At 43.9% G+C, this 288358-nt stretch overlaps 2 protein-coding genes across 6 annotated transcripts; both read right to left on the bottom strand.

Moving 5' to 3' along the window:
* Positions 1-33205: 33205 nt before the first annotated feature.
* On the bottom strand, positions 33206-36298 carry EIF1B (eukaryotic translation initiation factor 1B). 2 transcript variants are annotated; one of them, XM_006042579.3, is made up of 5 exons: positions 36178-36298; positions 35373-35474; positions 34296-34459; positions 33980-34081; positions 33206-33612 (listed from the first exon to the last, which is right to left on the bottom strand). In XM_006042579.3, exons 2-5 carry the CDS (start codon positions 35401-35403, stop codon positions 33568-33570), a joined length of 342 nt encoding a protein of 113 aa, XP_006042641.1. In that variant the 5' UTR covers positions 35404-35474; positions 36178-36298; the 3' UTR covers positions 33206-33567. The 2 variants fall into 2 exon arrangements, with proteins under 2 accessions (XP_006042641.1, XP_045019899.1); XM_045163964.1 differs by lacking the exon at positions 36178-36298 and having other exon boundaries at positions 35373-35681.
* Positions 36299-55770: 19472 nt separating this feature from the next.
* On the bottom strand, positions 55771-288082 carry LOC102400588 (myosin VIIA and Rab interacting protein). Of its 4 annotated transcripts, none has more exons than XM_025272761.3 (17): positions 287646-288081; positions 257510-257654; positions 183097-183318; positions 145293-145429; positions 138919-138999; positions 134035-134132; positions 133767-133847; positions 132577-132720; positions 125853-126000; positions 123319-123947; positions 108094-108333; positions 76521-76715; positions 67825-67986; positions 62985-63089; positions 62812-62872; positions 61067-61185; positions 55771-57927 (listed from the first exon to the last, which is right to left on the bottom strand). In XM_025272761.3, exons 2-17 carry the CDS (start codon positions 257617-257619, stop codon positions 57895-57897), a joined length of 2565 nt encoding a protein of 854 aa, XP_025128546.3. In that variant the 5' UTR covers positions 257620-257654; positions 287646-288081; the 3' UTR covers positions 55771-57894. The 4 variants fall into 4 exon arrangements, with proteins under 4 accessions (XP_025128546.3, XP_025128547.3, XP_044789444.2 ...); XM_025272762.3 differs by lacking the exon at positions 287646-288081 and adding an exon at positions 287307-287617; XM_044933509.2 differs by lacking the exon at positions 76521-76715 and having other exon boundaries at positions 287646-288082.
* Positions 288083-288358: the final 276 nt, after the last annotated feature.

Below are 288358 nucleotides of genomic sequence, written 5' to 3'. Positions count from 1 at the left end.
CCCTAGGATATAGAGAAGTCCAAGAAAAGATGGCCAGTAGTGATCATATTTCTCCTCTGGGCTTTGACATGGACTTTACTTGGAGGTCAAAAAGGAGTGTTTGGGACATTTTGTAGAAAGAGCCTTATCTGGAGGAGCCATCTGAAAAGGTTCAGGCTGGTTCATTTATTTTCTTATGGCCAGAGCATTTTACGGCTTCATCCCAGGAGATTATAGCTGGGTGTTTTGAGATTCTCCTAGAAACAGTCCGGATTCTAGGAGACTGGCTTAGATGACTTATTTGGTGCCTGGTGGTGACTGAAGATCTCTGCTCTGGGCTGAATGGTGAATCTTAAGTATGAACCAATAGCCAAGACAAAACAAAGCTGCCAACATGCACGATAGAGGGAGAGAAAACAAAACAACAGCAATAACAAAAACAGGTCAGAAAAAGGAACTCAGAGAACAAATAAGACAGTGGACCTGGAGTAGCAAAAGAAAAGATAAACAGCAAACCCCAGAATCATTAAACTTCTGAGAGACTTGAAGATACTGTATCTATAAGAAGAAAGGAAACACAATGAAACAGGAACATTTAGAGTGCATGGAATGTTCTGTTGGGCATTTAAAATATGACAGAAGATGAAGGGAAGAGTCCAGTTGACTGTTTGGAAAATAAACATGGGGAAATATATTAGGATTAATATATACATGTATTATAAAAAGATAAAATGGGAGAGAAAATATAAGAAAAAGAGGATCAATTCTGGAAGTACAGCATTCAATACAAGTTCCAAAAGTAGAGCAGAGAAAATGGAGGGGGAGAGATTATTAAAGAAGCAATACAAGAGAACCCTCAGAATTGGAGATGCTAAATGCTAAATTAAGTGCACAATGGATGAAAAAACAGGCAAAGAAGTCATGTTATTTTCAAAACACTGATGATGGCAAGAAGATTGGAGAGAGAGAAAGGGAGAAAGAGAACAGTTCACTTACACAGGAATGAAAATCAGATAGATATATTAGGCTTTTTAATAATAACACTCAGTACTAAAATATGGTGAAATTATGCTTTAAGATTCCCTTCTATGATCAAACAAAATGGTGATGATGATAAAAATCATTTCCAATATACAAACAATAGCTAATTTCTATTGACTCTTTACAAAGTGTCAGGAAGTAAGTTAAATTCTTCACATTGACCTTCATGTTTAGTGCTCCCAACAAAGTTATATTTTATTATTATTCCCATTTTACATATGAAGAAGCTGAAGCGCAACATGGTTAACTAACTTGTTAAAGGTCAAGCAGAGAGTAAACTTTGGAGGCAAAATGAGTTTCCAAAAAATTATGAAAATACTTGGATCAGGCAGTAAGATGTTAATGTTATATCTGTCACACAGGGTAAGAGAATAAAGAGAAGAAAAGAATAAAAAGAATTTGATGAAGATTCCTCCATTTTAGGTGCAAAAGAATTATCAATCAAGAAGGAAAAGGGGAAAAAGTTTTGTAGCACCAAGTAACTGTTTTACCCCTGTGCTAATGAGTCGTGTTGCAAAGTTTTTGCTGCTGGGGAATGTGTGATCCTTTGCATCCGCTGTGATACTGGGCACCAAAAGAAATACTCAACTACTGATGAAGCCAGCTTATATCCACATGCAATCTACTGTGAATGAAGCATATTGGCACCTTGAGCCCCACTTACCTTGTGAAGCAGGAGAGGTAGTTCAAGGTGAAAGCATTCAGGCAGGGTGTTTTGGCAGTCCCTGGAGAGGCAGGGTGTGTCCCTTGGGAAACAAAATTTAATTTACCTTTCTCCAAGTAGGACTGTTTTGGTAACAGAGTCTTGGTGAAAAGTCAGTGTGAGCAAAGAAGGCTTTCAGGAAGAGAATGAATCACCTTGGTTACTGTAGCTGATAACCATCTTTGATAATCTTCAAGATAGGCAGAATAAAAAACATTTTAGGGGAAATCTGATGCATTTGGGCATTTGGGAAAATTATTGTTAGACTTGTGATCTTTTAGATCACTTGAAAAAAATACCATAGAAAATGAAACAAACAAAAACTGGGGGAAAATAAAAAACTGTAAAGAGAAGGAAGCAAATCATAAAGCCACGTGGCTCACCAGTGAATAATACTTACATTGGCTATTTGTTCCACCAAAAAAGTTGTGATTTAACCATATTGCAAAGATGAAGAAGAGGAAGCAGGTGGTCATGACATATAACAGCATGAAACTCTCAAATACCATAACTCGAAATGAACTGACATGCTCTAAAACATATAGACCTAGAAGGCGCAACAAGAACATCCTTCTTAGAAATGTGAGACCAAATATGAGAAGAAGCAGCTGAAAGAGTGGAAAAGTAGACACTTCTGAAGAAGGACAGAGCGAGGGTGGGGGTGGAGATCAGTGGGGCAGAGAACTTTCTTTTAACACTATTTATTTTTAAATTATGTGCCTGTATTATTCTTTTTTTTGTTGTTTTGTTTATTTTATTTTTAAACTTTTGCCAAACATCGAAATGAATCCGCCACAGGTATACCCGTGCTCCCCATCCTGAACCCTCCTCCCTCCTCCCTCCCCATACCCTCCCTCTGCGTCGTCCCAGTGCACCAGCCCCAAGCATCCAGTATCGTGCATCGAACCTGGACTGGTGACTCGTTTCATACATGATATTATACATGTTTCAATGCCATTCTCCCAAATCTCCCCACCCTCTCCCTCTCCCACAGAGTCCATAAGACTGATCTATACATCAGTGTCTCTTTTGCTGTCTCGTACACAGGGTTATTGTTACCATCTTTCTAAATTCCATATATATGCGTTAGTATACTGTATTGGTGTTTTTCTTTCTGGCTTACTTCACTCTGTATAATAGGTTCCAGTTTCATCCACCTCATAAGAACTGATTCAAATGTATTCTTTTTAATGGCTGAGTAGTACTCCATTGTGTATATGTACCACAGCTTTCTTATCCATTCATCTGCTGATGGACATCTAGGTTGCTTCCCTGTCCTGGCTATTATAAACAGTGCTGCAATGAACATTGGGGTACACGTGTCTCTTTCCCTTCTGGTTTCCTCAGTGTGTATGCCCAGCAGTGGGATTGCTGGATCATAAGGCAGTTCTATTTCCAGTTTTTTAAGGAATCTCCACACTGTTCTCCATAGTGGCTGTACTAGTTTGCATTCCCACCAACAGTGTAAGAGGGTTCCCTTTTCTCCACACCCTCTCCAGCATTTATTGCTTGTAGACTTTTGGATAGCAGCCATTCTGACTGGCGTGAAATGGTACTTCATAGTGGTTTTGATTTGCATTTCTCTGATAATGAGTGATGTTGAGCATCTTTTCATGTGTTTGTTAGCCATCTGTATGTCTTCTTTGGAGAAATGTCTATTTAGTTCTTTGGCCCATTTTTTGATTGGGTCATTTATTTTTCTGGAGTTGAGCTGTAGGAGTTGCTTGTATATTTTTGAGATTAGTTGTTTGTCAGTTGCTTCATTTGCTATTATCTTCTCCCATTCTGAAGGCTGCCTTTTCACCTTGCTAAGAGTTTCCTTTGTTGTGCAGAAGCTTTTAAGTTTAATTAGGTCCCATTTGTTTATTTTTGCTTTTATTTCCAATATTCTGGGAGGTGGGCCATAGAGGATCCTGCTGTGATGTATGTCGGAGAGTGTTTTGCCTATGTTCTCCTCTAGGAGTTTTATAGTTTCTGGTCTTACGTTGAGATCTTTAATCCATTTTGAGTTTATTTTTGTGTATGGTGTTAGAAAGTGTTCTAGTTTCATTCTTTTACAATAGAAAGTGTTTTCACATGTTTCAAAATTCAAATGGTACGGTAAAAAGTCTGCCTTTTCTCTCACTCTTTCCTACCTGGCTTCCCTCTGCAAAAGCATCCAATATTTTTCCCGTGTGTATTGTTCCAAAAATAATTTAATTGTATTTAATATTCATTTTATTAAAGTGAATATTAGTTTAAAAGGAACTAAGGCAAAAAGAAAATCTACTGAGGTATGTAGTTGACATGGTCCAATAAAATAAATTTTAGTGCAGTGAAGTGACTTTTGCAGAAAATTAATAGAATGTCCTAATTCCTTGACATCATCAATAGTAATTCATACCATCGCTTTAATAACATTTTTTAAAGAAATAATTCTGCCATTACATTAAAAATCAACAAATATGCAGCAATGACAGCTTCTCTTTCCTTCTTAGAGGCATGGGCCTCAGATTTTAAGTGTCTTATATTTGCTGCCACTTTTAGAAGGGAAAGATGCTCACTTCAAGCCAAATGTTCTGTATTTTACACTTGATAATAGATCCCTCTCCCAGAGCTAATGGTAAGTTTAGCTGCAGGTTTACCTAAAAGTCAATTACAAATATTGGTAAAGACAAGATGCAATTTGCGGGTAGCCTAACTTGTTATTAAGTACAAGGTGTTTTATCCAATCTTGTTAAACACTTTCCACAGGGCTCTAAGGATTCATTCCCAGGCATGATGTCTAGCAGGTAGAGGAGGCTGAGGTGGAGACGGGGTGGGAAAACATCTCAAAGGCTGCCCTGTTTAACTGTAGAGGAGGTGAGAGAAGCCCAGTCCTTATAACTTTGTGACCATCGCATCATTTACCACATCCACAACAAAGGAAGCTCCAGATAGTCTGTTAAAATCCTGTGTGTTCTTTTATTCATTCATTCAAACATCACCTTGTATTGATTGCCTCAGTTCAGTTCAGTTCAGTCCCTCAGTTGTGTCTGACTCTTTGCGACCCCATGAACCACAGCACGCCAGGCCTCCCTGTCCATCACCAGCTGCTGGAGTTTACCCAAACCCATGTCCATTGAGTAGGTGATGCTGTCCAACCGTCTCATCCTCTGTCGTCCCCTTCTCCTCCTGCCTGAATCTTCCCCAGCATCAGGGTCTTTTCAAATGAGTCAGCTCTTTGCATCAGGTGGTCAAAGTATTGGAGTTTCAGCTTCAACATCAGTCCTTCCAATGAACACCCAGGACTGATCTGCTTTAGGATGAACTGGGTTCGATCTCCATGCAGTCCAAGGGACTCTCAAGAGTCTTCACCAATACCACAGTTCAAAAACATCAATTCCTCGGTGCTCAGCTTTCTTTATAGTCCAACTCTCACATCCATACATGACTACTGGAAAAACCTTAGCCTTGACTAGACAGACCTTTGTTGACAAAGTAATGTCTCTGCTTTTTAATATGCTGTCTAGGTTGGGCATAAGTTTCCTTCCAAGGAGTAAGCGTCTTTTAATTTCACGGCTGCAATCACCATCTGCAGTGATTTTGGAGCCCAAGAAAATAAAGTCAGCCACTGTTTCTCCATCTGTTTCCCAGAAGGGATGGGACCGGATGCCATGATCTTCGTTTTCTGAATGTTGAGCTTTAAGCCAACTTTTTCAGTCTCCACTTTCACTTTCATCAAGAAGCTTTTTAGTTCTTCTTCACTTTCGGCCATGAGGGTGGTGTCATCTGCATATCTGAGGTTATTGATATTTCTCCCAGCAATCTTGATTCCAGCTTGTGCTTCCTCCAGCCCAGCATTTCTCATGATGTACTATGCATATAAGTTAAATAAGCAGGGTGACAATATACAGCCTTGATGTACTCCTTTTTCTATTTAGAACCAGTCTGTTGTTCCATGTCCAGTTCTAACTCTTGCTTCCTGACCTGCATATAGGTTTCTCAAGAGGCAGGTCAGGTGGTCTGGCATTCCCATCTCCTTCAGAATTTTCCAGTTTATTTTGATCCACACAGTCAAAGGCTTTGGCATAGTCAATAAAGCAGAAATAGATGTTTTTCTGAAATTCTCTTGCTTTTTCGATGATCCAGCAGATGTTGGCAATTTGATCTCTGGTTCCTCTGCCTTTTCTAAAACCAGCTTGAACATCTGGAAGTTTGCAGTTCATGTATTGCTGAAGTCTGGCTTGGAGAATTTTGAGCATTACTTTACTAGCGTGTGAGATGAGTGCAATTGTGTGGTAGTTTGAGCATTCTTTGGCATTGCCTTTCTTTGGGATTGGCTTGAAAACTGACCTTTTCCAGTCCCATGGCCACTGCTGAGTTTTCCAAATTTGCTGGCATATTGAGTGCAGCACTTTCACAGCATCATCTTTTAGGATTTGAAATAGCTCAACTGGAATTCCATCACCTCCACTAGCTTTGTTCGTAGTGATGCTTCCTAAGGCCCACTTGACTTCACATTCCAGGATGTCTGGCTCTAGGTGAGTGATCATAACATCATGATTATCTTGCTCATGAATATCTTTTTTTCTACAGTTCTGTGTATTCTTGCCACCTCTTCTTAATATCTTCTGCTTCTGTTAGGTCCATACCATTTCTGTCCTTAATCGAGCCCATCTTTGCATGAAATGCTCCCTTGGTATCTCTGATTTTCTTGAAGAGATCTCTAGTCTTTCCCATTCTGTTGTTTTCCTCTATTTCTTTGCATTGATCACTGAGGAAGGCTTTCTTATCTCTCCTTGCTATTCTTTGGAACTCTGCATTCAGATGTTCCTTTTCTCCTTTGCTTTTTGCTTCTTTTCTTTTCACAGCTGTTTGTAAGGCCTCCCCAGACAGCCATTTTGCTTTTTTGCATTTCTTTTCCATTGGGATGGTCTTGATCCCTTTCTCCTGTACAGTGTCACGAACCTCTGTCCATAGTTCATCAGGCACCGTATCTATCAGATCTAGTCCCTTAAATCTATTTCTCACTTCCACTGTATAATCATAAGGGATTTGATTTAGGTCATACCTGAATGGTCTAGTGGTTTTCCCTACTTTCTTCAATTTAAGTCTGAATTTGGCAATGAGGAGTTCATGATCTGAACCACAGTCAGCTCCCGGTCTTGTTTTGCTGACTGTATAGAGCTTCTCCATCTTTGGCTGCAAAGGATATAATCAATCTGATTTTGGTGTTGACCATCTGGTGATGTCCATGTGTAGAGTCTTCTCTTGTGTTGTTGGAAGAGGGTGTTTGCTATAACCAGTGCATTTTTTTGGCAGAACTCTTATTAGCCTTTGCCCTGCTTCATTCCGTATTCCAAGGCCAAATGTGCCCATTACTCCAGGTATTTCTTGACTTCCTACTTTAGCATTCCAGTCTCTATAATGAAAAGGACATCTTTTGGGAGTTTTAGGTCTAGAAGGTCTTGTAGGTCTTCATAGAACCGTTCAACTTCAGCTTCTTCAGCATTACTGGTTGGGGCATAGACTTGGATTACTGTGATATTGAATGGTTTGCCTTGGAAATGAACAGAAATCATTCTGTCATTTTTGAGATTGCATCCAAGTACTGCATTTTGGACTCTTGTTGACTATGATGGCTACTCCATTTCTTCTAAGGGATTCCTCCCCACAGTAATAGATATAATGGTCATCTGAGTTAAATTCACCCATTCCAGTCCATCGTAGTTTGCTGATTCCTAGAATGTCGATGTTCACTCTTGCCATCTCCTGTTTGACCACTTCCAATTTGCCTTGATTTGCGGACCTAACATTCCAGGTTCCTATGCAATATTGCTCTTTACAGCATCAGGCCTTGCTTCTATCACCAGTCCCATCCACAAGTGGGTGTGCTTTTTTTGCTTTGGCTCCATCCCTTCATTCTTTCTGGAGTTATTTCTCTACTGATCTCCAGTAGCATATTGGGCACCTACCGACCTGGGGAGTTCCTACCTTGTGCCAATGCTGAGTTATATTTAGGAACTAGACAGAGGAGGAGTGAGGCAGACAAGGGCTGGTTGGCAAGATATTCTTTATTTTTTGTGATGCCAGCTAACCAAAGGACTTGATGAAATCATAAATTCTGGAGCAGGAAGCTTCTTCAGACATTATCTTTCCAGCTGGGGCCCAGTGAAATTAAACAACTGGCCCAGATCCTCACTGGTATTTGCTGAACTGAGATGAAAACCACCTTCCAACCTGGTTGGCTCCATTTGATAGATTATCAAAGGTGCGAAAGATCTGTAGACAATGACATTCTATAACTCTCTTTATAGTAAGGTTCTGGAAACATGACTGAATGGGCTTCTTGACTTTTTCAGACTGAACAACTCACTGAACATCTATGTCAAGGGGAAGGGAATTACCCTCAGGGATTAGGAACCTCCCTGACCCTCTAGGCCAGCTGCATAGCCATGGCAGTAAGAGCCCCAGAAAGTGATAGCTGGACAACAGAAACTGTGAAGGGAAAATCTGGAAGTGCAAAAACCAGAGATAAAAAGCCTCTAGTAACATCCATGGAATGTGGAGGAAGGAAGGAAAAGCATGTGGAAAGAAGGGATGGGAGCCCTTAAGTTTGTCACGCACTAAGGAGGAACTCTATTGGAACTGCTGTGTTCACAGGTTCCTATGAGAAAGGAAAGCATTGTCCCCAAAGGAAAAGCACGTCATTTTATATACTACAGATGAGGGAAGCTTTCTCCTACCTCCTCAAGAGCTTCTGATCCACAGGGAATAAAGGGAGCATGCACCCTTCAGAAGTAAATGGTAGACAAATTACATTTTTGAAAGAGAGAGAAAGTACATCTCACTCAATTTTCAGAAGTAAGGATTAGGAACCTGAAGCTCTAGCACGTGCAGTTGACTAGAACAGAGTCATTTGTTTAGCGCTATTGCTGGTTCAGTTGCTGGAATGAACAAGGGTGGGAGCAGTGTGAGGGGGGTCAAAAGGAAGAGAAGCAAATCTGAAGGGAGAAGGATAGGGTTAAGACATAAATAAATGGGAAGAACAAGGGTGGCGGATAGAGACCCAAAGAGAAAGAGGACAGAAAGGAACACACTCTCAAGAGAGACAAGTGAGATTTCAAAGGAAGAGCATGAAGATTCCTCATCTGCTGCTAAACCTCCCTGCCCCATCTCCAATAGCTGGCGAGTCCAAGATTTCTGGTTCTGCCATTTCCCACTCAGGTGAATCAAGCTCTCCAACCTAGCATCCACCCCCCCACCACCTCCACCCCCATGAAATCATTAAAGTCTCTATTTTCTTTAGTGTCCACATTACCAGACTTCTACTGAAGCTTTCTTTTAGCTCTTGTGCCTAAAGAATATTGTAAAACTGTCTACCCTTCACACATTTCTAAGTTAACACCTGTTCTTTTTCATCTTAAGATTAAATATCTGCAAAGGATAAAGTCTCCCAATGTACATGTGTGAGCCTTAAATATATTTTTATCAAAACGTTGTTGTTGCAGACTTATTTAAAAAAAAAAAGATTTATGTATTTATTTTGGTTGCACTGGGTCTTTGCTGTTGCATACATGCTTTCTCTAGTTACAGTGAGTGGGAGCTACTCTCTAGCAGTGGTATGTGGGCTTCTCGTTGCAGTGGTTTCTCTTGTTGTGGAGCATGGGCTCTAGGCATGTGGGCTTCAGTAGTAGGAATGTCTTTGTTCAGGGTGGAGGCCGGCCACACCCAACAGTCCTAGGGTAGGGCTGGCCACGCCAGAAAGACCTTATGGGTCTTGCATCATCAGTTGACCTGGGGACTAAGTTCAGCCATACAGGCAATGACACAATCAAGCATGCCTATGTAAACTTACAAGAGCTTTGAACAGTGGGCGTCCCTAGTTGATGGTACTCGAAGTGTATTGTCACACAGCGATGTTCAGAGGGGGCGTGCCCTAACTCCATGCAGGACAGGATGTTGGAAGTTCATGTCTGTAGCCCTCCTGGGCTCCGCCCTATGCTTCTCTTCCTTTGGCTCATCTTAATCTGCATCCTTTCACTGCAGTAAACTGTAACCATGAGTATAATGACTTTCAATGAATTCTGTGAGTTTTTCTAGTGAATTGTCACAATCCCTGGTGGTTTGGGAAACCTCTGAACTTGCAGTTGGTGTCAGAAGTGAGGGTGGTCTTTGTGGAGACTATATCCTCTAAGCTTGTAGTTGGCCCTAAACTCCTCACAAATATAAGACTCTGTAAGTAGAATTTCTGGGTCAGAAATATGTGCATTTGCAAATTTGGCCAAGATGAATAAGATGGCCCCATAGAGATTGTCCCAAATTATATTCCCACCAGGAACAGAGCAGAGTTTTTTGGTAAGAGGGTGGGGAGAAAAAAATAACCCTACCATGGATTGTGAGAGAATAAAAAGTCATGGCAGGGAGCACCCTGGTAGACACCAGGGGGTTAAAGGCAAGGAAGTGGGGAGAGTATTCTCAGAGGTGTTTGAGGCAAGAGATGAGCAGGGGTTGAAGAAGTGGAGACAAACGGTGGCCGCATCAAGAGTGAAGTGGAACAGGGTATGACAGAGTCATGGGGCAGTAGAGTGCCGCCTTCAGAACCGGGCACTCATGCTCCTGGGCGGAACCCAGGGATTCCTGAGAGAAGAAAGGATTCGGGATCCTCCACTTCTTTATGTGTTGCTTTCTGATGTAAATTTGTTTGAAGAGGAAGCTTGGGATCTTCCATTTCTCCTTCTCCTAACTTACCATGAAAAGTCTCACCTCTCCCACATCCCAAACCCTCCAGAAGCTGAAGGCAAAAGCCACACCATCTCTTTGGACAGAGGCAAATTTTTTAGTACACAGTCCTACATACACATTCACACATGTACAAAATGGCACACATACAAAGCCGATTAACCACAGCATGTTTGTCATAGCAAAGGTTTGGAACAACCTAACTGTTTCTCAGCAGAGTGCTAGTTGAACAAATTTAAGATATATTTACCCAAGGTAAGAATTTTTAGTCAGAAAAAAAGAATGAAGAAGCATTTTATGTATTGATATGAAGCCATCTATATACTGCTAAAGAGAGCTGGTGTTTTCTGTCAATGTATAAAAAGTACTTACACTTTTTTTTTTTTTTTTTTGCAAATGCACAGAAAGATATCTCTGGGAAGATAACCAAGAATGTAATAATAAAGCAGGTAAATGGGTGACTAGAGAATGGGCTGGGAGAGAGGTTTTGACTGTATACGCTTTAATGTCTTTTGAATTTTAAGCATGAGACATTATCTACTAATAAATACTTAAAATTTAAAAATAAAAACTAAAAATCCTTCTTCTTTGCATTCAGCTGTGACTGACTCCTCCTCCCTTTTTTGCTGGCTGCAAATTTCTGGAAGATATTCATCATCAAGTTACGGAAGTTTCCTTTAATATCTGTTTTGCTAGGAGATGCTTTTTAAAAAATTAGTGTAAGAATAGTATTGAATTTTATGAGCATATAGTGAGATAATGACATTTTCCCCCTTTAATCTCTGTACTGAATTGCAGTAATAGATATCTTAATGTTCAATCATCTATTTCTAGAATAAACCCACAATATATTATTCTTTCAATCCACTGCTGAGTTTAATTTGCTAATATTTTATTAGGATACTTTTTCATCCATATTCCTAAGTAAAATCAACAGATCTCCTTCTTCTAATTCACTGATTTTGGTATCAGATTTATGCAAGGTTCATAAATGGGGAGATGTCCATCTTTTTCTGTGCTGTAGAATAATTTATGTAATATGAAAATTCGCTGGTTCTATTTAATTATTTAGCCCCAGTTGCCTTGTTTAGGGTAGATCTTTGACTGCTTTTTCTTTTTGGGTTGTTTTATTTTTTCTTAAATCACTTTTATCATCTATGCTGTTGTTGTTTAGTCATTAAGTCATGTCCAACACTTTTGCGACCCTGTGGGCTGTAGCCCTCCAGTCTTCTCTGTCCATGGGATTTTTCCAGGCAAGAATACTGGAGTGAGTTGCCATTTCCTTCTCCAGGGATCGAACCCTGGTCTCCTGTGCTTTGACAGGCAGGTTCTTTTCTACTGAACCACCAGCGTGGAGAGGAGCCTTTTTATCACCCATAATGCTGCTGCTGCTAAGTCACTTCAGTCGTGTCCAACTCTGTGCAACCCCGTAGACGGCAGCCCACTAGGCTCCTCTGTCCCTGGGATTCTCCAGGCAAGAATACTGGAGTGGGTTGCCATTTCCTTCTCCAATGCATGAAAGTGAAAAGTGAAAGTGAAGTCACTCAGTCGTGCCTGACTCTTAGCGACCCCAAGGACTGCAGCCTACCAGGCTCCTCCGTCCATGGGATTTTCCAGGCAAGAGTACTGGAGTGGGGTGCCATTGCCTTCTCCATTTATCACCCATACTCCCCTATAAATTATTCATTTGCTCTAGTTTTCCTTATTTGTTCATATAAAGTTTCACATCATTGATGCATCCTTTAGAAAACTCTTCAAAAGGGTTTCCTTGGTGGCTCGGTGATAAAGAATCTGCCTGCCTATACAGGAGACACAGGTTCAATCTCTGATTTGGGAAGATCTCATATGCCATGGAGCAACTAAGCTGAGAGCCATAGCTATTGAGCCTGTGCTCCAGAGCCTGGAAACTGCAGCTACTGAGTCCATGTGCCACAACTAGGGAACCCACCTGCCCAGAGCCCTTGCTCTGCAAGGAGGGAAGCCACCCAGACGAAAGGCCCACTCTCCACAACTAGGAAAAAGCCCTCGCAGAAACACAGACCCGGGATAGACAATAAATAAATAAATAAAATTATAAGGAAGAATACATTAAAAAGAAAACTCTTCCATATTTATAATTGTTTCTCTGTTGCTAATCCTAATGTGTGTGTGTGCTTTTATTTCTAATATAATAATTTATAGTTTCCTTTTTTTTGGTACTTAGAGTAGGAATTATTTAGAAAAATGGACTTTAATCCCTATATGGTTCTGTTTATTTAAAAACTCCAAATAGGCAAAACTGATCTATGATGTTAGACATTAGTATATTGGCTAACTTTTGGAAGGAAGAGGATTGGGAGGGGAGATAATGAAGGCTTCTGGATCCTTGCTTGCACGCGTGCTAAGTTGCTTCAGTTGTGTCCGACTGTTTGTGAGTCTATGGATGGTAGCCCACCAGGTTCCTCTGTCCATGGGATTCTGCAGGCAAGTATACTGGAGTAGGTTGCCATGCCCTCCTGCAGGGGATCTTCCCAACCAAAGGATCAAACCCACATCTCTTATGTCTCCTACATTGGTGGGTCACCACTAGCGACTCCTGGGAAGCCCCTCTGGGTGCTTATTAGTTATCTATTTTATGTCTAGTAGTGTGTATATGTCAGTCCCAATCTCCCAATTTATTCCTTCCCCCCATACTCCCTGGTAACCATAAGTTTGTTTTCTACATCTGTGACTCAATTTCTGTTTTGTAAATAATTTCATTGGTACCATTTTTTTAAGATTCCACATACAAGTAATAGCATGTATTTGTCTTTCTCTGTCTGACTTACTTCGCTTAGTATGATAACCTCTAGGTCCATCCATGTTGCTGCAATTGGCATTCCATTCTTTTTTATGGCTGAGTAATATTTCACTGTATATGTGTACCACATCTTTATTCATTCCTCCTGTTGACGGACATTTAGGTTGCTTCCCCATCTTGACTATTGTAAACAGTGCTTCAGTGACCACTGGGGTGCATGTATCCTTTCAGATTATGGTTTTCTCTGGATACATGTCCAGGGCTTTCCTGGTAGCTCAATTGATAAAGAATCCACCTACAATGTGGGAAACCTAGGTTCAATCCCTGGGTTCGGAAGATCCCCTGGAGAAGGGAACGGCTACCCACTCCAGTATTCTGGCCTAGAGAATTCCGTGGACTGTATAGTCCATGGAGTCACCAAGAGTCAGACACGACTGAGCAACTGGCACTCACTCCTTCTGGACAGATGCCCAGGTCTTCCCCTTCTTATAAGGATGCCAGTCCTATAGGATTAGGGCCCCACTCTTATAACTTCATTTAACCTTTGTCATCTCATAGGTCCTGTGTCCAAATACAGTCACACTGGAAATTAGGGCTTCAGGATATGAATTTTCTGTGAGGAGAATACAATTTGGTCCATAGCAGAGCCGTCTGTTTTATGATTCATACATTTCTCTTAACATATGTTATACTTTAATTTTAAAAATGTATTCATTAAAGTAAAATGAATGAGAACATGATGAGGATCAGAAGTCCCATGCTCACAGCTGCTCTTGGAGACATAGGGACCACATAAGCATCTTACACAGAGATGGACCGGCGCTCATGAGCCATTGTGAAAAGCCCAGTCCAGTCTCCAGGTGTGGGCTCTTTGCCTGACTCCCCGCTGCAGGACACATCACATCTTAGATTGTATCAAAGTACTCATTGTCTCTGTGCAGAACCTATGCATCACCTCCTCAGCAATTTTCTCGATCATTGAGCCGATGAGTTCATGAACAGGCTATGGTCTGTGTTAGGGTGTGAGTGGCTGTTGGTAGAACAAAACACAGAGTGTCCTTGGGGAGTCACAAATTTTTAGGAGGTCACAAGGCAGCTAAGGTAGGGAGAGAGAAAGGAAGAAGAAAAGAAAGACATCAAAAGTATTTTAAAATATCCAAGTGGAAAGATTTTTAAAGCACTATTTAGTTATTAACTTATGATTATTTTGTACTTTGGTCATTATAATTTCCACTTTTTGAAATTTGTCAACATTCCCTGTGTGACCTAATGGTCAAAATTTGGGAATGTTTCATCCTAGCATGAAAAAAGTGCATATTCATTCAACAAATATTTAGTGAGAGCCTAAGTGGCCACCCACTGTTTCAGATTCTTAGGATGTTATCAGTGAACAAAGTAAAGATCCTTACCCTTGTGGAGTTTTCATTTAAGTGAAAAGACACAAGTGATAAGCAATACTCACATAGAATAAACAAGTTATAAAGTAATATTACGTGTGCTATGGAAAGTGACAAATGTTTTCCAAAATAGTAAAGTAGGATGGGGAATGCAGGGTGGTGGCACAGATCACAGTTTAATGTAGGGTGGTCAGGGAAGGCCTACTTGAAACGTGAGGGAGAGGAGGTGTGCCTGTATGTGTGTGCCTGCAGGTGTGCACACTTCCTGAAAGGCTTTGCAGGGCTTGGACCCTTAGTGAAGTGGGTTTGGATAGAAAGATGCCACAATCCCAGTTTTTCAGAAGTAACAATGATTACTTTATGTAGATTTGACTGTAGGGGAACAAGAGTGGCGGCCAGGAGGTGGTTAGGAGGTTATTGTCACTGTTCAGGTGGGAGATGATGGTGGCTTGGATCAGGCTGACAGCAGTGGAGATGAAGAGAACTAGTTGGATTGAGGATATGTTTTGAAAGTAAAGTCAGTGGGGTTTCCTGACAGTTTGGTGATGGATAATTGTAGAGAGAAGGCCAGGACTGTGCCAGGGTTTTGGCTTGAGTGGCTTTCTAGAGCTGCCATTCACTGAGATGCAAAAGACTGTAGATGGATCAGGTTGGGAGCTGGAGATCTGGAACTCAATTTCTGAAATGCTAAATTTGAGATGTTTTGAGTAGCTAATTGGATCTGTGAATATGGGATTTGGGAGAGAGGGCTGGGAATGAGATATAAATTTAGGAAATGTCAATGAAGTGAAAGTGTTAGTCGCTCAGTTGTGTCTGACCCTTCACGACCCCCTGGAGTGTAGCCCACCAGGCTCCTCTGTCCATGGAATTCTCTAGGCAAGAATACTGGAGTGGGTTGCCATTTCCTTCTTCAGGGGAGCTTCCCTACTCAGGGAGTGAACCCAGGTCTCCCGCATTGCAGGAAGACTCTTTAGGGTCTGAGCCACCAGGAAAGCCCTCGGAACTGTCAGTAGGTGGTTGGTATTTACAGCCAAGAGACTAGATGAGGGCACTTAGGGAATGAGTGTGGTTGGAGGGAAGAAGAGCCCAAGGACTAAACCATGTAACACAAACATGGTAAATCTGGGAGAGTGGGGGGACGGGCAAAAGACTGAGAAAGAGGCACCAGTGATGTGTGAGGAAACAGAGGGAGGGCCCATGGAGGCCAAGTGTAGAAAGTGAATCAAGGGGAGGTATTATTTGTTTTGAGGTTATAATATTTACTGTATTTTGTTCATTGTTATTCAAATATTCTATATTCTTCATTTGTATCTACTCTGTCAGTTTCTGATATTTTAAATTTTGTCATAGAGATTGTGGATTTGTCCATTTGCCCATGTATATCTACCATTTTTGTTTTATATATTTCAAAGCTTTAATGCTAGATGCATAATGACTCACTTCTATAATTTTTCTACCTATTACTATTTTTTGGTTTAAAATTTACAAAATTTGTGTATAGGTTTGATCTTCATTTAAAAAGATTTATTGGCGTATAGAGTTGATTTACAATGTGCCAGTTTCAGGTGTGCAACATAGTGATTCAGTTACACAGACGCATATGTCATCCCTTTTGAATTGTTTTCCCATATAGATTATCACAGAATATTGAGTAGAGTTCCCTGTGCTATACAGTAGGGCCTTGCTGATTATCTCTTTCTGTGCTGTCTGATAGTGTGTGTATGTTAATCCCAGACTCCTAATTTATACCTCTCTCCATGTTTTCCCTTTGGTAATCATCAGTTTGTTTTCAAAATCTGTGAGTCTGTTTCTGTTTGGTAAATAAGTTCACTTATATAATTTTTGAAAAATTAAATTCCACACATGAGTGCTATCATATGATATTTGTCTTTCTCTGTCCTCTACTTTTAAAATTTATTTATCTCCATGTTGTTTTCTTTGAGGGCACTTAGAGTAAAATAGAAAACACCACAATATTAAGGGCAGGGAAAGAAATGAGAGTAAGAGACGGAAGATGAGAGATAAGCAAAGAATAGATTTATGTCTGAGAAAAGCTATAGCGATTAAAAGCCATCAAATGCAAGCTCCCCAAATATCTCCAGCACAGCCAATTGCTAAGACAGTGCTAAACTGATTGCTCGCTGTGGAAGGGAGAACACCAGCACCACTGCACGGGACTTTAGCTCTGACTCCAAGGGGCGAAGGCAAAGCTGGATCTCAATGAAAACCGAAAGTTTGATCAAAGCGGGTCTTCAAGTGTGATGCTTGATCAGGATTGGGTAAAAATCATGACTAATGGTTTATTTTTTTTTAATTTATTTATTTTAATTGGAGGCTAATTACTTTACAGTATTGTAAAGTTTTGTCACATAAATATTGACATGAATCAGCCATGGGTGTACATGTGTTCCCCATCCTGAACTCCCACCTCCCTCCCTATCTCATCCCTCAGGGTCATCCCAGTGCACCAGCCCTGAGCACCCTGTCTCATGCATCAAACCTGGACTGGAGATCTGTTTCACACATGACTAATGGCTTAGAATTGGTGGCAACAGCAAGGTGAGGACTTTGAGGTGAGAGATTCAAAGAATCTTAGGGAGTAAGTGGTCTGTTGATGGTTCTTACAGAGGCATTGCTGTGTCTTTTGAGAGGTTTACGTAATGAATGAACTTTCACATTCCTTTCCTGAGAAGTCTCCTGGCACAGCAGTTATACTAATGCATACGATGGAATACTAAAGTCGTATTGGAGAAGACAAGTAAGCTCTGTGTGCATAGGGGACATGGGCGTGTGTTTGTTTCAGCTCCTCGACACAAAAACCGAGCTGGGTCATCTCTCACTGTGGTGCAGACCTCCAGCCCTCTGCCCTGACCACAATAGCACTGCTCACTCTGGGCTCCAAGGCTTTGAGTTGTCTTTCTAAGCAAGCAGTTAATGGTTCAACATCTCCTTAATGCTTGTAAAGTTTTTGCATCAGTGGGACTGTGATTCCTAATGAGCAAAGTCAATTGAAATTGAATAAGATTTGGACCAGTAGTGCTGGTTGTTTATCTGCAATGGATGTCCCAAAGGACATAATCTTTTGTCCATTAATGACAAATTAGATTTGGAATTTTCAACTCCCATTTTGTTCTCTTATGAGCTTTCAGTTACACGTGATTAATGGCTGTAATGGTCCAGACATTCCATCTTTAGGAAGCAAAGATTTCCTGGTAAATGTGTTACTCTTCAGCTACCAAGCACAATTTACAGTATTCAACCTCATTCCCTTAGACTGCCTCACTACCCTGAGCATTGCTGAGAAAGACTCAGCTTAACAATGTGGATTTAATTTTCTTTTTATTTTCTCCAAAAGAATCACCAAGGTCCTACAAAAGGCTTAAAGATGGTTTTAATTCATCTCCCCATATTATATTAATCTTGATATTATTTTGCTCTTTGGTCTTATCATTTAACTAATTGAATAATTAAATACTAATTGAATAAAATGTACTGTCCAACACATAGATAAGCATTACACTTTTCATAATGAAAAATGTTGTCAGCATCATCCTCTCTGTAGTGGACATTGTCCGTGTCACACCCAGATGCCTCCACCTAGCCACTGGACACAACCCCAGAAGCTGGGAGTGTTGAAGATTAATTGTTCACACCTGCTCCCTTCAGAGAGTCGCTCCGGCAGACAGGCAGCCTGTACTATTATACCCGCAGCCTGCCCAGGGCAGCCCACAGCCGATGAGTGATTGACATGGGTATAAAAGGCCAGCCCTCTTGCCTCAAGCTGGGAGTAACTGCAATACAATTCATGCTTCATCTGGGCAGAAAAAGCCTCTGGTCTGTAGTGTGATCAGCCTTGACAGCCCCTGGGACCCTTTGTTCTGAGCAAAGCTGCTGGGCCCCAGGTTCCCACCACCAGCAGTTCCCATCTACTCCTGGACTTGAGCAACTCCCAAGATGACATCCAGTAATTTGTTTCTGAACCCCAGAATTATAGACTTAAAAACGTGCCCAACAGAGGTTGGGGATGTCTGTCTGAGGAGAGGAAATGTGAAGTTGCCAGAGGATGGTGACTAAGAATAACTCACTGGAGCTTTCACGTATTCTCATATACAACTGGTGGGAGTGTAAATGGACTCAGTCATTGCTTACTGGCAAAATGATCATACCTTTTGACCTGGTTATTGCACGTCTCTAAATTTATTTTTAAGATACTAGATAATTAATTAGGCAAAAAATCAGCTATATGGAGACCCATTTCAGTGTTATTTATAACAACAACAACAACAAAAAACTGGAGACAGTCAAGAGCCCAAAAAAGGGGAATTATTGTGTATTCATGCGACACAACACTATTTAGTTATCTAACCATATCCTTAATAATCACTCATGGTTTTTTGTGGACAGAGTGGAGATGGCTTATCTCTGCTCCATGTCCATTTCTGGGCCCTCAGCTGAATAATTAAAGGCTGGAATGACATGAAGGTTTGTTTGCTCTCATATTGGCGGATGCTGATAATCAGCCAGAGCCCAGTTTTGTGTGGCTTTTCCATGAAGCTTAGACTTCCTCACAATGTGGAGTCTTGGTTCCAAGGTTGAAAAGAAAGAAGGAGAGCCAGGCAGAAGCCATATTGTCTTTTATGACCTGCTGTGCAAATCACACAGTGTCATCTATGACACATCCTATTTGCCGCAGCAGTTACAAAAGCCTGGTGGGGTTGAGAAGAAGGAAACACAGACCCCACCTCTTGATAGATCCTGTCAGTGTCACACTGTAGAAAGAGCACGTGGGATGGGATATATAATATGCTGATGCTGGCATCTATGGAAAATACAGTGTGACTGTAACCAATCACATCTTAATGTCTAATGGCATAGGGAAATGTTCACGATATGCTGTGAAGTTAAAAAGATCAGATTCCAAGACAGTATGCACAGTATAATCCCACTGTGAAGGAAATCTGTATAAATGCAAGGTATTAACAATGGCTTCCACCAGAGATGAGATGAATTTAAATGGGTAATTGTATAAGCTGTTTGTTTAAGTGTGTGTGTGTGTGTGTGTGTGTGTGTGTGTGTGTATGTTGGGGTAGGGCTGTTTACTGAAAGCATCTGTCTTTTTTGCCCATAGGCAGCTCCAGGGGCTTCCTTTGGAAGAGTTCTCTTTGGCCCCTTGAGTAGATCATTGGATTTAATAGTCAGGAAAAGCTATTTTTACTCAGTGATGCCTCTGGGTGTTCTTCCAGGAGGCCCTGGCCTGAGTCCAGTTTACTTGGCACTGATTCCCAGCAGCATGTGGCCCCAAGGACAAGGCATGAGTGAATTAAAGTTTAATTAAAGGTAAAACTCCAGTGTAGATGGGGCCGCCTGTTTCCTCTTGGGTCGTTAGTGCAGGTGGGTAATAACGAACCTCCCTCCTGGGCTTGTGTGTAATCAGTTTCCCCTGCACTTCTGTGGGACACCTTTCTTTTTCTCTTGCAAAGGGGATGAAAAGATGTTGAAAAGTATGGTAATGAAAACACAGAGAACCAGTGTGAACAGAGTCTGGGGTAGCAAATGCAGAATAGGTCTCAGTTTTATAATCAAATGTGTCCCCATGCCTTTCAGACTCCCTGTCCTGGGCCCCTCAAACAGCCATCTTTGAAAGACCAGATGGAAGGGGTTTCTTGGGGCCAGACCTGCCTCTCATGGGTATAAGGAGCACTTAGCCGGATAACACCCCTGCTGTGGGTGTGGGCATGGAGTGGAGGGGGTGCACCCAGTTCGGTGGCTTTGGGTTTCCGTGCAGAGCAGAGACAGGGTGGACTGGTCCAGGTCTCACAAACCGCCTAAAGCTGACTAAGAGGACCAACAGGAGGGGCTACATAGTTGGGAAACAAAATCAAGAAAGAAGGAAAGGTGTTTTGATATGTACATGGAACCCAGTATGGAAGGCGCCACAGAGATGCTATTCCAACGGCTGGGTGGTTGTTAGGTCCACTGCCAAGCTGAACTAACTGCTCAGAGAGGTCACTAGACCATCAGAAAGGCACCTTTTAGGTCAAGGGTTGTTCTGGTCACACGCTGGCTCTGGAACTCTCCGTGAGGCTCAGCAGCTCCTGGAGCCACAGTCTCCTCACCTGTGAAATGGGGCTGAGCTCACCTGCCTTACCTTGTTGGAGGTGCCAGTGAGATGATGCCTGCCAGAGTTAGTCCTTGTCCTCGGAAAGATGGGAGTTTATTGTGAGAATACAATAGAGCAATGAAGGAGACAGACTTTGATGGAAATTAGAAAAAGAAACCTTAATTGTACCAGGACTTAGAAATGACTAAAACTGGACCCATGGAAGCTTCAGGGACCCCCAACAAGTGGAGTTAGCAGATCTTCACCATGACATTGTAATGATGCAAATAATTCATAATTACACTGATAATAAAAATAATAAAGTTTAACAACCATTGACTCTGCAGAGCACATGCTCAGACCTTTATGGAATCATCTCATTTACTCTTTTACTCCCCATCACAACCCCGGGAGACACTTTCACCTTCACTGTAGCCCCTCCCCTGCCTAATGAGGCTCATCATTTCTGTGTAGACAAAGCTTTGCTTGCCCGTTGCTCCTGCCCCTCTCAGGACTTCTAACATGACTCCTTTCAGAAAGCCACAGTGCCTGATACTCACTGCTTGATCATTTCCCAGTTTCCCAACTCAAATTTCTTAAAGCAGGAACATCCCCAGTCTGCAGGGACCTGATGCTTGTACAGCTTTAGAGACATTCTTTAAGAAAGGAAAAATACTCCATTGTGTATATGTACCATAGCTTTCTTATCCAAATATAAAGCACACACATGCAGATCCGGGCTCAGGGACCTAGAGAAGGCCTGGGCAGGTGAGGGCCCCGAGGCTTCAGTGCGTGTGTTTCAGGGGGACTCAGCCTCTGCTCTAGCCTAGTCATGTTTTTTTGGTGGTTGGGTGGAGGGTGACATTCAATGGTACCGAACATGGCTGTTAAAAGGTGATGCCTTTGAGCACAGCCTCTCTCCCCAGCGGTTTCATCTCAATCAGAGAAAACTGGTCTCAGGGGGCACCTGGCCATCTCTTCGTCTCATGTGCCCCTCTGTTCTTCATTCAGAAGTTGGACCTGAGAGAGGGAAATGGGGGCTAGGAACTAAGAGCCAGGCTCCCTGGAGACCTGTGAGGGGAGGTGCAGGCCTGGGGTGCAGTGACCCAGCAATTCCATGTGCCTTGGGCCTTAGGTACATGGCTCTCTCAGGGATCTCACGGGGATAAGGAATGGCTAGATCCACAAATCTGGGGGCACTTACGGGGCTCATGGGCCCATTGCCATATCACCTTTTTAAAAAACTATCAAAACCTTTCCATTGTTTCTAACACTTCCCTCTGGTGATTTCCTTTAAAAAAGTGCCTGAAGGTGGAAGATCTGAACAATTTAAAGCCCTCAACATGTAATTTTGTTAAAATGAAATTCATTCAAGTTTCATTCCAGAAAGTTATAGTGATTTACACTTGCTCCAAAGAGGATACATCTCCCTCGGAAATCATGACTCCCATGTTCAATTTCATTCTGGTGGAAAATTATTCCCAACTAAAGCCCCTTTTTTAATCCTTGAAAGTGAGTTCCAGGAGGCCTGCTCATCTGCAGTCCAAAACAAGCCAGCCAGGTGACTGTGCCAAGGGAGGCATCTCCAGGGAATGGCGAGCAGGTCACTTAGACATCACGACAAAGGGGAATGAGTCCCAGGAGGGACATTTCTCTGTACTTTTTAAACCAAAGTTTTTTTTTTCCCCCTTGAGTGCCTGGAGCATTTGAGAGTTTAGCCAGTTTTGTATAACCTCTCCATTTCTTCTGACTTTCAGGTCTTTTCTCTAAAACAAACCCAAAGACAAGCAAAGGGATTCCCTTGTGTCAGACGGTGAAGAATCCACCTGCAATGCAGGAAACCCAGGTTCCATACCTAGGTCAGGAAGATCCCCTGGAGAAGGGAATGGCAACCCACTCCAGGATTCTTGCCTGGGAAATCCCACGGACCAGGGAGCCTGGTGGGCTACAGTCCATGGGGTTACAAAGAGTCAGACACGACTGAGCGGCTAACACTACCACTGATGTGTTCTATGTATGCTAAGACGTTTCAGTCGTGTCCCACTCTTTGCGACCCCATGGACTGTAGCCCACCAGGCTCCCCTGTCCATGAGGTTCTCTAGGCAAGAATCCTGGAGTGGGTGGCCATGCCCTTCTTCAGGGGCTGCAAGGGCTGGATTTAAATAGGTCAATAGCATCATCTATTGGCCATATGCAGGTACTGCAGCTACTATTCTTTTCCAACTTTACAAAAGGTATCCCTGCCACACTATAACAGAGAATTAGTGAAAAAGCAGCGCTGTCTTCAGAGAATCACATTAATGCCTGATTATCTCCAAATACACTAGTTGAGGAGAGGGACACATGCAGTGACAGCGATGTAGCTTGAGGAGGATGCCATCGTGTATATATTCATCACATCTTCTTTACCCATTCTGGAGAAGGAAATGGCAACCTGCTCCAGTATTCTTGCTTGGGAAATCCCACGGACAGAGGAGCCTGGCAGGCTACAGTCCATGAGGTTGCAAAGAGTTGGACACAACTTAGCGACTAAAAAGCAGCAGCTTTGTTCGTTCATCTATTGATGAACACTTAGGGTGCTTCCATATCTTGGCTGTTGTAAACTCAGCTGCAGCAAACATAAGTGCGTATATCTTTTCAAATTCCTATTTTCATTTTCTTTGGATAAATATCCAGGAATGAAATTGCTAGATTCAATGGTAGCTCTATTTTTAATTTTTTGAGGAAACTGCATACTGTTTTCCATAGTGGCTGTACAAATTTACATTCCCACTAACAGTGTATGAGGGTTCCCTTTTCTCTATACCCGCTCCAACATTGTTATTTCTTGTCTTTATGATAATAGCCATTCTAACAGGTATGATGTTATATCCCATTGTGATTTTGATTTGCATTTCCCTGATAATTAGTGGTTCTAAACATCTTTGCACGTGTCTGTTGACCATTTCTATGTCTTTGGGAAAATATCTAGATCCTCTGCCCATTTCCCTGGGTTGGGAAGATCTCCTGGAGAAGGAAATGGCGACCCGCTCCAGTATTCTTGCTTGGGAAATCCCACGGACAGAGGAGCCTGGTAGGCTACAGTCCATGGGGTCACAAAGAGTCGGACACGACTGAGTGACTTCACTTCACTTCTGCCCATTTCACAAATTACATTGTTTTTGCTATTAAGTTGTTTAAATTCTTAATATATTTTGGATATTAACTCCTTATTTGATATATGATTTGCAAATATCTTCTCTCACTCAGTAGGTTGCCTTTTCGAAAATTTTGTAGATGGCTTTCTTTTCTGCACAGAAGCTTTTTAATTTGGTGTAGTCCCACTTGTTTATATTCACTTTTGTTGCCTTTGCTTTTGGGGACAGATCCAAAAATTCTGTGAGTCTGTTTCATAAATAGATTTATTTGCATTGTATTTTAGATTCCGTATATAAGTGATATAAAATGGTTTTTTTCTCTCTCTGACTTCGCTTAGTATGATCATCTCCATCCATGTTGCTGCAAATGGCATTATTTCACTCCTTTTATAACCAGCTAATATTCCACTGTGTGTGTTAACCATCACATCTTCTTTATCCACTAATCTGCTGATGGATATGTGGGTTGTCTCCATGTCTTGGCTGTTGTAAATAGTGCTGCTATGAACTTAGGGGTTCATGTATCTTTTTGAATTAGTTTTGTCTGGATATTTGCCCAGGAATGGGATTGCTGGATCATATGGCAACCTTAGTTTTAGCTTTTTGAGGAACCTCCATACTGTTTTTCATAGTGGCTGCAGGGTGATGCTCTCTTTATTACAATATTCACTTTATTGCAGTGGGTTGGAACAGAACCACAATATCTCTGGAGGTATGCCTGCATTTGAAAGGTGGGAAATATTAGGGGATATTTGTATCTGATGAAAAGGATACAGTTGGGTGGTACGTATTTACAATGGAATATTACTCACGCATAAAAGGGGACACATTTGAGTCAGTTCTAATGAGGTGGATGACCCTAGAGCCTATTATACAGAAGGAAGTAAGTCAGAAAGAGGAAAACAAACATCACGTATTAATGCATCTCTATGGAATCTAGAAACATGGCCCTGATGAACCTATTTGCAGGGCAGCAGTGGAGACGCAGACAGAGAACAGACTTGTGAGCACAGTGGGGGAAGGAGAGGGTGGCGTAAATTGAGAGAGCAGCATGGAAATTTAATTGCCATATATAAAATAGCCAGTGGGAATTTGCTGTATGATGTAGGGAGCTCAAACTAGCACTCTGTGACAACATAGAGGAGTGGGACGGGGTGGGAGGTGGCAGGGAGGTTCAGAGAGAGGGGGCATACATATGCCTGTGGCTGATTCATGTTGCTGTGTGGCAGAAACCAACACAATGTTTTAAAGCAATTATCCTCCAATTGAAAATAAATATTTTGTTTTAAAAGCAAAAAAAAAAAAAAAAAAAAAAAAGAGGATCAAGTAGGGAGGGAGAAATTGATGATTCAGAAAAAGGAGGGTAATGACAGTGATAATTCATTGAGAAGAGGATGCAAATTGAGGGTTTAGTTTTAAAGGGAGCAAGTACCCTTCATCCATTATAAACAGAAAAGAAGACACAGAGTATACACCATTGCCTTAGATGAGAAGATTTGAAGATGGAAAAATGCAGGAGCTTCAGATACCTCAGTGAAGGATGAGGCAAAGCCTTCGCCTGTGTAAAATGGAGGATGGGGATGAAGGGAAAGGGCGCGGAACCGTTGTTCCCTCAGCCGCCGCCAGCTGTCCTGTGCAGGTACGGAGCCGGGAGGTGAGTTTAACAAGGGCAGCGTTTTGACAGATGAGTGCAAAGGAAGGAGACAAGATCAAAGGAGACGAGGGTATTTGCGGGGAGATAATTATAATGGTAAGCCAGGGAAGCTATGCCGCGTCATGAAGTCTGTGAGAATTACATGAGCAGATGTACAAAAGGTACTCAGAACTCTAGGCTACAAGTGTTGAAAAGAGGTTAGCCATTTTTTACTTTTGTTGCAAGGGAAGTGAGAGGATGAGGGACAATGCTTGGTTAAAATGTGGAAGTGTCAAAGGATCTACTGTTAGAGATAGTACATTTTCTCAAGTTAAACCTCCCAACACCTCTCTGGGGAGATTCTCTGGTCAGATGCCCTCTTGTGATGCCGTCCTCAACTCACATAGAATCAAATCCCTGAACAATTTCCAGGCTACCACTGAGCTCCCATTAGGCTTCCCTCACTTGTGAAGGTGAGATCTGCCAGAGGCTCTCCAATGGAGCATATTACTAATGGTTAATCTGCCAAGTGAGTCGTGTTCTGGGTTCTTTAGACCTAAGGCAGTGGCATCGCTGAAGATGTCAGGGCTTTAAGGGAGCCCAGTCACTACTTTTCCCAGACAAAGGTTGCTAGTGTTCAAGTGACCCTCTAAGTGGGTGTGACTCCAGTGGCCAGAAAGTCACACTCACCTGTGTACTGGTCCAAGATAGGGGTTTAAACTGAGGGCACTATGTACTTATGGTGTGTGTGTTTGTGTAAAGTAGATGTAATGGTCATCTGAGTGAAATTCACCCATTCCAGTCCATTTTAGTTCACTGATTCCTAAAATGTCGATGTTCACTCTTGCCATCTCCTGTTTGACCACTTCCAATTTGCCTTGACTCATGGAACTAACCCTGGAGAAGGAAATGGCAACCCACTCCAGTACTCTTGCCTGGAAAATTCCATGGACGTAGCAGCCTGGTAGGCTACAGTCCATGGGATCGCAAAGAGTCGGACACGACTGAGCAACTTCACTTCACTTCACAGGGACCTACCATTCCAGGTTCCTATGCAATATTGGTCTTTACAGCATCGGACTTTACTTCCATCACCAGTCACACCCATAACTGGGTGTTGCTTCTGCTTTGGCTCTGTCTCTTCATTCTTTCTAGAGTTATTTCTCCACTGATCTCCAGTAGCATATTGGGCATCTACCGACCTGGGGAGTTAATCTTTCAGTCTTATCTTTTTGCCTTTTCATACTGTTCATGGGGTTCTCGAGACAAGAATACTGAAGTGGTTTGCCATTCCCTTCTCCAGTTTTGTCAGAACTCTCCACCATGACCTGTCCGTCTTGGGTGGCCCTGCATTGCATGGCATGGCTCATAGTTTCACTGAGTTAGACAAGGCTGTGGTCCATGTGATCAGTTTGGTTAGTTTTCTGTGACTGTGGTTTTCATTCTGTCTTCCCTCTGATAGAGAAGGATAAGAGGCTTATGGAAGCTTCCTGATGGGAGAGACTGACTGAGGGGGAAACTGGGTCTTGCTCTGATGGTTGGGGCCATGCTCAGTAAATCTTTAATCTGATTTTCTGTTGATGGGCAAGACTGTGTTCCCTCCCTGTTGTTTGACCTGAGGCCAAACTATGGTGGAGGTAATGAAGATAATGGCGACCTCCTTCAAAGCGTCCCACGCATGCACCGCACTCAGTGCCCCCAACCCTGCAGCAGGCCACTGCTGACCCTTGCCTCCACCGGAGACTCCTGGACACTCACGAGCAAGTCTGGGTCACTCTCTTGTGTGTGTAAAACTCCAGATTGTTTCTCAATGGGTGACAATTTAGCAGAAGCCTTGGTTGTTTTCTAGCTTAATCATCCATTCTCTGGAGGCTATAAACAGATGTCTCTGTTTACACTTGAATTAAATTCCTTCTATTAACACTGGGATAGATAATAGGTAAGGTGGCTTTATACATCCCCAGGGCAAGACTATGAAGGCATTTTCTTCTCTCTCCCAGGTAAAAGCAAACCGAAATATATTTCTATGGATTGCAATGATAAAAGATTGTTGGCTAGATCATTTTCTGCATAACATTTGAGGGATGACAAATTAAATCTGTCAGCTGATGCTTTAGTGATGTCTGCAACAACTTAAAGCTTCTGTAATTTACAAACCGTCAAGAGCGAACACAAGTGGCCACAAGGGGGTGGTAAAGGACTGCATACTTGCTCTTACCATCTTCCTCTTTGAGTTCAGTTCAGAAGGCAATGGCACCCCACTCCAATAATCTTGCCTGGAAAATCCCATGGACGGAGGAGCCTGGTAGGCTGCAGTCCATGGGGTTGCTAGGAGTCAGACACGACTGAGCAAATTCACTTTCACTTTTCACTTTCATGCACTGGAGAAGGAAATGGCAGCCCACTCCAGTGTTCTTGCCTGGAGAATCCCAGGGACGGGGGAGCCTGGTGGGCTGCCGTCTATGGGGTCGCACAGAGTCGGACACGACTGAAGCGACTTAGCAGCAGCAGCAGCCGTTCAGTCACTCAGTCGTGTCCAACTCTTTGTGACCCTATGGACAGCAGCACGCCAGGCCTCCCTGTCCATCACCAACTCCTGGAGTTTACCGAAACTTATGTCCATCAGTGATGCCATCCAACTATCTCATCCTCTGTTGTCCCCTTCTCCTCCCACCTTCAATCTTTCCCAGCATCAGGGTCTTTCCCAGTTCTTTGCCTCAGATGGCCAAAGTATTGGAGTTTCAGCTTCAGCATCAGTCCTTCCAATGAATATTCAGGACTCATTTCCTTTAGGATGGACTAGTTTGATCTCCTTGCAGTCCAAGGGACTCTCAAGTCTTCTCCAACACCACAGTTCAAAAGCATCAATTCGTCAGCACTCAGCTTTGTTTATAATCCAACTCTCACATCCATACATGACTACTGGAAAAACCAAAGCTTTGACTAGACAGACCTTTGTTGGCAAAGTAATGTCTTTGCTTTTTAACATGCTGTCTAAGTTGGTCATAGCTTTTCTTCCAAGGAGCAAGTAATTTCATGGCTGCAATCACCATCTGCAGTGATTTTGGAGGTCCCCCAAAATAAAGTCTGACACTGTTTCCACTGTTTCCCCATCTATTTCCCATGAAGTGATGGAACCGGATGCCATGATCTTCGTTTTCTGAATGTTGAGCTTTAAGCCAACTTTTTCACTCTCTTCTTTCACTTTCATCAAGAGGCTCTTTAGTTCCTCTTCACTTTCTGCCATAAGGGTGGCGTCATCTGCATATCTGAGGTTATTGATATTTCTCCTGTCAATCTTGATTCCAGCTTGTGCTTCCTCCAGCCCAGCGTTTCTCGTGATGTCCTCTGCATAGAAGTCAAATAAGCAGGGGGACAGCACACAGCCTGCCGGACTCCTTTCCCGATTTGGAACCAGTTGTGTTGCTCCATGTCCTTACTTACGTAAAATCATTCCCTTGGTACCCTATGGTGTTTCATTTCAACAATCTTAATCCATTGAGTAGGTTGCTGGTGGTTCTCATAGTTCTGAGTATCAGGTTAATGTTTCCTGTATTTTTAACAAGTTAATAGCAATTAGGCACCTAGAGTAGACATTAGTGACCAAGGAGTAGATGGGCCTTTTCCCTACTTCAAGGGGTTATGTGTGTGCTCAGTCGCATTCAACTTGACTCTCTGCAACCCCATGGACTGTAACCTGCCAGGCTCCTTGGTCCATGGGATTTCCCAGGCAAGACTACTGGAGTGGGTTGCCATTTCCTACTCTGGGGGAATCGACCCAGAATCCCTCAAGAGATTATACCATTCTCTAAATCCTTGGTGATGTTTTCCCCATGGAATCTGTCATGGGTGATGTGGATTAAAGTACTTTCTGATGTATCTCCACTCTCCAGACGGTATGTGGGTCCTTGCCCAGTAACTGAGGAGGTGGGCCTGGGGTCCTGATGATGGATGAAAGACGCATGGAGACAAACTTAGTGGTTAGCTAGCTTCCTTCTGGATCATCCTGTAGGCCCAGAGACCCTCCAGGCTAGAGCAGAGGACTGCAGCAGAAGCCCAGCTTGGAGGATCAAGATTACTTAGATTTCTAGTAGAGGAATTTAGCTTTGAGCTTTAGTCCACTTTGTGCACTGAATGAATGGTGTTTATCTCTATGTAATTGTTTTTTGCATGAAAAGAAGTCTGCAGGTTGTTCACTGGTTTGAGATGAAAGCACCATGATTCAGATCCTGCCCTCAGTTCACTGACAGATCTACTGCTCCCCCTGCTAGATTCAAAATCAGGCTGAGGAGCTAACAGGCCACCTCACACTGGCATCCTCACCGCCAATGCCCAGTATAAATTCCCCTTTAAGTTCTCCATAAAGACCAGAGAGGGCTTCCCTGGTGGCTCAGTGGTAAAGAACCTGCCTGCCGATGCAGGAGATGCAGGAGACGTGGGTTTGATCCCTAGATCAGGAAGAGCCCCTGGAGAAGGAAATGACAATCCACTCCAGTATTTTTGCCTGGGAAATCCCATGGGCAGAGGAGCCTGGCAGGCTACAGACCATGGGGTCACAAAAGAGTTGGATACGACTTAAGTGGCTAAACAACAGACCAGAGAACCCCACAGGCCACCTGTCATCTGACACAACAGGCCTGGATTAGCAACATCCAGGGACAGCGTGAGTTCCCTCCTCTGCTGGCACTCGTGCCCCCATGAATGGTTTTCCAGAAGTGAAGAAATACAGCCATTCCTCCAGCTTAGGGCTTTTCTTTTTCCAAGCTTCCACTATCCAGATGAAAAGGGAGTTAAATGCCCACATAGCCATGTGAAAGGAGCCATCAGTACTGAAGGCACCCTTACATGGACTTACTCCTGCTTGATTCACCAGCCGATTCACTCGGCCCCCGTGATCCCAGACAAGCACAACGTTGCGTGTCAAGCAAGGGCAGCTGGTCACTGTCCGCTGCGAGTGAGACTTTTCTTTGGTTTTAGATACAGCAGGGCCTTGCCTGCTTCCTTTCCTTCCCACGCCCAATTCTGGCTTGATGTGGGGAAACCTCACAGGCTCACTGAACAAGTCTGTGTAGGCAATCTAATGAGCTTGATTCTGCCTAAGCCCTGACTGCCCATTCCTTTCGCTGGAGCCCAGCTGGTGACAGAAGGCACACAGACGGCTGTTACCATTCTGTACGTCTCAAGTTATTTTGGTTAAGTGTATCTGATTGGGACTAGGACTGTTCCTTCCCTAAGATGAGAGCCACCCTCTCTCTAGGGTGGTTCAGAGAATAGCTCTTGAGTTCCTAAACAGGAAGGGGGCACCCCCAACCTCCAGGTTTTCCTCTGCCTCCTGTGGGGCCAAGATCCAAGGGCAGAGGGCATTGTTGCTATAGCAGCAGTCTACTCAGGCCGTGCCTCAATCAACCAAAGGTCAATTTCCCATTGGCTTCACCAAAACCTCTACGGAGCATAGAGGTTCAGGGACAAATCTACTAGTCCTCTACTCGATAGTTCAAAGTACAGATCACTAAAAATCTGCAGATCACAACCTTCCCACAGAGGCACAAGGAGATACCACTTGGCTCGCATTTTAGCTGCGTAGCTGCGTCTGTAGGACGTACTCTCCCACCTGTTCCACAATACCACCTCGTCACTTTTGCAGACAAGTGCTGCAGCTCTTGAAGCAGACAAGAACACTGAGCTTTGCTCTTAGCTATTTCTAAGGCTCCCTGTCAGACAGCTTTCCCACTTGAGGGGACATTGACTTTGACTGGTTTCAGTAAAATTGTAGAAACATGTAGCTATTTCTATTGTATTGCTCAAAGACAAGAAAGGTACACGATACTGTTCTTGCTCTAAGGATGAGGACTGCCCTATAGGTGACAAGTCCAAGCATGTATCTGGGGGCTCACAGGCCGAAGGATCAGGCCAAGAGCTTATCTCTGGGAAACAGTTTAACAAGCTTTCCCTTATCCGCCTATGTCCCTGTTCAATCAATCTCAACAGACAATTCTTTTCCCTGCACTGCCTCGGATCTCCCCAGATGAAGCAACACTTCAGTGTGTTAATGTGTCTGCTGTATTGTTTTTTCTGTTTCCCCAGCACCTCTCAATGAGAGATGGGATGGTTACAAAATGTTACAGGTAGAAAAGTAAAGATTTCTCAAATTAGAAGATTTCTCCCATGTCTCTTGGCCTTCCTGGTCAAACTGCTGTTTTTCAGGAATGAGCTTACCAAATTTGGCACCGTTTCCTGGTGTACTCACTTCTCAATATTCCCAGTCTCTCTCACTTAGAGGTAGAATGGGGTGAGAAAGTCACAAAACCTATCAAGTATCCTCCAGAGGTAAACTGTGGGGGCTGATTTTATTTTCCAAAAGCAGTACCATCAAAACAGAAGCAAGAATTCAGCGGGAACAGAATGTAGTGACATTTTCCACATCATTATCCCACTGCATTTAGCTTAAAAGCATGTGTCCATCCAACAGTTCCCTCCTTATCTGAGATTTCACTTTCTGCAGTTTGTTACCTGTGGTCCAAAACAAAATTAAATGGAAAATTCTAGGGATAAACAATTCATAGGTTTAATACTGGGTACCATGAGATGGAATCTCAATCTGCTCCATCTGGGCAAGACCTGATTCATCCCTTTCTCAAGCATATCTACACAGTATATGCTATTTCCCGGGTTTGATACTATCTGCCGTTTCAGATGTCCACTCAGGGTCTTGGAATAGATACTCCTTGGATACAGGGGTGACTACTGTAGATGCCTTTTTCTGTCTTGGCTAACTGGTTTTAAGGACAGTTTGTGAAAGTGTTAGTTGCTTAGTCCTTTGAACTCTTTGCGACTCTCTGGACTGCCTGCCAGGCTGTCTGCGCAATTCTCCAGGCAAGAATACTGGAGTAGGTATCCATTCCCTTCTCCAGGGCATCTTCCCAACCCAGGGAGTGAACCCAGGTCTCCTGCCTTGCAGGCGGATTCTTTACCATCTGAGCCACAAGGGAAGCCTTGTATAACTAAGCAAATAACGATGGCTCAATAAAAAAGCATAAGTCTGGAAATCAAAAAGAGGATAAGCAGCAGCAATCTCCTAAGAACCGTTAATTCTCTTATTTCTCACACTACTCCCAGTCCCCGTGCACTATTACCTGTGGTTCTTACTTCTTCTGGTGAAACAAATACAAACCAGGATTTAGTGAAAGAGTGTGACTTCTCTGGTTGGAAGCCCTTGGCTGGCACCCCAACTGTCACTTTCTAGCACTCTAGGGAAGTTAAGCCCAACCCCAAGCAATGTCTTTCTTCCATCTGTAGAACAGTAGTACCAGCCACCCACCCACCCACACTTGCAAGGCAGCACCTCTGACTAAATTTATGTCAGGAACCTACTTTATTGTCTGGCACTTAGAGACAGACTTATGTTGGCATACCAGTAATATAACCAATAAAAGAACCAAAAGAATTCTATGTGCTAATACTTAAGTTTAAACTATGTCATTTTCTTCTCAACAATTTAACAGTACTTTCTGATAAATTCTTGGTTTTGACTGAGTTTATATTTTTTCTACTCTTATTTTTAAGTCAGCGAGTAAAGAACAAAAATTACATATAACAAAGGTTCTCCTCTAGCTTTAACAGCATCTGAAATTAATCAGAAAGAATAAACAAAATGAGAACGCCAGTTATGAAAGACAAACTATAGGTGTACATTACTTGCTTAGATTTGGGAGCCTAACTGATCACAAAAGCACTCATAGTTTTTTTTTTTTTTATTGTTAAGCTGCAACATACATGGTTTAATACAACAAAAAAAATCTAATCAAGTGAAAAGTAATAAACGGAACAATAAACAAATAAACACTCAAAACAAAATCTTTTCCATTGGAAACATGTTAAGATGAATACGGGGTTTCATTACCATCTTACTGCAATTTTCTTATGTGTTACTAGCCTACATACCCCATGTTTTCTGTAATCATGCAGGTGTGAATGGAAGTTTGAATGATTAAATAAATGAAAAGTCCATTTACTGCAGAGAATCATTTCACAAGGCAGCCAAACTGGGTCAGAGAACAAAATTATTCAAGAAATCCTCCACGTATTTAGGTTCATTTTAGAATCCATGAACCTTAAGCTGTTCCTCCTTGACAATGCCAACCTACAAAATAAAATTTAGCAGAATCACTACATATAAAATCATTCCTAAGAAAACAGAGCAGTCATTAAAAAGTATCATTGTTAACAGGTCACTGCAACACTATTATTTGTGGCATGAACTGTTAATAAAAATTCAACACACATTTGAATATCATGACATGCCGCAAAACATCCTCAGTGGACCCAGGAATGATCAGGTCATTCTAATGACAAAATAAACTGGTACTCCTGTCTTCAAAATAAGTACAATTAATGTGCTTCATCCACATGATTTCTTACTAAAGAGGATAAAGTTATAATTCTTGTCACCCTTAAGTACAATGTCAGAAGCAATCTCAAGGCTGTACAAAAAGCACCCAATCACTCACCTCCAAGAGAAACTGGCAAATGTTTTTCCTTTGGTCACCTTGAAGCTGAATAACCTCTCCGTATTCCGGATGTTCAATCACAGTACCATTACAGGCAAATTTCTGAAGAAGTAGATTCAACATAACTGAATCAAATAACAATGATATTTTATTTTCACCCTCAGATTACCTAGATGTTATTAAGAGTATGAACATAGTTTCCTTGGGTCAAATCATCTTCACCCACACTGACAGTCGAGTAAGGTGTGGACCATAATCCTACTTAGAGGTGTGCTTCAATAACTACATTTTAATCTCTTCTTCCTAACACCTTTACCTTTTTGAAAGCTTTCACAAGTTTCTTTTTGTCATAATCATCCGCAATGCCCTGAACAGTAGTCAGTGTCTTCCTGCCGTTCCGTTGCTGGATTCTTATATGAATGTAATCCTCAGTCCCTGCCGGGAGTAAGTCGTCACCCTTAGTTGCATCAGCAAAGGGGTCTGCAAAGGGAATACAAAAAAATCCAAAGCAGGAAAATATCTTTTAGTTAGTAATTTCCAGATATATGGTTCGCTACAATCTAGACACTCAGCAAAGAAGGTTCTAGTGCCTCTGCTTTTTTTCTGCAGGTGGGGATGGGGGGGGGGGGGCAGTCATAAGCTTAGGTTGTTGATGAAACCGCTTAGGTACTCTCATAAAATGAGACTTTAAACAGGTATGCCCACCAATACCGGAAGAGAAAAACACTTACAGGTAGATATTATTATCGTTGAACATAATCCTGAGATTTTAAGACCTTAATTTTATAGCCACTATAAAAAATGTGCGTCATCTCGATTACATTCTGATGACAACAGAAAGATTCACAGATACCTCCTAATCATTTAACAGTAACTGCCTGGGAAAAAGATGCACATATCTCAATACAGAGTACTACACGTAGAGAACTGGACCACTACCCTATAACAGATTAGAGGCCTGATCCGCCGCATCTTCTACTAAATGCCTCCGACAGCCGCTCACAGAACAGCCCCGACCGCTAATGGACGCCGATACCCCGGCCCGGGCCGGCGTCCCCCTGGCCAGCAGCAGGGCAGGTCTGGGGGCGGCACAGGGCGGCAGGAGGCAGAAGCGAGGCGCAGGCCGGTCCGGGAGCGGGCAGGGGGCGGCACAGGGTCCGCGGCCGGGGCTCCGGGGGCCGTCTTCAGGGAGGGGGTCGCCAGGGGCCCAGTCGCCATCTTCTGGGCGCCGAGACAAAGCCCCACTCGGGGTGCGGGGAGGGCGACCGGGGGCCCTGCGAAGCAGGGGGTGGAGGAGCGGCCCCGTCGGGGGCGGGCAGCGGCGGCTAGACAGCCGGGAGGCGCGCGGAGGACGCGGCGGGCGGGAGGAGGCGGCGGGGCGACCCGCTCTTACCGAAAGATTGGAGGTTCTGGATAGTGGACATGCGATACTAGTGTGAGGCCGGTGTGGGGATAAAATTCCTGCGGGGCCCGCCCGGATCACCGTGTCAGGAGGCTGTAGTGGCGAAAAAACGGAAACAAATACGGAGACGCTTGGCCCCGGGGCTGGAATGCGGCTTGAGCGGCGGCGGCGGCGGCGGCGGCGGAAGCCGGGAGGAGGCAGGAAGAGGCGAAGGAGGAGGCGGAGGAAGAGGCGGCGGCAACGGATGCGAAGACGCGAAAGAAGAGGCGGCGCTGCGGCTTCTCCCACAAAATGGCCGACGGAGACTATTTAGCCGCGCCCGCCGCCCCTCCCACGTGACCCGCCCTCGCCGAGCACTCTGGGACTTGTAGTTTTCTCGAGGCAAGACAGTCCGGAAAGCCTGGAAAGGGTGGGCTTCCGGGACCTCAATTCCCAGCAGAGTGTGCGCCCCCCAGGGTGGCTTGGGCAGGGAAGGGTTTAGCGGGCTACCGATCTGTTTGGCTAGAACCCTCGTTGTCTAGCACTGTCCTCCTCGGTCTCTAGCACACTCTCCCTTGACTCGTCTTTTCTCGCCGTAGGGTGGCAGCCCGGAGGGGTCGGTGCTGGAGGGGTCAGGGGAGGGGAGGCGGATAATCTCCGTCAGTCACCCTCGAGGCCCTGGGTAATGTAAGTAAAATCGGGGTACAGGAGCAGAACAAGGCCCCAAGTCCCGGCTTTCGACTCGATGGACGCCCCTCATCACCTCCCTTCCCCATCTCTCGCCTCGTCCGGTTGCAGGAGCCCTGTTAGTTCCTACCAAGGGTCGAGGTGGGGGCCTCCTACGCAGGATTGTGCTGTCCTCCGAGTGTGTCTATCACGGTGGTTCTCAAACTAGCGTACACCTCCCCGAGGGCTTAAAATACAGACTGATAGACACCCCGGAGCTTCAGTTTTAGGACGTCTGGGGTGTGACCCAAGAATTTGCATATCTAACAAGCTAACAGGAGACGCTAATTCTACTGATCTGGAACCTCGCTTCGAAACCACTGCCCAGCTTCACCAAAGGCCTGGCATCCAGTGGGAGTCACATATATTCCCCAAGTCGACCGAATGCACCAGAAAATCAACCTGTCAGCTTAACACAGAACCTTGAACACGAAGGTTAATTGACAGAGTCAGACACCAGAACAGTAATATCTTCCTATCAAGCTATAAACAGAAAAACAAACCTTAGACTATGGGAATGGGCTCACCCAGTCAGGTGCTCAATTGTAAAACTTGGTTGGCCTTCTGGAAGCAAAGAGATAGGCTGAAAGTCAGGGATTCTTAACCTTGTTTTGTGCCATGGCAGTTTTGTGAAACCTATGGACCCATTCTCAGAATAATCCTTTTAAGTGCCTGAAATAAATGTTGGATTACAAAGGAAACAATGTTGAAATTAAAACCAATACATTGATAACATAGTATTGCTTCTTTACTAATGCCTTAATTGAGAAGATCTAGCAGCACATCTCACAAAGGCTGGAATTTCGAAAAGGTGACAAATATTTTGAGATGTCTGTAAGCATCAGAAATGTAATATGAAAATATCAGTGACTTCTACTGGTGCAAAGTTACAGATCCTTCAGATACTACTTTGATGTTGCCAGCATTCATAATAAAACAAAGGCTAACTTTTGTTTAGAGATTAGTGAAAATGTAGGTGGAGTCTTATTTTCCATCCGGTTTTAGGAATCCACTCTCCTCCCCACCCACTCACAGTTTTAGCTGTGGATCCACAATCTGAAGACCCCAGTTTAGAAACCTGGATTTAATAATCTTTTGTGATTAACTATGATAATAGTAAGTGGATAATTTACTATTATAAATAATTTACTATTATAAAAAATAATAGTAAATGGATAATTTATTGAGTACATACTATTTGCCTGTTGTAAGCTTTATACACAGTATATTAATCTTCATAGCCATTCTGTAACATAGTTATTCCTCTGTTTATACTTATGTAGAAGTGGAGGCTTTCATGGGTTAAATTATTTGCCTGAAGAATCAAATTGGCAACTCTCAGAAATCTGAACTACATTTTGGGGCTTTTAGTCCTGACTTAAATGAATGACACTTTTATTATCCAAACTAAAGTGTAAAGTGTTAGAACTGGTTCAAAAACAAGGAGAAGCAAACATTTTTTGTTGTTCATTTGTTGATTATTCCTACAGTGGCTTTCTAGTTTTGAACCTTTATCAGTGTGCTTTAAAGTAATTTTTAATACTTATTTGGATGAAATTTAAGAATAAACAAAATGCATAACCATTTCTGTTTTCTTTGTTACCAGACATCTCAAACTATTTTATATTATGTTTTTTCTTAGAAGGAGCCAAAAATGGTCCAGTCAAGGAAAAAAAAAAACAAACATAGAGAAGTTAAAAAAGATTCAGAAATCCTGGGGTATTCATGGTCATTACCTGTGTCAGGAGAGCACATACTTTGTTGGACCTACTGTTTACATCAGAGATCCCCAGGAACTCAGAAATCAAAGCCAACTATGAGTACAGGTTAAATACAATTGTGGTGATAGTCTGGAAAACTCTTCTGACTCTAGGCATCATTCTGACTTTGTGTTTAGACCTGACCTGTCCACTACAGGAGCCACTAACCACGTGTGGCTATTGAAGCCTTGCAGTGTAGCTACTGCAAATTGTGACGTGCTCTCACCCTAAAGTACACATTTGGAAGACTTAAATTGTCTCAATTTCACCTGTCTCTTTCTAGAATGTGGCTACTAGAAAATGTAATACTGCATATGGCTCACATACTATTTCTATTGGACAGCACTGGTTTAGAGTGAAAGGATCTGATCTATATGTAAAGTTATAAAAGGGACAAATTAAAGCACTTAAAATCTATTATTTTTATAATATCTCTAAACAATATCAGCCTAGTTTAAGGTGATTATTTTCTGCCTTATTTCCAAAGGGAGTTTAGATCATTTGCAGAAAACAGTAGTAGTGACTAAAGGAATCAGGGAAGATTTAAAAAAACAATGTTAGACTAGTTGAGAAATAAAAGCCCCCGAAGCTAGAGAGAAACCTCAAATCTGGCTTTTAACTTCCTAATGGTTAAGACAAAGAGAAAATCAGCTAGAAAATCCGTAGGCCTACAGGATGAAAACATACCAGTTGTGCAGGAGGAATGACTTTGCCTGGCTCTGAGCCACAGGCCGTGTTTTTCTTGGGCTCTCATAAAGGGGACACTGTGAGGTAGTGGACAGTGTCCCCGGTAGTCTGCCTACCGTGGAGACAATGGTGGGCTTTATGCAGCTGCTTCTCATATCAGCCAGTCATGAAGAGATGCTAACAGGTGAGGACCTCGGGTCCTTGTCCATCCAGAGGTTACTGATTGCAGCGGCCTCGTGAGGATGTGGCGCTCAGGTTTTCGGCTTCAGTGAGTGTAGCTCACCATCTGTCTCAGCTGCTGTGCTCTGAATTCAGCATCACTGAGGTCACCCCTCCCACCAGCTGTTCCTGGTGACTCAACAAGAATCCTAATCCAGGCTGGTTCTTGAGAGATGTGGGACTCCTTATGTAGGAGGACCTAGACCTAGTGTCTAGGTCAGAAAAAGTCACTTTACAACCTCAGCTATTATTGTGAACACTTGATTGTTATATTAGCAATGTGTGATACAAAGGAAATGCTTGAAAACATTATCAGTTAAGACATTTAATTCTTTTTTTGTCATTGAAGATAGTAGAATTGTGTTAGAGCAGAACTCACTATTATGAGCATTTGCATAGGCCAAAAGTAAAATCACATTTCCAGAAACCTACTTAACCTGCAGTGGGAACTTGAATGATAGATTATTGAAATTAATAGTAATGATCAAGGGTTATGCTATCATTAAAGAGAAGGGAATAGTAATTTGCTCAAAATGGCTAGCTTGTTATCTTCACTATCAAAAGATCCCTAATAATGTCAGAAAATACATGTTTTGGGGAAGAATAAATTTAGCACTGAACAATATGGGTATGTCATCAACAGATTAGACATTTCTTTCCTCCTAAAGGAAAGAAAAACAAATCAGTTAATGGAGGAAATGCTGAAACACTGGCTTCACTGGATTATTAAAGATTACAAAACATCTTTAAAATTCTGATATTATGGGCCTGAATCCTATATTTTGGCAAAATAATATGCAAGAAGAAGACAGGCATTTTTCAAAATCTTTAAAAAGTCAGAAAGTTTACTCCCATGGACAGTATTGATGACATACTCCAGAAAAAACTCAAAGAAGAGAAAGATGTAAATAAAAGAGCACAGGTACATAGAGAGATCAGTAAAGATTATGGTTATGTCTAAATCACATTGGTATGTAATGAGGGTGAAATATTTTATGGGTGACTTTTAGAAGAATAGAAATTTCATGCTTTTTTCAATCCAACAAAAGGTAAGAAAATGTAGAAAAGAGCAGCAAAGAAATCATATAGTACATTTAAAACACTAAATCATAATAAAGATGCTAAAAGTACATAATTACCAGCAATCACAAGCATGAATGTTGTATTTTTCTGTTAACTAAAAATGGCTGCAAAACTTTACCTAGTTGCTATTTATGATACATTTAAGGTCAAATGACAGAGACTGAAAAAGTTATTGCAAGCAACTCCTAGTTGAAAAGCAGTGTATAACAATATTACTATTGGGAAAAATGAATTCAAGAATTACATTAAGCAGGACAAAGAAGAATGGTTTATCTGGATCATAGTTATAATGGACCAAGAATAAGAGTCACAAACTTTTATATTCCTTACAACTTGGCAAAATGCCTATGAGGCAAAAAAAAGAAAAATATTGAGAAATTGATGAATTTGCAGTCATAATGGAATACAGTAACATTTGTTTCAGAAACATATGTATGGTAAACAAAAATTAAGATATAGATACATTTAATAATATAGATATTATAATATTATATTATTATAATTATAATATTGGCACAATAGATAACATGTAAAACTTTGTACCCAGTGTAAAGCATACCAATTGTGTTAAAACACCCAGGACACCCAAATGTCCATCAACTGATGAATGAATAAGCAACATTTGGTATATCCATAGATGGAATATATTCATCCAAAAAAGGAAGGATACATGCTACAGTGTGGATGAACTTTGAAAACATGAGGCCAAATGAAAGAAGCCAGTCACAGAATACCACATACTGTGTGACCCCTCTTAGGTGAATTGTCTAAAATTGGCCAAGCTATAGAGACAGAAAGTAGATTAGTTGTTGCCTAGGACTGGGGATGTGTTTGAGGGGAAATGGGTAGTTGCAGCTACTGAATATGTAGTTTCTTTTTTGAGTTAATGAGAATGTTCTAAAATTGATTATTGTTGTTTAGTTGCTGAGTCGTGTCTGACTCTGCAACCCATGGACTGCAGCACACCCTGTTTCCTTGTCTTTCACCATCTCCCGGAGTTTGCTCAAACTCCTGTCCATTGAGTCAGTGATGCTATCCAACCATCTCATCCTCTGCTGCCTGCCTTCTCCTCCTGCCCTTAATCTTTCCCAGAATTAGTGTTTTACAATGAATCGGCTCTTTGAATCAGGTGGCCAAAGTATTGGAGCTTAAGCATCAGTCCTTCCAATGAATATTCAGGGTTGATTTCCTTTAGAATTGACTGGTTTGATCTCCTTGTTGTCTAAGGGACTCTCAAGAGTCTTCTCCAGCACCACAGATGGAAAGAATCCATTCTTCAGCACCCAGTTGATTATGATGATGGGTAGATTGTATGGGATGTGAAATTATATCTCAATAAAATAGTGGTAAAAAAAATAGGATACAAAAAAGTAAAAAAAAAAAGTTTCTCTGATTCATTTTCAACGTAGTAAATAAAATATTAGCAAATCAAGTCAGCACTATACCCAAAAGAATAGTATTAACCCAGATATACCAAGATGACCAATCATAAGTAAGTATATTTTAATAATATACTTCAGAATTTAATATACAAAACTTTAAATAGAGAGTTTTGCCATCCTGTAGGAGCACAGAGAAATGTTCATCAGCCAGGAGCTGAGGAATTCTCCATACCTCAAGTCATTAACAAATCAAAATGACAGACTTACAAAACAGACTCAACCAAGACCATTCCCAAGAGTTGCATTTTAGTCAGTAGGGTCGGAGGGGGCTTGGGACATGGAGAAGGGGATTGGAGATCTGGTGATACTCAAATAGAAGTGATAGAGACTTCCTGTCTTTCGGAGGAGATGAAACCCCTTAACAGCATGGGAAAGAAAAATGGACACCATAGTGGTAAGTCAGCTAGCTTCAAAAAAGCCTCTTTGGAAAGGTGCACGATATCATTTCACTGAGCTTTAACTTGTAGGTACAGGCCCGATCTGAACTACCACACTGTGAAGAGACTGATCTCTCCCTTTCTCAATACACTGACCAATGAAAGGACATGAGCTCAATGGTCGTGTGAAGATGAAAAAAAAGATTTTAGTTGATTACCTGGCTCCATTCTCCAAAGACACTGCCCCCTTCTGCCACTCAATGAGGGGAAAGCCAGGACCACAGCATGGGAGTTAAGGCTGCATGTTATATGAGCTCATTCAATTTCTGGAAGTGGCATGACACAGGTTGTTGCTTCTTTCAAGGATAGACCAGTGACCTTTCCAAGTCTCAAATTTATGCTGATGCTTTCATTGTAATAATAGCTTGCATGAATTCTTTTCTTAGTTCACTTTAATATGAGGGCGACTTAATCGATTGTATTACTCTTTTAACTGAGCCATCGGTTATTTTTTTAATATTCAATATTCCCATATCACAATCTGCCCATCATGCTATGTAATCCTAGAACAACCATGTCCTTATGTCATGGATCTGCCTAAAGCTCTGGTAACAGCTACACTGAGATATCAACCTATGGTGCCATGTCCTTATAAAATCTTATTTAAATGATACCATGCTGTTCATATTTTGTCAGTTTCTCGGGTCTAAGGTTTCAAAACTTTTGAGTTTAATCACCTTTATTGGAAACATTTTCTTTATTTAGTGAACTTACAAAGGCTGGTAAAACAATCTCAGCCAAGATTCAGTTTCTTTCTTTATTCCTTTTTCTTTTTCTTTTTAATAGGATTGTATCTCATCTAAGCAAAGAAAACAGAAATATTCATGTGGCAATATAGTACTAGCTTGCACCTACTAAGTGTGCATATGTACCAGGTTCGGGCTAAGTGCTTTCCACACAATACTTGCATTTTCCTTAGCCTCATTTTAAATTCTGGACCACAAATCCCAAATGGGTATTCAGCGTCACAGTTCTTACGGCACTTACTCAGATGTTTTCCTCTTTCTCACTCTCTCCAATGATGATTTCATACATGGGTCTTCTCAAACCCAAATCCTTCCCCCGTGTTCCTTCTCAGCTGATGACCTTGGTTGTATTTTACTGAGACTATAGAAGCAATCAGATGGAAACAAACGCCAGCCACCAAATCTCCAAATCTCACTGCATTTGTCCCTGTGCTCTTTGCCTTGCCAGCTTGTTACCCTGGTTGAGCATCCCTGTTTTCCTCTTTTGCACTTTCAAGGATGTTGCTCCTGTAAGTTTCCACCTCTCCCTCTTGCATCTATAATGTCTCTTTCTCTATAGACTTATTCCCACCAGGATGCAAATATGCTCTAGAATCGTACGTCTTAATAGACGAAAACAAAAATTCCTTTGACACATGTTCTTTTCTTGCCAGGACCCATTTCTCTCCTCTAAGTGTCTAAGGTCACTCTCTCTGCTTGTTCATGATTCATCTCTCCTTAACTCCTCCGTACAGGCTTCCATCTCTGCTGCTATGCTGAGATCATCCATGCCCAAGTGTGCTGGACCCTATATTGCCAACCCAATGCTATCTCACTGTTTCTGACTTGGTTCTCTTTGCAGCATTTGACAGCATGAACTACTTTTTTCTTCTCTTGGCTGCTGCGACTTCATTGTCTCTTGCTTTTCTTCCATCTCATTGGTCATGCTATTTTCAACTGCTTTGCTGACTCCTTCTTTGCTCAAACTGTGTCAATGTGTTTATTAAGATAAGAGGAAAAATCAGGAGATGGTATGTTGAAAGTCAAGGAAAGGAAGTGTGCATCCCAAAGGCTGGGTTATGACTGGTTGTCACGAGCTGAGGACAGCTGAGCCCGGTAGACTGGCAACCTTCTAGCTGCATTCAGTGACATCATGGTGTCAGGGTGAGGGGACAGAGCTGAAGTAGACGAGCTGACTATTTCCAAACATTCATGGACCAGGGAGGATCTCAGATCCCCTCCACTTAGGTTACACTGGTTATCATAAGCAACCGGCAAGGAGGGAATGCATTAGAACTTCCCCTTGAGCTCACGAAAAACAAACACGGAGAGGAAGTTATTCTGCATCAAAAGCATTTGTAAAGAAGGGAAACAAACATGGAGAGTTATGTAAACAAAGCCATTCAGCTTTGAGAAATGGATAGGACATGGAGAGAGGGTGAGGAAACAGACTAAATGAAAGAAAATCTACTCTTGAGTTCAGCTCACCTCAATTCACCTTGAATATTAGGCATTTTTAATAATGATTCTTTTTTACAGAAACTTGAGAATTTGCAGAGCTGTCAGTGAAGCAATGAGTTGGGAGGGCAGTGTCATTGTTTCTTGGAGTATAATTCCAAAATAAATAAAGGACCCCAAGCAGTGTAACAGACAGCATCCTCAATAGCATTTTTTTCCTGGTAATTGACAAAAGGGGTTCCATGTGGCTTTTGCTTACAGATGAAAAAGAGTAAAGACCTTCACCCTCTTAGAAACAGCTGTGCATCTGTCAGAGCTACCCAGTCACAAACACTGAGTCTGGCTTTCCAAAGTAAACATGTTATTTTGTATGTAATTGCTATAATTAGCTGTGGGGACATCACTGACCCATTAGCAGGAAAAACAGATGGGATGAGATTTGTCTTCATGCATGGGCTGGGATGTTGTGAAAATATTAGAAATTGTTAGCCATGAACTCAGTCACCATGTCGCAGAGCTAGAATGCTTAGTTAAAAACAGTGGAGGAAGTGGGACAAGCAGTCCATGAAGGACCTCTTTCAGTTACTCAGGATGACCATTTTAGACGTCTTTCATGGTGGCGGATTACAAAATGTGGAGACTGCAAAATCAGTTCATGTGAAAATGTGTGCAAACTCCCCAAATCTACTTCCACATTCTCAGCTACTGAAACTGCCACTGACCCAGCAGCCTTGGCGGGAAGCCTGGGGACCCTGCTGCTTCTTCCCTTCTCTCCACTCTGTCTGCTTGGTCTCTGAGTCGGCCTCCAACGCAGGAACACCTACTTTGAGCATCATCTAGAATTTTGATTAGGGACTAGAATTTTGTGAAATGTTTAGATTTTGTAGGGGGAGTGGGGATTGGCATATGTATTCTTTACTTTTTAAAAGTGAAGTATAGTTGATTTACAATGTTGTGTTGGATTCAAGTGTACAACAAATAATTCAGTGATTCAGAGTGGTTCACGCACACATATATGTGTGTGTACAATATATATTCTTTCTCAGATTCTTTTCCCTTATACATTATTATAAGAAATTGAGTATAGTTCCCTGTGCTATACAGTAGGTCCTTGTTGGTTAACTAGTTTATGTATACTAGTGTTGTCTATGCTCGTATAGTCCCACTTACACCCTGAGTTTTCAGTGGGGCCAAGGCATCAGAGAGGCCCTAGGAGTTGGCCAAGCAATTTTCTAGTCAAAGACAGGAAGTCAGGGCACAGTAGGAGACTGGTGCCACGTGGAGAGACTGCTATTGGTTGGAAAAAAGGCTTTTGAGGAACAGGAGTGTCTAAATTAGATTGTCACGTATGAAGCGATATACTGGGTGCCCCTGCCCCCTGACTTCTCCCCCATCCCCCATCCTTATCCTTCAGTGAGGTCTGCTACAGGGCTGGTTGATCTCTTTGTTGTTGCTGTTGTTTTAAGTGCAAATGGTTGGAGGGGTTACATTTCCCTTCTGGATTGATACAGTATAAAACAGAGGCTTCTTTTCTCTTTCTGACTTACTTCACTCTGTACCATATGCTTTGGGTTCATCCTCCTCATTAGAACCGTCTCAAATGTGTTCCTTTTCATTGCTGAGTAATATTCCATTGTATATATGTACCACAATTTCTTTATCCATTCATCTGTTGATGGAAATGTGAGGGAGGTTCAAGAGAGAGGGGACATATGTATACCTATGGCTGATTCATAGTGATGTATAGCAGAAGCCAATACAGTATTGTAAAGCAATTATCCTCTAATTAAAAATAAATCAATTAAGGAAAAAACAGAGGCTGCAACAGGGATGCAAAACCATTGATCTCCATAAGCCCAAATTCACAGGCTTTTGGGAAAAGCTTTGGGCTTTAAAGGAAATAGAATTGGGGGTTTGAAGCAGTATAGACTGGAACGTAAATTTTTCCTGGCATGGAGCTTACTCTTATCTCCAAACATCTGGGCTACACTAGGCTTCTCCTGGGCTGGGGAGGGTCAGGAACCATCAGAGAGGACTTTTGAACCGAGCCTTCTCAAAGGATAGGAAAGGGTTTTCAAAGTCAGAGGATGGCATTTCAGAGGATTGAATGTAATGTGAGAAGATGCAGAGTTGAGAAGGGTCCTAGCTTGAGTGGTTTGTGAGCCACAAAGGGTAAATAGGGCCCTACCAGGAGCCGTGGTCCAGAGTTATACACTATTACAGTCCAGCTCTGACAATGCCTGGAACAGACTTTCTAACCACACTTAGATCTGTCTTTTAACATTAGCCAACACAACCATTTTCCCCTGCAATCAAAGACAAAGTGGAGGCCAGGGGAGCAGAATCGTAACTGCCTCAAATCAAGAAGTGGTAACTTATTCCTTTGTCATCAGGCAGTTTAACAATCAATGGGCACCAAGCTGACATCTAGCCAAGTGGCATCAGCAGAGCTGTTGTACCACAGACAGTCAGCGTTTCAACAGACCAGGGTCACTAAGAAGAATTGCTACTGGGCACAGATAAAACAATAACAGTGTCATTTAAAGACAAAGAAGAACCTCAGTTCTGCCAGACCGATGACAGGAACTCATTCATTGCCAGGATGGTTCTACAAAGACCCAAATTACAAACAGGGTGGAAGCGCTGATTCACAGTCTGTTTTCAGCGGCAGAGCATTCATGACACATGGTCTGCATTTATCAGGACAAAGAATACTTGTCCAGATTTTCCCTTTTAAAGATAAAAAATCTTTTTTTTTTTCTGACTTCCCAGTGGGTATGTTACGAAATGAATGAAACAATAGGGAAGAATAAATCAGAAAGGACAGGCTTGAAAATGCAAATTATTGTCATTACCAGGAAGCAGGAAAGGGCACGTTGAAGGTAGAAGTGCCATAGGAAACACTGACCACCACCGCTGCCTGCAGATCGCCCCTGCATCTTCCGTTAGGTGATTACCACATTGCTCAGTGAATGAGGACAGCAGTTGCATACCGTTTCATCCTGTCACCTTGGCACCCAGCACCTCATGGTTGGGGCACATTCTGTCTCTGGGCCAGCGTTGCTTCTTGTCTTTTTTATACACAGCGCATGGAGGAGAAGGTCCCCAGGCACCCAGCCCCGTCTCTCCCTGAGCAAGTACAAAGCTGAGAACTTGCAGACTTGGTGGTGCTGTGTAGGAGTTGCCAAAGGCATACTCCCCAGATTGCTCCGATGACAACAGAGGACAGAGTCTCCTGGACTCATGGAAGATCTTGAGAGTGGGCGGGTGGGCAGAGGATGTTTCATGCACAAGCAGACTTCCTGGAGGCGCTCAGGTTGCTGGACTTGTAAACTCTGCGGCCCCTGCCTGCCTGGCTGGCTCTGGGCTCTATGCTATGAAGCAAGGCAGGGCTGAGTAGAGGAGGGGGCTGTTACCTGGTCCACCTGGCTCCATCCCAGCTCACCCGGGTCTCCAAGCAGAGATTTAACTTTGCCCACTTCAGAGAGCCCCAGGGATATGTGACTGGAATCCCCCTTCCTCAAGGCTGCCCATTGGGTTGTTTTGAGGCAACAGTAATCCAAAGTCTCCAGGAAGTTCAGTTAAGATGGCTGGATAGTGAATTGACATTTTTTCCCTGGGCTGGGGAGAGCAAAGGAAACAGATGAGACAGACAGAAAGCTTTTCCCTAGAGGGATGGAACAGCACTCATCCCAGGGCTCAACCCATAGACTGGGGCTCTCTGTATCACCCCCTCCCCTCTGCCCTTCTTTCAGCTGCTCTTTAAGCACTGGCTTACATTTTGAGCGTAGCACTGTCCTTGACAGGGATGGTGATGGGGACTGGTTGAGTTATCAGAAGTTTACGAGGGGGCCTTCCCTGGCAGTCCAGTGGTTAAGACCCTGTGCTCCCAATGTAGGGGGCACAGGTTCGATCCCTGGTCGGGGAACTAAGACCCCGCAAACTGCACAATGCACCAAAAAAAGAAAAGCTTACAAGGTTTTCTAACTAGTGGGTGGTCTCCAAACGTTTTGGGCCACACATCCCATCAGTAAAAACTGTTTGACAGTGCATCCCTGAAATATGTACATTCATTTATAAATTATTACATGCGCTTGCATCTATCCACATATTTAATATTGGTAAAGCTTCAGTTCAGTTCAGTTCAGTTCAGTCACTCAGTCGTGTCCGACTCTTTGTGACCCCATGAATCGCAGCACACCAGGCCTCCCTGTCCATCACCAACTCCCGGAGTTCACTCAGACTCACGTCCATCGAGTCAGTGATGCCATCCAGCCATCTCATCCTCTGTTGTCCCCTTCTCCTTCTGCTCCCAATCCCTCCCAGCATCAGAGTCTTTTCCAATGAGTCAACTCTTCTCATGAGGTGGCCAAAGTACTGGAGTTTCAGCTTCAGCATCATTCCTTCCAAAGAAATCCCAGGGCTGATCTCCTTCAGAATGGACTGGTTGGATCTCCTTGCAGTCCAAGGGACTCTCAAGAGTCTTCTCCAACACCACAGCTCAAAAGCATCAATTCTTCGGCACTCAGCCTTCTTCACAGTCCAACTCTCACATCCATACATGACGACTGGAAAAACCATAGCCTTACTTCCACATAAAAAATGATTCAAGGATGAATATATTCTTTCACCTGACCCCAGTGGACCATCTTCTGTACCCCTTGTGCAGTCTGTACCCCACTTTGGAAACTGCTTTCTAACTTTAGAGTTCTCCCCAAGTTCTGTTTTTTTTATGGGCAAAGGATGAAGGAGAGAAATCCACTCAGAGAAAAGATGGTTCATGGCTGGGAACACGGGTTTTGTTCAAAAGTCAGTGAAAAAAATAACTTTTCAATGTTTTCCCTGCCTCATCATGGATGGCAGGAAGGAGTGATGGCACCCAAGAACTCTGTGGTAGCTCCTGACCAGCTTAGAGACAGTGCTTTAAGAGGCCCACTCTAAGTTACTGGTGTCTCACTGGAGCCTACAGATTGTGAGCATCTGTGGATACAGGAGCTTGTGCTTTGGGATTCTGCACAGCCTGGACCATTTCACTGCCCCCTGAAGTTGCTCCACAGTCTTTAGAAAAGGGAGGGAGTGAAGTAGAGGTTAGGGGGAGCTCTTGCTTCTCCACCTTGGTGTTGAGATCCCTTCTATACACTTCAGTATCGGAAGGATGCTCACCCCCAGCCTTGGATGGGCCTGAAGGTGCCTGTGGGGCACCATCTTCAGTTGTCGATTGGGTAACCACAGGCTGGAGGTAGGACCGCCATGGCCACAATAGGTGAACCAGATTTGTTTCAAGCACCTGCTCTGTGCCAAGCTCTGTGTGATTATGAATGGAACCCACTTCTTCAAGGGGCTTTCAGGTCAGTGCAGGAGAAAGATTATCACATATGTACATGCAGTGCAGGGAATGTCTTAGTTTGAGCTTTCCTCAAAGGAGATTCTGCATTAAGTGGTTAATTTGGGAAGTGACCCCCAGGGTATATGCTGAGGGAGGGAGAACGTGAGAGAGTGAAGGGAGAAAAAGTCACAAGAAAGCATCAATGAACAGGTTACCACTCTGGGTACCTGGACCTCAGCCCTGCAGGGGACTCTCTGAGGGACTCTATTGAGCACTGCTACTCAAAGTGGGCCACAGGACTGAAAAAGGTCAATTTTCATTCCAGTCTCAAAGAAGGGCAATGCCAAAGAATGTGAACTGAGAACTTCCACATGTACAAACTGGGTTTAGAAAAGTCAGAAGAACCAGGGATCAAATTGCCAACTTTTGCTGGATCATGGGAAAAACAAGGGGATTCCAGAAAAACATTTACTTCTGCTTCATTGACTACCCAAAATAAAGCCTTTGACTGTGTGGATCATAACCAAATATGGAAAATTCTTAAAGAGATGGGAATACCAGACCACCTTACCTGTCTCCTGAGAAACCTATATGAAGGTCAAGAAGCTGAATGAAGGTCATAGAATTGAATATGAAACAACTGACTGGCTCAAAATTGGGGAAGGAGTCCATCAAGGCTGTATATTGTCACCCTGCTTATTTAACTTACATGCAGAATACATCATGTGAAATGCCAGGCTAGATGAATCACAAGCTAGAATCAAGATTTCTGGGAGAAATATCAACAACCTCAGATATGCGGATAATACCACTCTAATGGCAGAAAGTGAAGAGGAACTAAAGAGTCTCTTGAGGAGGGTGAAAGAGGAGAGTGAAAAAGCTGCCTTGAAACTCAACATTCAAAAAACTAGGATCATGGCATCCACTCCCATCACTTCGTGGCAAATATATGGAGAAAAAGTGGAATCAGTGACAGGTTTTCTTTTCTTGGAGTCCAGAATCACTGTGGACAGTGACTGCAGTCATGGAATTTTTAAAAGACGCTTGCTCCTTGGAAGAAAAGCTATGACAAACCTAGACAGCATATCAAAAAGCAGACATATCACTTTGCCGACAAAGGTCTGTATAGTCAAAACTACGGTTTTTCCAGTAGTCACTTATGGATGTGAGAGCTGGTCTATAAAGAAGGCTGAGTGCTGAAGAATTGATGCTTTTGAATTGTGGTGCTGGAGAAGATTCTTGAGAGTCCTTTGGACTGCAAGGAGATCAAACCAATCAATCTTAAAGGAAATCAACCCTGAATATTCATTGGAAGGACTGGTGCTGAAGCTGAAGTTCCAGTACCTTGGCCACCTGATGCAAAGAGCTGACTCACTGGAAAAGACCCTGATGCTTGGGAAGATAGAAGGCAAAAGGAGAAGGGGGTGACAAAGGAAGAGATAGTTAGATAGCATCACCAACTCAGTGGATATAAATTTGAGGAAACTCTGGGAGATAGTAGAGGACAGAAAAGTGTGGCATACTGCGGTCCATGGGGTCACAAAGAGCTGGACATGACTTAGGGACTGAAAAACAACTCAAAGTATAACCAGCAGCAGCAGCAGCACGCGGGAGCTTGTTAGAAATGTAGCATCATGGGTCCCACCAGGCCTGCTGAATCAGAATTTGCACATTAAAGTCTGAGAAGCACTGCCTTTAATCTTTCATCTTTATCGAACATGATAACTTTGATATAAAACATATTTTTCTGTATTTGAGGACTTGATTCTACCAAACCTGATCCTTCTGAATAACTTCTTTGGGATTTCCAATGTTTGAAGTGCATATTAAAGTTTTTCTGGTCCCTTGAAAGCTCTTTAAAATGCAACACCATTTACCTGCACTTTATCATAATTACAGCTCAATTGCAGTGACAGAAGGCTCACAAAACCTACTGTTCTGTAAAATGCAAATTTTGTATGGGAAATACTTCCCCTGGGAGAAAATAAAGTGGCTGTCATTTGAAAAGTTATTTTTAAAGGAATGTACCTAGTGCCTCCTGTACTTTAAAGTTTTGTCAAAAATTTCAAGGAATAGAGGACCCTTTGTGAAAGATCAACATGTACACAGAAAGATACTTCAAAAATGTAACAGAAGTTCCATATTTAACAAAGACAAGTAGTTCAATAGTTGCTTATATACCTTTTATATTGGCATGTGATTTTACTTTTGGTATCCACTCATCTTCATTTCATCACTAACACAAGGATTAATCTAAGGTTATAAAACTAATTTTTCACATAGTGTATCAGTTAGCTATTACTCCATAATAAACAACTCCCAAGCTCAGTACTTTGAAGGAGTAATGATTTATTCTTGTTCATATGTCTACATGTTGGCTGGCGTGGCTTTGATGACCTCCTGGGCTCAATAGACTTGGCTAAAGGTTGGATCTGAATCTGTTCCTCAGGTCAGTGGGCTGCCTGTGGCATGTTCTCATTCAGTTCAGTTCAGTTCAGTCGCTCAGTCGTGTCCAACTCTTTGTGACCCCATGGACAGCAGCACGCCAGGCCTCCCTGTCTATCACCAACTCCCGGAGTTTACCCAAACTCATGTCCATCGAGTCAATGATACCATCCAGCCATCTCATCCTCTGTCGTCCCCTACTCCTTCTTCCCCCAATCCCTCCCAGCAGCAGTCTTTTCCAATGAGTCAACTCTTTGCATGAGGTGGCCAAAGTATTGGAGTTTCAGCTTCAGTGTCAGTCTTTCCAATGAACATCCAGGACTGATCTCCTTTAGGATGGACTGGTTGGATCTCCTTGCAGTCCAAGGGACTCACAAGAGTCTTCTCCAACACCACAGTTCAAAAGCATCAATTCTTCGGCACTCAGCTTTCTTCATAGCCCAACTCTCACATCCATACATGACCACTGGAAAAACCATAGCCTTGACTAGACGGACCTTTGTTGGCAAAGTAATGTCTCTGATTTTCAATATGCTATCTAGGTTGGTCATAGCTTTTCCTCCAGGGAGTAAGTGTCTTTTAATTTCATGGCTGCAGTCACCATCTGCAGTGATTTTGGAGCCCCCAAAAATAAAGTCTAACGCTGTTTCCACTGAGCTTTAAGCCAACTTTTTCACTCTCCTCTTTCACTTTCATCAAGAGGCTTTTTAGTTCCTCTTCACTTTCTGCCATAAGGGTGGTGTCATCTGCATATCTGAGGTTGTTGATATTTCTCCTGGAAATCTTGATTCCAGCTTGTGCTTCCTCCAGCCCAGCATTTCTCCTGATGTACTCTGCATATAAGTTAAATAAGCAGGGTGACAATATACAGCCTTGACGTACTCCTTTTGCCATTTGGAACCAATCTGTTGTTCCATGTCATGTTCTCATAGTGAATGGCAAATATAAATGGGCCAACCCAACTCCATAAACATAGTTCAAGTCCCTTATGTAGCTCTTCTTCTATTAATAACATGTCATGAGCCAAAGCAAGTTACATGGCCAAGTCCAAACCAAGGGTTCAGTAATGCTATTGTCTGGATGTTTGTGTCCTCTCAAAATTCATGTGTTGAAACCTGAGCCCTGAGGTGGTAATATGAGGAGGTAAGGCCTCTGGGAGGTAAGTAGGTCGGAAAGGCTCCACTCTCTTGGTTGGGATGAGTGCCCTTTTAAAGGAGGCTCCAGTGAACCCTCTCCATGTGAGGACACGTGAGAAGTCTGCAGCAGCCTTTCCCCACAACCAACTATGCTGGCACTCTGATCTTGGACTCTTGGCCTCCAGAGCTGTGGGAAATACATTTCTGTTGTTTATAAACTTCCCAGTCTTTGGTATTTTTGTTATAGTAGCCAGAGACAGAGAAGTGTGCTCCACCAACCATAAGGCAAGTGACGTGACCAAGCCCAGCTCCAGTGGGGTGAGGCAGTGCCCTCCTCCCAGAGTTAGGGGGATAAGGGAGTGGATATTTGCAGAAAAATAATCTCTTCTACCATGAGTAGAAAAATTGAGGCACAGCATTTTGCAAAATAAATCATTGGTGCTGATAGGCAAATACTTTTCATATTCCAAGAGAAAAAGGAAGACATTGAGGACCTATAGTTACCATTCTGCTGAGAATTTCCTTGTGTGTTACTTCATTGAACCTTTATCTTTCAAAAACTATTTATTTATTTATTTGTCTTGGTGGGTCTCTGTTGCTACACACCAGCTTTCTCTAGGTTCAGTGAGCGGGGGCTACACTTTGCTGCAGAGCATGGGCTTCTCATTGCGCTGGTTTTGCTTGTTGCGGAGCACGGGCTGTAGGCGTGGGCTCAGTGGTTGTGGCGCATAGGCGGCTTAGTTGCTCCACGGCATGCGGGATCTTCCTGGAGCAGGGATCAAACCAATGTTGCAAGGTGAATTCTTAACCACTGGACCACCAGGGAAGCCCTTCACTGAACCTTTTAACAACACCACAAGGAAGCTATTTTAACTCCATTTTACAGATGAGGTGCTAGGTCACCAAGCTGGCATGTGGGATGTCAAAGAGTAGAGCTCAGTGTTTTCTGGCAGCCTTCAAATGCTATGAATACTGGGTCACTTTATTATTTTTTTTGGCATGGCAAATCAAGCTCTTATTTCTTAGGGGAAAATACTATCTTTACTCTGTTCCTATTTATCCTGGATACAAGAAGAGCTGTAAATTTTCTATAAGTTTAGTTGCCTATCGCTCTCGACACTCAAATTGTTGATTCAAACTGGTTCTCTTGGACACTTGGAGTGTCAGCACACACTGGCTGCTCAATAGAAGTTTTCTGGGCTTCTGGGTTAGGGTAGCCAAATGCTTGGGTAACTGGAGTGTGTCTGAACCCTCTTAGCTGTTTCCATGTCTTCCTGTCCTATGGGAATGTGGTTGGGGATGGGAGGCAGTGTAGAGAAGTCAGGAATTCTGGTCTGGAAATGCTGCCCAGAGAATATCTCAGAGGGTCTCCTGGTGTTGTTCTCCCCGCTGGCCCCATCTGAAATGCCCCACCAACCTAAGTGTTGTGAATGTTTAGCAAATATTGTGTCACGCACATCAATGGGAGCATTGTTGTTATTGTTCACTCACCTAGTCGTGTCCACTCTTTGTGACCCCATGGACTACAGCACGCCAGCCCTCCCTCTCTCTCACCTTTTCCTGAAGTTTGCCCACGTCCATGTCCATTGCATCAGTGATGCCATCCAGCCATCCCATCCTCTGATGCCTTCCTCTCCCTCTGCCCCCAATCCTTCCCAGCATCAGGGACTTTTCCAATGAGTCATCTGTTCACATCAGATGACTGGAGTTTCAGCTTCAGCATCAGTCCTTCCAACGAGTATTCAGTGTTGATTTCCTTTAGGATTGACTGGTTTGATATCCTTGCTGTCCATGGGATCATAGAGGAAGGTAAACTGAGGATGGGAGGTGACTGGATTTATTCCCTGAATCTGTGTTTTTGCAAGGGATTGTGATGCCCACTCAAGCTTGAGTACTATTGTGTCAGCCTCTCAGGCAGAGAAGGCTCTCAGCTGCTGCTTTTTGCTTAAGCCATAGTTGATTTGCAATATTGTGTTAGTTTCAGGTGTGCAGCTTCAGATTCTTTTCCATTATAGATTATTACAAGATATTGAATATAGTTCCCTGTGCTATACAATAAATCCTTGTTGTTTATTTTATATAGAGTGATTTGCATCTGTTAATCCCAAACTCCTAATTTATCCCTCCCCACCTTCCCCTTCGGTAACCATAAATTTGGCTTCTATGTATGTTTCGTTACTTAGTTGATTTGCATCATTTTCTTTTGATTCCACGTATAAGTGACATCATATGATATTTGTCTTTCTTTGTCTGATTTACTTCACTCAGAATGACCATCTCTCGGTCCATCTGCTCTTTGCTGCTGTTTTATTCCCTCATTCATTGCAGTTTTGTTGTGGGTTCCTACTCCCATCCGGGGATGGAAGGGGCCAGTGTGTGAGCAGGCCAGCCTCAGAGGACCAACAACTGCCTCTGAGCCTGTGAAAAGCTCTGAGAGAGTCACTGCCCTACTTCCCGCTCAGCCACACAGTCCCCTCGGAGGTGGGAGCGGCTTTTCCACAGGTGTCCAGGCTTCCCTCCAGGGTCTAACCCAGGGTTCTCACACTCGGCACCACTGACATCTCCGGTTGGGTAATTCTTTGTTTTGGGAGGTACTGTCCTGTGCCCTGGAGGGTGTTTAACAGCATCCCTGGCCGCTGTTTGTGTGTGTCCTGCCCCCAGCAAGTTGTGACAACGTCCCTTGAGGCACAGAAATCACACTGCCCCTCCTCCTGCTTTGAGAACTGCTAGTCTTACCTGAGTGACCCCTCAGTAGAGGTGGTCCTGGGTGATTCTGTTCTCAGGAAGATAAGCAGTGGAGAGGTGAGTGGTATAACCAGAAGGAACATGGGGTATGGGGCAACCATGGCTTTGCATCTTGGCCCTGCCAATGACTAGCCGTTGACTTCCCTACCCCTTCTTCATTCCCAGTCTTCTGTAACCAATAAAACCAAAACCAAAAAACAAAAATCACACACCCGCAAACATTATTTTCATAAATGACTTTTACTTCTTGATCATTTTTCTTGACAGTAATTCTTGGCAATGTGCATATAACATGAAGGCAAGCATACTTTCAGAAGTCATCAAAGATATGGTCCTATTGGCCTCATTTTCTTAAACCATTAAAATATTTTCATTTATAAAAATTAATCTAAATATAAATATTGACACTGAAGATCAAAATCACTTGATGACAAAATAATTCTTCTGGAACTATAACATATGCTTATGGATTTTAATAGTAAATTAAATCTTTGCACTTATTTGGCACAAGGAAACCTTTATAAAAATTCAGATGCCATAGAGCAGGCTTCTTCTTTTTTTTTTGCAAGGCTTACACAGTACACATTTTTGTCAAGGAAAACTGAATATTTTAACACTGTAACACAACAGTAGTTGCTTTTCATGCCTCTTAAAGAAAACGCTCTATTTGGAACTCAGATCTTTTTTGTTGTGTTTTAAAATTGTGTATTTGTTTGCTTTTAACCACGCCAACAGAACGAAAAGCCAAAGATTTACTTTATTTCAAAGGACTCATTTCTGTTGGATAACACATATACAGCATCAGCAAGGAATATTACTGGAAGATAGGTAGACCCCCATTAGGAATGGATCGTAACACACATTTCAGCAGCAAGTCAGGTCTGGAAATGTGCACAGCAGCAAAAGAACAGAGAAGTTGAAAACAACACAGAATGAGGCTTTGTCAGGCGTTCAAATTACACTTAGCTTAAAGGTCTGATTTTGGCAAATTAATCACTCTGGCCCTCAGTCTCCTCATCTGAAAAATGGGGATACCTACTGAATAGGGTTGCTATAAGGATTAGAATGATAAGTCCATCGCCTCCTTCAGAGCGGTCCCTTAATAAACATCAGTCATGCTATTCCTTTCCTTCCCATCTTGTACCTTCTTCCTTGGATTCAAAATATACAAGGGGAAAATTTTAAAAAAGGTTGCTAGTACTCAATTAATTGAGTGAAATTCCAACTCCACTTGCTTTTCTAAACACACTCTGAACAGTCATGCATTTGAGACCACACAAGGGGAGTTAGCGTCAACTCTTGCGTCTGTTGAGTTCATAGTCTGTCCTTGCTTTATTCAGACATGCAAGTTTTCTCAGGCTGGTCCTTAACCATTTTTATCTTTAGGGTCTTCTTACTACTTCAGCTGAATATTTATTGGGAGGTAAATTTTGGAGTACAGCATTTCTTGTGTGGTTGTATTCCGCAATCATCCAGTTACCTAAAACCTCATTTAGACGCGGTCATTGCTAAACCACATCTTACTGATTCTGGACAATGCACTAAAGTTAAGCCAATGGTGGGCTTTCTCAGGCCCCTCTCCCCTTCAGAGCGGGCAGACTCTCAGCAAGTCCAAGGAAGAGCCCTGAATTCTTGATGAGACATTGTTTCAGACAGACTCTGGCATGGCACGGGTGAGTGAGAGCTTTCTGTCCTGTGGTTTCTGACTGTAAAGTGATGGGAGGAACTGGAGGTGTGGTGGGCGAGAAGCCAGCAGGAACGAGGTGGCTGGAGGGAGACTTTGATATTTGAGGGCTCCCAAGTTAGACAGTCCCTAGTGCTCACTACAGGGGCATTTCACTTTTCTCCTAGGCATTTGTAGGACAGACGTGCCTGTGAGAGATTAGTAAGAACTGATGACTTAAATGTTAATACCCTTCCCTCCACTATCCCCTGACCCCAGCACTATATTTTGGGTTACAAATTGTTGACATGTAATTCTAGTTGAATCAAAAGGGTAAAAAAAAAATAAAATAAAGTCTTAAAGACAACACACAGTAGCAAAGTGTACAGGGAAAGGATGCATCTTTTGAACATGGAGCTCTGCTGTCAGAAGCCAGCGTCTTGGGTTTCTGTCTTGGATTCCCCTGGGAGCCTAAGGCAGAGAGTAGGCAAGACCTTGATGCTGAAGTCTGGGTCTGCTTTCTGGTTGAGGTATCAGGCCAGCCCTGTGCAGGGGTGCGCTGTGGCCTCCCCAGGCCCTCTCCTCAGGTGGGAATCCGCACAGTAACTCGATGGCTGTTGGGGCAAGGCACTGTCGTGTACGGCCGGAGGCAGTGGGTCACTGGCAGTGGGGTTCCACGGGGCTAATACATCACAGCAGACTCCAGGGCAGGCTCCTGAGGGGCGAAAACGAGCAGATGCAATCAGCCACTTGGAGAAAGCAAGGCGAGGCCATTAACGTCTGCCGCTTTTTTATGTCATAAAAGGTATTCATGCCCATTGCCCAGTGAAACAGTTCACAGCACTCAAAAAGTGATGCATTTCTTACATGTACTTCTTAATCCATCTGAAGTTCATTCTGGTATATGGAGTAAGACAAACTGATTCCCTTCCGACTACATCCCATTGGCTAATTTGCCAAGCACAGTTGTTTTTTGTTTTTTTTTAATTATCTGTACCTTCTCTACTGGTTCCTAAGGCTTAAAAAATTCATAAAACAGACTTTCATATGTGCCTGTATCTATTTCTGAGCTTTCTATTCTATTTCATTAATCATCAATTTCTTTACAGTTTTTAATTTATTTAAAAATCTGGCAGGAAAACCATTTTAACTTTGCAAATTGCCCTTGTCTATTCGTTCATATTTATTCCTATATGAACTTTAGTTCTAAGAAAATCTCACTAAGAATTTTATGAGAATTAGATTAAACTATAACTTAATTTGGAAAGAATGAATTTTTTGTGGGATTTATTAATCATTATCTCAGTATTAAAGGTCTCATTGCATTCCTGTAAGATTTATCTGGTAATTTATTATTTAAAGTACCCTTGCATTTAATTTGCTAATATTTTATTTTGTATGCCTCACCTTTCTGAAGAAGCACTGCTGGTGTGTGATTTGTGTGTGTCTGTGTGTGTAAGTGAGCATGGAGATGTGTACACACTTACCAGCGCCATCAGGCTTTGGTTGTTGGGGTTTTAACAGTTTCAGAACATGTGAGATTATTTTGAGGATTGGGGTCACAGAGGGTAGTTTTATACTTTCTACCTGTGGGAATTTATTGAGGCTTTGTAGTTGGTATAAAATCAGTTTTTATAAATGGCCCATTGATGTTTGGAAAGAAAGTGAACTCTCTGTTAAGTATAAACTTAGGTATGTTTTTTAGATATATTTCTTAATTAAAGCTTAATAATTACACTATTCCAAATTATGTAATTTATATGTATTTCTGTGTACTGGGCTTCCAAGGGCAAATAAGAGAATTTTAAAGTCATTAACCATGGCACATTAAATTGCGTTGTTTGCCAGTTCAAGAAAGGCTCATGATTTCCTTTATTTTATCAATATCTAAAACATCTTCCCTCCCGGTTTCTTCTGCGTGCTTCCTGCCTTGGATTCTACTTTGTTTGAAAGTAGCATTCCTGCCCTTTCTTTTTTGTTTCCATTTTTTTAGCAAACATTGTCTATCCTTTCATTTTTAACCTTTGTGTTATTTAAAGTTAATTTATTAAAAAAATAATTTACTGAGGTGAAATTCACAAACATAAAATTAACCATTTAAAAATGAACAATTCAGCGGCATTTAGTACATTCTCAATGTTACATAGCCACCAGCTCAGTCAAGTTTCCAAACATACCCTCACTCTACAGTAAAACCTCTTATCCTTAAGCATTTCTTTCTATGCTCCCTCCTCAGAGCCCCTGGCCACCACTTATCTATGTTCTATCTCTATGGAAGGTAATTTATTTATTATTTTATTTTATTTTTTTAAATGTTAAGAGAGGGGGGACCTAGAGCTTTATTCTCTTTAATTTTTTTTAATAATATTGAAAAGTGAACTCCGGGAGTTGGTGATGGACAGGGAGGCCTGGCATGCTGCGATTCATGGGGTCGCAAAGAGTCGGACACGACTGAGCGACTGATCTGATCTGATCTCTGATAGTTGATTTACAATGTTGTATTAGTTTCAGACGTATAGCAAAGTGATTCAGGTATATATGCGAGCTTCGTGCTCAGTCGCTTCAGTCGTGTCTGACTCTGTGCGACCCTATGGATTGTAGCTCGCCAAGCTCTTCTGTCCATGGGATTCTCCAGGCAAGAATACTGGAGTGGATTGCCATGCCCTCCTCCAGTGGATCTTCCTGACCCAGGGATTGAACCCAAGTCATGTCTCTTGCATTGGCAGGTGGGTTCTTTACCCACCTTGGCAGCCACCTTGGCAGCCCAGGTGTATGTATGTATATATATTTCAGATTCTTTTCCCTTATAGGTTGAGTACGGCTCCCTGTGCTATACAGTAGGTCCTTCTTGGTTGTCTATTTTTATATATACTAGTGTGTATATGTTAATCTCAAACTCCTAATTTATCCCTCTTCCCCACCCTCCCACTTTCCCCTAAGGTAATTTATTTTTAACTGTCTTATTTATAACAGATTCCTTCCCCGGCCCTAGTGGTCTGCCCTTTTAGAGTAATAATGCATCTTTTTAGGTCTTTGCAATAATGGCCAGGAGCCAGGTGGTTGGACTTTGGAAGGTCGGGGTACTGGCTCACCAGTGAAGCAAAGGCAGTGGGCCGCACAGTTGCCATACGGCGCCTAAGAGATGCAGGAACTTGTTATTCAAAAGAGCGTGTCCTCCATTGTGCCATTTCCTGGTGTCTGGGTGCTCAGGACACAGGGACAGTGTCGGGGTCGGGGTGGGGGGGAACGGAAGGGAGCAACAGGTGATGCATAAAAGGTTTGCCTGTGCTTCAGTCTTGTCACCAGCCATCTTCTGCCCCCTCAGCATTATCAGTATCCCCGGGGCAGTTCAGCTGGATCTTTACCTCCCACGTAAGCAGCATCGAGCATTTGCAAAATTCTGAAGCATGTGTTGGTGTAATCCCTTAGCCCTCTTACGTGATCTCCAGGCTTATGCAAATTATCCATTATCCCTTCCTTTGCCACATTTATGGGCAGCTGCTGACTTTTTTGTAGGAACACAAGTAATTAATGGCTAACAAGAAATTTAAGGAAGAGTGAATATGAACCAAAAGAAGAATAAAAATTTGTGCACCTCAATCAGACCTTACATTTTGTCTACATGTTTTTATTTCTCTTATATTAAACCTGGTTCCTAAAAGGAGCTGGAGATATAGCTGAGAGAATGTATTCACATACCCAGGAGTTTAGCAATATAAGGAACCCTGTCATTTAAACAACAGACCATGAGATCATGCAGGAAGTTCTGACTGGGGATCTACAGAAAGAATGGCTGCAGAATGGAGGTGCCATCAATAGTGAAAGTAACTGGCATTAAGACAGAGATGACTTACTATCAAATCCTTGGGGGTGCTATTCCTTTCTTTAGTCCCGTTTGTCGAGGAGTCTTGGAGAATGAAGTTGCGGTTAAATGTTTTAATGGTGGCTGTTGAAGACGCCTCAATTTTTTCAGCTAAAAGGAAACACAGGAATAAGTATCATCTGGAAGCTGGACTGATGGTTAAAGAAGAAGGAGCAGCTGTCCAGTCTACCCAGATTTTTGTTCTAGACTTGGCATCTCATTCTGGGTCCATAGGTCTGACTGTGGGAACGTTTTGTTCTGTTTATTTATTTTGACTAGTGACTAGTGAAGTCACTCAGTAGTGTCCGACTCTTTGCGACCCCATGGACTGTAGCCTACCAGGCTCCTCTGTCCATGGGATTTTCCAGGCAAGAGTACTGGAGTGGGCTGCCATTTCCTTCTCCAGGGGATCTTCCCAACACAGGGACTGAACCTGGGTCTCCCGCATCGTAAGCAGACGCTTTTACCCTCTGAGCCACCAGGGAAGTCCTTATTTATTTTGGGGTAGATCAAATAAACCAAGGCATCATTCATTGGTGGCTTTCTGGCAAAAAGGTAGCTTGGAGATAATCCAATACAGTCTACTAACTCTTATTTGCAATTCTGAAATATAAAAGGCTCAAAAAAAAAAAAAAAGGCAAATCTTTATGACTTTGGAGTCAAAACTGCCTAATGGCAAAACCTGACGTAAGCTGACAAGTGGCCGTTTCAGGTCCTTGTCCCGCCCACAGAGCATGAGCATTCTCATACTTGGCTGCAGGGTACTAATGTGTTTATCAGACGCCACGCCAGACACCACGGGGAGGGGGCTGTCAGGAAGCACACAGCACACAGACCGCATTGCCTTTCTAATGTCCAAATGATTCTGAATCACATACAGACCCACGGCTTTCAAAATAAGAGCTCATGGATCTGCAGTACATTTTCATTGTTTAGGGCTCCGTGGAATATAAAGTAGGCATTCAGTAAATGTTTGTTGAACAATGAAGGGTAGACCCAGGACTCAAACATGTATCCACTGACTTTCTACTCTTTTACTTTGTAGGTCTAAATTTTTAGCTTGGCATCCTCACTCTGTGGCTTCTGAATCCAGGGAGATGGTTGAAAATGACCAGTAGATAAGGGCGATGGGACTGGCATTACTGGAATCCCTCTAAGTCGGGCCCTGAGTTAGATGCTTTCGGCGTGTGCTCACATCTCCCTGACGGTCACCATCCCAGCCCACTCTGACAGCATCCTGCTGCAGGCGCCACCACTCTCTCTTAGCCCATGAGTGATGGGGTGGGTCAGAAGTACCAGGGAGTTAATATCCCTGCCCAAAATAACCTTGAAGCAAAGACGAGAGTTGAAAAACCTCATCTTCCTAATTCTTTGAGCAGGAAAGTATGAGATACGATTAATACTGTCTCTCAGAAGTCCCCATCAGGGTTTAGCATCATTTGCACAAAGAAGCAAACTATTAATGCTAATCAAAGTACACTGTATTGGCTTAATTTCCTTCCTTGAATCATTTCTCTCTTCCCATATCCGTGTTTCTTGGAGTTACCTCCCACATCACATCCTTGTCCCAGGATCTGCCTCTTGGAGAAATCCAAATCAAGACAGACTCTCCACAAGGGTAATTCTGGATGAGAACACCTCATTAGATCTGGTCCTCAAACTCAGATCTCTGAGTTACTCTAAGTGAATGAGTCAGGCTTGATTCTTGGGTGGCTCTGTGGTCTGATGTAAGTGTACCTTTCACTGGTGGAGCAGGCAGTTTCCTCCTCTGCTGCCTCGATGTGTCTATGGTTTGTACCTACAAACAGAACACAGGCATCAGCACGCCTTTGTGAAGCCACAGGTGTTTTATCTTCTGCGTTTTCCAGGTCATGCGGTATTCCAGCAGATGGAGCGAGGGACAAACTCACCTGGTTCCTTTGCTTCTGGTTTCGTTTTCTGGTGAGGCGCCCACAGGGTGCTATGTTCAACCCTGCATTGGTCAGGGCTGAAATCCGGCTCTCAATATCAGAAATCTTAATGCAACAGAAAGACAGAATCAGTAGGCACAAAGTCAGGAGGAGAGAATCTTTATTAAAAGTGTTATGAACCTATAGAAAACAAATCTGCTTTGATATATGCTCATTCATTCATTCATTCAACTTCCACCAGGCATGTCTCTACCTGGTACTGTAGTGAAGAAAATAAACCACGGATCCCTCTTTGTAAATTCAACTTTCCAGTTGTTAGCTCTAGAGCATGTCACCCCTGTCAGAGGTCCCTGAGGGATAAATGGAAGCCTGAGGCATGATGGGAACCCTGGCCCAGGGCCACTGGGCTTAGCATAGGGGTGGGGTCCAGGAAGGCTTCCCTGGGAGGCAACATGCTGTGAGTTTTGAAAGGCAAGTAGGAGCTGGAGATCCACCTTCCTTCTTCCATGACTCCGAGAGTCCAAAATCACAGCGCCAGGTCTTAGGTGGGAGGCCCAGAAGCACCTGATTCAAGTCCGTTTCTTCTATGAAGAGGCCAAGTGGCTTTGAGAAACTCCCTCCAGCCTCTGGGCATCAGTTTCCTTCACTATAACATCGGAAGGTGGGAAGGAGCTCAGATTTCTTCTCCAACAATGTCTTAAGGTAGATACGGAGAACGACAGTCCACTCAGTGCTAGGAAAGAATCCCCGTCCGTCCATGTCCCCAGGGGTGAGAAAGACATGGTCCCTGCTCTTAGAAAAGGGCATCACTATGTGCCATCACCATGCTGAGTGCTTTAAAAACGTGAACTCTCTCATGCTTCGGTCATAATCCTGTGACGCAGGCACCGTCCTCTCGGTTTTACAGACGAGGAAACTGTGGCTCAGAGGGATGAGTGATGCACCCAACATCTCACAGCAGAGCTCAGAATTAATGCCAGTGCCCTCACCATGCTGCCCCATCCTCAGAGGCCTCTTGCCAAGACCTGGCATGGGGGACACTGGAGGAGGCAGGAGGAGGCAGGCAGAGCTGAGGGAGGGAGCTATGACGCAGTCTGGGTGTGCTGGGGCATCAGACCGGAGACCTGAAAGCAGGCCCAGCCCAACGTGTGTGCCCTCCACCCCGACGTCTTCACTGCCTTCCCTGTGTCAGCTGCTCAGTCGTGTCCAACTCTCTGTGACCCCATGGGCTGTACCTGGCCAGGCTCCTCTGTCCATAGAATTCTCCAGGCAAGAGTACTGGAGTGATAGCTAGGACATGGAAGCAGCCTAGAGGTCCATCGGCAGACGAATGGATAAGGAAGCCGTGGTACCTATACACAATGGAATATTACTCAGCCATAAAAAAGAATGCATTTGAGTCAGTTCTAATGAGGTGGATGAAACTGGAGCCTATTATACAGAGTGAAGTAAGTCAGAAAGAAAAACACCAATGCAGTATATTAATGCATATACATGGAATTTAGAAAGACGGTAATGATGATCCTGTATGCAAGGCAGCAAAAGAGACACAGATGTAAAGAACAGACTTTTGGACTCTGGGAGAAGGCGAGGGTGGGATGATTTGAGAGAACAGCATTGAAACATGTATATTACCATATGTGAAATAGATGACCAGTGCAAGTTCAATGCATGAAGCAGGGCACTCAAAGCCAGTGCTCTGGGACAACCCTGAGGGAGGGGGTGAGGAGGAAGGTGAGAGGGGGGTTCAGGATGGGGGACACATGTGCACCATGGGTGATTCATGTCGATGTATGGCAAAACCCACCACAATATTGTAAAGTAATGGTCCTCCAATTAAAATAAATAAATAAAGAAAAAAAAGAATACTGGAGTGGGTTGCCATTTCTTTCTCCAGGGGATCTTCCTAACCCAGGGATTGAACCTGGGTCTCTTTCATTGTAAGCAGATTCTACCTTCTGAGCCACTTGGAAAGCCCATTGCCTCCCCTGTCCCTAAGCTATTTCATGCTGCGCAAGACAAATTCTAATTCCGCTGTCATTTACTGAGGGCTTCTTTGGATGAAGCCCATGGGGAGAGCTGCTCTAGGAGATGCAGAGAGAAGGTCTGAAAGGGCAGCAGATATGGGAGATGCTTCCCCTATCCCGCAGTCTTACTCAGAGAAGGAGGAGGAGGCAGGTAAAGGCCAGGACTGTGGCAGCTGGTCAAAGAACACTAGTGAAGCTGCCCAGCAGCCAGTGCCCAGCAGGGGCCACTGTGCAGCCCTTGTCCCTCCCTGCCCCCCAGATGCCTGCCTATTCTGATTCCTCAAATTTCACACTGAGGAGGGCATTCCCTTGGTTTAGAGACAAACAGATTGCTGATAAACTATTGTCAGGCATTAGCAACTGGTGTGAGTGAGACGCCCACACTCTCTCCTGGAAGCAGTTTTGATGGAGGGATTTGCTCAGAGGGCTCTGCTCAGAGGGTTCCTCCCCCTGAAGACAGCAAGTTGCAGATCTGATTTGCTGACTTCCAGGCTCTGGAATAAGAAGGGTCAATTTTTCCTGCTTTAGTCCACGGGCAAAGGATGAAGAAAGAGGAAAGGAGATTGCTGAGGGTTGGTTTTGCCTGCATTTTATCTATCTGTCTATCTGCCTATCTATCTATCATTTTCTGTCTAATTGTGTTCCATTAATTCCTAAGACCAAATATCCAGGGACCCTTACCCTCACTCTTAATAGAAGGGGATGACCAGTTCAGTTCTGAGTTTTCTGGGAGCCAAAGCAAAAAGATCAGTGTGGGACTCTGTGTTCACAGATAAAGACCAAGTATTTAGGAACAGCTTTTCCTGATATTAAGAGTTAAGAGAGACATTTCCCAGGAATGCTCACAGAGGTGACCCTGCAGGACACAGTGGCCAGCTGTTCTTAGCACGCTGCCCCGTGGATGGTCCTGCAGTCTCCTTGAGCATCGGGCAAGCCTGTCCCAAAGGTAAACTCCAAGGTGAGGGCGTCCCCGGAATCTGACCTAAGCTAAGAACATAATTCAGCACATCTACCTTCCAGGTGGGCTTCCCTGGTGGCTCAGAGGTTAAAGTGTCTGTCTGTAATGTGGGAGTCCTGGTTCGATCCCTGGGTTGGGAAGATCCCTTGGAGAAGGAAATGGCAACCCACTCCAGTATTCTTGCCTGGAAAGCCCCATGGACAGAGGAGCCTGGTGGGCTACAGTCCACGGGGTCGCAAAGAGTTGGACACAACTGAGCTACTAATAGCAACCCACTCCAGTGTTCTTGCCTGGAAAATCCCATGGACGGAGGAGCCTGGTGGGCTGCAGTCCATGGGGTTGCTAAGAGTCGGACACGACTGAGCGACTTCACTTTTCACTTTCATGCATTGGAGAAGGAAATAGCAACCCACTCCAGTGTTCTTGCCTGGAGAATCCCGGGGACAGGGGAGCCTCATGGGCTGCCATCTATGGGGTTGCACAGAGTTGGGCACAGTTGAAGCAACTTAGCAGCAGCAGCAGCAGAGCTACTAAACAACAACAACAAGGCACATTCAAACACATGGAAAATAGATGTTTTGGATGCCAGGATTTTCTGCCATAAAACATGGCTGCAGTAATTTAAGCCTAGAAAAATTTGGAAGCACAAATAACTAATTGTCCAATAAAACCCTCCCAGTCATCCATAAACAATATTACTTCCTGCCAAGGCATTTGAGAAATATTTGCTGCAAAATACACCCCCAGAAAACAAATGATTTGATTCTATTTTATGTCACACTGACTATAAATTGATTAATGTTGAGGGGCATTTGTGGGAAATGATTTTTATTTGAGAAGAGTTGCTCTTCAGCCATTCTTGCTAGTAATAAACAGTCAACAGGGTCATATGTGATGAGCCCATTCCCAGGCCATTCCTAGCACAGAACTGGTGCCCTCCCATTCTCAAGAGTGCTTAATGGTATCAGCAGTTGTTGTGATTTTTGACTCTTTAAAATAGAAATATTTATTTAAAAATAATTATCACCCAAGACTGTCATCTTCTCTGTCCAGAGATGGTTTCTACTGATGCCCATTCTCCAAATGAGGCAAGTTTTGAGATGCAGGGTCTATAGAAATATCAGTGAACCGGGGATCTACACTGAGCTTATGCTGCAGAGACCAGCATTTTTCGTGCGTCCCTGAATATGCATATGTCCACAGACCCCAGTCTGAGAATCAGTTACTTAGTCCACACTCAATTCTGATCCGGAATCAGAGGCTAAGAGGCTATCCATTAAAACTGAAAACAAGCATCTTCATAAAGTTATAGAAAATATAGTAGTTAGTTCTAAAACAGCCACATTGAAAATCATGCAAAATACTGGTCTAAGAATTCTACACTTCATTTTTCATTCATTTATTCCTCTCAATGTTATTGGGCCCCAAACCCATGTCTGGTGTTACATTAGGCACTGGACTTATGGTGTTAAGCTAGACAGCTAGAGTCCTGTTCTCAAGAAACTTTCAGTCTATCATGGGGAACACTGGCATTAAATAGGTAATCAACAGCGTGCTAAAGGTTAGGGAGGCTGGTCTTGGCGTGGGATGGGAGCCTCTATAGCAAGGGTCAGAGAATTTGTCAAAGAGGAAGATGGCATAGGTTTGGAAGACATATATTATCAAGGCTATAATTCGGGGAGAGGAGGGCTGCACTTTGAAAAGGAGGATTTGGTGACATCCTGGGAGGACCATGTCCACGAAGTCTGCTGGAGATGGCAGGAACGGACAGGTACAAAGGCTTAGAGACGACTCTCGTGGGAGATGAGGTACCCCCTCTTTTTGCCTCCACCTGGGCATAGGGGAGAGCTCTTACCTGGATCTCGGCATGGTGGACCTGGGCTGCTGCCGTGGCCACTTGGTCCTCCAGATCTGCCAGCTCGGTCTCATCTGTGCCGCTGTGGATGCACCGGGCAGCATCCTCTAGCTCGCTCAGCTGGCCCTCAAGTCCGTACACAGTGCCTGCAGCCAGGTATACCTGCAGAGGAGGCATGGCCTTTGAGCTCAGGCCTGTGGGCCCGGGGCTGGTGGGGCCCTTTCAGGGGATGCTACAATTCAGGGGAGTGAGAAAGAGTTAGACTCAACATTGGGAAAAAGAGACAGGGAATCCCCCATTTATAAACATTCTTTACACGTAAGTGGTAACATAAGGTCTTCCCACCCCCTCACTGTCAGACACACCTCCTTTTCCCCAGCCTTTCCTGGAAGAAAAAATAGTTTGCAAATTCTAAAAATATGATAAAATAGTATAAAAATACATGAGATAAGCTACATAAATGGTGAATTTGTCCAGCAACTATAACAACCATAGTATCAAGACAGAAGAAACAAGGAGGAAAACTCATGATGCAGTTTTTCCAATAAAAATTTTGGTTGGCATTTAGTAACTGGGAAAAATTCAGAGAACATGAAAGAGGTGAAATTAATTTAAAACAATTACAAATTTTGAGTGAATTATCTCTGAACAGGTACTATTAGCTTGCTTGAATCAGATTAAGGGAATGAAAAGGAACCTGAAATTTGTAATACTTTATTTCTGAGAAAATAGAATGATGTTGAGAAGCATGTAAAATCTGTTTAATGTAAGACAGCTGGTAAAGAATCTGCCTGCAATGCCAGAGACCTGGGTTTGATCTCTGGGTTGGAAGATCCCCTGGAGAAGGGAAAGGCTGCCCACTCCAGTATTCTGGCCTGGAGAATTCCATGGATTATATAGAGGTCACAAAGAGTCGAACATGACTGAGTGATTTCCACTTTCACTTTGACTGAAAACTAAAGAGAAAATAAGATAGAAGTAATTTGAGGGAAAATTAAAGGAAAAATTACTTTGGCTTATGAGTTTATAATGTGATTCTCATAAAAGTGGGCAAACAAGGAGATTCCTGGTGGTCCAGTGCTTAGGACTCCAAGCTTCCGCTGCAGGGGGCACGGGATTGATTCCAGGCCCAGGGATCTAAGATCCTTAATCCTGCATACCATGTGGCAAGGCCAAAAAACAAAAACGTGGGCAAACAGAAAGTAAATAGTTGAAATAATTCAGGCCGAGGGATGCTGGACAGGGTGAATGGAACAAATGCCCCTTCAGCCTAATTAACAATGTGATGAAACAAGGGACAACACAGGAACCAGATGTATCTAGAGAAGTAATTAATTAAAGAGAGATTCATGAGGTTTAATCAATGTATATAAAGCTCTACACATGTAATCGCAATCATTTTGAGTTGATCTGAATGATGCACACCGCCCCTTCTTTAACGGTTCTTTTAACTTGAGGTAAAAATATAACAGAGTTAGGCAGTCCAAGAGCCGTGCACATAGATCACTTGTGCCGAGTGATGCTGAGTGTGGATGAGGAGGGCGAAGACCCCTGAGATACTCCAACTCGGTCAGTTCCTTGGCATGATTCATACATCTGTGTGAAAACTGGCAATTTGACAAAGCTTTTCAGTGTGGAACAAAAGCAGGCGCAGGTGTGATGAAAGCAAATTTGACCGTGCATTACCAGACAGGACTAGCTGGGCTGTGGGAGCTTCCAGCGGCGACTGCCACGTCTGGCATCATGCCGGGTGATTCATCACTCACGCCGGGGTCATACATGGCATGTCTGCTGGCCATCGCCCTATTGCAGTTTGCCCTTAGTGTTATATTTCCTTATCACAGGCGAGTATTAGAGAACTTCTGTTTCTAAAAGATCTTCACAGTTTAATACAGCCATATGTTCTTCATCTTCAAAATAAGAAAAACTTTATTTTTGTCCGATGAAGAAAATGATGACTATTTCAAAGCTATTTGAGGGGAGAAAAAGCTGTGAGGTTGAAAAATTTATCTTCAGAAAGGGAGAAAAATTGCAGACAGAGAAAGAGGAAAGAAGAAGTAGGAGAAGAGGAAGAGGAAGAGGAGGAGGAGGGAGGGGGAGAGAGGAGAAAAGATCAGAGAGATGGCCATGACAGTTTGAGTTTGGATATTATATTTTTGGTAGCCACACCCAAAATGGTGAATTTATTTTGATATGATCATTTAAAACATAAACTGAGAGCTTTTCACAATGAACCAAAATTTGTAATTATGATTTAAATAAAATGAATAATTTAAGTTTGTCAGTGGTTAAACATGACATAAGGTCTCATAACCTTGATATTTCCAGAAATATGGAAAACTAAATGTTGTCATACCCTATGGCCATATCAACTCAATAGCATCTTGTTCTCTCGCCAGCATAGTCATCCACCAACATTCCCTATTTTCTCTGCCAAGACAAAGCAGTATGAAATCGCTCCAAGTCCTCAGCAAGGCCAGAATGTTCATCTTTTACTCTGTGTTCCCTGAAAGCATGCTTTCCCGGCACTAGCAGGGCGGGGAGGTTCAGAGGTTTGGCACTGACACCCATTCCACAGGAACTTACAAGCACCTAAAGGATTAGAGGAGGGTGACGATGGTCATGACCATGATGATGATCATGACAGGTATATATTGAGGCAGAGGGCTGGTGCCTTTCATGCCTTTATCCACCCTGCCCTATGATGGTGTGCTCAGTCGTGTCCAGCTCTTTGGGACCCCATGAACTGGAACCCACCAGGCTCCTCTGTCCTTGGGATTTCCCAGGCAAGGATACTGGAGTGGGTTGCCATTTCCTTCTCTAGGGGATCTTCCCAACCCAGGGATCGATCCCCCGTTTCCCACATCTCCTGCATTGCAGGTGGATTCTTTACTACTGTACCACAGGGAAGCCCAATCTATGGTTACCATGACACTTAATCTCAATTGGAAAGTTATGACGATTTATAGTTCAAACTTCGGCATAAAGGTACTAGAGTCACTGTGGTTACAGACAGACATGATACTGGCTCTGTGGCCAGGCTCAACTAACAAAAATTAACATGCTATATAATGAAAATGTTATTCTAGTCTTAAAAATAACCCATTTGAAAACTGTCAACTTGGTATTGCTTGCTTAATTACGGTGCACTTTTGGCAAGAAATATGGTTACCACATCTGAGCAATCTACGTCCCCTCCAAACTCTAGTTACTGATGCCTGTGACCCCACTGCTTGGCTCCTGGTTCAACAAGCCTTTCTTAAACTGTTCAATGGATGAGAATAAGTGTTTCATTAAGGAAGGACATTATGGTCAAAGCCCCTAGGATACAGAATATTAAACAGATTTCTTATTGTAGAACTTCTCAGAGTCTTTAATGTGCTAACATGTATCTCAATTTTCCTAGAAAGAGTTTATGGGTTTCTCAAGCCTGTTTGATCTTAGAGCATCTTGTTGGACTTGGCTTCCATGAAATACACATCAAGGGACTAAGGTTAGACAGCAGCAAATAGGATTTCTTTTCTTGTTCTCACTTCCAGAAGTTCTACCTCACTTGTGCTGTGGGGGCTGTTCAAGGGCTTTGAGAAGGAAGGTCAACCTCCTCTGCCTGGTCTTAGATTGTGGGGCAGAGGTGGGTGCCCCCGTGGCTGTCCCACTGTGCCTGCTACCACTAACTGCATACTACACAGTACTTGGCATCGCCGAAAGTTTTAGGGCAGAAGTGAAAAACTAAGGTCATGGCACCCAGTCCCATCACTTCATGGCAAATAGATGGGGAAACAATGGAAACAATGACAGACTATTTTCTTGGGCTCCAAAATCACTGCAGATGGTGACTGCAGCCATGAAATTAAAAGATGGGTGCTCCTTGGAAGAAAAGCTATGGCCAACCTAGACAGCATATTAAAAAGCAGAGACATTACTTTGTCAACAAAGGTCCATCTAGTCAAGGCTATGGTTTTTCCAGTAGTCATGTATAGATGTGAGAGTTGGACTATAAAGAAAGCTGAGCACCAAAGAATTGATGCGTTTGAACTGTGGTGTTGGAGAAGACTCTTGAGAGTCCTTCGGACAGCCAGGAGATCAAGCCAGTCAATTCTAAAGGAAATCAACCCTGAACCTGAATAATCACTAGAAGGACTGAGGCTGAAGCTGAAGCTCTAATACTTTGGCCATCTGATGCCAAGAACTGACTTCATTGGGAAAGACCCTGATTCTGGGAAAGATTGAAGGCAGGAGGAGAAGGGGACAACAGAAGATGAGATGGTTGGATGGCATCATCGACTCAATGGACATGAGTTTGAGCAGCTCCGGGAGTTGCTGATGGACAAGGAAGTCTGGCATGCTGCAGTCCATGGGGTCACAAAGAGTCCGACATGACTGAGTGACTGAACTGAACTGAAAAGGACGTTGAGACTGTCCCTGCACTGGCTCTGTGGCTGGGGGTTATGGGGTACCCCAGGTGGTCTCTTTCAGAAGACCTTTAGATAGGGGTGTAATGGCGAGGGAGCCCAGAAGACCTTTAGATGGGGGTGTAATGGTGAGGGGGCCCACTCATGCTGCCCCCTCACAACCCCGCATAATCCCACAAGGTGGCCATGGTGGGTTCCCCCATTCACACCACAGGTTTTAGAATGGTTAAGCTGGTTATTCTCTGTTGATCCCTAGATCCATTTTCCATTCTTCTCTGCTCTGTTCTGTTCTCTGCGAGGCTGACCGATACAAACTTTACCATCAAGGATCCCTTGCTGGCAGGGATGGGTTTCGCCAATGAGAAGATCAAAGGCAGGAGGAGAAAGAAGTTGGAGCCTCCCCCCATCCCCTTTCCTTCCTGGATTACGTGGCAACAGCTCCCACTAGGGGATGCTCTTCCAGGCTTCAGCTCTCCCTGGACTATAATGGCCTGGGGGTGGTGGCTACTTCCTCCTACTGCTACTCTCTGGGCACTGCAGCATCCCTTAACCTTGCCCAGACCTGAGCCAATACTCTTTTCCCGAAACTCTCCTCTCCCAGCCAGACCTCTACAGGTACAGTAGGACCCTGTGCTTCAGAGGTCCCTAGGCATTCAGTCCGAGAAACTGAGTCTCCATTGTGTGTGTGCAGGGAAGGCTGAGGTTCCTCCCACCTTTAGGTGAGACAGAGCTGACTTTACAACCAGGCAGCAGGTCAGAAGTGTCAAAGTTAAGAGACAAAGGAGATTCTCATATCCTGTTTGTTGTTGTTCAGTCGTGTCCAGCTCTTTGCAACTTCACAGACAGAAGCACGCCAGGCTCCCCTGTCTTTCACCACCTCCTGGAGTTTGCTCAGATTCATGTCCATTGAGTTGGCGATGCCAGCTAACCATCTCATCCTTTGCCACCCCCGTCTCCTTTTGCTTTCAATCTTTCCCAGCATCAGGGTCTTTTCCAATGAACCCGTGCCCCCCTTTCCCCAATTAAGTGGATTAACAAGGCAGATCATGAAACAGATTTGACATGTGGATGTGACATATTTCATTTTATGTAGCTCTGAGATCTTCCTAAGTCTACATAAAGGTGGACATTCTCTTGCAAATTTTCTCTTTTATCTCAGAGTCTTGGTCTGCAGAAGCCAGTGTTCAGAAAGCAGACTAAGTGTTGCCATTTCTATTTCTGCTGGTCCCTGGGCTCCTTGGCACAAAGGAGAAAGGCAGCAGAGGAATGAGGGCAGGAGCGCTCTTTAGAACACAGACAGAAGCCCTGGTTTAATTAAATCAGCTGCACCCAGAGGCCAGTTTAAGAATCAGCTCTGCCCTTCTCCTGCTGCTCAACTGAATTCCATCCTAGAAACAGCAGAGCAAGCGACCTGCCCACGGCTCTGTGATCTGGGGAACTGAAGAGATAAAGAAAAAAATCATCCCTTCCATGACTCAAAGACCCACCGAATTCAAAGGAACACAGATGTAATAATCTCTTTAGAGGTGAAATCTGAAAAGCTGGATGGGGTAGGGAAGGAGGTAGAAGTAGGCAGTTAACTCTTTGTGAATAAGAGAGGCATCTTAGAGGGTCCGTACAGGGAGCAGGGAGCTGTAACCCCCAGCCTTCCACTGTTGCCTTTCTGACATCCTGAATCAGTGGCTAAGAGGATGAGTTTCGGACTCAAAGTGTTAATGCACCCACCAAAAGAAACATGATGTACAATAAAAGGATCTTTCATATGAAAACTCTGCCAAGGCCATTGTATTTTTCAATACACTCCTTAGAGGAAAAGAAAAAGGCATTCTGTCTTTGCTTTCAATGTGCCATGGGGGCTGGCTGTTGTCGTTTAAATCTGGATTATTTCATGCATTGTAAGTTTTTTGACACCATACTTTGTAAAAATAAAATTCATCCCTTCCTGGTTAATCACATCTTTAATCTTTTCAACTCTGTGTGTGCAGGATTAGGGCTACTTGAGAACTAACAGCACCTGAAAGTTACAGGCATGTTTAAAGAACAGAGACCTGCACGTTAGGAGTAAAACAGTGCTTTTAAAAATGTACCATATTCATCTGATGTAATCATGTATTGGGCTTCCCAGGTGCTGGTGGTAAAGAGACCATGGGAGAGGCCCATGCAGGAAACACAAGAGCCTCAGGTTTGATTCCTGGGTTGGGAAGATCCCCTGGAGAAGGGCTTGGCAACCCACTCCAGTATTCTTGCCTGGAGAACCCCATGGATAGAGGAGCCTGGCAGGCTACAGTCCATAGTGTTGCCAAGAGTTGGACGTGATTGAAGTGACTGAGCGCACACGCACGCATGCAACCATGCATCAGATAAGCATTTCTTGGGCACCTCCTCTGTGTCAGGCTCAGGATCAAGGGCAAGGGCTATCGATAGGAAAGGCAGCAGGTCCAGTTCTGTGAGAATTTATATATCTGGTTTCCAACTTGGGCATGACCGTGCCATAGTCTCCTCTCATGCCCCCACTAAGATTTGACAATGTCTGGAGACATTTTCGACTGTCAAATCTGGGAGGGTGCAGCTTCCAGCATTGAATGCGCAGAGACCATTGGATGCCGCCAAACATCCTGTCCTACAAAGTACAGGAGAGCCCCCACAACAAAGAATTATCTGACGAAGAGTGTCATTGGTGCTGATCTAATGGGAGATATATGAGTGAACCGAATGCGACATGAAGTGAGGCAGACACATGCGTAGGTTTTATGGGAATCCAAAGGGAGAGAGTCTTCCACTTTTCAAGCAAAACTAATCTGTTGTTTTTTTTTTTTTAAACTTTGAGTCATTTAGATTTGTTGTTTCAGCTTCCGGCAAAAAAAAAAAAAAAATCTTTCTAATAACTTTTCCTGGTTTCTGAGAATGCCATTCATTAGAGCATCTCCAAATTAGGGTTGACTCTGCTGGAGGAAAGATAGAATCACCTGACTGGCTTTGATGTTGGGACTCTGGCAATTGTGATGGTGATGATGGCCTGAGTGGTCATGTCCAAATTTCTTTGTGTCATCCCTGGTTGCAATGCGTTGTTGGAAAATTCTCACTGAATCTTCAGTGAGGTCTTAAAAGTGACTGTACATATCTGTATGTAAGAATCTATTTCTTTCTTTCCTCACTAGTTGGAAGGACAGAAAAATCCATTATAAGCAGACCTATCTGTGAAGCACAGCAGACCAGTTGCAGTAACCTACCACTCCAGTACTCTTGACTGGAAAGTCCCATGGACGGAGGAGCCTGGTAGGCTGCAGTCCATGGGGTCGCGAAGAGTTGGACATGACTGAGCGACTTCACTTTCACTTTTCACTTTCATGCATTGGAGAAGGCAATGGCAACCCACTCCAGTGTTCTTGCCTGGAGAATCCCAGGGACGGAGGAGCCTGGTGGCTGCTGTCTATGGGGTCGCACAGAGTCGGACGCGACTGAAGCGACTTAGCAGCAGCAGCAGCAGCAAGTTCTGTTGGCAACCACTCTTACTCTCTGTAGTGGCACTGGCAACATTCCACATGGATCCCCACGGATCCCTTATATAATTTCTGCTCACTGCCCTCCCACTCCCAAGCTGGGGTGTGCTTTTGGTTCTAATAACTCAAACCTCTGCAGAAGACTACCTTTGAGCTATTGTAGACACTTTGAAAGTGAAAGTGTTTGTCACTCAGTCGTGTCCTACTCTTTGGGACCCTTTGGACCGTAGCCTGCCAGGCTCCGCTGTCCATGGGATTCTCCAGACAAGAATACTTGAGTGGGTTGCCATGCCCTCCTCCAGGGGATCTTCCTGACCCAGGAATTGAACCTGGGTCTCCTGCATTGCAGGAAGATTCTTTACTGTCCGAGTCACCAGGGAAGCAGACACTTTGCCTGCATGCAGAGAGACTGAGGTACCTGCTGGCTGTAGGAAGGGCCAGTTTCTTTGCCTTAGGTCAGGACAACTCTGAGATACAACTCACACTCCCGGGAGTTGCCTGCAGCTTTGGGCTTACTCTCTAAGGTCATAGCCTTGCTTGACTTCTTCCCTCTCCCTAATCCCTTATAAATAAGTCTTCCCTGGGAGCACTTCCCTAATAAATCAGTTGCATAGGGATCCTCATCTTGGAGTCTGCTTCCGGGGAACCCAGTCTAAGACCCTTCTGAGAATATACATGCTACGGCAGTGGTGTGTTTGTGTCCTCGGCCTCTGCGATGAGTTACATCATCAGCTTCTCCTTCGTACATGTGTGCCCTAAGCAGAGCACATCCACATTGTCTTACATTTTCCTCCAGGGAAGTCAGCTGCTCATCCAGTCTCGCTTGGTCTGTCCCAAGAGGAAATGTCCCCTTCTCTCTGTCAGGAGGGACAGGTGGGAACTCCCAGGGCCCTGCAGACTCAGCGATCAACTCCTCCGTGGCATTGATGACTTTCAGGACTTCTGTGGAGATGTTGCAGAGAGAAACAGCAGAATACTTCTGTTTGGTCCAATAACAGAAGGGGACAGAAGACAAGAACAACATTAACAATGACATGGAAATTCTACATCATCATGGTGCTCATCATGAGACTGATTCTGTCATAACACACACAAACATCAATGTGCTGAAGGAATGAGAATCTCTAAAATATCTATCCAGTCTGAGGGGACTGAGAGGAGGCCTGATGTGACTTGGCTGAGCTTCTGTGGCTCACAGTGAATTATTTCAGATTCTTAGGGAGAGAGGAAGGGGAGCCCAGGTGGAAGTTACTAGGTCCTTTGCCCACTGCTGATAGTTTCATATTCATCACCTCATTTTCTGGATAATATTCTCTTTCCTCAGCAGACCTGCAGTCACAGACTCTGTCAAAACTACATTCATGATGTAGTCCAATGGGTCGCTTTCTGGACGGGGAGTGAGGAGGCCTGGGCTCTAGATCTGGCTGTAATTTCATCCAGACATGGGACCTTGGTCAGGCTACTTCCCATTTCTGGAACTCAGTTCTGTCATCTGTTCGTTGAGAGGATCGGAAAGAGTTTCTCTGCAGCCACTAGGTAGCCACTGTGTTGTTAGCTCACTCACATCCATTCTCAAGCCCATTCCTCCTTGCTTTCCTTCACCATTGAGGCTGAACAAGAAATACACTCCATTTCCTAGCCTCCCCTGCGGCCAGGGGCAGTCATGTGACATGGTTCTGCCCAGTGAGCCTGCAGGGAAAGCCCACTGGGGTTTCTAGCAAAGCTTTTGTTTTCCTAATCAGGTGAACAGATGCAGATGCTCTCCTGCCCCTGCCTTGATCATAGGTGTGCAGTTAGGAAGTCAACATGAGTGAGGATGATATGAAAATGCTGAGTCAGGTGGATCAAAAAGACTGAAAGAGCCTGGCCCACATAGACCCTGGATCAGCTGTACTGCTGTGACTCTCCCTGCCTCTGAAAATGCATGAGAAAAATAATTCCCTGCCTGTTGGAACCCTTGTGGGCCAGATTTTCCATTATTTATGTTGAACACATTTCTGACCGACACAATTCACTTCTAGTTTTTGTATTCATGACTCAAAGTTATAATCAGTCCAGATCTGGGCCAAGGTCTTTGATGGAGTGGAGGTGCTTCAGCCACAAAGAATCATCTGTATCTTTGAGTTCATCTGAATATATAGCACCAAGAAATAAGAAGGAGATCAATGTTGCTTGGCAGTAATGGTGTCCATCTATAATCAATTTTACTTAGCCCATCACAGGGTTTGCAAACTGGAAATTCAAACACTGCCTATTTTCAGGAAAGCCTGGAATTTTAATGCCTTTGGTACCTCTCAAGGTATCTATCTGATTCATATCAGATCAGATCAGATCAGATCAGTCGCTCAGTTGTGCCCGACTCTTTGTGACCCCATGAATCTCAGCACGCCAGGCCTCCCTGTCCATCACCAACTCCCGGAGTTCACTGAGACTCATGTCCATCGAGTCAGTGATGCCATCCAGCCATCTCATCCTCTGTCGTCCCCTTGTCCTCCTGCCCCCAATCCAGCATCAGAGTCTTTTCCAGTGAGTCAACTCTTCGCATGAGGTGGCCAAAGTACTGGAGTTTCAGCTTTAGCATCATTCCTTCCAAAGAAATCCCAGGGCTGATCTTCAGAATGGACTGGTTGGATCTCCTTGCAGTCCAAGGGACTCTCAAGAGTCTTATTCAAGACCACAGTTCAAAAGCATCAATTCTTCGGCGCTCAGCCTTCTTCACAGTCCAACTCTCACATCCATACATGACCACTGGAAAAACCATAGCCTTGACTAGACGAACCTTTGTTGGCAAAGTAATGTCTCTGCTTTTGAATATGCTATCTAGGTTGGTCATAACTTTCCTTCCAAGGAGTAAGCGTCTTTTAATTTCATGGCTGCAGTCACCATCTGTAGTGATTTTGGAGCCCAGAAAAATAAAGTCTGACACTGTTTCCACTGTTTCCCCATCTATTTCCCATGAAGTGGTGGGACCGGATGCCATGATCTTCGTTTTCTGAATGTTGAGCTTTAAGCCCACTTTTTCACTCTCCACTTTCACTTTCATCAAGAGGCTTTTGAGTTCCTCTTCACTTTCTGCCATAAGGGTGGTGTCATCTGCATATCTGAGGTGATTGATATTTCTCCTGGATCTTAATTCCAGCTTGTGTTTCTTCCAGTCCAGCGTTTCTCATGATGTACTCTGCATATAAGTTAAATAAACAGGGTGACAATATACAGCCTTGACGAACTCCTTTTCCTATTTGGAACCAATCTGTTGTTCCATGTCCAGTTCTAACTGTTGCTTCCTGACCTGCATACAAATTTCTCAAGAGTTTTGCCAAGAAAATGCACTGGTCATAACAAACACCCTCTTCCAACAACACAAGAGAAGACTCTATACATGGACATCACCAGATGGTCAACACCGAAATCAGATTGATTATATTCTTTGCAGCCAAAGATGGAGAAGCTCTATACAGTCAGCAAAAACAAGACCAGGAGCTGACTGTGGCTCAGACCATGAACTCTTTATTGCCAAATTCAGACTTAAAGTGAAGAAAGTAGGGAAAACCACTAGACCATTCAGGTATGACCTAAATCAAATCCCTTATGATTATACAGTGGAAATGAGAAATAGATTTAAGGGCCTAGATCTGATAGATAGAGTGCCTGATGAACTATGGAATGAGGTTCATGACATCGTACAGGAGATAGGAATCAAGACCATCCCCATGGAAAACAAATGCAAAAAAGCAAAATGGCTGTCTGGGGAGGCCTTACAAATAGCTGTGAAAAGAAGAGAAGCGAAAAGCAAAGGAGAAAAGGAAAGATATAAACATCTGAATGCAGAGTTCCAAAGAATAGCAAGAAGAGATAAGAAAGCCTTCTTCAGCGATCAATGCAAAGAAATAGAGGAAAACAACAGAATGGGAAAGACTAGGAATCTCTTCAAGAAAATCAGAGATACCAAAGGAACATTTCACGCAAAGATGAGCTCGATAAAGGACAGAAATGGTATGGACCTAACAGAAGCAGAAGATATTAAGAAGAGGTGGCAAGAATGCACAGAAGAACTGTACAAAAAAGATCTTCACAACCCAGATAATCACGATGGTGTGATCACTGATCTAGAGCCAGACATCCTGGAATGTGAAGTCAAGTGGGCCTTAGAAAGCATCACTACGAACAAAGCGAGTGGAGGTGATGGAATTCCAGTTGAGCTATTCCAAATCCTGAAAGATGATGCTGTGAAAGTGCTGCACTCAATATGCCAGCAAATTTGGAAAACTCAGCAGTGGCCACAGGACTGGCAAAGGTCAGTTTTCATCACAATCCCACAGAAAAGCAATGCCAAAGAATGTTCTAACTATTGCACAATTGCACTCATCTCACACGCTAGCAAAGTAATGCTCAAAATTCTCCAAGCCAGGCTTCAGCAATATGTGAACCGTGAACTTCCTGATGTTCAAGCTGGTTTTAGAAAGGCAGAGGAACCAGAGATCAAATTGCCAACATCCGCTGGATCATGGAAAAAGCAAAAGAGTTCCAGAAAAACATCTATTTCTGCTTTATTGACTATGCCAAAGCCTTTGACTGTGTGGATCACAATAAACTGTGGACAATTCTGAAAGAGATGGGAATACCAGACCATCTGATCTGCCTCTTGAGAAATCTGATTCATATAATCTGGACCAAATATTCATGATAGCTCTGGCTTCATCTTGCAAAGCTTGTTTCTCCAAGTAAATTCTACTACAGGTTTTATCTCACTAAAGGAGGTTTTCAGTGGCCCTGCAACTTCACTAGGTAATCAAAGTGTCTAAGTGACAAGTCTGGCTGAGTTCACAGTCTAGAAGCTGGCTCTGGGCTCTGGCATGTGGTCTCATACTAGAGTCTCACCCTGGCGTCTGTCAGTCATCCTAGGGTTAAGGCACATGTGCTCAGAGGGCAGCTCTCCAGTCAGTCTGTTGTATAATGGCTGCTTGACTCATCCAAGAGTTATGCTTCTTTTGGTTCAAGGGACTTCATTACATACCAAAAAACCAGTCTGAGTTATCAGGAAAATGAGAGGGAGGGAAGGCAATGCAGATCTGCCAGACGAAGGGTAGTGGAGAACCAAGCCAACCTTTCACCTTAGGAAAAACATGCAGAGGCTGTACTCCGTTATCCAGAATCCTGTAACTCAATGTTTTAGAGATGACCTGGACTCAAAATGTTTTGGCATGAAGTAACCACCATTGTTTGCTGAAGTCCATTTTAGAAAAGGCAACACTGTACATATGAAAACAGACTTGTTACCCTTCTCTTAATAGATAAGGCTTGTATTCACAAAGTTTGCCCTTTATTTGGTAGAAGAGGTGCCTCTGTACATCTTTTGAGAAGAAAGATGGTAACTAAGGGATTCAGAAAAAAAGGTTAGATGGTAGCATGACGGAAGGGCAAGTATGAACATTAACACACACCTCCCATTGGTCCAGGGTCATTAAAGGGCCAAGGACCTAAATGGGAAGGACATAAGAGGTGCTTAAACAGAAAGAGTTATCTGCATCTTGACGCCCACAGAATACACAATATCAAAGTGATGAGCTGGACATCAGTGTTGCTTGGTAGGCATTTTTCCTTTCCATCCACAAATAGCCTTGTTTATTCAATCATAGGAGTTGCCAGCTGGAAGCCAGATAGTGCCTAGAGGCATGTGGGTTTTTTTTTTTTTTTTCCCCTGACAAGAATGCTTTCTGTGAGATAAGCACCTCCCGGTTCTCTGCAGTCCCTGCCACTAATTCGTCTACATCTTTTATTGGGGGTTGGTGATGTGCTGACTCTACCCCAGTTGCTGGGAAGAAGCAGTGAACAGAGGGTAAAGTCCCTGCTCTCATGGCGTGCCTTCAGCTCCACCCAGGTGACTTGACATGGTGACATACTTTCCTGACCCCCTGAAAGTATTTGCATTTGTCATTAATTGAGAGTGAGCAGTCACTGGCAGCTGGTCTGTGGAGAGCACCAGAGTTTCGCTCACCAGGTCTGTGGTCCCATTCAGAAGGCAACCAGTCTCCATCTGGGGAAGGGGCTGAAAGAAAAAAACTACATGGAAACTGGACAAGATCACTCTGGTTGGTTGGTGTCCCAGTTCAGCTCTCTACTGGGAAACACAAACTGGAACCCATGGGCACTTGGAGGGAATTTATCCCATCTCTAGGAAATCGGATGTTTGCCTGTTCTACAGGAGTGTTCCTGACTTGCTTGGACGTGAGCACAGGAGTCGACAGGGCAACTACTGGGAGTGAAGATAAGTGGGATTTAATTAGCTGTGTGATAGGAGCAGGGCGCCCAACCTCCCATTCCTTAGTTAACTCACTAGCCTAAGAGATTAGATTTGTCACAAGGCTCACACTGTCTTGTTATGTAAATGTCCTGTTCCCTGCCCAGTCTAGATTTAAAAGTCGAAAAGCACCGTCTACAATTGTGTGAAATAAAGCTATATTTAGTGCTGGACAGGGTTTTGTTCAGATGAAAAAGCTGGTGAGGATTCAGAGGTGCTGGCAGGGAGCCCTGTATGGGGGAGAAATGAAAATCTAAAGCAGCCTTCCTGCTTTATTGCTTACAGCCCCAGAGACACGAGCTGAATGGCACAAACAAAGCATGATCCCAGAGCCAGAGAGGGCTTTCTACGATGGCAGCTGACATTACTCCGCACTTTCATTGTAAGATGGATCAAATGTGACAGGTCCATGGTATCAGATAAGGGAGAGGTGAAAGTGTGGAGAAAATCAGCTGACAGAACAGGGGCCACTGCAGAACAGGAAGGCTGGACGCAAAGACACTCACGGCCAAGGGCCCCACAGATGACAGAATGAAAACGGCCAGTGCGCGGAAGTAGTAACCAAATTCAACCTTCTAGCGATCAAAGAAACACAAACAACAAACTTACTAAGTGCCAGGTAGATGCACGATTCCTTTTCAAAATGCTCAGGGTAGCCGATACTGCTTTTCCAGGGTGGAACAGGGGCTTTCAGGTGTTGACCTGGCAGATATGTATTTCTTGTGATGCACCGACATGCCCCAGTCTCTTGACCACATGTGGTCACCACTGAGAGCCTGGCGGTCCACCTCTAGCGTCTGGTTTGTGTCACAGCCCTTTGTGGGACACTGAATCCATAATATCAACTTCACAATCACCAGACTAACAAATAGACCATGCTTGGGGTACAGAAGGTGATGAGAAACCTCCCCTGTTTCCTCCATCACTCACCAGTGAGGCAATGAAACAAGTGTCCATCTCAACAAAGACGCAGCTTCCTGCTTGACCATAACCAACAACAGGACCAGTTCAGACCTTTAAGGAGGTGATGTACCACTCTGAGGCGGGAGCCTGACCCAATGGCCATGTCAATGGACTGGAGGAAGAAGACCATGTCAGGACCCAGTCATAAATCCCCCCTGGATCTTTTCTCTTCTCTCTGAGGACCACAGTGCACAGCAGACTCTGCCTTTACTTTTTGTCTCACTACCCACAAACTTATTTTTGCCTTTTCATACTGTTCATGGGGTCCTCAAGGCAAGAATATGGAAGTAGTTTGCCATTCCCCTTCTCCAGTGGACTATCTTTTGTCAGAGAAGACTCTTGGAGTGTGAGGGGAGCAAACCACTCAATCCTAAAGGAAATCAACCCTGAATATTCACTGGAAGGACTGATGCTGAAGCTCATGCCCTTTTTCTTCCTATAAAAACATGTTTTTAGGAACAAATTCTCCCTCCTTTTACTCTTCCTTATAAACTGTTTTCCAAAGACTCGCAGTATGTAAAGTGTCACCAGGCTGAGATTCTGAGTCTTTAGAATTCAAAAGAAGAAAATATCTCCATCCTAAACACTAGATATCCCTGCTTATTTGCAACCCTTGCAAATTCTCCTAAGAATGTTCCAGTGTCATCATTCATCTCAAAGCTTTGTGTTGGACAAAGAACTACAAACTCATTCCAAGTTGGAATAAGCATGCATGCTCCTTGCCAGAGTGGCTCAAGCTTGTGAACGTGTGGGCAGGCTCCTTAGGTGCCTGGCTTAATAGGAAGAGAATAGGGTGGAATGTCGGAGGGCTGATCCCAGGTCCAGCTCCACCCTTGGGTGTGTGCGTGCACATGTGTCTGCCAGTCTCAGCTGCGCCAAATCAGATCCAGTCTCTGGCTGTGTGGTGAACTGGGATTGTGACAAAGACCCGGGGCATCTATTCATGTGACCTGATGTAAGCCTTGATATAACAGCTTAATACAATGTGGGGAAAAAAAGCTTTGAGGATTAAATGATATGTTCAGATTTCTGGGGCAGAAGAGGGAATTTCCTAGTTCCACCTCAGGGGTGGTTCCGACACCTATAATAAGCCCTAAACACATAGAAGTTGAAGGGGCATTGATATTAGGGTTTTTGTGAGATTTCAGTTCAGTTCAGTTCATTTCAGTCGCTCAGTTGTGTCCGACTCTTTGCAACCCCATGAATTGCAGCACACCAGGCCTCCCTGTCCATCACCAACTCCCGGAGTTCACTCAAACTCACGTCCATCGAGTCGGTGATGTCATCCAGCCATCTCATCCTCTGTCGTCCAATTTTCCTCCTGCCCCCAATCCCTCCAAGCATCAGAGTCTTTTCCAATGAGTCAACTCTTCGCATGAGGTGGCCAAAGTACTGGAGTTTCAGCTTTAGCATCATTCCTTCCAAAGAAATCCCAGGGCTGATCTTCAGAATGGACTGGTTGGATCTCCTTGCAGTCCAAGGGACTCTCAAGAGTCTTATTCAACACCACAGTTCAAAAGCATCAATTCTTCGGCGCTCAGCCTTCTTCACAGTCCAACTCTCACATCCATACATGACCACAGGAAAAACCATAGCCTTGACTAGATGAACCTTTGTTGGCAAAGTAATGTCTCTGCTTTTGAATATGCTATCTAGGTTGGTCATAACTTTCCTTCCAAGGAGTAAGCGTCTTTTAATTTCATGGCTGCAGTCACCATCTACAATGATTTTGGAGCCCAGAAAAATGAAGTCTGACACTGTTTCCACTGTTTCCCCATCTATTTCCCATGAAGTGATGGGACCGGATGCCATGATCTTCGTTTTCTGAATGTTGAGCTTTAAGCCCACTTTTTCACTCTCCACTTTCACTTTCATCAAGAGGCTTTTGAGTTCCTCTTCACTTTCTGCCATAAGGGTGGTGTCATCTGCATATCTGAGGTTATTGATATTTCTACCAGCAATCTTGATTCCAGCTTGTATTTCTTCCAGTCCAGCGTTTCTCATGATGTACTCTGCATATAAGTCAAATAAGCACAGCGACAATATACAGCCTTGATGTACTCCTTTTCCTATTTGGAACCAGTCTGTTGTTCCATGTCCAGTTCTAACTGTTGCTTCCTGACCTGCACATAGGTTTCTCAAGAGGTAGGGATTTAGAAGTGGGCAAAATGCTTTGATGTCCATGGATCCATGACATGTCGACAAGGTCTTGCAATGGGCCTCCTTTACCCATTGGGCTCAGCAGGTATGGCACCTAGGGCCCATCATTCTTTTAGGGGGCCCATGAAAATGTCTTAACTTCTTTGAAAATCGGAAGGAAAAATGAATTCTTAGGTCTTGGCACGTGTCTTAAATACATTTTGTTGTTGTTCAGTTGCTCAGTCATGTCTGATTCTTTGCGACCTCATGGTGACTGCAGCACACCAGGCTTCCCTGCCCTTCACATCTCCTGGACTTTGCTCAAACTCATATCCATTGAGTCGGTGATGCCATCCAACCATCTCATCCTCTGTAGTCCCCTTCTCCTCCTGCCTTCAATCTTGCCCAGCATCAGGGTCTTTTCCAGTGAAGTCAGTTCTTTGCATCAGGTGGCCAAAGTATTGGAGCTTCAGCTTCAGCATCAGTCCTTCCAATGAATATTCAGGGTTGATTTCTTTTAGGATTGACTGGTTTGATGTCCTTGCTGCCCAAGCAACTCTCAAGAGTTTTCTCCAACACCACAGTTCGAAGGCATCAACTCTTCAATGCTAAGTGTTTTTTATTGTCCAGCTCTCACATCTGTATGTGACTACTGGAAAAACCATAGCTTTGACTAGATGGACCTTTGTCGGCAAAGCAATGTTTCTGCTTTTTAATATACTATCTAGGTTTGTCATAGCTTTTCTTCCGAGGAGCAAGCGTCTTTTAATTTCATGGCTGCAATGACCATCTGCAGTGATTTTGGAGCCCCAGAAAATAAAGTCTGTCACTGTTTCCATTGTTTCCCCATCTATTTTCCATGAAGTGATGGAACTGGATGCCATGATCTTCATTTTTTGAATGTTGAGTTTTAAGTCAGCTTTTTCACTCTCTTCTTTCACCTTCAACAAGAGGCTCTTTAATTCCTCTTCACTTTCTGCCATAAGGGTGGTGTCATTTACATATCTGAGGTCATTAATATTTCTCCTGGCAATACTGATTCCAGCTTGTGATTCATCCAGGCCAGCATACATAATACATAGTATTGATCTTTATACCAACATAGTTGTAAAATATGGTTTTCAATGTTTTTTTGTGGAGGAAAGTGTTCACAAAGGCAGAAGTGCTCAGGCCCATAGAAGTCATCAGCTGGCCCTGGTCCTGCTGATCTGGAGCCTCTGTGGAGGTGTCTAGCAGGGCCGGTTCCCGGGGTGGATGTGGGCAGCAACAGCCTGGTGAAGGCCCTGAGCAGGTGGGCCCCTAGAGGAGGATCATGAACACGTGGGAGACCCTCGCCCTAGATTCCCCCACATAATGGAGAGAGATAGTGGGAATGAGTGGGTGCGCTGGTCTTGTGGTTTCCTAGTGGAGATGGATCCTAAGGTGACCTCCTCACTGTGTACACACTAGGCCATGAGGCTTAGGAAATTCAGGTTACACTGTATGACTTTGGGGATATAATCTCGCTGAGGCTCAGCTGTGAAATGGAGATAACACCATTCAGCTCAAGGGGTTTTTGAGAAGATGGAATCAGTCAGAACACAGAGCTGTCCACGTCTACTCAAACCTCTCCCACCTGCCCTGCTGGCTCAAGGTGGGCACGTTACCAGTAAAGGCTAGTGGCTTAGACACCGTTTATCATCTACTGTGTTCTTGAAACAACTTTCCTTGATTACTTGTTTTCTTTTTTTTCAGTACTTTTCAATATGATTTATTTGTTTGTTTTAGCTGTGCTGGGTCTTTGCTGGTGCGCGGGCTTTCTCTAGTTGCGGCGAGTGGGGGCTACTCTCTAGTTGTAGTGTGTTGGCTTCCCATTGCGCTGGCGTCTCTTGCTGTGGCTCCCAGGCTCGAGAGCACAGGCTCAGCGCTTGTGGCACACGGGCTTAGTTGCCCCGCAGCACGTGGGATCTTCCCAACCAGGCATCAAACCGGTGCCTCCTGCATTAGCAGGCAGATGCTTAACCACTGGACCACCACGGAAACCTTTACTTGGTGTTTCGGAAAGATGCTTTTTAAAACTGTTTTTTAACCAAAAAAAGTTACACTTTGCTGCTGTTTCCCAATTTTTTTCTCTTGCTAAGTAAGAATATTTCTTTCAAAAGCTACCATGAAGCGACTTAGCAGCAGCAGCAGCAGCATGCTGTACTATTGTCTGCCCTCATCATAATTTCATAAAGAAGAGATACCTTAACACCCCAAAGTGGAAGACGTAATATCAGAATACAGAACAGTCTGTCCTAAGAAGCAACAGGAGGCAACCTGCCACTGACACACACACGTGCATAGGACCCTCTGTTTCCTGGTAGTGAGCACACTGAACCATGTATGCTGACAGGCAAGAAAAAATAGGCACGTCATTGCCTAGCTGGGCAACTGAACAAGCCAGGCACTCAAACATCATCTGCTGTTTCCTATCATCACTAATTTAATTCCGGCCTTCAGGAGGCATCTGCTGTCTGCCAGGCACTGCCCTGGGCCCTGCAGGGGATGCAGAGTGAGTAAGCATGGCCCCTGTCCTCAGAGGAAGACCCCAGCAGATAGCAGGAGATAAGTCCTACTCTACCCTGGGAGCCACAGGCTGAGACCTGTAGAGAGACAAGCAGGTTCCGTTAGCATGTGACTTTGGAGTGTGTCTGGAAGCACGAGAAGGATGAGCAGGATACTTCCGGCTGAAGGGAGTAAAGACATCGGCCTTGGAGATGAGGCGGCATGACGTGCGCAGGGAATGGCACTGCAGTCCGGGGTGTGCAGAGGATGACAGATGGGAAAAGAGAGGGAGGCCTGGGTCCCACAGCACCCTGAAGGCCAGGCTCAGGGGTTTGCATCTTGAACAGCTGGTGATTTGCATCTTGAACAGCCATCTCAGGTTTCCACTGCTGTTATCCAGAGCTGGCATTTTTTGTTGTTTAGTTGCTCAGTCGTGTCCGACTCGGTGACCCCATGGACTGCAGCACGCCAGGCTTCCCTGTCCTTCACCATCTCCTGGAGTTTACTCAAACTCATCTGTTGAGTCTGTGATGCCATCCAACCATCTTGTCCTCTGTCATCCCCTTCTCCTCCTGCCTTCTATCTTTCCCAGCATCAGGGCCTTTTCCAATGAGTCAGCTCTTTGCATCAGAACTGAAGAACAAAGAGCTGTCATTTACTGAGTGCTTACTGCGTGCCAGGATCTGAGAGCCTCATTTAATCTAGGAACCTCCCTATAATGTAGGAACTATGACTACTCTATCTTACAGGTGAGGAACTGTGCTTAGAGAGGTGACGTGGTTTGCCCTGAAGGAGCCAAGACCCACACCCAGGTCTGCCCCATTTCAAAGCCTAGGTTCTTAACATGCCAGCTTGAGAGGCTGAGGCTTTAGGAAGGAAATTCTTACTGCTAAAGGAAGGACAGACTTAGGGCCTGGGAGAATCAGAGGCAGAGATGAGTGTAGGACATGACTGGTGCAGCTTGACTCCCAGGTCGCAAGGGCTGAGGTGGGGCAGCTAGAGTGGGGACAAATGGATGAAAGGTACACTGTTCTGGCAGGAGAAGGGAAAGAATGCTGTGGCCATGAAGCAAACAGGGAGAGGGCAAGATGCTGCTGTGCGTTCCAGCTGAGGGGTCTGGAAGAAACTCATGCCATTCAAGGAGATTTAAACATCGAGGGAGAGAAAATCTCATTAGATTTTTGAAATAAGGAAAAAAACATAAGATTTCAAAGCTCCTTTCTCACAGCCCAGGAGACAGAGTGATTGCCAAATGTCAAACTGGAATAACCCCCAAATCACTGATTCAGTCTATATTTTGAATCTAGCTATTTTTCTCTCTGCCTGTAGGGCATGCGGGATCCTGGTTCCCTGGCCAGGGATCAGACCCACAGCCCCGACATTGGAAGTGTAGAGTCTTAACCACTGGACCACCAGGGAAGCCCCTGAATCCAGTAATTCTGATGTCAAGGCTTCTGTGCAGGTTTTGGGGGTAGGGGAACAATCTTCGTAGTTAGCTTCATAGCTTTAGTGAAAACAAGAACAGGGTACACAGGTGGGGCTCTCCAGTTTTCCTTTCAGCCCTGTGACAAATGGATGTTCTTTAAGGGGCGAGCAGGGGACTGTGGACATCCCAAGTAACAGAAAAAACGTTAACAGAACCTGCTAAAGACATGTGGGCTGCCATGAAGGAATTACAGGCAGAGGAGAAAAGTCTTCAGTGTTCAAGTTGCGTAAAATGCATACAGGACCTCACCTTCTTTCCTGGGATATCTTGCTCCTGAGAAAGCCCTTTGAGGGGAAGCGAAAAGGAAGGAAGGATTTCTTCCTTCCTTCCTTCCAGCTCAGCATTAATGTATGTCCCCCCTGTGCAGGGTCTGACCCCAGATTGTTCAAGGTTTCATGTAACCCTCACAACAACCTTACGTGGAGGCTGTTTTCATCCCATCTCGAGAGAGGAAGAAACCGTGGCTCAGGGAAGAAGACCACGGCTGGGACTGGAGCCCAGAGACTCTGATCTCTGAAGCCCACGCTCCTTCCCACCAGCCACACCACCTCCTCCACCAGCACAATTCCCGGGACGTAACATACTGCAGAAAGTGATGGAAGAACAGAATCTAACTGAATAATCAAATCCATGAACAACAGAGAGAAGAGCCTGCAGCCTCCACCAAGTGACACCAATCAGAATGAGCTTGTCGATTTGTATGTGCTGTGTGCTAAGTTGCTTCAGTCTTGTCCAACTCTTTGCGACCCTATTGTAGCCCACCAGGCTCCTCTATCCATGGGATTCTCCAGGCAACAATACTGGAGTGGGTTGTCATGCCTTCCTCCAGGGGATCTTCCTGACCCAGGGATCGAACCTGAGTCTCTTACGTCTCCTGCATTGGCAGACAGGTTCTTTGCCACTAGCACCATCAGGAAAAAAGTGAAAGTGAAAGTCGCTCAGTGGTGTCTGACTCTTTGCCACCCCATGGACTATACAGTCCATGGAATTTCTCCAGGCCAGAATACTGAAATGGGTAGCCTTTCCCTTCTCCAGGGATCTTCCCAATCCAGGGATCAGACCCAGGTCTCCCACACTGCAGGCAGATTCTTTACCAGCTGAGCCACAAGGGAAGCCCATGTTGACTTGTACACCAATGAGCAAGCCACACACCAAAACCTGAGATCTCCTGAGGGACCAGCTCCTGTTCTGAGCCTTGCTGAGCCTACCTGAGATGGAGCCACCAGGGCAACCAGAGTGAATGAGAATGTGGTGTCTGAGAAAACCTGCTCCAAATGTGATCCAGACTTCCCAGCCTGCTCATTACTGTTCTGTCCCACATCACAGGTGCTGCCTTGGCTGTATGAAATGCTCCTATCAAACCACCAGAGCAAGCAAGGAAATTTGTCCAAATGCCCTGATTTCATGTATTTTTTTCTTCCTCAAAGGTAAGAAAAGAAACTCCATATGTCATCCTAAATAGATGACAGAAATCTGTTAGAAAAATTCAGTGCAAATATGTTTCAGTTCTCATGAAACATAAGGCTCTCCGGCGATGCCTCTACCACCCGTCAAAATACATTCTCCATGAACAGACTCACGTCCCCAGAGAGTGACTTGATGAAAGAAGGTGGCACAGAATTGTGGAAAGAAATTGGAGCATGGACCTAATAAATTAGCATGTGTAATAAACTGCGACATGAAATGTAACAGAGATTAGAGAATGGACCTCTGGGGATGTTTGGGTTCTGAAATCATCTAGATTTTGATGATCAAAGTTATACATGAAAAAAATAAGATTATTTTTGATGGTGATGATTGAAATGAATTTTAAAAGTCTGCTATTTGCACATTTAGTTTAGTTACGGAGTTAAACTGGTATGTATGTATGTATGTATGTCATACAGACATACACTGGTCTGTATGTCTCTCTGAGGCCATTTTCTCTCCCTTCCTGGGTGGGGTCCCCATAGTCTGATGTAGGCACCTGAGCATGGCTGCTCCAGGACCTGGTGATGATGAGAGAGGAAGGGAACGCTGGGGCCACTGCCTGTGACCACTGCCTGTGACCAAACCTGCCCGGGCAAGTCTTCAGCAGGCAGGACTCCCTCCCTGACCATGGTACTCATGATCGTCGATCTCTTTTGCTTTTTGCACTCTGGCTGTTCTTCAGAAAATCAGTTCCTGATACTCACTGGAAACACTTCCCCATGGCTGTCGGTAAGCAGGGTTCTGCGAGGGCACGTGCTTGGCTCTGAAGTAGCCTGGTGACACAGGAAACCACCGTCCACGTTCACTTGGAAAGGAGGTGGCACCTGGCAACCAAGGCGATCTTCATAAATATAGGATCCTCCTGCTGAAATCTTTCCAGGTTCTTCCTGTCTCACACAGAACAGAAGCCGATGTTCTCTGCATGGCCCACATGGCTGGCTTGCTCTGGCCCCTACCTTCTCCTCATCTCTCTCTCCTTGGCTATGTTGCCCCAGCTACTCTACATCTTTAGGTGGTTCCTTAAACTTGTCAAGGTCATTTCCACCTTAAGGCCTTGCATGTATGTGCCTGGAAAGCCCTTCCCTTAGATCTTTGCCTGATGTTTTTCTTTTTGCCCTTTGGGTTTCAGTGGAAAGCACAGTCGGTCAGAAAAGTCAGGACCATCCAGGACACGTCCTCCTCCCAGCTGCATCCATGACTGTCCTGCTGAACCTTCTCTTGGGCATGGTAAGTGTGCACACCTTCCACTGCGTGTGTTTACACACTTCTCAGCTGTCACCCCTCAACAGCAGGGAAATCCCACCAGAGCAGAGCAGGGACCTTTCCTCGCCAGTCCCTACTGTATTATTCTAGCTCTCAGAATAGTTCAACAATTATTTGTTGAACAAATGGTAAATGAATAGGGATTCAAACTCTAGAATTTGTGCTACCACTTCTCACAGGAAGTTGGCATCTTTTCTGTTAGTGTCTCCTGTACATAATGCTGGGCCTGCCAACCAGGGATGGCCATTAATTCCTTCGTTTGGGTGAACACTAAGGACCTTCCTCTCGGGCCACATCACTCCCTCCCAAAGAACAAGTACACATATGTCTCAACACATTTCTTAAAAATTGATCTCTGCCTGACCAGGGGTAAGAGGTGGGTGGGTGGTAAGTATGAGATAAATCATGAGTTAAATTAAGAATATTCTAGACCATACTTCTGAACTATTTCATTGCATCCTTTACTAATATCTCATAAGTTTAATTACTCTGTCTTTAAAACAATGTACTATCTTAATAGGTCCTCTTTATTTTTCTAAAAATTTCTAGATTATTCTTTATTTTATCAGATGATTTTTTGAATCCTTTTGAAAAGTTAAAAAACTTCTGGTTCAGATTTTTGTTTGAATTACACTAAATGTCTATCCTCATTTTGGAAGAATTCTTCTTTGCATGGTCTTTCCTACCAGCAAACTGGTAGGTTTCTTAGAGATTTGCAGTTTTCTTGTTAAGTTTTAACTTCACATTTTTTTTTCCTATTATGGATGGATTGTTGTTTAGTTGCTAAGTCGTGTCCAACTCTTTTGTGACCCCATAGGCTATAGCCCCCCAGGCTCCTCTGTCCAGGAGAATTTCCAAGCAAGAATACTGGAGTAGGTTGCCATTTCCTTCTCCAGGGGATCTTCCCGACCCAGGGATCAAATCCATGTCTCCTGCATTGGCGGGCGGATTCTTTACCATTGAGCCACCAGGGAATTTCTGTTTTATCTCCCCACCGCTCCAATCTGGTTTGAGATTCATATCTGTAAATCTTAGTTATGAAATGGGGAGTTCTCATGGAAACCCCAGAACCCCTTGAGCTGTACTGTGTATTGTGCTGAATGATCTGGATTTGTGAATAGACCTGCTCCTACTAGACCTTTTCTTTGAATAGGATGAATTTTTATTTTGCATTCATTTGCATCAAATTTGCTATATTCTATTTTTTTTTAATTGAAGTTGATTTACAATGTTGTGTGAGTTTCAGGTATACAGCACAGTGCTTCAGTTATACATATCTATCCTTTCTCGGGTTCTCTTTCATTATAGGTTATTACAAGATATTGAATATAGTTCCTTGTGCTATACTGTAGGTCTGAATTGTTTATCTGTTTTATATTTAGGGTACAGAGTTGCTGTTTTCTTTTACAGGTTCTTTGTAACTCCGGTAAATGTTTTTGATCTCTGATTTTACCCTGGGGATCCTTTATATTTCTCCACACATTTTTCTCCCATTCTATGCAATAGCTATTTCAAACCCTCTCCACAATCCTGACAATCCAATTTCACCATCCCCTCACTTTCAGAAGGCAAACTTGCCTTCTAGTTTGGGGGGCTAGAGATGTAACCAAGCAGGACCCTATGGGGAATTCCCAGGACAGACTCTCCCATGTCCTCAGCCTGCCTCTTGTTTATAGAAAGACTTTACCTTCCTAAGCCAAATCTGAGTTCTAAAGAGTAAATTTAATACATTTAGAAGTGAGAAAATGCAGAAACAAAGGAAAACAGTCAAGCAAGACAAAATAATAGTTTAGCCATTAAACAAAGTCAAAGACCTTTAGTTCATCTCAAGGGCTATAGATAATTTTCTGAGCCATGTCCTTGGAGCTGTTTGCAGACACCGAAACCCCCGTCAGGTGGACCATGTTTACTGCATGCTGACCACCGTCATGAAGGCCCCAGACAGGACGGAATCAGAGGGTCGATGATGTTGATTCCCGATTACCTCACCACCAACCAATCAGAAGAATGTATACAAGCCGATCACGCACCCTGCAACCCTCTCCCTCACCCTGTCTTTAAAAACCTTTCCCTGAAAGCCATCGGGGAGTTCCCACCTTTTGAGCATTAGCCATCCCCACTCTTGCTTAGCGCCCTGCAATAAACTTTCCTTCACAACCCAGTGTCAGTGGGTTGGCTTTACTGTGCACTTTGCTTCAGTAAGTGGGGCAAGGGGTTCGGGGAGGCTTAGAATACAAAACAAATTTTGTTCATCTTCCTAAACATCAAATTTACTCACTTACTTATATCTGGACCCTTCTGTCTTTGCTGTTCCAATGTTGACACCCCACCTGTTTTCTGGACCTCATCCCCTCCATTTGCCCAAAACTCCCTATTGTTGGACACAGGTTATTTCAAAGTTTTCCTAATATAAAAGTATAACACTAAATGAACTGCATTGTGATATACCCTTGGCTGCTTGTCTAGTTATTCCTTAGGATAAATGATTGAAAGTATATTTGCTGGATCAAAGGGTATGCACACTTTGATTGCTTTGAGTCACCAAGTCACCCGTGCTAATATGTGCTACTTTGTGTGTGTTAGACTGCCTGGTCCTCTGAACTCTTACCAACATAAATTATTGTCCTTTTTAACCATTAATTTGTTAGGCAAGTAGCATTTCATTATTTCAATTTGCATTTTTTTGCTTGTCTGAACAAATGCTAAACTTTGCCCTGTTCATGGCTGTCTTCCCATTGCCTCAGTGTGCTTCTGCTGAATGGAAAAAAATGAATGAATGTACAAAACATATGCCAAGTTCTGGGCTGGGTGTTGCATTGAATACAGTTGAGATACAATGAAAATTGAATATTTTTTCATATGCTTATTGGTTATTTACCTTATTCTTTTTTGTTTTTGTTCAACTGTCTGCTTATGTAGCCTGCCCTTTTATCTATTAGCATTATGAGAATATTAATTCTCAAGGGCTTAGCTCATCTTTTGCCTAGAGAGGAAGATGTTCTGCTGAAGTCCTAATGATCCAGGAGAGAACCCAGAACTCTCTTCCCAACCTCAAAGGCCCCTCCCCCAAACACGGAGGACAAGAGTGTGGGGATGAGGGATGCCAGTGACAACATGGTGAGATGAAACCTCACCTGTTCAAGCGCTGTGGATAAGAGCTGTAGCTCTAAGTGGTAAAGCTTCTATTTTCCCCTACAGCCAGTTGTTTAATAGAATCTTAGAAAAGAGGTGTTGATTCCTCAACAGGTATAAGGCCTACTGAGATCAGTACAGCTTGTAAGATACAAGTTAGGATTGAACCTTGCATTCAAATTAGCACCAACTGAAGATGGAGACAGGCTTCTCAAATAATGCTACCTAGAGTGAGAGATACTGAATCCTCATGCGGATGGTGAGCCGTTTTACAAGGGCGAGACACGTGTGGACAGTACTTGACTTTATGTGATAGCAACACGTGTTTCACAATGCGTTAAACTGCAAAGACCTACAGCTCTGGGCTTTCTCGGACAACGGTCAATCTGTCTGCTTGACCACTGACCAGGACTGTGTTTCTATGCGACTTGATACTAATTAATGAGGAGTGGCTGTGAGAAGATGTACAGATTTGTCTCTTATTTGCAGAGAAAGGCACTTACTACTTTTTGCTCAGTACTTTGATGAGAACTATTTCATGAAACTGTGGATAGGGGAGATACCTGCTGGTCTGTGACTCCCTTGTGAAAATTAAACACAATGATTCAATTACCTGTGATAATTAATAAACAAAGACATTTAAATAATGCCTTTAAGACATTGCGTGTACAGATTTGACTATAAGGCAAGAATTCACTAATCTGGGTCTTCAACAAACACTCATTTTCCAAAAGATTGACACACAGGACATATTCTGTCATAAATAGTGTCATAAATGATGCTTATTTCAGGAAACAAAAATGTATTTAATTCATGACATGTCTAGAGCCATGAGACTTTGGAGCCAAAAGGGACCTTGGGGGTCTCTGCTGTAAGCCTGGGAGATAAGGGGTTTGTGGGAGATCCAGCCCCTGCAGGTAGCCTCCAAACTCCGGCCAGGAGTTCCTGGCCCTTCTTTGCATCCTGCCCACAGGAATGCAGTACCTACATATCTAGAGGCAGATGACTCTAGGAAGCATTTTAGCCAGCCCTTTCTCCCGTAACCATTGGCACGGTTACCTGCCTAGTGGTGGAGGAGAAGCAAAGGCTCATTCCTGGGCTTGAAGGATCCCAAGGTATGGAAAGTTGACCACTGAGGTTCAATGGAACCAATTTGGCTTCATTTAAAAATATAACCCTCGGAGGAGGAGCCAAGATGGCGGAGGAGTAGGACGGGGAGAACACTTTCTCCCCTACAAATTCATCAAAAGAGCATTTACACGTCGAGTAAATTCCACAAAACAACTTCTGAATGCCGGCAGAGGACATCAGGCACCCAGAAAAGCAGCCCAACTCTTCGAAAGGAGATAACCGAGTGGCGGGGAGGCGATAAGTCGCAGCATTGGCGCCCGCCAAACACCTCATCACCTGAGCTGCTCGACCTGGGAAGACCACAAAACGCAGGCCCAACCGAGTCTGCGCCTCTGAGGACTACCCGAGTGCCTGAACCTGAGCGGCTTGGACCTGGGAGCTCAGTCCAGGGCCGGCCTCTGATTGTTCCCGGCGGAACAACCTAGAGCCCAAGCAGTGTGGGCAGGGAGGTTACACGCGCCGTGAGCGGGGGCAGACCCAGTGTGGCCGAGGCACTTCGAGCGCACGCCAGTGTTATCTGTTTGCAGCATCCCTCCCTCCCTCCCCACAGCGCGGCTGAACAAGTGAGCCTAAATTAAAAAAAAAAAAAAAAAAAATAGGGTCCTCCACCGTCCCCTTTGTGTCAGGGCGGGAACCAGACACTGAAGAGACCAGCAAACAGAAGAAGCTATAACAGAGGGAAACGCCTTGGAAGCTACAGGCCATAGATTAAAACCCTGTGGTTACTACGGATTACATAGGAAGGGGCCTATAGATCTTGAGAAATATAAGTCGGACTAAGGAACTGCCAAAAATGAACTGAACCCACAATACTCACAACAAAACCAGAGAAAGACCTAGATATATTTTTACTATTTTTACGATCAATCTTTCTTTCTTTCTTTTTTTTTTTTTAATTAAAAAAAATTTTTCTTAAGTCCTCTATTGTCCTTTAATTTTCACTTTTATAACTATTACTTTGCAAAAAAAAAAAAAAAAAGACCCTATTTTTTTTTTCTTCTTCTTCAGCAAACTTCATATATATATTTTATAATTTTTTGACCGTGGTTTTTTTTTTTTTTTTTTCCTTCTTTTTCTTCTTTTCTTTAACATTGCATTTTTGAAATTCCAAACTCTACTCTAGATTTTTAATTTTAGCCTTTTGATATATGTTATCAATTTTGTACCTATAGTTTTTTTCATAATTGCTGTGACTTTTTTTTTTCCTCTGTTTCTTTCTCTTCTTCTTTTATATAACATCGTATATCTGCAATTCCAAACTCTACTCAAGATTTTTAATTTATGCTTTTTGGTATTTGATATCAATTTTGTACCTGTATTTTCTTTATAATTTTTGCGACATTGTTTTTGTTGGTTTGTTTGTTTTCTCTCTTTATTTTTCTTCTTCTTCTTCTTTTTTTTTTTTTTTTAACGTTGTATTTTTGAAATTCCAAACTCTACTCTAGATTTTTAATTTTTGCTGTTTGGTATTAGTTATCAATTTTGTACCTGTAGTTTCTTTATTACTTTCACGACCTTGTTTGTTTTTCTTTGTTCGTTTTTTCTCTCTTTCTTTTCCTTCTCCTTTTCATTAACATCGCATTTTTGAAATTCCAAACTCTACTCTAGATTTCTAATTTTTGTTTTTATGTATTTGTTACCAATTTTGTACCTTTAAGAACCCAATCTTCAGGACCCATTTTTCACTAGTGTACGAGATTACTGGCTTGACTGCTCTCTCTCCCTTTGGACTCTCCATTTTCTCCACCAGGTCACCTGTATCTCCTCCCTAACCCCTCTCTACTCTACCCAACTCTGTGAATTTCTGTGTGTTCCAGACGGTGGAGAACACTTAAGGAACTGATTACTGGCTGGATCTGTCTCCCGCCTTTTCATTTCCCCCTTTTATCCTTCTGGCCACCTCTGTCTCCTGCCTCCTTCTTCTCTTCCCTGTATAACTCCGTGAACATCTCTGAGTGGTCCAGTTGTGGAGTGCACATAAGGAAGTGACTACTGGCTAGCCCACTCTCTCCACTATTGATTCCACCTCATCTCATTTGGGTCACCTCTAACTCCCTCCTCCCTCTTCTCTTCTCCATGTAACGCTGTGAACCTCTCTGAGTGACCCTCACAGTAGAGAAACTTTTCATCTTTAACGTAGATGTTTTATCAGTGGTGCTGTATAGAAGGAGAAGTTTTGAAACTACTGTAAAATTAAGACCGATAACTGGAAGTAGGAGGCTTAAGTCCAATCCCTGACTCCAGGGAACTCCTGACTCCAAGGAACATTAATTGACAGGAGCTCATCAAACGCCTCCATACCGACACTGAAACCAAGCACCACACAAGGGCCAACAAGTTCCAGGGAAAGACATACCAAGCAAATTCTCCAGCAACAAAGGAACACAGCCCTGAGCTTCAAGATACAGGCTGCCCAAAGTCACCCCCAAACCATAGACATCTCATAACTCATTACTGGACATTTCATTACACTCCAGAGAGAAGAAATACAGCTCCATCAACCAGAACATCAACACAAGCTTCCCTAACCAGGAAACCTTGACAAGCCACCTGTACAAACCCACACACAGCGAGGAAACGCCACAATAAAGAGAACTCCACAAACTGCCAGAATACAGAAAGGACACCCCAAACTCAGCAATTTAAACAAGATGAAGAGACAGAGGAATAGCCAGCAGATAAAGGAACAGGATAAATGCCCACCAAACCAAACAAAAGAGGAAGAGATAGGGAATCTACCTGATAAAGAATTCCGAATAATGATAGTGAAATTGATCCAAAATCTTGAAATTAAAATGGAATCACAGATAAATAGCCTGGAGGCAAGGATTGAGAAGATGCAAGAAAGGTTTAACAAGGACTTAGAAGAAATAAAAAAGAGTCAATATATAATGAATAATGCAATAAGTGAAATTAAAAACACTCTGGAGGCAACAAATAGTAGAATAACAGAGGCAGAAGATAGGATTAGTGAATTAGAAGATAGAATGGTAGAAATAAATGAATCAGAGAGGATAAAAGAAAAACGAATTAAAAGAAATGAGGACAATCTCAGAGACCTCCAGGACAATATTAAACGCTACAACATTCGAATCATAGGGGTCCCAGAAGAAGAAGACAAAAAGAAAGACCATGAGAAAATACTTGAGGAGATAATAGTTGAAAACTTCCCTAAAATGGGGAAGGAAATAATCACCCAAGTCCAAGAAACCCAGAGAGTCCCAAACAGGATAAACCCAAGGCGAAACACCCCAAGACACATAGTAATCAAATTAACAAAGATCAAACACAAAGAACAAATATTAAAAGCAGCAAGGGAAAAACAACAAATAACACACAAGGGAATTCCCATAAGGATAACAGCTGATCTTTCAATAGAAACTCTTCAAGCCAGGAGGGAATGGCAAGACATACTTAAAATGATGAAAGAAAATAACCTACAGCCCAGATTATTGTACCCAGCAAGGATCTCATTCAAGTATGAAGGAGAAATCAAAAGCTTTTCAGACAAGCAAAAGCTGAGAGAATTCTGCACCACCAAACCAGCTCTCCAACAAATACTAAAGGATATTCTCTAGACAGGAAACACAAAAATGGTGTATAAATTCGAACCCAAAACAATAAAGTAAATGGCAACGGGGTCATACTTATCAGTAATTACCTTAAACGTAAATGGGTTGAATGCCCCAACCAAAAGACAAAGACTGGCTGAATGGATACAAAAACAAGACCCCTGCATATGTTGTCTACAAGAGACCCACCTCAAAACAGGGGACACATACAGACTGAAAGTGAAGGGCTGGAAAAAGATTTTCCATGCGAATAGGGACCAAAAGAAAGCAGGAGTAGCAATACTCATATCAGATAAAATAGACTTTAAAACAAAGACTGTGAAAAGAGACAAAGATGGTCACTACATAATGATCAAAGGATCAATCCAAGAAGAAGATATAACAATTATAAATATATATGCACCCAACACGGGAGCACCGCAGTATGTAAGACAAATGCTAACAAGTATGAAAGGAGAAATTAACAATAACACAATAATAGTGGGAGACTTTAATACCCCACTCACACCTATGGATAGATCAACTAAACAGAAAATTAACAAGGAAACACAAACTTTAAACGATACAATAGACCAGTTAGACCTAATTGATATCTATAGGACATTTCATCCCAAAACAATGAATTTCACCTTCTTCTCAAGCGCACATGGAACCTTCTCCAGGATAGATCACATCCTGGGCCATAAAGCTAGCCTTGGTAAATTCAAAAAAATAGAAATCATTCCAAGCATCTTTTCTGACCACAATGCAGTAAGATTAGATCTCAATTACAGGAGAAAAACTATTAAAAAATCCAACATATGGAGGCTGAACAACACGCTGCTGAATAACCAACAAATCACAGAAGAAATCAAAAAAGAAATCAAAATTTGCATAGAAACGAATGAAAATGAAAACACAACAACCCAAAACCTGTGGGACACGGTAAAAGCAGTCCTAAGGGGAAAGTTCATAGCAATACAGGCACACCTCAAGAAACAAGAAAAAAGTCAAATAAATAACCTAACTCTACACCTAAAGCAACTAGAAAAGGAAGAAATGAAGAACCCCAGGGTTAGTAGAAGGAAAGAAATCTTAAAAATTAGAGCAGAAATAAATGCAAAAGAAACAAAAGAGACCATAGCAAAAATCAACAAAACCAAAAGCTGGTTCTTTGAAAGGATAAATAAAATTGACAAACCATTAGCCAGACTCATCAAGAAACAAAGGGAGAAAAATCAAATCAATAAAATTAGAAATGAAAATGGAGAGATCACAACAGACAACACAGAAATACAAAGGATCATAAGAGACTACTATCAACAATTATATGCCAATAAAATGGACAACGAGGAAGAAATGGACAAATTCTTAGAAAAGTACAACTTTCCAAAACTCGATCAGGAAGAAATAGAAAATCTTAACAGACCCATCACAAGCACGGAAATTGAAACTGTAATAAAAAATCTTCCAGCAAACAAAAGCCCAGGTCCAGACGGCTTCACAGCTGAATTCTACCAAAAATTTAGAGAAGAGCTAACACCTATCCTGCTCAAACTCTTCCAGAAAATTGCAGAGGATGGTAAACTTCCAAACTCATTCTACGAGGCCACCATCACCCTAATACCAAAACCTGACAAAGATCCCACAAAAAAAGAAAACTACAGGCCAATATCACTGATGAACATAGATGCAAAAATCCTTAACAAAATTCTAGCAAACAGAATCCAACAACACATTAAAAAGATCATACACCATGACCAAGTGGGCTTTATCCCAGGGATGCAAGGATTCTTCAATATCCGCAAATCAATCAATGTAATACACCACATTAACAAATTGAAAAATAAAAACCATATGATTATCTCAATAGATGCAGAGAAAGCCTTTGACAAAATTCAACATCCATTTATGATCAAAACTCTCCAGAAAGCAGGAATAGAAGGAACATACCTCAACATAATCAAAGCTATATATGACAAACCCACAGCAAACATTATCCTCAATGGTGAAAAATTGAAAGCATTTCCTCTAAAGTCAGGAACAAGACAAGGGTGCCCACTTTCACCATTACTATTCAACATAGTTTTGGAAGTTTTGGCCACAGCAATCAGAGCAGAAAAAGAAATAAAAGGAATCCAAATTGGAAAAGAAGAAGTAAAGCTCTCACTGTTTGCAGATGACATGATCCTCTACATAGAAAACCCTAAAGACTCCACCAGAAAATTACTAGAAATAATCAATGACTATAGTAAAGTTGCAGGATATAAAATCAACACACAGAAATCCCTTGCATTCCTATACACTAATAATGAGAAAACAGAAAGAGAAATTAAGGAAACAATTCCATTCACCATTGCAACGGAAAGAATAAAATACTTAGGAATATATCTACCTAAAGAAACTAAAGACCTATATATAGAAAACTATAAAACACTGGTGAAAGAAATCAAAGAGGACACTAACAGATGGAGAAATATACCATGTTCATGGATTGGAAGAATCAATGTAGTGAAAATGAGTATACTACCCAAAGCAATCTATAGATTCAATGCAATCCCTATCAAGCTACCAACAGCATTCTTCACAGAGCTAGAACAAATAATTTCACAATTTGTATGGAAAAACAAAAAACCTCGAATAGCCAAAGCGATCTTGAGAAAGAAGAATGGAACGGGAGGAATCAACCTACCTGACTTCAGGCTCTACTACAAAGCCACAGTTATCAAGACAGTATGGTACTGGCACAAAGACAGAAATATAGATCAATGGAACAAAATAGAATGCCCAGAGATAAATCCACGCACATATGGACACCTTATCTTCGACAAAGGAGGCAAGAATATACAATGGATTAAAGACAATCTCTTTAACAAGTGGTGCTGGGAACTCTGGTCAACCACTTGTAAAAGAATGAAACTAGAACACTTTCTAACACCATACACAAAAATAAACTCAAAATGGATTAAAGATCTAAACGTAAGACCAGAAACTATAAAACTCCTAGAGGAGAACATAGGCAAAACACTCTCTGACATACATCACAGCAGGATCCTCTATGACCCACCTCCCAGAATATTGGAAATAAAAGCAAAAATAAACAAATGGGACCTAATTAACCTTAAAAGCTTCTGCACATCAAAGGAAACTATTAGCAAGGTGAAAAGACAACCTTCAGAATGGGAGAAGATAATAGCAAATGAAGCAACTGACAAACAACTAATCTCAAGAATATACAAGCAACTCCTACAGCTCAACTCCAGAAAAATAAATGACCCAATCAAAAAATGGGCCAAAGAACTAAATAGACATTTCTCCAAAGAAGACATACAGATGGCTAACAAACACATGAAAAGATGCTCAGCATCACTCATTACCAGAGAAATGCAAATCAAAACCACTATGAGGTACCATTTCACGCCAGTCAGAATGGCTGCAATCCAAAAGTCTACAAGTAATAAATGCTGGAGAGGGTGTGGAGAAAAGGGAACCCTCTTACACTGTTGGTGGGAATGCAAACTAGTACAGCCACTATGGAGAACAGTGTGGAGATTCCTTAAAAAACTGGAAATAGACATGCCTTATGATCCAGCAATCCCACTGCTGGGCATACACACTGAGAAAACCAGAAGGGAAAGAGACACGAGTACCCCAATGTTCATCGCAGCACTGTTTATAATAGCCAGGACATGGAAGCAACCTAGATGCCCATCAGCAGATGAATGGATAAGAAAGCTGTGGTACATATACACAATGGAGTATTATTCAGCCATTAAAAAGAATACATTTGAAGCAGTTCTAATGAGGTGGATGAAACTGGAGCCTATTATACAGAGTGAAGTAAGCCAGAAAGAAAAACACCAATACAGTATACTAACGCATATATATGGAATTTAGAAAGATGGTAACAATAACCCTGTGTACGAGACAGCAAAAGAGACACTGATGTATAGAACAGTCGTATGGACTCTGTGGGAGAGGGAGAGGGTGGGAAGATTTGGGAGAATGGCATTGAAACATGTAAAATATCATGTATGAAACGAGTTGCCAGTCCAGGTTCGATGCACGATACTGGATGCTTGGGGCTGGTGCACTGGGACGACCCAGAGGGATGGAATGGGGAGGGAGGAGGGAGGAGGGTTCAGGATGGGGAACACATGTAAACCTGTGGCGGATTCATTTTGATATTTGGCAAATCTAATACAGTTATGTAAAGTTTAAAAATAAAATAAAATTAAAAAAAAAAAAATATAACCCTCTAGGATTCCAGGTTTCTGGACTAGCCCCAAGCTTTACAAGCTGGTTCTTCAGGTAGTTAAAACTCAGATGGCAGTGATCATCCTTAACTCATCCTCAGGTGTGGAACACCCAGCCAAAGTGAATCAACTGTAGGGACCAGTTCTGTCTACAGCCAAGGGCTGACTCCCGTCCAGGAAAAGCCTATTTCTAAAATGGTTCTTCTGCTGCTGGACAAGACTGTGAAGTCCTAATTTCTACATGGGTTGTCATACTAAGGACACTGACCTGCCGCTGATGTCCCTGTGTTGATGGGAATATGCACATTATTCTGCTATGGACCCCAGATTGCAGAATCCACGGTAGAGGCAGGAGGGATGTGAAGTTTGGATGAGGCTCTGTCTGTATGAGGGATCCTCCAGGTCAGGCAGAGGCTGCTAACAGTCAGCTAGGCTTTTAGATTTCCCCACTGCTCAGTCACAAACACTGCAGTGAGTGTTTGTGATCTGGGGCTCCATGTGTTCTCTGGTTTGGTTACTGTCTCAGTCTGGTTTCCCCAAAAGCAGACCCCAAAATATGGCTTCGAGTGCTTGGAGTTTATTTGAGAAGTGGTCCCAGGAACCAGTGGAGGAGTGGAGAAGAGAGGCAGGGAAGGGAAGACAGCCTGCTTAAGCTGGTCCTCACTGCAGGTGCCCAGAGCAAGATCTACTGGGCATCAGTGGGCAGCATACATCCCAGGGTCATTGCCCCAGTGGAGGCAAAGGAGCTGGAGGATTTATACTCTATCAGTCACTGGATAGGGCTCTTTTCGGGGAGGGGAGCACTGCCTAGACTGTGCTTCTAGACCAGTGTCTAGAGTCTAGACACTCCCAGCCTACCCACTGCACAGGAAGGGGCACTCCTGCTGTGTCAGGGACCCCCAGGCAGGTGGACCTTGGGCCAATGTGCAGCAGCACAGTAAAGAGATGAGGCGAGCACTAACAGTTTCTGGAACAGTCTCTTTAGCCCAGATTCACTCCCCAACCAAGGTGTGTGTGTGTCTGTGTGTGTGCACTGCACAGACTAGTTGTGGTCATATTACAAGGGAAGTCATATTTACTCTGGTCCTGAAGGTGGGGACCTGGGAGGTTCTGATGCAGTATTTTCCCCATCCCATTCTTCAGAGCGTGACAAAGCACCGCATGTGGTTAGAGACCTCTGGCTTGACACTGCATGCATGGATGGGAAATAGGTACTAAGCTCTTCCTTCAGTGCCAGCACAGGGGTGTCATTTCACAACAGCGAAGTTTCTTCTCCTTGAGGTTGTTAAAGGGGCTCTGAGGTTATTACTATTTGCTGGGCTCCAGCTTTGTGTTACGCCTATGCTGTAAAATTCAGTTGTCTCAACTCTATAAAGGGGCATGGTTATACCCATTGTACAGATGAGGCCAACGTGCATTTGTCCAATCAACCGTGAAGACCCAGACAGGGTCCTAGGGATAGATATAAAAACAAGGTGCACATGGGCTTGTTGACATGCTGGGAGCAAGTTCAAGGGCCACAGGGCAGCTCCAGCCGCTGAGTGGACAAAGGACTGGAGGGGCCACAGAGGGCAGCCAGGAGGTAGGTGTAGTGAACAGACAAGAAAAGGCCTGGACTTAGAACCAAAGTCCAGAGTTTGCAAACTGCATGGCTGTGTTTCACACTCTGTCTAACCCTGAAGCCTCTCTCTACACCCTTCTGATTGTAAACAACCTTCCATAGATGAACCTCTATTTCTGTTTTCCTTTAATCAGAGTAACCCATTCTTGATGGAGAAAGATATATTAATTTTCTCTTTTGGTTTGCTATCTGCGTTTTTATATACACTGATTCATGGTTGGTGGTGGGAAAGACGTTAACTTTGGGAAGCTGGCACATTTGGGAGTTTGGATAAAAGCAATGCCCCTGATTTCCTACTCAGCGAGGGCACAGGGCAGGGTGGAGGCAGGAAGGGTCAAAGTGCCTGGGACTTTCCTCCGTTTCCTGTTCACATTCCGCCCAGGAGAGCCCAGTACAGATGGGTGGCTGTGCCTCCAGAAAGTGAGGCTTGCAGGTGAATGGGGGTTGAATGTGCCGGACTCATCCCAGCCCGGCACCCCACTGGTACAGCGTGAGTTGGGACCACGAGGCAGCAAAGTCAGTAGGATGTAGAGTCATCGTAAGAAACAACACACTATGCTTCAGTTGCCCTCTGGCTCTCAGCCCTAGCAGACAAAATGTGACTGCAATGGGGCATTGGTTCAAGCAACAGAGAGGATCAAAGCTCATAACTGGAGAGGAGGCAAGGGGTTGGAGCCTACATCCCAGGGAAGGGCTGCCTGTGAAGGCCAGAATCTGCTCTCCGCCCACCAACATGCCAGGGGAAAGAGGGATACGCCATCCCCAGGCACAGGAACTGGCTGGTTTATGAGGGAGGATTCAATGGTTATGGAGGATGGGCTGGGAATGAGTGAAAGGCAGAGTGTGAGGTGTTGGAAGGTTCAGGGGCTCAGCCACGAAGGACGGTGCAGACTCCTCAATGGTGGTCCCTCCTGGGCTGGCCAGCCCCCTGCTGAGCACCCCAGCAGACTGCTCTATGGTGGTCCCTCCTGGGCTAGCCAGCCCCCTGCTGAGCACCCCAGCAGACTGCTCTATGGTGGTCCCTCCTGGGCTGGCCAGCCCCCTGCTGAGCACCCCAGCAGACTGCTCTATGGTGGTCCCTCCTGGGCTGGCCAGCCCCCTGCTGAGCATCCCAGCAGACTGCTCTATGGTGGTCCCTCCTGGGCTGGCCAGCCCCCTGCTTAGCACCCCAGCAGACTGCTCTATGGTGGTCCCTCCTGGGCTGGCCAGCCCTCTGCTTAGCACCCCAGCAGACTGCTCTATGGTGGTCCCTCCTGGGCTGGCCAGCCCTCTGCTTAGCACCCCAGCAGACTGCTCTATGGTGGTCCCTCCTGGGCTGGCCAGCCCCCTGCTGAGCACCCCAGCTTGGCTGCTCAGCAGATGAAGGGGGCTCACGGACTATATATATGGGTTACCAGCAGTCATTAGCTGAGAGAGCCTACTCTCAGAATAGGGAAAAAATGGATCCTAAGTACAAAGAATTCGAGATATTACCAGACAAGATATAATCTGAGTTTCAGAAGCAGCAGCTTATAGAGGAAGGAGCCTGTGACTTGAGGCCAAGAGGTTTGTGATGCAGCCTCCGAAACTTACTAGCTGTGGGCCTTGAGTGAGGACCTTCACGACTAGTCTCAGTTTCTTCCTCTGCACATGGGGCTGTGTCTGCCTCAGAGGTTTTACATTAAATGAACTGACACATGCAAAGCACCAGACACATAGGAGACGCTGAACAAATGCTGGCTTCTCCCCTGCCACCGGAGGCAGCGGGGTCAAGTCTAGGGTGGACGTACTTAAGGAGGAGCTGTAGGGGGAACCCAGGCATGTCATGGAGGATGGTGGGAGAGAGGCTGGGATCCCTTCTGCCAGAGGTAGGGTCTGTTTTCTGTGGTTTTCACACAGCGTCCCTTGGAACTCGGTGGCCTACTTGGGCCTGGAAGGAAGAGAGGATGGTGGGACTGAAGATCAAGTGATTGGGGTTTGGGGGACCCCTCGGACCAGCAGTGTTTGCATCTGATTAGAACCCTGGGATTCCATATAAGGTTTGTTTGGGAAAGGTTCTAAGTAAGTCAAGCCCAAATCTGAAAACTGCAGAGATAGTGACCTAGAAGGCAACTTTCAGTGCGAAGACTTTATACTATGAGATGAAGCTTTAGCGCTGGCTAAAAGAGGGCTGGCTAGATGCCCTCAATCCACAGGAAACATTCCTTGGGGGGAGGGTGGTGTGAAATAACACAGCTCTTACCAGTAAGAGAGACTGTGGGTACTACATTACAGACTCGAAAGGCAAGGGCTGTCTTGATGAAAGATGGGATATGAGAGGTCTTGGGAGATATCCAAGGACACGCGGGGCTGTTTTCCTGATTGAATAACTCTGCATTAATCAAGTCAAGTTTTCCTGGGCTCTCCCAAGTGCACAGGGATGGGCATCTTAGAGAGTGCTCTTTGGGGTCTCAGCACATCTCAGCACAAATACAGAGCTTCGCCCCAGCAGCAAGAGACCAGGCAGAGATTGGGCCGTCTGCTGTGACTTTACAGCCCTTACCTTCTTCAGCTCTTCCTGGACACTCTGGCTGTTGTCTTCAGAGGACAGACTTTCCTTCTGGTTCTCGGACTCAGTCTTGGGCTCGGATTCCTGATCTTCCCCAGAAGAAGTCTCCTTCTCACTCATTTTCCTTGCTAGCTCGTACAGCCTGTTCCTCCGTTTCTCTCCTGTGGTGTCTGTGCCGGCCCGGGGGTGCCGAGCCTCACTGCTGGTGTCAGTCTCTGATAAACCACCTGGCACCTGAAGGAAAGCCAGAATCACAAGCTAAAGACCCTCTGCTACAGCCATGTTGTTCCCGATAACCACCAGGTAAAGGTCAGTCCTTTACAGCAGGCTTCCCTGATGGCTCAGCGGATAAAGAATCTGCCTGCAAGGCAGGAGACATAGGAAACGTGGGTTCAGTCCCTGAGTCGGGAAGATCCCCAGGAGAAAGAAATGACAACCCACTCCAGTATTCTTGCCTGGGAAATCCCATGAACAGAGGAGACTTGTGGGCTCCAGTCTACGGGGTTGCAAAAGTCAGACATGATTTAGCAATTAAACCACCAAAGGTCAATGAAAATGAAGGTAAACTAACCAGAAAATGAGGTTCTTGCTTGATCTGCTTTCCCTATGGATGAGCTCTTACTTTTTATTCTTACTTTCTCAAACATATGCATCTTAACACTTTGTTAGAACTTTAGGCGGAACCAATGCAATACTGTAAAGCAATTATCCTTCAATTGAAAAAAACAAAACTTTAGGCAGGTGAGCATCTGTAGTCAGAAAAGTGAATTCAGTGTTTTTCATTTGCAGAATACTTATCCAGTGGCTACTAGGGGCAACCATGTGCTGGTACTGAGGATGCAGGTCTGAGCAAACCTCCACTAGCTCCCAGTGGAGGAGACACTAAAACCCTGCTAAGTGCAGAGAAGCAGGGGTGGGGATGGAGGCTCTGACAGCCCTGCTAAGGGGCGCCTGATGGGAGGGCTGGGAGTTAGGGAAAGCTGGCTTGTGGAAGTGGTGTTTGAGTTGAGATTCAAAGTGCAGCAGTTACCCAGCTAAAAGGGAGAGAGGAAAGAACCGTATTCTGGGCAGATCACAAAGATTTTGAGATGGTGTGAGGTTCTTGTGCACACGTAAGGAATATTATGCCACCTTCCCTTGATAGTCACACAATTACATCTCTGGCTCCTACCATCTCCCTAGAGCTCCCTCTATGAGTAGAGCCCTGATCGGGCCTGGGAAACTCCAGGAAGACATGGAAATCATTAAGTCTCACTCTATTCTTCACCTCATGTTGGACAGATGTGTATGGAATTTTAACAAGATAACCCCCAGCGTACCATCAGGGTCCACTGCACACAATATTAGCTTTTGAATTTCCTCTCTGAGTTGTTCTATCTGTTTAAAAGCCTTGGTCTTTCATGACTTTTATTCTTTATTGAAGAACTCCCGAAGAACAAAGAGAAAATGTACTAATTCTGTAAATAAAACTCCTTCCATCTTGCAATTATTATCTGGGTTCATTGGACCCTTTTATAAATCTAAGACACATGACGAGATTTTCATGATCTCATTTTCCTTATCTTTGGAAATATTTTGCTGTTTTATTATCCTGGGAATTATCTTTCATTACTCATCAAATACTTCCAATTATGCTAAAAAAGAGACTAGAATAACAAAAGAGAAAAATGGAATTACTTAGAAGGATGATTCAACATGGAAATAAATCATCGTCATTTTGAGTCTGCTTTTAGCTCACTGTATACAATTGGGAATTCAAAATTTTTCATAATGGCAAAGGAAAAAAACTGAGAGAACAACATTTCACAATTATTAGATGACTCAGAAGATGAAGTTGGAGAGCAGCTCCACAGACTTGAACGATGATGGACGAAATTGGTTGCCTAAGTAAAATCTCAGACCAAGAGTCTTCAGATAACAGTGGCCTAAGTGAATTTTCTCAAACCCAAGAATCAATAAGTAAACAAAGAATTGATGAGTGAACAAAGAATCAATGAGTAAACAATCTATCTATCAGGATAAGAGAAAAGATGGTGTTTTCATTCAGTTTGTCATTCGACAGGAATGGCTTCATCACACAGCATTTCGCAACAAGAATCTAGACCATCCTGTTCTGCTAAAAAGGTGTGGCAGATTCTTTATGAAGTTCATGTATCAAATTTGCTTGATTCAGTTTATAATTGGACAGATGCTTAAGGGAGCTGTTTATATAAAGGCAATTAAAAGGAGACAGATGATAGAAGTGAAAACAAAAATCACCAGACTGATAAACAGGGTCCCTCGGATGATGATTTTTTTTTTTCTGGCCCTGAGTAAGAATCAATGGTGAGGACCTCATGAAAGGTGGCTGATGCCCCCAGGATACTTGAGAAGGAGGCCTGTGGTCTTAGGACTTGGGGGGAGCTCCACGGGAAGAATGGTCTCTGAGCAGGTTCTTGAGAGATGAGGAGCATTTTAATATGTTGACATGGGATAGGCATTGTTGGTGAGGAAGCAGCAGGATGGTTAAGACCCAGGGTGCATGAAGCTGCTCCGCACAGTTAGAGGAATAAGGCTCAGAGGTGGAGAGCATGGGGAGCTTCGGGGTGTGGAGAAAACAGGCCTGGGTCAGACTGCAGAGGAGTAAGCGTCTGCCAGGTGGAGCTAGTGGTAAAGAACCCACCTGCCAATGTAGGAGACCTAAGAGATGAGGGTTTGATCCCTGGGTTGGGAAGATCCCCTGGAGGAGGGCATGGCAACCCACTCCAGTATTCTTGCCTGGAGAATCCCATGGACAGAGGAGCCTGGCAGGCTACACTCCGTGGGCTCGCAGAGTCGGACACAAATGAAGCGACCTAGCACAGCACAGCAGGCGTCTGTCTAAGGAGTGAGCTTTACCTGTCAAGTATCTCTGGGCTCTTGGGTCTCCCCAGGCTGCTGGTGGCACCAAGGGCACTCAGAAGCTGGCTCATGGAAGATCTTGGGTGTTCCTGGAAGGTGAGCACCCAGGAGCTCCCTAGAGTAGAAATGAGGTAGCTGACCAGGAGCTGCACGACAGGGTTGGAAGTGGATGAAAATGAGACCTGAGGTGGGGCCTGAGGGAGAGATCCAGGGTTCTAACTGAGCACACAGGGGCGGAGCCTTAGACACTGGCGGGATGCCCAGGCTGGGGGCCAGTGCAGAGGATGACTTGATGAACAGGGGCCCCATCACTAAGAGATCTGCAGGGACCAGGAACTGCTCAGCTCTCAGAGGACGCCAGAAGGCCCCTCACAACCCAAGATGGTGAAGCTGGAGAAAGTGGAGGGGTTGGATGACTGGTTATTTACTTTAAAAATACAGTTTTAAACAGAAAGTTGCAAGCGGCTAAGTAAGCGTCTGTTGGATTGGCTGGTTTTACATTCCTGGCTCTTCAGAGTGGGGAGACTGATGAGGAAATTTAAGGGAAAAAAGTTGCCTTTTCTTTGCATATTTCTATTTAGTGTGTGGAGTGTGTGCGTACATGCTCAGTTGTGTCTGACTCTTTGTGACCTCATGCTCTGTAGCCCACCAGGCTCCTCTGTCCATGGGATTCTCCAGGCAAGAATACTGGAGTGGGTAGCCATTCTCTTCTCCAGGAGATCTTCCCGACCCGGGATCAAACCCGAGAATCCTGCATTGGCAGGTGGATTCTTTACCACTAAACCACCTGAGAAGCCCCTAATGTGGCTGCTGCTGCTGCTAAGTTGCTTCAGTTGTGTCCGACTCTTCACGACCCCATAGACTGCAGCCTACCAGGCTCCGCCATCCATGGGATTTTCCAGGCAAGAGTACTGGAGTGGGGTGCCATTGCCTTCTCTGCCTAATGTGGAGATTCTGGCTAAATAAGGATGATGTTATTGTTGTTCAGTTGCCAAGTTGTGTCTGACTCTTTTCGACCTCATGGACTGTAGCCAGGTTCCTCTGTCCTCCACTATCTTCCAGAGTTGGCTTAAATTTATGTCCATTGAGTTGGTGATGTTAGCTAATCCTCTGCCACCCCCTTCTCCTTTTGCTGTCAGTCTTCCCCTGCATCAGGGTCTTTTCCAGTGAGTTGGCTCTTCATATTAAGTGGCCAAAGTACTAGAGCTTCAGCTTCAGCATCAGTCCTTCCAATAAATATATGGGGCTGATTTCCTTTAATATTTGATCACTGGTTTGATCTCCTTGCAGTCCAAGGGAGTCTCAAGAGTCTTGTTCAGCACCACAATTCAAAAGCATCAATTCTTCAGCGCTCAGCCCTCTTTATGGTCCAACTCTCACCTTTGTACATGACTACTGGGAAAACCATAGCTTTGGCTATATGGAACTTTGTTGGCAAAGTTGATGTCTCTGCTTTTTAATATTCTGTCTAGGTTGGTCATAGCTTTTCTTCCAAGGAGCAAGCGTCTTTTAATTCGTGGCTGCAGATTTTGGAGCCCAAGAAAACAAAATCTGTCACTGCTTCCATTTTTTCCCCTTCTATTTGCCATGAACTGATGGGACCAGATGTCATGATCTTAGTGTTTTGAATGTTGAGTTTCAAGCCATCTTTTCACTCTCCTTTTTCACCCTCATTAAGAGGCTCTTTAGTTCCCCTTCACTTTCTGCCATTAGATGGTATCATCTTCATATCTGAGATTATTGATATTTCTCCTGGAAATCTTGATTCCAGCTTGTGATTCATCCAGCCCAGCATTTCTCATGATGTTCTCTGCATACAAATTAAATAAGCAGGGTGACAATATACAGCCTTGTTGTACTCCTTTCCCAATTTTGAATGAGTCAGCTGTTCTATGTCTGGTTCTAACTCTTGCTTCTTGACCTGCAAACTGGTTTCTCAGGAGACAGGTAAGGTGGTCTGGTACTCTCATCTCTTTAAGAATTCTCCACAGTTTGTTGTGATCCACACAGTCAGAGTGTAGTCAGTGATGCAGAAGTAGATGTTTCTCTGGAACTCCCTTGCTTTCTCTATTATCCAATGAATGTTTGCAATTTGATCTCTGGTTCCTCGGCCTCTTCCAAACCCAGCTTGTTCATCTAGAAGTTCTCGGTTCATGTACTAAGCCTAGCTTGAAAGATTTTGAGCATTACTTTGCTAGCATGTGAAATGAGTACAATTGTATAGTAAAAGTTTAAATACCTGATGACAGAATACTCATTCAGATAAACTAACATATCTTCTTTTCCAAGAGATTCTTTGTGGTCTGCAAGTTCTTTATCAGTTCAGTTCAGTTCAGTTGCTCAGTCGTGTCCGACTCTTTGTGACCCCATGAATCACAGCACACCAGGCCTCCCTGTCCATCACCAGCTCCCGGAGTTCACTCAGACTCACATCCATTGAGTCCGTGATGCCATCCAGCCATCTCATCCTCTGTCATCCCCTTCTCCTCCTGCCCTCAATCCCTCCCAGCATCAGAGTCTTTTCCAATGAGTCAACTCTTCGCATGAGGTGGCCAAAGTACTGGAGTTTCAGCTTCAGCATCATTCCTTCCAAAGAAATCCCCGGGCTGATCTCCTTCAGAAAGGACTGGTTGGATCTCCTTGCAGTCCAAGGGACTCTCAAGAGTCTTCTCCAACACCACAGTTCAAAAGCATCAATTCTTCCAAGTCCTTTATACTAATCTTTAATTTTTCGTTTTTGTTTCATTGATACCCTAAAAAAAGCACATTGTGGGTTACAGGGCAACCACCTTGCCACTGAGTGCTGCCAGGGGATTGCCATTCCTTTGTTTGATTTATGCTTCTGGTGGTGCTAACAGGTCTCTTACATTGACAGTATTTAAGTTTTAATGAAGCCATTCTCAAACCGGATACTGTCTGAAAATTCTTGGGTAATCCATGAATTCCCAAGATTGAGAAATACAAAAGTGGGCATAAATGGAGGCGATGGGGACGTGAGGGGTGGAGGAAGAAACTGGAGGGTTCCTGTGGCTGAGCACGGCCATGTGGTGTGGGTGAACACTGCTCCGGGTGCTGCACACACAGAATCTCATTCAAGAGGCCCAGTCGTTCCCTCTGTATCCCTGAGGACACTAACATGAGTAGGCTGTCCAAGGTCATGTGGCTAGAGCGTGGCTGAGCTGAAGATGGCCTGACCCTAAAGGCCAAGCTCTTTGCATTCTTCCAAGATAAAGCTAGAAGCTCCACACTAAACCACACTCCTTGGAGGGAGACCAGATTGCAGAACCGCAGAGCAGGGGAAAAACCCGAGATGCAAAGGATTTAACCTCTTGTTTCACAAGGGGAAATTATAAAGGGGTGAGGAGATCCTTTTTCTAGCGGCACTCTGGCGATGGGTACTCAGATTTTCTCAGTCCCCCTGTCCTTCAGTCAGCCTGGTGGTCTGTCTTTATAGACCTTGGAATCCTGCCTGCTTTAGTTCAGAGCAGCTTTTCTCCACCTCAGCCTCATCACCACCATCATCCAGATTCTCCGCACGTTTTAAGGGAGGAAAGTCAACGTCTTCCAGGCTGGACAACCCCAGTCCTCGCTTCACTTTCCCAGAGCTCACCTTTCAACCGTCAGGTCACTCAGGTGGGGTGGTGGGAGCCTCTGGTCTCCTCCATCCTCTCCAAAGGAGGCCCGCTAAAGGATTACTCTCAGAGGTCACACGTCAGACCTCTGAATATACCCGGGTGTGCTGGTGGCCCTCGTCAGCCCTGGTGATGAAAGATTCTGAACCTGACCTAAAAATCAGAATTTCGGCAGCTTGCTTTTAGGTATTATTTCAGTCAACTACAGAGGAAAGCCCCAACTGGCTAACTAACCCTAGACACTTTTTACACAGCAAATGGCTGTGGTTCTACGTACAAATCCCTTGGCATACACAGTGATCCCGAATTCGAGAAGAGCAGAAAGAACCTGGGGCTAGCCGACTTCACCTGTGCCCCGTTTCTTCTGCGGGCCTGGGAAAGCTCTGTCTCTGGTGCCTTAAGGTGGAGGTTTATCCTTTCCCAATGTATTGATGTTAACCCCAAACTAGATGTATTCACATGCTGTACTCTGGTGAATAAGGCATTTTTAAAAATAACTGGTGTGATAAGAACAGTCATACCTACAAAAATATACGTCAAATCCTTGGTCAGCTTAACAGGGTGGAAATGGGAAGGTGGAACCTGGAATTTTATCAGACAATGCTGAAACACATCTGCCTGCCTCGAGGAGCACTCCTCCCCGCGCGGGGGTCTGAGTTGGGCCAGTGGAGGTGCACAGGGGGGCCCGGGCCTTGGGGACCAGCCTGGTGAAGGGGGTTATGGGAGCTCAGCACCTGGATGTCAGCTGGAAGGCTCAATTTTAACTTTTATAGTTACAGGTCGGTTGTCCTGGTGTGATTCCCAAGCTGTTCTCTGAGTCCTTCGTATTATAAAATTGACTTAAAAATAAACAAGATAAGTGAAAGTTTTAGTTATCCAGTCTTGTCTGTCTCTTTGTGACCCCATGGACTGGAGCCCACCAGGCTCCTCTCTCCATGGGATTCTCCAGGCAAGAATACTGGAGTGGGTCATCATTTCCTCCTCCAGGAGATTTTTCAGATGCAGGGACTGAACCCGGATCTCCTGCATTACAGGCGGATTCTTTACCACTGAGCCGCCTGGAAAGCAGTCCCCGCTCTAGAGAGAGCTCAACATTTCCCTCATGGGGTGAGCATGCCTTACAGGAAGTAAAGGCTTTAACTGACAGGTAGCCCCGCTATTTAATATCCACCCAAAGTAGGGCCACAATTTAACTACAGCAAAACAAAAGTCATCATTTTTGGCCCATCCATCCTAAGTCCCTTCAGTTGTGTCCAAGTCTTTGTGACCGTATGGACTGTAGCCAACCAGGCTCCTCTGTCCATGGGATTCTACAGGCAAGAATACTGGAGTGGGTTGTCATTTCCTTAATATCCAACAGAGTCCTGGTTAAAAATGTAAAGCTCTGAGCACTTGTGTTCATGCACATTTCTCTTCCCCACTGGGGAGAAAACTTAATAATTCATCAGGGCCTATGACACAAGAATGTTAAAAAAAACTGTTATATACAGTAAATATCTCATTGCTTTCTAGACTTGTTCTCTGCAACCAGCTAGTCATGGAGGCACCCAGAAATTCTCACTAACAAGGGGAATCACTTGACAGGTCGTTGTCTAAGATTTTTCTTCTGTGCAGGGGGTATTTGATCATACGTGCTCTCAACTGTTTCCAAGTTACGATCTGTACTTGTGGAGGCTGCTGTGGAGGTGGGAGTGAGAGGCATGAAGAACCGGCCACTTTGTCTCAGAGCAGCTATTTAAGTTTTCATGTAAAGGAAGGTTCCACGCTAACAAGCTATGAAAATCAACGGTGAGGAATTGGGGTGGAGAAGTGGGGACTCTCACCCTTTAGTCTGTGCCTTGGAGGGAATTCAGATACAGTTTGAATTAGACTGAAGGGCTTGCTTGGGAGTGTTCTCTTAACACACCTCAGCGGTAGGTGGATCTGACAGGCAGCTCACTGTTCAGGTGAGGGGTGTTGTCACTCCACAACCACCTTGCATGGTCTTGCAAGAGTCTCAGAGTGCCTGTCTTTGAATTCAGAGCTGTACAGCACTCATGAACCAGGGCCTGGGGGAGGCAGCCATTCACTCCTTTACAGATCCCACAACCCGATCCAGGAGCAGCTCGGACCCGTAGAGGTCAGGTTATTTTGGCCCCTCATAGGCCCAAGCTGATTGAGCTGTCCCTAGAGTCATGTACTGGCCCACACTGACTGACACTGTGAGAAGCAGCCTCCAAAGTGTGTGTCATTTGAAGCAGTTTATGGAGGGGGCTGTATTTATTCTGTGTTCTCTCCATAAGGACCCGTGGGATAAATTTCTCTGGGATCTCAGCTCCAGGAGCAGCATCTTTTAAGGAATGGATTTATGATTCTAATATGGCTTCCGTGACTCAGAAAACTGCTCATAGTTTCCTGCAGATATAAGTTTAATTATCCAATAATGATTTGATGACAACAACGTTAGATCTTACCTCATGCTGTGTGCGTGCTGTGCTTAGTTGCTAAGTCGTGTCTGACTCTTTTGCGACCCTTTGGACTGTAGCCTGCCAGGCTCCTCTGGGGTTTTTCAGGCAAAAACACCGGAGTGGGTTGACATGTTGTGACATTCCAACATGACACTTCCATGTTGGAATCTTCCCAACTCAGGGATCAAATCTGCATTTCTTGAGTCTCCTGCATTGCAGGCAGACTCTTTACCACTGAGCCACCAGAGAAGCACTTCTTACCTCCCATTATCCCCAAAAGTAAAGTACAGATGGACTAAAGAGCTAAATGTAAAATTCAAAACTATAAAGTATTAGAAAAAAACAGGAAAACATTCTTAAAACCTTGGCGATTTAAAACTTTCTCAAACAAGACACAAAATTTAAAGGAAATGAAAATAACTGATAAGTTATTAGTAAAAAAAGCAAAATGGCTGTCTGAGGAGGCCTTACAAATAGCTGTGAAAAGAAGAGAAGCGAAAAGCAAAGGAGAAAAGGAAAGATATAAACATCTGAATGCAGAGTTCCAAAGAATAGCAAGAAGAGATAAGAAAGCCTTCTTCAGCAATCAATGCAAAGAAATAGAGGAAAACAACAGAATGGGAAAGACTAGGGATCTCTTCAAGAAAATTAGAGATACCAAAGGAACATTTCATGCAAAGATGAGCTCGATAAAGGACAGAAATGGTATGGACCTAACAGAAGCAGAAGATATTAAGAAAAGATGGCAAGAATACACAGAAGAACTGTACAAAAAAGATCTTCACAACCCAGATAATCACGATGGTGTGATCACTGACCTAGAGCCAGACATCCTGGAATGTGAAGTCAAGTGGGCCTTAGAAAGCATCACTATGAACAAACCGAGTGGAGGTGATGGAATTCCAGTTGAGCTATTCCAAATCCTGAAAGATGATGCTGTGAAAGTGCTGCACTCAATATGCCAGCAAATCTGGAAAACTCAGCAGTGGCCACAGGACTGGCAAAGGTCAGTTTTCATTCCAATCCCAAAGAAAGGCAATGCCAAAGAATGCTCAAACTACCGCACAATTGCACTCATCTCACACGCTAGTAAAGTAATGCTCAAAATTCTCCAAGCCAGGCTTCAGCAATATGTGAACCATGAACTTCCTGATGTTCAAGCTGGTTTTAGAAAAGGCAGAGGAACCAGAGATCAAATTGCCAACATCCGCTGGATCGTGGAAAAAGCAAGAGTTCCAGAAAAACATCTATTTCTGCTTTATTGACTATGCCAAAGCCTTTGACTGTGTGGATCACAATAAACTGTGGACAATTCTGAAAGAGATGGGAATACCAGACCACCTGATCTGCCTCTTGAGAAATTTGTATGCAGGTCAGGAAGCAACAGTTAGAACTGGACATGGAACAACAGACTGGTTCCAAATAGGAAAAGGAGTTCGTCAAGGCTGTATATTGTCACCCTGTTTATTTAACTTATATGCAGAGTACATCATGAGAAACGCTGGACTGGAAGAAACACAAGCTGGAATCAAGATTGCCGGGAGAAATATCAATAACCTCAGATATGCAGATGACACCACCCTTATGGCAGAAAGTGAAGAGGAACTCAAAAGCCTCTTGATGAAAGTGAAAGTGGAGAGTGAAAAAGTTGGCTTAAAGCTCAACATTCAGAAAACGAAGATCATGGCATCCGGTCCCATCACTTCATGGGAAATAGATGGGGAAACAGTGGAAACAGTGTCAGACTTTATTTTTCTGGGCTCCAAAATCACTGCAGATGGTGACTGCAGCCATGAAATTAAAAGACGCTTGCTCCTTGGAAGAAAAGCTATGACCAACCTAGACAGAATATTAAAAAGCAGAGACATCAACTTTGCCAACAAAGTTCCATATAGTCAAAGCTGTGGTTTTCCCAGTAGTCATGTACGAAGGTGAGAGTTGGACCATAAAGAGGGCTGAGCACCGAAGAATTGATGCTTTTGAACTGTGGTGTTGGAGAAGACTCTTGAGAGTCCCTTGGACTGCAAGGAGATCCAACCAGTCCATTCTGAAGGAGATCAGCCCAGGGATTTCTTTGGAAGGAATGATGCTAAAGCTGAAACTCCAGTACTTTGGCCACCTCATGCGAAGAGTTGACTCATTGGAATAGACTCTGATGCTGGGAGGGATTGGGGGCAGGAGGCGAAGGGGACGACAGAGGATGAGATGGCTGGATGGCATCACTGAGTCGATGGACGTGAGTCTGGGTGAACTCCGGGAGTTGGTGATGGACAGGGAGGCCTGGTGTGCTGGGATTCATGGAGTCGCAAAGAATCGGACATGACTGAGCGACTGCTCTGATCTGATCTGATCTGATTAGTAACAAAATGTTTCGCATATAAAATATACTTAAAGTTAAGGTGAAAGTGATAGACAAGGGGAGAGTATTTTCAGTGTGTAACCATCAAAGACCTAAGATCTACAGTGTAATTAGAAAATAAAACTAATTTCTAAAAATCAAGAAGAAAAAGTCTGACAAAATAATAGTAGGAACATATAAATGTGTCTTTCACAGAAGAAAAAAATGCAAATAGCTGTAAATATAGGGAAAAATATTCAATTTCAGTAGTAACTATGTCAACTAAAAAGAAATATATTTTTTTCCTCACATAAAGTTGGCAACAGTGTAACAGACTGACAACACCAAGCATTGTTGACAGTATGAGAAAATGTGCTTCACAGTGTGTGGCTATGCAGGCTGCTGGGAAGTTTGGAGAGTTTAATTTGGGGAGTACTCATTAAAATTAAAGATCCATTTATGCCTCAAGTCAGCAAGTCTACTCCTGTACTTGTAGAAAGAGGTTTGCACACTGGTACTTTCTGTGGTATTGTTTAAAACACCAAACACTGAAAAAGTCTTGAATATCCATCATTACAGGAACTATTGAATGTGGATCCCTCCCCTCCTTGGAACACTGGGGAACTGAGGGGGTTGGATGTTTGGAGCAACACTGGTAAAGTTCTTTTATCATCAGCATGACTTAGGATTGTCCTTGCCTGGTGCAAGGTGATAATAAAAAGACTGACTTGGATTTGATTTATTATTGTTTTAAAATTCTCATCAGGCAATGCCTGCATATTGCTTGCATCCTGGGCAAATTTCTCCCACTCCCACACTCCCCCCTGGGGACCACTGGGATGCTGAGATCTGTGTGCTCTGACCTCTGCATCACTTACTGTTAGGAAGAAGGGGTGGAAGAATAGAGGGAGTAGGATGCCCATTTTGTTGAAACACAGGTGCATTTACAGAATACTATTTCTCAATGTGCTATACATATATGATGCACAAATACAGCTGTAGTCATTTGCTGGGAGAGAGCAGGGATGTAGGGGTGTGGTCAAGGCAGACTATATCTTTGGTGGTTTAGTCACTAAGTTGTGTCCGACTCTTGGAATCCCATGTACTATTGCCCGCCAGACTTCTCTGTCCATGGGATTTTCTAGGCGAGAATACTGGAGTGGTTTGCCATTTCCTTCTCCAGGGAATCCTCCCAACCCAGGGATTGAACCCGGGTCTCCTGCACTGCAGGCAGATTCTTTACTGACTGAGCTACCAGGGAAGCCCGACTATATCTGTATGTTTTAATAACGTCTATGTTATTTATATATTTGCATATATACATATAAGTATGCGTGCGTGCATACTAAGTCACTTCAGTAGTGTCTGACTCTTTGCGACCCCGTGGACTGTAGCCCGCCAGGCTCCTCTGTCCATGGGGATTCTCCAGGCAAGAATACTGGAGTGGGTTGCCACGCCCTCCTCCAGGGGACCTCCCCAACTCAGGGATCGAACCTGCGTCTCGTGTGTCTCCTGCATCAGCAGGAGGGTTCTTTATCACTATGCCATCAGGGAAGCCCTTATAAGTACACAAATAGTTAAAAATATACATTTATATACCTTTTCTTTTTTGAGGGGAGAACTGCCCTAGTAAATTAAACAGAGGGAGGACGAAGAGGAGGGCCAAGGTTTTGAGGTCCCCAGAAGTTCAATGCCATCGCCACCTAGTGGGGAGGAGAGGACACTGCCAGGGAGGCAGATAGCCTCGGTCCTGGGTCCTTTCTGCTGGCCCTCGCCTTCTCCCTGTTGATGCCTCCTAAGGCTCATCAGCAGAAGACAACTTACAAGTCACCTTAGAATAAATAGGGAACTTCAGGCACCTAGTGATGATGGATAGGTGGCATTTTATACTTGCATTTCAATCATGCAGACAACCCCCAAGAATATCGCTTGAGGCAAGTCACCCAGAGTCCCTGGAAAACTGTCTCCACTTGAGCTAGATGATACTGAATCACAGTTGAACAGAATTTTATAAATTTTTCATTTACGATCACGACAAACTCACATGGCAGATTTGTAATGATCTTATTTTACAGAGGAGAAAGTGAGAGCCTGGACCAAATTTCTAAGTAATATATTAGCAGATCAGGCAGCATTGATGCTAAATCCTGTGATCTGAAGACCTCTGAGGTCATGACTACCTTAAAGGGGGCCCCAGGATCAGAGACCTGGCTGACACATTCATAGAAGCTGATACATTTACTGTAGCAGATGCTGGTGATGTCCCAGGCTATATCCCCCTTGACCTACATGAGTTGCCCACAGCCATGGGGGACAGTTTCTGACCTGCTGATGGTTTTCCACCTCAGATCTAGTCTCTCTCCATCTGAGGGATTTCTCAGGCACCATTCATGCAAACCTGTGTATAAAGTTTAGACCCACCCTGGGTGGGGCCTCTCTCTACCAGTGGGAGATAGGAGACTGGGTAACTGCTGCCCATCTTCTAGGGGCAGAATTCTGAGCTGTGACCCACTTGGCTTCTCAGCAGGTCCCTGGTGGGATGGAGCCCCAGCGGCCTATGTTGTATCTTCACCGGCCTTTCTCATTTCTTGGTTTCACTCTTGGGTTTCCTGGGATTGCTTCTCTCAAAATCTACAACCAAATTTCTAATTCTAGACCTGCTTTTTGTGGAACCCCAACTGAGAATGCAGGGCACGGTAGCTGGGTACTATGGGAGACGCAGTGATGTTCAGAGAGTGGGTGTGGTTTCCCTAGGGGCATAAAACGTCACGATAGTAATGTGACCTGTGATCTGTGACCTGTGTAATGTGAGTGGCAGTGATGATGTGCCTACAGAAGACAGAGGCAACCTGACTAGCTCTTCCACAGGCTCGCAGTTTCAAACGGTTCAAAAGGGCATTTGAACTTTCCAGGCTTTGCTGGCGTCACTTTAGAAAACATTGCTGTGGGAAGGCCCCCGTTGGCATCACAGAGTTTAATACTCAGTCCACGGTGATCACTGTGGAAGAGACCACCATGGATGGCCAGGGAGAGGTGAGGGCAAGGTCACAGCATGTTCATAGACCCGGAGCTGGGGATGAGCGGGGTGTTTCCAGAGAATAGCAAGTTAATCTGGATGTGGGTCCACAAACTACCTGACACTGTAAGTAAAAAGAGAGAGAGAGTGCATAGAGGAGCGTTTTTCTAGGGAGAGATTCTGTAGCTTTAATCAGATTCTCTAAGGGGGTTCATGAGCTAAACCATGAGGGAGGAGGCACTGAGGACTCTCGAGATGGCTTGTGATGGGAGCCAAGAATCACAGATGTTAGTAAACTGTGCCCTCAGTTATGAGAGCGAAACAACAGTGCCTGTGCCGTTGTTTGTGTTCTAGGAGAGAGCTCAGCTCTTTACAAAGTTATCTTATCCACTCATCACAACCATCCTCTGAAGTGGGTTCTAATATTATCCCCATTTGACAGATGAGGAAACTGAGACCTAAGAAGATGCCTTGTCCAAAGTCACACGGCTGGATTTGAACACAGGCAGGCTGATTCTAGACCCCATCCCCTAACTCCATGCCAGGGGCCCTCAGACTTTAACGCACAGCAGAATCACCAAGACAGCTTGGGCTCCATCCCCAGAATGTTGGATTCAGCAGCTCTGGGGCAGGGCCCAAGGATCTACATTTCTAATAAGTTCCTAGGTGCTATGCTTGCTGCTGGTCTGGGGGCCACACTTTGCAAGCCCACTTTGAACTCTAAGCTCTCATCTCCAGAGAGGAGGGTACACCTCTGAGAGTTGTGACCTGTGTCAGCAGCAAAACCAAGTTAAGAACCTGTGTCTGTGGATTCAGAATCCAGGACTCTCCATGCCACTCTTGCTTGGAGAGGGGCACAGCCTACTTAAAAATGAGTGGGTGCTTATGTGCACCCTGCTTTATTACCTGATGTGTGTCCAGCTCCGGGGGATGGCCGCTGGGGGAAGGCAATTCCTTGCTTAGCTCCTCGGAGGCCCCCCGGGCCCTCCTCCACCTTCTGGCCCTCCGATCTGTGGCATGGGGGGCCTCCTCAGGCTCACTGCTGTCTGAGGTCTCCCTGCCAGCTGCCTGAAGGTTGAAGTTCACATCCAGTTCTCCCTGTAGGTGCATCTTCTCGGCTGCGGGGTTCCGGGGGGCCTTCCTCTGCAACCAGGACAGCCTGGCCCGGTGCCCAGCTTCTTGGGATGAGCCCACCGAGGAGGTCTCCGAGTCGGACCACATGGCCTCGGGGTTGGGTGAGGGCCCAGAGGAGGCAGAAGGGCCTTGGTCTGAGCCCGGAGCCTGTGTGGGCTGAGTCTGGGGTTCCCCGGGCAGAGCCCGGGGCTGCAGGCACAGCGTGCTCAAGGCCTCCCTCCAGTCAAAGTCCTCCTCGCTGTCGGAGCCCAGCTCATCGTAGGCGGACGCCACGCTGGAGGCCGCCTCCAGGGCCTGAAACGCGCCGCTCTTAGGCTTGGCCAGCAGGTGGGTTGGGGGCAGAGCCCCATCCTTCAGGGCCATCCAGTTCCCATCGGGGCTCTGCAGAACTGGGGCCACCACTGCGGGCAGGAGGGAGAGAAGCCAGAGAGGGACTGTCAGCACCTCAGAGCGAGGGGCCCCTCAGACAGCCCTCCTCCTCTGTCCCCCTCTTCCTAGAGCTCTTTCTGGCCTCCCCGCCCAGAGTGGGCTCCTCCTTCCCTGAGTTGCTGTGATAGCCTTTCTGGTTTACTCCAGTATCCATCCTGGTTTCTGGCTGACCATGCAGAGGGCTGGGCCCTCCTCCCTGGTGAGAGGGGCCCTGCGGCAGGGGCTGGATCTCAGTCATCCTGCACTGTCCTGAAGACAGCTCGTGTGGAGGAAAGAGCAGAGGCTGGGAAGTCAACTGTAGGGATGCTGTGGGCTGAGTAAACCCATCTCCAGCTCACACTGAGAAACTCAAGAGCAGGGACTGTCCTCAGACCGTTATTTCCCCGCACTGAGCACACGTGGTATAAACGGCAGATGCTCAGTCAAGGTCTGGGAAGTCAGAAAGTGTCTGGGGGGATACGAATTTGTCAAAGACACTGTCAAGACTGAAGGTGGGTTTACTCAGAATCCCTACAGTTGACCTCAGCCGTGGACCAACAGGCTCCAGAGCTGGCCCTTTCCCTGAGGCATAAACAGAACCTCTGAAACTAGTCCATGGACATTAACCTTCTGGGATGACCTCTGTACCTCCTCTGTTCTACATTTCTGCTCTGCTGAGATGGAGCAGTGCCCCCAAGGAGTAACCTGCTTCCTGCGAAACAGATCAGACATCTTTCAAGACTTCTGGAGTTAGTCTGGACAGCTTAGCATGTCAAGGGCCGAGTGGTCCTCAGAAAAACCAGCTGTTTTCTACGCAAGTGCTTTCTGTTCTTTAAGTCTTCATCCTGAAGGGTGCATGGAGTTTTGAGCTGCGTATGAAATCTTTTTTTGTATGTGGTGTTGTCGAGCTAAGTTTTTGTTTCTATGCAATGACAAAATTACATGTAGGTGCCTTAGTTTAGAGAAATTTATGCACAAAACATGTTTTGAAAACCAAGATCCTTCACAAATTTATTTGGAATGCTCATAACCCAGCAGGAACTGTTTTGTGAAATGGACTGTCTGCTAGAAGTGCTTATAAAACCTCCTAAGTTTGTCCATTTCTTAGTCTAAATTTTGAAATGCTCTTGCTTTGTTATTTGCTTACTGTGGATACACTTGTTAACATGAGTAGCTGAAGAGTCCTGACACTTGGGTCTGGGGGCCACATTAGCTGTGGTATCTTGGACGCTGAAATGAATGCCCTGCTAGGTTGGATTGGTGTTCCTGTGAAAGTGAAAGTGTCTCAGTCATGTCCGACTCATTGTGACTCCATGGACTATACAGTCCATAGAATTCTCCAGGCCAGAATACTGGAGTGGGTAGCCTTTCCCTTCTCCAGGGGATCTTCCCAACCCAGGGATCAAACCCAGGTTTCCTGCATTGCAGGTGGATTCTTTTCCAGCTGAGCCGCTGGGGAAATCCAAGAATACTGGAGTGGGTAGCCTATCCCAACTCAAGGGGATCTTCCCGACCCAGGAATTGAACTGGGGTCTCTTGCATTGCAGGTGGATTCTTTACCAACTGAGCTCTCTGGGAAGCCCTGGTGTTCCTGGCCTACATATAATAAGACACCGGCTCCTAGTCCACACAGAACAGGCAGCTCAAGTGGGGCTGTGCAGCCAAGTGATCTGAACCCACCTGCCCACTGTCTCACAGGTCTCAGCAAGCAAACTGCCCACATGGGGAGCATGCCCACCTTATATACAGTGTGCTGTGCGAGAGACCCCGTGACTTGGTGGCCAGGCTGTCCCAGATGGGCACACCCCCCACTCAGACTGATGGTGGGAGGGGCTGAGCAACCTCAGGACAGCCAAGCAGCCTCCCAGCAGCATTTCTGAACCCTGCAGAACAGTTACTTGTCTGGTCCAGCCTGTCCACGCTCTTCCAGCTGGGCAACACCTCCTCCTCCCTCGGGTGCTGCTCCCTTGGCTCCCTTGATGCAGCCTCCAGCGAAGGGGTCCTCAGGGCATCTTCTCTGCTGAGTGAGAATGCAGACTGCGACCGCTGTGCAAAGAAAAGAGGGGAAGGGGTGACCTCATCAGGCACAGTTCCCAGGGGGACTGCCTTCCGATCCGCAGGCACCCCACCGCATGGAGATGACACAGCTGATGGTAATGGCTTTTGTCGAGATTCAGAAGCTTCAAATCAGTACATCCTGCTGTGAAAGTATTAGCTGCTCAGCTGTGTCTGTCTACAATCCCATGGACTGTAGCCCGCCAGGCTTCTCTGTACATGGAACTCTCCAGGCAAGAATACTGGAGTGGGTAGCCAGGTCCTTCTCAAGGGGATCTTTCTGACCCAGGGGTTGAACCCAGGTCTCCTGCGTTGTAGGCAGATTCTTTACCATCTCAGCTACCAGGGATGCTACCTCATGCCATATAATGGCACAAATGGTTCCCTATTTATCCCACTGCAAGTGGCCAGGCCTCCCAGAAAGCATCAGAGATGCAGCAGAATCCAACAGAGCTGGTTCTTACAAGGCTCCTCCTTACCCAGTCGTTCTTCCAGCTGAGATTTCTCAGGGCCAATTGTGTGTGATGAAAATAAGAGCATATTCCCTTCAGAGACCTCTAAACCTTAGCGTTGCAGCAGTGTAAGAAGAAAATTGTAGTACAGTGTAAGTGCTGTGATAGGTAAGTGAACCAAGATGGTCAGCCCACAGTCCCAGAGACTTTGCAGCACATTCCCATCTAGTTAAAATAAACTCTAACCTAAGGACAAGTGGTAGAAATGACTGACAAGAAACATGTTAGAACTGTATCACTTCTGTATGTTACAAATGTAATTTCTAGAATTTGTAGCTCAGATGTTCTATACAGGGAATTTCATCAAACAGAAAGAGACCAATTTTTTCCATTGTCATTTAATGAGAGAATTCTCTTCTCTTGGGGATTTACTTTGCTCTTTTTATATGGGTGAAATGGAGGAAGGAAAGGGCCAAGCTACAGAAAGCATCTCTGACTGTGATACGAAGCACAGTATTATCTCTGACTCCGGCCTTAGGCAGTTTGGCGACACCTGCTGGCCAACATCAACACTAACAAGCCTACTGCCTTCTGTCCTCGGGAGAAACGAATGGGCTTTCCTCCCCTCCCACCACAGATGCTGAGAGTAGGAGACAAACGGGGAGCATGTTTGGAGAGTTGTGGGCAGGGCCCCCAGGCAGCTGAGGCTGGACTGGGGACTCATCTGTACCTGGGATCCAAGATTACTTCTGGTGCAACACCTTGACTGAGTGACTTAATTTCCTGAGAAGCAGAAACCTAATCTTGTTCTAGCTTCCCAGACGGCGCAGTGGTAAAGAATCCACCTGCCACTGTAGGAGACGCAGATTTGATCTTTGGGTTGGGAGGATCCCCTGGATAAGGGAATGGCAACCCACTCCAGTATTCTTGCCTGGGAAATTCCATGGACAGAGGAGCCTGGTGGGCTGCAGTCCATGGGATTGCAAAGAGTTGAACACAACTAAGTGAGCAACTAAGTGCACACGCACACGCACACACACACAATTTTGCTCTGCGCACAGTAAACGTATACTAAGTGGGAGCTTTAAAAACCCGTTTGAGAATAACAGAGGAGAATAGCAAACACCAGCTGTGGGATATCCGGGTGAAAAAACAGCATCATGACTAGGGTTTGGGGAGAGGACAGTGCACTCTATAGCCTCACCCAGAAGGATGGCTAACAGTCTGAGAAAAGAGGGTTGAGGACTGGGGCCCAGTATCTCCATAATCACAGGCCAGCCCGGGGCCCACGGCCCTCACATACTGCGCATCTGCACACTCTCCTGGAGAGGGCGGTACAGCCAGTTCTGGCCCAGAAAGAGTCATAGGAAGCCTCTTCTACTTCCCCTCTCAAGACCTTGAGGCTGATTGAGGAGGAAGATGCATTTGCAGAACAAATACAGAGCCGTTTAAGCTGTGTGCCAAGGGTCACGACCTGACTCCTCTCTGATTACAGGAGAGAGTACACCGGGCCTCCAGGTCTGCCGTTCGATGCAGCAGTCACAGGTTAATGCAGCCCAGGCGTGGAGGAGCTCTCCCCCTCTTATTGATCAGGTAAGATTCTGTGTGCATTCAGTTCAAATAGGCTGTGGCCTGTGGTTTGAAACCCCGTTCCTCAAGCTGGGCTGAGAGTCCTGCTGCTTTAATACTGTGTTATATGACACTCTATTGCAACATCTGTTTTTCTGCTGGGGTCCCCACTAGACTGCAAGCAACTGAGGGCAGTTAAAGGACAGTTAACGGTGACAGCTCCTGGCACAGTAACTGGTATAGAACTGGGAATCAGTGAATGTTTACTGTGGAGCGAATAACTCGAGGCAGGCTACAGGGTAGGTTTTAGAAGTGCCTGTTGACGGTGATGATCTTACTAACTTCTTGGATGACACTGGGGAGCAAGAGAAACAAAGAAGAAGCCCCCTGTCATCCTCACTTATATCATGGATGGGAAGGTCTTACTTGGAGGACAGCCAGCCTAACACACTCGTCAAGTGGTTTTTGGCCCAGTGTCAGTTCCGTCATTGCCAGGGCATGGCAAGCACTGATTCTGTCTCTGGTGCCCTGAACAGCTCTGATACTTGACGACAACAAAGGTTTTCTTGGGGCTGGGTATTCCGGGAGCCATCTTTAATTTTGGGAAATCCTTGACAAATGATGAGTGGCGATCATAGAGGAGAGATCAAGGCTGACAGTCTGTTGGCAGGTGAAGTTATTAAAAATGAAGCAAAAAAATCCTTCCATGTCAAACTGCCATCTATTCAGGGGGATACACCCTTCTTTTTAAAATCTGGCTGTGCCATGTCTTAGTTGGGGCATGTAGGATCTAAATCCCTGGCCAGGGATCGAACCCTGTACCCTGCGCTGGGAGTGTGGAATCTTTGCCACTGGACTACCAGGGAAGTCCCAGAGGGACATACCCTTGACATGCCTCCCACCTTGGACTGGCAAGACCTCCCCCCCTTCCGTGTAATCACACAGATCTTCCTGTCTCTGCTCCAGTCATATTCCAATTTGTCATCTCTTCCACGGACTGTGAGCTCCTTGAACACGGTCTTCTGGATGTGACCCTCAGTCCCACGTTTGTGCCTGATTTTGTAGGATTATAACACGGCCTGACTCTAAGGTGCTGATGGCCTGTTGCCAGGCGCCGTATTCCTGTAGCCTCCCCTGAGCTGTTTTCTATACCCTGGCCTTTATTTTTCTATCTTCAAACTTCACACTATAAATCACAAAATACATGTTTAAAAGAGAGAGGAAATGATAGTGTTTCATTTTGCAGTGGCTCAAACAATATTTTATTTCTGTATGTGTGTGTCAGTAAGAGGTGGCTGGGTTCCACTTCTATAGGACAAAAATGCTCCCTTACTTATAAAAGCCAAGATGAAAACAGGAGAAGTCCTTCTCTGGTCCCAACAGGGAAGATGAGATCTATGTTTTTCATGAGTTAAGGATGCCAGGCTTTCATAATCTATTTCAGGCAAGCCATTGTTTCACACTAGGGAAAAAACTACACCCTGACAATCACGAAAATCCCTAGAGAGCTGCCTCCAGCGCATCTCAGACTGTTGGTCTGCTGTCTCCAGCCAGGGTGGAAAAGCCCTAGTTCTGAGACCTAGACCCAGTTTTGCCACAAGTTCATTGCAATAAACATATGGCCCAGAAGATGGAGCCACCATGACACTTTTACTTGCCCGTTGGTTCAACCTCCTTGCTCTTAGAGGAAAGTGATGGGATCACTCGGTTAATTTATTTGCTTTATTATCCTGGCTGGGCACTCTGTGCCCATCCTTTCACTCCCACCCACGGCGTCTGTTTTCCTTCCTCTTACCCACCCTAGGGTCCATGGAAGAAACAAGGCTGGTGATGTTAGTAAGGGCCGGCCTGAGTTACAGTGTCTGCACATCTATGCTGGGAGGCTGGGCGTGGTGGGTGGAATCCACGGGTCCAGGAGTGTTATCATAACAGCAAGGCTTTGCAAAGATGGACTGAGAATTTCAAATCAGCCCTACCTCTTAACTCTTGGGGCATGAAAGTGTAGTATGTTGGGTAAGGGGTCCATGCCAGCTCCTCCTCCTGGGCTTCCCTGGTGGCTCAGAAGGTAAATAATTTGCCTGCAGTGCTGGAGACTCGGATTTGATCCCTGGATCTGGAAGATCCCCTGGAGGAGGAAATGGCAATCCACTCCAGTATTCTTACCTGGAGAATTCCGAGGACAGAGGAGCCTGGTGGGCTACAGTCCATGGGGTCACACAGAGTTGGACACGACTGAGCGACTAACACTTTCACTTTCATTCTAAGCCTCAGGGATCAGTGCCATGCCAAGCACACAGAGTGCACTCAAGTAAGCATCCGTCAAAATAACAGCATTTATTACGCTCTGCCACTGAGCCAGGGCCACACCTCCATCCCCTCACTCTGTCTGACTGGGGACACATGAGTGACCTGTGGCAGCTTGGACCACTTGCCCACGCACGTGGTTGGTGAGGGGCAGAGGCAGGGCTTGACCTTGGGCCTGTCTGGCTCCAAGGTGATGCTCTGCTGTGCCCTCTTGGTGCTGCGCCTGACACCCTTTCCTGAAAGCCCGGGGACAACGCACTCCTGGCTAACAAGCCTCAACCCAGCAGGACGTGCCATCCAATCCAGCTGGTTCTGAAGCTTTAGACAAAACTCGCAGGGTGATCATCAGTTACTTTTGTTAAAGCTTCCTCTGCAGTCACTGGTCCCCTGAGTGGGCAGCAGCATCCTGCCCTCCCTATATCTCTTGCGATGGTATACGGTTGCTATGACCGCAATGATTATCATCATCACCAGCAGGGCAGACTCCCTGGGGCTTCAAAATAGTCTCTGCTCTCAAGGAGCCCACATCAGGGGTGAACAGAGTGAAAGTTTTTAGTATCAAGGGTTTGTGGGCAAAGGGGTCAACGATATTCGAATGAATAACTGCTGAGACATAGCTTTGCTTTGTATTTCTGGGGTCAGGCACAGCCATTAAATTCAATCCAATAATTATAACAGTCATGAAAAATACTTCAGGTCTGTCCTATAGTCATTAAAGGAGAGAGCAAAATGTGAGGGAGGAAAATGACAAAAACACAAAGAGAAATGGCTGAAGAAAATAGAAAAGGATGGAGAAGAGACAGAGAAAGTCAGACAGAGACACAGCTCAGTCGCTGGGCACGCTGCATGCCTAGCCTCTGCTCTCATCATTGTTATCACTAGGACCACCATATGAATACAGAGATGACTTTTTACATATAGGTGCCCAAGGAGACCGGCACTAAATGAATGATAACCCCCGCCCTGGTGCCTGTTAGGATATTGCATCTTAAGGCTTTGAAAATCAAGACTGCACTGACCCCTTCCTGGCGGACAGCCACACAATCAGAGAGGAAATTAAAAAGAGGGACGATCACACTGAATTTTCTTTCAAGAGAACAGATGAGAAATCCTGTCTGACTGGGGATGGATTAAGTTTGGGTTTTGCAGTTAAGCCCAAGGACGGAGTCCTACAGTGTTACGGGGTTCTGCAGTTATCCCTGGAGCCAGAGCATCCACATCCGTGGAGGACTGAGGACACAGGAGGGAGCACCGTGGAGGCCAGTGGCTCGGGAGGGAGCACTGCCAGGAGGCCAGTGGCTCAGGTGGGAGCACTGCCAGGAGGCCAGTGGCTCAGGAGGGAGCACTTCCAGGAGGCCAGTGGCTCGGGAGGGAGCACTTCCAGGAGGCCAGTGGCTCAGGACCCTCCAGGGTCTGCAGCTCAGGGTCCCTCCTCAAGATACCACGAAAGGGTCACCCTTCAGCCCCCAGCCTCTGCCCCCACCCCCACCATCCCCACTGCTGCAGACGGCATGATTTCATTCACCTTTATCCTGCCTTTCCAGTTTTAAGTTGCCCCTGTGTGTTGCCCCGTCCTCTCCCCCATGCTATGACTTGGGTCCCTGCAGCTGACGGAACACAAGTCCTGCCGGCCAGTCCTGCTCCTTTTCTTGCTGAATGTTCACACCCAGGACCCAGCCTCTATCCTCTGCCCCACACGCGCCCTCGCTGGGGAAGGAGGAACACACACCGAAGGACTTTACGGGCTCGGGGACCCTCCCCAGCCGTGATGCTGCAGGCCCGGACCCTCGGGTCACTGGACGGACGCTGTGCTTCCTGACTGGGGAGAAGGAACCAAAACGTCTGCCCACATCCCGATGCCCCACCCACGGGCCGCTGTGGCCTCAGAAGGCAGCGGTCACTCTCTCACTGTCCTCGATTTCCGTACAGCAAGTGCTCAGGTTGTGAGAACACACACGGCCCTGAGAAAGCCATTCTCCCCACGGGACTCAGTGCAGCTCTTTTCAGAATGAATTGTACAAAGCTTGTTGACAGTGTTATTTTGCCTAAATTGGTCTCTTTAAAAACCCACCTCTATGTGTAAGAGAACAGGCCTCCTGGCCCCCACTCCACGCTGTCTGGCGGGCACATGTGCTGACTACAGATGTTAGGCGTGGCAGCCCCGTTTCTATGGGGAGAACGGTTCTGAGCTGCACGCAGCAGGGCCCCTGTAGGGGTGGGCCGGGGCAGCACAGGGGCTCACCCAGAAGGTGGCGGAGGCTTGGGGGCCCCCCGGGGCGGCTGTGGTCCCTGCGTCAGCTGCCTCTGCACTGCAGCTCTGGGGCTGTGGCCACTCCGGCTCGTCTTCCGCGCGCTGCTCACTTTTGCTCTTCTGTTTCCTTATGATCTGGGGAAGAGGCAGGTGACAAAGGGGACACGTTATTGGAGAGACTTCTAGCACTATGTGGTGTGACAGGGATCATCTTTGGGAAATTTTTAGCCACGGAAGAGTTTAGCTTCAACGGAATACCAGCCAGTTTCAGGCCCGCCTTGTGATAAAACAGCACAACCAAAGCTTTGAACATTCTACAGCACTTTACAGTTTAAAAGTAGTCCTCTTATGATGCTGACAACCTTTTCTATTAAGGGCCTACTGTGTGCCAGTCTCTGTGCTTGACACCATGTAGTACAAGGGCTTCCCTGGTGGCTCAGATGGTAAAGAATTTGCCTGCAGTGCAGGAGAGCAGGTTCAATCCCTGGGTTGGGAAGATCCGCTGGAGAGGGAAATAGAAAGCCACTCCAATGTTCTTGCCTAGAGGGTTCCAAGGACGGAGGAGACTGGCCGGCTGCAGTCCCTGGGGTCGCTTGATATCATGTATGCCCTGTGCTTGACACCATATATGCTTTACGTCATTGAATTCTCAGGATAACTCTAAGAGCTACCTACTATAACTCCCCCTCTTTTACAGATGCAGAGTTAATCTCAGAGGTTATCAGTTAAGGACACACAGCTCATCAACAGTGGAGCTGGATCTCAAACCCAGAGTCTCCGGCTGTACACCCTGACTTTAGGAAGGGTCTGAAAGCCCTAAGGAGGGGGCAGATACCAAGTGTCACAAAGGAAGGCTTCAGCTTGTCTGCACCGCTTGCTATGTTGGGCACGGCCACTTGGGTTTAATAAGTCCATTTGTACAGAGGTCTCTGGGCCAAGTTCCTGGCTCCTCACCCACTAGCTCAATCCCTAAGGGCAAGCACGTTCACACTGCTTATTTGTAGCAGTGCAATGCAACCCCTCTGCCTTAGCCCCGGGGTACAATGGCAAAAGTGAGAAGGAACAAGACAAACGGTGCCCAAGACAACACTGGTACCCTCGGCGGCTCTTCCGCTCACCGAAGGCCCTGGTCTGGACCAGGGTGGCCCACTGCAGCCGTGTGGTTGCCAGGGCGCACCTACCTTCTGCAGGATGGTTGTGGCCAGCTCCTCGGTCAGCTCCTCCTTGTGGTCCCGCAGGTAACTGGCCTCATTCTGCTTGTCCTGCAGAGGGAGGAAGAGAAGGGTGTGAGCTGTGGGGGACTTGGCAATCGATTTCTTGGGGAGGATGGGCTCAGTTCAAGGATGCTTATATGATGATGGCATCACCACAAGCTGCGCTTTCTCTTGGCAGCCAGGACCCCACCCACACCACCTTCCAGACAGACACTGTGGGGGGTGGGGGGCATACCAGGCTGTCCCCATAGGCTTCTGCTTTGGAGATGGCTTCCTCGATGGCCTCTTCAGCCACCCGTAGGGCGACAGCCAATGTGTCCATCATGCTGTGTCCTGGACAGGAAACAGAACAGAGACCACTTCTAAAAGGCAAGGACAAGTGAAAGGTCCTTGTGTCAAAGTCATGAGCTGACTAGGACGAGGCTAGGCCATACTCCTCTTGTGCCCTGGCACTAAGGACAGCCCCAAACATACAAAGTGGCTTAAAGCCAACGGACAAAGGGACTTAATACAGCAGTTCTTCATCTACCTTCTTGGATGAAGATTATGCTTTATTTTGTGCATGTACTGTATCATTTGTAATGATAGGCAGGAAAACTGTGAAATCTTCTAAGGGCTGTGCTCATGGTTTAATGCAAATACAAAATCCACAAAAGAATTTTTTAGATTCTAAGCCCATACTACCAATCAGTTCAGTTCAGTTCAGTTCAGTTGCTCAGTCGTATCCGACTCCTTGTGACCCCATGAATCGCAGCACGCCAGGCCTCCCTATCCATCACCAACTCCTGGAGTTCACTCAGACTCACATCCATCGAGTCGGTGATGCCATCCAGCCATCTCATCTTCTGCGTCCCCTTCTCCTCCTGCCCCCAATCCCTCCCAGCATCAGAGTCTATTCCAATGAGTCAACTCTTCGCATGATGTGGCCAAAGTACTGGAGTTTCAGCTTCAGCATCATTCCTTCCAAAGAACACCCGGGACTGATTTCCTTTAGAATGGACCGGTTGGATCTCCTTGCAGTCCAAGGGACTCTCAAGGGTCTTCTCCAACACCACAGTTCAAAAGCATCAGTTCTTTGGCGTTCAGCTTTCTTCACAGTCCAACTCTCACAGCCATACATGACCACTGGAAAAACCATAGCCTTGACTAGACGGACCTTTTTTGGCAAAGTAATGTCTCTGCTTTTGAATATGCTATCTAGGTTGGTCATAACTTTCCTTCCAAGGAGTAAGCGTCTTAATTTCATGGCTGCAATCACCATCTGCAGTGATTTTGGAACCCAAAATTATAAAGCCTGACACTGTTTCCACTGTTTCCCCATCTATTTCCCATGAAGTGATGGGACCAGATGCCATGATCTTAGTTTTCTGAATGTTGAGCTTTAAGCCAACTTTTTCACTCTCCTCTTTCACTTTCATCAAGAGGCTTTTGAGTTCCTTTTCACTTTCTGCCATAGGGGTGGTATCATCTGCATATCTGAGGTTATTGATATTTCTCCCAGCAATCTTGATTCCAGCTTGTGCTTCTTCCAGCCCAGCGTTTCTCGTGATGTACTCTGCATAGAAGTTAAATAAGCAGGGTGACAATATACAGCCTTGACGAACTCCTTTTCCTATTTGGAACCAGTCTGTTGTTCCATGTCCAGTTCTAACTGTTGCTTCCTGACCTGCATATAGGTTTCTCAAGAGGCCAGTCAGGTGGTCTGGTATTCCCATCTCTTTCAGAATTGTCCACAGTTTATTGTGATCCACACAGTCAAAGGCTTTGGCATAGTCAATAAAGCAGAAATAGATGTTATCAAAAGCATTGGCCAACCTTGCCCAGCTCAGCCACCTGCTGGGCCACAGACCAAGTATCTCCGTTTAACAACATTGTGTTGCAGATGAACAGCGAAGGGACTCAGCCATACGCACACCATCCAGGCTGCCACATAACATTGTTAGAGCTGAGACTTGAATTCAGGAGTCTGTCTCCAAATCCTGTGATTTTTAACCACAAAAGTGAGATAGATACAAACTAACATGATTTTTAAAACTAAGGCTATCATATATCTAGTGAATGTATTTTTTGCATATGGCAACAAACAGGAGGAAGTGTCCTTAAGCCAAAGGACTTCCACAGGTGACAGAATTCTCTTTGGAGTCAAGTACTTGGAAGAGTTCTGCTTCCTGGAGGTACTAGATTTTTACCTCTTACTTGAAAGTGAGAATTTCTATCATTTTTCTTAGTTCACCCCAGAAGCCCAACTCACATCAGGCACAAGATCAGAGGTCTGCAGCAGTTGGTTGCCTATGTCTCCTCTTCCCCTTCTCAACCTCCTGTTTCCATCTATAATCTGCTAGTCAGGCATTATTGAACACATGCAAATCTCCTGAAAGCTGCCTCGGATGCTTTGTAGAATGAGAAAGGTGTAAATATATCAATTCATTCATTAATCAATCCCTATATTAAAATACTTAATTCAAGCTTCTTAGGCTCCTAAAGACACACATGTGGACAGAAAGTGGCATTTGGCAAACATAATAAATCTCCCAAACCAACCTGAGCATATGTGCTATGCATACTAAGTCACTTCAGTCGTGTCCAACTCTTTGCGACCCCATAGACTATAGCCCGCCAGGCTCCTCTGTCCGTGGGATTCTCTAGGCAAGAGTACTGGAGTGGGTTACCATTCCCTTAAACTCCTGGGCATCTTCCCAACCCAGGGATTGAACCAGCATCTCTTACGTCTCCTGCATTAGCAGGTGGGTTCTTTACCACTAGCGCCACCTGGAAAGCCCAAACCAACCCAGTTAAAAGTCCAAGCCGTCTAGCTAGGCAGCTGATGAGGACATCGCAGGCTGGCTGTGAGTCCTGACGGAGACACGCCTAGGGTTCAGCACCCCTCAGTGTGGCTGAGTGAGGACACTTTCCCCAGAGTTTCTATCAGAAGCGTATTAAATTTAAGTTGTCTGCACCCTGGAGATAGACACCGTATCTCCTGTCTCTCTTCTTTAAGATACCAGGCAATGTATTTTTCACAGAAGTGGTGCCCTACAAATTCTTGTTGATTCAAAGTGCACCATGACCTCCCCAGCGCTAGGCTCCGAGGGCCCCAGTGATGCCCCAGTAAACCCCAGCTGAGTCCACACTCTCTGATCGGACACATATGTAACAGCTAAGAAGCGTGTGGCGATCCTGTGATGGGGACAGTCACCAGCTTCCATAGAGCCCTGGAAAGAAGGAGCGTGGAGATGTTAGAAAGGCTCTGGAGGCCACATTTAAGATTTTGGCACGAGGTGGAGTGGAGCACTGAAGATGTTTGGTCCGAAAGCGAAGGCTCGCGTCAGTTTCAGAGATAACTGGTGGGGTGTGGAGGGAGGATAAGAGGGCAGAGGCAGAGTGGCCGAAGTTTAGAGGACCAGTTAGGGAGAGGGATGGTTACTTCTGTGTGTCACCTTGGCAAAGCAATAGCTGCTGCTGCTGCTAAGTTGCTTCAGTTGTGTCCGACTCTGTGCAACCCCACAGACAGCAGCCCACCAGGCTCCCCCGTCCCTGGGATTCTCCAGGCAAGAACACTGGAGTGGGCTGCCATTTGCACCAGCTGTTTAATCAAACACTAACCCAGGTGTTGCTATGAAGGTTTCTTAGGTGTGGTTCACACTGTGGTTACAGTAGTTGACTGTAGGTAAAGGATATTACCCTTGAAAATATCAGTAGGTCCCATCCCATCACTTGGAAGGCCTTAAGAGCAAAAACAGAGGTTTCCCAGAGAAGAAATCCTGCCTTAAGACTTGAGGATCAACTCCTAATAGAGTTTCCAGCCTGCTGACCTATTCTATAGAATTTGGGCTTGCCAGGCCCCACAGTTGTGTGACCCAAGTCCTGAAATGAACTTTTCTATGTGTGCATGTGTGTTATGTGTACGTATCTTATTGGTTTTGTTACTCTGGAGAACCCTGGCTGATTTAAATGGTCACTGAAATTAATATTTATACAGGAATGTTGAGGGCAGGAAGGTGCTCAGGCCATAGACCTTGGAATAGAAAGAAAAGAACAGGATTGCAAACAGAACTTGGGTGACTGGGTAGAAGTAGGGACAGGGATTGAGGGAAAGGTTAAGTCTTGATGGTGGACTTAACTGGCTGAGGAGCTTGATTAGGACCGCTGAGGGGCTACAGCTATTCAGGATCCCTGGCAGAACTACAGCTCCTGATGGTCAAGCATCAGAACTCTGAGTCTAGAACTCTGGGGCTGAAGTGAGAGCTAGGCATTCAGACGGAGGTGCGCCATGGTCACATGTCAACCCAGGGAGAAGATCCAAGCAGGAAGGATGAGAGAGGACCAGACCTTCATGAGAAAGTGCCCAAGGAGAGAACAGGGTGAGTGCAGAAGCTGTGGGGGCCACACCACAGAACCAGGGGGACTAGGAGGCACCTGTTCCCAACACCCAGCACTTCAGGGAAGGAGCTGCAGTGTTGGAGGAGGTTTTATTTGTAATTAGAAGAAGTTTGTTTTGCTTTTAATCTCTGTTCTAAGGGAACGATTATATTGGTATAAAAAGTCAAAGTCAATCCATAAATGGTACTTTCTTTCTAAGAATATTTCAGTATGAATTGCACAAGTGAGTTTCTCGATTGTTATATTCTAAATCCAGAAAAACACACACTCTAAAAGTGAAGTGAAAGTTGCTCAGTCATGTCCAACTCTTTGTAGCCCCCACAGACTGTAGCCAACCAGCCTCCTCTGTTCATGGAATTCTCCAGGCAAGAATATTGGGATGGGTTGCCACTCCCTTCTCGACGGGATCTTCCCAACCCAGGGACTGAACTCAGGTCTCTTGCATTGCAGGCAGATTCTTTACTATCTGGGCCACCAGAGAAGCCCAAAACACACACTAGTTGATCATTAAGTATCTTGTGGTTGATAGGGAATTCCCTGGTAGGGAATACACCTTAGATATAGTCAACTATTTTGATGATGGATTCACACAAATGGCAATAAAAGAAGACCCAGGGAGATGCTCACACACAATAACAGAGTTCCATCAGTGGTCCCCATGCAATGAGGGACCTGACAATCTGAAGGAGTTTCCAGTCCTCCAACCTCCCATTAGGTGTAATCCCATAAGCAACCTTACCTTCTGACTGCCTATAAAATGTTGAGTCACTGCCTGAAACACTTCCTTCATTCTCCAGGTTTGCCTCAAAAAAGTTTCCTCCTGAGAGAGAAAGAGAGAGAGGATATAAGATTACCCAAGGTGTTCAGTGGGCCTGGCGCACTGTGCTACCGAATCGGCAGGCCACCATTACCCACTGTGATTGTTTGCCTTGCAAATAGGTTTAGGGAATCCCTGGGTTTTTAGGCAATAAATTTAAGGAATTATTGGGCTCCACAATAAGCTACAGATTTTGACCAGTCACATTTTTTCTTTCTCATATTAATTCCTCATGTAGCATCACTTCCACCCCTAGCTCTCTTCCAGAGCCTTCTTTGGAGGCAGTGTGGAATCAAACATGGAACAAAAGATTGAAGTCTGAGAGATATGAGGTCATTTCCTGGATCTGCAAGGGACTAGTTGTGTAACCTTGATCAAGTTATTTAACCACTCAAACACTTGGTCTCCTTACTAGAAAAGCTGTGATAATGACAGAATTCTCCTCTTGATGAGTGATGAGACACTGAATGCCTGGTCTTCAGCTCCTGTCCATGGTACCAATCCACACAGTTGCCTTCAGCCAGTGAGTTAACTTTCATTAGCACTTAGGGGAAACAAGCCCAGACCAAACAAAGTAAGCCTCAGCATTTGCTCTTTTCAGGCCCACTGCCTCTTCGCTGGTCTTCTGTCTGTTGAATGCACACTCTAGTGTCTTAGTTCCAGGCTGGAAAGTGCAGTTGGCTAAGCCCTTTTTCAGTTGGGGATTTACCATCTGTATTCACATATTAACTCATCAAATGAGGTCTTTGAAGGTGTGAGGTGTGTGTCATGGCTCTTTCCTTTTAAAATTACTATATTGTATCCCCAGTGCCCAAGACAGCATGGAGATAGCAGGAGCTCAAAAAAAGTCTTGAATTGGATGCTGGTGGAAAACACTGATAGAAGGAAGAGATAAACGTGGGTCTACATGTCTTAGCTCAAAGGGGGAAATGCTATTGATTCCAAGTCAAACTAAGCCATGGATCTTTGATACAAATAACACAGCCTGTGCTTCCCTGGATGGGCTGCATGGGGCTCTGGTGTGGAAACTCTGAGGGTGGCTGCCATAGGTCCCCACCGTGGGGTCAGTGGGATGTGACCTTTGTGAGACAGGGCATTAGTGTGCGGCCTGCCAGTGACTCTGTCCGACCATGTACCACTGTCTGTGTTTGTGTTTTTTGACCAGCCTTTCAAAAGAGCCGAAGCCACTTATTCTAGCTCTGTGACCGTAGGAAGTGACTTTATCTTCCTGTGTCTCTATCTCCTCATTTATAAAATAGGCCTTTAGGATAAGTCATCACCTCAGTTCTCAGACTACACAGCTAAGTGCAAATATTTCACTTTGGCTTGGCTGCATCCAGCATTCATTCATTCATCAAGCAAATATTCCATGGGGACCTAGTAGATGCTTGGCCCTGGGCTGGATGTTAGAGTGATTGGTGAGCAAAGCAGAAAACCTCGCTGCCCTGACAAGTAGTGGATGAGAATTCAATAACCAAAGATTTATATAAATAAATATAAAGCTGTAGCTATGTTGAATGCTGTGACTGGGTGGTTCACAGAATAGGGCAAGTGTTCAGCAGGGAAGACTGACCTGGTTGGTGAGTGACCAGTCAAAGGGGTGAGGGGCGGGAGGAGTTCCAGGGCAGAGCAAACAGCTTGCATGGGGACAGGCGGTGGGGATAGCAGCGTCCACCTGAAGACCTGAAGCAGAGGCTGTGTGGCAGCCTGGAGTGAGATGGGCTGGAGGCAGACCATGCAGGTCATGGTGCCAACATCAGTGTTCTGATCTTTGTCCCAACTTGAAGCCACCTGAAGCCAGTAAAGGTTGCAGAGGGATGATCTGGTCAGGGGTATGCTTCTAAAGGTGCACGCCGGCTGCTGTGTGGAGGACAGCTTGGAAGAGGGAGAGGGTGGGTGTCTAGAGAGGAAGTGGGGAGTGCAGCCCACCCTCTGAGTGACCCTATGATGAGAAAGAGGGTGGCAGGGCAGAAGCAGAGGAGAATGTGCAGCCCAGGAAGGGCTTAGGAGACAGGAGAGACTGGCGTGATCTCAGATCAACAAGGAGGAACCAGATAAGGGAGAGGCTGAAAGGCAAGATGGAAGGGCTGAGTGACCTTGAGCCCTTCGTGGAAAGTGACAGAGATTAGATGTGGAGGTGTATGGTACACAGTCTGCCCCGTGAAGGAGGTGGCAAGGCTGTGTCCTGAGACAACATGGAGGGCGGAGGGGAGTGTGAGGAAGGGGGAGATCTGAAAACATCCTTGGGAGACTGCTCCGACCAGGACAGGCTTTGGGTTTGTGTTATTATAAACCTTCTCGCACAACGACCCTCCCTGGGTCCCTTTTCATTCATAGGTGGGAGCTCCTGTGTGTCGTTTAGGATGATGGGATTTTTCCAAGGGCAGAAAGTGACTGAACTGATCTGGAAACTGAACGCAGCAGCCAGGCACCAAGTCAGAGCTTTCATGAGCTGGAGGAACCTCCGACTTGACACAGTACAGTGTTTTTAAGAGTCAGTGTTTGTCCGTCAAATCCCAGGTGAAGGATGTCATAGACCCTTCCCAGAATCATATCAAAAATAGATATATCATACTAATAAATAGAAGTAGGATTTGTTTTCCCCATTTTATTTATCTAAAACTAAATAAACGAGCTTCCCTGGTAGCTCAGTGGTAAAGAATCTGCCTGCCCGTGCAGGAGACGCAGGAGACATGGGTTCGATTCTTGGATCAAGAAGATCCCCTGGAGGAGGAAATAGCAACCCACTCCAGTATTCTTGCCTGGGAAATTCCACGGACAGAAGAGCGTGGTGAGCTATAGTCCATAGGGCCGCAAAAGAGTCAGACACAACTTAGCAACTAAACAGCAACAACTAAATAAACATATATATTTATCAAATTGTCTAGGGATTGAGTATATTAATAAGGGCTACTTTCATCTTAGAATAGCTGTTTTTTTTTCCCCCCTTTTGGTTGCACGGCATGCAGGATCTTAGGCATGCCTGATCTCCTTGGCAGTGAGAGTGTGCAGTAGACCCCTGGGGAACTCTCAAGAATAAATGTTAAAGATATCATGCTGAGGGACCTCCCTGGTGGCTCAGTGGGTTATACTGTCTTCCAATGCAGGGGGTGTGGGTTTGATCCCTGGTTGGGGAGCTAAGACCTCACATGCCTCATGGCCAAAAAACCAAAACATAAAACAGAAACAGTATTTTAACAAATTCAATAAAGACTAAAAATGGTCCACTTTAAAAAAAAGTCATGCTTAATCTATCAGATAAATCACATTGAGCATGCATTCCCATTGGACATTATATTTTTTATAAATCTATTTACTTATTTCTCTGACTTCTCCACTGCAAAGTTGGCTCTGAGATGGCCAGGTTTTGCTCATCTTGTCACCCCCAGGTTTTAAACCAGGCACTCACTAAATGTTTACTGGACTTCCCTTTAGGTCCGGTGATTAAGACTCCATGCTTTCAATGTAGAGGACACAGGTTTCATCCCTGGCCGGAGAACTAAGGTCCCACATGCCTTGCAGCCTTCTAAAAATGTTTACTGAAGGTATGAATACATCTAGGATTTATCTGATAAAACAAATGTGTTGTCAGTTAGGCCTAATCTGGTCACCAGGGCCTGGGACAGATAGTCATGCAAGGGTGCATGTGATGGGTGATCCGTAAGATTCTGTGAACTCAATGAATTTTCAATGGACTGATTGGTTTTATGGAAAACTACACTGGTCCATGCAGTGGAGCTATTCCATAGATGAAAGGAATTTTCTGCTGAGAGTCCTGGAACAGAGCACTGGTCTTACACCCTGTAGATTATGTTCTGACAATCAATATTCTAAATACCCTCAGGTGGAGTTGAAGATGGAACCATCTTATTCAGAACCTCTAGCTGAGGTTCTCAAGTCTTGGCTGCATCTTAAAATAACCTGGAGAGCGTTTTAAAAAGTATCTGTACTGGGCCCACCTCCAGAGATTTGGAAGTAATTGGCTGGGGGTGGAAAATGACTCTGGTGCTGCGAGTTTTGTTTTTTTTTCAGTTCCCGAGGTGATTCTAAAGTGTAGTCAGGCTTGAGGATGGCAGATGACAAACACATTAAGGTGCTGGGTGGTAGGTAGGAGCTGATGCTGATGACCCCACAGTCATCTAATATAACCAGGAAGCCACTCACACACTGGGAGATTTCTCCAAACTTGAGGTATATGTAACTCAGTTTTCTAGGTGGTAGGTAGAACCAACCTCACTGTTTTATGATCACGACTTTACAGATTTGAGTACCGTCTCGTAAACCATCTCCTGCCTGCTTGTCTTCATATTGATCAAAAGGAAATCTTAGTTTAAATGGAGATACAGATCAAATCAAAGTAACTGATTCCAGTACTTCTGTGAAGTGTCCTAGTACCTACAAAGTGCTTTTAAGCCTGAATTGTGTAATACTGAGGACCTAAAAGGTATCAGCCACTGGACCACACTTTTGAAACACAGAGATAAAGAAGCTGTAGCCTCTGCCAGGTCCAGCAGGAGAGCAGCTTTGTAAACCATCCCCTGAATGCAATGTGGTAAGTGGGGTGATTAAGGCCCAGATGAAAGAAGTGGCGAATCACAGAGGCTCCAGGACCTAAATCTGCTTCAATAGTGGCAGAGTTATTCCAAGCAAATGATTTGCCTTTGAAAATAACACTTGAACGTTTCAAAGCCTCTGGCTGGCCCACATGGAATTCACGTGCCCCTGCTCCATCTGTGGGGCCCAAGGGAGAAACAGGAAGAGATTGCAGTTGTGCTCTGGTTATAGGATTCTCCAAATGTGTTGGCTCCACCCCTCCTGCTCATTTTGCATGAAGCAGTAGAGAACACCCTTGAGATTTGAATGTGGTGACATGTAAGACAGAACATGAAGCAGACCTGAGGATGAACAAGAAAGAAAAATGGGATACAAATGATGAGCCAATGCAACTCGAACTTTCTTGACATATCTCTTTGGGCTGAAAACCTACTGTTAACATGATTACTTTTAAGCTTCGTTTCTTTTCTTTTCTTTTGGTCTTTGTTCCTTGAGAAATGTTTTTAGAAAAATCAGCAAAGAGAAGATTAAAAATAATATGTGGAAGTCTTCAGCCCTGCTCTCTTAGCTACAGGCTTCCTGAGTGGTTTGAAAGACAGAGATTCTAACAGCTACCACAAAGGCCCTAATGATTCTCCGTGTTTAATGCTTCCACTGTATTTCCCACTCATCTCAGTGGCTTGCATATTTTTAGATAAGACATGATCAAAGACTTTATTGACAGCACAGCAATGTAAAATAATGATGATGAAAAAGCTCCAAATGAGATGGATGCGATATTTTTCTTCCCTCTTTCTCATGGATAAAAAGCATTTACCTGTGTCAGCAAAGTTATGGAAAAATCCGCTTCAAGACAGAAAAAACAGCCTTCTGTGGGGAAGACATGCTGTTCATATTCTGACAACCATTTCTTTCCACTGGCTGGTCTATTAGGAGTAAATAAATCCTATCTGTCTGTTTATCCTCTTTATCCTTCTTTCCAAGGTGTCCCTCCTTCCTGGGAGGAAGCTGAGACATTTCTGACTGTCCCATGACATCAAACTCTGGGCCTGGTTGGTACAAAATTTTGGGGTAGGAAGGAAGTGGTGGGGCGCATATCCTCTGAGAGCAGCCCTAGTCTACATGACCAAGCAAAGATGACTTTCCAGTGTTTTAATCTTTAGGGGGAAATGGTCAGGGATCTTTCATTTCTAGGGATTTGGAATTAAAATGTGCACAGTATGCAGAAACACTTCGGCCCTCCCAACTGTTAACATAGCCAGCCCAGTGGAGATGCCAGATCACAGGACTTAAAATTCATAAACTATGGGACTTCCCTGGTGGTCCGGTGATTAAGAATCAGCCTTCCAAACCATCACAATATTGTGAAGTAATTATCCTCCAATTAAAATTAATTAATTAATTAAATAAAGAATCCACCTTCCAATGCAGGGTACATGGGTTCAATACCTGGTTGGGGAACAAAGACCATGTGCCTGAACTATGCGTCCATGCGCTCTGGGGCATGAGGGCTGAAAGCATGCCACAACTAAGACCAACACAGTCAAACAACTAAATATTTTTTAAAAACTTAGAATCTTTGGAATATGCCCTTGTATTTCCACTCCTTACTAGAGTCAGGTATTTAAGCCACTTTCTGTGTCCCAAGTGAGTAGGTCATAGTGTATGGGGCCACCAAGCCAGGCTTCTTTCTATCCCACCAGCCCCCCAAGGACCCCCAGGGTGGCAGGCAGCCAGCGTACCCACGATGTCAAAGCACAGTCCGCTCTCCAGCCGGTGTTTTCTGTACAAGTTCTTCAAGACCTTGGCACTGCCAAAGCGTTTGAAGCGACTCTTCACGTTATTGTAGAACCATTCCAGAGACTGGGTCCTGAGAACCCTGAGGACAACACAGAAAATCGGAATTAAAGGAGAGAATTAGGAAACAAGGACTTGCAAAAGCTGCCACAGTACTTTGCAAGCTCCTTCCGTCAAGACGTAGAGGTTTTTTCTCTGCTCCATGGATCCGGGCTGGCCCTGTGACTTGCTCTGACCACAGGGACTGGTGGAAGCGATGCTGTGCAAGTCCAGAGCCTGCCAGCTTCCTCTCTGGCTGCTCCTGGACGCCCTGCAACTCACTGCCATGTGAACAAGCCCAAAATAGCCTTTGGGATGACGAGAGACACTCGGCCTGATCACCCTTCTTGCCCCAGCCAATAGCCTGGACAGGAGAGCGAGGCCACTGACTACCAGCTGACTGGAGACGCATGAGTGAGCCTAAGTAAGACAAGCAGGAGAACCATGCATCTGAGTCCATCTGAAGAGCAAGCTGATAAATACTTGCTCTTTGAAGCCACTAGCTGACACATCTGTTTAGTAGCTAGCAGGCTTTATATTTGGTGTTCTTACTGCATTAACAACATTTCTAGTTCAGCTTGGGAAGATAACAGAGCGCAAGTGAGACCCTGGGCTCTATGGCAAAATTCTGCAGCCTCTTACTCATTCAGCCTGAAGCACCGCAGGAAAGAGGTTTCCTGATCAGCGCTATCACACTTGCTATGAAATGCTGACGTGATTCTTCTCCTTATTGCCTGACAAGAACAAGTTGCTAAACCCCTCCCATTTTAAGAATAGCTTTTGTTATTTTTCTTATTATGAATGGAAATAATGCATAAACTCATTTTAAAAGTTCAGAGAAGCAAGATGAATATAAATGCTTCTAATTCAGTGGAGGAACAAGCACATGTTTAGCTGCCCTTCTTCCCTAGATGCCAGTGAAACATGAGAAGATGTCCAAAGGGAGAGAAATTTGTAGAAATGAAGAGCATGGAAGAGAATCAGAGATTCTGACAGATTTCTGGAAAGTTCTAAGTGAGCGATAGCATAAAGGTAACAGAGAATGTTGTCCTGCAAAACAGTCAGAAAGACCGGGACTCACAGGCCGGGAGGTCAAAGTTAATGTTGATTGGTGGGATACTCATTGGTAAAAAAGAATGAAATCGGCACAATATGGCCTGCCAATACAGGAGACATAAGAGACACACGTTCCATCCCTGGGTCAGGAAGATCCCCTGGAGGAGGGCACGGCAACCCACTCCAGTATTCTTGCCTGGGGAATCCCATGGACAGCGGAGCCCGGCGGGCTACAGTTTATATGGTCGCAAAGCAGCAGACAAGACTGAGCGACTAAGCCCACATGCACACAGCAATATGGGTGGACTTGGAGGGCATCATGCTGAGGGAAATAAGTCAGACAGAGAAAGACAAATGCTGTATGATATCACTTATATGTGGAAGCAAAAAGAAGACAACTAACTCGCAAATGAAACAAAAAAGAAGCTAGCTGACTCATAGAAAAAAACAAAGTTGGTTGGTGCAGAGAGCAGGACTGGATGATGAGACGGTACTCACGAAGCTAGCTTAGTCACTGTGTTGATGACAGCCAGGGCTCTGGGCCCCCACCCTTGTTCCCAGACTGACAGTTGCTCCAAAGATGCTGGCTCTAGTCGAAAATAGAAAGCAGTTCTCTAATAAAATTGAACAATCTGCTTGAGGGGGTTACCGCCTGGCGGTAAAGCCCTCCTAGTTCAGCACTCCGGGAGCCCCACCTGCTGGCCTACCAGACACCGTCCATGTACCCCAGAGCCAAGCCTGCCAGCTCCACAAACTCGGAGCTCTCTGCACCAATGTCCCCTCCTTGGGAGGCCCTCCCTGACCTCCCTAAAAACCACCACCACCGTGCCAACACATCTATCCTCTTCCTCCCATTTTCTCTCCCCAAATTTCTAGGGTGCTTCTCTGTACCCGATGTTTAATTTTATATAATTATTATTTATAAGCCAATCAGTACATTAATATGCTAATTAATAATTATTAAATTGTTTATTATCTATTTTCTATTTCCAGCAGAACATACGCTCATGGAAAATGGGCTTTTTTCCCACTGCTGTGTACATAATAGACACTCAATAAAATCTTGTGATGGATAGACAGTTTTAAATGTATTTTTTTCACTTAATATTCCTGATGGACTTTTAATGTTGTTGAACAGTCTTCCCCACAGCATTTTTAGTAGCCCCAGAATTCACCATAGTATGAACATAGCATGTTTTATGTCTCTAGCCTCTTGGCATTGAATTTGCCCATTTCATTTGCTATCAAAAGCAATTCTGTGATGCATATGTTGGCAGCTAAATAATCAACATATCTACAGTTGTGGGTTCTCAAAGTAGAATTGCTGGGTTCAAACACATTGGTCTTTCAGAAAGTTTGTACCAATGTCACTCTTCATCCGCAGTGTGAGATTTTGAAGTCCTTAAATTGGGGTGAGGTGAACCCCAAGAAACCCCCTATGGAGTGGCCAGTTTCTCTATGGAAAAGCCCATGTCTTAAGCCCAAGTAAATCACAGGAAGCAAGGCAAAAGGGCAGAGAACAAGCATCATCACGTCCACCCTGGCTTGGTGGACAAGATAGCAAACAGAGGCTCGTCTTCCCTGAGGGAGGGAGGCAGCTGTCAATGGCAGAATGTACCAAAGGTGTCATCCTTTTACATAAAACTGCACTATATCATCAGTATCATTACTATTAACAAAATGAACACCATTATGTGAGAGCTTGCCCTATGTTGGGCACCGTGCCAAAAGCTTCCCTTGAATCACTATGAAATTCTCATGGGCACTGGAGCAGGCTGGACTGGCCCAGACCCCGACATTTATTGCCCATTGGTTATAAGCAAATTACTTAATCCCCTAAGCCTCATGCGATCCTTCAGCTCCACCATCTCCCACCTCCTCTCCCTCCTCCAGTCAGTAACTTCTTGCTTGTTCGCTGGATGCCAGCCCCTGTCTGCCAGCTATTGTACTGGACTACCATACTTTTCAAGGTTGTTGTCGTCGTTCAGCTGTTTTCAACTCTTTGTGACCCCCTGGACTGCAGCGCGCCAGGCTTCCCTGTCCTTCACTATCTCCTAGAGTTTGCTCAAACTCACGTCTATGGAGTCGACAATGCCCTATACGGTAATACTAACAATATTTTCTTTATTTTCTGTGCTTATTTTTTAAAATGTATTATTTGTATTACAAGTATTTTTTTTCCTTTTTTGATTAAAAATTCATTTGGCTGCATTGGGTCTTAGCTGCGGCATGTGCGATCTTCATTGCGTCCTGGAAGATGTTTCATTGTGCTGCGTAGACTCTCTAGCTGTGGCACACAGGCTCAGTAGTTGTGGCACGCAGGCTTTGTTGCTTCATGGCATGTGGGATCTTAGTTCCCAGACCAGGGATCAAACCTGAGTCCCCTGCATTGCAAGGCAGATTCTTAACCATCGGCCCACCAGGGAAGTCCCTTGTGTGAAAAGTATTATAAAGCTATTACAGTACAGTACTATTATAGCCAATCGTGTTAGTTGTACCTAAGCTAACTTTGTTAGACTTGGAACAAACTGGACTTACGAACACACTCTCCGATGGAACTTGTTCTTACATAGGGGATTTTACTGTGCTCAAGTGCATCATAGGATGAGCTCTCCGTTCCCTGGTTATATCAAAACTCTATAGCATTTAGAACCACTTTGATGACACGGAAACCAGAATGCCTCTGCTTACTCAAGTCAGAGACGGGAATCAGGGCACTGCCTGGGCTGCTGGAAGGTGGGAGGATGAGAGGCACTGAATCCTTAGAGAATGACCAGCAAATCTACAGCCTTACTTGGAGACTAGAAAGCTTTTCCATAGAACTGATGCATTTTAGATTATGTTTGGACTTCGAGTTAATGTGGAGAGCTTCTCTGGAAGCCCCAGGGAATGCTCAGTCATGATTACCTTCATTTGCTATTACTGCTTTTATTTCACTTATTTTAAAATTCACGGCTCAGAGGAAACTCACAGGATATGCACGGTTCATAGGGCAGAGGTGTGGGGAGAAGGCTGTGGGGACACCCGCGCCCAGGATGGACTGGCTAAGTGCTGCAGGGCCCCCAGCCCACCCTCACATCTCCAGCTGCCTCCTGAATAGAGGCAGCTTCGGGCAAGCGTAGATGAGAAGGAAAGAGCCCAGTGTCAGGGTCCCACTGGAACCAGAGACGTCTGTGCACGAATTCCTTCATGTGTTCACTCTTGTTCTCTCACTCTTCACTGTTTATTGAGTCCTTTACGTGCAGGCACTATCCCGCCATATGCTGCCGGGTATGGGAAGCGACAAAACCGATCGAGCTCGTACCCAACAGTGCTGTCAGACTAGTCTCTTCAGTGAGTGCCAGAGGCATCATGCCATGGAACCAAAAGTCAAGCCAAAGGCATCTCCAGAATGGCTGACAGGCACTGGGCTCTGTATCATTCCCACAGAGGTGTGAGAACAGAGTTCGTCTTGCTTCATGGCTCAGGCCTTTTTTTCTGGACTTAAAACATTGAAGTATAGTTGATGAATAACAGTGTGTTCGTTTCAGGTTGTACAGCAAAGTGTTTCAGTGGTAACACACACACATAAATATATACATAAGTATATTATTTTTTAAATTCTTTTTCATTATGATTTATTACAAAATATTCAGAACAGCTTCCTGTGCTGTACAGTAGATCCTTGTTATTTATCTATTTTATATGTGTTAGTGAGTATCTGTTAAGCCCAAATTCCTGATATATTCCGCACCGTCTCCTTTCCCCTTTGGTAGCCGTAAGTTTGTTTTCTATGCCTATGGTCTGTTTCTGTTTTGTAAATAAGTTCATTTGTATCACATTTTAGATTCCACACATAAGCTATATCATATGATAAGTTGTCTTGTTCTGACTTACTTCACTTAGTCAGATAATCTCTAGGTCCGTGCATGTTGCTCCTAATGGCATGGCTTCATTCTTTTGTGTGACTAAGCAGTATTCCATTGTTTCACACCTTCCGACACAGACCACATCTTTTTTATCCATACGTCTGTTGATGGGCATTTAGGTTGCTTCCATGTCTTGCCTATTGTGGATAGGGCTGCTGTGAATGCTGGGGTGCATGTATCTTTTTGAATTAGAGTTTTCATCTTTTCCAGGTATACCAGGCATTTTCTTTAATGACACCCGAACCGCCCTTTCTCACTGCAGTAAACAGAGAGGCGCCTTAGGAAGGACAGGGAGCCATAGGGCTGATGATGAGACTTACAGTGAAAAACTTTCCAAGTTGGAACTGTGCAGAGGGACCCTGCCTTATTTCTTTGGCTTATTTTTTAAATGATCCCAATTTGTTCCTAAGGATGCCCATACAAAGGTTGTTAGTCCTGGGCAGTTTCACAATCTAACCCTGATAATTTCTCTCAACACTAAAGCTTTAAAAAAGTCAACAGCCAAGCCTTCGAAATTCACCAATCACAGAATAGTCGGAATTGATGACATTTAGTCCTTGGAACTACAGTTGGTTTGTCTGTAAAATGATGGTCACCCAACTAGGGAAGACAGGAAGAGGATCAGGTTTGGAGGGAAGGTGGTAAGTTCAGTCAGGACACCTGTATGTGGGGTGCCCCCCACATGCCCAGGTGGCAATGCCTGGTGCTCAGTACTAGTCTGTAGATGGAAATCTGGACTAGAAAAATGGATTTGGTGGTCTTTGGTCCACAGGTAGCCCTGAAACCAAAAATTGGGGTTAAGGGAGGTATATATAATCATTATCTCTATTTTACAGAAAAAATGGAAACAAGTAACTTGCTAGTCACTGACTGAACTAAGAGCAAATCGGGGAACAGACTGTAGACCTCATCCTTGGGTCAGCGCCTTGACATCTGCTTGGCTTATTTTCCTTCCAGAACCTCTAGTTAGCATTCTTACTGTAAATGATGGCTTTTGCTTCAAAGTTTAAGCAAATAGAAAGCCCCAGGGATCAAGAGTTCAGAAGGAAATGTAAAATCATTGTATCATTTCCCCCCAAACAACCTACTTATTATTCTGTGGATACTAAACACTTCAAGTCACTTGTTTATATAAGCAGTTTGCTAATTTTTTTCTGTGACATGAATAAACTTATAAACATGGTGCATTCTCATCAGAAGACAGACTGGAAATTACATCACAAGAGCAGCACTGAAATTACAACCCCAGGAATGCCAGACTGATTTCAGCTCATTAGACAAAATAACAGGATTGTGAAGAGGAAGGAACTGCCTACGCCAGAACTGCTCGGATCCTGCTGCTGGTGGTGAAGCAAGGCCGCCTTGGCCCACAGGTCCGGCACGGCAGGTGCTGTGCACACTGATGGGGGAGAGTCTGTGGATCCCACTACCTCCTGTGCAGTCCTCAGACCAGCCGTGTGGGCACCGTACGGAGCCTCGATAAAAGTGGCAATCCCAGCCCTCTGCTCTCACCCCGAGACCGGTGGAATCAAAAGGCACTTTAGAAAGATTCCCAGGTGGTTACTAGGTCCATCAAAGCTTAATAAGCACTGGCCCAGTGAAATTAGCTGGGTGTTTTCTGAGTCCACATATGGTTTTTGTTTTGTTGTTACTCTTGACCACAATCCACTTAGGTAGGACAAGTTGTCTCTCTCAACAGCTGACTTGCCTCCCTCCTTCCTATTTTCCTGGGCTTCCCTGGTGGTTCAGACAGTAAAGAATCCACCTGCAATGCAGGAGACCCAGGTTTGATCCCGGAGTTGGGAAGATCCCCCGGAGGAAGGCAAGGCAACCCACTCCAGTGTTCTTCCCTGGAGAATTCCATGGGCAGAGGAACCTGGTGGGTTACAGTCCATGGGATCACAAAGAGTCAGACATGACTGAGTGACTAACACTTGCTTTTCCTGCTTTCCAAGGAAAAAGAACTGAACTGGGTGATAAAAAGTTCGGAAGAGGAGCAGAATAATTACAGTGGTACTCCCAATTTCAGATGCTTTTGCTACAGAAAGAAATAAATAAAATGCGAAAAATCCTGATGAGCCAAGTTCAAATCATTATATAAAGCAGAGTTTCCCAAACAGACTACAACAGTCTAAATTGATAATGATGAACTAACATTACCTTGTTGGTAAGAATTAAGAAGCACAGCAATTAAAATCCATGACCAACTCAAGAGGACCCTGATGATGTGTGGATAACAAAGCATCTCTCCTAAAAACTCTAAGCACAACCATGATCTGTGAGCTCTGCCTCACAGAATACAGACTGAGAAGATTCAGCACCGACAACACACTGAATGGACATAAAAGAGGGAAAACTCTAGGTCTTTCAAACAGACAGACTCTAATACAGGCAATTGGTTACATAGATGACGAAATCACTGAGACTTCCAAGAGAGGATGGTGAGGCATGCCAGAGGGTAGCAGCAGGGAAGCGGCCACCACCCCAGGGCCAGAGGGGCCAGGGAGGCGGTGGCATTGCTGGGAGGAGCATCCTGGAGCCAGGAGGTGGTGCCACAAAGGAGATGTGGCTGCTGCAGAGACGCTGCCCAAGGCAGGGAAACTGATGCACTATCTTCTCTCTTCCTCCCACCCTTTCAGGGAGTAAGGTCATTAAACTAAGTTCTATTATAAGAAGACCGTTAGAGAAAACTCTGAGGAAGTAAAAATTGAACAGCCACCCCTCCTTCTATGTAGACCACAATACAGGATCAGGACCAGTAACTGACATCAACGTGGACCTCGGCTGCTTGTCACATGTCTTCTAAGACTGCAGCTGTCCAGGGAGACTCCCCTGCATGGCAGTGTGCACTCTTACTCCTGCCAGTGGAGGCCCGGGGAGCCCAGGACTGTGCAGCCAGGCCTGTCACCCTGCTGATGGCAGCTACCTGCAGGGAGCACTTGTACTGAGGAAAGGGCAAGAGAAAGTCTTGCCACCAGAATCACTCAGACCTCCTCTGCTGTGTGTGTGTCGCTCAGTCATGACCAACTCTTTGCGTCCCCATGAACTGTAGACTGCCAGGCTCCTTTGTCCATCGGATTCTCCAGGCAAGAATACTGGAGAGGGTGGCCATTCCCCTTCTCCGGGTGATATTCTCAACCCAGGGATCAAACCCGGGTCTCCTGTGTTCACTGAGCCACAGGGAAGCCCCTCTTCTCTGCTGAGTGAGACTCAACTCTTAGGAATCATGATTTCTAAGTAAACTCCTTGGATACAATATCCCTAAAATAAATTCAAAGTATAATAAACTCAACTTACTAGAAAAGCCAAACAAAAACCCCCACTGAACAAACAAACCTTTTTTCTCCCCCAAATCTGATCCTTGGCTATTTTATCTAACAGAGGTTTTTTCCCCTCCCAGATGCAGAGGAGAGAATAAATATTTCATCAGGTTTTTCTAAAGATTAAATGATATAATACATGGGAGGCACCCAGCCCAGTGTAAATCTTCAGGATGTGCTATTTTTTTTAATTATCATCAATATTATTATTTCCTTTTAAGCCCTCTGCATCTTTTTGGGGGGGGGCAGGATCTGAGTATAATCAATAGATAAAGAGTAAAAGTAGACTTGTCAGGAAATGCATTCAATTTTTACATTTCATCTTAAGCAAAAGGCTAGACTTTAGGGTTAAGGTGGTTCTTAACCTTTAGCAGTTTTTAAACTTAAAACCCAGCTTGCTGGGCCTGACTTCAGAGGTTCTGATTTGCTTGGTCTGGGCGGGCCCCCACTATGAGCCCTGACGACGTGCAGGTGATGCGAGGCTGCTGTTCCGAGGTCCACACTTTGAGAGTCACTGAGCCTGAGGACAGATCTGGCATGTTGTAAAGAACACAGGACGATATTACTGATTCCGAGTCATGGGGAAAACAGCAGAGCGACAGGCAGGTGTTTGGAAAATAAGACTCCTTCAGCCCTGACAGCACGAAGGCCCTTGAGCACGGAGTCAGAGCAGTCAGTTTCAAGAAGTCAAGAGACACTGAGAGACTAGATGGAGAACAGCCCCCACACTGGGAGCCCTGAGCGTGTCATTGGGAATTTGCAGACAGTCACAGCCAGGAGGCTGGAAGTGTCATGTCCAGTTGATACGTGACAATTGCCATTAGCGTGAAGTGTCCTGCTAAGGGTGGGGAGCTGGAGGCGACAAACAGCAGCAGGGAAAGCCTGGGAGAGCAGTGAGGAAGCGTGTCCGTGTGTGACACCCCCGCAGCTGCTCCTGGGCCCTCTCTGCACAACTTCTCCAGGTCACACAGTGGCTAACGGGAGACGGAAGAGGAAATGGGCTGAAGGAGAGAATAAAGGGGTGGATTTTGAAGATTTTTTTTTTCAGTTTTAATATTTTTTATTGAAGTATAGTTGACTTCCAATGTTGTGTTAATTTCTGCAAAGTAATTCAGTGATCCATTTATATAAATTCTTTTTTAAAATATTCTTTTCCATTATGGCTTATCATAAGATATTGAATATAGTTCTCTGTGCTATGCATGAAGCAGGGCCTTGCTCTTTATCCATTCTATACATAAAAGCTTACATCTGATAACCCCGATATCCCACTCCATCCCTCCCCCAGTGCCTTCCCCTTTAGCAACCACAAGTCTCTGTGAGTCTGTTTATCTATGTCTGTGAGTCCGTTTCTGTTTTGTAAATACATTCACTTCTGTCATATTTTAGACCCCCCGTGTAGGTGATATCACATGGTATTTGTCTTTTTTTAATTGTATTTATTTATTTTTGGCTGTGCTGTGGTGATCGGGGCTACTCTCTCGTTGCAGTTCATGGGCTTCTCATGGCAGTGGCTTCTCTTGTCGTGGCACACAGGCTCTAGGCCACAGGGCTTCAACAGCTGCAGCTCCCAGGCTCTAGAGCACAGGCTCAATACTTATGGTGCTCGGGCTTAGCTGCTTCCCAGCATGTGGGATCTCCCTGGATCAGGGATCAAACCTGTGTCTCCTGCATTGGCAGACAATTATTCTTTACCAATGAGCCACCAAGGAAGTGCTGTCTTTCTCTTTCTGACTTACCTCATTTAGTATCATAATCTATAGTTGCCTCCATATTGCTGCAAATGGCATTATCTCATTCTTTTTTATGGCAGAATAGTATTCCACTGTGCATATGTACCACATCTTCCTTATCCATGCATCAGTAGATGGACTGTTAGGTTGGTTTCATGTCTTGGCTATTGTGAATAGTGCTGCTATGAACGCAGGGGTGCATGTATTGTTTTGATTTATAGTTTTGTCTAAATATGTGCCCAGGAGTGGGATTGCTGGATCATATGGTAATTCTATTTTTTGATTTCTGAGGAACTTCCATACTGTTTTCCTCTTTGGCTGCACCAACTCACATTCCCAACAACAGTGTAGGAAGATTCCCTTTTCTCCACACCCTCTCCAGCGTTTGTTAATTGCAGCTGTTTTTTAAAAAAAAATATTTACTTGTTTGTTTTTGTGTGGCTCTGGGTCTTTGTTGCTGCTGCGGGCTTTGTCTAGTTGTAGCGAGCAGGGGCGACTCTTCGTTGTAATGTGTGGGCTTCTCGATGCAGTGGCTTCTCTTGTTTCGGAGCACGGGCTCTAGGCGCACAAGCTTTAGCAGTTGTGGCGCTCAGGCTCTGTAGTTGTGGTATACAGGCGTAGCTGCCCCATGGCATGAGGAAACTTCCTGAACCAGAGATTGAACCCACATGCCCCTGCATGAGCAGGCAGATTCCAGTCCACTGTACCACCAGACAAGTCCTCTAGACTTTTAAATAATGGCCATTCGACTGCTGTGAGGTGGTACCTTGAAAATATTACTGGTGAGAATGCTTCCATTAAGGCCAGGAAAGTAAAATTATAAATAGTTGTGCTTTTTATTTAAATAAAATATTTAAACTTAAAATAACACTGTGAGTTTAACATACATGCTTTTCAACTTTTCACCATTTTTTCAGATATTTTAATATGCCAGAAAAATTATCATTAAAATACATAAGAAGATTACATAGGGGGATAATTATTTCCTTTTGTCTCAGTCTCCAGTCAGAGGTATTCACTATTAATAGACCCTGTCTTTAGTCAAAATTTTTGCATTTTGACAGCGAATATTTTGTAGTAACTAAAATGGTATATAACCTTTAAAAATTGTGAATGACTATATGGTACACCTGTAACTTCTATCATATTGTATATCAACTATACTTCAGTGAAAACACTTATATTTTATTCTTTATGAGTTTTTGCATTAATTTTGCTTTTTAAACGTACTGTCATTTAAATATTTACCGTAATTACTTGGCTTTGATCACGCCCTTAAATTCTGCACCCAAGGTGAATGCCTTGCTTACCGCACCCTGACTCGGCCCTGAGAGGGCAGCCCCACGTTGGCACTTTGACAGTAGGTTCTGTGGTGGCAGATGAGTGCCTGGGGGGACACAGCTGTGCCCCCACATACACATGACCCCAGGAGGAGAGGGTGGTGCCCAGAGAGCACAGTGGTGGTACCCAGGGGAGTGGGATGATGAATACAGCACCCAGAGTACACTAAGGATGAGGAACAGCTGGGGAGAAAGTGGAAAAACATCCATGGATGTCACGGGCTAGTTGTTGAGACTTGTGCCCTTAAGAGATTCCCATGAATCCATAGGTGTGAGGTGGGGGGAGGAGTTGTGGAGGAGGCTGGGGTCCTGCATTAGTAATTAGGGATAAAAACCAATGAAGCCCCATCACCCAAGAAAATAAGTGTTAGTTGCTCAGTCGTGTCCAACTCTTTGGAACCCCATGGAATGTAGCCCACCAGACTCCTCTGTCCATGGAATTCTCCAGGCAAGAATACTGGAGTCATTCCCTTCTCCAGGGGATCTTCCTGACCCAGGGATCCAACCCAGGTCTCCTGCATTGCAGGTGGATTCTGTACCATCTGAACCAGGGAAGACATTTCTGAGATGGTCTGGAGGCAGATGTGTCAAGACAGGCTCAGTCCCTCCAGGACTTTCCAGCTCTCATTCATAGGTCTTGGGCACAGCGGCTCTTCTTTGCAGCCACTCTGGCCTCCCAGCTGTCGGTCCCTACCTGTCCCTCAGGAAGCCCTCCCCAGACTCGATGCCACTGGCGCTGACCTGGCCCTGCACTCTTCCGTCTCTCCGGCATCTCCGTGCCTCTCGGCTCCACCCTTATGCTTGATTCATTCCTCTCTGGTTCAGCGAGTTGGAATGATACTCAACCAGGCAGTTATTAAGCCTGGGGGATGAGGAACAAAATGGTTTCTTTTAGCGTTGGCTGTTTGCAGGCAGGAATAAATTTCATTGGAATATGGCTTTTCTTTTGCCTTCTTAATTGTAAAGCTGATTGGGACTTAAACATTTTTCACTTGTCAGAATCAACCTGAAGTAAGAGAATTTAACTGCATTTATTTGAAGAGCCACAGCTCTGGCTCTAGCTACAGAAATCTGCACTCTGAACCACGTGGGCCCAGAAGGGAAATTTCACATCCGTCCCGTGCTACTTTGCGTGAACTAGGAAGCAAGACAGCAGAGAAAAGGCAGTCAGCACATGTGGATTCTTGCCCCAGTCACATCACTCTATGTGTGGTCTGGAAGACATGTTTATCTTTCTGCATCTCACTTCCCGCACCCGCAGAATACAAATAATCACAGCTTCCTTCAGCCAAACTTTCAGGGACGCACAGTTGCACTGGATCTCGCTTCACCTCCCACATCCTGACACGCTGAAGTATGCCAGCTTTGCTCTGATAACATCTTCAGATTTGTATTTTAAAAAAAACGTGTAATTTCCTTTTTGGCTTATTGCTAACATTAACGTTGCCATTACTCAAACTGATGAATAAGCCAAAAAAGGAAATGACACACTTATTTTGGGCTTCCCAGGTGGTGCTAGTGGTAAATAATCTGCCTTTCAATGCAGGAGATGCAAGAGACTTGGGTTCGATTCCTGGGTCAGGAAGATCCCCTGGAGGAGGGTGTGGCAACCCACTCCAGTATTCTCGCCTGGAGAATCCCCATGGGCAGAGGAGCTTGGCAGGCTACATGCCATGGGGTCGCGAAGAGTCAGACACGTTATGTCATATAGTGAGGTGTCTTTAAGCTCCAAGCTGGTTGTTGGGACAAGAAGATGATCTGCTTACTGTTTATATTAACCAATTCAGGACTTAGCTATAATAAACACACAATGCACTACTATGAAAATGAAAAGGCAAGGACTTTATTATATTAAGTGGATGGTGAAAGATAATGTAAAACGTCACTGTTTGTTTACAGTAGATTGTAGTTGCTGGGGCTGCCATGTACTTGCCAGTTTCCGTCACTTGTTGAGTGCCTACCACACACCTGGCATGGGGCCAGGTCTTTTTAGTCCTCAAAATTAAATGATGAGACAAGTATTCTTTTGCGAAAACAAAGGCTAGATAGCTGGTCAACAGTGAAGCCAATATGCTCTCTTGTTTTTTGCTTGTTAATTTTCCTTAAGTAAAAAAATTTAATAGATGCATCACAGAGTTTAAAATGTATCTCCTGCTCACCCATGGTCACCATCCATCCAGTTCAGAGGCAGACAATGCCATCAGTTTCTTGTCACCTAGGCATACAAGACAATACTCCCTAAAATAGTCACCTCTGCTTTTTTTCTGTACAAATGGTAGTATAGTACCTCTTTGCACTGTTCCAAAGGAACACATCTGGTGATCATCCCATATCATAAACATAAAGCCTCCTTATTCCTGTTTCGGGGTGTACTATATTTTATTTGGGCTTCCCTGATAGCTCAGTTGGTAAAGAAACCGCCTGCAATACAGGAGACCCCAGTTTGATTCCTGGGTTGGGAAGATCCACTGGAGAAGGGATAGGCTACCCACTCCAGTATTCTTGGGCTGCCGTTGTGGCTCAGGTGGTAAAGAATCCACCTGCAATGCGGGAGACCTGGGTTTGATCCCTGGGCTGGGAAGATCCCCTGGAGAAGGGAAAGGCTACCCACTCCAGTATTCTGGCCTGGAGAATTCCATGGACTGTATATCCATGGTGTCGCAAAGAGTCCACTTTCACTTTCACAGTATTTTATTTGGGGCTTTCCAGGTGGCACAAGTGGTAAAGAAACCTGCTTGCCAATGCAGGAGACCTGGGTTTGATCCCTGGGTCAGGAAGATCCTCTAGAGGAGGGCATGGCAACCCACTCCAGTATTCTTGCCTGGAGAATCCCCATGGACAGAAAAGCCTGCCGGGCTACTGTCCTTGGGGTCGCACAGAGTTGGACACAACTGAAGCAACTTAGCAGGCATATTTTACCTGTGCCCAATTGATTGGCATTTAAATATTTCCTAATTTGCTTTTACATCAGTGTGGCAGAGAATGGCCTTCACACACACACACAGACACACACGAAGGGAGCAGAACATTTGTTAGGAAAAAACTGGGGAATATTCCTTCTAAAGGGTCTGGGCAGGATTTTGAAGGATGTGCTACCCCTTTACTGTCAAGTGGTAGGCAGATTATTGGGCAAATCATTATACCAGCTCCCATCTGTGTGTGTGAGTGCATGCTTCAGAATATTCATGAGGATGCAGGGTGCTCTGCTTACAACACACCACTGTTGATAAAGCACTTACTTAGAAAAGGATCTACAGATAAACCAAGGGTGCTGAGGAAGGGAAGAAACTGCTTCTTTTTTGCCCACTGCCAAACAACTGCAGCCTCTGGAAGTGTGTCTTTCTTCCAGACAAATGCAGGTGCACAAAATTCTGTTTACACTCTCCTGGAATGAACTGCATCAGAAATGGGTTCTCTGCATATACGTGGGGCATAAATGCAAACTTTGAAAAGGCACAAGCCCTCACCCACTCTTTTTCATGCAAAAATCAATGGCCACCTCTTACAAAAATGGAAACACATTTATATTCAGCAAATCAAAGAAGTTAATGTACTTCAAGTTAATGCAAATGTAAATATCAAAAAAAAAAAAAAAAAAAAAAGCTGCTGTTGTCCTTTGACTTGAAAAGTAAGTTGAAATCGTACAGTGGTTTCCCACGGGGCCAGATGCAAGCCATCTGACCCACCAAGCTGTTGAGACTGGTCAGTTGGGGGGTGAAAGTGTGAGGAACTCCCACTTGAAGGGAGCACCATCATGAGCTCAGATCAGAGTTGGCAGGGCTGCTGGGAGAGATGAGAGCAGATAGGAACCGCGGGGTTCTCTCACAATCGCGACTGAGTTCCTCCAGCCACATTTCCCTTCTCCTCGAGTTGTCAAGCTCCTCTCGGACAAGGTCCGCATCACCTGCACTGTTGATGTTGTCGATAGCATCCCTAATCCCCTTTCCGGTGTCCCAGTGCGAGCAGAAGGGACCTCCACGTGGGTTCTGTGGTGTGCCCAGGCCTCTGCAGATTTCTCTCGACAGGGAGGCTCTGGGTGCCATGCTGCAGAATGTATTCTGCAGGAGTGGAAATTATGCGCAGTTGCTACCAGTCCCCATCTCCAGCGTGGGAGCCTGGCCAAAGATCTTGCATGTGTAGGTGTGGGGAGGGGGCTATTTTATTTTAGCATTATCCACCATGGTGGACTTCAGGGCTCCTCCGTCTGCAAAGAGCCAAAAATATCTCTCCAGAGATGCTGTGAATACATTTCATAAGTTGCCTTTTGAGGGGGCTTTCAACTAAGTTCTCCTCAAAATTGAAACCACTGACCGGGATTCAACTAAGCACCCCAGAATGCAGCAGATTTTTGAGTTCTTGAGAGCAGCATAGTACAGAGGAGGAACTGTGGAGCCAGCCTGCCTGGTGTAACTCCCGACTCCTCCACTTCCTAGCAAGCGCTGGCTAAGTTCCTGCCCTCTCTTTCCCTAGTTTCTACATCTGTCAAATGGGTGCAATATATCTGCCTTATGGAGTTATAAGGAGAACTGAGTGCTCAGCACAGTAACTGAGTACAGAATAAGCTCTCTTGAGACTTCCCTGGCAGCCCAGCGGTTGGGACTTTGCCTTCCAGTGCAGAGGGTGCCAGTTTGATCCCCGGTTGGGGGCTTGGATGCCACATGTCTCATGGCCAAAAAAGTCAGAGTGTGGAAGAGAGGCAATACTGTAACAAATTCAATAAACACTTTAAAAAATGATCCACGTTAAAAAAAATCTTAAAAAAATGATACAAATAAACGTATATAACAGAAAGAGACTCACAGACTTAGAGAAGGAACTTACTTGCATGTACACACTGCTTTATTTAAAATGGACAACCAACAATGACCTACTGTATAGTACATGGAACTCTGCTCAGTGTTATGTGGCACCTGGATGTGAGGGGACTTTGGGGGAGAATGAACACATGTATATGTGTGGCTGAATCTCTTCACTGTTCACCTGAAACTATCACATTGTTAATTGGCTATACACCAATACAAAAAATAAAAGTTTTTAAAAATCTTTAAAGAAAGAATAAGCTCTCAATAATGCTTCCCTGGTGGTTCAGATGGTAAGACGTCTGTCTACCATGCGGGAGACCCAGGTTTGATCCCTGGGTTGGGAAGATCCTCTGGAGAAGGCAATGGCAACCCACTCCAGTACTCTTGCCTGGAAAATCCCATGGACGGAGGAGCGTGGTAGGCTGTAGTGGATGGGGTCACAAAGAGTCGGACGCGACTGAGTGACTTCACTTTCACTTTCAATGCTAGCTCTTATACAGAAAAATAATTTCCCTTTTGCACAGGCTTATTTTGGTGGTGCTTGTGGGATCTGTTTGCAGAGGCAGTGATTCAAGGCTCAGCCTCTGAAGAAGCTGAGAGCCTCCATGGCAACAGATGAGCCTTTTCTCTGGGTTCTGGCAGGGCCACTGATTTCAAGTCACAGCCATGCAGAAAACAAGGAGTCAGGACGATGGCTGGAGTGCCTTGCTCTACCCAAACAGTGCACAGGGGACCTTGCCAAGCAGCACAGATGCCGCCTCTCAGAGTGCCCGGGTTTTTCTCACAGTTGTCGCTTTGCCTGGCAAGGAGGGCTTTTATCTTTCAAAGATATTGATGTCTTCTGGCCTGCTCTCTCAGCCCCACTGCTCTGAGGTGGGGGCTCGGGGAGAATCTGCTGGGCTGCACCCCACTTCCCAGGCTGCCTACACAGCAGCTCGCCTCAGGCCAGTCCAGACAGCCCTCTATTCAGGTCTTGCCATGAAATCACACCGAAATTCTGGCCTGGGCTGGCCACCCCTGTGGCCAGAGGTGACGCAGACTCACTACAATCTTTGGTTCTGTTGGGCACTTATTTGAGGGTTTTGTTGGAGGGGAGCGGAACTTGGAGTCAGAGGCACTTACGAGACCTTCCCACTGGCTTTTCAGGCTACCTTTGTCACCTAAGGTGACTCCATCCTCACGTTGCCTGCTTGCTAAGATGCTTCAGTTGCGTCGGACTCTGTGACCTCATGGACTGTCACCTGCCAGGCTCCTCTGTCCACGGGATTCTCCAGGCAAAAACACCGGCGAGGGTTAGCATGCCCTCCTCCAGAGGATCTTCCCAACCCAGGGATCAAACCCACATCTCTTACATCTCCTGAATTGAGAGGTGAGTTCTTTACCACTAGCAGAGTCCCCCTTATTCCTGGGAAGATTCAGGCCTAAGAGGCACATCTTAAGTCAGAAGAGGGACATGGGAAAGACAGCAGCCTTGAGGTCCAGAGAGCCGGGTTCCCTGCTCCCCTCTGTCACGCAGTGGCTGTGTGACCAGGCTCAGATCATGTCCCTTCTCTGATATTACTTTTCTTACCTGAGGTGCTCCATGGGAACATGAGCCCAACCTTCAAGTTGGGACATGCGTTTAGGGTTTGACTGCCATGTGGGGTGTATCCAAAGGATACATGGATACAACATGTGGAGTGAAGGGTCAGTGGTCACAGATGTTGTCCAAGGGTTGGAGTCTGTGTGTGTGTGTGTGTATGTGTCTATGTGTATGTGTTGGGGGACTGGGGAAGATGGAGAGGGGTGAGGTGGTGTGCTGTACAGCCTCTATGTGTGTGAGAGAAAAGGGGGAAAGCGTACATGTCAAAGACCCAGGGAGAGATACTGGATGTCACTTCTGTGTGAGAGAGAAGGAAGGTGGGGAGAGAAGAGGGCAGGGAAAGAGGAGGAGGGCCTGTGAAGAATTAGCATATTGCAAGTGCATGTGAGGAAAAGGGAATGGGGAGAGACAGAGAACAAGGAAGAAAGGAGATCTATGTGTGTGTGTGGGGGGGCAACTTGATCAGTGGCTGGACTGTACACACAGCTCCTGCCTACACAGTTCTCAAAAACCTCCCCAAGCTCCCCAGAGAAGCTCTGTCAGGGTCTTTGGGGAATTCTCTTCTCCAGCTGGCTCAAGAGCAAGGCTGGATTCTCTCAGTCTGAGGACAGAGGATCAGGAGGCCCCCCCAGGGTCCCGCTCCTCTCATCAGGTCCTGATTTCTGGATCTGGGTACCTGAAAGTCTGGCTCTGCGCTGGGGAAAACAATCCCCACTGGGTGCTGGGGTACCTCAGAGCAGCACAGCTTGTGTGGGCAGCAGCTAGAAGCTGGCTCACCCTCTGCGCAGAGAATGAGGCTGCCAGGCTCTGTTTACAGCTCCAGGCCTGGCGACGTCACCCCAGAAGGGATGTGAGGAAGGAGGAGTCAGGCTCTCTCCCTGTGAGGACTACCCCAGTTTGGAGGAGGTGCGAGGTCAGTTTGGGAAATCGTGAAAAGAGCCCGTAGTGGAAATCTTCCTTTCAGAGTCTGGCATCCATTCATCCTCTTCCTGATAAAACAGTACCCCAAATATTTGGGGAACTGCCCCTCCCCACTCCTTTTCCTGGAGTTGACCTTTGCCCCAGGAGTGGGTCTGGCTTGAATTAGACATCTTCCCCTCCTCCCAGCCACAGTGATTAGATCAGGGAGGGACAGGTGAACACACACCAGGCCAGTGCGAGCCATGCCTAGGACTTTGTTCAACACTTGCAAGAGGGGTGATTTCTAAGGATGTGTGATTGAGAGACGAGAAGGGTTAGAGTTCCGGCTGTCATCTTGCGATTGTGACAAATGCGAAACTGCAGCCCACCAGCAGAAAGCAATGGAAAGGAAAGAGACAGTCCTGAAGGAACAGTTTAAACTCTGCGTCCAGCAGTACCTGAAGCCACATTACCCTTGAACATCTCTGATTACATAGCAGATGCATTCCCTTTTCTTGAAGCCGAGTTGGGTTGGGTTTTCTATCACTGGTGACCCGTGGCTGACACAGAGAGGAATGGGATTCCCAGTCCCCTACTGAGAATCCACAATGTACTGGGCAGGTACAGTGACCGGTGCTGGGGGAGGAAGTGACGCAGCACGAGGCTCCTGCCCCTGGGGCCGCTCAGTCACTTGAGAAGGCAGACATCTGGACAAGCCAGCACCCTAGTGACACATATCCACGTGCCTCCAAGGAGAGGCGCTGACAGCCTTAACCCAGAGCCGAGATGGGAAGGCCAGTGGGGGACAGAGGAGTCGGGACATGGGGTTGTCACTGGGTAACAAACACCAGCTTTAGAGATGGAAGGACTGAGACCTGAATTCCAACACCACCTCTCCAAGTCTCCATTTATTCACCTGCAAAATGGGGAGTCTTATCTCCTAGTTTTGTTGTAAGAATTAAAACATTTAATCTGCCATGCAAGACATATCTGTTGAGCACCTATTATGTGCCAGAAACTGTGGACAATACGGTGTGCCAAACAGGGAGGGAGCTAACATTCCAGTGGGAGAAGCATACAAACAAGAGCCTACCGATTTCCCTGGTGGTCCAGTAGTGAGGAACCCACCTGCCAATGCAGAGGACATGAGTTCGATCCCTGGTCCAGGAAGATCTCACATGCAGCAGAGCAACGAAGCCTGGCAGCCGCCAACTGCTGAGCCTGTGAGCCTAGAGCCCGCGCTCCGCAACAAGAGAAGCCACCGCAATGAGAGGCCCATGCACCGCAATGAAGAGTAGCCCCGCTCACTACAGCTCGAGACAAAAGCATTCGGGCAGCAGTGAAGACCCAGCATAGTCAAAACAATAGAGCCTAGAACATGTGAGCAGGACAGGGAAGGGCATGGATGGGAGAGGAATATCAACAAACACAAACGTTTCTTGACGACATCTGGACTGTGAGGGGAGGTCTGGAAGCAGAATAGGAGGGCAGCATTCCAGATGGAGAGAGACCCCTGTTACGAAGAGAGAGGGAGGGAAGGAGGTGGGAGGTGGGAGAGCAGGTGGCACCAACCCTGTGGGCCTCTGTGGGATGCTTAGTTTTGTCTTTATCTTAAGAGCAAAAGAAAACATGGATGGGTTGCTTCTGGACAATTAGGAGTTCAAAGAAAATACCTGCACTGGTTTTGCGTTCAATTGCAATGTCGTTGGGCTTCCCAGGTGGCGCTAGTGGTAAGGAACCCTCCTGCCAATGAAAAAGACATAAGAGGCGTGGGTTCGATCCCTGGGTCAAGAAGGGCTGGGAGAGAGCATAGCAACCCACTCCAGTATTCTTGCCTGGAGAATCCCATGGACAGAGGAACCTGGCAGGCTATAGTCCATAGGGTTGCAAAAAGTCGGACACAACTGAAGTGACTGAGCACACACGCATGCAATGCTATTATGGCCAAGTTGAGAATACAGATTAGGAGAGAAGCAACCTGTGCTAAGCTCAGGGCATCTCGCCTGCATTAAAGCAGTGTTGTGACGGCAAGGGAGGGAGCAACAGCAGTGTTATCCCCAGCCTGGGCAGGAGCTGCCAGTGAGGAACTGCAGACTTGCTTCCACTGTCCCCTGGAAGGGCCAGAGGGCCCGGGCTCAGGACTCCATTCCATGGTGGGGAGTCATCACTAACTACAAAACCGATGCATCAAGGGGCCCGGACCTCCTGGGACACAAAGCCCATTAAGCAGACTAAGCTTCCTGCCAGGGCATCCTTAGATGCCCAGACTTGCCTCCGGGAGCTGGAGGTGGTATCCTCTGCTCCCAGGTAAGCAGAGTGGGACAGTGGAAAGATGCTGGGCTTCAAAATAAAATAAACTGGGTTCCCAATCCAGGCTCAGTGCCTTGTCAATCACATGACTTTGAGCAGGTCTCTCAGCCCATCTCCTACCTTGTGTAGACTTCTTAAAAAAGAATATTTATTTTCATTATTTCTTTGGCTATGCCAAGTGTCAGCTCAGCACTGGGGACCTTCGATCTTCATTTTGACATGAGAGATCTTTAGTTGCAGCATACACACTCTTAGTTAGCATGTAAGATCTATTTCCCTGACCAGGGATTGAACCTGAGCCCCCTGTGTTGGGAGCGTGGAGTCTTAGCCACCAGGGAAGTCCCTCCTACCCTGTAAACCGAGGCTAAGGCCTACCTTGGAGGCTTTCTGGGGAATCTGTGAATTTAAAGCAGACAACATGCCTCCTGCTCAGGAAGTGGGCCATGACTTTCACTTCTCTTCTCCAGTCCTTCTTGGGGTTCTGGGTGACCAGCCTGAGCCACATGTGACAAGACAGATCCAGGACTGCCCCAGGCACTGCTGGAAGCATCCCAAGGTAGAACGTCTGAGTTGCCGTAAGGACTTATCTATGTAAATAAAACTCCCCTGGGAGAGGGATCGGGAGCCATGCCCACCCCAGATGGCACGTGGTGAACTCCTTTCACAGTCTCTCCTGGCAGCTGGCTGTGATCAAGGGGGAGACAAAAGAGAGCCCAGGAGGGGTGCAAAGCATCTAGGTGGGGAGGACACCTTTGAAGGCTTTGGGGTGCTGAACACAGCCGGGCAGCAAAGGCCCCATTCAGGCTCTCTGAATCAACAATTAGTGGCTGTGAGCATTTGTAGCAGCGTGGATGGACCTAGAGGTGATCATACTAAGAGAGGTGAGTCAGACGGAGAAAGACAAACATCATATGATATCACTTGTATGTGGAATCTAAGAAATGATACTATGAACTTATTTGTAAAACAGAAACAGACAGACTTAGAAAACAAACTTCTGGTTACCAAAGGGGAGATGGGGGAGAGATGATTTAGGATTTGGAGATTAACAGAGAACACCATGCACGCGTGCTCAGTCGTGTCCAACTCTTTGTGACCCCATGGACTGTAACCCTCCAGGCTCCTCTGTCCATGGGATTCTCCAGGCAACAATACTGGAGTGGGCTGCCGTTTCCTACTCCAGGGGGTCTTCCTGACTCAGGGACCGAACCCACATCTCCTGTATCTTCTGCATTGGCAAGTGGGTTATTTACCACTGCACCACCTAGGAAGCCCCTCAAAGGTGTGTGTGTGTGTGTGTGATTTTTACTTTGAATACACACACACACCCATGTATATGGGCTTCCCTCATGGCTCAGTGATAAAGAATCTGCCTGCCAATGCAGGAGACACTGTTCGATCCCTGTGTCAAGAAGATCCCGTGGAGAAGGAAATGGTTACCCACTCCAGTATTCTTGCCTGGACAATCTATGGACGGAGGAGCCTGGTGGGCTACAGTCCATTGGGTCGCAAAAAAGTTGAATGTGACTGAGTGATTAAACAACAAATACATGTGTGTGTGTATATAGGGGCTTCCCCGGTGGCTCATGTGGTAAAAAGATACACATTACTACATATAAAATAGATAAACAATAAGCACCTACTGTATAGCACAGGGAACTTTATTCAGTATCTTGCAATAATGTATAACGGAAAAGAATCTGAACAACACATACGTATATGTATAACTGAATCACTTTGTGGTATGCCTGAAACTAACACAATAAATCAGTTATTGGGGGTTCAATAAAAATAAGTAAATCAATAAAAACAACAACTGCAACAGCAGAAGAGTTAGCAGTAGCTTCAAAACTTCAAGAAAAGGAGACCTGGCGCCCCTGGCCCCTCCGTACGGTCATCGGTGCCCCGCCATGTCCTGAGAACAGCAGAGACTAGCAGGTGGGGGGAGGGAACGTGAACAGGGCACAAGAGACACGGCAAGAACAGAGTCCACGCCAAGGCCTACAGATGAGCCACTGATAGCTTTGGAAATGCATTTGACGGTGTCTCTGTGCAACGCCATCTCTTTTCAGGCAAATTCAATCCTTGGCCTGTTACCAGGGTGAGATGGAAGGTACAGCGTTCCCTGGGCAATGTCAGCATGAAATCTTCCTTCTGGGAGGTTCTGGGAAGAGGAGAAACAAGCAAGCAGAGCCTTTATCTTGTCTGAACTCCTTCTCCTCTACTCAGCCCTCGATGCTGCTCAGAATCCTGCAGTCTAATTTGTAGGTCAAGCGTGTTACTGGATGTGAGAATTAGAAGTGACAACTGAAATGCCCTGCACCATGATGCTAATACTCATTAAACCATCCCTGTCTATTATTTCAAAGAAAATACATGCTCACTAAGAACGTACTTAGCGACTGTCTGCGAAAATACACTCCTAGTGACTTAAATCAAACATGGGGAGGCCTGGGTTGTCCTTGAATTGCCACATGGCCATGAAAACCACAGTTGCAAAGAAATACTATATTCTTTCACTCTAATGGGTTTGGGGGGCTTCCGTGGTGGTCCAGTGATTAAGAATCCGCTTTCCAACGCAGGAGACATGAGTTCGATCCCCGGTGGGGGAACTAAGATCCCACATGCTGCAGGGTGTCTAAGCCTGCACATCACAAGTAGAGAAGCCCGTGTACCACAGTGAGAAACCCATACACCACAACTAGAGAAAAACCCATGTGCTCGATGAAGACCCAGCACAGTCAAAAAAAGTGCCTTGCACCAGAAGGAAAGGTTTTACCACAATGAAGCATCTGGATTAGGAAGCCTGAACTCTGGGGTCTCACCTTAATAGACAGACCCTCCTCTAACCTGGTCTCTCTGTTGGTGGCTGTCCCCTTCATTGGCCCAGTTGGGGAGATCCCTTGGAGACCTGGCCAGAGGGCCTCACCAAGACCTGGATGAAGGCTACAGAGTTGCAAAGGGGAGGTGAACACAGAGGGGACCTTTGACTGCATCAGGTCCAGTGAAGGTCCAGCCGACTCTGCGGGGCAGGTGCCGCGTGCACTAGCTTACTAGGGAGCCCGCTGGCTTACCTGAACTTCACACCTGGGAAGCCATGACTAAAAGGAAAAAGAGGAGCCCTCTTTAGTGCTTCCAGAAGGCTTGTCTCTTCTCCACCTGAGTATCTGAGCATTGACGTGGCACCTACGTAAACCTCCAGAGACCCACCATACTAGAATACAACTCAACACTGCACGTCCTCCACAGACAGCAGACGGGAAGCCTACATCAGGGAGGTGGGACGCTGCCACAAAGCAGTGGAAGGCGTAGGTGCCTGTGCCACATAGATGTCACCCTGTGGCCATTCATTTCTGAAATGGCTCTGGGCAGAGAAGTGTGTACGCTGGCAGGTTTGATAGATGATGAGTTAAAAATGAATGAAGCTGGTCAGCTGAGTTAGATTTTCATCTCCTAAACTTGAAAGCCTACACTGTAATACTTATAGATGACTCGCTCTCGGAGACTAGAAACCCCCCTTCAGCAGATATGGTGACAGGACAAGTCTGGCTGGTCTAAAAGGAGAATGGGCTCGCTCCACCACCTTCAGCCTCATGCCCCACCCAGGTATGGACTTGTCATATGCAAAGGCAGATTCTTCTTTTCCTCTTTTCCCCAACCATCTTGGGGAGTTACACTGCCCTCTGAGTCCAGGCTCAAGATGCTGCCTGAATCACCGTCCTTCCCTACACTAGCAAATTTCAGCACCAAGCATCTGGCCAGCTCCTCACTGGCCCACCCCTGGGCACTCTGAGGAAGTGTTGCAGAGGTCCTGAATCCCTGCCAACTTCTCAGGAGGGGCCCAGAAAAGGTCAGGGATTTTGCACAAGGTTTCAGAGCTTGCCAAGCAAGAAAACAGTCTGATTAGAAATAAAGCTGAGTATATTGATTTTTCTTGATGAAGTTTTGAATGCAACAAGCATTCAGGGCACGTTTTTCAGCATCCAGTAACACCATATGAGGTAGTTATTAATAAAGCCCCGGGAGAGAGAGAGAGAGAGATTGTCCCAAGGTCAAAAATAAAAGCATGGAGAGAGCACTTTAATATTATCATCAGAGGTGCATACAGTGTTGGAAGTGACTTTCCTTGACCTTGTCCCATGGAAACAGATTCACAGGCTCTCACACACTCCTTGGACTGAAGATCCTGAATATAATTTTAGAGAAGAAAATAGAAATTGAGAGAAAGTGGTTTTTAGCAAACCAAGCGCAAGTCTGCATAAATGCTGCCAAGGTCTCTGTAATACAATAAGCCCAGAAACATCCAACAAAGAAAGAAGCATTTCCTCTGGAACTAAGGTATAAAAGCTTTATGATTACGTATATTCCCGAGACTCTCATAAAACTTCTGTCTCACAACTCCTTTTAGTTTGTTTGTCTTTAGCTCTTGTTAGGGTTGACTTTTTTTTTTTTTTTTTTAGCCACAAACAAGTCTAATAACCACATCTAGTATTTTGGCATACTCCTAGTATACTGAAGGGCTACCCTGGTGGTTCAGATGGTAGAGAATTGGCCTGCAATGCAGGAGACCTGGGTTTGAGCCCTGGGTCAGAAAGATTCCCCTGGAGAAGGGAATGGTTACCCACTCTAGTATTCTTGCCAGAGAATCTCCAGGGCAGAGGAGCCTAGCGGGCTACAGTCCATGAGGTCACAAAGAGTCGGACACAACTGAGCGGCTAAGTGCACATGCACTAGGATAACGAGGACCAGAATTTTCCTGCTATGTGAATATACCTAGTCTCAGGCCCAGGAGCATCTCTGAGTCTTAAGAACCTGCATGGAAAGCTACTAAGCTCAAAGATGGCTTTCATTGAGCTTCCAATGAAAAAGGACGATGTTGTAACAACTTCTGCAAACATTCATTTCTTCAGCTACAAAATTGGAATATTGGCTCCACATACCTCATGGATGGCTGAGAGGTTAAAACAACATAATGCAAGCAAAAAATGCTTCTTAAATTTAATAAGGTCTGGCTGCATCCTTCTTGATGACCTGGACTCTAGTCTGGGTTCAGGCATCAAGATGCTGTCAGCCACAGGATGAGCCACAGGATGCTCTCTGGTCCCCTGGTTCACACCTCAGGGCCTTTGCACTGTCTCTGGGTGCTCTCTCAGCAGCACTCCCAACTCTGTATGGTTATGGTTGGGACCTTCCTGTCCTCTGTGTTAGACTCTGAGCTCCTACAGGGCAGGGGCCTCTTCCTGGTGCTCTTAGAGACACCCTTCTCCTCTCCAGCCAGTGCTATGAGGGGCAGGCTTGTTCCAACTGTGGGGAGCCGACTGTGGGCACCTCTCCCTTACTCAGCATTCAGTGATAATCTGTTGGGAGCTCAAAAACACATATGGTGTGGATATTTACACTATGGAAATTGACAAATGCTACAAATCAAGCTCTTTTTCTTTTTATCCCTGGAGAGTTACCTGTCAAAAACTTACCAGGATACTACTGACCCCTAGCCAGTGCTCTTACCTCATCCTTTTAACCTGACACATTCATGCTGGACAAATGCTGTCTACAACAGAACCAAAATCTAGTGTGTCATGACACCCTCCCTTAAAAAAAAAAAAAAAAGTATTTATTTATTTGGCTGTGTCAGGTCTTAGTTGCAGCATGTGGGATCTAGTTCCCTGACCAGGGATTGAACCTGGGCCCCCTGCATTGGAGACACAGATTCTTAGCCACCGGAGCACCAGGGAAGTCGCTACACCCTCCCTTCTTGAAACATATGTACTCTCAGTTCTATGATCTACTTGCCTGGCTTGTTCCCCAGTGGTGGCAGCAATAACCACTGTAATCAGAGCTAACATCTACTGGGACTTACTCTGGGCTGGCTGCTGGGGGATGCCTCTCAGTGAGTCCTGTCCACAGGGCTGTGAGGCTGTGAGGCTGACACTGTGTTACACTCATCTGACCCAGGAGGAAAGCGAGGCTTTGGAGCCTTGTCCACAGGCAGGCGGGGCCAGCATCAGAACCCAAGCCAACTTGGCCACGTCCCCCGCCCCGGTAACAGCCACACTGGGTCACTCACCCTGCTACCCTCCCAGCGCCCCCTCTCCCCATGGTCACGTCTCTGTGCATGTCCGGCACTAGTCACTGTGGTTCTATTTTCACCCACGTGGCAATGACATGAACAGATCTTGTTGATTATGCTCTGTGGCCCCTTATGATTTCCCTAATAGCCCCCAGTTTCATCCCTGGCTGGGGGAATGGGGCTGGCTCCCTGGTCCCCACTATAGGGGTGTATCTGAATGTCAACCAGCCTCAGAGCCCACCCTGCTACATTCTTCCTTTTGGATTGAGGTTCCCAGGGGCCACAGCTGTCCACATCGCTTCTCTGAACCTGGCCTTGGGAACAGTCACTGGGGGTCCACTGCAGTGGGCATAGGGCTGCCTCGTTTATTACTCCCAGCACCTCCCTACACCAACAAAAGCTTGATTTGATGGATAGCAGACCAGGGGACGGAGAGCTAAGAAGGGGCCAAGCCAGAGTTTCAGTCAGGCGTGCATGATGGCATTTAAAAAAATATATTTTATTTATTTGGCTGTGTCGGGTCTTAGTTGTGGCACGTGAGCCTCCGTGGTGGCATGTGAGATCTTTAGTTGTGTTGTGACTTGCAAACTCTTCGTTGTGGCATGTAGGATCGGGTTCCCTGACCAGGGATCGAACCTAGGCCCCCTGCATTGGGAGTGAGGAGTCTTAGCCACTGGGAAGACGAACAGGGAAGCCCTAGGCCTGGCATTCTTTCCATAACACCAGAGCTCCTGAGCGTAAGGCAGGGGACAGGCTTCTGGATGGCCAGGGGATTCAATTTCCACCGCCATCTCCCAGCCCCTGGCCCACAGAGCAGCAGGCCCTGCCCTGGTAACCCTGTAGGCAGGCCCTGCAGCTCCTTCTCCCATTCCAGGGCCTGGTGAGTGGGACCATACTGTGGGTTGAGCTATATCCCCTCCTGGGCTGGGGAGGGCCTGCCCAGGGCATGAAATCCCCCCAGCCACGTAGTTCTCATCCCTCGAAAGGTGGCCTCCACTCAGTGAGAAGCAAGTGGTTAACTCTGCTTAAAGGTGGTGGCTAAGTTAAGGGCAGTTCAGGTGACTGTGTGTGTGTGCTAAGATGTCCAACTCTTTGCAGCCCCATGGACCATAGCTCTCCAGGCTCCTCTGTGCATGGGACTTTCCAGGCAAGAATACTGGAGTGGGTTGCCGTGACCTCCTCCAGGGGATCTTCCCGACCCAAGGATGATGGAACCTGTGTCTCTTAAGTCTCGTGCATTGACAGGCAGCCTCTTTACCACTAGCACCACCTGGGAAGCCCTGTTCAGGTAACTGGGGAAACACATTCATCCGTTCTGAGTTGTGGTGGACACCCTGGTTTGATTGGACCTTTTTAATTTTTATTTAAAAATTTTCTGACCTCAATGGTTTCCGTTGAGAAATTTGTTGTCATCTGAATTGATCTTCCCTTATAAAAAATATATTGTTTATGTCTGGCTGCTTTCAAGATTTTAAATTTTTTCTTTAGTTTTTAAAAGTTTGATTTTTATGTGTCCTGGTGTGGATCTGAATGTATTTGGTTTTCCAAGTCATGTGTTTAGTTTTGGGGGGCTTCAAGGACATCGTCTGGCAATATTCTCAGAGAGTGACCTTTTCTCCTCAAAATCAGCCAGTGAATTTATTTGGTTTTTATTTCCCTTGAGTACCACCCACAAGCCTTATCCAGCAGCTTCTAATTTTCTCCACTCATGCTTACAAAAATCCTCTACTGCAATAAAAAGTGTAGCTGGAACACTTTTATGAGTGTGATGAGAAGTGATGTCCTTGTCACGGGAGGCGCCATTCTCTGGCACACCCGCCGGGACTCAGCATGGCTTCCCAGCTGAACCATCAGAGCCAGAGCCATTAGAGCCAAGGGCTGTGGACCGCAGATGGTTATAGGAACAGAAATTAAAAGTTTCCTAACCATGGGACAGACACCATGGTGGGCACAAATCATCCTCTCTCTAATCCTTTAGCAACCTGCTAAGCCCAGTGTCATAAATTCCCATTTTTTCAGATGAGGAAAATGATGTTCAAAGATGCTAATAGCAACTGGCTAATAGCCACACAGCTGTTACGTGCCAGAGCCAGTGTAAATGTGCCAATAAATTAAAAAAAATTATTTTAGGCAGCATGGCTTACCTGTAGTAAAGTACACTAATCTTAAGTGTCACAGAGAATGTTTACATGTGTGTTCACATGTAAGACCACTTAGTCAACATACAGAACACTGTATTAATAATCACTCCAGATGGCTTGCTGGGTCCCCTCCCATTCAGTAAGCCCTCCTACCCCCAGGGGCCATCACCATCATAGGTCAGTGTGACCATTTCAGAAGTCTACACGAATGGAATCATACAGTCCGTGCCACCTACATCTGTCTTCTTTGGCTCAGCATCACATGGTGTTCATCCATGGTGTTGCGTGTATCAATAGTTTCTTCTTTTTCATCGCTGTATAGTATTTTATTATATGACTACATCACATTTATATTCATTCTCTGCTGATAGACTTTGGGGTGGTTTCTAGTTTGGAGACATTACCAAGAAAGCTGCTGTATCTTTGCACGTGAGTTTTCTGGACGTACACACTCTCACAAAGTTAACGGACACACCCCAATTCCATCACGTGGCAGGAAGCTGCCGTTTTGTTCTATTTTGTTTGTTCGCTTTTGCTATAGAAATTATGCTTCCCTTATTTTTAGCCATAGGTGATTTAGGAAGGAAGAATCTTACTCACTTAAATAGGAAGAGGTCTGAGTAAATTTGTAAAGTTCTCTCCAAGCAGTTTTTAATTCTGTTAGGTAGTTACAATAGGGATAAGGAATCCAAAATGGCGGTGGCTAAAAGACAAGGAAGGGAAAAGCCTGCGAAAATAGAACAGAGGAAGGTCAAAGGAAGGTCCGAGGACCGGAGTGAGGACTTCAGGTAGAACAGCACTCCTGACTAAGCCCCATTTGCATAGGGCAGGCCTGGGGGAAGAAAAAAAACATATAAAAAGAGGAGCCAAAGGGCTCTCTCTCTCTCTCTCTCCCCCACCCCGCACCCTGAGGCGCTCTTCTCTTCGTGTCTTTGGATCGACGTGCCCTCACGCCTCAAAGATGGATTTTCCTGCTCTCTTCTAAATAAAATCGAGCTGTAACACTGATTTGTCTAAGAGCTATAACATGGTCCGTTCGAGACCTGAGAGCTATAACACGGTCTGTCCAAGACCCGAGAGCTGTGACATGCCGAAGGCTTTAACGTCCGTCACTCCAAATCTTCACTGTGATGAGACAGAACCAAGCAGCATACACTCGCCTGACAATTCCTTCCTGTTGAAACCTTGGAAGTGAGATGAGAGGGGATCAGTTTTACCGCTTCAGGAAACACATACACCCTCATACCTCGGCACACTTTTCGTCATTTCACACTCTGTTGCTTTACACATTCACATTCCCAGCATCAACCACCAACTACCCTCATTGACCTAAATAACGCGCTTCCTGCCTCAGCCATGCCCGTTCTGCTGTCCCCAAAGACACTGTTTCATGACCGTTCAGCGCTTTACCCTTCCTCTCTGCCAAATTCCATCCTTCCTTCAAATCCCTGCTTAAATGAAGCCTTCCCTTTTCTTTCTGGCAAGCTAACAGAATTGTAAATTGATGTGGACATAAATTCTAAATAAATAAACCTACTGTCCACACACTTTATTTATATGAGAATATGCAACAAATTTTGTTTTGTCCTGAAGGCAATTTTTAAACATACAGGACACAATTTAATACACAGGACATTTTTAAAAGGTGAGAAGCAAATTACTTCTATTTGATAATGACCTAATGACCATGACATAGGCTACCTACTGAATGGTGTAGTCTTTTCCCCAAAGTTAAGAAATAAAAGCTTAATTGATTAGAAGCAATGCAAAAATGTTAGTGCTTTATGATTTTAACTAAAAGGCACAGCCGACAAAGATTTCTTAAAGGTACTCAGTTTATTTAGGATTCGTTACACTTCCTCAATGTACAAGGCCATTCCTAGGTGTCTCTTGAAGAATCTCAACTTAGAGGTTAAGCAAATCACCTGAAGGACACAGAGTCCCAGAAAATGCAGATGTCTTTATGGGATTTAAGTCTGATGAGCCTCTGGAAGCTACTTGATTGGGGAATTGGGGGATGCTGCCCCCAGAACAATTCTTTAGGAAAAAAAAAAAAAAGAAATCCTCTTTTCTTAATTATCTCACATCCTCACTTCTACGGGTGTAAACTATAAGCCTCTCCAGTTCTTTCCTTACCAATGAATTCCTAAATACTCCCCTGACAGGGCTGCCTTTGAATTACAGAGACCATAATATTCTCTGATGCTTTTACAGTGATTCCGAGAGCAATTCACACCTCAGGCAGGATTCCTAAGAATCCTTATGACAGAACAGCTTACACATTCCAGGGTGAAGCAGCCCATTTATATGGTAAATGCGTTGGCCCTCCCATCAGGCGAGGCTGAATTAGTTTGCCTTCCTTAGGCCACTTGTTCCTGCTCTCAAATGAGAACTCAAGAAATTTAGCAGCAGTTGCTTTTTGTCTTGATTTTAAGAGCTGTTTGTAGTCTTCAGAAATGAATACAGCATCATCTTCTATATTGGTTCCTGCTAAACTTAACTGTCTTCATACTGAATACTGCTTTGTCCAAATTTTAGGGCTTAGTTTTCTAGGATCTTTTGAAGAATTTACATTTTGTAAGGTTTTTATAAAGTGAAACAGATGTTCTTCACTCTCTATCCCTCTCTTATGCTGCAGTATCAAATCCTTTTCATTTCTTAAATTGATTTTCTGTGGACTGTTCTGAGGGAACTTCAAATTTTTAAGCACTAGGCTTATCCTGGGCTTTCCAGGTAGCTGAGTGTTAAAGAATCCATCTGCCAATGCAGGAGATACAGGAGTAGGTGGGGAAGATAGATCCCTGGGTAGGGAAGATCCCCTGAAAGAGGAAATGGTGACCTGCTCCAGTATTCTTGTCTGAAAATCCTATGGACAGAGGATGGGCCACAGTCCATGGGGTTGTAAAGAGTCAGATACAACTGAATGAGCATGCAGGCTTATCCGAGGCTTGTGTATGTACTGTATGCATATCTGTGCTTTATAAATAAAAAGAGCAAGATTCCCTCTTCCCTCATGTTTGGGGGGACATAGTCCTGTCAAGAATGCATACCCTGGAGTCAAAGATTTGGTTCTGGATCTTGCTCCCACCCCTATTAGAACAGTAAGATGCCTTGGTAAGCTCAGCATCTACAATTTTAACAGGAGGTGCTATTCACCTCGCAGGACCATAAAGGGGAGAGTGCTGGCATCTAATTAACGTTCTTTTCTGGAAATCTACTCTCTACTGCCTGCAGCCTAGATTCAGCCTTACCTTGCCCAAGCTTTCCAGTCTGCCCACTGCTCTCCCTTTCCTTTGTCCAGCCTGCCTTTGCTTCCTTGTCCTCTCCTGCCAAACTCCTACCCCATGAAAACCCAGCTCAGGCAACTCTTCCTTTGGGATACCCGTCCTGCTGTTGCTTTAACCACAGTGCCCCTCTCCAACCCTGCCAAAGACCTCATGGCCTCCAGCTGAGCACTGTCCACTCGTGGCTGCTCATGTAGTACTGAGATCTGTGTGACTCTTTAACCTTGGCCATTAACACAGGCCTGGGTGCTTGCTGATGGAAAGAGCCAGTGCCTCTGCTTGCTTATCAGAGAAATTTCAGAAAGATAAAAATTTCTGGCTAAGATTCAGCACTTTCACTGCCCTATCACGGCCCGGGTTCAATCCCTGGTCAAGGAACTTGAGATCCTGCAAGCTGCAGTCAAAAACAAAGAAAGAAAGAAAGAAAAAAAAAAAAATGCCAGAAGATCAAAATTTCAGGCTGGCCTCTTCCCCATAATAAGTGTCCTGCAACTTATGCAAGGAGGCTTCAGGAAGAAAAGAAAAAAGGGACATTACAAACAAAAGGCATACCAAGAACTTGTACCAAAAAATTATACGACAAACATTGAAAGTGGACATGTGAACAGTTCTCCAGAAAATCAGTGACGGATGGTAAAGAGTTGATTGCTTTAGCACAGGCCTCCTGTGTGGGCTGAACCCAGTCAGCATTTATGGAGGAAATAAATGAAAAATACTTCATTTACCGTGAGATAGAGGTCTGTGCACATTTCCAGGAACAAGGAGACGCCCTCTTACATAACCAGGTAAAGTGATCAATTTCAGGAAATTTAAAATGAACTCAGTAGTATTCTGGAGAAGGCAATGGCACCCCACTCCAGTACTCTTGCCTGGAAAATCCCATGGACAGAGGAGCCTGGTAAGCTGCAGTCCATGGGGTTGCTGAGGGTCGGACATGACTGAGCGACTTCACTTCCACTTTTCACTTGCCTGCATTGGAGAAGGAAATGGCAACCCACTCCAGTGTTCTTGCCTGGAGAATCCCAGGGACAGGGGAGCCTGGTGGGCTGCCGTCTATGGGGTTGCACAGAGTCGGACACGACTGAAGGGACTTAGCAGCAGCAGCAGCAGTACTATTCTACCATTATCCAAATGGTGTCAACTGTCCCAGTGTCCTCTACAGCTACGTTCCTCATCTCAAGAGTTGACCAAGGGTTAGGCATGCCACTTGGTTATCATTTCTTGTTAGTCTTTAAACATTTCCTCAGTTTCTTTTTTCTTTCATGACATCAACATTTTGAAGACTTCAGGCCAGTTATTTTGCATAATACCGCTCGGTGTGCCTTTTGCGTTTCCTCAAGATGAGATTTATTCTGAAATCTGGAAGGGTCGACTGTCTCTCACAGTACATGAATGGAACGTAATCACCAACACGCCTCAATTTTTTTTTCCTTTAATTTTTTCAGTCTAGTCAAGAGCTGTGTCAATTGTGCCACATTTTCACTGAACAGCCCTGGCTAAGATGGGATTTTCCAAGTACACGGTAACTTTCCTCGACTTGCTGCATCATAGCGTGTGATGCCAGTGCAAGAGCTCCTTATTCAAAATGAACCACGTGACACTGGCACACGGTGCTGCCAGCGCAAACAACTCCACCGCACCCAGGCTCCTACGTCACACATGCTCCGCAGAGTGTGCGCAAACAACTCCACCGCACCCAGGCTCCTACGTCACACATGCTCCGCAGAGTGTGCGCAAACTCCACCGCACCCAGGCTCCTACGTCACACATGCTCCGCAGAGTGTGCGCAAACAACGCCACCGCACCCAGGCTCCTACGTCACACATGCTCCGCAGAGTGTGCGCAAACAACGCCACAGCACCCAGGCTCCTATGTCACACATACTCCGCAGAGTGTGCGCAAACAACTCCACCGCACCCAGGCTCCTACGTCACACATGCTCCGCCTAGTGTACATGCAGGATAAATGCTCTCCATTCAAAAAAGTGAAATACTTCTTTCACTAAGAAACCACCGCATATATAATTTTTAATATAAGACTTTACCCCCCCAAAAAAAAAGACTTTACCCATGCTAATACACATGATTTTAAATGTCTCATCATACTCTGTCAAGTAGAATGTGTCCTAATTTACGTCTTCTGTTCTATTGTTGGAGATGTAGATTATTAGTGATCCAGGATGTCTCATTTTTCACTGAAAAATTTTTTGTATTAAAAATATTTCATTGCCTCTTTAGGTAAAGGTTTTAGAAATTACAGGGTAAAAGGACTTGAACTTGCTAATGGCTCTTGATATATGTTGGTAAAAGGTTATGCCCATTTTGACTTCACCAGCGATGGATGAGAGTGCCTTTTTCAATCTACCCTTGTCAACACTGAGGAGAATGCGGAAAAACAAACATTAATTTAATAAGAAAAAAAGCTACTTGAAGTATAAATGTCTATTCCCTTGCTTTCTAGTGAGGTTCAACATTTCTCCATATAATTGTTAACCTGCGAATGTCCTTATCTCATAGTGGTAATTTTTTAATATCTTATCTCCTGTAGGGATGTTGCAAGCCCATTGGGATATCTCTAAAACATACTGTGGATTTTATACTAAAAGGGCAGCATGCTAATTTATGAATCATGTGGATTGTGTGAACATCAAACATTAAGTGATCAGATAGAAGTAAAGGGTATTCGACAGAAGGTGAAAAGAAATGAAGGCTTAAGTTGTCTCAGAAAAACCAAAGCCAATGCCACACGGGTAATAAGGACATATGTTTTGATTTCAGTTCCAATGGTAATTTTTTTCTCTCATTCTCTGAAAACAATCTCCCCAGTTGGTCTGCATTAAAGGTAATAGCACAAAACAAAAAAAATCAGAGAGAGCATTTTTTATAACGAAGCAAAGAACAAAGGGGCCAACTTGTTTCCAAGGAAAGTAGGAATGAGATTCCTGAATCAATTCGACACCGAATGATAACGGCTGTCCTGTGCTTCTGGGCTCACTCAGAAAGTTTGGTTTCCCTGCAGAGGACCTTAAATGCAACCACTATATGTCCTTATTTACAAAGTTTGACTGCATCTCTGCAGTAAATAGTCAAGAAGAGAAGTTTATATATAATTAGAAAATGACAGAGAGAATGATTCCATAGTATCCTATTGTTAGGTAGTTAGAATAGGGAAAAGACAAACAACACTCCTGGCTAACCCAATTTACATAGGGCAGGCCCGGGGGGTGGGGGGGGGACATATAAAAAGAGGAGTCAAAGGGCTCTCTTTCCCTCTCCCTGTCTGGCGCCCCCCCACCCCACCTCCGCACGCTGGGGCGCTCTTCTCTTCGCGTCTTTGGGTCGACATGCCCTAATGGCACCCCACTCCAGCACTCTTGGCTGGAAAATGCCATGGATGGAGGAGCCTGGTGGGCTGCAGTCCATGGGGTCGCTAAGAGTCTGCACGACTTAGCGACTTCACTTTCACTTTTCACTTTCATGCATTGGAGAAGGAAATGGCAACCCACTCCAATGTTCTTGCCTGGAGAATCCCAGGGACGGGGGAGCCTGGTGGGCTGCCGTCTACGGGGTCGCACAGAGTCGGACACGACTGAAGCGGCTTAGCAGAAGCAGCCCTCACTCCTCAAGGATGAGGATGGATTTTCCTATTATTATCTAAATAAAAGAGAGCTGTAACATGGAGCTGTAACACTGATTTGTCTAAGAGCTATAACACGGTTCGTTCGAGACCTGAGAGCTATAACACGGTCTGTCCAAGACCCGAGAACTGCGACACGCGGAGGGCTTTAATGTCCGTCACTCCAAATCTTTGTTGTGACGAGACAGAACCGAGGAGCATACACTTGCCTGACACTATTAGCTATATAACTTGTAAAATAAGTAATCCATCATTCATTGTTATTAATCTCCCAAAGCTAAAAATTTTAAACTAACCTACATTTTAATTTGAGTCACACTTGTAGAACCACACCATAGACAGGCCCGGGGTGCTTGATACAGTCATTCGTTTCTGATGCAGTCGGTTAATATTACCACACAAAGGTCTACTCTCCACTCCTAGTGCCTTAATTTTCTGTGAGCAGGACTTTTTACTATTATAATTATTCATGGCTCCATAGTATCTCAAGAACCATATGCCTATGGTAGCCACTGGATAAACAGCTAGTAATTAAACCAATGCACCCAAAATGGGCTTAATTTACACAGGAAAGAAAAAGTATGTCATGGGCAGTGGGGAGTAAACTATGGGTCTAAAAAGTGGTCATCACCACAGCTTCACAGAGCTGCTATCCACTGTTTTATTGGGATTTCACACAAAATACATACAGGTGTTTGTCACGTAATTTGACACATACAGTGTTTTAAAATCCAATTGCTTGATTATGAATATGCTGAAAGAATAGCCCAGTAATACCCTAAGTAAATCATTTCTAAACCAAGATGTGAATTTCAGATTGCATGAGAGGCAGAGAAGCTGATGGTCAAAGTGGATGCAGCACAAAGTGACCCCGAACACCATCTCCCAGCAAGACACCGGCTTTTGCCAGGTATTTAAAGTCTAAACGGTCCATTGTAAACTAACTGCTTTTGTTTCAAGAAACTGGGCAGGTTTTAAAAACTGTTATTTACCTGAAATTTTTCACATTTGATTCAAGTCAAATATTCCTAAATGTTTCCCATGATGAATTTGGCAGTGTATCCTGTATCAGGCTGAGGGGTTATACAGCTTGTTACTACTGATACATAAATAAACTCTTCTAGGGAAACCTTCAAAATGTAAAAGACTGTCAGCCCGCAGGCCATATACACCAGAGGCACTCTGACTTCTCTATCAAACTGAGCCTTAGAAAAATTTCAAGAAGCAAAACCTGCCCCATGGATCTTGGACTTCTTTCCTGGACTGGTTCCAGTGATGGACTTGACTAATATGGAAAAATAGGAAATGAGCTCAACTTTTCCATCTTTTTTGATTTGGGACAATATTCATCCCAAGACTTCTGGAGATATCCCCACAAGACATCATCACAAGATTAACCCAGCAAAATTCCCAACTTCTCCCTAACATCATCTTCCTTCATGCTCTGATTAAACAAGTTTGGGTGTGTTCTATCTGCATCAGACACACCAAATGTAGAAAACTCCTCGGTAACCCTCCCTTTTCTTAAACAATAATGCCGACCAACCACCCACTGGTGGCCCCACTCGGTTGAAGGAATATGGTGCCACCGGGGAGCTGAGACCCTGAGGGTGCACTTGGCCACTCACCTCGCCTGCTGGCAGACACAGCAGACCCACACCTTCTCGCGCTTCTGGTAGGAGCAGCAGCCCTTGCAGACGTTGAACTTACAGTCCCCACAGCGGCGCTTGGTGTTGACGAGGAAGGTGAAAGGCGCGCAGCAGCGCATGCAGCAGTGCTCCACGAACTTCTGGTGCTTGGAGAGGATGCTGCACTTACTGCCTTCCTCATCCAGCCTCTGCTTCATCTCGCTGGGAGCCGGAGGGCGGTGGGGGGAGAGGGTGAGGAGAAGAGAGACAGCACGTCAGCTCAGGGGCTCCCTCCCTAAAGCGCCCCACCCGGGTCCCCCTGTCTGCCAAGCTCCCACGTAGGGTCTTCCTGTAAAACAGTACAACTCAGGAAGTCCAATGGCTTGACATACTATCCAGAGAGGAACCCTAATGGTGGGTTAATTGTGTGTTCTCCTATATGTCATATTTTCTATAAGAAAGCACAAAACCTTCCTACTTATATTTCAGACACCAGATTGAAATATAAGTTATTATAAAACTAAGCACTTTAAAAAAGAACGCTTTAGCTTAATTAATGCCTTTTTAAAGGAGCAGAAGATCATTTATGTTAAAACATTAATCCTCACAACAGCCCTGCTGGGAATATGATAAATGCAATCCTGGCCCTCAATATCCCTGGAAACAAGCACCGAGGATTTTAAAAGCTTTCAAATCAATGTAAGTCAATAAAGATTCTCTGGGTGATGGGCTAATCCTAAACACTTGGTGACTTGAGAGCTGGATAAAAGTTAACTCCCTTTTTCCAAAGAGCTCATGGGTATTCTGGGCACACAACTGGTTATATTAATGCAAAACTGCACGCACTGTTTTCTTTATACTCTGAGAAGCAAAGGAGAAACCCTGAGAGATAAGGAATCCCCCAAACACACTGAGATACACAGGATAAAACTGACCGGAAGTAACCAAGTTATTCTGACCTGAAAGGTTTTGAATTTTTTTTTTTTTTTTCTGTTCAAAGATGGACACCCACAGGCAGGAACAGAAAATAATTATATTTTTCCATATCCATTTTGTGATTACACAGTTCATCCCTGATGAATCTATAATGTACGTGCATCATGCTAAGTTGCTTCAGTCATGTCCGACTCTTTTGCAACCCCACAGACTATAGCCCTTCAAGCTCCTCTGTCTATGGGGTTCTCTAGGCAAGAATACTAGAGTGGATTGCCATTTCCTCATCCAGGGGATATTCCTGACCCAGGGATCAAACCCATGTCTCTTACATCTCCTGCATTTGCAGGCAGGTTCTCTATTACTAGCGCCTCCTGAAATATGATGTATGTAGCTAATATTTTCCTTCATTTTGCAATTGTTTTTTCAACTTTTCATATGGTGTGTTTCATCATTTAGAAGTGTTTATTTTTTCTGTAATTAAATCTGTCAGTCTTTTCTTCTGTGGCTTATAAATTTTACATCTTGCTTATTACTTCTCCCACCCTCTACCAACCACTTATCTACTTTCTATTTCTACAAATTTGCCTATTCTGACTATTTAATATAAATGGAATCATACCATATATGTTCAAAGCTCATCCATGTTATAGTGTGTATCAGAATTTCATTCCTTTTTTTACTGTCAAGTAATATTCTATTTACAGATATACCATATTTTACTTATCTATTCATCGACTAATAAACATTGGGGTTGTTTCTACTTTTTGGCTATTTTGAATAATGTTGCTATCAACATTCATGGGCAAGTTTTTGTGTGGACATATATTTTCAACCCCAGGAGTAGAATTACTGGGTCAAAATGTTAAATGATTAAACAAGAAACCACCAGACAGTTTGGTCATTTGGCTACTCCTCCTTACATCCTACTGGCAACCCATGAGGATTCTGATTTTTCTGCATCCTCATCAACACTTATTACTGTCTGCCTTTTTTATGACAGCCATCCTAGGAGGTTTGAAGTGGTATCTGATTGTGCTTCTGATTTGTATTTCCCCAATGAGGAATAATATTAAGCATCTTTTCATGTACTTACTGGCCACTTGCACATATTCTTCGGATAAAAGTCTATTCAAATCTTTCACCCATTTTACAATTAGAATATTTGTCTTTCTCATTGTTGTGTTATAAGAGTTCTTTATATATCCTGGATACAAGTCCCTTATCAGATATATGATTTGCAAGTATTTTCCCTTTATTATATTAAACTGTAGATTTCATTAGGATTTTCAGGTGTTTTCAGTACAAAGAAGGGCTGGGCTAGCTCATCACAGCCTGGTACTAGAATTGGAAATCTATGTATGGTTTTATAATCTAATTTTTCTCTTAACAACAAAACACCGTAAACATCTTTCCATGAAAATTCAAAGAGTATTTACAGTTTTAGCTTTCAGGTGCCCTGGGCTGGCTTACACAGCTGCCAGTACACGCACAGGCTTACTACTCTGCATTGCGGTGTCCAATACCCATTTGTAGCTTGAGCATTGGAAGGGGAGAGAGACTATATCAGGCCTGCTGATAATTCTACAGGGTAAAATATGATATATGTATACTTGGCTGAATGGGGGGCTTCCCATGTGGCTCAGTGGTAAAGAATTCTCCTGCCAATTCAGGAGATGCAGGAGACCTAGGTTCAAGCCCTGGGATGGAAAGATCCCCTGGAGGAGGGCATGGCAACCCAGTCCAATAGTCTTGTCTGGAAAATCCCAAGAACAGAGGAGCCTGGTGGGCTACAGTCCATGGGGTCATAAAAAAGTCAGACACGACTGAAGCGACTTAGCAGGCATAGTTGGCTGAATAAAATATTTACAGGGAAACAGGACAGAAGGTTTTTCCTTAAGGCATGATGATGTTGTTATCCAGTCCCTCAGATTTAAAACAGAAGATGAGCTAAGTTATCAACACTCTGACCTCTGTAAACAATATAAGAATAGCCTCAGCAACTGACTTTCTTCTACTGACATTTCAAAGACACTAAATTAAATGCGATAAAACATCCAGGAAAGAAAGTCTTAGGGATCAAAAAAAAAAAGGAAAAAATTCTGTGAACTCAACGCACAAGATCACTTGAGCTTTATGTTTTGATTCCTGATATACAAAAAACCGATGGCATTTTAAGAAAATCACTGAGAGTCTAATAATAAAATTCACCAACTCCTCTAAAGTTTGTCCCAAGCAAATCGAGGATTTTTAATCACAGACTTGGAGGAGGAAATAAGAATGTCCTTCTTCTGGATCATCTCTCCCTTCTCAGATTCTACTACCCTAGAGGACCTCCTGGCAGAAGTCCTTAAAGAGAATTGTATAGGATAACCTATAGTGACTGACTGCAGGATCAACCAAGAATCACAAGACCAGGTACCTGCACCGAAATGTCCTGGGAGGGAGCAGGCCCCCAAATGGTCAGCCATGTGGGAAACAGTGATGGGTTTCGTCACAGGCAAGGGTGCAGAGCTGAGCTCAGTTACTACCAAAGACCCTTCCAGCATTTCTGAGCCTCTACCTTCTGAGCGGCAATACTATTTCCTACTTCATGGAGTTGCCAGATATTTCAAATGAGCAAAGCGGCAGTAAGTAAATAGTGCTTATTCATTTGGATCAGCAAGAAATCCAGTAGTCTGAGTGCACGTAACATTTGCTCACACTTGCTTCTGTGTGAAGAAGGCTTTGTGACAGTATCTGGGCTGGAAGGCTCAATGTGTACTTGTTGCTTGAGCACTGCATATGGGTGTGAAGTAGTATCTTAACTGTGGTTTCAGGTTTTTTTGTTTTACTTTTTAGCATCTGAGATCTTAGTTCCCCAACTAGGAATCAAACCCACACCCCCTGTGGTGAAAATGTGGAGTCTTAACCACAGGACTGCCAGGGAAGACCCTAGCCTCTTCTTAATACATCACTCTGTGATGGATATATGAAAAGCTATCAACACTTTACTGTTTCTGGGTGCACTACCATGCCAATTCTGATTCTCACCACATGCTGAGACTGCATGCAGGCTCAGTGGGGCTAGAGTGTCATAACTTAGCAGCATCCACCGTGGGCATAGCAGGGAGAAGTGATGGCATATATGTCACTTGTTTGCTATCAGAAAGACAGTAATTCTAGCCCATAGCTACAACTCTCCATGTTACAGGCACTATTATCTAGATTGCCAACTATTCACTCAACTCACACTCACTGAGTAGCTAGAATACTATTCTAGTGCGTGTGCATGCCAAGTCGCTTCAGGTGTTTCCGACTCTTTGTGACCCTGTGGACTGTAGCCCGCCAGGCTCCTCTGTCCATGGGATTCTCCAGGTGAGAATACTGGAGTGGGTTGCCATGCCCTTATCCAGGGGATCTTCCCGACCCAGGGATTGGACCTGCGACTCCTGTGACTCCTACACTGCAAGCAGACTCTTTATGGCGCAGCCACCAGGGAAGCCCATAGTACTGTTCTAGGCACTAGGGATAAAAAGACATAGGTCCCTCCCTTTCATGAAACATGTATTAAAGTAGGGATTCAAATGATTAAAAACTAAAGAAACTATAAAACAATTATAAGTTGTAAGACATTCAGTAACAGAATAGGCAGGACTGAGGACGACACGGCAACCTGCTTTAGACTGGGTGCTGACAGAAGTCCTCTCTGGAGAGGTGACATTTTAGTTGAGAAGGGGCTAAGAGAAAAAAAACAGCAGAGGAAAGAGCTTAATGTTGGAGAAAGGGGAGGGAAGATAAGACACAGCCCCTGGAAAAGTGTCTGGATTTCATTCTACGCGCAGTGGGAGGTTAATGAGGCTGGTGAGCAGGAACAGAGCAGGATCCACTCTTTGTTGTAATAGCAGCTGCTGTTACCTTAAGGTGGACTTCTCGACAGCCAGGCAAGGAAGCCTGGAGGGCCGTGCAGTCATCTAGGTAGATGGGGAGGTCTGGGCCAGGATAGGACACAGAGAGGGGTGGACAGATGCATGGCACACCTGCTGAAGGATCTGATACAGAGGTGGAGGGAAAGGATGAACCAAGAACCAGTCTCAGGTTTCCAGTTTTTGCAGCAAGTGAAGCCAGTTATGGATCAAGGGGAGATGACAAAGATGGAAGCATGTTTTAGTGAAAACTGTGAGGCATTTAAAGGGATTTGCCATGTGGACAACTGATAGGTATTTGTGCATCTCAGAGGACAGATCTGGGCCAGCTGTGTTCTTCACACACATCTCCATAAATACGGGAATGGATGAGCCACCCTAGGGGAGACAGGGCATCAAGAGGAAAACAAGAGGGCCTAGAAACAAGTCACGGATACCCCAAATGTTTACATTCAGGCTGAAACATTGACAAGGTGAAGCCAGACAAAGAGACTGGGAAAGACACCAAAGGAAGATGTTTCAGAGAGGGAATGCCTGACTGTGTCTGCCATGAGGGTGGAGGAGGGTCCACTGGATCTGGCAACATGGAGGTCAAGGGTGGCCCCGACAAAAGCAATTTCACTGCGGTGGTGGGGTGTGTGTGGGGGTAGGGCAGGAGTCACTGTCATGGGCTGCAGAGTGAACAGGAGGTGAAGCAGTGAATCAATCACTGAATACCTCTGCCAGTAATGTCATAAATGCTTTTAAGAGCCAGGCTCCAGAGGGTGAGCCCAATTGATAGGATAACAACAGTCATGGTCATTTAAAAGTATGTTTTGCTTTTAATATGTCATGGGTAATCTCCCTCTTACTGTGTAATTTCAGGCAGAATCATTCTGCTGCCCCCTGATGGTGTTATCAAAATTCATTCAAGGTTAATAGAGTTCAGCATATCACAGTACAGAAAATAAACACTTAAAGATTCCCTCTGGATAGTAGAGTTAATAGACACACACCAGGTACATGGTGATTACCAGCTCTGCAAGGAAGCAGACCATTTTAAACCAGAACTTTCAATGGTCCCTTTAGCCCCATATACCAGAGCATCAGGTTTCATATAAGCATTGTCTGTAAGGAGTTGTGGGAGCCCCATCAACCTGAATTTCTGCAGGCAGCGTAGTAAACGGTGGCTGTTGGGGGTGCTGAGGTGCGTTGGCTCTTCTCCTATGGCTACAAGTTACTCAGCTCTTCTAAACCTGTTTCTTTCTTTCTTCTTTGTCAGAGAAGGATAGCAGCAGTATCCTGAAATGTCTGTTGCAGAAGTTAATGAGAAAAATGTAACTGAGTTGACCAGTAGGTGCCTAAAAAGTAAATGTGACTCCACAGAAGTCTGATGTTATTTCAGTTCAAACCAGCTAAGCTTCTGCCCCATAGCAGGTGCTTAGAAAAGGCTCCCACTTCCCCACTGGATCTTCTGGAATATTTGATGTTTTTTTAAAAAAATATTTATTTATTTGGTTGCACCTGGTTTTAGTTGCAGCACTCAGGTTCTTTCTTTCTTTCTTTCTTTCTTTTTTAATTTTATTTTATTTTTAAACTTTACATAATTGTATTAGTTTTGCCAAATATCAAAATGAATCTGCCACAGGTATACATGTGTTCCCCATCCTGAACCCTCCTCCCTCCTCCCTCCCCATACCATCCCTCTGGGTCGTCCCTTTAACTGTAGCATCCAGTATCTTTAGTTGTGGCATGTAGGATCTAGTTCCCTGACCAGGGATTGAACCTGGCCTCCTGCATTCGGAAGGGCAGAGTCTTAGCCACTGGACCACAGGGAAGTCCCATCTTCCGGAATATTTGACTAAAGGTCATTTGTCAGAAATCAGCTAGCCCATACCAGGTCAGGAAACTAGATGATTTGATTGAAAGTATTGAAAAATTAATGTCTCCAGTCACTTTTTAAAAAGAACTGCTGCTGCTAAGTCACTTCAGTCGTGTCCGACTCTGTGCGACCCCATAGATGGAAGCCCACCAGGCTCCCCCGTCCCTGGGATTCTCCAGGTGGTGAGGGTTGGGATGGTTAAAACCTTCCTGTATCTTGACACATTTTTGCTGGTTACCATCACCATATAAAAAAAATAATGATATTGAAAAATGTGGGGTTACTGAAAAGAGTCATAGTTTATATTTAACATCTTTAGCCTATAATCTATGAAGGGATTTGCCATCACAATTCAGAAAAAAATGTAAAATGAATGAACATTTATATAAACCATCTCTGTGGAATCCACTAACCTAAGTAAAAAGAATGGAAACAGACAGTAAGCTCTATGTTTCATAAAATGAGGGAATTCCCACATCCCCCAGTTTCAAAATAGACTATGGAAGTCGCTTACTGACTTTCATTTGCAATCTGGAGGGAAGATGGTGAAATCAGACACACATCCGTCCTGGCCTTGAGCAGATAGAGTTATTGAAAAACAAACGAAGGCACCCTGGGGGCATTATAATTCTTTTCTCGAAAAGATGAATGGTCAGGTCACCAGAGAAGCTGAGACCTTCACGCTCTGGACTCACGTCAATATCACAGTATATTAGAGTTTCATTACAAACCCAGGCTGGCTGGGAGCATATGAAAAAGGAAAACCAAAGGGCATCTAGCTTGCAAGAGGGGTCACACCTCCATGGTGTTAGGCTTGTCAGATCAGATGGGAAATGTCTGGGAGAAACATCCCCACCTGAAGCTGCTTACTGACCCAGCTCACTTACATTCCAGGATCGTCCCCTCACCTCCAAACAGCCCCAGCTGTGTCTGCCTTCCTAAACCTCATGATGGCTTGGGGCAGGACCCTCCTGCGTCTTCACAGAGCCAGTTTTTCACTCATTATCTTCACAACTCAGGAAAGTAGGGCGGGCAGTCATACTTTCCACCTCCTCTTTAATAGCTATGAATGACTTCTCTCTTTTTCTTCTCAGGAAGAATGGAGGTGCAGGGGCTGAGAATCAGGGAGGCTGAGAGAGAATGTTCTAGATATTAATACAAAATAAATAATAGAAAATAAAGCAACCTCTCCTTTCCACCAAATTTGCCTCTTTATTGGCTTTAGAGCCACCTGGGCCCACTTTCACTAACAGAATTTGGCTCCCAACACGAGGCCACGCTCGCGTGATATCTGGCTCCCGAGAGTTTTCCTTAGTACATCTTCTGCCATCTTGATGCCCTGGGGCGGCCGTGAGAAGCCCCCTGCTCGTGGTTCGCCCACCCCAGGAGAAGGATTTAAGGGGGCATTCCTAGCAGCGGCCGAAACCGATTCAGGGATTCTCCCTGTTTCTTCCATGCTGGGCACTGACTGCCAACGGCACGTGAGTTTATCCTTGGTGGAACGGAAAAACGCCTCTGGACGAGCTGATGAGCTCCAAGACCAAGTCCACCGGTGTGCTCCTGGCTAACTTCTCTTTTGAGCATGAAGTGCTATTTGGGCTTTCTGCCAGCTGGTTCCGACGTGTGTCTGATGTTGAAGCGTGTTTGTGAGCAGAGTGTCCTTTGGGCATTTCTGCCGTTGGTTCCGACGTGCGTTTGATGTTGAGGGTCGTTTGTGAGGACGGGCTGCTATTTGGGCATTTTGCCCATTGATTCTGACTTGTGTCTACCCTTGGTTTGTGACTAGGAGATGCTATCTAGTGTTTTTGTGAGTCGGTTCTGTCATATCTACCTAGAGGACTCTTTGTGTTGGGGAAGTGTTTATTTGGGACTCCTTACTGGTCATTATTTTGGGGGATTTGTGATAGTCCTGTCTTCTGGTGTGTGTGTGTATTCCATTTGTGGGATTGGTATTCTTGTTGCCTTTTGTAAACTGGGAAATTCAGGTTCAATTCATTAAGAAAAGTTTACCTACACAACTATGACTAAGAAAGAGAAAGATTTCAAACAAGCAAAACAAACGAAAAACATCATGTGGCCAGCAGTATTCTTCACACTCCAGAGAAAATAGGTTAAGATAAAATTCTTCTGAAACTCCAAAACTGGTTCTTTTTGCATATGTAGCTAGAGACAGCTAGTTTGATAAAATACTGTTTCCAGAATTGGGACCCAAGAGAACAAAAATATAGCTAGGAGAAAGCTTGACCTTAACTCTTATCATGTGCTTGAGATAACAGACACAGCCCACCCTGCCCAAGACTTCAGTCTTGGGTTAATCAGTAGAACTTTGAAAGATGTTTGGGTTCATATACCCACATTTCATACCACATTGAAGAGAAATTGTGTTATGAGAAAAATGTATGTTATAGGTTATGGAATATGTTCTTAAGTTTGCCAATCAGAGAATGCCGATATAACACATAGTTCAATGACTTGTTTCTTGGTTTTGTTAAGATATTTGAAAGGTTAAAAATGATAAGGGAAGCATTTCAGCGTGTAAAGCAAGTAGGCTATGTGTTGGTGAGAGAAGGTATAAAAAAAACTAAAGTATTTTTGCTGAGGAATAAAACAATAATTTTAGCTTCAGCTGGTTCTGGATGAGAAAAAAAGGGACAAATTAATATGGAGAAAGTAATAAAAGATTTATATATAAGAAAAGAAACTCTGAGAAAAGAACTTTGCACTTTAAAGATAGATTGAATTTAATTAGATAAATCAATTTTGCTATTACTAAATTGATACAAGACGGAGTTTGGGTTTCTGTTAAGAGAACAAAGGTTTTCTAAATGAATGAGGATTATTTGGTGTATTAAATTATATGGAAAACATGGTCAAATGATAAGCATTCGTAGGTTATACTGTATGGGTAAATATCATTAATATAAGTGTTCTAGACGTTATATGATGTTTCTAAAGTTTGAATATGTTCTGGTATTATGTGGCCAGTCATAGTTCCAGTTACAGATTGTCTACTGGAGCTGTGTGACAGCTCCACTCTGTGAAGCTACACTCTGTGAGAGTGTAACTTACCCACTCATGCTGTGCAGCAGCGCTGACTTGAAGTCTCCTGCTTGAAGCACACGTACCACGTGTGTATGACAATCGGGTATAATTGACAAAACGTATAGGCTCAAATGCTTCCCCAGCAGCACATCTCTGTACTGGTGTGCTACATCTGATCAGTCTTCTCCCCATGTGAGGAACTAAGTCAATACATAATATAAACAAACAGTAAGCCTAGCACCGAGGCACATGAACAGACCCAGAGCAGGCAACTGAACCACTCTGGCAATGTTGAAAAAATATATTGATTATCAGTGCTTTCTATGGAAAGATATGCTATTATAGGGGGAAAATGATGAAAGAAATTTTCACATGTTGAGGCATGGGGAAATCATCCTGGCTTATATATGATTTAATGTGACATTTAGGCTAACCAAAACAGGCTGTTTGTGGCCTATTAGAAAAACATCTATTTCTGCTTTATTGACTATGCCAAAGCTTTTGACTGTGTGGATCTCAATGAACTGTGGAAAATTCTGAAAGAGATAGGAATACCGGACCACCTGACCTGCCTCTTGAGAAACCTATATGCAGGTCAGGAAGCAACAGTTAGAACTGGACATGGAACAACAGATTGGTTCCAAATAGGAAAAGGAGTGCGTCAAGGCTGTATATTGTCACCCTGCTTATTTAACTTACATGCAGAGTATATCAGGAGAAACGCTGGGCTGGAAGAAGCACAAGCTGGAATCAAGATCTGGGAGAAATATCAATAACCTCAGATATGCAGATGACACCACCCTTATGGCAGAAAGTGAAGAGGAACTAAAAAGCCTCTTGATGAAAGTGAAAGAGGAGAGTGAAAAAGTTGGCTCAAAGCTCAACATTCAGAAAACTAAGATCACGGCATCTAGTCCCATCACTTCATGGCAAATAGATGGGGAAACAGTGTCAAGACTTTATTTTTTTGGGCTCCCAAATCACTGCAGATGGTGACTGCAGCCATGAAATTAAAAGACGCTTACTCCTTGGAAGGAAAGTTATGACCAACCTAGATAGCATATTCAAAAGCAGAGACATTACTTTGCCAACAAAGGTCCATCTAGTCAAGGCTGGTTTTTCCAGTGGTCATGTATGGATGTGAGAGTTGGACTGTGAAGAAAGCTGAGTGCCGAAGAACTGATGCTTTTGAAATATGGTGTTGGAGAAGACTCTTGAGAGTCCCTTGGACTGCAAGAAGATCCAACCAGTCCATTCTAAAGGAGATCAGTCCTGGGTGTTCATTGGAAGGACTGATGCTGAAGCTGAAACTCCAATACTTTGGCCACCTCATGTGAAGAGTTGACTCATTGGAAAAGACTCTGATGCTGGGAGGGACTGGGGGCAGGAGGAGAAGGGGACGACAGAGGATGAGATGGCTGGATGACATCATCGACTCGATGGACATGAGCTTGAGTGAACTCCAGGAGTTGGTGATGGACAGGGAGGCCTGGCGTGCTGCAATTCATGGGGTCGCAAAGAGTCAGACACGACTGAGCGACTGAACTGAACTGAAACATAAATTGCTTATCTGCTTTAACCATTTTGGGGGAAATAACACATTCAGAGAATAATCCAAAACTGCATCTTGATTATTATCCTCATTATAATATGTCTACTAATTTTCACATGTTTGTCCAGGTACTATGAAAAAGTGATCACAGAGAGAGGTGTTTTCATAATACAAAATACTGATGCTAAGCTTGAAACTCAAGATTATTTCCAACTCTGTCTCCATTCCCCAAATTAGGCAGGACTATGCCCCACTTTGGCAGGAAGGATCCACAGCAGTTGTTGCCCTATTCCTTCAAAGATTTGGGGAAAACTTGGAATAGTCATGGAACTAACACCAAGTTCCTCTGCAAAGTTTATGATTAACCTCTCTATCCAATACTTTATTCCCTTTCTGGTTCTGCACCTGTCCCTCCTCAAGACTGAGGAGTATCAAAGAAAAGGTGGGTTTGAAATGGAGCAGGACCATATGGTCCTTCCCCTCCATGTTCTCTGCTTGCTTTTTGTCTATGGAAAAACTTAAGCCAAAGAATAAGTTTAATCAGAGAAGTGAGAAAATGCAAAGCCAAAGCAAAGCAGTCAAGATTCAATAATAATAGTTTAGTCATTAAGCAAAGTTAGGAACCTTTAGTTCCTTCTCAAAGGCTATAGATAATAGTCTAAGTCATATCCTTTGAGCTGTACTGTGGATATTGAAACCCCCACCAGGTGGAAGAAGTTAAGTACATGATGACCAGACTGTAGCCATGACATAAGCTGCCACTTGAGTCTGCACCATGGCCCAACCCCCCCGCCAATCCGTTTGCTGGCCTCCAAAAGAAAGCAAACCCCCCTTTCCAACAACTTTGCCTCTTTATTGGCTTTTGAGTGGTAAGTTGTTGAATTCCACTTTTGGTAACAGTATGTACTATGTTTTAATATTTTTGAAGCCATTGGTAGGTTGACCTGACCTATCCAGGCTCACTGACCATTGTGTGCTGGGCAGATTCACAAGCTAGCTGTGCCTGCTGTTTACACTGGACAGAGGAGCATAACTGAAGTGAGACAACCTGGAAATAGGGTGACCATGTAGAAGTGCTAATCCATGTGCCTCCAGATCTCATCATATTATGAACTATGTATGAGAAAATATATACAAAGTAAATAGGCTATTAACATCATTACTAGACCACATCTATAAGTCCTGATTTCAGGTAGTTTCACTCATTCATATGGCTTCATTTCATTAACTCATGGGCTTCATAAGTAAATATTTATACATCTGAATGTGAAGTAAGTTTATGGAAATAAAAAACCGCTTTTATATCTTTACATATTAGGAACTAGCCTGAGGTTTTATTTTTCAGACGGTTCCCTTTACTTAGATTTTAAGTCGATGCATGAGGATGCCTTAAGGCTGTAGCTTTTGAGAGTTCTCATTTTATGTATTTAATTGTTTTTTTGCCTAAAAGCGCTTCTAACACTGGGGTGGGGATTGTTTATCTTCCCCATGCCCCAGAATTTCTACTTTCTTGCTTTTAGTTCTGTCATTAAAGGTTGGTTCATTAAACAAGAGGGAGAGCACTCCGGACAGAAACTGCAGCCGCCTTCAGCTGCTGCAGTGCTTTGCCTCCCCTGAGCGTAATCACAGGCAGGTGTCTGGGCACGCACAGGAGGCCTGGGCACACACGGCGGGAGTGACACTGTCCCTGCAAGGAGCGGGGGCGGCGGGGGGTAAGCTCACGGCCTGGCTATGATCTTGGGGCTACATTAAGGTCAGACGTGTGTTAATTTTCTCCCATTCTCAGCAGTCTAAGACACTGAACCCAGAAAAAAAAAAAAAAAACAAACCCAAACCATGATTGATGGCAAGCGTGCACATTGCAGAGAAGGAGGGACAGAAGGAGGAAAGGGAAGATAACCACTCAGTCTTCTGTCCTTCACTGACAGAACACTGACTTTGAGCTGAGCCACTGCCTCCTAGAATCAAGACCGGGCTTCCCAGCACCCCTGGCAGCTACATGGGGCTGTGTGACTAAGTTCTGGCCCATGAGATATAAGTGGAAGGACATGTGGTACACAGGGCGCTTAGAGGGAGCTCACTCAGCCAGGAGGGGTCTCTCTGTGGTTTTCTGCAATTCCTCCCCACCTCACTCTGTGTTCATGACGGCACAAGCTCTAGCCGCCAACTCCATCTGTGATTTGACCTTGGGAACCTGTGTGGATCAAAAACAAAGGCTCTTGGGTCCTCATGATGTCATGGGATGTGGTGGGAGCCACCACACTAGTTCTGAACCCACCCCTGCATTTCTTCTATGTGAGAAAGAAACACCTTGTTTCATCACTGTGTATCTATTGGTCTTTTGGGTTTTTCCCTTATAGACAGATTGACCTGACTCTGAGAAAGGAGGGCAGGGCCAGGTGTCAAGCAGAGTGAGGGCCAAAATGGGGAGGGGAGGCTGAGTGATGAGGCTGAGAGCGGCAGGACTCTGGGCGGGTCAGGATGAAAAGGAAAGCGGGATAAGGCAAGTCCATAGCGAAGACCACGCATCGCCACAGTGGTGGCAGGCCCAGGGGAAGGATGTCAGCTTGAAGTCACCCCACTGGGCTGGGGGCCCAAGACAAAGCACAGTGACGTATGTAGAAACAGGCCAAACCCACCACCGCATGGGGCTGGGTGTGAGGATGGTCTAAAAGTGACCCAGACAGATGGGCAGCTTTGTTTGCAAGAGCCTCTGATACCTCCTAGCTCACCGTTTACAAGGGGTTGCTCTGTCCTCCTCCTGGAACCAGAGGGAAGCATGGCGGCCTGTCCATCAGGACCATCACTTCATGGGCCTCTGGGGTCTGTCACTGGTCACTGCTACTTGTCACCTCTCTGACTCACTCCTTCTAGAATGTGCAGAGTGGCCAGGGTTCCTCTGCCTTGATTCTCCTCCCCTCCAGGCACTGGGTGCCAGAGGTATTTCCACCATCACCTTGGCAGCCACTTCCTGAGGCCACCTTCCCGTGAGTCTCTGGTGGCTAAACTCCTCATGTCTTGGCACTCCTTTTTCTCCTTGGCCTTGCTGTCCAGCAGAATTCCCAGAAAGCCCCTGTCTCTGTTCTTCAAAACAACCACACTGTCCCGTTCCCACTAGCATCTCCCTGCCTGGACATACAGCTCCCTTGACTGGTTAGCCCTTAAATGGCTGGCAATCTTCCCAAGACTCTTCTCCTTTGCTATCTTTCCTTCCTAGTTGCCAGAATAATGTTCCCTTTCCTATGCTCATCCTCCCTTGGATGAAGAAAGGAAAATCATCTTTATTGAGAAAGTGCTGTGTGAAGAGCACAGGCCTGGCATCAGGAAGCCCAGGAGAGAATCCTGAGCCAGTATTTCAGCTCTCTGACCTCAGTTTTACTCCTCTGTAACATGGGGCCAATAATGTTCACCTCACAGAATTGTTGCAAGGACTAGAAATACACATTCATAGCACCTGTACATTATGGGCATGTGATAAAATCACTTGCCATTTTTTAAAATCACTGTAATGATATTTGTAGCATCAGTATGACCTCTTAATGGGACCCCTGAGAAAGGCAGTTTTTCTAGGACATAGCATCTCCGGTGATGTGAGGGATTTCTGATCTCAGGACACAGTCCTGTCGGTCCAGAAGACCTATGTCCCCTTGAAGCCCATCTCAGATTGTGTCTCAGCAGGGCTACTCAGGAAGCCCTGGGCCATCCTCCATCGTGGTGACCTTGCACGGGACAAGGGTCCAGCTGGCTCCACACGGGGGCTGTGCAGCTCTGAGCTCCCATCTGCCTGACACCACAGCTCGTGACCCTGCTGGAAGCCTCACCCCAGCAAGGAGCCCCTGTGCTGCTGCTACTTCCCCTTCCATCCCACCCTTCCATCGCTTTGGCTTCCCTACAGTGAGTCCTGCCACCCGACTCCCAGTCCTGGGGCCGGGGCAGGCAGCAGGAGCTTCCAGCAAGGAGACAGAAAAGGCTCAGGAAGCAGACTGACTGGGTGGAGTCTCCGCCGAAAACATCTGCCCATGTCTGCATCCCTGAAGGCCACCAGCTCCTATCTTCTCATTTCCCTGTGCTCAGATGAGAGGCAAAACCGACTACAGAGAATCTGAAATTCTGTCCACTGCTCATTCCCTTAATAATACTGCGGGGGGCGGGTGTTGACTGGAATAAGTGTGTTTTCTGGCTGTGGAACTGTCAGACCTCCTGAGGTTGAGTGTTCGCATGGAGAGCTGTGATGCCAGCTGTCCTGCAGGGTCCGGCTGTAATTACCAACACCGCTGAAGAGCTTTCTTCCCAGCTCTGCTTTCAACCCATGCACCTTTGTGTCTGAGCCGCCTCTTCATTCTGGAGTCACAGTGACAGTCCATTCCCTACCTACCCACCCCTTCCTACTGCACTCCCCTGTTCATCTACAGAGAAAGCTGGGGCCAAAGTGGGGACTCAAAGCCTGGCTAAGCCAGAGAACAGGGTCTGAAATTGAATACACAAAAGACCATTTGGGAAAGAAGGACAGTATTAGTTTCATGGCCTGCAGAGCCTTCAGGTATACATTTCTGTTTCAATAATATGATAAAATGTGTGTCCTGAAGCCTACATCTAAATTTATCCATCGCTTTAACATTTTTACTGAATAAGCTCTTCCCTGTTGACATTTCTATCCTTTGCTTTTATAAATGAATTTTACATAATTTATGTGGCCCTTTATTAAGCATACATGGAGATGCTACCTGGTGCCATATAATATCCTAAATGTGAGGTGATTCAGACCTAAAAGGAGAGAATCATGAGGTAGATAATAGGGAGCAAGAGAACTCTACTTGAAGGCCCTTCTGAGGGTGGAACTGAGCAAGGACAGCTGGAAAAGTCTAAAATGGCATTTTTGAGGACCTGTGTGATGGTTAATCTTAGATGGCAACTTGCTGGGTCACCGGGTACCCAGATACTTGGTAAAACACGTCTTGATGTCACTATCAAAGTACTTTTTAGAACATCTGTCCAGAGAACATCTTTGGGTAATGTAGATTCCATAATGTAGGGGGGTAGGCCTCATCCAATTAGTTGGGTTTATCTTTAATTTTTATTTTATATTGGGGTATAATTGATTTACTATGTTGTGTTTCCGGTGTCCAGCAAAGTGATTCAGTTATTCATATACATATATCTATTCTTTAGATTCTTTTCCCTTATATTTCATTCCCTTCTATATTACAGAGTATTGAGTAGAGTTCCCTGTGCCAATCAGTAGGTCCTTGTTGATCATCTGTTTTATATATAATAGTGTGTATACATTAATCAGTTGAATTTTTAACAAAAAGACTGACCTTCCATGGAGGAGAGGGAGTTTTGCTAGTAGGCTGAATTTGGACTTGAGCTGTAACTCTTCGCAGGGTCTCCAGGCTGCCAGCCCACCCTGCAGATTTTCTGTTTACCAAGCCCCTATGTCGTGCTGCGATTCATGGGGTCACAAAGAGTCGGACATGACTAAGCATCTGATCTGATCTGATCTGATCTATAGTTATGTGAGTCTCTTCCTTAAAACCTCTCTTTCTCTACACACACAAAACACACACTACACGTCATTCTGGTCCTGTTTCTCTGGAGAACCTATCCTCCTATGGCAAGGAGTCATGTTAGGCTTCCTATGCGCCTTAGCAGCATGAGCAGGAGAAACCAAGGTCCGTGCAGGTTGAACTTAACCTTCTCTCGTCTCAGAGTCAATGAGGGATTGAGAGAGGGTTTGAACCCAGGTCAGGAAGACTAAAGGGAACAGGACACCTGGGCTAGGCTGGGAGAATTCCTGTACCTTTGCCTCTCTATCCCTTCCCTCCCTTGAGGATCCCCTGTTTTAAAAATGGCTCTCTGTGCATGTTTTTGAAACATTTAAACAAATGCAGAATCAGAGGACAGCCTGCTCAGTAGCTCATAGAGGAACGCTGGCTGGCCAAGGCCTCGGGGCTATTATCTCAAGATGAATTGTCCCCTGACAGCTGATCAGGTCTATTTTGAAACTGCTTTCTCCGTGGCTGGATGCATTAGCTTGAGACAGAATTCTGCCAAAAATAGAGGCTGCCGCTGTCTCCAAGTGACCCAGAAGGGTACACCAATATGAGTTATTTCTCCAAAGCAAACAGATTTTCCTGAAACATGTGCTGAGGCCATACACACACGCAGAGGAGAAACTGGCTCTCGCATGCGCACGTTCCCCATGCCACTGGCACGTAGGGGAGACCACCATGGTGATTTTCCACTCAAGCACACTGCTGTTCTCATGACTCAGATAGAACCCACAGTGAGTGCAGATGCTAGACAGTGCCTGCTGCCCATGAACGACATTCCGGAGTTACCCTGTTAGTCTTCAGACTGATGGGGCAGCGTGATTCATGTTTACCAGGAAACCTTCTAGGAAGGGTGGGTGCTCAGTCACATCTCCCTCAGGTGAGTTCGTGGATGTCATCTCATGGGGGCCTCAGATTTAACCTGTTTCAGATTGTTGCTCTGTCCCTGCAAAGCTGCTCTCACCCCAGGCTTGCTGAGCTCAGTGAAGGCCTCCTCCATCTTCCCCAACTGCTAAAGCCACAGAGATCTTCTTGATCTGGCTTCTCCTTACGTAGCATAGTCAGCCCAGGTTCTACACATTCGTGATCCTAAGTAGAAAATAATCTGACATCTATCTTCTTGTCTCCATCTTTGCCGTCACCACCCACGCCCAGTCCAACCCAGTCTCATCTCCCCTGGGACCAGGGCAACAGCCTCTTTCTGAACTGAAGACACTTCCTAATCTTCCCCTGATTTCCATCTCTAAACTACAGCAAAGGAGGACCTTTTAAAAATGAAAATCTGATTGGGTCACCCACGTGCTTAACATATGTTCACAGATTTCAGTTTTTCTCAAGATATACTAGGAGCCCACATGGCCTGTGTGCCTCCAAACACACCCCCTCCCCTGATGCTCTAAACACACCACCTGTTCAATTTCTGGCTGTTCTTTGAAAATGCCTTGGTCTTGCCTTTTCTGAGGCGTTTCTATATGATCTCTCATCTTGAAAGCTCCTCTCGCCAGTGTTCACTCAGCCCAAGTCCATTCACTCTTCGCCATTTCCCCACTGAAGGCCTTCCCTTATCCTTCAGAGTGAACTAAGTCTTATTGTAATTCTCTCTTCATAGCACTTGTCTCCTTGACAGACGTTTCACAATTTCTAATTATAAATGTATGTATGTGCATTATATTTTAGTGTATTTGGTTTGTTTCACCACTATAGACTCAATTACAAAGGAGATTTGCAAAGTATTGCATGATATTACACCTACTGTGTTGTAAAATATAGTGGAGATACTCAGCAGATGAGCACGATGTGTGTCCAACACATGCGGCATGCTCAAACCTGGGCCATTAGGCACAAGGAGCTACACTGCTATGCTCCCATCACAAAATACTTCATTTTGATGCCCATGAAGTCAAATCATATTGTTTCAAATCACTTGCCTATGAAGCCTGTTTTCTACATTTTAATACTCTCATCTGTATCGTTTTGAAAACCATGATTGTTCTGACTTATTAATTTCATGCATCTGCTTTGACATTGGAGCCATGAACAAAGAGAGGGTGTACTGGCCAATGAGGCCAGAGAATGGACATACTTAATTATAGAAATAACACCTGATGATAAAATGAGGTCTGAGATATAAACAAGTGTTATTTCATGCATTGAATAAGTGTTAACTTGATACTGACTTTCTCATAGCACCGTGTCAGGTACTATGGGTCACAGAGGTGGCTTAGTAAGACAGGAGCCTGCGATGTACAGGAGCAGATGAACAGGGAAGACCCCAAACAAGGTGGGGAGTAGGAAGAAGCAGGATGTGGATGACCTGGCTTGAGCCCAGCACAAGGCAGATAGCCCCCAGTGGAGCTCTGACCCTCCAGCAGGGGTCCCCTGCCTCCAGGCTGCAAACCGGTACCTGCTGTCAGATCAGCGGTGGCGTTAGATTAGAAGGAAAGTGGGGGGGGGTGGTTTCAGGATGATTCAAGCACATTACATTTATTGCACCTGAAACCATCTCCCCCAGCCCCCGTCATGGAAAAACTGTCTTCCATGAAATCGGTCCTGGTGCCAAAAAAGGTTGGGGACCATTGCCCTATAGCACAGACCCCTTTCATCTTGTCCCAGCATTAGGGACAGAGGGTGGAAACCCTTCCTGGGCATTGTAGACTTCTTTCTGGCAAGGCTCCTGCTTTGTGGCTCAAAGTTCTATCAAATAGACACTTTTTAACATTTCACTGGTTCCTTTGACTAGTGTCAGACCCTCAGGTAAAGGTTAAAGAGGATAGTACTTTAAGAGTTTGGAAGAGAAGACATCAGGGTGGTGCAGCAGAAAGTTTAGGAACTCAGAGCCAGACATGCCTGCTCTGAAATCCACTGGGCTGAATCATGCTCACGGACACCTAAGGGGTTCCAAGAGGCAGAGCTCTAGGACAGCTGTAAGCTCTCTGACATTGTCTGGGAATTTTTGCATGATAATAAAACATATCCAAAGGGAAAGATGGCAGATGGGAAGAGGAGGGAGTTCATAAACGTCACAGTCAGGCTTCTGCTGCATCAGCTATGCTGCACTTACCTGGCCCTGGGCGAATTATTCAAGTACAAACCCCTCCAAGCCTTAGTTGCGGTGGAGGGTCAGAAAAGCAGTATGAATTATACCATGTGGCCAGAGGTGTGAGCTTTCCAGAAACAAGCAAGAATACAAGATTCCCAGTACTAAATGAGTGTGGTCCTGTCTTGGTAGGCTCCAAAATCACTGCAGATGGTGATTGCAGCCATGAAATTAAAAGATGCTTACTCCTTGGAAGGAAAGTTATGACCAACCTAGATAGTATATTCAAAAGCAGAGATGTTACTTTGCCAACAAAGGTCCGTCTAGTCAAGGCTATGGTTTTTCCAGTGGTCATGTATGGATGTGAGAGTTGGACTGTGAAGAAAGCTAAGCGCCGAAGAATTGATGCTTTTGAACTGTGGTGTTGGAGAAGACTCTTGAGAGTCCCTTGGATTGCAAGGCGATCCAACCAGTCCATTCTGAAGGAGATCAGCCCTGGGATTTCTTTGGAAGGACTGATGCTAAAGCTGAAACTCCAATACTTTGGCCACCTCATGTGAAGAGTTGACTCATTGGAAAAGACCTTGATGCTGGGAGGGATTGGGGGCAGGAGGAGAAGGGGACGACAGAGGATGAGATGGCTGGATGGCATCACTGACTCAATGGACGTGAGTTTGAGTGAACTCCAGGAGTTGGTGATGGACAGGGAGGCCTGGCGTGCTGCAATTCATGGGGTCACAAAGAGTCAGACACGACTGAGCGACTGAACTGTCTTGGTGGGGGAGGCATCTTCATTCACATCAGGGTATGCCAAAGAGGAGAAAGAGCATGTAAGAGCAAGCCACAAAGGTATAGAATCTCCAAACAGTGTTGGAATGGAGAAAAGTGCATTAGGGAAGCCAGGCCACCATGCTTTATCCACAGTGATCATTGTAAGTCAGTGTGTTAAATATTCAGTGCCTCAAGCAGACCAATTTCTTAAGTCTGGTCTCCAGCTCTGAAGCTGTTCTGAATGAGTGAAACCCCGAGTCAAGAGTTTCAACCTATGCACAAGCAGGTCTTCAGTGCCCCTATCATTTCTGGGGACGCCCCAGGAGGTTCTCATTCATAAGCCTGTTTTCTTCCTTTGGTCCCACTGTTACCTGGAGATGTCCACACTCCTTACTGTTCTTGAAGACGCCTCACAGGCTGCCACTCAAGAGAGAGATCACCAGTTCCCACGCAGAGCAAGACAAACATGCCAGTACCAGTGGCTGCCTTATTTCTCCTAATGGGTTGTTCTCAACTGTTACTTTGCACGTTGTTTCTTTCTCACCTTCTCTGCCTTGTTCCAGTTTGTCATCCTCTTTCTGATTCTAATCTTGCTGCACATTCTTTAGCTTCCAAATGCCATTTACCTGCCCAAACTGACTATGTATCAGTTAAGATTCTTGTCAGTAAGTCAGTTGGATGACTTACATGGATTAACTGAGAAACCGAGGTGACATTTCATCAGCTAGTAATTGCTAGAGTTTAGCTTCATGGTGCTAATGAAAGAAATATCTATGTAAGGGCTTCCCTGGTGGCTCCGGAGGTAAAAATCTGCCTGCAGTGCAGGAGACCTGGGTTCAGTCCTTGGGTCAGGAAGATCCCCTGGAGAAGAGAATGGCAACCCATTCCAGTATTCTGCCTGGAAAATACCATGGACAGAGGAGCCTGGCAGGCTACTGTCCATAGGGTCGCAAAGAGTCGGACACGACTGACTAACTGAGCTTGCACTGATATATGGCTATAAACACATATATACATGTAAATATAGATATTTCTTCTAATAGTTTATGGCTATTGATTGGCTTTAATATATGACCTGGAGTGGCTTTAATTTCCCTCTATGGGCTTCCCTGGTGGCTCAGATGGTAGTCTGCCTGCAATTCAGGAGACAGGGGTTCAACTGCTTGGTAGGGATGATCTGGAGAAGGAAATGGCAACTCACTACAGCATTCTTGCCTGGAGAATCCCATGGGCAGAGGAGATTGGCAGGCTGCAGTGCATGGGGTCGCAGAATTGGACACGACCGAGTGACTAACACACACACACACACACACACACACACACACACACACACACTCCTTCTGCTCACCTGGTCTCAGCTCTGCCTGTCACGAAGCACATTCTTATGTCCCTGAGGCAGAAGGGTATGGCTTCTGTTGCCTTTGCTTGTAGGTCTTTATAGTGGTAGGGTAATAATGAAGTCCAGTTTCAAAATCATTTCCTTAAAATAAAATTTTAAATGGGCAGAGGGGAGCACTCTACACCATAGGTCAACCACCCTTATGTTTTTATGCTGCAAATTCTCAATTTGTCTTTTTGTCAACATGGATCAAATGCCTTTGACATGCTTGGCCTCATGCCAGAAGAATAAGGCACCACTCGTCCCTGTGAGGAAGAACACATACACTAGCCACAGACTGCAGTATTTCCTAGATGGTTTATTATTGCACCCCCAGCAGTGTGTGCTGTGTGAGCTCTGAGGACCTGGGATCACCTTCCATGGGACTCCCGAAGCCAAAAACCTAGCGTTCTCCCCAGCCCCTCTCTTTCTCTGATCCGTGATGTCCAATCAGTCGCCATCGCCTTTTGGACCTGCCCTGGAATACCTCTTGAATCTGCTCATTTCTCCCCATTGCCACAGCCATCAGGCTGGTCCAAGTTACCTACTGCGTCACGTCTTGTCAGTCTACCCAGCCCTGCTGCCCGTCATGGGGACAGCAGGATGATCTTTCAGATATGCTGATATGATAAGTCACTCCCAGTCTTAAAATCTTATGATGTCTGGCCTTCTCTCTGCTCTAAACCCAGCACCTGGCCCAGAGCCTGACACGAGAAGATGCTGAGCAGTGTTTGTTGAATGACTGAAGGAATTCAGCTGTAGTTATCATGAGGGTTATTCTCTCACTCTGAATGTGAAAGAACTCAATGTTTCCTACCATTTCTTTATGAGACAAGAACCCAGTAAGAAAAGCAAAGTAACCTCCACTCTAAGTGGATAATATCACTGGCAGCTGCGCTGTTCCAGAGGGAGAAACTTGAGTGAGAAGAAAATCTCTCAATATGGGATTATGCCAAGTTATTACTGTTTTATGGAACTGTCTCAAAGGGTTTCCACATCCTTTAGCATTTAAGGAACTATCTGAAGGCCTCTGTCCATTAAGCATACATCACTTTCTCATGGTGAGTCTACAGGCAACCACTTTCACAATTTTTGCCAAAAGTCTGAATCAATTTTATTACTATCTAATATTTTTCTTTTAAGCACCTCACCTACAAAATCTTAAATATCATCGTTTTGACTAATTCTCAGCATTTATACCCATGAAATACTGGACTAGATATGTATTTTAACTTTTTTAATAATATACATTAAAACAAAAACATAGCTATTAATATAAACAGTGTTTAGCCCTGCGCCACCCACATTCATCTGGACTACCAGACACAGTCCACACGCTATGTACTTTGGGAAATGCTCCTACAAGAAATTTACGGAAAATATGACTGAAATGCAGAAGCTTCTAATGTCTCTCAGATGTTCAGAACCAGGGTAGGAGGAAGGATAAGGTAACCTTCCACGTTTCTAATCTCAGAGCACCGTTAGAAAAAACGGACAAGCATATATCATGTCTACCTGGAAAACCTTGCAGGATACCTGCCATCACGGCCATGGCCTGCCCACGGCCATCCATGGGGGTGACCAGCCACACGAGGAGACAATAGACGGTCTTATCAGGTTTCTTGGTTTATAATCTGGTTTTCACCTCACAAAATGAAGACTCACAAAAAAATTAAGGAAGGAAAATAAAGCAACACACAAACCATCAGGTTCAAGTCCCATGGGTATCTCCAGGGTGAGTGTGTGTATAAGGATACACTGAGACTTCCCATGACATGGCCTGGGGACCAGTTTCATGCATGATTGGAGAGATCCAGGGGCCATCTGAATGGGTTTTCTACTTGACTCTCTGACTTTGGAACTTAAGACACAAGTCAGCCATGCCCTGGGAAGGAAGGAGCCTTTTCTGGGAAGCACAGATGTTGTTTGTGGCATAGCTTCTACAGTGAAATGTCAATAGCAACTTACTTGGAAACACTCAGAATCATCTTTATGGGTGATAATATTTCAGATTGCAGTAAGCAAGTGGTACACAGTTATTTATAACATTTATAAGTTTATACCTGTAAGTTCTTTTTGCTTTTTAAAATTCTGTGTCTTTGACATTCCACTTTGTTTATACTTGAAGTCAAGTCAGTTAAATTTATACTTTGTTAAAAAAATACTGTTATAAAAGAAGTGTTTATGCTTTAAGTTATACTCAAAATCATCTTTTCAATTATTAAGTTAAAAGCAGGCAGATTCAGGATTCAAAATTATGTCATTATTATTTTATATTGGAGTACAGTTGATAAACAATATTGTATTAATTTCAGGAGTACAGCCGGAGAAGGCAATGGCACCCCACTCCAGTACTCTTGCCTGTAAATCCCATGGACGGAGGAGCCTGGTAGGCTGCAGTCCATGGGGTCGCTAAGAGTCGGGCATGACTGAGCGACTTAACTTTCACTTTTTCCTTTCATGCATTGGAGAAGGAAATGGCAACCCACTCCAGTGTTCTTGTCTGGAGAATCCCAGGGACAGAGGAGCCTAGTGGGCTGCCATCTATGGGGTAGCACAGAGTCGGACATGACTGAAGCGACTTAGCAGCAGCAGCAGCAGCAGCAGCAGGAGTACAGCAAAGTGCTTCAGTTATACATATACACGTAACTACTATTTTTCAAATTGTTACAGAATATTGAGCAGAGTTCCCTGTGCTATACAGTAGGTCCTTGTTGGTTATCTACTTTAAATATAGTAGCCTGGTGGGCTTCCATCTATGAGGTCGCACAGAGTTGGACATGACTGAAGTGACTTAGCAGCAGCAGCAGCAGCAGCAGTGTATATATGTCAACCCCTAATTCCCAATTTATCTCTTCCCCCTTTCCCCTTTGGTAACCATAAGTTTGTTTCTGTTTTGTAAATAAGCTCATATGTATCATTTTGTTTTTTTTAGATTCTGCATATAAGCAGAATGTCCTGTGTCACAGGACATTCATTTTTCTCTGACTTACTTCACTTAGCATGATGATCTCTAGGTCCATCCATGTCGCTTTCATTCTTTTTAATGGCTGAATAATATTCCATCGTATATGTGTACCACATCTTTATTCAATCTGTTGATGGACATTTAAGATTGTTTCCATGTCTTGACTATTGCAATGAACATTAGGAACTTGTATACAGGTCAGGAAGGAACAGTTAGAACTGGACATGGAACAACAGACTGGTTCCAAATAGGAAAAGGAGTACATCAAGGCTGGATATTGTCACCCTGTTTATTTAACTTATATGCAGAGTACATCATGAGAAATGCTGGACTGGAAGAAACACAAGCTGGATTCAAGATTGCCGGGAGAATTATCAATAACCTCAGATATGCAGATGACACCACCCTTATGGCAGAAAGTGAAGAGGAACTAAAAAGCCTCTTGATGAAAGTGAAAGTGGAGAGTGAAAAAGTTGGCTTAAAGCTCAACATTCAGAAAACGAAGATCATGGCATCCAGTCCCATCACTTCATGGGAAACAGATGGGGAAACAGTGGAAACAGTGTTAGACTTTATTTTTCCAAAATCACTGCAGATGGTGACTGCAGCCATGAAATTAAAAGATGCTTACTCCTTGGAAGGAAAGTTATGACCAACCTAGATAGCATATTCAAAAGCAGAGACATTACTTTGCCAACAAAGGTTCGTCTACTCAAGGCTATGGTTTTTCCTGTGGTCATGTATGGATGTGAGAGTTGGACTGTGAAGAAGACTGAGTGCCAAAGAATTGATGCTTTTGAACTGTGGTGTTGGAGAAGACTCTTGAGAGTCCCTTGGACTGCAAGGAGATCCAACCAGTCCATTCTGAAGGAGATCAGCCCTGGGATTTCTTTGGAAGGAATGATGCTAAAGCTGAAACTCCAGTCCTTTGGCCACCTCATGCGAAGAGTTGACTCATTGGAAAAGACTCTGATGCTGGGAGGGATTGGGGGCAGGAGGAGAAGGGGATGACAGAGGATGAGATGGCTGGATGGCATAACTGACTTGATGGACGTGAGTCTGAGTGAACTCCGGGAGTTGGTGATGGATAGGGAGGCCTGGCGTGCTGCGATTCATGGGGTCGCAAAGAGTCGGACACGACTGATCTGATCTGATCATTTTATGTACAAAATTGAGATTGCTCAGTCATGTGGTAGTTCAATTCTTTTTAAGAAACTCCATACCATTCTTCATAGTGGCTGTACCGATTTACATTCCCACCAGCAATGTAGGAAGGGTCCCTCTTCTCCACATCCTCTCCAGCATTTATTATACTTTTGATGATGGCCATTCTGACTGGTGTTAAGTGATGTCTCATGGTAGTTTTCCTTTGCATTTCTCTAATAGTCAGCAATGTTGAGCATCTTTGCATGTGCTCTTGACCATCTGTATGTCTTCTTTGTTGAAATGTCTATTTAGTTCTTCAGCTTGTTTTCTTTCTTTTTGATTGGGGTTTTTTTTTTTTTTAATATTGAGTTGCATGAGCTGTTTGTAAACTTTGAAAATTAATCCCTTGTCAGTCTCACCATTTGCAAATATTTTCTCTCATTCTGAAAGTTGTCTTTTCATTTTGTCTATGGTTTCCTTTGCTGTGCAAAGGCTTTTGAGTTTAATTGGGTCTTATTTGTTCATTTTTGTTTTTAGTTCCAATACTTTAGGAGATGGATTGTAAAAGATATTGCTGCAATTTATGTCAGAGTGTTCTGCTTATGTTTTACTCTAAGAGTTCTATAGTATCAGCTTACATTTAGGTCTTTAATCCATTTTGAGTTTATTTTGGTGTATGATGTTAAAAAATGTTCTAATTTTATTCTTTTACTTCTAGCTGTCCAGTTTTCCCAGTACCCAAGATGATGTCATAATTTAACTGAAATCATGGTAAAGGAAGTAACTGGAAGGTTGACAGTCTTTGAAGACTAAGTTAATTTAGCACTAAGTGGAATAAAAATCTTATAACACAAAGGGCCAGGCCTGTTGCACCCACCCCTCTCATGCCCTGAAATGCTGGGGTTACTGCATCTGCCTACAGATGCTTTATTGTCCCCCACACTTAATGTCTGTTCATCTGCTCTTAGTGGGAAGATAGAGCAGATTTGGTGGAAAGAGGAAGTCATTTGCTCTCAATTGTTTCTGTTTTCTTACTGGATTAAGAAAAGATTTAATTTTAAAAAACCATTAGAATAATACAGATCAAAATGTTAACAGTGTTTTTCTTTGGCTAGCAAGTAGCCCCTACTCTCTTTAAAGTGGAAGTTGCTCATCTCCGAAGAGGGGCAAAGATTAGACTAATGTGACTTAAGTCTTAATTTCTCTATTAAAACAATCAGTAAAGGAGGAAAACTTTGAGTGGTGGCTGGCTGACTTTTCTTTTAGGGCCAATTTACTTCCAGTTGAAATTTCAGCTATTGGTTCATTATTATTAATAAGTAACCATGTCTGGGGAGAAGGCAATGGCACCCCCCTCCAGTACTCTTGCCTGGAAAATCCCATGGACGGAGGAGCCTGGTATGCTGCAGTCCATGGGGTCACTAAGAGTCAGACACGACTGAGTGAGTTCACTTTCACTTTTCACTTTCATGCATTGGAGAAGGAAATGGCAACCCACTCCAGTGTTCTTGCCTGGAGAATCCCAGGGACGGGGGAGCCTGGTTGGCTGCCGTCTCTGGGGTCGCACAGAGTCGGACACGACTGAAGCGACTTAGCAGCAGCAGCAAAAGTAACCATGTCTGGGAGGATGGGGCTCCTCTATTAATAAAACATCAACTTTATGTCTGAGTTCAAAATAAATAAATAATGTTTGTCATCAGACCAAAAAAGAAGAGGTTTAATTAGCTGAGAGTGAGGAGGTGATGGGTGACGAGGGCTGTAGAGTGAGGACAAGGCATAAATAACTGTCATCTTGGAGAGTGGAGACTGACTAGGAAAATGATGGAAGAACCACAGCACGGTGGCACCTTTCCCTCCATCCACTCCCAGCTACTCAGGTGCAGGGGGAGGTTCAGAGGGAGACTGGAGGTTACCCAGGTGAGAACAGGTGAAGAAACAAAAGCAGAAGAACTGAAGGTGGATCCAAAGAAAAGGACTCGTGGAGTCCAGGCTAAGTAAGGTGAAGTCAGGACAGGAGGGGGCCTCAACAATGAAAAAACAGAAATCACTAGATGCCAGGGATGAAGAATTATGGACAAGGGGTCACGACGAGACAGAAAGCAGTGGGTGGAGACTAGGATGCTTGAGGTCAAGAATTCGAAGTCTTGTGCTTGCTTCGGCAGCACATATACTAAAATAAGAATTCGAAGTCTGGGCAATGACGAGGATGATGAGGACTAGAGAAGGGCCAGGGACGGGAAGATGAATGGAAGGCAGAGAACTGAGAGACTAAGATGCTGTCTGGGTCACTGAAGGGGAGCTGAAATCACCAAAGAGAAGTAGAAGAGTCACAGGAATATTGAGTGAGACTAAGACGGATGTCCACGTAATAAAAGTTTCTGTGAATGAGGGGGACTGGCCATAATGCTGACAGATGGCTGGAACAAGGATGGGTGGTGGGTATCACATTCACATGGAAGTGCTTCAGAGGACCCAAGGTTCTGGTCTGGAGCAGTCCTGGAATTACAATGGGGAAGGGAAGAAACAGCCACAATTTGAAAAAAGCTCTGGGGTAGCGGTGTCTCTGGGGGAGGGGCAGACTTCAGAGCAAGAGCCATGGCAGCTTTCAGAGGCTGAGGGACAGGCTGGCTCTGCTGATGATGGGGGCAGAGCTGGGGTGGTAGAGATGGAGGCAGAAGAGAGACTGAACTGCACCGCATGGGGAGAAATTCCACAGACCAAGGAGGCTTTGCACACGAACATGGACGTGAACACGAGGCAGATATAGGGTGGTGAGAGGCTTGATGGGATGGGTCCTGGAGACCTCTTTGGGGAGAGAGAATCAGAAGGTCTAAACTGGTCTCTTGGGCAACGGTGATGGCAACAGTGGGTGGTAGGTAGAGTTAGGCAACAATGGCCTGGTCTTTCATGAGGCATAGGAAATCTGCTCAGCTTCTCCCAGCCGTCGAGTAGAGCTGACCTTCCCTGCTGCAGCGAGTGGCCCTTCCATCAGGTGACATATTCATTTTGGAAGGTTAATCTGACACACGTTTACTAAGTCCCTTTTGTGTGCTACATACTATCCTAGGCACATGGACTATGTCCGTGTGACAAAAGAGCAAAAGAGACAAAGATTTCCACTGTCAGGCACTTATATTCATTATATTACACGATGAATACATAAATTATAGATAGATGGTTCAATCCCTGGCCAGAGAGCTAAGATCCCACATGCCTCGTGGCCAAAATCTAGAGTATAAACAACAGAACCAATATTGAAACAGGTTCCATAAAGACTTTAAAAATGGTCCACATCAAAAAAACTTAAAAACCAGGAATTTGTTTTAAAACACACTATTCAAAATCCTTAGGTGTCCCAAGAATTATCAACTGACTGTAAAATGACTTTTTTTTAGCATACATTGCTTTTAAAGATTATACTCCAATTGTTATCACTGAAAATTAGCACCTGGCATTCCAAAATCTAGTATGTTCATACCAAGTTAGTCCCCACAGACTAGAAATCGCTACTAGTCTTTTGGAACCAATGGTCTCATTAATGTTCTGTTTCACTTGAGGGATTCTTGTCCTTTCTCATGTGCTCGGCAGAACCTGTGACATTTCAGAATTAATTCTAAGAGGGTATTGTGTGTGTCCGGAGAAGGCAATGGCACCCCACTCCAGTACTCTTGCCTGGAAAATCTCATGGACGGAGGAGCCTGATAGGCTGCAGTCCATGGGGTCGCTAAGAGTCGGGCACAAGTTGGGCACAACTGAGTGACTTCCCTTTCACTTTTCACTTTTATGCATTGGAGAAGGAAATGGCAACCCACTCCAGTGTTCTTGCCTGGAGAGTCCCAGGGACAGAGGAGCCTAGTGGGCTGCTGTCTATGGGGTCGCACAGAGTCGGACACAACTGAAGCGACTTAGCAGCAGCAGGTGATAATTACTATGAAAAAAAAAAGAAGAAAAGCAGACCAGGGAAAAGAGAGAATCTGGTGGGAGCCTGTGTATTAAATAGGATGGTCAGAGTGAAAAGGTGACATCTGAGCAAAGACTTGAAGGCAGTACAGGGAAGAACATAGCAGGCAGAGGGAACACCCCGTGCAAAGATCTGAGTGTGGGAAGCCTTGCACGGTGTGCTGGAGGAGCAGTAAGAGAACAAGGTGCCTAGGGAAAAGTGAGTGAAGGGGAGAGAGGCAGGAAGATAATAAAATAGTTAAATAAATTTGATCAAATAAATGAGAGATATTTACAGAGAAAGAATCACGTTTACAGTTTAGTTCTCATTCACCTTGGGACAGTGACCAAGTCATCTTACCTCTCTGAATTCTGAGTTTCTTCTCTAGAAATGAGAAGTAGGAGCAGAGAACCAAGTTTCCATCTGGTTCTAAAACCCAAGCCTCAAGGCAATAGGGACATATATCCTGAGGACAACTGGTTGCAGGAGTTTGTCTTTAGACGCTTGCTGAGACTGAAGCTTAGACCAGTCTTCATACAGTTTGCCATTTGGCTGCAAGTTTTGTTATTTTATAACCTATTATCCTCAAGTAACATTTATTCAGAGTCCACTAGAGGGCAGCCCTGCACTTAGAAATGGGAAAAGGTCTGCCACCTAGCAATCTGACTGTGTCATCCATTGGGCCATGATGACTAGAACAATCAGAATGAATAACAAGACACTCTGAAAGTTTTCAGCAATGTTTCAGTTTTGCAACGTTTCTTTGGTCATGGGACGTGGCCTTACATCATAGACATACCAGAAGGCAGCATTTCCTGGCACTGAATTCTAAATTGGACTTCCCTGGTGGCTCAGACGGTAAAGTGTCTGTCTACAATGTGGGAGACCCCGGTTAAATTTCTCATGGGGAATCAAGGGCCATAAAGGTTCATGTTCTCAAACATTTTGTAAAGAACATATCCTCATTCATGTCCATCAGGGAGTTCTGTTTCTTTCTTTCCCATCCTTTATCACAATCTGTAACAAATGACTTTACATATCTTTTCCTGTGTTTACTTGCTAATTGTCTGCTCCACTAGAACATAACCTCCAGAAGGGCAGGGCCCAGCCCTCCCACAGAGTCCAGTAGAAGGCTGTTGGCTATTTGTTGAATAAATAGATAATTGGAATGAGTCAAGCGTCATGGTGATCACAGCAGGAGAGGCCTTAGGAACTAAAATTAGTAGAGTCAAAATAGTCAAGCATAATAAACTGAATACTTTGTGACAGAAAATATTCCTAATCAGTAACTCATATTACTTAAACTTTAGGATTAAAAATCATGTTATACAGCAAAGAAGTATAAATATATACACATATGCCGAAGGAGACATTTTTGACCAAGGAAACCAATACTACCTTCTGTTTGTTTTCGATTTTCTTCTGTGGCAGGACTACTTCACAGTTTCCTGACAATGTTTAGTTAAGTGCACCATATACTGCACGAGCACCGGGAGGGATAAAGAAACTGGATCATGTAAAGACTGAAATGTAACCCAGGCCCACCTTTTCAAATATCAGAAACCTGTATTTCAGGTTTATATTTAGCAATGTTATTTGGTTATGGATTAAGCCTTGTCTGAAGTAAAATTTCAAAAGGATTGCTGAAGAAATAAGTTTCTGTGATTGCTTTAGATTTTAAATATTTCTAATCTTTGGCTAAACACTTGCTACCCATTCATCATCACAGTAAGCACTCTTCCATACTACTCTAGACGACTCAAACTTATGGAAAATGGAGCTATGAGTTTGACATTACTGGGTAAATAATCCTGAGGAGGTTTTGCCAATACACCACTTTCTATTTTTCTTTCAAAAGTTAGAAAATGGTTTTAAGATTCCATTTTCAGAGGAAACAAGGTCTAGTAATTAGGATCATCATTTAAGCAACAAAAAAGTAGAGCTGAAGTTACTGAAAAACTGAAAAAATGTAGTCTCTAGAGCAGATCCTAAAAAGACACACCTCTCTTTCTTTAAAATATATATTTTTAAAGATTAATAATGTTTACTGGTTATATGTCACCAGTAGGTATTTTATGATGTTGAAATTACTAAATTTTAATGAAAATGTTTTGTGTCACTCCCAAGAGACTTGGCAGTCCCTGGACTTCTGAAATGCAATGATTAGCAATTATTGTTGTTTAACACAATAGAGGCCATTGAGTGTATATAATACTCAATGTAATACTTAACTGAAGCTGTAAGTGGTTCCTTTCATAATTTCCTTTGGTAATAAAACTGTCTATTCAATTCACAAAAATGTCAAGCAATATTAGGGGATCAAACCTATCTGTGGGCTCAGTCGCTTCAGTTGTGTCTGACTCTTGGCAACCCCATGGACTGTAGCCCACCAGGCTCCTTTGTCCATGGGATTCTCCAGGCAAGAAAACTAGAATGGGCTGCCATGCTCTCTTCCAGGGGGCTCTTCCCAACCCAGGGGTCAAACTTGCATCTCCTGCACTGCAGGCAGATTCTTTACCCACTGAGTCACCTGAGAAGCCCCAACCCTATCTATAGGGTCCAGGGTCCAGTTTCTCATCCTGCACAAATGTATATGACACCACCCACAGACACAGGTGTTGCTGCCAACACAGATTGTGATGGACGTGACAGACCCACAACGTCTGGTTCAATTCTCAAGACCAACCTACTAAGTTTTCTCAGATACTCTTGTCCACACTACTCTCTACAGAATTGATTACTTTCACCCTGTGCTGTATATAACTTTACCAAGTAGTGTTCTGATATCATTAAGTCTGTCGTTCTGTTAAGCATTTTATATGCAACCTTTCATTTAACACTCTCCAAAGATAGGTCTGGCCCCTAGTTTATAGATGAGTTAACTAAAGTATGTAATTATAGTCATGTGTTTTGCTTTTATCCTTGTGTTCTCCATCCTAGCTAGTTCACTTTTAGTCAACCTAGGTATATTTTCCCAAGCTCCTCCTATGTGCCAAAGTCTTCTACCCCAGCCCCTGGCTGGCAGATACTGGGTCCCACAAGTAGAACACATCCATTTGCTGATATGTGGTAGCATCCAGCGTCAAATCAGTCATTAGATGTGTGTTTTGTAAGCAATATACATTCCTGTGATTGAGGAAAGATTGTCAGATAAAATCGTCTCTCCAGGAACTTGGCAGTGTTTCAGACCTAGCCTCTGGGCTGTTCCTGAAAATGATTCAGAACATCTCAGAGGATCAGATCACAGTGTCATCAAGAGAGGCATCTCACCCTGACCCCAACAACAGAAACAGCTAGGAGGCAGCATCTTATTTTGACAAAGAACCAGGTTCCCCAAACCTCCCTTGATTATGGAAACTAAAAATAGAACTCAGAAAAGTGAAGAATGCAAGGAGGAAAAAATTGATACCAAATAATGAAATATGAATGTTGGAAAAGGTTCCCAAAAAAGCCAAGACAGCAGAGATGTTAGAGACAGACAAAGGCAGAAGTTAGGTCCCAGATAAGGAATCCCACAGTATCCAGTCATTGTTTTGTGTGAAATCAAAAGCAAGTTTTGAGGAAACTCCCTGATGGTCCAGTGGTTAGGACTTCACACTTCACTGTGGGAGGCCCAGGTTCAATCCCTGGTTGGGGAACTAAGACATCCCTTCCCATCCCCCCTCCCCCCACCACATGTATACACAGAATTTGACCTTAAAGATTCTCTATTTTTCTATCCTCAATCCTGGGCCAATTTCAAACGGAGATAGTAATGTGATCATGTTTGGTTTAGGAGAAGAGATTTCTCTGGAGCCAGAAAAGCCATATTGTATGTTAAAAGTTTTAACTTAAAATTCTAGGGCATGTATAGTCTTTGGAATAAAAATGTGTGACCACCCACCTGGGAGCCTCAACACAGAGTAATGAAGTGCAAAGTAATGCCCAAAATATACATTGCTGTTTCAACACCTGTGGCTGATTCATGTCAATGTATGGCAAAAATCACCACAATATTGTAATTAGCTTCCAATTAAAATAAATAAATTAATTAAAAATAAAAGAGAACCAAAAACCCAGCCAGAGCCAGGTTAACTAGAGTAACAGTGAGTGTCATGTCCAACAACAAGTACTGACTCAACGACATTCACGAGGTGAGGTCAGAGTGGGCACCAGCGCCCACGGGCCTTGAGAGTCTTTGTCAAGAGATTTTCTGCTTGAGATGGGAGGCCACCAGTGGGTTCTGAACAAAGAACGTGGTATCATATGTTCTCTCAGAGTCTGTAGTGCCCCCAGCCCCCCGCCCATGACTCAGTGTACTCATTCTCCTAGTCACTGCCTTTCTCCTCTGGAACATTGCCCTTGGCCTTACAGAAGTCCCTTTGCCCAGGCGCTCTATTCACTGAACCCAGGTCAGACCCTGGCTCATGTCTGACTAGCATGAGGTCGAGGAGATTGCAAGATGCCAGCCTGTGCCTTAAAATGAGGCAACTCTGGTACAACTCGTGCCCCAGAGCCCCCATGGGATCAGGCTGACACCCAGTCCAGCTGAGTCCTCACTCTTCCATGCCTCAGCCTGAGCTGGACATCGGCTTCTTCCAAGAGCACCCCTTCCCCCCAACAAATCGTGGGCGCTGAAATCCCCACCTCAGGCTCTGCTTCTAGAGAACTGGTCTTAAGCAGCATAATGACCTTTCTCCTCCATAACCTGTGCCACACTGTTAATTTTACACTTCCTTCTGTGCTTCTTTGCCTGATTTTTGCCTTCCCACCGGACTGTGAACGCCTGTGTTCACTTTTTTTTTTTCTGTTTTAACTTATATTTCCCATGGACAGAAGAGCCTGGTAGGCTACAGTCCGTGGGTCACAAAGAGTCAGACACGACTGAGCGACTTCACAGACAACTTACATTTATTTTGTGTGTGGTGAGTTGAACACTGTTCATGGGTTTGAAGTTATTCATCTCTTCTGTCAAATGTTTTTGTCTCTATTTTTCTAGAAAATTTATTTGTGATTTAGTCAAAATACTGGAAATTAAGACTACATCTTATTTTAATTTTATTTTTAATTGGAGATCTTTGTTCACTTTGGTTTCCTCAGCACCAGCCACAGTGATCTTCATCCACCAAAAGCTTTACAGATCTTGTGAAAATCTTTTTCACCACTGACATTGATTTTCATTATGAAAATATGGCACTGATGCTAATTAGAGGAGAAAAAGTATTTTAGTGGTGGTTGTGTTCACTGGAAAAATATAATCAATTGCCCATTTACTTGCCATTTAAAAATTACCTATTAAATGCCATGAAATCAAATCTTGCCTTCATCTTCCAGTAGAATATGTGGCAAAAGGTTTTTCATCTGACCATATTGGGCAAGCTAGTTACTTAGTGTTAATTACTAAATCCTGCAAATCCCCAAAGGGACAAACTCATTGAAAATCTGGGTTGAGTTCCCCACAAACGGTATATGAAAAATTTAGACTTTAAGTACTGGATAGCTATTGAGTTTGTTTTCGTACAGCAGTCAACACTAATGTCAAATGAGCCCATAGGCCATTTCTATGAAGAGCCTTTCTCTCCCCCTGTGTAATTTCCTCCTATTTTACACCTTTTTAAAAAAATGGGGGTAATAAGCAACTCCTGCATCAAACCTCATGTCAAAAGTGGGGAAATGCTACAAAGTAAAAGTGAAAGTCTCTCAGTCGCGTCCGACTCTTTGCAACCCTATGGACTATATAGTCCATGGAATTCTCCAGGCCAGAATACTGGAGTGGGTAGCCCTTCCCTTCTCCAGGGAATCTTCCCAACACAGGGATCGAACCCAGGTCTCCCACATTGCAGGAGGATTCTTTACCAGCTGAGCCACCAGGGAAGCCCCAAAATGCCACAACTTAGGACATAAAAGAGGCTGGAGATTTAGGTAACATATGTGAGGATTCTGATAACATTTTTAAAAAATCAATAGAGTTCAATAAAACACAAAGATAAGCTATAAAGCATTTTTTTTCTTTCAAATTAATGCCTTTGACAAGATTATGGAGTACCCACTTAAAGATTAGAGGCTAAACTCAAATACAATGATGTGATCAAGCTGAAGCTGGAATTGATTTCTTGGTGATCTCTAAGAATCAGCACATGGCCAGGCTTGTGACAAATTTCTGGGAAGACTATTTATGTCAAAAAAAAATATATAGTATCGAGAAATCATAAATCCTGGGTGGAACACAGAGTCCACAGTAATTTTTACAAACTAAGAGAGACGAGATCTATTTAGTCAGAGAGGGCTGCAACTCACTTTGCAAAGCCCTAAGGCCACTTAATGGCAGGCAGATAAGACAGACTGCTGTGCCAGACTTCAGTCAAGCCTCACAGTGCAGGCACCCCAAAGCCACAGAGCACATCATCCACTTAGAACATTGCATCAAACTAAAAGCTGCCTATTCAGTGCCTTTACACCAGCACCCTTATCTAGGCAAAATCAAACCTAGAGATAATCATTATCAATATTTAGCAATACTCCCTCCAGAAATTCTAAAATCAACACAAAAATCACACACACACACACACACACACACACACACACACACACACACACACACACACACACACATATAGACATTCTCTATTTACAAAACCAAAGTCTTGCTACATATGCATTTGATTATCTTTACTTTCAAAATATCAAGACAGTCCAACAGAGTCACATCACTCCTTAGATGAAATGAGAGATAAAATCAAGACTTGCAGAGCATGAACTTTTTTCTTCTGGTCCAAAGGAGATGTCTCACCAGTGGAATAGAGCTTTACTGCTGCTGTGAAGGGAAGGGTCCATTCTTCCATTTCTTTTCCTTCTTTCTGTTTTTTTTTTTTTTAACCTTTTATTTTGTACTGAAGTATAGCCAATTAACAGTGTTGTGACAGTTTGAGAAGGACAGCAGAGTGACTCAGTCATATACATAGACATGTATCCATTCTCCCGCAAACTGCCCTCCCAGCCAGGCGGCCACATAACATTGAGCAGAGTTCCCTGTGCTATACAATATGTCCTTGTTGGTTATCCATTTTAAATATACCAACCTGCCATTTCTGAAGGAAAAACACGGGAGGAAAGAGAAGTGACTGGAAGGCTAGTGACAAGCCCTGAGGTCTGCACAACACACATCTCTGTTTCCTAATCCATTCAGGTGAGCTTCAATTTCTTCTGTGAAAGGGTAATCAGAACACACGCCTATGTCCAAAAAGTAGACAGGATATTCAAAACTAAAATATCAGAATAGCAAAAATCTGATTCAGGTTTGATACTTTTAAAAAATGTATTTCTTTTCTTTTTTTCTTTTCCCCAGCATGATCAGCATGTCATAAAAGGCAATACTCATGATTTTGTGAGGTAACTCAGAACCATCACAAAGTTTAACTCTATGTTAAAATCATTTTGTATCAGTGATCCTTTAACATGATTTCCCTCTGCCAATATGGTGCTATTTTCACCCAATAACAAAGAAGTTAATATGGGAATAATTATATGCTGGGAAAGACAGCGGTACTAATAATAATCACATCTTCAGTACACTCTGAATAAGAACTAAACTGCCAAAAATTACTACCTCTGAAACTAGTGTTGTTAATAATTATTGCCATTGAAAGAGAAAATTCCAGGGTGCATATCCATATTTATTTCAAACTGTCTTGTGAGTCATTAAGTCTTGCTCACGTGAACATGAGATACTATAAGAAGTCACTGAAGTTTAACATGTTACTAGCATTTTGTAACTAACAGTCCCAGAAATGCAGATAGCTGATACTGTCCTTCGAGGTGATTAATGCTTAGGAATAGCAAAGACTCATAACTGTCAGTCATATTTTTACCAGCATTTTATTGTTCAGAAAGGTTGTAAATGCCAGTGCTGCTTTACCCCAGGAAGTAGAAATCATGCATTTATTAGAATTCCTTAGTGGGCTTTATGGTCAACAGATGACTCGTGAATTATTCATAGGTGTAATATGATAAACTGTTGCCGAACCTCCGACCTGGTTTTATTCACAGCCGGGAGCTTCATCCGTGCAGGCAGCACAGAATGCTTGCCATAAGGAATGAGTAAGAATTTCTTTTCACAACCAGCATGCTCTTGCTGGTGTCCCCAGAACCTTGATGGTCCAGATCTTTCTTGTAAAGACGATGGATTCCCTTTGAACTTCCTCTGAGATGAATTTCTGAGATGTTTCCATGTGACTTTTGATCTGAATCATCCTGACACACGAAGCGTAGTAACCTATACTATCTATAGATGCACTATTGTCTGTGCTATTATATCTATATATCCTCTTTTATAATCCTAAATACCACAGAGAAGAGAAATTACATATGTGGGCACACTTATTATATCCCAGTGCCACTATTACCTGCCTAATACTCACAGTGTTATGACATCACTTCAAAAGGTAGCAACAGCAAAGTCAGATAGTGTGCATGAGTCTCAGTTTCTCCCCACTGATGCCAAATTTGGGAGCCATTTGCTTTGTCCCTAAATTCTCCACCATGAGGTAGGTAGGAGGGGAAAGGAGTTCAAATCGGGGTAGTTTACCAATGTTCTTTTTTATTCAGGCAGATAGGTAGGGAAAAGTGAAAATGTATGGTCATCAGGAGCACCGAGAGGAGATGGGAGTTTTGTCTTATCGGAGTTTAGGTCAGACCCAGGTGTCCTGCATTGCAGGCAGATTCTTCACTGTCTGAGCCACCAGGGAAGCCCAGGTTAAAGTACACAGTATATATAAATATATACTATATGTAAGATGCTATAGTTACTCTGAAACAGTTTAAAATGCTTCTTGAATATCTTCTCTGTTTCCCTACTGGCATGTGAACCTCCTCCCTGTAACAATTACAGTAACGGTGTCAATTATAATCAACAATGGCAGCTCTTACATTAAATGCCACCTATTGTTAAAGGAAATGTACATGTACTACCTGCCCCTAAACTAACTTAGCCAGCTAATTATAATTACCCTATTTAAAATGAGAAAACTGAGACTCAGAGAAATTATACCTCTGGTTCAAGTTCATGCACTCGAAGCTGTTTATAACATTAACGGAGGGCTTGCCCCTGCGGACCTACCCTTCACTGTAACCACCAGGTAACTAATTTGGAGGGACCACATTAGAAGACTCTGTGGCCCTCTGACTTTTGATGGGTTCAGTCATTGGGGAACCCATGCAGGTGACAGAGGGAGACAGGGAGGTATATTTTCAGGGTCAGGACATTCCTGTCCCCGCAGGTCCTTCTCCTGAGGACTGGTTTCATCACCTAAGCAGGAGTCACAGGACCTATGAGGGTATCCCCTCATCCCGGGCTTGCCTTCAGACTTCAAGTATCTCTCCTCCCTTAATCCTAGACTGGGGCCCACCCACAGTGGTGACTGGGTACTATATAATGTCACTGGGGGTTTCCCTAGAGCTCAGATCAGATCAGATCAGTCGCTCAGTTGTGTCCGACTCTTTGCGACCCCATGAATCGCAGCATGCCAGGCCTCCCTATCCATCACCAACTCCCGGAGTTCACTCAGACTCATGTCCATCGAGTCAGTGATGCCATCCAGCCATCTCATCCTCTGTCGTCCGTTTCTCCTCCTGCCCCCAATCCCTCCCAGCATCAGAGTCTTTTCCAATGAGTCAACTCTTCGCATGAGGTGGCCAAAGTACTGGAGTTTCAGCTTTAGCATCATTCCTTCCAAAGAAATCCCAGGGCTGATCTCCTTCAGAATGGACTGGTTGGATCTCCTTGCAGTCCAAGGGACTCTCAAGAGTCTTCTCCAATACCACAGTTCAAAAGCATCAATTCTTCGGCACTCAGCCTTCTTCACAGTCCAACTCTCACATCCATACATGACCACAGGAAAAACCATAGCCTTGACTAGACGGACCTTTGTTGGCAAAGTAATGTCTCTGCTTTTGAATATGCTATCTAGGTTGGTCATAACTTTCCTTCCAAGGAGTAAGCGTCTTTTAATTTCATGGCTGCAGTCACCATCTGTAGTGATTTTGGAGCCCCAGAAAAATAAAGTCTGACACTGTTTCCACTGTTTCCCCATCTATTTCCCATGAAGTGGTGGGACCGGATGCCATGATCTTCGTTTTCTGAATGTTGAGCTTTAAGCCAACTCTTTCACTCTCCACTCTCACTTTCATCAAGAGGCTTTTGAGTTCCTCTTCACTTTCTGCCATAAGGGTGGTGTCATCTGCATATCTGAGGTTATTGATATTTCTCCTGGATCTTAATTCCAGCTTGTGTTTCTTCCAGTCCAGCGTTTCTCATGATGTACTCTGCATATAAGTTAAATAAACAGGGTGACAATATACAGCCTTGACGAATTCCTTTTCCTATTTGGAACCAGTCTGTTGTTCCATGTCCAGTTCTAACTGTTGCTTCCTGACCTGCATACAAATTTCTCAAGAGGCAGATCAGGTGGTCTGGTATTCCTATCCCTAGAGCTCAGTCCTTTATAAATAGGCCTTTTTGTTAACCCTTCCTCAAACTGCCTGAATTTGAGGGCCCTGTTTGTTTCCTGCTGGGATCCAAAGTGACATCTATACTATTCACATGCTCTAAGGATGTAGAGTCTGTGTCTTCAAGAAACTTTTTTGCTGAGAGTTAGGGCATGCTCAGTCACTCAGTCATGTCTGACTCTTCGCAACCCCATGGGCTGCAGCCCGCCGGGCTCCTCTGTCCATGGGATTTCCCAGGCAAGAATACTGGAGTGGGTCACCATTTTCTTCTCCAGGGAAAGAGGTAGAGCAGAAGAAAACAAATTTACTAGTCATTCAGTGTTTTCAAAAGCCCAGTACCTGTATTCCCCCTTTTTGGGGCAACTTCGCAGGTATTCTTGCTAAAACTCAGAGTGCCTTCCCCTGGTTTCCAAAGCTGCTAGGCTTAGGCCTGGTAGTTTTGGATAATCAGTCAGCAACAGACACACTCTGAACAGCCAAGGAAAGCTCTCTTATTAGACAGAGTTCTTCAGAAAGGCTAGTTCTGAGGAGCTAGAGAGAAGACAGAACACACTGGGGTGAACTTACCTTGAAATCCTTACCTCCAACTGCATGCCTGCTGTGTGTGCAGGGCAGAGAGTCTCTGTGACAACCGCCCACGTCACCTCCCTACTTCCCTATTCTCTCAGCCAACACAGAAGCGGCTTGAATTTTTACTTTTACAAGTGTGCACTTCACTGCAACACTAAAAGAACAAAACTGGATTCGACTGATGTCAAAGAAATACAATAGCACACAAATCTGTATCAGTCTTCTTGAATTTGAAATGTCTTGTTTTTACATGTTATGATGGTCCATGTTAATTACATGTCAACTTGGTGAGGCAACAGTCTCTAGTTATTCAAACATTAATCTAGCTGTCACTGTGAAGGTATTTTGTAGATGTAAGTCCAGTAATCAGTTGACTTTAAGTAAGGGAGATTATCTTAGATAATCTGGGGTGGACTTAATCAGTTGAAAGGCCTTAGCAGTAGAACTGAAGCTTCCCTGAGAAAGGAGAAATTCTGCCTGTGGACAGGAGGTTCAGCTCAGGCCTGAGAGTTTCAGCCTGCCCTTCATGATGATCCACCATATGGGTTTTGGACTTGCCTATCCAGCTCTTGCAATCATGTTCTAGGTCTTTGCAATAAATATATATCCCCTATTGTTACTGTTTCTCCAATTGACCCTGGCTGATACAAATATCTACTAGAAAGAGTAAAGAGTTGAGATTCTAAAACTATTCTTAATTGCTATAATTAAGTAAACAAAAAGTTGATTCAGGGAAGAGGGGACAAAATAGCAAATCATTAAGTGTTCCAAATGGGAAAATTGCAAAGTTTAAATTAACAGAAATCATATTTAGTTCATAAAATGCTTTATGTACCTTAATGCAATTCAGAGTTATGTGGCATTTATAAAATGGTCTTAAGGAATGTATAAGAATTCTTTCAAAATAAGTTCATTCTTATCCCAAAGAAAGGCAATGCCAAAGAATGCTCAAACTATGACACAATTGAACTCATCTCACACGCTAGCAAAGTAATGCTCAAAATCCTCCAAGCCAGGCTTCAGCAGTACATGAGCCATGAACTTCCAGATGTTCAAGCTGGCTTTAGAAAAGGCAGAGAAACCAGAGATCAAATTGCCAACATCTGCTGGATCATCGAAAAAGCAAGAGAGTTCCAGAAAAACATCTATTTCTGCTTTATTGACTATGCCAAGCCTTTGACTGTATGGATCACAATAAACTGTGGGAAATTCTGAAAGAGATGGGAATATCAGACCACCTGACCTTCCTCTTGAGAAGCCTATATGCAGGTCAGGAAGCAAAAGTTATAACTGGACATGCAACAATAGACTGGTTCCAAATAGGAAAAGGAGTATGTCAAGGCTGTATATTGTCACCCTGCTTATTTAACTTATATGCAGAGTACATCATGAGAAACACTGGGCTGGAAGAAGCACAAGCTGGAATCAAGATTGCCGGGAGAAATCTCAATAACCTCAGATATGCAGATGACACCACCCTTATGGCAGAAAGTGAAGAACTAAAGAGCCTCTTGATGAAAGTGAAAGAGGAGAGTGAAAAAGTTGGCTTAAAGCTCAACATTCAGAAAACGAAGATCATGGCATCCAGTCCCATCACTTCATGGCAAATAGATGGGGAAACAGTGGCTGACTTTATTTTTCTGGTCTCCAAAATCACTACAGATGGTGACTGCAGCCATGAAATTAAAAGACGCTTACTCCTTGGAAGGAAAGTTAGGACCAACCTAGATAGCATATTAAAAAGCAGAGACATTACTTTGCTAACAAAGGTCCGTCTAGTCAAGGCTATGGTTTTTTCAGTAGTCATGTATGGATGTGAGAGTTGGACTGTGAAGAAGGCTGAGCGCCGAAGAATTGATGCTTTTGAACTGTGGTGTTGGAGAAGACTCTTTGAGAGTCCCTTGGACTGCAAGGAGATCCAACCAGTCTATTCTAAAGGAGATCAGTCCTGGTATTCATTGGAAGGACTAATGTTAAAGCTGAAACTCCAGTACTTTGGCCACCTGATGCGAAGAGCTGACTCATTGAAAAAGACCCTGATGCTGGGAAAGATTGAGGGCAGGCGGAGAAGGGGATGACAGAGGATGAGATGGTTGGATGGCATCACTGACACAATGGACATGGGTTTGGGTAGACTCCAGGAGTTGGTGATGGACAGGGAGGCCTGGCGTGCTGCGATTCATGGGGTCGCAAAGAGTCGGACACGACTGAGCGACTAAACTGAACTGAACTGAGAGGCTTCTGGGATCCAAACTATGTATATAAAGAGGGTTAAATCCAATTGAGTCATAATACTAATCAATTCAAAAGAACAAAGTTTAATATGCAACATGTTCACTTGAGGGACTTCTGGGAAGACATGAAGAAAATATTATGAAGAATAATTTCCACTAAACTCATATATAAAATAACAAATGGTTACCCTGTACCTCAAAGTAGCTGAAAATATGAGTTTTATTATAAAGCTAGAGTGTCTCAAAGGATATGGTATTAAAACATTGTGAGTTTGCAAACTGACTTTCTATTACCACATCTAGTAAGTATACCAGTCCTCTTTTTGCAAAACTAAAAATATCTCTGTATTAAAATGACTTGAAAATACTGATTCTTGGCATGATTCTCCAAGCAGTTACACTGATCAGATATATACAGAGTAAATGAAGATGATAAGAAAAATTTAAGCTTATTCACACATTGTCATCTCCCATAAAAACTATGATGAAAGTCTACAGCAGTCTAAAGTGTCCTCCAAAGCAGTACACAATTGCAAGTTATTCTTGGACCAGTTTCATGACAATTTCTTGAAAAAAACAGAAGTTCTTCTGGATGATGTTTTTCACCTGCAGCCTTACCCTGAAGCAAGGTTTCATAAGCAGCACCGCAGTCAGGCCTCAGAGTGATCCTGTCATCAGTTTAACATCCAAACAAGACTTTGCCATGAGCAAAATTCAACCTGCATCCAGCTTTAAAGTGGGGAGCCGAAGACTGTGAATTATCTACAACTTAATAGTTGTTAATAACAGAAAAGACTCAGAGAATAGAGAAGTTGTCTCTTCTCACTTTCAAGCTAGAATAACAAATGCAGTTGCGAGGAGCCCCATGCTGCAAAGTCTTTGTTAAATGGTCCACTGCATAAGATCTTTTATCGTTTCATCTGGAATTCACACCAGCAATTTCTTAGCTGCTATGGTGGTTCAGTGGTAAAAAAAAAAAAAACAAAAAACAAAAAACAAACAAAAAAAAAACCGCCTGCCAATGCAGGAGATACAAATTCAGTCCCTGGGTCAGGAAGATCCCCTGGAGAAGGAAATGGCAAGCCACTCCAGTATTTTTGCCTGGGAAATGCCATGGACAGAGGACCCTGGTGGGCTATATAGTCCATGGGGTCACAAAGAGTTCGACACAACTTAGCAACTAAACTACCTGCACCCATCTTACGTATACCACTGAAAAACTCTTCATACTACTTGAAATACTCTGGAAACTGTTTTTTTTTTTTTTTTTTTAAGTTTATTTGGCAAAACTAATACAGTTATGTAAAGTTTAAAAATAAAATAAAATTAAAAAAAAAATAAAGTGAAAGGAACAGAACAGAACCCAAGTTGTTCATAATGGTAGTTAAGAGCTACAAATTCATCAGGGAGAAGCCAGCTATAGGAGGATGAAAATGAATATTTTGTCATCTTGAACGTGCCAGGTGGCACACTCGGGTGAAATGTCAGGCTCTGGCACAAGAAGGGAATTTAAATGCACAGCTAAAGAAGAAATCTATAACAATGAGAGCTGCTCAGCACCACATACTGCTCCAGATGGAAGATAGTAAAGCATTTTAATAGCACATTTTAAAATTAGGAATAGCATGTAATTGCCTAGACATACAATCTTTCTGGACTTAGTCTCAATCTTAAACATAAGCATAAAATAACTGATCTTTGAAGATGTATATTTCTAGTACATAATATGAAGATGTAGGTTTCCAGTACACAATATGAGGACTGATTGGTAAAATAAGCAGTTAACAATGAACAAATGAGACCACATGGGAAAACAGTACTTTTTAATTTTAATATTCATTGTTCAGTCACTAAGTCATGCCTGACTCTTTGCTGTCCCATAAACTGCAGTGCGTCAGGTTCCTCTGTCCTTTCCTATCTCCTGGAGTTTGCTCAAACTCATGTCCATTGCATCCGTGATGTTATCCAACCATCTAATTCTCTGTGAACCCCTCTTCCTTCTGCCCTCTCTTTCCCAGCATCAAGGTCTTTTACACACACACACACACTAAATTATGGACATATGTAGGACACCAAACTTCTTGTATCTTTGATTCTACAGCTAAGCTTTATGTTTTTAATGTTGTCATGATTTTATACCTAAACACCAACACACAAGATAGTGCTTAAGGAAGCAAGGTGCCATCTCTGCATTCATGTATTCAATTTAATTCCAAAAAGTTCCCCCAAACCCCCAGCTCTTTCCTTCATCTCTGTCTCAACAGTATCTTGCACACTGCGAGACACTCAATATAAAAATGGCTGGATGAGTGAATTAATGCACAAATGTATGAATAAATACGGTGGAGGGATAAAAAGAGACCTGACATGCCTAACCGAAAATGAAGTGAAAATTCTCCCCCCATTTTCCACTCTCATACTTCCTCAGTAGTCTTGATGAATTGTCCAAAGCTCACCCCTCACATCAAGCAACCCCTACACCTTTCCCAACCCTGGCTGGAGGGAGGGGGTGAAAACTGACATTGCCAGGCAGTTCATATGTGTGGTCTCATTTAGTCTGCACAACTGGCGAATCAGGCAAATACCACGCCTTTAACAGATAAGGAGACTGAGGTTCTCAGGAGTGACATACCCGGGCACTGGGTGCTCAGAATGTGCTGCAACTGAGTTCATATCCAGGCCTTTTCTGACACAAAGTATGTGCTTTATCTGTTCACATTTGTACAGCATTGAGGTGTTATGAGGTCTCTTTCTATAAGGGTTTATCTAAGTATTTGCACATAACTATTAATTTACCTTGGCTCATCTTATGCATGTCTTCTTAGAAGACTGAAGTATAACTTTATAATATGAAACTAAATTGAAAAAAATCAATCCTCCATAATTCTACCATTCTAACACAGAAGTTGTTTCTAAGGCAAATGATTTTGGCTTCTATAACTGAGCATCTTAGCCAGAAATGGCTGGCAGACACTCTTCCATCTTCCTACACAGTGAGTCTAAGTCACGGCCACAGTCAACAATTTTAGGGTTTTAAAACATGAGGCCTGATCCAAGACTTAGGAATGCTTTTGGTCCCTCCTCCCGGGACAGGGATGTCCTGGGTAGGGGAGTGCTGTGGGACAGTGTCTCCTGCAGAGGTACCTGCATCTGACCACCTGACTCCCTGACCCCTCCTTTTGTAGGGCAATTGAGGCCCTTCTTGAAAGAGAAGATATGTCTCCTGATAAGCAGACAGCATCCCTTCACCCACATTAGAAGGGGTGTTACAGGGGCTCCATTCCCATCCCTTCAGTGAACAAGTGAAAAAGCTCTCACTCAGAGAACACAAACACAATTAGCGTTTCTGGGTTCTTCCCACCTCTGTTTTCCAGCAGATTGACAGGCAATTTTATTCCTTTTACTAGTCAGTTCCTTAAACAATGAAAATGAAGAGTTACAGTGTGACAACAACCACCAGAGGTTCAGGACTTGATACACGATAACCACTGGCATTAACCAGGGCTGACCACACGTCAGTGATACCCAAAGTTTTCATGTGCATAGTCCTGCTTGACTCTCAAAACCACTCTGAGATTGGCATTATTACAGTCACCTTACAGATGGGTAAACTGAGGCTCTGAGAAATGAAGTTACTTGTTTAAGGCCATATAACTAAAAAATGGTGAGTCGAGAGTTTGAACCCCGATGAATAAGGAGCTTAGACATCATGGGCATGCTCTACTGCCCTGCTCATAACTAGCCTCATGAAGTCTTCCAAGAAAGTCTGTGCATTCTCCGTTCATGAAACAGAATCACACAATGAACATTTAAACCCTGATACTCCATCCAAATGCCCTTATGCCTTGGGCCTATCTGAAACGTTTGCCTTTAGTTCCTCTTAATGCCCCACTTTCTGATCTAACTGGCCTACTACAAGACATGTGGCTGACTGCTATAGGAGAAAGGTCTCCCAGCAGAATAGGAAAGTGTGCGTGACTGAAGGAGCTAATTCAAAAACTAGGCATGATGCGATAGGACTGCAAGATAGAGCTTTGTGACCCTCTGACACTACACACCTCTGCTAGAAATGGAAGGATTCATTCAAAGTCCACCTCTGTAATCCTCCAGAGAGTGAGGCCAGGAAACGAGGGCGTTGTGGCTGGTCTTGTCCTCCCGTGCCAGTGTCTGACCCTTGGACCCTCAACTGTCCAGATGCAACACTTTCCTTTCCTGCCTGGACTCCCAGAAGCCCAGAGGAAAACGGGCTGGAGAGGCAGGAATCTCCAGTGACTCCCTTGAGAGTAATGTCAGCTGACCCCCTCTTGCGTTTCCACTGTTATTTCCCTTTGCCAGCTCTTCTGAAGGGACTGTGGTGACATCAGTAAGCCACTTCAAATCCTTCCTGAAGCGAGACTGAAGTGTAAACGAACAGAATAGTCAGGGAGATGTGTGTGGATTCCTTTGCTCTCTGGGTCTCCTGGTATCATTTCCCCTCTACCTACAAGAACCATTCTAGGTTCTTCAGGGAAAAGAAAAAAAAAAAAAAAAACCTTGAGAAAAACTGTCTGGAAAACAACACATGCGGGAAACTAGATCCTTGATTTCAGTCCTGAACACAATGTTCTAAGGTTTTTTTTTTTTTTTTTTTTTTTTTTTTAAGCTAGGTTTCCTTCCAGAATTCAACATGCACAGGTCTGCCAGATAAACATTATGGTCTGAAACAGTAGTTAGGGAAATGTTTGTATGCTTGGATTTGAATGAGAAGGGGAAACTGCTGTGGATGAGAGATTGCACTCAGCGTGACATTAAAAGCACAGCAATGATCAAAGTGACACCTCCCCTCCCCAGGAGGTTCCTGCCTGCACAGCCTACCCCTCACAAGGGGGAAGGCATCGCTTTCCAGAAGGAAGACACAGTCCACCACTGGCTTCCTAAGAAATGCAATTGTTTGAAACCAGTGCTGACGAATGTGACTTATGTAAGCTCACATTTAAGGCAACGTCAGCCTCTGTCTTGATTCCCTCGCTAGCAGCCTGTTATGGCTAAACCACCACATGGTACCCCAGAATACTCAATTTTTTTAAGTTATAATTTTGCCAAAAGAAACACAAGTGCGTGTGGTGCCAATACATACGCTGAGACATAAGCTATTGCTCCTCTGCAAAGCTGGCTGGATTTCTTAAAAGTTCTGTTTGATGGACGAAGGAAGGAAAGCAAGTCAACCACTTAGTGAACTACATATGATTAGGGAAATAAAGGAAATGCTATCACTAAACCTGGCCTCCCTAAGTAACATTAAATAATTGCTTTATTATCAGGGTTGATGCCTTTCACAACAGGGTCGCAGGAATAAGCGCTCAGTGAGAACCGACTCCCACTCTTAATATGATGGACTTTTGGTAGCAAGATGGGGGGTGCAGGAAAGAGCGGAGGCAGGAGAGGAGCACTGTAAACAGGCTGACCATCCACCAACTTCTCTCCCTTCCCCCGACCAATTACATGACAATCTTGGGACAGTGTGGTTTTTGCAAAGCTCTCTAGGTGATTTTAATGTTTCACTGGGACTCAAGATTACTCTTCTAGGTCATCCATAGAGCTAAGATGAGGGCGCTGGAGTTTTAATACACAGGACTTCCCAGGTGGCGCTAGTGGTAAAGAACCTGCTTGCCAATGCAGGAGACGTAAGAGACCCGGGTTTGATCCCTGGGTCAGGAAGATGCCCTGGACTAGGAAATAGATACCCATTCCAGGATTGTTGCCTGGAGAATCCCATGGACAGAGGAGCCCAGCGGGCTACAGTCCATAGGGTCACACAGAGTCAGACACGACTGAAGCAACTTAGCACACATGCACACGGAAATCACATCAAGGTTTTAAAGTTAGTAAACAAAAGAGCTTTAGACCAGGGATATAAATCTAAACCACTGGCAGATTAAATGGGGCTATCTGTGACAAAACTACCTTGTTCTTCTGTCACCTGAAGAAAGGAGACCCATATGGTCACTGTTCCTCAATCAATATTTCCAAAGTACATTAAAAGGTTATCATTAATAACCAGTCTCTCTATGCCAAAGCATTTCCAGAAGGAGGATTTCTGCTAAGAGCACTAAACCTGAAAACTAAAGGTATAATTGGAAATGGTCTAATGGAATGGCAAGATTTTGATGACTCCATGGCTCTTACTCATTTTAGGTTTATGTCATATAGCCCAATATAATCAACAGCTACTGAGAAAATGAGTGAAAATGGGTGACAAATGGCATATATGGTAAATTAAATATGGCCACCAGTTTTCTGCATGTACTTTCATTAAGAGTTGAGTCTATTGGAGTTAGCATGTAATTCAGCAATTCCACTCCTGGACACATATCAGGAGAAAACTCTAATTTGAAAAGAGGCATGCACCCCAGTGTTCATAGCAGCGCTATTTACAATGGCCAAAACGTGGAGGCAACCTAAGTGCCCATCTACAGATGGCTGGATAAAGAAGATATGGTATGTGTGTATATACACACCACAGACACAATGGAATACTACTCAGCCATAAAAAGAATGAAATAATAGCTTTTGCAACAACATAGATGGACATAGATTATCATACTACGTGAAGCAAATCAGAGAAAGACAAATATCATATGATATCACTTACAAGTGAGGCCTAAAAAAAGATATAAATGAGCTTATTTACAAAACAAACAGACTCAGACTCTAAAAACAAAGTTATGGTTCCAAAGGGAAAAGGGGGTGGAGGAGGGATAAATTTGCAATTTGGAATTAGCAGATACAAACTACTATGTATAAAATAAACAACAAGGCCCTACTATAGAGCACAGGGAACTATATTCAGTATCCTGTAATAAACCATAATGGGAAAGAATATGAAAAATAATATATGTGTATATACACACATATGTATATAACTGAATCACTTTTCTGTACACCAGAAACTAACACAACACTGTAAATCAACTGTACTTCAATTAAAAAATTAAACTAAAAAAAGAGTTGGGGGTCTATTAGTCTAACCCTGATCTTTTATTTCAAGAGCTCTTGCAGCTTCTACTCACGCTTTCCTTAAAATCCTGAGACTCCCCCACTGTGGAGAAGCTCAGGATGAAAGACCAAATAGGAATAAGAAGCCTGGGCATCCCAGCTGAAACCAGCCATGGTACTGAAGTGACGGAAAAGTGAAATAAAATAACTGTGTCCTCCTGGAATTCATGACAGTGAAGAAATGAAAAGTGAAAGTGACAGTTGCTTCGCGTGTCCAACTCTCTGAGACCCCGTGGACTGTAACCCGCCAGCTCCTCTGCCCATGGAATTCTCCAGGCAAGAATACTGGAGTGGGTAGCTGTTCTCTTCTTCAGGAGATCTTTCAACCCAGGGACTGAACCCAGGTCTCCTGCATTGCATGCAGATTCTTTACCATCTGAGCCACCAGGGAAGCCCGAAGAAATGAAAATCTGGGAATAGTTAAATGCATATAAGGACCTCAGGAAAGTGTGTTTTTTCTAAAACACTGTGGGAAAATGTGTATTATCAAAAGGTCAAGCCCATGATGGAATGAATACAACTCAAAAAGGAACAGAATATACAAATGAAAACTGATAATTGTGAATAACCTTTATAAGGAAGAAAGGGGAAGAAATCTTAACCAATGTGGCTATATGAAAAATTCTCTGGTTCATTCTTTCATCTACTCATTCACACACACACACACACACACACACACACACAAATTGCCGACAAACGTCCATCTAGTAAAAGCTACGGTTTTTCCAATAGTCATGTATGGATCTAAGAGTTGGATCATAAAGTTGAGCACTGAAGAATTGATGCTTCTGAATTGATGCTTCTGTGGTGTTGGAGAAGGCTCTTCAGAGTCCCATGGACTGCAAGATCAAACCAGTCAATCCTAAAGGAAATCAGTCCTGAATATTCATTAGAAGGATTGATACTGAAGCTGAAGCTAAAATACTTTGGCCACCTGATGCGAAGAACTGACTCATTGGGAAAGACCCTGATGCTGGAAAAGATTGAAGGCAGGAGGAGAAGGGGATGACAGAGGATGAGATGGTTGAATGACATCACCGACTCGATGGACCTGAGTTTGAGTAAGCTCCAGGCATTGGTGATGGACAGGGAAGCCTGGCGTGTTGCAGTCCATGGGATTGCAAAGAGTTGGTCATGACTAAGCAACTGAACTGAATTCATTCACACACACACACAAACGTGGAAAATTGGTCACGGGCAAAGTATTATACTCTAATGAGGTCATATTTTTAAAAGTACAAGCTAAAAGTGGAAAATCCCATATCTTTGAAAAGTATATACTAAAAGCTTTTTAATGGCCAAGGATTATAAGAATATTTACAGAAAAGTTCAGAATGAGCTAAGAAATTCAAAAGAAATGGTGTCTAAAATTATGTTCCAGGGCAATAGAAATAAGAAACAAAATGTGGGATTTTTTGGAGCAGATGGTATATTGCTATTTAGCAGATGCTCGTGGGAAATTCAGAACTCTTCAACATCTTTTTTTCTTTCTTCCATCTTCTCCACTGAAGATACTATTTTCCAGTTAAAATAAGAAACTGGAACCCCAGACAAGAGACAGAATTAGTTAAAATGAAAAAAAAAAATCACATAGGTGCCTTATTTACACTGACTTCAAGTTGTCCACCTTCAGGAGCCAAATCACATCCCAGGGTCCAGAAAGAACTTGCAAGTCAACCACTGTCAATAGTCTCTGAGGACAGGCATCCAAAGCTGTGAATCAGGTTAATATGACTCTACTTTTCAAATAAGAGAAGAAGGTGCATTCTGTTTAAATATAAAGCCTGAAACCAATGCCTGCTAACATTCTAGAAAGACAGCTAATGAAATAGGTGGCTAAAGAGCATTGGGAAAAAAAAGTCAAAGACATTTGACCAAGTCCTTCTTCATATGTTATTTTCATATTTATTTGTTTTATTTTTGGCTGCATGGGTCTTTGTTGCTGCATGCAGGCTTTCTCTGGTTGCAGTGAGTGGGGCGACTCTCTATTTGTGGTGTGAGGACTTCTCATTATGGTGGCTCCTCTTGTTGCAGAGCGTGGGCTCTAGGGTGCACAGGCTCAGGAGCTGCAGCTCATGGGCTCTAGAGTATGGGCTTGGCAGTCGCGGTGCATGGGCTTAGTTGCCCCATGGCATGGGGGATCTTCCCAGACCAGGGATCAAACCCATGTCCTCTGCATTGGCAGGCAGATTCTTAACCACTGAGCCACCAGGGAAGTCCAATCATATGTTTTTAGACAAGCTAGATGGACAGAAAGGAATTGTATCTTCTTTTGGATGTCTCAAAGGCATCTCAAACTCACCCAAAAGCAAATTCATGAATGTCTCCATTACAAACCTGACTTTTTTATTCCCTTTCTCAGTGAAGGTATTGTGTGCATTCTGGGAACTTGATAGTTACTCTTGAAAAGTTTGCTTCATGACCTCTCACCAAAACCTGCCAATTTTATATTAAAATAGCTCTCCACACATGTAAGGCATCATTCCACTGTTGCTGACAAGCAAGAGTCAGCTTGGTTGTTAGTCTTCTGAAGCATGCCTTTTATCTCTGGCTACTTTTGAGATCTTCTGTTGGTCTTTGCTGGTCTACAGCTTCACTAAATGAGTCTAGGTATAGATTTATTTTTGGTGTCCTGCTTGGGAATGCTAGGCTTCATGAAAATCTTGATTGGAGCTTTTCATCTCTTCCAATGTTGCCTCTAACCCATACTTTAATCTTATAACAACACTGCTTTGCTGCTAAATTTATTATCTCAGTTTCTGTAGGTCAGGAATCTGAATGTTTTAGCTGAGGCCTCTGCTCAGGGTCTCATAAGGCTGAAAGCAAAGTGCTGGTCAGCTGTGTTCTCAAAGTGATTGCACTTAACTTTTTTTATGATGATTAAATTTGAAGGTCTTTAAGTTTCAATAAATGAGTTTAACAAATTCACATTGACTGGAATAATAAATTTGATCTTCTTGTGTCATTTTATCTTGTGCTTCTTGCTGCTCCATTGTCCCTCCTACCCCTCCACCCCAATATCTTTTTCTTTAGGGATCAAAACTTCCTTTGATTTTATTTTTCTCTTTCTGTGGTTATCCAGAAGTAATATGTAGTCTCTTAAAACTTTTAAGCAATGACTTGCATATTTTTAAAACATTTAATATTCCTCTCCCTATCCCCATAAAGAAAAAAACAGAATCTAAAGATATGTCCATGTGACTTTCTCTCCTCTTTTTGTCCCCCATCAAGTAAAAGAATCGTAACCTTTATATTCTGATTATTAATGCTTGATATACTTTTTTCTTGCTTAAGAATTCTTATATCACATTAAGTTGTACAATCATAAGAACAATTTTTTAACATTAACTCAAATTTTAAAGGTTTAATTACTCATCATTTATTTTATATTTCATTTTCCCTTAATCTGAGGTTTGATGAATTTCTTCATTGTCTGAACAATTTTAAGTAATTTTGAGTTCTGGAATGTCAGAGAAGTCCTTTGGTTTGAGAGTGGAAGGTGCCCCCCGCCACCCCTGAGTTTCAGGTTTGTTGATGGAATAGCTATTATTTCAACAGGCATTTGGAAGGAGGTTAAATGCATATGGATACTTGTGATTTCTTGAGCCAAAGACATATTCTTAAGGAAGCCAAAGAAAACATAAAACCCACCAGTGATCCCTGCCTAGCTGCAGACCTCACACACATCCTTTAACTTCTCTGAGCTGCTCCTTCCTGGATAGGAAGGAGGCTTGTCCAGACCCCCTCAGACACTCTTCGAGGTGTTCTAGTCAAGATTTTATGAAGCTCATAGAAATACCAATATTTAATGAACACATAAAAGCAGAAGAATTAATTTCCAGCAAAATATTAATGAAGTCTACTATATATTTAAAGTTTCAGGGTTACATAATGATAGACAATAAATACAAAAATAAATATTTCTCTCAGTGCCCTGTTTAGAATAAAAAGTAGAAACTCATAAATAATATTTCATTCACATATATGTACAACCACATTATTTTTGAGTGTCAGGAAAAAGAAATATACTTTTGATGAACCCTCAGTATTCATTCAGCAGCATCAAACAAGCAATTATAATACTTATGAATGGTTTTTAGGATCCACTTAAAAATGTCTCACTAGGTTTTATATTGACATGGTTCAAAATTTAGAAAATATAGAAAAATTTACTCTTAATTCTGATTTTTGCTACCCAATTTTCATCCTCTCAAAGTTCTGTATCCTTCCAAAGATATTTCATACATATACAGAGTATCTCTCCTTCTCTTCCCCTCCCTTTCCCTTCTTTCCCTATTTTTCTCTGTCTCTATTCTGTTTTTTTGCTTTTTAAAAAATTTTTGTCCCTTTTAAATTGTATTATTGTATTGAAATTGTATTATTCCATTTTCCTGAGGCTTATTTTTCACTTATTATATCTTGGAGATCTTTGTACATCAGTATAAATGCTTCCTCAGTATTTTTTTTTTTTTAATAACCACTAGCATTCCATTGTCTGGATATACCATGACTTATTTTCTCAGTAACTTATTGGTGTATATTTTAAGCAATGTTACAGTTATAACCCCAAACATACATCACTTCAAATGTGTATGAAGTATATCTCTAGGATAATTCTTAGAAATGAAATCACTAGGTCACAGGCTATACACATTTGTAATTATGAGAGTTACAGCCATGTTGCTCTCCATAAAGGAAATAATTTATGCTCCAACCCAGGAATATATGAGCCTCTTAGAGCAAGATTTTTAATAGTTCCAAAGCATGTTACATGGGACTTTCAAATTCCTGTTCCCAATTTGTTTTGTTTTGGTTTGGTGGGATTATTTGGAATGGGAGTATGAGTCAGATGAGTTCTGGTTTTTGTCCCAAATGATACTGGTTCTCTTTTCCTGGAGAATTTCATGGGGTTGCAAAGAGTCAGACATGACTGAGCAACTTTCACTTTCTTTTCCCCAAAGCATATGAATATGACAAACACACACTGTTGCTATAAAGATTCACAAATTTAGACATACTGAAATGACCAGGATCCATTACATTTGAGTGTCTCTGCAAAGCCCATCTAAATGCTAAGCTGCTTTGTAACAGCAAGAGAGAACAGGTAAACTCTTGGCCCTATGAATCAATGTCTAATGAGAATTGATTTAACAGGCTCCGGGGGACCTTATCTTATTGCTAATAAAAGAAATCCCATCTGGCACTTTCCTACACTGCCTAGATATTAAATAGGGCTTATGATGATTAAGCACCAGAAAAGTTAATTAAGAGGTAATTCCAGGGGAATGTACAGATCTCTGAGGGCAATGGTCTTCTACCGGGTAACTTAGGGAAAGGAGCCAGGAGACCAGCTACTGGACTCCGAGCACTAGGCAGAAGCCCCACAACACACAGAGTCAGGCTGGCCAGAGCCCACCCCCGGGGGCAGCCATCCTTAACTGAGGACTTCCTCCCACACGGAAAGGACGCTCACTTCCACTCCAACCCTAAAGACCTGCTCCAAGAACAGGCCCTCCACCTGGTGAAAGGGACACCAAACCATGATGAGGCATTTCCATTTGTTTTTCCTCACTGGATGGGGCCACAAAACTTTTATAATATTAAACAGAAGGACAGGATTTATAAAAAAATAAAATGTAGACCAAAGGAGGATGTCATATATTGTAGTCAGCCATCAAACAATTATGTCCCAAGTTTAATAAGTTTATGTCATCCAAATCTGAATAAATCCCATCCACATTCCTAGAGCATTATCTTTAAACACAGTCTCAGTCAAGGGTGCCCTAGATACCTCCTAGAATGCAAGAGTCAAGGTCATTAGAACAAAAAGTCTGTTCACACCAGCTCCGTCACCATATCCACAGCAGGAAACCTGCTCCAGAACAAACAAGCGCCTCATTTAATTTCCAAAAGATGATTTGTCTTTGCCTTTGTATACCTAAGATACAAAACAAATTATCTAATTCCCATTTCTATAAAATCCAGACATCTGGCATGTGGGGCCTGAAACGAACAATACTAATTCCTAGGAGATACGTAACACGCGAGGCTTTCAGCAGGGTTCAGAGAGCACACTTTTTATTCTGGCACCAAGTCTCAAGGGCTCATTGTTTCTGAGAAGGTCCGTGGTGGTCCCCTCTGCCTTTCAGTCCTGACACTCAGTGAATTCAAAGGAAACTCGAGTGGCGTGGCTCTCTTCTGTTATTCTGACCGGTACTTAACACAGGTTTCCTATTCTGAAAGCACCAGAGAGGTACTAAGTCCATTGGGCCGTTAACATTGTTAGGTCTGACGTGGAACTCAGCTGTCTATTTGCTTAATTGACTATAAACAGAGATCCTTTGCCAAATAGTGCTTGCCATAAAGAACTCAACACGGGGCACTTGGATGCTGTCCACAAGTTTCAGGAGCAAACATGAAGTGAGCAAACAAAACTGGCACGACCCTCTGGAAACCAGCTCAGTGGTGTGGCTCAGTGGCCTGGGAAGGTTTTCTTTCACGTATTTAAGTTGGCCATCCTATTTTTAGGGATAGGTTTTAAGGATAAAAAGACTGGAGAAGATGACAAAATTTCACAAAATACAGAGATGCTCCCTCTGTCATTCTTTATATTATAAAAATCATAAACAACCCAAATATCCAGTGATCAAGGCATGGTTAACTAGATTGAGACACATTCATATGATTTTATATGATGTGATATGAAATGATGTGATATCACCATATAGTTGGGCTTCCCTGGTGGCTCAGATGATAAAGAATCCGCCTGCAGTGTGGGAGACCTGGGTTCGATCCCTGAGTTAGGAAGATCCCCTGGAGAAGGGAATGGCTACCCTTTCCAGTATTCTTGCCTGGAGAATTCCATGGACAGAGGAGCCTGGTGGGCTACAGTCCATGGGGTTGCAAAGAATCGGACATGACTAAGTGACTTTCACTTCATGGTATAAGATAGCCTTATATAATGACACAGGACGTTGCTTAGTATAATATTAAGCAGGAGGAAACTATGTACACAGAATGCCAGTTTGCTTTATAAAAATCTGTCTACTGGATGTACACATGCACACATTTTTATAAGGCTGCATTTCAACAGCACCTCTCACACTAAACTGCCAGAGTACTTTTCTGTTTTGTTTTCCATCCTTCTCTCCCCTGGTTCTTGTGTACCTCCGATTCCTCTGATTGTTGGCAGGCCTGGAACACATAAGCACCACATGGCCCACATCACAGAGACAGATGTGTCTCTGCGGATAAAGAGTAGGAGTGTGTCTGAACCCCAATCCAGGGGCTTCACCCTGGGCCTGAGATGCTATCAAGGGGGTGCCTGGCACAGAAAAGGCACTCTGGATGTTCACACACCCTTCCTTCTTGAAAGTTTGGAGACAAAGATGTGAGCAAAATGCATTGGATCTCTGCCTAGAAACCCCGGTGAAGAGAGAATGTCTAAGACCCTGACTTGTAAGAAAAGAAGATTGTTTTTCAATAGGGATAATATTCCAGTCATAAGGAACACCCTTTCTGTTGTCCTGGCAAACAAGCATCTTGCCTCAAGAATGCTGAAGGCAGCTCTGTCTGTGGAAGACTAACACATCAGAGTCAGACTGTTGTTATTAGGGAAGTGGATAGGTTCATGCACCGGATTTAAATTGTGGTTGAATAAGGAAGCTTCAGGATGAGTGGACCAACCCAGCCATGGTTGTCATGCCAAGCAGTGACCGGCAAAGGAAAGGGCAAGAACAAAGAACAGTCTGATCTGTGATGACCTTTTCAAACTATATGTCGATCCCTTAAGCTACACTGTTCCTTCTTAATGGTGAAAGTCAAGAAAATTTGACAGAAGGAACTGCAAGACTAGTTTCTCCTTTACATTTTACTCTTTGGCCTTGTGCAAAATGCTGACATCTTAATCTTTTTTGAATTGTGGTTTTCTCTAGATATATGCCCAAGAGTGGGATTGTTGGATCATATGGCAGTTCTAGATTCAGCTTTTTAAGGAACCTCTATAGTGTTCTCCTTTGTGGCCATAGCAGTTTACATTCCCACCACCTTTTCTCCACACCCTCTCCAGCATTTATTGTTTGTAGACTTTTGGATGATGGCCACTCTGACTACTATGAATTGATACCTTACTGTAATTTTGATTTGCATTTCTCTAATAATTCGTGATATTGAGCATCTTTTCATGTGCTTTTTTTTTTTTTTTTTTTTTTGTCATCTGTATGTCATCTTTGGAGAAAAACCTATTTAGATCTTCAGCCCATTTTTGACTAGGCTGGTGTTCTGTTTACACTGAGCTGCATAAGCTGCTTATATATTTTGAAGATTAATCCCTGGTCAGTTGCTTCACTTACAAATATTTTCTCCCATTCTGTGGGTTGTCTTTTCAGTTTATGGTTTTCTTTGCTGTGCACAAGTTTTTAAGTTTAATGAGGTCCTGTTTATTTTTGTTTTCATTCATTACTCTGGGAGGGAGATCCAAAAAGATGCTGCAGTTTGTCGGTGTTCTGCCTACGTTTTCCTCTAAGAGTTTTATAGATTCTAGTCTTACACTTAAATCTTTAACTCATTTTGCGTTTATTTCTGTGTGTTGTGTTAGAGAATGTTCTAATTTCATTCTTTTACATGTACCTGTTCAGTTTTCCCAGCACCGCTTATTGACGAGAGTGTCTTTTCTCCACTGTATATTCTTGCCCCCTTCGTTGTAGATTAACTGACCATAGGTACATTGGTTTATTTCTGGGCTTTGTATCCTGTTCCACTGATGTATATTTCTGTTTTTGTGCCAGTACCATAGTGTTTCGATGATTGGAGTTTTGCAGTATATTCTAAAGTCGGGGGCCCTGATTCCTACAACTGATTCCTGATTCTTTCTCAGGATTGCTTTGGCTATTCAGGGTCTTTTGTGTTTCCATACAAAATTAAAAAATTTTTTGTACTAGTTCTGTGAAAAATGCCATTGATAATTTAATAGGGATTACATAGAATCTGTAGGTTTCCTTGGGTAGTATAGTCATTTTGACAGTAGTGATTCTTCTAATCCAAGAACATGGTATATCTTTCCATCTGTGTCATCTTCAATTTCTTCCATTGGTGTCTTACAATTTTCAGAGGACAAGTCCATTGTCTCCTTGCTGCTGCTAAGTCACTTCAGTCGTGTCCAACTCTGTGTGACCACATAGACGGCAGCCCACCAGGCTCCCCTGTCCCTGGGATTCTCCAGGCAAGAACACTGGAGTGGGTTGCCATTTCCATCTCCAATGCATGAAAGTAAAAAGTGAAAGTGAAGTCGATCAGTCGTGTCCGACTCTTAGTGACCCCATGGACTGCAGCCTACCAGGCTCCTCCATCCATGGGATTTTCCAGGCAAGAGTACTGGTCTCCTTAGGTAGGTGTATTCCTGGGTATTCTTTTTCTATGTGATGATAAATGTGATTGCTTCCTTAATTCCTCTTTCTGGTCTTTTGGTGTATAGAAATGCAAGAGATTTTTGTGTATTAATTTTGTATCCTGCAACTTTACTGAATTCATTGATGAGCTCTAGTAGTTTTCTGGTAGCGTCTTTGGATTTTCAATGTATAATATCATGCCATCTGGATTATTTTAAATGATGATGAGTTGCATTTAAGCAATGCAGTGAGTTTACATATTCCTGTGAAACTAATTGTGGAGGGGAGGGAAGGTGTAGATCTCCTGACACTTAACTGAATATTTAACTACACTGGAAAACAAAACCTAAACAAGAGACACTGTCACGACAGGAAACAGGATGAGACTGCCAGTGTTCATTCGCTGCGTTGCTTTATGTAACATGCTTAACTCCTGGAGACTCGATGCTTCATTGATAAAGCAGGTTATACTTGAATTCAAGACAGATTTTTAAGTTTCACGTTAGCTCTAAAATTCAATCATCTATCCTGGGATATTCTTTCTCAACTTCAAAGTTTGATACTGTCAGTTCTAGGACAGGGTTCCCATAGTTAAAAGGGAGGCATGAAGAACAGGTCAACTTTTTCTGACCAGAGGCATCCTCCGCCATCCTCAATAACAACAGCAGTTCAGTGGAATCTCCTCTGTGTCAGGCGATACCGTAAGCACATCAGCAACACTACGGCCTTTCATGGCAGATTAGAGCAGAGTGAAGGGACTCAGGGGTAGGGACTGGCCTATGTGAATCATGAAGCAGCAGCCCAGGAGGGAGGCCCGCCATACTATGGGTCTGTGACATGCAAGACTTTGGAAACCACTTTCATGGCAGAAAGATGTCTCCAGGAGAAAGCAAACACTCTGAGTGGCTGCCTCTAAGGCCAGTTAGTCCTGCTAGGGTGGCTGTGTACGTTCAGAACTTCTACCTCTATTTAAAAGTTTCCCCTTTGTGTTTATTCTGTCAAAAAAGAAAAGTGTGATTTTCACAAAACTCACTCATCTGCCCACTGGCTTTCTATTTCATACAGAAATGCTTTGTTTCTATAATCAGAAAGAAATCAGAAAGCCTGCAGGGAAACAAATACACAGAACCATCATCCCAAATAAAAGGCATCAGAGTTTCTGAGTCTAAAGAAAAAACAACAAAACCATCCTGTCAGCCAAGAGTCTTCTCTGGCCACAGCAGGTCAACACTCAAGTGAGTGTACAAATGAAGAGAGAAATCAAAGGTCTAAATAATTAAGCATCAGCTACAAAACAAACACAAGCATTTCTATTCTGCCTGTAGAAAATCATCTGATAGCAAAAAAGGGGGAAAGTATCTTGCTTTAGGAAAAGCTAAAGCATAAAAACCATTTGAATTTACCAAAAAGATATGAATATTTAAAGAGAACTTTATTTAATTGATGAACCAGATACACCAGCCTAGAATAAGGCAAGAACAGACCTCACCCTGAGTTCTCATGATTCTTTACCATGTTCCCCGGGGCTTGTCCACGGGGCTTCCCATCTACTAATTCATTTAACCTCCCCACATTCCAGGCAGATATGGGCTTCCCTTGTGGCTCAGCTGGTAAAAAATCCACCTGCCAACTCAGAAAACTTGGGTTTGATCCCTGGGTCAGGAAGAGGAAGAAGAAGAGAAAGCCCAGGACCTGCAGAAATGGGACTCAGAGATGTAGTGTAGGGAGGTAGACAACCCACAGCCATGGGAGGTCTGATTCCAGGCAGGGAGGAGATGTGGCAGGAGCACTCAGGTAGGCTCCAGCCCTGGGAAGGAGGGCAGTGGGGCAGAGGAACATGCAGGTAGGATCTGGGAGGCAACACAAAACTGTGTCCCTCCAACTAGGCCACCTTGAGAAGTGACGAAGCTCTGGGCATGTACATACCTGACATGGAATGGGGCAAAATCACAGCCCAGGCTGTGCAGGGGATGGACCCTGGTGGATGTGAGATGCTTAGCCAGGAAGATGGGAAAGGTAAGCTGAGCAGGGCAAGGTGGGAGCTGACTGGATAACTGTCACAGATACAGGGGCTGACCACACACACAGTAACTTTGGGGGGAACCTGGGAGAGGCCAGGGATACATCATTCTAGTATTAACTCCAGAGGTGGCTGGAATCACAGATCCTGCCAACCTCCTAAGATCACCACACCTGGAAACCCAGGATCCGGCTAGATATATAGGAACCAGATACTCTGAGTAGCCTCAGGCCTAGGGGATAAGAATCAGTCAGAAGAGGAGGCTTGGGTCCTAGGCCCACACACATGCATAGCTGATGCACAATGGGAGCCCATGAGTCAGGCCAGCAGGGGCCGGTGAACTGCAGAGGACTAGGGCTTCCTCTGGGCCCCAGCTCTTCTGGGAATTTAAGGCATCAGTCAGATATCCAGCAAAGGAATCTCAAGGCTGGAGCAGAAATCTCCCATCTCAAAGAAGGCACTCATTAAGAGTTATTCTGAGAGAGAAAGTGGTTCACAAATTTCCTTCACTATGATATCAGCTTAGAAACTGGTCCAGGAGATGGGCCTACTTTCTTTTTTCCCTCTATCTTCACTGACATTTATGTTTTGGAAGTATAGTTGATTTACAATGCTGTGTTAATTTCTGCTGAACAGTAAAGTGATTCAGATATATATATATAAACACACACACAGGCACATACATAGATACTCTTTTTTAATATCTTTTCCACTATAGTTTATCACAGGATATTGAATATGGTTCCCTGTGCTATACAGTAGGATCTTGCTGTTTATCCATTCTATATATAATAGTTTGCATCTGCTAACCCCAGCCTCCCAATCCCTTGACAACCACAAATCTGTTCTCTATATCCAAGAGTGTTTATGTTCTGTAGATCAGTTCATTTGTGTCATATTTTAGATTCCACATGTAAGCGATATCATGATACCTGTGTTTCTCTGGGTCTTACTTCGCTTAATATGATGATCTCTAGGTCCATCCATATTGCTGCAAATGGCATGATTTCATTCTTTTTTATGGCTGAGTAGTCCATGGGGTTGCTAAGAGTCGGACACGACTGGGCGACTTCACTTTCACTTTTCACTTTCATGCACTGGAGAAGGAAATGGCAACCCACTCCAGTGTTCTTGCCTGGAGAATCCCAGGGACGGGGGAGCCTGGTGGGCTGCCGTCTATGGGGTCGCACAGAGTCATACATGACTGAAGTGACTTAGCAGCAGCAGCAGCATTTCATTGGAGACTTGTATCACATCTCCTTTATCTATTCATATGCTGATGGACATTTAGGTGGCTTCTGTGTCTTGGCTATCATGAATAGTGCTGCCTTGAACATAGGGGTGCATGTATCTCTTTTAATTATAGTTTTGTCTGGGTATATGCCCAGGAGTGGGGTTGCTGGATCATACAGTAATTCTACTTTTAGTTTTCTGAGGAACCTCCATACTGTTTTCCATAGTAGCTGCACCAACTTAACATTTCTACCAACAGTACAGGAGGGTTTGAGATGGACCTATTTTCTTCAGGAGCTGAGTAAGGAGATGAAGGCAAGGGACAAGGCCCCCAAGGCAGGGGCCTGTTTCCAGGAACTGAAGAAGGTCATGGGGACAAGGAAGTTGTCATTCCAGTAGCACAGGGGGAAGGTGAAACTCTGATTTCCATACAGCGCATTTGTGTTCACCAATTCTGCATTTCAGGCCATTTCTGGCTAAGTGCTTGTGGCTATGCCTGAATTACTGTGGCTGAAGGAAGCCGCCTTCACAATAGCTGCAGAAACATTCCTTCTTACTCTCTTCCAAGTCCTGAATTCTGTGCAAATGCCAAACAAATGCTTTCTGGAGCCAGAGATCTGAAGAATGAAAGTCCAGCCAAGAATTTGCACCACAAAAGCTTTATCAGAGCCCAGCAGCGCTGAGCCTCTAACACTGGGAGTGGGAAAGTAAATAATATCAGGAACTTGGAGCTACAAAAGCAATCTAGACTATTGTTATTAAAGAACATGGGATTATAGGGAGGAAGTATCCAGAACTGACAAATTAGTAACTGTACATCTTGAAGGGTGACAAATTAAAAAGAGCATCAGTATGATTCTTTTTCCATGTTATAAGCACATCTGCAGCATCCAGAGAATTTAAGATTCCTTTAACTCTCTTGGCCATTCTTAAAAGCAGGCCCCCACAGGCAAATATGTGATAACTTATGGTTTTATGGCGCCAGAGACATTATATGAATCATGAATATGAGGCCATCCTAAGGCCACTTCATTATTTCAAAAGTCTTGACATAGACTTACTTCGTCAAGCATTAATTCCAAAGAAGTATCAAAGGATTTATTCTCTCCTGAGATGTGCAAACTCTCCGTGGTGAATATGGCATGATCATAATGTGCTGTCCTTTCAAACTGTACAATAAAGACAATACCAGGCGATCATTCTGAGATCACCTTCACATGGCAGATATGACAATTCTCCATAGCAAAGGCCAGTGCACAATTAGGTAGTGAAGACTTCCACTGGATCTTTCAGATACCTATAAACCTCATAAAGAAAAGGACTAGCCTTGAACAAAATTGGGGAAGAAAGCTTACTTTCTACTCCTATAAATTCCAAATTGCTTAACACAGCATTCCAAACTAGCGTTGGCCAATAAAAATATAATGTGAGATATATATATATATATATATATAGTCTTCTAGTAGTCATAGTTTTAAAAAGTAGAAAAGAAACAGGTGAACTTAATTTTATTATACATCTGACTTGGGCTCCAAAATCACTGCAGATGGTGACTGCAGCCATGAAATTAAAAGGCACTTGCTCCTTGGAAGGAAAGCTATGATAAACCTAGACAACATATTAAAGAGCAGAAACAAAAACTTTAAAGTTTGGGGAAAAAAAATAAAAGGCAGCAACATCACTTTGCTAACAAAGGCCTGTATAGTCAAAGCTATGGTTTTTCCAGTAGTCATGTACGGATGTGAGAGTTGGACCATAAAATAGGCTGAGTGCTGAAGAACCGATGCTTTTGAACTGTGGTGCTGGAGAAAACTCTTGAGAGTCCCTTGGACAGCAAGGAGATCAAACCAGACAATCCTAAAGAAAATCAATCCTGAATGTTCATTGGAAGGACTGATGCTGAAGCTCCAATACTTTGGCTACCTGATGCAAAGAGTTGACTCATTGGAAAAGACCCTGATGCTAAGGAAACATCGAAAGCAAAAGGAGAAGAGGGTGGCAGAGAATGACGTGGTTGGATAACATCACTGATTCAATGGACCTGAATTTGAGCAAACTCCAATAGATAGTAAAGGACAGGGAAGCCTGGCATACTGCAGTCCATGGGGTTGCAAAGAGTCGGACATGACTTAATGACTGAATAACAACAATACATTTTACTTAAAATGTAATTTTAGATTCATTTCAATGTGTTTTCAATATCAAATTATTAATGAGACAGTTTACATTCTTTTTCAAACTAGAGCTTTGAAATCCAGAGTGTATTTCACATCTAGACTACACTTAACATTTGGATAAGCCAAAACACTAAGTGGCTAATAACTACTGTAATGCCCCAGCTACATTTCCCCGTATCCTGACTTAAACCCTGCTAGGTTCCCATCCCTGGGAATGTTACCCCAGGTTCTAGGAAGCACAGGTACCAGATTTTCTAAGACAGCCCTGATTTCACCCATTCTGTCCCCGTGGCGCCTGGGTCACCTTTTTTTCAGTACCAAGGTAGTGTGCTGTCCTAGTTCTGGGGTGGCACTATCTAGGTTTGATCCTACCTTTCACTGTGTACAACCTGGGCCAGTTTTTAATTTCTTTTTAGACACTCACTTTCCCCATTTTGGAAATGGGTAGACGTAGTGCTTCTCCCAGGAAATGGCAACCCACTCCAGTGTTCTTGCCTGCAGAATCCCAGGGATGGGGCAGCCTGGTGGGCTGCCGTCTATGGGGTCGCACAGAGTCGGACACGACTGAAGCGACTTAGCAGCAGCAGCAGCAGTGCTTCTCCCAGAGTTTGCTGGGAATGAGAAGAGGTCATATTCCTGGAACACCACACTCTATTCCACATGATTAGCAGTGGTGCAGAAAGAATTGTTGGCAAGTCACTTTGCCCACTGCCCCCCACCACAGCTCCTGATTGGGTTGAGGAAACATGTCCTTTTTCTATCCTGTTGGCATCCCTGGCAGAGGGAATAGGCTCAGATGGCAAAAAAAACCTGCCTGCAATGCGGGATTCGATCCCTGGGTCAGGAAGATCCCCTGGAGGAGGGCCTGGCAACCCACTCTAGTATTCTCCAGAATCCCATGGACAGAGGAGCCTGGTGGGCTACAGTCTGTGGGGTTGCAAAGAGTCAGACATGACGGAGTGAGTAACACACAGGATGCTCCCTGCCGCCCAGACCTTTGTCTCAATCCACTTTAAAAATCCTGTCTGTCTTCTAGGATCAAATCAAATGTACCTCTCCTTCAGGAAGTCCTTCCTTTCTCCTACCTCCCACCTCCAAGATGAAAGTATTCCCATGGGTCTGTTTTTCTCACTCTGCATGGCATCCTAATTATTCATATCAGACTTAGTTCACCTTCTGGACTTTTCCCCAGGGGTTAAGGCACTTAATAATTTTGTGAACCTTTCTCTCCCTCCCCTACCCTTTCATCCCCTCCCATTTCCCCAGGAGGCTCCTGACATTCAGTATATGATTTTGAAGCAAATGAATGGATATCCAATAGCTTTGATTTAATGTATGTGACCTTTTCATTATTAAACGTATCAGTACTAAGTAAAAAGGCAATTTAAAAAATCTGTGCAGTCCCTTATAGCTTGAGATTGATACTCTTTATCCTACTCACGTCCCACTCTGAGGTCCCCACACCTGCCCTACACAAGCCTCCGGGACTGCTCCCAGTGTCTCTGAGTTGCTGGGCCTTCCTTGTCAAAAGGTGACTCAAACAGAGCTGTGTTTGCCCTTCCACTCGACCACAGAGTGCACCCGCTTTCGGCTCTGTCATTTCGGAGCCCCGCCAGGTGACTGGCCAGTCAACCTGATCCAGCAGAGTGCAGAGGAAGGAATCCTGCCTTGCAGCACCCCCTCTCTGCAGCAGATGCATCACCTGGACAGGTAAATGCCACAGCATTCCTGCAGCATCTCCGGGGCTACCCAGGGCAGTGAGGAAGTGCAGGACAGATGCACTCTGTGAACGCATGGTTATTTCATAAACCACAGGGCCTATGTATTCCAACTGAGTGAAGACGAGGCAATCTGACCTCCAGCTTCAAAGAAGGACATAGCCAGGAGTGTTTATTAATTCATTCCATAAATTTAAATGTCCAGACTAGGGACCCTGAGAGCAAAGGCATTTTACTTTTTGAAAAAGAAACTTCTTGAAAAATTAAATTCGTGTGATAAAATTTTAATTTGTTTAAAATGAATTTTGAATGAAGAAAGATCACTAACTCATTTCACTAAAAGCTCTGTGTTCTTTCTATTTAATAAAATCATAACTGAACCTTAAAGGGGTTTCTGTATAACAGACTAGAAACACAAAGCTTTTCTAATTGATGGAGATGCTCTGCTTTCCTGCAGTGGGCCTTCCACACGCCCTGGCAGCTTTTAGTTACTTTCTCACAATACTTAGATCTGACTCTTGGGGGATGGAAGATTGCCCTCACACCCTGTCACCGAGGTGCAGAGAGGGTGCAGGCTATGTCAGCGAGTGACAGAAACAGGTCTCCAAGTGCATTAATCCTCTTCTTAACACAGGCCAAAGGAGGAGGAATTTACATACTGTAGCTGCTGTGCTGCAGGCACTGAGCCTCTCAGAGAAAGACTAGACGGGAAGTGCCCTGCCACTCACGCTCCATCCTCCCCTCCCTTCCTTCCCCTGGCCTGGCCTTGCCTGAGCCCGGCAGTCCTTGGCAGGCAGAAGAATACTCTCAGTTCAGCAAACCCTGACAATTAATGGCCAGTCGCATTACGGGAAACCATTTCATCAAATCTAACCCCTGCTCCCCCACAGACCAAGTCCATTAGAGCAGCAGCAAATCCTTGGAAGTTATCCAGATGCTAACTAGCTTCTGGCCAGCACATTTTAAATGAGAAATTTTAAACGCTGTGACTATCTCATAAACATCTCAGTCTGAACACCAGAGTGCCACGCAATTAACACTCATTTTTAAAACCACTTTGTAAACGTGCCTGACAATATAAAATCACAGAGTATAAATTATGATCCTACTGTAAGTCATAAGATATTTCTTATGTAAGTCAGGAGATATTTCCATAGGTGTCATAGTATATGAGATGGCAGAAGACCAGGAGCCGAGGGTCCAGGCCAGGCTCTACCCACTAACAGCATGTTCATCCCACAAGCCTCCTTCTACAGCTATAAAGTCAAGGGTCGGGGCATAAAGTCAAGGTCCCTTTCAGCTCCCAGAAACTGTATTAGTCAAAGTCATACTAGACTATGCTGCTGTAACAAATAAACCCCAAGGCCTCAGTGACTTATCTCACCAAGAGTTTTTCTTTCCAGCACAAAGTCCCCTGCTGGTCATCAGAAACTCCCCCCATCCAGGGTTTTGGAGGTCAGGCTCCCTCCAGCTAACGACGAGGTAAACAGCAGTAGAAGGACCTTTAAGGTCCACATCTGTGTGAGCCGAGCATGCTCTGGTCACACAGGGAGCCCTTTATGTCTGCACCTCCCCAGGCTCCTCTGTGGCCCTGACCAGCAAGGAAGTTGCTGTGGCCAGTGAGTTCCAGATGGCAGACTTAACACTTGGTGGACTTTCCGCCTTCCCAAGACTTATTTAAAATGACAGCAAGGAAATACAAATGTAATTGATTCATAAAAGTAAACAGAAAAGGAGGAGACCAATCAGCCACCTACAGATTTCAGTGCAGTTCTGAAAGAGGAAGCAGCGAACTCCATTTTCAATCATAATGACTATTGATTTTCAACAGTAGTGTCAACCTCTGAATAAAATAAGAAAGGCTCAAATTTATGTTTGCAGAACAGCACCTGAATGGCCTCAACCTTGAATACATAAGAATAAAGGTACCACGTGGACAGATGTGAGATGAAGAAACTGGAAGGGGTGGTAGACAGAAGGTAGGAACATCATATGAATCCTCGTGCTGCCAGACCAAGAAAGGAGCGTGAACACGCATGGAACGAGACAAGGTTTCCGTGTACTAGTTTGAAAGATGACCAATAGAAAACCAAACCACAGATAATAACAAGCAAGAAACCAAAGGTAAAGTACTCTAAGTAAGTAAGCAAAGTCCCCACTATTCAGAACAGAGAAATGAAAGACTTCCTAAAATTGATACATCAAGAAATAGCAACATACCCACATATTTTAAATTTACAGGTTTAAATTTAAGGCTAGGAGGACTACAAGATTAAGGATAAAACTAATCAAACATGGAGCAGAGGACTGGCACTTTTCATCTCAGTGTTCTTTACCATTTTTTTTTACTATTTGCATGAAATCATCTGATGAAAGACAAGAAATAAAATGAATCAAGTATAGTGTGTATTTTCTACACATTTACCTGATTCATCTAGACCCCAAGCACCTGGAGGAAAGAGCAGGGTCAACATGTCTTTTGTTCTCTGATGTGCTCCATCCATAGCTTTAATACTATGGTGTGTCCTAGAAAAGGAAATCAACACTGTATTGAAGTTGTACATAAGTACCCCATCCTCTGCTGCTGCTGCACGTCCACAGTTCTCAGGCCTGCCCAGTCCTCTGCCTTCCCTCTAACTTCTCCTACTATACATATAGTCTTTAATGGGATTAAATGTTCAATACACCACATCCCCAGTGCTTCAGCTTATAGTTTCAGTGATATGGGGCCCACAGAGTCACGTTATATAGGAAGACCTCTGACTGTGTATATGTGCAGGAGTTGATGTACCCAATGGTGGTGTGACTCTGCTCATTAGAGGGTGTGGTGGAGAGTGGGAGACAGGAGTCTCCTACTTGCACCGAAGAACAGTTTTGAAAAGGCTTGATCCAATCCATATAATTCAGAGAATGTGGGAAACAGAATTGGCTCTCTCCCAGTTAACTGTGATTCTGAGAAAGCTCTGTAACCTCTCTGTACGTTGGTGCCTTCATGTACATGGGGACCCTCCTTATGGAAATTTCTATGAGGAATCAATAATAATGAAATAATGATGGATGATAATAATGGAAACTGCAGTGCACCCAGACTGCTTCATTTCTTTTAGTTATCTTTCCATGAGCTTATTTCAGTTACCTAATTGTGTTGAACTCTTCAGCCCCTGCCTGCTCTGTCTCACCATCATGTGTTCTGAGGGCATTTAATTCACACTTTCACCACCTATATATTCAGCACACTTTATGTCAGCACTGAAGAACAGATCATTAGAAACACTGTGTAACCTCTACGCCTGACACCTACCCTCACAAAAACCTAACCAGAGAAACTAGGTAAATAAAGAGCAGCTGTACAGGAGAAAAGAAACACAATTCAATTTGAAATCTTAGAAGAAAAATATTCTATTCTGAATCTTATGCTCATTGCCGCAAAAATTAAAGAACTCAAAGACACCTTCTATATCATAGCTTCCAAGACTCTTCCACGTCTCCTAAACCCAGGCAATGCAGAGAGGCAAGGAAAGGTTTGCCCACTGCAGTGGTTTTGAGTCTGGATTTCCTACGTGTGGTTCAAACTTAGGATACTGCTTGGACTTTGTTCCACCACTGCACTCTCCCCGGCTCCCTCCCTTCCAGCTTCTCTGGAAACACGGAGGCGCATTCCTGAATCAGAAGCTGACATCTGTTGTTGCCTCCGCCCTGCTTGATGTCACCCCAGAGAGCAGCCCAGCTCCCTCCCTCACCTCCTTCAAGACCACAGAGGTCTTCCCTGAGCAGCCCATGCACTAGAGAGCCCCCCTGCCCATCCCCAGCCAGTCTCTGCCCCATTTGTCCGCTTCATTCTTTTTCGTGGCTCTCATCACCTAATACATACAAGTATATTTTTATTTATTTACATCCTCTCTCTCTGCCCTCCCTCTAGGGCAGCACTAGCCAATTGAAATATAAGGTAAGACGTGTTTAATTTTAAATTTTCTAGTACCCAAACTAAAAAAGAAGTAAACATAAGCAGAGAAAATTAATTTTAACGTTTCCTCTTTAACCTCATGTATCCAAAAATTGGTGTTTCAAAATGTAGTCAACATAAAAATTATTAACGAGATAGCTTACATTTTTTGGTACTAATATGTGGAGATCTGGTGTGTATGTTTCAGTTATGGTGCAAGTCAATTCAGACTCAGCCCATTATAAGCGCACAGCCGTGTGTGGCCGATGGCTGCAGTGTGGGTAGCATAGCTCTGAAATATAAACTCCATGGGCTGAAGGCTCGTTTGGCTCACTGTTATGTACCCAACAGCTAGAACAGTGTCTGGCACATGGGATTTTTTAAGTATAGTTGATTTACAATGTTGTGTTAATTTCTGCTGCATAGCAAAGTGACTTCAGTTATACATACATATATATATACACACACACACACACACACACACACATTTTCCTTTTTAACTATTCTTTTCCATTATGTTTATCATATTATATTGAATATAATTCTCTGTGCTATATAGTAGGACCTTGTTTATCCATTCCATATACAAGAGTTTACACCTGCTAACCCCAACCTCCCATCCACACCATCCCGCCCAACCCCCTCCCCCTGGGCAACCACAAGTCTGTTCTGTAAGTTTGAGAGTCTGTTTCTGTTCTGTAGATAGGTTCATTTGTCTCATATTTTAGATTCCATGTATAAGTGATATCATATGGTATTTGTCTTTCTGACTTCCTTCACTTAGTATGCTAATTTCTAGTTGCATCCATGTGGCTGCAAATGGCATTATTTCATTTTTTTATATTACATTATATATATGTACTGCATTGTGTTTATCCATTCATCTGTCAATAGACATTCCACTTGTTTGCATGTCTTGGCTATTTTGAATAGTATTTCTAGGAACACAGGGGTGCTTGTATCATTTTGGATTGAGTTTTGTCTAGATATATTCCAGGAGTGGGATTGCTGGACATACGGTAATTCTATTCTTAGTTTTCAGAGAATACTACTTTCCACAGTGGCTGGAACAACTTACATTCTCCAACAGTGCAAGAGAGTTCCCTTTCTTCCACATCCTCTCCAGCATTTGTTATCTGTAGACTTTCTAATGATGGTCATTCTGACCAGTGTGAGGTCATACACACTGTAGTTTTGACTTGCGTTTCTCTGAAACTCCAGTACTTTGGCCACCTCATGTGAAGAGTTGACTCATTGGAAAAGACTCTGATGCTGGGAGGGATTGGGGGCAGGAGGAGAATAGGATGACAGAGGATGAGATGGCTGGATGGCATCACTGACTCGATGGATGTGAGTCTGGGTGAACTCCGGGAGTTGGTGATGGACAGGGAGGCCTGGCGTGCTGTGATTCATGGGGTCGCAAAGAGTCGGACACGACTGAGTGACTGAACTGAACTGAACTGAATAATTAGCAATGTTGAGCATCTTTTCAAGTGCCTATTGGCCATTTATATTATTTCTTTGGAGAAATGTCTATTAATGCCTTCTGCTCATTTTTCAATTGAGTTGTTTTTTGTTGTTGTTGAGTTGTATGAGCTATTTGTATATTTTGGAAATATACACCTGTCAATCACATCACTGGCAAATATTTTCTCCTATTCTGTAAGTTGTCTTCATTTTGTTTATGGTTTCCTTTGCTGTGGAAAAGCTTGTAAGTTTGATTAGGTCCCATTTGTTTAGTTTTGTTTTTATTTCTATTGCCTTGGAAGACTGACCTAAGAAAACATTGATATGATTTATGTCAGAGAATGTTTTGCCTATGATGTCTTCTAGGAATCTTAGGATACCATACCTTATATTTAAGTCTTTAAGTCATTTTGAGTTTATTTTGTGTATAGTGTGAGGATATGTTCTCATTTCAGTTTACATGTGGCTACCCAATTTTCCCAACTCTACTTGCTGAAGAGACTGTCTTTTTCCCATTGTATACTCTTGCTTCCTTTGTTGAAGATTGATTAACCAGAGGTCTGTGGGTTTATTTCTTGGCTCTCTATTCTGTTCCATTGATTCATAGTCTGTTTCTATGACACATGGTTTTTAAATCAACTAACATATTTCTTGTCTTCCATCTAACAAGCATGTATTGAATATATACAATATGGGGAAAAAACATGGTAGAAATAAAGTTAATTGCACGAGGGTGCTTACAAGAAATGGGGGTTATTCTTCTACAGAAACAGAAAGACTGAGAAACTCCAAGGGCAAAAGAAAACAACCCATGTCAGTTTTAAGCAGAGTGGGAAAGGGCATGATTCGAACTGAACTGGGGCACCACTCTGGAGAAGTAGAGAGAGGATCATGGAGAAGTCACTGCAGTGACTGGGATGGAGAGTCATGGAAGCTGGACTGGAAAGGGGTTGGGAGAGATGTGGAGGAGGCAGAAGTAACAAGGCCGGGCCCTAGCCTGCGTGAGAACCACGTCAGGGAGGAATTATAAAGACGGGTTTTGAGCTCAACGGCCAAGGAAGGAGACAGTACCATGACAAACCTGTGAGATCCTGAGAGATAACAGGTTTGTGGGGCTCTCCCTGGCAGGCCAGTATTGAAGATTTCACCTTCTAATGCAGGGTATACAAGTTTGATCCCTGGTTGGGGAACTATGATCCCACATGCCTTGTAGCCAAAAAAAAAAAAACAAAAAAACAAAAAAACACCCAAAACATAAAACAGAAATAAAATTGTAACAAATTTGATAAAGACTTTAAAAAAATGGTCCACATCAAAAAAAAAAAAAAAGAAACCTTAAAAAATTCAAACATAAAAACAAGTTTATGGAGGACAGAAGCTCATGAGGACTTGCCATCAGGTTCTAACACACAAACCCCAGCACATGACTGCATTTCCATCATTGTGACTTCTTCCAAATTTAGGCAGCACAGTACTTCCAAGAACATCCCACGAGAAAATATCAACTGCAGAGGAGTCAGAAGCCCCCCTCTCTGGGTCTCAGCCTTCCCTTCTATAAAATGAGGGGGCAGGGTTGAGTCAGGTATTCCCATCCCAGCCTGGAGATCACTCTCCTTGAATCAGGTGTTCAGAGCTCTCTTTCTATGCCATAGTAGCCAAGAGCTCTAACAGAAGAGTACACAGCTATGAGTCTAATTCTCCCATTTATATAACACTTGGGTTATTCTTCAAGAGTACCTGGACAAGAAAATAAAAGCCAGGAGCAAGCTCAAAGCAGTTCCTGTCATCACAAACTCCATCCATTCTACAGCTAATAATGTACCAGGTAAGCAGCCAAACAACAATGTTGACTGCCAGTGTGAACAGTCACATTCCTGAGCTGACATTGTGATGCCCAGCAGTCAAGCCAGTCAGCCTGACTACGGAGGGAAGGGCATTCTTTTTACATGTGTTTACATGATATAAACACTTTGAACACAGGGCTGACAGCAAGGAACATCAGGAAGCCTATTTCACTTGTCCACACGTGGTTCAATGTACCCAGGTGCAAAATAGCATCTCACCTGAGACGCTCTTCCTCTTTTTTTCGGAGATTGAAGTCTCGCTGGACCACCTGGAGAACATGCTCCGTTTCATCGTCCGTCAGACCAGACAGGTCCAGCTTCCTCCCCATGATTTAATACCAAACACAGACGGATGAGACAAGACCTGAGAAATCAAAGGAAAGACCACAAATTGAGGGCAAGAAAATAGTTCTCCATGGGTAAAATCAACCAATGTTGTTCTTAAACAGAATTAAACACAGTGTTTATATAAGGTGGTTTCCTGCTCTGCTCTCATACTCAGCAAATATTTAGAGACAACCTCAGCAAGGCTGCAGAGAAAAAGTGACAGTAACTGACCATCAACACTGTTATTTATCCCAGTTCTTAAATTAGAAAAAAAACCCGATAAATTATTCTTTTCAATAAAATGAGGTGTACATGAGATCTGCTGGAAATTTCTGCAAAACGCCAAAAGACAATATCCAAAACTTCTCAAGTTCTGTGATTTGAAGTCTCAAATTGTAATTACACATAATTGCACAATAAAAAATCATACTTTAAAAAATATCCTCTGTATCTCCTGAAGCTTTTATCACATGACTAAAATACAAACTAGAAATTGATAAACTCTCTTCTGCAAAAAAAAAAGTAAAACAACACTTTTAGACATTTTCTTAGCACCAGAAAATATATTTCAAAGAAACACCTCCCCAGAGGTGCATACCTAAAAATTATGGGAAATCACATTTTTTTAAAAAAATAATTTTTAGTGAATGGTTGCACCCAGTGGTAAAATTAAATAATTCCAGAAAAGTGCCCAGAATTGAAGGGCATCACAAACATAAATTCAAACATTCTCCACAAAAATATCTGTGGAACCAATGCAGCAAGATTTCAAAAGCATTATTACATACCATAACCAAGTGAGTTTTATCTAAGCAATGTAAAAAAATCAGAGTAACCCACTACATTCGTAGAAAAAAAAGGGAAAAATCATCCGATCATTTCAAGAGATACAGAAGAAGCATTTGACAAACTTCAGTGCCCATTCATGATAGAAACCCTCTGAAAACTAAGACTAGAGAATATTCCCTCCATCATATAAAAGGCTTTTAAAAAAGAAAAACAACAAAAACCTACAATTAGCATCAAATTCAGTGATGAAAGACTGACTGTTTCCCCCTAAGATCAGGAAAAAGGCAAGAATGACCACTCTTATAACCTCTACTCAATACTGAATGTCTTTATTATACAGCTACATTAATCAAGACTGAGTGGCATTGGCGTACACGTAGGTGTAACAGCTGTCTAGTAACAGCATCACAGATGAGGTGGCTGAGATAACAGAGATGTATTTTGTCACAGTTTTAAAGGCTAGAAGTCTGAGATCAGGATGTTGGCAGAGCTGACTTCTCCTGAAGTCCCTCTCCATGATTTACAGATGGTCATCTTCTGCCCGTATCTTCCCATGGAGTTCCCTCTGTGCACACCTATGTCTTAATTTTTCCGTCTTATAAGGATTACCAATTGCATTGGAGTAGGGTCCACTCTAATACCATCATTTTAACTTAACTGCCACTTTAAATATTCTATCTCCAAATACAGTAAAAATCTGAGGTGCTCAGGTTAGGACTCCAACATATGAATTTGTCTCAGCCTGTAACTCTTCACCCTTTGCACCCCCCTCCCCCAGAGAGCACGTCCTTCTCACATGTACATTACAATCACTTCATCCCAACAGCCACAAAAGTCTTAACCTATTCCAGCATCAACTCGAAGTCTAAAATCTCATCTCATTATCATCTCCATTAGGTATAGGTGATTCATCCTGAGGCAAAAATCCTTCCCCCTTGTGAACCTATGGAAGCAGACAAGTTATCTGCTATCGGAGTAGAGTAGTGGGGCAGGCATTTGGAGAGACATTCCATTCTAGCGGGGAGAGGCTGGAAAGGAGAAAGAAGGCTTAGATCTCAAGCAAGTCTGAAAGCAGGGAAAATTCCATTAGGTTTTTTTTTTTAATTAAGTTATACTTGACATACTATACTATATTAGTTTCAGCTGTAACACACAGTGATTCGATATTTTTATACATTATGAGATAATCACCACAAGTCCGGTTACCATCCAAAGTTGTTACAATATTATTGATTATATTCCCCATTTGTCATTTTTTCATGCATAATCTACTATTTGTTTATTTTTAATATTTTTATCCCTATGTGTACTTTACATGTCTGTGACTTATTTTATAATTGGAGGTTTGTGCCTCATAATTCCCTTCGCTGATTTCATCTGTTCCCTCCACCCCCTCTCCTTCAGCAACCACCAGTTTGTTCCCTGTATTTATGAGTCTCCTTCTGTTTCATTTTTTTAAGGCTCAAGGATAGCTCTCTTTGGCTCCGTGCTCTGTCCTCCGAGTGCAGCAGGGCGGCGGGCTCACCCCCTGGGCCCTGGGTGTAGCCGCAGCAGCGTGGCCCACTCTCAGTAACTGAGCAGGGACAGCGCCCTCCCCAGGCCATGGTGGCAGTGACTCCCCTGCAGACCTCTGTTTTGTCTTCAGGATCATTCTTTCCTTTTCCTGATGGATGATGCATGTTGGTAGCCAAATAGCTCTACTGGCCCATCCTGCAGCCTCTCAGAAGTCCAGCAGCCTTCCCTCAGTTATCCTGTCTCTATTTAGTTTAAGCTGGCAGTGTTTCTGTCGAGGTAAATTCTCCAAAACTTTGTCAGCTTCCCATACTGTTCTCAGGGGGCCAAGCCATCAGACAGGAGGACCCTCTACAGATCTGTCCTGGGTAACAGCGTCTCTGTTTCCGGCTTCTGCTGCAATGGTTGACTGGATCTGTGAGCCACAGTCTAATCTCATAAGCAAATGGTTGTCCAGTCACACCCTGCTTGCTGTCTATAGACAGACTTTCTCATTTTTGCAGTATGAGTATACTGAGAATTTTCCAAATCTGCAAGTTCTGGTTCCTTTCGTGGAACAATTCTGTCTTCAGTTTACCTCTCTCCTCTCACGTCTCATTATAGCAGCAAGCATAAACCAGTCTTTAATACTTATTTTAGAATTCTCAGGTAACTATCCAAGTCCATAGTCACTGACAAGTTCTACTTTACATAAAACACTGGAACACCATTAGACCAAATTCTCTGCCACTTTATAACCAAGAATGCCTTTCCTTCAGTTTCCAGTTATATATTTCTCATTACTTTCTGAAACCTCAGCAGACACTGCGAACATTCGTATTTCTATCAACTTTTTGTTCATGATGATATATGCGTTCTCTAATATAAGAGACACTTTCTCTCCATCTCTCCTCTTTTCTTCCCAAGTCCTCACTATAATCACCTTTAACATTCATATCTCTACTAACAGCAGATCAATTGTGAGCTGCTGAGTCAGAGGTTAAAGCGCCTGCCTGCAATGCGGGAGACCCGGGTTTGATCCCTGGGTTGGGAAGATCCCCTGGAGAAGGAAATGGCAACCCACTCCAGTACTCTTGCCTGGAGAATCCCATGGAGGGAAGAGCCTGGTAGGCTACAGTCCACGGGGTCGCAAAGAGTCGGACACGACTGAGCTACTTCTCTTTCTTCCTTTCTTTTTTTCTTTCTTTCTACCAGCAGTCTCCTAAGGGAGACCTAGACTCTTTCTAACATACAACTCAAAACTCTTCCATGCTCTGTCCTCATCCAGTTCCGAAGTCACTTCCACATTTTTGTACAGAAGAAGAAACAGACATGGCGGATACACATATACAAAGATGCTAATTTCATTGGTAGTTATCAAATTGCAGTTGAAACCATACATGTGGTTTTTCATGTGCAGTTAAAACCATACATGTGTATGAAATACATGTGTATTTCATACACACCAAAACTGTCTTTATCCAGTGTTGCCAGGAGGTGGGACAATTTTGATACAGTGAGTACAAACTGGTACAGTCTCTTTGTAACACAATTAGGCCTCATTTTCAAAATTGAAGATGCATTCACCTCAGCATTTCTGTAGGTATATTTCTCAGACATCATCTTGCAAATATGCACCAAAAGACAGGAATTGGGTTGAATCATATGAAATAAATGGGAACCTATAAAAACTCCTATTTCACATAGCTCATCCTAACAGAAGAACATTAGTAACAGTAACATGCAAAAGAGCAAAAAATATAAATAAGTAAAACCTGTAAACCGTCTCAAACAATCATAAACAGGAAGAAGGATACACAAATAGTGTATATGCTTGTTTCATACCAATGGAATACTCCACTGCAGTGAAGAAGAACATCCTAAAGGTATATTCCACATCCATGAACCTCTAATAAAACGTGCTGTTGAGACAGACAAGCCACATGTATATGCACGTACAGTATGCAAACTGTATGACTCATTTTTATATCAAGTTCAAAAGCACAGAAAGCCAAGAATACATATATTTATTTTTAAGAACGAATGTGATAAAACAATACAGAACAAAACGGGCCCTCTGTGAAGGAGAGAGAAGATCTGGTTGGGCATATCACATGTGGGTGGGAAGAGAGCCTGTAGCACCTGCTGGTCTGAGGAAGTGAATCAGGAAGAAGACCCCACCGTTGGGCTGCTCAAGAAAGGGGAGGCTTCTTAGTTGCCATCTTCTAGTCTCCCCATGAGCAGGAAGAAACACATCAGGGAGCACAGGGAAAATGCAGGCTGACTTCTCCCTTTAAAACACCTCATTAAAGGTGATAACGGCACTTTGGAGTCTCCCAGAAGGTGATATGTCTGCCCCCTTCACTTCACTGGCTTTTGGGTTCTGAGAATTCACAGTGAGATTCTAAGATGCCCAGTTTGGACAGGACAGAAGTGGCAACTTTGATCATATCAAATCTAAGTGATCAGGACTCAAGAGGCAAAAATGGTTTCTGTAGAGAAATAAACAAAGTAGCTGTAAATGGATAAGACAGAGAATAATGAGAAAACCTTTGGGGGAAATAGTTAAAGCGTCTTCCCTTTTTTACAGTAAACACAATTAGATTTCCTGCATCATAGGAGAAAGAACATCAGTAGGGCTGGAAAAGCCTCAATGTCCATGAGTCAGAGGTCACATAGGTTTGACTCTCTCATTTACAGATGGGAGAGTGTAAGCCCAGAGGGAAATGATTTCCCAGACACAAAACTGGTTCAGATGCTCTGACTTTCAGACCTGGTCCTCCCACTCCTGGATTTCTCTGGTTTATACTCAAATAAGAAGGTAGCAGAGAGAATACATTTTAAGATTTAGTAATGAGAAAATTAATAAACTTCAAGATTTAATTACATCACCATTTCCCTAACATGTATTTCTCAGGTCATTGTTCCTGTTCTGAGTGTTCTGAGAAAGGAGAGCTCAGAGATGAAATAAACTAGAGAGGAATGCCTCACCCTGTATGTCCTCTTGGGGATGCACAGCGCATATAAGCTTATCAGAGCTTCTAAGAAGTCTGTCACTAAAGAGCCAGTCTGTGTTTAACTCTGTATTCGTCAAATGCATGTGTCTGCATGCATATCTCTTTCTTTAATAACAGCTGCCTCTTCACATCCAAAGAAATGACTATTTAAGAATTATTGCCGTAAGTCCATCCCATGATGACAAACTACAGCAGCCACTATAATATAGTTACTGAACTGATTTAGCTGGGGGTTTTAAAATGCAATTATCATAGGAAACTACAGAGTTATACTAGCTTTAGAAGAAGCTGAGGACTTAAAAAGGAAAGCAGATGGATACAACTTTACACATAGGAAAACCAAAATAAAGGTAGAATTGTCTACACTGTTCTTGAACAGAACAACTACAGGGAGGATACAGATAATTCTATAGGAAACTAGGTAGCACAGACCTTGCAAATGAAAAAAACAAAACAGACATTCCAAGAATATGAAATACACACACAACAGGAAGTTCATCATGAAGGGTCAGTGTTTACACAAGCGACATTCTAGAAAGGAACCTAGAACAGATGGATAAAGGACAAATGCAGTAATGGGATCTTGACAAATCCACCGTGTGTGTGATGCACCTGATACACAGAGAGAGGTAAAGAGATTAACTTGGAATATCCAAACTCCTAAAAACAATAAAGGGTAAAGACTGCTGGGGCTTCCCTCTTTGGCCATTGCTAGATCTTGACTAGCGCTGAAGAGAAATTTCTTACTTCTACAAAGGAATCAAAATGTTAGGGCTGTTCCATTTAAGACTCTTGTTATTGGGTGGTAAAAAAAAAAAAAAAAAAAAAAAAAAAAGGAAAGAACTTGGCCTGGGAAGGAAAGAAAGAAAAGCACAAGTGGTCTGAGATGTACTTGCATTGCAACTTCTTTGGAGTAAATGGTGCTGTAGAACTCACTTTCATTCCTTCGCCTTTGAGGCTGTTAGCCCTGCCATGAATAGCCCCCTCTCTGAGACTCATTCTTTACCTGTACACAGGAAAGGCCCAGAGAAGACATGGTCATACCAACAGGGCATAGTTGATTGGACCAGGGGTGTTACAGCTCTCTCCTGGGAATGATATTAACAGGAGGGAGAAAAAGGAATAGAAAAATAGTGAATAAATTATGGTAGATAACTTTCCAAATGTGATGAAAAGTGCTGTTAGTCTTCTCATTCAGGCAGCTCCACTAACTCTTCATTGCTGTTTAGTTGCTAAGTCATGTCAGACTCTCTTGCAACCCCATGAACTATAGCCTGTCAGGCTCCTCTGTCTATGGGATTTCTCAGGCAAGAATGCTGGAGTAGGTTGCCATTTCCTTCTCCAGGGGCTCTTCCTGACCCAGGGGTCAAACCTGTGTCTCCTGCACTGGCAGGTGGATTCTTTACCACTGAGCCAACTGGGAAACTCCAACAAATTCTACGTAGGAAAAATTCAAAGAATGCACATCTAGATACATCATAGTCAATCAAAACTCAAATAAAATACAGAATCTTGATGGTAATGAGAAAAATGATTCATGCCACACAAAGGATCTTCAGTAAGATCGACTGCTGACTTCTTATCAGGAATCACTGAGGTCAAAAGGCAGAGAGATGATATATTCAAAGAACTGAAAGAAAAGGATTATTATCCAAGAATTCTATATCCAGAAAAGTATCCTTCAAAAATTAAGGATAAATTAAGACATTCCAGATAAGCAAAAATGGAGAGATTTTACCACCAACTGACCTGCTTTACAAGAAATACTAAAGGAAGTCTATTTAGCAAAGACTGACAGAATTTTTAAAAAGAAATGGACAATTCAGCAATAATAGAGATTTCTATATCAACCTTCAATAATAGAGCAATTGGCAAAACATCAGCAAGGATATAGAAAAGTTAACCCATATTATAATCTACGTAGCTCTTACAGACATCTAGAGAACACTCTACATGACGGCAGAACATACGTTCTTAAGTACACATGGAATATTCTCCAGGTAGACCATACATTAGGCTGTAAAATAAATCTCAATACATTTAAAGGAATTGAATAATATAAAATATATTCTCTAATTACAATGGAAGAAAATTAGAAATTAATAACAAATAAATTTGGTATATTTACACATATATGGAAATTAAACAATGTACAAAAATAAATAACCAAGGGGTCAAGAGAAATAAGAAAACACCTTGAGATAAATATAAATGAAAATACATATACCAAAACTTATGGAATGCAGCTAAAGTAGTGTTTAAGGGTAAATTTATAGATATAAACACCTATATTAAAAAGGAACCATGACAAATCTATAACCTCACCTTCTACCTTAAAAGATTTTTTAAAAAAGGAAAGCAAACTGAACCCAAGTAAGCAGAAGGAAGTAAATAATAAAGACCAGAGAGGAAACCAATGGAATAGAAAAATAATACAGAGAAAATAAAATCCAAAGTCAGTTCTTTGAAAAGATCAACAAAATTGACAAATCTTTGGCAAGACTGATCAAGAATAAAAACATAAGATTCAAATTACTAAAACCAAGAATGAAAGAGGGCCGTCAATGCTGACCATACAAAAATAAGAAAGATTATAAAGGAATACTGTGAACAGTTGTATGCCAGAAATTTAGATAACCTAGATGAAATGAAAAAAAAAAATCCTAGATAGTTCACCAAAACTGACTCAAGAAGAAATAGAAATTATGTATAGAACTATAACTAGTAAAGATAATGAATTAATAATAAAAGCTTCCACAAAGAAATTCAAACATTAAAAAAAGAAAAATTAACATCAACCCTTCCCCCAAAAGTAGACTAGGAGGAAATACTTCTTAATCCATTTTAAGAAGCCAGTATTATCCTGATATGAAAAGCAAACAAGGATATCACAATAAAATAAACCTATAAACCAATATCCCTTATGAATACAGATGAAAAAATCCTCAACAACATATTAGCAAACAAAAATCCAGCACATACAAAAAAGGATTAGGTACAGCATAACAAAGAAGGATTTAGGGCACAAATGCAAGGTTGGTTGAACATGTGAAAATCAATCAATGTAATGTAGCATGTTAATAGAATATAAAGGGCAAAGATCCCATAATCTTCTTAATAAATACAGAAAAGTGTTTGATAATATCCAATACACTTTCTGATATAGGAATAGATGGGAGCTTTCTTTTTTAAATTAAGTTTTATTGGAAAATAGATGAGTTACAATGTTGTGTTTCTGCTGTAGAGCAAGGTGAATTAGTTATCAGTTCAGTTCAGTTCAGTTCAGTTGCTCAGTCGTGTCCGACTCTTTACTTATACCTATATCCATTATTTTTTAGATTCTTTTCCTATATAGGTCATTGCAGAGTATTGAGTAGAGTTCCCTGTGATACATGGCATGTTCTTATTAGTTATCTATTTTATGTATAGTAGTGTGTATATGTAAATCCCAATCTCCCAATTTATTCCTCCATCCTCTTTCCCCCTTGGTAACCATATGTATGTTTTCTCCATCTGTGACTCTATTTCTGTTCTGTAAAGAAGCTCATTTGCACCATTATCCTAGATTCCACATATAACCTACATCATATGATATTTGGCTCTCCCTGTCTGACTTACTTCACTCAGTATGACAATCTCTAGGTTCATCCATGTTGCTGCAAATGGCATTATTTCATTCTTTTTTATAGGTGAGTAATATTCCATTGCATATATTACCACATCTTCTGTATTCACTCCTCCATCGACGGACATTTAGATTGCTTCTATGACCTGGCTATTGTAAACAGTGCTTCAGTGAACATTGGGGTACATGTATCTTTTTGAATTATGGTTTTCTTTAGATATAAGCCTAGGAGTGGGGTTGCTGGATCGTATGGTAGTTCTGTTTAGTTTTCTAGGGAGCCTCCATGTGTCCTTCATAGCGTCTGCACCAATTTATATTCCCACCAACTGTACAGGATCCTTTTTCCCTGTATCCCTTTTTCCTGCATCCCCTTCAGTGTTTATTGTTCATAGATTTTTAGATGATGGCTATTCTGACTGGTGTGAGGTAATACATTGTAGTTTTGATGTCCATTTCTCTAATAATTAGTGGTGTTGAGCATCTTTCCCTGTGCTTTGTAGCCATCTGCATGTCTTTGGAGAAATGTCTATGTAGATCTTCCACCCATTTTTTTGATTGAATTTTCTTTTTATATTGAACTGCATGAACTGTCTGTATATTTTGGAGACTAATCCCTTGCCAGTTGCTTCATAGAAGGGAACTTTCTTGGATTAAGGCTGTCTACAAAAAACTCACAGCCAACATCATACTTAATGTGAATGAATAGATGCTTTCCCCTCAAATGTCATGAATACAAGATTGTCACTCTTACCACTTCTATTCAGTATAGTACTAGAGGTTCTGCTGCTGCTGCTAAGTGGCTTCAGTCACGTCCGACTCTGTGTGACCCCATAGACAGCAGCCCACGAGGCTCCCCTGTCCCTGGGATTCTCCAGGCTAGAACACTGGAGTGGGTTGCCAGTTCCTTCTCCAATGCATGAAAGTGAAAGTGAAGTCACTCAGTCGTGTCCGACTCTTAGCGACCCCATGGACTGCAGCCTACCAGGCTCCTCCACATATGGGATTTTCCAGCAAGACTACTGGAGTGGGGTGCCATTGCCTTCTCCAACTAGAGGTTCTAGCCAGGTCAATTAGGCAAGAAAGGACTAAAAAGCATCTAAAGTAGGAAGGAAATTGGGACCACATCTATTCAGAGAAAACATAGTCCCATATAGAAAATTCAAAGGAATACATATACACAAAACCAATTAAAACCAAAAAACTGAGATCAGCAAGTTTGCAAGATACAAGATCAATATACACAAATCAACCTGTATCTTTTCAAATTATGGTTTTCTCCGGATACATTCCCAGGAATGGGATTGCTGGATCATACAGTAGTTCTACATTTAGTTTTCTAAGGAACCTGCGTACTGTTCTCCACAGTGGCTGTACCAGTTTACATTCCCACCAACAGTTTAAGAGGGAACCCATGACTTCCTGTAGTCTAAATGCCATCACTCTGAGACTGCCAGGCACCAGCTCCTATAAGCCCGATGAGCTCCATCTGAACCATTGACCCTCCTGATACCTCATGGAGGCTCCAAGTTGATGCTATTTTAGGCAAAACTTCCTCCCCCACCAAACAGAATTAACACTATAATTTTATATCTGGCAAATGAGAGCAGCTCTAGAAGTTGAAAATTAGTGGGAGTTCGGGAGATCTCATTATCCCCCTCCATTTGAGATTTGATGTTATTTTCTACCTGTTGGATCTTGATGGAAACTTCTTCAGAAGTTAAGTATGGTGAAAGCAGGTATTGGGAGATGTTTCAGATGGTATTAGATGGACACACACATACCCACCCATCCGCTGATCACAGAGTAGATGGAGTTAGCAGGAGAGAAGGGTGGAGGGGACATAAAATGGAAGTCTAAATCAGCAGTACTCAACTGAGTACCCTATATTGCCTCCCAGGAGATAATTAACAAGGTCTGGGCAGAGTTTTAGTTGTTTCTAATGGGAGTATGCTACTGGCATCTAGTGGGTAGTGGCCAGGTGCTGCTGCTGCTGCTGCTAAGTCGCTTCAGTCGTGTCCGACTCTGTGCGACCCCATAGACGGCAGCCCACCAGGCTCCCCCATCCCTGGGATTCTCCAGGCAAGAACACTGGAGTGGGTTGCCATTTCCTTCTCCAATGCATGAAAGTGAAAAGTGAAAGTGAAGTCACTCAGTCGTGTCCGACTCTTAGCGACCCCATGGACTGCAGCCCACCAGGCTCCTCCGTCCATGGGATTTTCCAGGCAAGAGTACTGGAGTGGGGTGCCACCAATAATGCACAGGACAGCTCTTGGCAACAAAGAATTAGTTATTCCAAAATGTCAACAATGCCAAGGTTGAGAAAACCTGATCTAAACTGAAAGCTGCACAGCAGTCAGATTCTTCCTGTGTGCTTCCCAGTAGCCCCAGGTATGCTCCACGAGTTCACAAGGGGGACTTCACTATTGCCTGCACACTGAAATTACACCATTGGTTCTCAGGCTTTGGGCTCAGACAGAAACTAAATCACTGCCTCTCCTGGGTCTCCAGCGCCCTATCTTTGGATTTGTGAGCCTACATAATCATGTGATCCAATTTCTTATAATAAATCTTTTTGTTTGATACATATGTACACACACACACACATATAGACACACATATCCTGTTGGTTCTGTTTTTCTGGAAACTCTGGTGAATATAGACACATACACACATTACATGTTATTGACAAGTCAAATGACCTGGTTTATATACCTTGATTGCATTTTTCTGTCCTCATCTGCAATGACCAAACTAACAGGTCTGTAGAAGAGCTCAGTGCATTTCTCTGCCATCTTGAGTAAGAGCAGTGCCTATAATCCCCTACTTTTGTTTCCTGAGCCTTTGGTCACAGTGGCAGCCCTGTGATGCCTCTCTTGCCTTTTGGACTTTTTCGTCTGTCTGCTTCCCATCCTTTGGGGGTTTTCATGTTGATCCCCTGCACAGATGACAGCTAATGAACACTCGATAAAAATACACAGCTCTTCACCCACTAAGAATTTCCTCTTCAGTTTCAACTAGATAATGATGCTCTCTGCTTCCTCTGTTATATAAAATCTGGTAGATTTCTTCTGACTGTAATAAAAGTGTGTCAAGATAGGAGTTGGCAACTGGCTGCATTTCAAACTTGAGCACATAAGACTATGAAAAAATGGACATTAAAGCTTCACTAATTCAGACTTCATTAATTCCAAATTTGTGATCACACAGTACGCTAAAATGTACTATTCTCAAAACAAAGGGATTAAGACAAAATAATAGTAGGTGAGAAAAGGAGAATATTTACCTTCTAAAGAGAGCAAATTATTATCAGGTACTTTCTGAGAAGTATCCATTTATATCTAAACAGCACAATTACAGTGAAAGCAAATAACAGCTGTAGAGCCTGGGTCTGTAGTATGCAAACCTCAGAGGGTTACACTGGAACTTAATCTCAGGACCTGGGTTGAGCACTGTGTACAGCTTCGCTGAGTAGAGGCTGGGACAACTAGAGATAAAGGACAATCAGACACAAAGTGGTGAGGTCTACCTCAGGAGTGAGCCGGGAGCCATTGCCCCTCGATTGGGTAAAAGAGAGAGGGCAGGAGCCAGAGATGGAGAGACTTCCTGGCATTGGTCTTGTCTGGGCCCTGGCCAGGACGGGCAAGGGTTGGTAGGTATCCAGGCTGAGGGAGGCTTCCCTTGGCGACATGCATGCATTGGTTCAGCGTGTCTGCTGCAGGGTTGCAGATGGCGTCTGCAAAGCCGTGTTAAAGAGCGTCAACTTCTCCTGAGGGCCCTGGGAGTCACTGCAGAGTTCTAAATAAGCGAGCAACCCGAGATCCAGCATTTGGGCTCAGCAGTAAAGAATCTGTCTGCAATGCAGGAGACCTAGTTCAATCCCTGGACCAGGAAGATCACCTGGAGGAAAGCATGGCAACTCACTGCAGTACTTTTGCACGGAGAATCCCATGGACAGAGGAGCCTGGTGGGCTAGAGTCCATGGGGTCACACGGAGTCGGACACAACTGAAGTGGCTAAGCAGCAGCAGCAGGATCACTTAGGTAGTGATGGGAAGCTGGGGTGGAGATGGACAGGCACAGAGGCAGGCAGCTGAAGCCACTGTCGTGGTCTAGGTGGGAGCTCAAAGTTGAGAAGAAAACAGAGACGATGACTCAAAACTGCCTATTTATTCCTAGGTTAAACTTTTTCCTCTTGGAAAATATTCAGGCAGGTCAAAGTTCAACTCCCAGTGGGCAGCTCCTTCCCTCTCCCTCCTTCCCAAGATGACATCTGGCAGGAGGGGCAGGCTTTGCTGTTCTTGGCAATAAAGACGAGTACACACAGCCTTTCCAGGCTGGGCCCTGCCATGGGGTTCATCGGCATCTGGACTATAACTATCTAAGGGGAGCCCAGTCTTCTCTGTCCTCTGTCACAAGTGGCATGCTCAGGGGTTACTCATGAGTTGATTGCCTTGGTTTGTTGATTGATCTGTTGTTGTTCAGTTGCTAAGTCACATCCGACTCTTTGTGACCCCATGAACTGCAGCACACCAGGCTTCCCTGTCTTTCACTGTCTCCCGGAGTTTGCTCAAACTCATGTCCATTGAGTCGGTGGTGCTATCTAACCATCTCATCCTCTGTCGCCCCCTTCTCCTCCTGCCCTCAATCTTTCCCAGCATCAGGGTCTTTACCTCCTTCTATCAGGAGGCCAAAGTATTGGAGCTTCAGCTTCAGCATCAATCTTTCCAATGAATATTTAGGGTTGATTTCCTTTAGCACTGACTGGTTTGATCTCCTTACAGTCCAAAGAGTCTTCTCCAGCACAATTTGAAAGCATCAGTTCTTTGGATTCAGCCTTTTTTATGGTCCAACTCTTACATCCATACATGACTATTGGAAAAAACCATTGCTTTGACTATAAGGACCTTTGTTGGCAAAGTACTGTCGCCACTTATAAATATACTGTCTAGGTTTGTCATAGGTTTTCTTCCAAGGAGCAAGCATCTTTTAATTTTGTGGCTGCATTCACCATCCTCAGTGATTTTGGAGCCCAAGAAAATAAAATCTGCCACTGTATCCACTTTTTCCCATCTATTTGCCATGAGGTGATAGGACCAGAAGCCATGATCTTAGTTGGCTTAAAACTCAACATTCAGATTGATTTGAGAGCAGCCTATCAAAAAGAACCCCTGCCAAATCTCACCAGGTCCTACCACAAGGGGTGCTAGTAAGTGCCAGCTACTTTGTGCCAGATTAAGATTATCCAAAATGCCTACTCAGTGTCTAAAACTCGATAAAGGACTTTGAAACTCAAAGATATAGTCTATACGTGAATGAACAATGGTCTCAATAGGCGAAAGGAAGACAAAGAAATGGAGATAACATCTTAAAGAATTTGGATTTTGAAGATGACACGTGGAAACATACGTGTATGCTGCTCTCAGCCATTTACTGTCATCATCCAGTTTCAAAAGGGGCCCAGAGCAAGAGATGGCTCTGTTGCAAGGCCAGGCAGTACTGCCAGAGGCTGTCTCTTGGTTTATGCAGGACCCAACAGATCCAATGGCATCAAAGTGCCTACAGCAAACAGAGATGCCATCCAGGGCCTCCGGGAAGCTCTAGGAGGAGCACCACAAAGGCTTTCAAGAGTGTCAGAGCAGAGCGCCACCCTCCTCCACAGTAACTGGTCTCCGTTTGAGAATTAGCTCCTGCTGGCTACCAGGCCCTGGTATTGAATGCCTAACTACAGGACATCAAGTGACTATGTGCCCAGGAGAAGCTAGCTTTGATCCTCTTGTTAGGCTCTGCATGAACAGTATGGACCCACTGTCAAGTGGAAATGCTATATAAGAAATCAGACCCAATCAGTTCCAGAAGGTTTAAGTTGCATGAGCAGGTAACTCGGACTTCTCCCCATCTGTGTCTGCTGCTTTGCCGCCGCTCCCTCAGTCCACACCTACATCCTCATAAGAAGTTCTTGATGATCAACCAACGTAAGAAGAAAAGCCTCAGTCTGGATTCATGGATGAGTCTGTAAAGAATCACTGACACCAACCGGAAGTGGACAGCGGTAGCGTTACAGCCCCACTCTCGGTGGCTCTGAAAGATAGCAGTGAGGGTCATCCTGCTGGTGGGCAGGATTTCAAGCTGGGTATTGATCTTCCACTTTGGACCACGAGGTGTCTGGAAGAATGGGCCTGACATCAATTCACAGACAGTAGCCAACAGAACGGCAGCATAGGAGGGAGCAGAGTTGGGAGATCAGTGAGAAGGAGGTCTGAGGAAGAGGGGTGTGGAGACCTTTCTGAGGACCCAAGTGTGATGTCATTTGAATATCTCTGCAGAAGTTCTCAGTCACAGGTGAGGAAGGCTATTCCCCTGTGTTTATTCAGTGAGTCCTTGTATGCAATGAACACGGCAGGAGGGTCCAACAATGTGGCTATCCATGGGTACAGTTTCACAGACTTCCTCTTTGCAGGCCTAATCTGCCTGTCACCAATGTCTGGGGACACATCTTCCTGACAGCAAAGACCAGTGCTTAGCGCCCCCCTGGACATGGAGGGGAGGAATCCAGTCACCCGCCTGCTGGCAATGATACACTAGGCCTTCCGTCACGGAGTGGGTAGTGAGTCCTTCCTGGATCACATATGTATGCTCTTCCCATCTCTGCCTCCACCTCTACCCATCACTTACAGAATACTTGGGGGTCACAGCTCCCCCCCCTCTGCCAGCATGTTGTGATTGACCAAGAAACTCATTTACAGCAAATGAAGTTTGGCCATGGACTTACATCCATGGAATGCACTCACCTCACTGATGTATCACATCACCTGGTGAGCTCGAGGGAAGATCTACCGATGACTTTTGATCCACCAGTTTTCTACCTCTGAACTAGATGATCTTCAAAACACCTCTCTGATCTGATCTTTTTGAATGCTGTGGTGTCTGCAATGACCCAAGGCCCAAGTGGAATAAATAGGTTTCTTTCTTCTTTTTTGAAGCCTCAATATAGTGAAAGTTGAAATAAATGTTTGAACTGGACTGCAGTGTACATTTTTCAAAATGAAAATAGTTTCAAATAGAAACACTTACAATGAAATATTGTGCTCAGCTAGTAGGCCTTTCAAACTGTGGTTACAGTCAAAGATAAATAAGCAATAACATTAAAAAGAGATTTGATCCTAGATAATGTCCTATTGGATAGATTAAAAAAGAGAGCAAAGTTGCTCTAGGCAAAAAAAAAAAAAAAAAAAAGAAATCTACAATTCAACACCATGGCAGGAGGGAAACTGTTTAATGATCTTTAACATTAGCCTGCTCCACGGCAAGTTTCACCAACCCAGCTATACTTAAGGAATCCGTCTTCCCATCTGCAGGAGGTTCAGAGACATATACTTCTTTTTAATTAAAGTTAGATACTTAAAGATAATTAAAGGTGTGTTTTAGAAATCTATAGACAAGATTCCAGAACTCTAAAGCAGAAGATAACCAAAAAGCTACTGCTTTATTTTAAATAAAGTGGTTCAGCATTTGAGAAGGATGTCAGGGAAGGTAGTTGAGCATTGAGTAGTAATGCCCATGGGTATTTAATTCAAACTGAATAGAAATGGAAAACGAATTGTCTTCATTTTTAAAAATTTTATTGAAGTATAGTTGATTTACAATGTTGTATTAATTTCTTTTGTATAGCAAAGTGGCTCAGTTATACATATCTTCTTTTTCATATTCTTTTCCATTATGGTTTATCACAGGACAGTGAATATAGCTCCCTGTATATGTAGTAGGACCTTGTTTGTCCATTCTATACATCATAGTTTGCATTTGCTAGTCACAAACTCCCAGTCCTTCGCTCCTCTACCCATCTCGCCCTTGGCAGTCACAAATCTATTCTCCATGTCTATGAGTCTGTGTCATAGATAAATTTATTTGTGTCATATTTTAGATTCCTCATATAAGTGATATGGTATTTGTCTTTCTGACTTACTTTTCTTAGTATGATAATCTCTAGGTGCATCCAGGTTGCTGCAAATGGCATTATTTCATTCTTTTTCATGGCCAAGTAATATTTTACCACACACACACACACACACACACACACACACACACACACATATCTTCATCTGTTCATCTACTGATGGACATTTAGGTTGTTTCTGTGTCCTGGCCATTGTAAATACTGCTGATACAAACACAGAGGTGCATGTATCTTTCTGAGTTATAGTTCTGTCTGGATATTTGCCCAGGAGTGGGACTGCTGGATCATATGCCAACTCTAGTTCTTTGAGAAACCTCCATGCCATTCTTCACAGTGGATGCACCAATTTACATTCCCACCAAGGTATAAGAGGGTTCCCTTTTCTCCACACTCTCCCAGCCAAACTGTCTTCATTTTTTTTCTCAAAACTCCAAAGGTAATGCACTAAAAGTACAGTGGAAATATTCTATAATATGGCCAATGGAATTTGCTATAGTCTCTGCCCACTGATTCTAAAGTCAGCAAACACGGCTTAGTCCCTATAGGGACCCAGAGAAATGCCAAAGGAGAAACCAGAAATAAAGCATGGGGCCCTGCTCTAAATTTCCACAGCCAGGGATGGGACACAGGGTCTCCAACAATGTACTCCTTCAACCTGGTCTGGCCAGGGCCCTTTTCCTGAGCCATCTCTTTACCGTCTCTTGCTTCTGGACCCTCGATTCTGCAAAACACTTATTGAAGGGGAATAATCCCAGTCAGGCATTCATCAGTAAGAACCTCTAACCAGTGTCTGCCCACCTCATTCTTTTTCCTCTAGGGCTTTTGTGTAGTTTTCAGTACCTCAAATTCCCATTTATGGACATTTGAAAGATATGATAATATCATAGAAGAAAATTAATCACCTGACATCATCAAACAAGTTCAACTAGTGCTAACCCATTGGTTCATTTAAGTCTCTTTTCCCCCACTCTTTGTAAGGACTGTTGTCATTTATATCTTATTATACAGAGAAGTATGCTATACATTCATTTCCGCTAAACTCTTTTATCTCCAGTATTTGTTTTTTTCATGTTAGCAAGAGCACTTTCAAGTCTCACTCCTAATGGCTCCATTATATTGTATCAAGTGGATATACCTGTTGACCTGTTCCTAGTGGTGAACCTCTGGGTTAATTTCCATTCTGGACTACGTCATAGAAAACTATGATAAACATCTTTGTGCGTAAAGGGTTTTCCACATTAAGGATTTTTCCCCTTTCAGGTAGATTTCCAGAAATAAAATGACTACGTTTAAGGTTAATAATATTAAGGCCCCTGAGACACATTTGCAGGCATCTAGTTGAAGAACAACAGAATAGTGAGGCCACGTGAATGGCAAAATCGGCACAGATGCCAAGAGGCCGACCACTGAAAAGTCTTATTTGTGTAGGCTCAATGGGGCACCACTTTATGGTAAAATTCTGTCTATTCCTCAGAACAGAGAAGAGAGGGGAACTGGCAGACAGGGCTAAAATAACAACTCAAACGCAGCGTTGAGAAAGGAAGAAAAATGTGGAACAGAGATTAAAAGACACAGATGATGTAGGAGAAAGATTCCGCATATCTAATTACAGTTCCAGGAGCAGAGAATGAGGAAAAGCAATATTCAAAGAAATAATGACTGAGAACTTTCCAGAACATGAATTAGACATCAATTCTCACATGAATGAAGTCCAGAAAATCCTGAGGGAGATAATTAAAGAGAAGCATGAAACTCAGAACAACGAATACACAGAAAGGGAACTCGAATCACCCATAATGAAAAGATAGATTACTGCAAAATAACAATAATCAGACCACTAGATAAATTCTTAAAATGAACCAATGAAAACTGGAAGACAAGTGGAATCATACTGTCAACAAATCGCTTACCATGTGGAAAAAATAAATAGATGGAGTTTTTAAAAAGTCTGACTAAAACACCAATGTTAACATATAAATTGTGCAGAGTGATCAGAGTTTTAAGTATAAAGTCCTTGACTTGCTCAGGAGGACAGAATGACTGATTTAGTTTGTATTTTGTTAAGGTAAATATATACGCTAAAATTACCATATAATAAATACAAGTAAATAGAAATAGAGTGTAAAGCTTTTGACTGTGGAGATGAGGGAAATGTGATGTGGGGTAGGAAAGAGAATCTAAATTAATACAAGAAGCTATTAGATAAAATAACCAAGTATATTAAAAGTGGGACAATGAAAGAGGTCAAGAGAACAAAATAAAATGGTAAATCCAAACATATTAATAGCAGCATTGTAAATGAACATAACTTTCACATTAAAACTTACAGATTGAAAAAATAAAGCAAATTTTATTGCTTTATGCTCTTTATAACTGTTTCTGTTTATATAAGTGAAATAAAAATGTACAGAACTGTTGATGGTGAAAGGATAAGAAAATAAGAAAGGCAAGTACTAAGTAAAAGAAAGTTGGTATACCTCTATTAGAAACAGGTCTATTTTTAATGATTTATTTTTTATTGAAGTATAGTTGATTTACAGGGTTTCAGGTAAAGAGGAAAGTGATTCAGTTTTACACACACACACACACACACATATATTTTTTCAGGTTCTGGTTTATTACAAGATACTGAGTATAGTTCCCTGTGATATACAGTAGACTCTTGTTGTTTTGATAGTGTGTATCTGTTAATCCCAAAGGTCCTAATTCATCTCCCCCCTGAAAGTATCCCCTTTGGTCACCATAAGTTTGTTTTCTATGTCTATGAGTCTATTTCTGTTCTGTAAATAAGTTCATTTGTTTCATTTTTTTTAAATTACACATATAAGTGATATTATATGATATTTGTTCTTCTCAGATCTAGAAACAAGAACATTGCTAGAGATTAAGAGGGTTTGTTTCATAACTGACCAGGAAAAAGTTAAACTATAATGTATCTAATAACATAATACTTCAAAAAATACAAAGCAAAAACTGAAAAAGCATAAGATTAAACTGAAAAATTCTCTATATTTCTCCCTCAGTAACTGACTAATCAAACTTCAAAAAAATGAGTAATGAAGATGGAAGATTTGAATACCACAATTAACTAGTTTAAGCTAGTGAAAATATATGGATTACTGCAAACCAATAACTTCATGGAAATATAGAACATTTGTGAAAACTATGTGCCAGGCCACAAAACAAGTCTCAAATTTCAAAGAATTGGAATCATGCAGATCATATTCTCTAATCATTATTAAAACAGAAAATATTTAAACTAGAAAAAATTTTTAAATAAAAAATAGGAAAAAACTTAAAATGTTATCTAAAATAAAAAATTAAAGTAGATATTATTAAAAATGTTAAACTAGAATAAAGATAGAATTAAAGAAAAAATAATTGTTAACAGGTTCTGGAAATTAAAAGACAAATTGAAATAAAAGCTTACAAAAAGTCATAACCCAAAGAAAAAAATCATCATGAAAATGTTAAAAATCTATATGTTAACAGTAACAAAACATGTGGAATACAAATATGGCTAAAGCAATACTTGGAAATTTATTGTGCTAAATGCATACATGTAAAAGAAGAAAAGTTGGAATTAAATGAGTAACCATGTACATTTACGGAGAAGGCGATGGCACCCCACTCCAGTGCTCTTGCCTGGAAAATCCCATGGACGGAGGAACCTGGTGGGCTGCAGTCCATGGGGTCGCTAAGAGTCGGACATGACTGAGCGACTTCACTTTCACTTTTCACTTTCATACATTAGAGAAGGAAATGGCAACCCACTCCAGTACTCTTGCCTGGAAAATCCTATGGACTGAGGAGCCTAGTGGGCTGCAGCCCATGGGGTCGCTAAGAGTTGGACACGACTGAAGCGACTTAGCAGCAGCAGCATGTACATTTAAGAGATGAGAAAAAGAATAAAGCAAAGTAAGTATAAGGAAGGTAATAAGGATGAGGACAGAGAATAAATAAAATGAAAAATAATGACACGGGTGAAAAGTTCCTTCTTTGTAAAGTCTGAAAAGAGCCTGTAACAACCCTGGTGAGATGGACCAGGTGGCATCACCCCACTGGGGCTTAGAAGGCACTTGAGTGTGGTGCCCCAGGAGAGCCCCCGCCTTCCCGAGAAGCGCTCTTGACAACATGCAGGGCACATCTCCGTGCCTCTCCCCATGCACCCCAACTTGATCTCACTTTTTCTGGCACCTCTTCCATCTTCCAACCATCTCCCAAATTTGCCAAAAGTGATATTTGGTTCTCTCATTCTCCTTGTTGCTTTTGGATCATTTATGGAAGAGAAGGGGAAATATTAGCATTACTTCAGCATCCACCACCAGCACCAGTCTGAGGGGAGGGGAACTGAGGCAGCAAGCCGGGGTGGTGGCAGTGGAAAGAACAAGCATCAGGTACCTGGAAGCTGTGGGAGGAAGGATTTAGATCTGGGAGCACAGAGGATGGGGGTGGGGGTGGCAGGCACCCAGACTGCAAGATCTGCAGTCCTGGGAGAGGTACCCAACCTTCACTGAACCGTGGGTGGAGCTGAAAGACCCACTGACAGATTTCCAGTAGGTTTTCAACAAGGATTCCATTAAAACAGCATTTAAAATTTTTCTCCTAATTAGCCATAAAAGAAAGAGATGAATCTCAGATACTCTGCTTACATGTCATTCTAGTAAATCAAAGTCCCTAATGATCAATAAATTGCTTTTCAAAGAAAGCAAAACAACAAAACCACATTTATATAACACAAACACAAAACCTGCCAGATTCTCAGAGGCTGAGCTACACAGATAAAGTAAAGTGATGATTGAGACAAAGGTTTTCATGGGGAGGTTAGGAAGAGCTTTGGGGCTGGAAGCACTGCTTATGCAGATTGGACTACTTCAGGGGAAGAAAAAAAATTATGTAAAGGGGCTTGGGTCATTTTCCTTTTCTCCAGGAACATCCAGGCTTCCAAGCCTAGGAAATGACCCGCTATACTTTTGGTAGTTAAATTTCATACCAAAAAGGGAGAACTATATAGGATAATAATGATCTGAGCCATGAGTCAGTGTGGGATTATTTGGAGACTCTGGCAAATAGCCACACTAGATCCTGGGAACATGGATCTAGAGGGGGCCATGACCTCTGTCTTGTAGGCAACCCCCTTCCCCTCTCTCACCTTCTTGTGTCCTTCTCCCAAGTGTCTGCTCAGTGAGATTAAACTGTCAGCCCACAGGATGGATTTGTGCATCCCAGCTGCAGATCACATATCTGTCACATCGGTGGCATTATGCTGTAAATCATAGCCACAAAAGGACTTACCATGGAGTGGGTTTCTTTTCTCAGCTGATGATATATAAACATACACCAAAAAATTTAACTCATATTTACCTAGGGAAGGTAATGGGGGCAAATAACACATGGTTGAATACAACACCAAAAGCGGTTTCCAAACAGCATTTATTTTAGGCAGTTTCATCAAAACTCTTTTGACTCTCTACATAAACGTGGAATTGATTCTCAGAGTTAAGTCCGAAGTGAGCGAGGTTTCTGGCAGTAAAGTAACCAGCCCGTCTCCAAATAAATCTGTCTTTGAGCCTTTTCCTCAAGAACCATCTGGTGGTTTCAGGCTGTTCTGGTCTTACGGTCACTAGTAACCGATCACGTAAGGTCATTAGCAACATGGTGTTAATGGTACATTATTATCTCAGGCTTACCAACCAAGGTCTTCGGAATTTTAAAAGAGGAGATGAAGGCTAGAGCACCTGCCCTGGGTGGAGAGGCAAAGAGCTGGGCGGAGGTGCTTTTCTGGTTGTCAAGTGCTTACCCTGTTTTATAGACTGCCCCGAATAATGGCACTGTAAGAATCACTCACCTTTAAACTCGTCTCCTAAGCCAGGTAAATATTTACATGATGTTTATGACATATACTTAATCATTTATATGATGCAGGATTCAAAATGAAAAGGTAAAAAAGAACTCTGAGATTTCTAAATGAACTTGATATTTATATATACTACAAACACATATACATACTTTTCAGTTTAGCATCTTTGTTCCTACTTCCCTAGTATTATTATTTCCTTAAAGTGACAGATACTATCATACACCCTGCTAGGGATGTTTAAGTGAGTATAACCATTTAGGGAGCAATTTGGCACCAGATAGTCAAGTTTATATATAAATATGTAATATACATATATTACATATGTAAATATGTAAGTTTATATTATAAATATGACCCTTCTGTTCTACTTTTGGGCATACATTCTCAAGAATTTCTTTCGGTGTGCATGAATACATTTCAAAGACATTTACTGCACACATCTGTGTCATAGCCACAGAAGAAATACAGAAACAAGCTAAAATCCATCATGGAGGAGACAGATTGGCAAAATACAGTATTTTCATACAATGGAATGATGTTTAACAGTTAAAAAATATGAACATAATCTGTATAAAACAATCCAATTGTTCTCTCAAAAACACTAAGTGATAATGCAAGATTCTTTCACAGAAAGTAAAAGAGAAACCACCCTTATGGAAAATTCTGTAGCAAAGTGGGCCATGAATAAACATGAAAGTATATTCTGTCCCACTAGAAAAGAAAAGCAAAGTAAAAATAAGATTCTTTGTTTCCCTTTGCCTATGAAATTAACAAAGCTGATGAATAATTATGTCTCTCACTAACAAGGCCTGGGGATCTGGCCCACTCAGACACTCGCAGTGGCAACACAAATTTATACACTTTCCTGGAGGGTCATTTGGCAATATGTATCAAATATTTAAAGAAAAGTAAGTAAATTTTGACAAAATAATTCATCCTAAGAAAACAAAAATGCGTGCAAAGATTACGTGCCAAGATTAGGCTATAATTAAAAAGTATAAAGTACTTAATGTTTTAAAAGAATGATTTTGTTGACTAAATTACAGTACACAGATGAAATGGATTATTAAGAGGATAAAAATAAAGACACAGAAGAATAATCATTGACATTAATGCTGCTCACATTTTGTTGAGTTAAAAAAATTCTCATTTGTGTTTAAAAGAATTATATTCATCTGATCCTTATTATTCAAGGATCTTTGGTACCACAGAGGAGTTACTTAGAGTAAACCCACTTAAGATGGGGACCAAAATTTCAGACTAAATAATGGGAAATAAAAAAGCTTGATTAGCACCATATTTGAAGAAAAAGAAACAAGAGAACACGTTTTCATTTTCTATTTTACCAAATTGTGATAATAGTATTTTTCATAGGAAATGATATTTAGGATAGATCCTAAAACTCATTTGAAGCCTAGAGGATCAAGAATAGCCAAGACAATTTTGAAGAAAAAGGCTAAGAAAGGAAGATTTATTGTAAAACTTTAATAATTAAATGAAAGTGATATTAGCTCAGGAATCACAGAAAGATTAATAGAACAGAACAGAACAGAGTTAAGAAAAAGATCCAGAAAAAAAAAATAACCAAAGTTGGTATATGGCAGAGGTGGCAACAGAATAAATGAGAAAATAGTTAAATATTCAGTGATAATGTGGTAACGGTTTTCAACAAGGAAAACATTAGATCCCTGCCTCACACAGTACAGAAATATAAATGTCAAATGAGTTTTAAGATCTAAAAGTTTTATTTACTAAAAAATGGTGATGTATAGAAAAGAAACTTGGAAATCAAAACATTTTTAAAAGCTCTCTAAGAGAAATGCAAAAGAAAAGCAGTGAAATACATTTCAGGCTTATCAAAATAACCAAAATTAAAACATCTAATTAATGTCAGGCATAGCCAAAGAGACAGGCATACAAAGAACTCCAGGACAGTGTTGGTGGGAGTGTAAAGTGATGCAGCAGCTCTAAAGGGCAACTTGCAAAGCCTCAAAGGGCTGAAGTAACAGCAAGACGCTTATGCAAGGACAGCCTATCATCCAGTTACTCAACTCCTAGGGATATATACCTTAGACACACTCCTGTACATTTCTACAAGAGCCCATCAAGAATATCCCCTGCAATACTTTTGATAATAGCAAAAGGGATTTTCTCAAATTGCGGTAAGCAGGGGCTAATCTCTAGGCGTGGTACGCAGGCTTCTCATTGAGGTGGCTTCTCTCATTGCAGAGCATGGGCTCTAGGCTGCATGGGCTTCAGTAGTAGCGGCACATGGCTCTAGAGCACAGGCTCAGTAGTTGTGGGGCACGGGCTTAGTTGCTCTGTGGCATGTGGGAGCTTCTGGGATCAGGGATTGAACTTGTGTCTCCTGTATTGGCAGGCAGATTCTTGAGCCACTGAGCCACCAAGGAAACCTATAATTTTTTATAATGTGTCTGTTTGTGGCTTTTTATATTTATTTTTATTTATTTGTTTGGCTGCACCAGGTCTTAGCTCTGGCACACGGGATCTTTAATTGTGGCATGCGGGATCTTTAATTGTGGCATGCAGGATCTTTAGCTGTGGCATGTAGGATCTAGTTCCCTGACCAGGGATGGAATCCAGGACTGCTACATTGGGAGCACGGGGTCTTAACCACTGGACCACCAAGAAAGTCCCTGTTTATTGTTTTAATTTTTAATACATCATTTTATTAAAGGATGGGCACAAATAGTCCTCTATGTATTTCTCCCTTCCACCTTCAATCCTCCAGGTAAACATGGAGTTCTTCTGAGAGCATCTTTTTTTATAAATGAAGTATAGTAGATTTACAATGTTGTATTCATTTCAGGTGTATAGCAGAGTGATTTAGTTATACAGACACATACACACACACAAATATATATATATATATATTCTTTTTCAGATTCTTTTCCATTATAGGTTATTACAGGTATTGAATATAGTTCCCTGGGCTATACAGTAGTAGGTCCTTGCTGTTTATCTATTCTGTGTTATAGTAGTATGTATCTTCCCTGACTTCCCTGGTGGCTCAGACGGTAAAGCGTCTGTCTACAATGCGGGAGACCCAGGTTTGATCCCTGGGTCGCGAAGATTCCCTGGAGAGGAAATGACAACCCACTCCAGTACTCTTGCCTAGAAAATCCCATGGACACAGGAGTGTGGTGCAGGCTACTGTCCATGGGGTTACAAAGAGTCGGGCACGACTGAGCACTTCACTTTCACTTATGTATCTGTTAATCCTAAATTCCTAATTTATCTTCCCTCACAGTTTCCCTTTTGGTAACTGTAAGTTTGGGTTTTTACATCTGTGAGTCTTATTTCCGTGTACATAAAATTTTAAACACAAAATCAGGCTACACATTCTGACAGGCACACACTTAGCCTCAGTGTTACAGGCTGCATGGACTCAGCTCCAAATCCCCATCCTTCACCGTGTGGATTTCCCCCTCACTCAGCGAGAAGTTTCTATTTATGGCAATCCCACACTTGGACTCAAGAAGCTACTACAAGAAGCTGTAACAAGAAGTTACAACCTGCTATACCAGGTGCCAGAGAGGACAGGAGAATTATGCAAGACTCCTCTCACCCTGCAGAGGGTACAACTCAGCTAGGGAAGCTGTCTGAGAGACTGGCTCTCAAAAACTCAAGAGTGCTTAATTGTCAAGGCCCAGTACCCTCATCAATAGAATGAGAACATCACTTTCCTCCTGTTTGGAACAGTAAGTGAATACATGCATAGTGTCCAGCATATGCAAACACTCCACAGCTCAGCAATCAAAGGTACAGCAGCCATCACATGAACAAGGTCTTCTGAGCAGAGTCTCAGTCACACTGATGGTGAAAAGGCAGTGGATGGGAGGAGGGAGCTAAACGGGTCCACTTAGCCCTCTCCACAGCTGGACCCAACACGCCCAGCCCCAGGGGGTTTCCCCTGTGACTTGGCCCCCTCCCTGTGGAACACAGGGCATTTTTTCTAGCAGCCGTTTTGCTACACTCAGGCCTATTGATTCGTCCGAGTTCGCCACAGACAGTGCTCTGTCAAGAGAGCTACCTGACTCAAGATAAAGAACTCCTTATCTCACACCCTTGGAAGAATTCTGGGGCGAAATGAGACCAGAAGGATCACAACGCACCTAAGTTAGCTTTTTGGTTGACCCCTTTAGAATTCCAAGGACATACTGCAGCTTCACAGTATTAGAGAGAAGGCAATAGTGTCTCAGGTCCACTCACCTCCAACACTCAGCTGCCTCTAACCCACAAGTCCTCCTTCTCAAAAGCTGGGATAGGGGTCTATTCAGGGCCTTAGTAGCAGGCACCAGAGAGGAGGCCTGTCTGCCAGATACAGGAAAAAACACAGTATTTGTAAGTCACTTTTGGAGATACTTTTGGAGATCCTGAGGAATTTTATTCCTGGGATTCCTTCCTGAGGATTTCCGAAAGGATGGTGGGCGTGTCAGTTACCCCGCCAGTGTGGCGCCCCCATGCGGCAACAGCACAAACAGCTCATGATTTGCTCAGTCTTGAAATTCGGTGCTGCTTCACCACATTTTAACTTTGAGGAATTCAAAATACTTCTATTTTCATATGTCAAATGAGTTCACTCATATCTTTTCTTCATTCACATTTTATTATCACTATTTTGGATTTGCATTAGTCAAATACTCTCTATGAATAAACCATCCTCAGTCAGTACTGTTGTTATGTATGGGGTTGGGATTGTTACATCATCCAAGAACTAATGATCAGATTGTCCGGGGGCAACCAGATCAGATTCCACTCAGATCTTAAGACCAAATTCTTCCTTCGCGTTTTTTGGACCAGCTTAGGTATAATCACCTTTGGTTTGCATATATTTTTAAAAAAGGAGGTGAAAACCATCGAGGGGTTTTGAAACTAAAATGATAACTAATAGGAATAAAAAACAAAACTGATCTGACAAAACTAAGCAGGATGGTGATTTACCCTCAGGGGAAGGTAACTGATAGTTTCTGCAGGGGATAATCTGGAAGCTGGGAATATTCTAGGTTTTAATCTGGGTACTTGTCACACAGGTGTGTTCAGTTTGTGAAAGTCTTCAGATCTGTGCAGTTTTCTGAGATGATAGTATCTGACCATTCAGTCAACTCTCCTTACCCTGCCTTTGAGACAAACACAATAATAACCAGGAAGGCAAAATGAGGGGCATGCCTAGTTCTCCACGAGGCACTTCAGTCTGTGTATCAATTGCTCTAAGGCCCATGGCCACAGATGAGCTCTCCTTCTGTCCCTCTGGACAGGGAGGAAGGAGACAGGACACAATCAATACCACTGTTAGCTTTAATTGCTGAGGGTGGTTAACAGTTGACTTTTTCAGATCCTGGAGCAGACCATTCCCCCTCCGCCTCCACACACAACACCTAGACCACCAAGAGAATCCTGCCGCAGAGATACACACCATCTCCACAGAAACAGCACTTTCTCCCCAACACACACACACACACACACACACACACACACACACACACACACACACACACACACACACACACACACACACACACACACACACACACACACACACACACACACACACACACACACACACACACACACACACACACACACACACACACACACACGCTTTGCCCCACCACCAGACTCCACTCCCAACTCCAGACACATCCCCCAGACCCACAGAGGGCAGCCAGCTTTCAGCCCATAGAGACAAACCACAGATGTGGTGGATAGCCAGGAAGGGAGGGGAGGGTGGCTAATGAGGCAAGAGGGGGCTGTCCATGGCCAGACAAGGAATTAGCAACAGGAAGATGGAAAGTAGTATTTTCAAAGTCTTAAACTGAATTTGTCAGGAAACAAGCATTTTTAGACCTATGAATACAATCCCAAAGTTGCTGAGAAATATATTTAAATCATCCCCATTTCCATCTACAGCTCAGATCCTCTTGGACTGTCTTCCTTTTACTTTCACATCTATCAGGTACCCTGAACCCCAGCGACTTTGGGAAAAGGGGGGGGGGGGGCAGAATTATTCCATTGTATAGATTTTAAAAGTTAAGGCGCCAAGATGTTTGTCAGATATCACAAAGCTACCTACGTGGTCATCTTATCCCTGAGGTGGGGCAAGGAAGACTGAGTTGGAGAGACAGGGTGATAATGTCAACAGAGAAGTGGCGACCCTTTCCTCCACCCAAAGCTCTGAGAACCGCCCACACAGCCCACCGGAGCTGTGTAGCGATATTTACATTCATTCTGAGACTAGGCTCCGCCTTCCCCTGGGAAAGTGGGAAATATCCAGATCAAGGGGTAGGGAGTGAAGCGGGCAGAAATAATCCAGACGTAAAGCATTTTCCAAGAGCAGATGGGAGCCCAGCGCAGAGCCTACAGCTTCTCTTAGGAAGTCCCGGGACCCAGACTGGTGTGTGCAGTTCGAGTCTCTCAGATACTTACCCTGGGGATAGGGTTTATTTGGGAGAAGGAAACGGAACAGGGCTGACCCTAGCAGGGGAATTTTCAGGCACCCAGCAAATTCCCCTACTCTGCGGGGTCGTGAGTAAATTAAGTTACAGGGAACGGAGGGGATGCTGCTAATGCTGCAGGTCCCTGGGTTTCCAACACGGGACCGCTCTGCACTCCCCATAGGCCCTCCTCGGCTACCTCCTAACCTCTGAAGGATACCTTAGAATTGGCTCCTGACTTCTCCAAAAGCGGCGGAGTTGAAGGGGAGGGAGCAGGAAGGAGACGTGGGTGGGGGGTGAAGCTGAAGTGAGCACCCCCAGACCTGCAACAGCCAACCCTCCCCAAGCAGTCCGAGAACGCTGCCAGACTCCTATGGACTCCGGTTCTTAGGCTGTGCACTGGCCATGACCTTGAGCAAGTCCCCGATTAGTCCCATTTTACAGAAATTAAGAGTGGGAAGAATCAAGTCGGCCACGCTGGGCTGCTCCCGGCGCTTACCTGACGGTTTAAGGAGCGTAGTGGGTGAGCGGTGAACCGCAGCCCAAGAGCTACGTGGCCAGTGGAATCGCAAACCTCGAAGGAAACGCTGAGCTGAGCTCCGACCCGGCAGGGAAAAAGGTGGTCCAGATTCTGTGACGACCCCCTAGCAAGTTTGATGCCGCCGCCCATGCCCCTCCGCAGAGGTTGACTGGCCGTGCCCGGGGGCCCTGGCTCAGGACACGCACGGGGTGTACTACGGGGACATGAGAAACACCTCCATACACCCACCCCCGAAGTTGCGGCAACATAAGGAGCAGAATGGCGCAAAGCTGCCAGAGAGGAGGGGACGGTACTCACACGGGGTGGCCGGGCTAGAGTAGGTACGTGACCGGGGTCATCGATGGCCTCCGGGCTCAGGCCACGGCGCTTTGGGATGCCTGGGGCACCTGCCGCAGCGCACCGCGTGGATTAGGAAGCTGCGAGCAGCAAGGCAGGGGCGCGGGTCTGTCGGCGTGATATGAGCTGCAGCGCCGCCGCGGGGGCTCGGCCGCCAGAACCGCAGCCGCAGCGGGAGCCCAGAGCAGGCGCGGGAGGCGGGAGCGCGGCGGCGGTAGCGGGTGCGAGGGAGGCGCCCGCGCCGCAGGCAGCGAGGGCCAGCGGGGCCGCAGCCCCAGCCGACACCTGCTGGCCGGGCTGATGGCCAATCAGAGGCGCTGGGAGCGGGGGCGCGTGCGGGGCACCAGGCGGGAGGGGGGCGCGTGCTCGCGCCTGCGCTGGGGCCAGGGTGCCTGCCCAGCGGGCTGCTCAGGCCCTCCTCCCTGCACGCAGGCGGCACGCGCCGGAGGGGCGGGGCGGGGCGCAGCAGGAGGCGGGGCTCGGGCTGCGCGCTGGGGACTGAGCCGCGTGCCCCTCGCTCACCAGCCTAGTGCGGTGTTGGGGCCTCGGCCACAGAGTTCCCAGACAGACCCCAGGTCATTCCCAACCGTGAAATAAGAGTTTTCCTGCCCCTACAGCCCGGGCGACCAGACCCTCCCTGACCTCCGAGTGACTGGTCACCCGAATCCCGGCCT

This window comes from Bubalus bubalis, chromosome 21, assembly GCF_019923935.1.
Source record: "Bubalus bubalis isolate 160015118507 breed Murrah chromosome 21, NDDB_SH_1, whole genome shotgun sequence".
NCBI classification, from domain to species: Eukaryota; Metazoa; Chordata; class Mammalia; order Artiodactyla; family Bovidae; genus Bubalus; species Bubalus bubalis.
Note: the sequence above shows the minus strand (reverse complement) of the source record. Positions and strands in the feature narration are given on the sequence as shown.

Coding starts and splice junctions, on each gene's coding strand:
- LOC102400588 (XM_025272761.3), bottom strand. CDS start 257,619: ATGGGGAGGAAGCTGGACCTGTCTGGTCTGACGGACGATGAAACGGAG. Junction 132,721..133,766: donor CCACAACCATCCTGCAGAAG/GTAGGTGCGCCC, acceptor CCTCTTCCCCAG/ATCATAAGGAAACAGAAGAG. Junction 108,334..123,318: donor CGGAGCTGGACACACATCAG/GTAATAAAGCAG, acceptor GCTTTCCTTCAG/GTGCCAGGTGGTTTATCAGA.
- EIF1B (XM_006042579.3), bottom strand. CDS start 35,403: ATGTCCACTATCCAGAACCTCCAATCTTTCG. Junction 34,460..35,372: donor CCAGAACCTCCAATCTTTCG/GTAAGAGCGGGT, acceptor TTCCCTTTGCAG/ACCCCTTTGCTGATGCAACT. Junction 34,082..34,295: donor TTGTGAAAGCTTTCAAAAAG/GTAAAGGTGTTA, acceptor CTACTTCTTCAG/AAATTTGCCTGTAATGGTAC.